This window comes from Pinus tabuliformis, chromosome 3_1 (genome assembly GCF_031772625.1).
Source record: "Pinus tabuliformis cultivar Carrire ecotype Pingquan chromosome 3_1, CPIR1, whole genome shotgun sequence".
Classification (NCBI taxonomy): Eukaryota; Viridiplantae; Streptophyta; class Pinopsida; order Pinales; family Pinaceae; genus Pinus; species Pinus tabuliformis.
The window spans coordinates 715,822,888-716,111,245 of record NC_142301.1 but is presented as its reverse complement, the minus strand read 5'-3'; the positions used below and the strand labels follow the sequence as shown (position 1 = coordinate 716,111,245).

Here is a 288,358-nt window from a genome sequence, read left to right as displayed (position 1 = left end):
AATGCCCCTCACATGGGTTTAGTGATGTATGGTGTAACGAGGTGTCTTGGAACTTTCTCTTAATTTAGAAGCCTGCTAATAGGCCAGCACATTTTTACACATGTATTGTAACTGATGTAAGACTAATATTTAACACTTGTGATTCATGTCGCTTTAACTTGTGTTTCAGGGTTGAACTATTTCACTTGTTGTAATACATAATCTATTAATGAAAATATGTTGTATATGATGTTAACGTTGTCTCGCCTATGTAGAATATTGTCCCGGACATCGGACAGACCTTTCACATAAAACCTGTTGTAAACAACCATTCCACTCATGTGGAATAATCCACTTAGTGTTATATGTGTTATCTTCTGTTGTGTGTTGTGACTACTACATTCGTGTGGATTGCTTTGCCAGATGTTGTGCACGTCGTGTTATGTTGTGTGTTCCTACCAGAGTTGGGACTTCTCCCAACCGACTTGGGACTCACTCTCACCCTCTTCCTCTACAATGAAAGAACCATTGACACAAGTGACACTTACACTCACTAGGCACATGAACCTCACTTCTCGAAGACAATGCAGACAACTCTCCTATGCTGACAAGAAATAGTTGAGGCAAAACCTTAAGATAATGTCAACCGGGCCATCATACCGGATGGGAATCCCACACCAAATGGTGTGAGGCTTAGTTGGGACTTCATACCGAGGTGATCCCCTGAATGTTGGCAGGACAAGCACCATCAACATTTCTAGTGCTAGAAGGAGGGCAGCCAGATGTATATGGTTGAACATCCTCTCACACTAATTCATCAACCATCTGGTCGAGGCAGTAACTCACACTCCCTCTCACCTACACACGACTTTGTAGTTGGTTACTCCTCACCTCTAAGGATTGAACATGAGATTTTGTATCATCAACTTTGCTCCGTCCGTCCCATCACTCACTAGTTCGTGAAAGTAGTCGAACTGATCCCAGGCATAAAACATCTTCCATAAGCATCAAGAAATACGAAAGCCACTCCTATGGGAGTTTTTGTATCATTGGAGGAAGAAGCAGTCCTTGCCACACTTGAAGCTTTGGCAGAAGATATTGAAGACAGAGAGGAACCTTCAGTCTTCCGACAAGGTGAATAAGACACTCTTATTATCTTGAGATCAGTCTCCAGTACAGGGGGTGGAAGGGCAGGCAGTGGAGGAGGTGGAGGCGGAGACGAACCAACGGACTCAGGGCCGAAACCATTAGATTTTGAAAGAGAGGAGGAGGACGAAGAAGAAGAAGTGATGGCTGATCCAAATCTGGAATGGATGACTTAGGGACCCTTGCTTCTCTCGATTATTCTACACAAGATGTTGAAGCGAGCTGAGAGGATGAACATCAAGTTTAGACCTAATAACAGGTGAAGGTGGAATATCACTTGGAAAACTTATACATGTAGCTGCAGACCCTTGAGGTACGGTATGAAGACGTAGCATGTAGATTGTTTCCATGTACCTTGGATGGTCACGCAGCTTCATGGTATGACAACCTTCCACCGAACTGTATACAAAACTAGGGTGCATTCAAACACATGTTCCTTGAAAATTTTATTGATGACAAGACCCCAACCATGCTACTCAAAGAATTGGGAAGCCTGAAGATGGAGGGAAAATAAAAACTAAAAGACTTCAATTAGAGGTTTACATGCATATTTGACAAGTTTGTAGCAGAAACTAAAACTCTTGACTCCATCGTTGTTGATTACTACACGTCTGCACTGCTAACTAGCATTGTGCAGTTCGTCAAACAAGCTACGAGACCAACACTATTAGAAAGTTGTGAAGAGGCTAACATTGTTGAAGAAGACCTGCACGCAATTTAAGTCATCAAGGATGATGAAATAGCAAAGGAATCCAAAGATGCGAGTAGGAAGTCCCAAGCGATGGCGAGCAAGGGTAGAGATAAGGAGGCAACTGATATTGAAACCCTCACTCGCCTCGTCAAAAACTTGACCACAAAAGTGTCTGAGCTCAAACAACAGAAATGAATACATCTGCAAGCAACCATCCACCTAGGTAGGGGCAGGCAAGAAACTTATCCGGCATCAACTGGTTCGGTCCAAAAACTTCGCAAAAACCTATGTTCCAAGTCGAAAAGTGCACAGATCCCAAGTTCTTCTCATTCCATGAAGAACATCACCCCGAGAACTCTTGTTCGGACTGGAAGTGAGTCACAAACTCTGTATGCAGTCATACACTCGATGCGGAAAATGGTATGCAGGAGCAGCCGGAAGACAATGATGACGACAAAGAGTTTTCACCTGATGAACCGTCAAGTTCTAGGCATGTGGTGAATGCGTATCAATGCTTGCAAGTAATTATGAAGACGAACACTGAGAAGTAGCCCTAAAAGAAAATTGATCGTTACAATCTTAGGAGTAAAGGGGCTCCCCTTAAACTTGGGAAAGCACAAGAGAAAATGAGACTCCTGATAAGGAAGGTTGATCCACCGACCGCCCCTAAGCAAAAAACACAAAACAAGTCTGGGAAGATAGTGGTGGACAAGAATATATTCATGAGAAGCAAGTTGCAGAACACTCTGTCGGACGACATGAACATTCATTCTACCCTGGACACCTCGGTGAGTCTACCACCTCTGGACTACAACATTGTTGATGACATGAAGAAAAATTGGGTGAAAATCAGTTTGTTTGAGTTAGCTAAGATCCAGAGTCAGCGAGACATCCTGCTGCATGCATTGAGACAGACAACAACGGAGAGCACAACCTCTACTAGCAAGGGAGCAATAACACCTCCCAGAACACTTTCTACTATGCTCAACATGCTCTGGATGGAAGAAGCAAACTCAGGGTGCCCTCCATTCCTGCTATCCTTTGAAATATTTAACTACAATGTTCACAATTTCTTGGTTGATTCTGGCACGACCGCCAATGTCATGCCACTCTTCATTGCAAATCAAATCAATACAGAATGGAGCAAAACATCCGCGTGAATCATCCAACTTGGTCGAACATCGGTACCATCCATTATTGAACTGTGAGATGCAATCATATGACTATCTAATGACATTCGAGTCAACCAATGCATCAACATAGTTGTTGTGGACATACTAGAAGCATACGGTCTACTTCTCAGCAGAGACTGGTCCAACAAGCTGGATGAATATTTTGCTATGGACTGGTCCCACATGTGGCTTCCACATAAAGGAAAATGCAATGAAAACCAGGTATTTTCTGAGAGGTATATGAAGCACAATGTTACCCCCCTTAACGGTGAGAATGAACCATTGGCCTTTGCAGAACTCATGTTTGGCAACTGCCTCCTAGAAACAACATTGGGGTGTTATCCTGCACGGCTAGCTCCAACCCCACCAAACATGTAGTTAGGACTCCTTCCTTGCCCAACTGATGGTAATGAAACATGTACAGTGCATTGTACCAATAGTAGAAGTAGCGGTAGCAACAATAGCAACAACAGTACTAGCATGCCAAACGGTCCGTGTACAGACAAGTTGTGGTCCATGGATTTTGACGAATCAAAGACATGTGACAGCTCAAGGACTAGGCTTATCTCAGTCACGCAAAATAACAGGAAATGCATGATTTCAAGCTACTTGAAGTTCGAGTACACAAACAACATTGCTGAGTATGAAGCATTCATGTTGAGCTTACAAAGGACCATCAGCCTCAATGTGGTCACACTCAAAGTCATACTACACCCTGTGGATAGTGTTGATGATTACAAGGACATAACAATTGATGAAGGTAAGCACAAGCAACCCTTGAAAAATGCAGCTAAGGGCAAGAAAGGCAACCAAACCCCCAAGGGTGTGATTTCCCTCAACCAGCTCTATGATTTGCAGAATTTCTGTTGAGGGCCAAGAAACAACAGAACCCACAGGTCCACCACTATGAACGAACAGAGAAACCTAGGAACCAATCATGATCCAAAGATAGCCAGTCTCGGTACAAACTACACACGATAGTAGTAGCAAGTCTTTGACCACTTGATCAAACACTATCGGGATATGTCTACATGGGCAGATGATGACGTGAGTACACACTACGCACGAGCAATCCAACACGGGATTCTAGGTTAAGGAGTAGCCAAGCCGTTGAAGTAAAGGCCAGGTAAACCATATATGTCGTTTGAACTCCCTATACATAAAACATTGACTAATATTTTGGATGATTGGATTACTTTCAACGTTTGTCATCATACTTGGATTTCTAATTTAAATTCTGCATGTAATAAATCCGGGGAAATCCTCTTATGCATTGATTTCAGGAACATGAACTGCCCCCGAAATAAAAACAACTACCGCGTTCCCTCATCCGAGCTTATGTTGCACACAGTATCTGAAGCATTATTTTCGTCTTCACTTAAAGGTCTTTTGGAATACTACAAGGTTATGGTAGCGGAGCCCAGTGGACTTATACTGGTCCATGAAAAACTTGGCACACACACATGCTGTCTGCAATCACTTGGCAAGAGGGTTGAAAACCTTCCTGTCAATGGCCAAGAGCTCCAGCGTTACTTCCAGCAGGCCGGATCGTGCCCTGTGCCATATACATAGTCTGCTTGCTGCTTTTTGTTTACATCTTGTTTGCTTTTCTTACTATATTTGTTTTTACTTTGTTTGTTATGCTTACTATTTATTTTTTTCATTTGTTTTGTTTGCTTGATATATTAATATTTTTGCTTTTAGAAATAAGTGTTGCTGACTACTATGTTTTGGCTTTTGAATAGAGTATGTGGCTAAAATATGAAGAGACTTGTGACATTGCAGTACTTGGCCAATATTGTGTCCATCTTCTTTGTGTTGGGTTACAACCTTCGGGCAATTAAGTCTTGAAAGAAAATATGAGCCATCTGCAAGGGAAGTTTTGGTCTAACCACAAGCCTGTGCCCACATTGGGAAGCCTCATGCCTACACTCGGCCTTCTGCTCTATGTGTTCAAGCTCATCCAACTAGTAGAAATGGATAAGGGGAAAATATAAACAAGAAAACCTATGTCAGAGGTCTTACATGCTTCTCTAAAGGAACAACCTCGTTTTCTCTCAATAAGTCGGGATCCCTCTTTCACCCCAAAAAATAAATAAGTGCCTATGCACAGTCCTCTTGAAAAATACAAATGTGAAAGAAGAGAAAGACTTCCCGTGCAGAGAGGTGAAGCCTACAACTCCATCGGGGTACTGACCAGGCTTACTGGTAGTGGAGCAATGTGTGTGTTCCTACATGACTTCTTCGGGGTACTGTCCAGGCCTGCTGGTAGCAGAGAAACACCAGAGATGGAAAATTATACTTTGAAAATCTTCAACTCATGAGCTAAACTACCCTTCAAGAATTCAAAACATTGTGATCAAGTTGAACTTTTGATTATGTTTGACTGAGTTGGAAAAAGGTGAACCATATATGTCCATGGGGTAAATGGGGAAACCGAAGTAACCTACACAACAATTCAATACTCCCCAAAAGACCAAGGCCCTGTGCTGTCAATGAACCATAAGAGAGAAGATGGAATTCTACCAGTGTGTCACCAAGTGCTGTAGCAGCTACAACCAACCTCCAAAATTTTGGTCAACACCCAATTTCAGAGCCTCCCTTGTGAGTTTCACTGGATGATGCACAAAATCAGGTTCACTCCGTGAACTCGTGTGAGTCGTCACATTTTCCTTGCTTGTTCATTTCACCAAGTCTTTCATGTTGATGTCAAAGTCATGCTTGCGACCATGTTCTAGTTATGCTCAAAGTCTTTGCTTCATGTGTACTTGTTGTGTACGATATGAAAACATCTATCGCACTCACACACGGAGTCACATTGACTGTCACACAAGCATTTTCATAGTCAACCAATGATCAATCAAAAGTTTCGCACTTGTCTCTTGCACCATCGGTGAATCATGTTCTACATGTGTGTCTGGATGGTTTGAGTCGTCTTGTCGTTGAGTCATGCAAGTGTGTGTTTGCAAGATCACATATGCAACTTTCACTCGTTCACACACTTAGTCATTTCGTTGAAGTTCTAATGACCAAACTCCCCTCTGACATCCGGACCATCACCCCACCATCAACTTGATCGATTTTCACCCGGAACAATGCAAAAGCACCAAGCAAGTCATTTCAAGTTGCGCTTCCCGCAAGAAAATCAATTAGTCCCCATGTTGGTCAAGCAGAGAGTTTGACCTAGCATCTACCTGGGGACTGATTCCCTTGAAAAATTGCGTAGAGGTTGTGAGCATTTCCCACTCTGCTGACTGAGAAAATTGTCCAGATAGGCCGGATAGACACCCAGTGCCCATCCCTGTCTCTCTCAGGAAATTTTGCAATTTTTTTCAGCAAGCCCTCCTGACAACCAACCGACTGCTCATGCAGAAAATTGTGCAGTTTTCATGAGGATACCCTTTGCTTCCTAGCAGTCCTCTCAGCTTAGAAATTGCACAGAGATGATCAACATGCTGACCTTCCAACATTAGTGCAATTTCATTCGCCAGTAACTCCCAGCAGCAGACTACCAGCCAGTTCCCTCTAGGAATTACGCAGTTTCTACTATCAAGCTCCCAGTAGCTGAATTCCAGTTCCCCTCAGGAATTGTGCAATTTCTACTGGTAGTGACCCAACATCTAGCTACCAGTTCCCTCTAGGAATTGCGTATTTTTGGCTGCCAAGCTCCCGACAAGTTCCTCCAAAAAATTGCGCAGTTTTGTTGCCAAGCCCCACTGCCTACTCGTTCCGGAAACTGTGCAGATTTTTCCTGCCTAGTCTACATGCAACTCAAACCATTCTCCTAAAAAACTACACAGTTTTGTCCTCTAGCTAGGCCAGACCTAACGGACATTCACTGTCGATTTGGATTACCCATCTCCATCACTCAGTGACTCTTGCATTGTTTTCATCAGTAGTTCCCGGAGCCTCCATCCCACCTTGCAACCTTCTCACCTCTCCCAGTCACCTACATCTGGAATGATTGTGTATCATGGTAGACCAGGAGGTTTTTGGATTTGATGTCTTCTTGTCATGAGTGACTGTAGGAACATGTACACAAAAAAAATGGCGTGATGATGAACGAGATGAATGAAGGGGAGCACATGCAAAGGGACAGGTTCACCAATGGACAAATAAATGATACATGAAAAGAGATGGGCTCGCGAATGGACAATCATGCAAAGATGTGTTCACAAACAGACGGGTGAGAAAAAATGCAAGATGTGCTCATGGATGGATGAACGAACGAACATGCACCTTTCTCGAGCAAACAAACATATCAAGACTTATAACATACAAGAAAGGAGAAACATGCAAAAGAAACATCAAAGTGAACCAATGACCATCAAAGACTCCATGCACTTTGCCATGCGGAGGTGAATCTGTGACACACCATGAGGACATCCATCACCCAGCAACATTACAGCTCGACATGCACACCAGCAACATCACAAATGTACTAGCACTGTCATGTCGAGTCATGTCATCCACATCTCTACTGTGGGCCATACTATCCATCAATGTAATGTAACGTGGAAGTCCAAGAGACCAACATGTTGTACAAAGATTCATGTAAAGTCGAAAATTCATGGAAGTCAAACAATCATGAGTGTAGTTGAACAACCATAAGGGTTAGTGTACCCTTGGCTATAAATACCCCCTCATTTATACATGCAAAGAACTTTTTCACCTCAGCTCCTCCCACATAACCAAGAGAGTCTGTAATCTTTTCTTTGAGGAGTAGGTAACGGCTCCAACACCCCTCACATAGGGTGGGTGATGTATGTTGTAACAAGGTGTTTTGGAACTTTCCTTAATTCATAATCCTACTAACAGGCCAGCACGTTTTCACACGTGTCTTGTAACTGTTGTAAGACTAATCTTTAACACTTGTGATGCAATTTTCTTTAACTTTTGTTTCACATTTGAACTATTTCGCTTGTTGTAATACATAATCTATTAATGAAAATGTGTTGTATATGATGTTAACGGTATCTCACTCATGTAGACTACTGTTGAGCCTCGAACCTGCACTTTCCTATACACCCTCTCAGCCTTCTTCTTCCACTCATTTCATCCACCTAGCTGATTAAATCATTGTATTTTAGTTTAAAAAGGAGCTTTTGACATGATTTTCTAACTACGCTGATGACTGTTGTTTGGTTTAGAATTTTGTTCAGACAGCTGCGGAAGCTTCTCAGTTTCCGCAGCCGACACAGGTTTCCGCAGCTGACCCAGGATTCTGCAGCCAGCACAGGATTCCGCAGCCGTTTTGTCAAACACCATGCTACAGGTGTCCTCTGAAGGGATGAGCCACATGGGCAAGTTCCAGGAGTCAAGGACATGGATCGTGTCCCTCCAGATCATCCAGCACAGCCATGAAAGCCCGCGGTCAAACAGGGGGCAAAGGATAGTCAACAGAAGTGTCCAGCGGTGGCATGGCTCTGCGTAGCTCTGTTTTTTAGCACGTGAAGCTACGTGGCACAATCGTTAGCCATGAAGACATCCTGGCAGCACAAATCCAACAGCCATACCTCTCGGATTTAATAAACATGATGACAGTTACCTAGATCCGGGCTGAGGAGGATTCACGTGTCTCTGGCAGCGTGGTTAATAGCGTAGATTTAGTTAAACTGTTTAGCTCTCTTTCCTTATAAATAACGCGTCCATGAACGCTGTAAAGTTAATCGTTGTTAATGTAATTTGAAGACTGTTGTATTTCCCACTGCACTTTTACGTTGTTGTTTAATATATGAGAAGACTGGTTTAAACTTCCACGTGTAACTGTTCGTTGAATTGGTTGAAGTGGCAGAGGGCCCCTGCTTACTGAAACCTTGTACAGTTGTCTTTTAACTTTTGCATTACTTTATTTCTGTTCATGTATATTAGCTGTACAGTTGTCATTTCATTGCTGCATTTTATTTCATCATGTATATTAGCTGTACATAACAAAGCTTTTGATTTCTGTTGATTTACATTTTCATTGCTGCTCTTTCATGGTTACAACTGATCAGTGTTTTTGCAGGTTTTCTTAGGCAGCCAGGGGAAATTTTTCACCTATTCTTTTTATCACTATTGGCATACGAGATCATCTTGTCTTTGTCGCTGACTTTTGTTTTCTGAAGTTTGATTTTCAAGTACTGTCATTTCCTTGAGGAGTACATTTATTTTCTGTTCTTAGATATCATGCTATTCATCTGTTAATGGTTCCTTTCTATAATCAAATAACTGTATTAGGGATCAGAATATCACTCATTATAGCTTGATTTAGTTTTCTTTAGATCTCACATTGCTTGACTTGTTCATGACTGTTTCTCACAGGGTAAATTAAGCTGAAAGGCGAAAGGTCAAGAGAGTTAAAGTAGTGTGATTATCTTCTTTTATGTAGTTTAACTTCTTTTAGATTTCACATTGCTTAACATTTCATGATATCTTTTCACAAGGAAGATTGAGTTGAAGAGTTGAAATAGTGTGGATTAGTTGTTCTTATTTTTAATTGAATTTAGTGTAGATTTCACTTTCATTTTCATTCAGCAACAAAGATACTGGGCCGATGTCATTAGTTCATTGTTTGATGTCTTTATTTCTTTTTAAGAATTGATTTCATTTCAGTCACTTTAAAGCTTGCTTTCTTTTAAGTTTTGAAAAACCACTTAGAAATCACCATAATCATCCATATTCCACTTGCTTTATTACATTTTCATCATCTCACATTAGGGAAAGATAAATCCAAAAACAAACTTAAAAAAGTGAAAAACGACAAAAGATTAAGGAAATGGTTATCTAGTACATATAGTACACTTCACTTCGTCAGTTTACGAACCCCGGGTTGACATTATAAATAGCAATTTAGATCACACTAAATTGACCAAACATTTTGGCGCCGTTGCTGGGGAAGTGAAATTAGGTAGCCAATTTCTAAAAAAAAAACAAGAAAAATTCAAGAAAGGAAATTGATAACCTCTCAAAGTATGCTCTCCTCTTGCACTTAGTGTGATCTGGAGGATCAGAAAAGAGAAATTTATTGGTTTAATAGTTTCTTGAGTATGCTCTCTTCTTGCACCTAGAGTGACCTGGAAGATCAGAAAGAGAATTATTAGCCCGACTTGAAGAAAAAATAAAAAAAGTGACATGCATAGAGCAAGAGATTCTAGGGGAAGGTTTTTAGCTAGAGCCAAAAGTTCGATTTTTACAACTCCATCTACTTCAAGGAATAGACAAGAGACACCTCCATCATCTCCAACTTACACTCCTAGCCCTAGGATTCCTGGAATTCAAGAGGCAGGAGTCAACTCTCCCACACCTTCCATCGAATCTGAACTAGAAAGAGATCCTTTCCTTCCTTCTACAGAGAGACAAATTGTAATTGAAGAAGTAGAATCATCTGAAGAAGAGGAGGGAGAAATTCCTTCTCATATACCCTTAGTAGAAGAACCAGAAGACTCTGAAGTCTCCAGGGAAACTATCATGACAGAGGAAGGAGCAACTGGATTTGGTAGAGGTAGAGGTAGAGGAGGAGGAGGAAACAATGGAGGAGGTAGAGGTAACATTGGGGGAAATAGGGATGGGGATAACTCATTTGGATTTCCTATAGTCGATGAGGACTCCCGAGCCACAATGAAAAACATCTCACCATCTGTCCTCCCAAACTTCCATGGATTTAGGAATGAGGACCCTGAAACATTTCTATTTGAGTTTGAGGTCGTGTGTCGAACTTATGATTATTTGGAAGACTCTCAAAAACTCAAATTGTTTCCTTCAACATTGAAAGGAGCAGCCTTGAAATGGTTCATGGGATTACTCACTCAATCCATTAGGTCTTGGAATGATATGAAACAAGAATTTTTGGATAGGTACCTGGACTATTGTATGCCCACCAATCACAAGGATGAGGTATTCAAAATGATGCAAAAAGAAGATGAAAACTTGGAGGAGTTACTTGAAAGATTTCAATATAACCTGAAAAGAGCAAAAATGAGTAACTTGGATGAGGAGACCTTGAAAGCCCTTCTATTAAAAGCCATTAGAGATGAATGGATAGATATTTTGAACATGATGGGAAAGGGAGATATATCTCAACTTCCACTTTCTGATATAGCAGAATTATGTGTCCATCTCTCAAGGGGGAAATCTAAAACTCAAAAAGGGCCTAGAGATCCTTCTCTCATCAGAGCAAATAAATCTGCAACTGGATCGGTAAGTAGGGCTGAGATTGGCAACATGCTTGATGAATTCAAAACTGACATCTTAGGGAGTCTTAGTGAGCAACTAGACACCCTTAAGATTCACAATAAGCAGAAAGCAGAAGCTGAGGCTTTGGCCATCTTTTGCCCAAAGTGTAGGAAGAAACATGCTCTAAGGGAATGTCTCTTGGATGCAAAAGTTATAGAAACATGTGTAATTTGTTCAGAGAATCATGAGACCAAGGATTGTCCTTCAATTCCTGGGCTCAAAGCTGTCTTTCAAGAAGATCCAAATACAATTGAATCTCTCTGTTTTGTTGCAAGGAGACCTTGGCAGGGGCAACAAAATCAAGGGTTTAGCAACTCTATGAATTTTCAACCCCCACCAAATTGGAATCCTTGGCAACAACCTTGGTCCTAACCTCAAAATCCTTTTCAATCATGGGTACAAGGTATGCAAAATCCTTATGGGAGATTTGCTAAATTTTACCAATATCATCCATCTTTTCAAAACCAACAAGCTCCACAACTTCCAAATCAAAATCCACAACTATCATTGCCATTTCCACAACAACCTTCTCAACAGAATCCAAATTCTCAACTCTTGCTTCCATTCCAACAAAAGTCAAATCAACTTCCCTCTCAGCCATTGCCAAACCCCAATAATAAAAACCCTCAAAATTCTTACATGATGGAAGGTCAACAATTTCCTACCTATATGATTGTTCCTCTCAATGATGTACAACTCAGATCAGGTAGAGTCCTAGATAAGCCTTCTATAAATGCTCAAAAGCAAAGCATTTTTGAGGAAGATTCTCTTGAAGCCAATAAGGGTTCTAAAGCATCTCTTCAAAACCCAAGTACTCAAAAAGAAAAAGAAAAAGAGTTAACCCCCACAACTTCCATAGTTGAGCAACCTGCATCTTTATCCACACCTCCTTTTCCTGAAAGATTACAAATTGACAAAGGAGTGGAAAAACAAATTTGGTTGCATGACTATAATTTTCTAGATGAATTGAAGAATGTCTGTATCAAGATTCCCTTGTTACAAGCTATTAAAGAGATTCCTATTCTAGCAAAAACAATAAAGGAGTTGAGCCTTAAAAGACCAGGAAGGATACCAAGAGATACCAGAAGAATCCACCTGGTAGGGAAAATTGCATATATCATGATGGGAAAAATTACTATGCAGAAATATGTAGATCCCGGTAGTCTAATTGTCAAAACACATATCAATGGGGTAGAAATACTAAATACTTTGATTGATTTAGGGGCTGCTATCAACATCATGAGTAGACAGACTATGGAACAGTTAAAACTTCCTAATCTTCTTTTTACACCTACTTTATTGCAACTTGCAGATCGATCAATTATTAAACCAGATGGTGTATTAGAAGACATTCCAGTCTCCTTAGACTCTTGGGAATATCCAGTGGATTTCATGATTTTAACTCCCAAGAGTAATCTAGGAGGACATCCTCTTATTTTAGGAAGACCTTGGCTAGCCACAGCTGATGCTTTCATAAGTTGTAGGTCTGGGGATATGTATATTTCTGATGGTAATTCGACAAAGAAGTTCAATCTGTATCCTCCAGCAAAAGCAATTACAGAAATAGGAGATAATGAGTGGGTTGATGATGAAGATACTATACAACCCGTCTTTACCATTTCTGAGATCAGTGAAGATAGTCAAATTCTGAACACTTTAGAAAACTTTGAACCATCTTCAGAATATGACCACACACAATTTCAGTTGGATTCTGACATCGAGTGTCTATCATCTAGACAAATGTCTCTTTTCTCTATGGAAGAATTTGGTAGTTCTGCCATTGAGATTTTTCCAGGAAAAACATTGAATATCAACAAAAACTTGGAAAAATCACAACAGGAAGAGCTAACCAAAATCTTGCAAAAACATTCTACTGCATTTGCATGGGAGTATACCGATATGAAAGGTATTGACCCTAAGACTTGCATTCATCACATCTACATTGAGGAAAACAGTAGGCCAATCAGACAACCTCAAAGAAGGATGAATCCAAACCTTAGGGAGATAGTGAAAGAAGAGCTCCAAAAGTTACTTAATGTAAACTTCATTTATCCAATTTCAGATAGCCGATGGGTTTCTCCCTTGGTTATAGTACCTAAAAAGAATGGTAAATGGAGGGTTTGCATTGATTACAGTGAATTAAACAAAGCAACTTTGAAGGATCACTTTCCTTTACCCTTTATTGATCGGGTATTAGATACTTTAGCAGGCAAAAAGTATTTCTCATTTTTGGATGGTTTTAGTGGTTACAATCAGATTCAGGTAGCACCTGAAGATCAGGACAAAACCACATTTACTTGTCCATGGGGAACTTTTTCTTACCGAGTACTTCCTTTTGGATTATGTAATGCACCTGCAACATTTCAAAGGGCAGTACTAGGAATCTTTTATGATCTAATTCATGATTGTGTAGAGGTCTATATGGATGATTTTACAGTTTATGGTAATTCATTTGAAGAGGCATTAGAGAATTTGGAAAAAGTCCTTATAAGATGTAAAGAAACAAATCTTTCATTAAGTCATGAGAAATGCTTTATGATGTTTACTGAAGGGATTGTTTTAGGACATCATATTTCAGGAGATGGAATTAAAGTTGATAGATCAAAAGTTGAAGTCATCTCCAAGTTGCCTATTCCAAATTGTCAAAGAGATGTTAGAAGTTTTCTTGGATTTACTGGATATTATAGAAGATTTATTGAAAACTTCACTAAGATAGCATCTCCGCTTTTCAAATTACTTACAAAAGACTGTGAATTCAATTGGGATCCTGACTGTCAATCTGCATTTGAAACTTTAAAAACAAGAATATCTGAAGCACCCATTTTGAGAGGGCCAAATTGGAAACTTCCTTTCCATATTTCTACAGATGCTTCAGATACAGCTCTTGGAGCTATGTTGGGTCAAAAGGATTTAGTTCCTTATGCCATTTACTACACGAGTAAAAATTTGACTCCCACTGAGTTAAATTATACTGTGACTGAAAAAGAGTTCTTAGCTGTTGTGCATGCAATCAACAAGTTTAGACATTATATAACAGGCTATGAAACTTTTGTCCATACTGATCATTCTGCAATTAGATATCTCATGAACAAACCTGTTACTAATGGCAGAGTTACAAGATGGCTTTTACTTTTACAAGAATTCAATATTACTGTGTTAGATAGACCAGGGAAACAAAATACAGTAGCTGATTTCTTGTCTAGAATCCAAAATACTAACGAAGATTCTCCTGTAGAGGATAAGTTTCCAGATGAATATTTGTTTGCAGTAACTACTAAAACTCCTTGGTATGCAGATATTGCTAACTATTTGGTTACAGGGAAGCTACCTCCACATTTATTTCCTAATGAGAAGAGGAAAATTATTCAGGAGAGTTCAAATTATTCATGGATTTCTAATGAATTGTTTAAGACAGGGCTAGATTGTGTGATCAGAAGATGTGTTCGGGAAGATGAAATGCCTGACATCCTCAGGGCATGTCATGATGAGCCATGCGGTGGGCACTTCGCTGACAAGAGGACAACTTATAAAATCCTTTCTTTAGGATATTATTGGCCTTCTCTCTTCAAAGATGCAAAACAATATGTCAGGAGGTGTGACAGCTGCCAAAGAATTGGGAGACCAACTCTTTCAAATGAAATGCCATTACAGCCACAGGTACTCATCGAACCCTTTGAAAAATGGGCTTTAGATTTCATTGGACCTATTAATCCACCATCTAAACAAAAGAAGTATATATTGGTTTGCACTGATTATGTCACTAAATGGGTGGAAGCCAAGGCATTGCCTTCTGCCACTGAAAATTCAGTTGTTCAATTTCTTTTTGAGGATATTTTTACTCGTTTTGGTGTCCCAAGAGAAATTGTGACAGATCAGGGAAGTCAATTTACATCTAACTTGATGGAGAAGCTGATGGAAGAATACAAAATCAAGCACAGAAAATCTACTCCGTACCATCCGCAAGCAAATGGTCAAGTGGAATCCACAAACAAAGTTCTTGAGAACATCATCACCAAAACTGTTCATCTCCACAGAAGAGATTGGGCAGAAAGGCTTCCTGAAGCCTTATGGGCCTATAGAACTACATGGAGGAATACAACAGGACATTCTCCCTATGAACTTGTTTATGGGAAAGAAGTCCTGCTCCCCATTTAGTTTCAAGTCAAGACCTTCAAGATGGCAGTTCAGTTGGGGATGAATCTATCAGAAGCCCAAAAGCACAGAATGGAGCAGCTGAATGAGCTAGATGAAATAAGGCAAGATGCAATTTTAAGGACTGATCTAGTTCAGCACCAAAGAACTAAGTGGCATGACAAATATATCAAAGAGAAAAAGTTTCAAAAGGGAGATTGGGCGTTACTGTTTGATTCCAAGTTTAAAGACTTCAAAGGAAAATTTCAGACTCATTGGCTTGGACCATATGAGATTAACGAAGTCTTTAGCAATGGAGCAGTTAGAGTCAAGACCATTGATGAGTTTCAAACTCCTCTTATTGTGAATGGCCACCGATTGAAAATTTATCATAAGCCACTCTCAAAAGAGGACTTTGTCAAAATGTTTCAAGAAAATTCTGCAATGAGGCTGGTGGAGAGGAATCCTTCTCCTCCATCAGCCTAGTCTTTGTTTCTTTCAATTGAAAAAAAAAAAAAAAAAAAACTTTTGTATAAGCCTGAAAACCAATCATAGATTGGCAGTCTTATACAAAAAATGTAGAGTGAAAATTAGGGACACCTGACACTATATTTTCCAAAAAAAAAAAAATCTCTCTTCCTTTCCATCTTCACTCCACCTCACTTGTCATTTCACTTCACCTCCATCTCATTTTCATCTCCATTCCACTTCACTCCACTTCATTTCCATCTCATTCCACTCATTTCATTTCATTCCATCAATAAAAGTCCCTCTCAGGACTATTTTATTTAGTTAGTTCTTCTCTAACTATCTTTGTGCAGTAAAAAGGGGTGTTGGCTTAGTTTCTGCAGCTGGAAACCATTTCCGCAGCCAGAACCAGTTTCCGCAGCTCGAAACGATTTCCGCAGTCGGCATCACTCTGTTTTCAAAAAAACCACAGTAAAATGTTAGTGTCATCATCACCAAGTGCAGCCAAGGCATGGGACATCCTCAAGATCAGAGAACAACAATGGGTCAGAAACCTTAATCAAGAAATGATCAACTTCCAAAGGTATGATCAAAATCTCTACCAAATAACAATTTAATGTCATTATTTGCATAGTTATTAAACCATGGCAAGTGTTGAAAATAATACTGAGAGGGGGGGGGGGGTGAATCAGTATTATCTAATTCTTTTAATAAATCTTCCTTATTTGTTCTTTGAATTATTTTTGCATGTCAGTACCATAAAATAATGAGCATGAACAAAGAAAACAGATAGTCACACCAAAGAACACAAGATGTAAGGTGGAAACCCAATGTGGGTGAAAACCACCTATTGCAATATGTCTCTATCTTCTTTCAAATTAGAAACTTCTTTTACAATGGTTTTGTACTGGTGCAGTCCTTTACCAGTACGCAGGCTGCAACCTGCAGAGAGCTACAACTCTCTCTCTCTCGTTTTCCAGTCTCTCCTGGAAGGGAGCTACAACCCCCTACTTCTTTTCATAAAGCATCAAATGATCATCAAGTACATAAAAGTTACAGTCCACTACAGTTATCAGATCAGCAATAACAGAACTAACCCAGAACACCTTATCAACAGAAAAATTCAATCAACAGAACATCTTAAGACAGATACGCAGTTTTCTCTTCTGTGGCCTGCGTCGCTACGCAGTTCACCTTCTACTTTCCTGCGTATACCTGCAGAAATCCTTCTGCCGCACTGCGTGCCCACGCACTGTTCCTTCAACCGCACTGCGTACTATTACTGCAGGTACGCACCTAGAGACATTATCGCGCCACGTACTGTTACTGCAGGTACGCACCCAGAGACATTATCGCGCCGCGTACTGTTACTGCAGGTACGCACCCAGAAATACTATCGCGCCGCGTACTTTTACTATGCGTACGCACCTGAACCTTAGTCGCTCTGCATACCCACGCAGCTCTCCTTCTTATGCTCTGCGTACCCACGCAGGTCTCCTGTTTCTGGTCTGTGTACCCACGCAGATCTCTTGTTTCTGCTCTGCGTACCCACGCAACTCTTCTGTTAAACACCTGCGTACTTCTGATTAGGGCCGAATAGGCAGTTCACCAGAGTGGCACAGTTGCTCAGATCTGATCATGCGCTCGAGAGATCACCCTTCACAGATTCGCCTTCAACTTCCCTTTCATATAGATCAATCTTTTAAGACCATAACCCAATATTTCAGATCTAAAGATATTCAATTGCAAAAGATGCTTAGCCAAGTGATCTCCTTTGCTTTATATAGGCAAGCTCCTCCTAAAATCATGGAACAATACCACAAGCCAAAACCGTAATAACACAAATACCATCGGCTAAATACCAAGAGTAAAACATAAGAAACCCCACGTGTGCTTTTCTCTGCCTTGAAATGTGTGCACTGGGGGTACGCACCTCCTGAACGGCTGGCCTGCGTATCTGGACGCGGTCACTGCATGGTGTACCTGCGGGTACGCACCTTCTGAGCTGATTTCCTGCGTACTTCTTAATTTTCAACATATTGAGAGCCTTGCCACGGGAGTTGCCATCAAGTACAACATCTGTAACATATAGCCATACCAGAAACATAATGCCAACAATCTCCCCCTTTGGACTTGATGGCAACCTCACAATCTTCAGCTTCATTCTCTCCCTTTGACATCAAGGGCAAAGGGGTATGCTCCCCCTAAGAACATGCTCCCCCTGAATATGAACCAGCTCTGCAACAAAGAACCATAATCCACCATGAAAGAGATAGAGGCATATTGCAGCTATTTCCAAGATCTCCTTCCGACCATCCTCCATAATGCCAACAATGCATTATATGCTCCCCCTGAACCTGTACCATCAATCAGAAAAGATTCAACAATAAGATGATGCATCAACAACCCCCAGCTTTTGCCTGAGGTATTCAAAAGTGTCCCTGGGCAATGGTTTGGTGAGAATATCAGCAACTTGTTCCTTAGAAGGAACATACTCCAACTTGACCTTCTGTTCAAGTACTTGTTCCCGGAGAAAATGATACTTGATTGGTATGTGCTTGGTTTTTGAATGCATAACAAGATTCTTTGAGATGCTGATTGCACTTGTGTTATCACATAAGATGGGGATTGGTGGTGTACAAGTGATTTGAAAATCCTGCAAAGTCTGCATCATCCAAAGGAGTTGGGTGCAACAAGATGCAGCAGTGACATATTCCGCTTCAGCTGTAGACAAGGCAATCGAACTTTGTTTCTTGCTGAACCAGGATACCAGTCTGGAACCCATAAAGAACGCACCACCACTTGTGCTTTTCCTGTCATCCACGCTTCCGGCCCAATCTGCATCTGTATAAGCATGAAGTGTAAGATTTGTATCTCTAGGATACCATAAGCCATAATTTTGAGTCCCTTGAAGATATTTGAAAATTCTCTTCACTGCCTGAAGATGAGTCTCCTTCGGATTTGCCTGAAATCTTCCAACTATTCCAACTGCATGCATGATGTCCGGTCGGGTACCTATCAAATAAAGTAAACTTCCAATCATAGATCTGTAGATTGGTTGATGTACTACTGCAGATTCATCATTTGCACTGAGGCTACATCCTGTGACCATGGGTGTACATACTGGTTTTGCATCTTCCATACCATATTTCTTCAAAATCTGTTTGAGATACTTGGTTTGAGATAAAAAGATTCCTCCTTCCTTTTGTTGGATTTGCAAACCAAGGAAATATGTCAGTTCTCCTAGCAAGGACATTTCAAATTCTTTCTGCATGACCGAGGCAAAGTTTTGACTCATAGCTTCTTCATTGCTCCCAAAAATAATGTCATCTACATACACAACAAGTATTAGCAATTTGTCATTTTCAACTTTTATATAAAGATTGCTATCTGCTGATCCTTTTGAAAAACCTTGTTGATGAAGATATTTGTCCAAACGGTAGTACCAAGCCCTTGGAGCTTGTTTGAGACCATAGAGAGCCTTTTTTAATCTGCATACAAGATTTGGATCATTTCCAAGAATGAACCCATCTGGCTGTTCAATGTATACTTCTTCTTCCAAGTCTCCATTTAGAAAAGCTGATTTCACGTCCATTTGAAATACTTTGAAGTTTTGAAAACTTGAGAGAGCAAGGAACATTCGGATGGCCTCAAGTCTTGCAACAGGAGCAAAGGTTTCTTCAAAGTCTATTCCTTCTTGCTGCGCATACCCTTTACAAACAAGTCTGGCCTTGTTTCTAATTACTTCTCCATTTTCATTCAATTTGTTTTTGAAGACCCATTTTGTTCCAATAACATTCTTATCCTTTGGTCTAGGAACCAGCTCCCAAGTGTTGTTCTTTTCGATTTGCTCAAGTTCTTCATCCATTGCTTTCATCCAACATTCATCTTTGCATGCCTCTTTCACATTTTGTGGTTCAGTGGAGGAGAGTAATGCCAAATAGCTTGAGGCTTCTGCAACTGTTCTTCTTGTTTGTACACCTGCTTATTTCTGCCCCACAATCTAAGATTCTGGATGATTCTTCTGAACATATCTGGATGGGGTTTTCTCTTCTATTCTTGTCTGCTCCTCTGGTTCTTCTTGAGGTTCTTCTTCTTCATCATTCTGTCTTTGAGGGTAGCCTTCATCTTCTCCGATGTCTTCATGATGAACTTGCCTAGGAATGTATCCCTTCTCATCAACCACTACATCAATGCTGTCAACAATCCTGCCAAGTCTTTTATTGTAGCATTTGTATGCTTTGTTGTGTGGAGAGTGACCAAGAAGAATGCCTTCATCTGCTCTAGGTTCAAGTTTGCCAAGCTGCTCATCAGTATTCTTAATATAGCATTTGCTCCCAAAGATTTTGAAGTGCTTTACCGAAGGAGTCTTACCACTCCAGAGCTCATGAGGAGTTTGAGTGTTGTTCACCCTGACATTTGTTTTGTTGAGAATAACAACCGCAGCATGTGCAGCTTCACCCCAGAAAGTTGCGGGAGTTCCTGATTCATCAAGCATAGCACGAGCCATTTGTTGGACTGTTCTGTTCATTCTTTCCACAACTCCATTTTGCTGAGGAGTTCTAGCTGTAGAGAATTCTCTTCTTATCCCATGTTCTTCACAGAAATCGAAAAATTCATTTGAGGTAAACTCCCCACCTCTGTCAGATCTGAGGCACTTAATTTTGTGACCTAATTCATTTTCAACCAAAGCTTTGAAGGATTTGAATTTTTCGAACGCTTCATCTTTGTGCTTCATAAGTCCTAGCCAGACAAACCTGGAGAAATCGTCAATGAATAATATCAAGTATTCTTCTCCTCTAGGTGTTCTTTTCCTGAATGGACCGCATGTATCTGTATGTACTAGCTCAAGAGGCATGCTAGCTGATCCTTCCTTCTCTGGAAAGTTAGTTCTAGTTTGTTTTCCAAACTGACATGATTTGCATATGGTGTTGTCAGGAATTTTGATATCTGGAAGATCGCAAACTGCCTGATATTTACATGCTTTCCTTATTTGTGAAAAGCTTAGATGCCCCAACCTCCGATGCCATAGCCAGTGCTCATCATCCTTGCTCAGATAGCATTGTTGTTGTCCTTCTTCAAATATGTACAGATTATTTGGAGTTCTTTTGCCTTTGATCACTGTTTTACCTGTATCAAGATCACGAACAAGACATCCATTTGATCTGAATATAACCTCGGTTCTTTGATCACACATCTGGCTGACACTTAGAAGATTATGCTTCAATCCATCAACATACAAAACATTTCCAGCCTTGACCTTTTCTTTTAACTGAGCAATGCCCTTTCCTTTTATAGTTGCAGGAGTATCATTTCCAAAAGAGACTTTCTTTCCCTTTTCTAGAGCAGAATAAGACTCATGTTTTTCTTTATCACCTGTCATATGCTTTGAACATCCACTGTCAATGTACCATAGATTTTCCTGTCCTTCTGCATAAAATGCTATCCCACATCTTTCTGTTTGAGGTTCCTTTATTCTCCATGTTTTGGTGCTTGAGGCTTGTTCCTTTTTCTACTGAAACCTGCTCCTGCATTCAGAGTCTTCATGACCAAAGTTATTGCAAATAGAACATTCAGCTTCATTTTCAAGAACCGAAAAGTTGTTATAGGTCCTTTTTGTAATCCCTGTCATACTTCTTTGTTTTTGAGCTTCCCTAGTCATGATCGTTTTATATGCAACACATTGAGCTGCTTTGTGACCAAAGTTATGGCAAGAAAAGCATTGTCCATTGAAGAAACTTCTGCGGTTATCGAATCTACCAGCCAACTGATTGTAATTTCTATTTTCATCTATTCTTGAACCAAATTGAGAAGATTTTACCTGTGGTTGGTTGTAGCTTTTGTTCACCCTTAAGATGGATTGCCCCTGATAGTTTCTGTTTGTAATTCTTCCCTGCTTTACCTGATGATCTTCATTGTTCTTTTGCTCATTTCTTCTAGCTGCATCAAGATAACTTTTTGAGGTGGATGCTTGAGAAGTTTCTCCATTATAGCCCAGACCTGTCTTGTTTAGTGGAGACCACTGCACATTGATAATCTCATCCAAAGTTTCAGATCCTTTGACAAACTTGAGATTAATAGCTTTTGTTTTCTCAATCTCTTTTCTAAGACCAACAATTTCACCTTCTAATTTTTCAAGATGTTTTTCCTTTTCATCAATTTGAAATTGTAGAGTATCAATGATCATGTTCTTTTCTTCTATACATCTCTTAAGTCTAGTAATTTCATCATAAAGTTTATCCACATCTATAGCATCCATATAATCATCATCTTCAAATGCCATTAACAACTCATTACCTTGTTCATCTTCATCACTGTTTGATAGACCATCACTATCTTCATGAGTGTAGTAGCTTTTCTTATTTGCGTTCTATTTCTTGTTCCATCTAGCAAGTTCCTTTCCTTTATCCTTATAAGGACATTTTGCAGCATAATGACCTACTCTTCCACAAGCAAAGAATTTAAAAGGTAACTTACCTCTAAACCTTCCAGAACCCCTTTGAAGATTTCTGACAAAATTTGATTCTTCTTCCTCTTCTTCCGGGACGTGGCTTGCTTCATAATAATCTCCTTTGCCTGATGCTTTGAAAGCAGCTTCTCTTCTGTCTGATGGACCTCCCTTTCTCATTTCATAAGCAGTTAGAATTCCATGTAGCTGAGACATAGTAAGAATTCGAAGATTTTCCTTTTCTTCTATTGCAGATACTTTAGATTCAAACTTGGGGGACAATGATCTTAGGACCTTTTCGACCACAATAGCCTCTTTTATTTCTTCACCCAAATTCTTCATACAATTAACAACCTCATCTACTCGAAGAAAATAGTTAGCCACACTTTCATCATTATACATTTTGAGAGTCTCATACTGAATTCTGAGAGTTTGAAGTTTAGCACGCTTTACCTGTTCGTCTCCTTCATAGCTCGTGACAATTTTGTCCCATATCTCTTTTGTGGATTTATAGTGCATTACCTTCATGAATTCTGATTGAGATATACATCCTAATAGAGTACTGACTGCTTTCGCATTTGTTTCATACTTCTTTTTCTCGGCTGCATCTGTAGGAGTAGCTGAAGGAAAAACATAGCCTGTCTCTACGATGTCCCAAACTTCTGTACCAAGAGATTGAAGATAGGCAGTAACTCTTACCTTCCAATAATTGAAGTTTGTCCCATCAAAAACCGGTGGCCTGATTGATGCTTCTCTCTCGTAGTTGCTCATGATGAACGATCTACCTTCAAGCGATCAAGATTCTCTGAAGGACCTGCTCTGATACCAATTGTTGAAAATAATACTGAGAGGGGGCGGTGAATCAGTATTATCTAATTCTTTTAATAAATCTTCCTTATTTGTTCTTTGAATTATTTTTGCATGTGAGTACCATAAAATAATGAGCATGAACAAAGAAAACAGATAGTCACACCAAAGAACACAAGATGTAAGGTGGAAACCCAATGTGGGTGAAAACCACCTGCTGCAATATGTCTCTATCTTCTTTCAAATTAGAAACTTCTTTTACAATGCTTTTGTACTGGTGCAGTCATTTACCAGTACGCAGGCTGCAACCTGCAGAGAGCTACAACTCTCGCTCTCTCGTTTTCCAGTCTCTCCTGGAAGGGAGCTACAACCCCCTACTTCTTTTCATAAAGCATCAAATGATCATCAAGTACATAAAAGTTACAGTCCACTACAGTTATCAGATCAGCAATAACAGAACTAACCCAGAACACCTTATCAACAGAAAAATTCAATCAACAGAACATCTTAAGACAGATACGCAGTTTTCTCTTCTGTGGCCTGCATCGCTACGCAGTTCACCTTCTGCTTTCCTGCATATACCCACAGAAATCCTTCTGCCGTACTGCGTGCCCACGCACTGTTCCTTCAACTGCACTGCGTACTATTACTGCAGGTACGCACCCAGAGACATTATCGCGACGCGTACTGTTACTGCAGGTACGCACCCAGAGACATTATCGCGTCGCATACTGTTACTGCAGGTACGCACCCAGAAATACTATTGCGCCGCGTACTTTTACTATGCGTACGCACCTGAACCTTAGTCACTCTGCGTACCCACGCAGCTCTCCTTCTTCTGCTCTGGGTACCCACGCAGGTCTCCTGTTTCTGGTCTGCATACCCACGCAGATCTCTTGTTTCTGCTCTGCGTACCCACGCAGCTCTTCTGTTAAACACCTGCGTACTTCTGATTAGGGCCAAATAGGCAGTTCACCAGAGTGGCACAGTTGCTCAGATCTGATCATGCGCTCGAGAGATCACCCTTCACAGATTCGCCTTCAACTTCCCTTTCATATAGATCAAGCTTTTAAGACCATAACCCAATATTTCAGATCTAAAGATATTCAATTGTAAAAGATGCTTAGCCAAGTGATCTCCTTTTCTTTATATAGGCAAGCTCCTCCTAAAATCATGGAACAATACCACGAGCTAAAACCGTAATAACACAAATACCGTCGGCTAAATACCAAGAGTAAAACATAAGAAACCCCACGTGTGCTTTTCTCTGCCTTGAAATGTGTGCACTGGGGGTACGCACCTCCTGAACGGCTGGCCTGCGTATCTGGACACGGTCCCTGCATGGTGTACCTGCGGGTACGCACCTTCTAAGCTGATTTCCTGCGTACTTCTTAATTTTCAACATATTGAGAGCCTTGCCACGGGAGTTGCCATCAAGTACAACATCTGTAACATATAGCCATACCAGAAACATAATGCCAACAGCAAGTTCCACTAAATGCAATGATTTGATACAGCAAGCCCATACCACTCCTCTTCCACGATGTCATTCCATATACACCCTATTCATTTTTAATGGTCCCATAATCATTCTAAATTTATGGACTGCTCTCCCATTTATTGACTGTACTTTGGAGACGTGACCGACTGCACTACGACTCTCCTTCACCATAATTCCCGTAGTCGTCTGCTGAGACGTGTATGCAAGCCAGCCGATCCAAAAGGACTCAGCCGTTATTCTGCCCATTTATCACTTCACTCCCGCATGCATTCGATGCTAAACTCATGACTGTTGCTTACCTCGGTGCTCATACCATTCCCTGTTCTCCATTTCCGCTGCGTCCACTACAGCCTGCTCCAAACCCTAGCCACAGTCACCACATACATTCCGAACTTTGATTACGGCCACTCCAGTTACCCTAAGAATCCCGTAATCAGCCGTTTTTTTTCCTGAACCGTCATACGCAGTAGAATTTCCAGTCAGAATTTGAAGCCGAGAATGGGAAAACTGCTAAGAGCTTAACCGAAAGGCTCGAAATATCTGGAGGGTTATCCTCAAACGAAGGAGTCATTGAAGAAAGCAAGGTGGCTGAAATTCATTCAAAAGTTCAGGGGCTATAACAAAGAAGTGACTAAATCTTTTCCGAGGTATTTTAATGGATAAACAGTGGAGGTTGGAGACCTGAAATTTACAGTGACCGAAGCCACAATAGCAGCTGCAACAAGTCTTCCGCAAGAAGGTGAAAGGTGGTTCAAGAACAGAGGTGTGGAAGATCAAATATGGAAAACAATGCTACAAAACCCAGGTATGGATACCTCTATATTTACCAAAGGAATCCCTGTGCATACAATAAAAGAAGAATGGTCCCCTCTGCTATTACTTATTCAGAAATTTATCACATGCGAGGGTCGTTTTGGCTCCATGTACATGTATCATGCCAGGCTAATGATGAATTTTATGGAAGGTTATACCCTTAATTTGCCTTACTTTCTGTTATCAAGCTTGAAGAAAATGAGTTTTACTGTTCAAAAACACGTAGGTAATATTGAACCCCATCTTTACCATCACGGGTTCATAAAAATCCTTATTGAAGAACAGTTGAAAAACACTAAGGATACTTGGGAAAAGTTTTTGACAAGAAACCACTTCCAAGAACTGACTGAAGCCTCTGGAAGCAGTCCCCCAAAAATTCCCAAGAGAAGTAGGAGGAAAGAAAAGAATATTACAGCCCAAGACTCTCCTACAATAGACATTCAGGAAACTATTCAGGAAGAAGAAGAGGGAGCTAAAAACAAGAAACAGAAGAAGGACAAGGGCAAAGTAATCATTCAAGAAACCTATCCATCCACTGAACCATCCATAGATGAAGAATCTCAAACTTTGGCAGAAATATTAGCACATCTTCAAGCTGCTGCCTTAGCAAAGAAACAAAAAGAAAAACAGAGTGCACAGAAAAAGAGCACTAGTCCACATGTGAGGAGGAGCAGTAGGCTAAAAGGAAAGAAAAGTGTAACCCAAGAAAAACAATCACACTTTATTGATTTAGGTGAAGGAACACCTGAAAAAGGTCCAGCTCAGCCAGACATTGAGTCAAGTCCTCCACGTGAGGAAAGCCCTTTTCAGCTGGAAAGAGAAAACAGTCCTCCTTTACCAGAATTTGAGTTCAGGCCGAGAAAAACACCTGAGGTAGATTCCAACCAGCAAGAAGCATATAACTACCTAGAGTCCTTGGAACAATCAGCTGCAGGACCAAGCACTACCTTGCCACTTGATGCACAAGTACAGTCTTTAAAACAGGAAGTGTTCGAATTGGAAGTCCTAAATAGGCACATTAAACAAGAAAACGAAGCACTCAAAGAGCAGAGTAAGGTAGACAAGATTGTCCATGATAACACTATGCTCCATTTAGGACTGTGGCAAAAGAAGAACAGGAAGCTGAAGAGAAAGTGTAAAAAGTTGAGCAGGGCATTGATTAATCTTAAGTTCAAATGTCTAGTCAGGAAACCAAGGACTGTTTTAGCATCAAAGAGGAAAAGAAGAGGGCTAGATGTTCTTGCAGAAGCCTCAGAGCACATGGATTAAAGAAAAAAACTAAGTTTTGGTTGCATGAGGACATGCAACACCTTCACAGTGGGGGTATGTTGAGCCTCGAACCTGCACTTTCCTATACACCCTCTCAGCCTTCTTCTTCCACTCATTTCATCCACCTAGCTGATTAAATCATTTTATTTTAGTTTAAAAAGGAGCTTTTGACATGATTTTCTAACTACGCTGATGACTGTTGTTTGGTTTAGAATTTTGTTCAGACAGCTATGGAAGCTTCTCAATTTCCGCAGCCGACACAGGTTTCCGCAGCTAACCTAGGATTCTGCAGCCAGCACAGGATTTCGCAGCCGTTTTGTCAAACACCATGCTACAGGTGTCCTCTGAAGGGATTCGCCACATGGGCAAGTTCCAGGAGTCAAGGACATGGATCGTGTCCCTCCAGATCATCCAGCACAGCCATGAAAGCCCGCGGTCAAACAGGGGGCAAAGGATAGTCAACGGAAGTGTCCAGCGGTGGCACGGCTCTGCGTAGCTCTGTTTTTGAGCACGTGAAGCTACGTGGCACAATCCTTAGCCATGAAGACATCCTGGCAGCGCAAATCCAACAGCCATACCTCTAGGATTTAATAAACATGATGACAGTTACCTAGATCCGGGCTGAGGAGGATTCACGTGTCTCTGGCAGCGTGGTTAATAGCGTAGATTTAGTTAAACTGTTTAGCTCTCTTTCCTTATAAATAACGCGTCCACGAATGCTGTAAAGTTAATCGTTGTTAATGTAATTTGAAGACTGTTGTATTTCCCACTGCACTTTTATGTTGCTGTTTAATATATGAGAAGACTGGTTTAAACTTTTGCGTGTAGTTGTTCGTTGAATTGGTTGAAGTGGCAGAGGGCCCCTGCTTACTGAAACCTTGTACAGTTGTCTTTTAACTTTTGCATTACTTTATTTCTGTTCATGTATATTAGCTGTACAGTTGTCATTTCATTGCTGCGTTTTATTTCATCATGTATATTAGCTGTACATAACAAAGCTTTTGATTTCTGTTGATTTACATTTTCATTGCTGCTCTTTCATGGTTACAACTGATCAGTGTTTTTGCAGGTTTTCTTAGGCAGCCCGGGGCAATTTTTCACCTTTCCTTTTTATCACTATTGGCATACGAGATCATCTTGGCTTTGTCACTGACTTTTGTTTTCTGAAGTTTGATTTTCAAGTACTGTCATTTCCTTGAGGAGTACATTTATTTTCCGTTCTTAGATATCATGCTATTCATCTGTTAATGGTTCCTTTCTATAATCAAATAATTGTATTAGGGATCAGAATATCACTCATTATAGCTTGATTTAGTTTTCTTTAGATCTCACATTGCTTGACTTGTTCATGATTGTTTCTCACAGGGTAAATTAAGCTGAAAGGCAAAAGGTCAAGAGAGTTAAAGTAGTGTGATTATCTTCTTTTATGTAGTTTAACTTCTTTTAGATTTCACATTGCTTAACATTTCATGATATCTTTTCACAAGGAAGATTGAGTTGAAGAGTTGAAATAGTGTGGATTAGTTGTTCTTATTTTTAATTGAATTTAGTGTAGATTTCACTTTCATTTTCATTCAGCAACAAAGATACTGGGCCGATGTCATTAGTTCATTGCTTGATGTCTTTATTTCTTTTTAAGAATTGATTTCATTTCAGTCACTTTAAATCTTGCTTTCTTTTAAGTTTTGAAAAACCACCTAGAAATCATCATAATCATCCATATTCCACTTGCTTTATTACATTTTCATCATCTCACATTAGGGAAAGATAAATCCAAAAACAAACTTAAAAAAGTGAAAAACGACAAAAGATTAAGGAAATGGTTATCTAGTACATATAGTACACTTCACTTCGTCAGTTTACGAACCCCGGGTTGACATTATAAATAGCAATTTAGATCACACTAAATTGACCAAACAACTACTCTCCCGAACATTGGATAAACCTTTCACATAAAAATTGCTGTAAGAAATTGTTGCACTCGTGTGGACTAATCCACTGAGTGTTATATTTTTCATCTTCCGTTGTGTGTTGTGACTGCCACATCCATATGGAATACTCCACCGAAAGCTATGCACATCCTGTTGTGTTGTTTTTTCCTAGCAGAGTTGCGACTTCTCCCAACTGACTTGGGACTCACTCTCACCCTCTTCCTCTACAGTGAAAGAACCATTGACAAAAGTGACACTTACACTCACCAGGCACACGAACCTCAGTTCTCGAAGAAAAAGCATACCACTCTCTCGTGCTGAAAAGAAAGAGTTGAGGCAAATCCTTAAGATACTGGCAACCGAACCATCATACCGGATGGGACTCCCACACCAAACGGTGTGAGGTCTAGTTGGGACCTCATACTGGGGTGATCCCCTGAATGTTGGCGGGTCAAGCATTGTCAGCAGAAGAGAAAAGAAGAGAAGAGTGAAGTATTTTCCATATTTTGTCCTAAGTGTAAAAATAAGCATCCACTAAGAGAACGTACATAATATAGTATTCAAGTATTTTTCATTTGTTCAAAAATGCACGCAACTAAAAATTGTATATTATTATCGAAATTGAAAGTACTGTATAAAGGAGATTAATTGATCTTTCTATGGATGAAATTGGTGGAAATAATAGTCAATGATTGTATAATTTTGGCCTTGTGATTCATGACCATAATTTTACCTTTTCCCAAAACTTGGGAGTGATCAAATGCCTACTCGATAGCTAGTTCATTTCCAATGTGTCCTTCTTTTGGATTATATACAAACATGGGAAAATACAATTATTCATGAATTTATCAAGTGGTAGCATTGGACCCTTGACTTCACCACACAATTTATTAGCAATTATGTTAGGAAAGAATAAGTTTACTTAAACAATATTTAGTTCGATTATACTTTATTTCAATTTTCTTTCATTACATTGGAATAATTATCTTTCAATGTATTTCATTTTCTTTAACTAGAACAATTTCATCTTTTTGTACATACTTGATTCTTTATCATTAAAAAAGACATTTCTCTAAAGTTTTTAGTAGTTTAACTAAGATGGAAAAATCACCTTGTCCATCACAATTACCCTAGTTTATATTTGTGCAGGCTACATTTCTAGTGTGAGGTTCTTGAGTTCACACAAAATCTTTATTTGAGAGTGCATCCCTAAAGTAGTAGCTATATTTTTTCCTCTCAAGGGAAACCACATTTCGACCATACTCTTAGGGGTACATTGATGCTATTGGGATTATATCTTCTACTTAAATCTAATGATTCATGTTTGCTCTTATATTTCTCCCATTAGTCATATGACCATCCATTCTGATATCTTCCATGATTTCTATCATATAGCTTTACCATGGTATATCAACTCCCATGCATTACATATCGAACAAAATTTGAACTTGCAAATGGTACATCATTCATAATCCTTTTAGTTGATCTACTACAACTTTATGTGTGGATTCCTTGATTAGATATGTTGTGTTGGTTTCTAAACTTGTCATGTAATGTAATAAAGGTTTGGTTTGATATAATGACTCTTCCGCAATGTAATAATATTACTGTCATGTCTCATACAACATCGGGGGTATACTTGTTTTTATATAAATTTTGTCATTACTAATATCAAATCATACAATCTATTATAGATTTGGTTATGTATTGTACCACATATCAAAATCATATAGAAAATTTTCCCATTTTTCCCTTTCGTTATCATCCCATTCATTAAAAATGTTGTCCTCACTTATGTTTGGATTTTAAATTGGCATACAACAAGGTTTAATAAATAAATATCAAGAAATAAGGTAAAAGCCAAAATTAGACAAAAAAAAATTATATATATTTGTGAGAAGTATGTAATTTTACAAATGAAAAAATAATGAAGTTGCCTCATTAAAAATTCCCAACACCAAGTTACTATGCTAAAAATGAATATCTAAATAAAAGGACTAAAAAAAATCATACAAGAAATGAAAAATGTGTAATAGAATGGTATTGAGATGGTAAACTTACATTAAATCTCCCTCTCAAATGCTTATAACTACAAAAAATGAGGGTTCTTGAGTCGAAAAGGCTAGATGAACCAGTATAAGGCCTTATATAATTAATATTAACTTTGAGGATCAAAACAAAAGGTTTACTTTATGTTTTTCCTTTAATTAATCACCACCTTTACCTGCTACTAACTAATGTACATATTAAGTATTTCATGTCCTAGGAATTGACACATCTAATAGGAGTGAGGTTGTCCCTCTAAGGTAAAGTTATGTAATTTACATAATTAAACTATGTAATGATATTGTTAAAATATAATTACTTGATGACTCATTTTGATCTATAATTAGGATCCATCCTATTAGAATCTGTGCACTATGCCTTGGGATCTAAGTATTTACATGGGGATTTATGTACCTTCAAATGATTATATTAACAAACATTGCAATATTTTTCATCGGATTGACGTATGGAAGCACAATGAATGATGATGCCACATCATCATAAATATGTTCACATTAAGAATACTATACATACCATTATACATAGTAGGTATGAGCCACCTGGAGGAATATTTTCATGTGGGGTGGCTGGAGGTCATTATTGGATAATTTTGCCACATTTTGAGTGAGATGGACTCCAAGGGAAGTTATATTTTAACAAAGTTCCTAGAACTGCATGAGATTAACACCATAGATGTACAATTGACACATGGTTACCAAATTTATAATAGAAAATTGAGAAAAAGTTAACAAGATTATGATGTTATTGAAATTGTTGTACAAAAATTATCATGTGTTTGACCACACATGTGGAATTAGTTAATCGGTTTCTTCTTATGAGAGGAGTGCCTTATTTTTTAGATTTTTTTGTAATAATCTGAGGATTTTTCCATGGTTTTACACTCATGTGTTAATCCTTGCACATGGCGTGAGCTCATGGTTCCATAGTAGCTCACACGTTTCGATATATGATGTTAAGGAGGAATCCATCGATACAAGGAGGTCGCCTCCCTCATATATTTAATGGTTTGAATGGAATGGGAGACTCTCTTTCTCTTTATGTGGTCTATTTTATTATTTATTCTCTTGATTATAATGTTCTATACTAGTACTAGTAGAGTAGTATGTATGAAATAGGCACTGAAGAAAGCACTATTGTAAGGCCAATAATGAAAAGAGAGTATGATCAATATCTATTCTTTTTCTTTGTGATTTTATGAAGCTAGGTATTCATATTCAATTTTAATTCCTTAGGGTTTTCAATTCCTACCTTATATCTATATTATAATTAATCAAGTTTGCAATAATTATTATATATCTACAATTAGTTTACCCTCTCTATGAATTTTGTATAGTCTAGGTTTCTTTAGGTTATGCTTCCCAATTATTCTCAAATGAAAATTTGTGGGGACTTACACATTAAATTAGACGACACCTTTTGTAGGAATTAAATAAGAATCCATATCCAATGGTGACACTTAACTTATCTCTATTCTTTTCTTTCCATCTCAATTTTATTGTCCTCTCAACCCTTTTTTTTATGTAACGGATGCATGACCAATATTTAGATTTAGATTGTTGTATTCAATTCTTGGAGCTCACCTTAATTAGATAATAAGTATTTGAATTATTTTATGTTAGTTTTTTTCTTAAGGTAATATTCATTGATGATTATCATGAAGCTACAAAATATGTACATAAGGTTCTAACTAGCTAATGAATTCTTATATCTTGATTTAATTTCATCATCTTATGAAAAACTCTAGCACATTTCTCTAATGTTGATGTAATTTTCATGTTTCATAGAGTTTATTTCATCTCAATTAATCTTATAAAAAATCAAAATAATTCCATGAAATTAAACTTTATTTTCATCAATAAGTTTTGTTAACCACCTATTGACATGACATTAAATAATAATAATTTTGAATTGATTTTGATTATAAATTTGTACTTAAAAATATATAATTAGATATCAACATTCATGGAATTTTTGAAATACTAAATTAAAATAGAAAAACAACTTCACTACTGATGCACCACATGAAACACTTCACATGCATAAAGAAACGACCTAATCACTTCAACACTTTCTTATCCTACCAATGTTGGATTATTAATCATTCTTATTTTTTTGGTACAATTATAATTTAATGCTAAAATGATGATTTTGGTTCACCCTAACATTGGCCTTTCCATGTCTTAATTGTTGGTGGTAAAATGAACACCTTGACTTATTTGTTCACTGTCATAATTCTGATGTACACCTTGTTGTCATAAGAATAATTTCTAATAGCCCGGAGTTAAAAAAGACCAGAATTAATAATTATCACTTAAAACTACATTTAAGCAAGCACTCAAAGTTCACCCAATGGCATGATGATGGACATTCCTAAGGCAATGGTTTTATGATAATGCACTCATGAATTTCAACTTATATCTTGCTACCCTAAATGTACGAGCTTCCTAAAACTAAGATAAATATGTTGAAATTTTATCTTGAAAATACTTGCTTCACTTAACACTAAACAGTGTGGAATGGGATTGCATCTCGGTAAGTTTCGTGTCATGATCTATAACTCGTAATTAAATCTTGCGGATCACATTTTGGATTTCATTTGATATGGATAAATGATATATGGACACATATTTTTTAAAAAAGAGAACCATTATTATATTATTGATTTTATTATATACCATGGTCTTCAATCATCTTTTCTCGCCTAATATATATCATACAAGCACACTAATCTCAATTTCAGATAATCAAAAGCTGGTCTAATTTAATCAAAAGCTGGCCTAATATATTTGGATTATAGAATATATGGATTTTCCAGATAGTCTCTCTCGTTAGTTTGTAGTGTAGGATAAGACTACACATAGATATTTGGATTATAGAATATCTGGATTTTCCAGTTAGTCTTTCTCGTTAGTTTGTAGTGTAGGATAAAACTACACGGCTAATAACCAATGATTTGTAACTTATTTTTAAGTTTAGATATTTGGATTATAGAATATATGGATTGTCGAGGTAGTCTCTCTCGTTAGTTTGTAGTGTAGGATAAAACTACACAGTGAATAACCAATAATTTGTAACTTATTTTTAAGTTTATATTTTTTAATTTTTAAATTTTAAATAGAATTTAAGAATTAAAATAAAAAATATATAATTAGTTCTTTTAAAAAGAAAAATGTTAAGTAATTATTAGAGTATCTATTTTGGAATATTATAATTTTAATATATTAAAAATATTTTTAATAGTAGTGAGATAAAATATTTTTAATAGTAGTGAGATAGAGTATTGTTTATGAAATGAGTCATGATAAAATAGGGGTGAGTGAATTAAAAAACTTATTCTATGTTTTTTTTAAATTGGAAATATGTTTGATTTGTATTTTTTTTATAATTAATATTAAAAATAATATTATAGTTTAGTTACTTTTAATGATTTTTTATAATTATAATAATATAAGATATATTATTAGTAAGTGTTTTGATACTTATCAATATTTAATAGTTTTTTTTTGTAACTTTGGTACAACTATATCTTCATTATTTCCAATATATCACTAGGATGGGGTGAGGAATTGAACCAATGACTTCACATCAAGGAGTATCTTCACATAGCGCCTTCACATCAAGGAATATCTTAACATAGCACATTCACATCAAAAAATACTTTAATATAACACCTGTCTATCCAAAACCCCATGAACAACATTTAATAGCAATTTAATTTAAACAAATATATTAATTTATTTTATAAAAAACTAACTCACACTTTTACCAATGAAAGAATACATGTGCTAATTCAAAAAATCATTAAATAATTAATGCGAGATATAAGTTTGCGTAAAGGGTTTTAAAAAACAATGTAATGAAAACAAATTATGGGAAAAATATTGTTTTTGATATTTGAGTTTTTTCTAATATAATTGTATATAATTAAATAATAATATAAAATTTAATTAATATAATTAAATGTTTCTCTAGTATCCTTATAAAATTTATATATAAATAAAAATAAAAATTAAATAATATCATTAATATCATTTTTAATAATTAATTATCTCAATTTATGGCTGATATTTCTGTATCAAGGATGATTTACTCCACAACAAACACAAAACGAAGTGTCCCACAATCAGTAGTTTCACAAAATCTGAAGTGTTACATAATCAGTATTTTACGATCATTCGTAAATTTTTATAAATTATTCATTTAAAAAAAAAAAACATCTCCACTTCACCTAACAAAACTGATAAAATTAAAATATATATATATAATTTGAGTCTACTTAAATTGAGCTGCAAAAAAAAGGAAAAGGAGTAATATGTAAGTGACACAAAATGTTGATGTACCATTGAGAAAATCTATACTCTCTACAGTGGAAATGGAGAGACATACCATTTGCTGGAATATGTCCCTCAGAAGCTAGCAAGCTGGCGTAGCGTTGAGAAATGGAGGCGGCTGCACATAGAGGCCAGAAGATAACCCTGGGCACTTTCATATTGCTTGCGACTTCCTCCGTGCAGGACATATAGGGGTCTGTGATGATGAAAGTGGTCGGTGGAAATGACGGTGATTTTTCATGAGCACTGGTAAGGAGGTCCTCCAACGCGGGGCCTAACTTTTGCAGAGAAAGAATTAAGTCGGTGAGGCTGGAGGTGCGGCCATGGTTGTCTGGTAAACCATCAGGAATAGACCGAAACCGAATTCTCCATTCTTGCTGCTCCGAGCCAAGATCTTCTTTGGAAACAGGAGATCTAACTTTCCTTGAAGCTTCCACCATGCGTTTGTGTATCCACTCGGTATTGACGAAAGTGACAAAAAATCCCCTAATAGCCAGCAGCTGAGCCAAATTCATAAGAGCGTTAACATGACCCTGTGCAGGAAATGGTACAATCACTGCATGCAGAGCATCTTTCCTGTTTTGATTCATCATATTCAGGCCAATATTGTCAGACTGTATTCATCATATTCAGGACAATATTGTCAAACTCTATTCGTTTCTCTTCCCTTAATCCAGCACCACAGTTTCCTGTTCTGGATTTGAGCTGCGAATTATGCACCTAACACATCGGAGTTTACAAGTATAGCGATCACGCTCACTGCTTACTATGCTCAAATAATCATGGGCTACGCGTTATAAAAAATTAATACGTAATAATCCTTAAAACCGGAAAATTACATCGATTGACTTTTGATATAGGTACCTATGACGAACTCTAGTATTCTTATCAAGAAGATCCCATTCTCGCCCATCTAAGCAATGATGTAATAATAACATAATCAAGCAAAATTGCTGTACATGCTTTGGTTGATTGTTCAGGTGACGTCATCAATGATGGCTGGACAGCTAACTTTCCTTTTGTTGTTCTGTTGTCAACCTTCAGAGTTGTATATTAGAATATGCTTGTGACGCAAATATTTGCTATAATAACATATTTCATGTGCCATGCCAACATAAGAATCTTAAGAATATCTGAAATCTAACTGTCAATGGAGAGGTTGATTGTTTGTTGTGTGAATCGTCCTGGAATAGAAAATGTCAGCGTTTCCTTAGATAGTATTTGTTATAATAACATATTTTTTATTAATATGTGACTTATTAAAATATATTTTATATATATATATATATAATTATATATAAGAATGTGAAATGACAGGTTTAATTCTTTATTTAGATTATGATGATATATTGGACATGATAAAAATGTCATATAAAACTTAGAATATAATACCAAACTTAAAAAAAAAATTATATATAAAAATAACTACACAAATTATATATATATATAACTTTTTATTAAATAAAAAATTATATTTTTATAATTAACTAATTATAAATAAAATATATTTTAATATAATTTAAGTATATATGAGTAGATAATACAACTTATATATATGTATGTATGTTTTTTCAATTTTTCTTATACAAAAGGTTATGATTCATACCATAATTAATAAAGATTTGATATATATTATTTTTGAAATATTAATATTAAAAAAATATTTCAATTTATATGTTAAATAAATTATCACATTTTAATATAGATTATTTTATATATAAAAATAATGTAATTAAAAATAAAATTTTTGTAATTCTTTTTATGTTATATATATATATATATATATATATATATATATATATATATATATATAATCGTGAAAAATTATTTTATATATAGAGAGGTTCACTAAAATCAAAATTGGTTGATTAGACTTTAAGAAAAGTAAGATATTTCTTGGATCTTTTTGTTATCATATAGATAAAAGAATTTCTAACCTATAATCATTTTCAAGCATGAAATAAGATTTCTAATTTTGATTTATACTTTTCTACATGCTATGATTTGAATTGGGCTTGTGGTGAATATTGATTCTGAGATATTTGTATGAAGACATTTCTATTAAGATATTGTTGTGATATGATAGTATTATAGGTGATGTTTTTAGATTAAATTTATCATAACCTTTATTTTTGTAGGACTCATGGTCATATCTAGATAGAAGAGGATGTTCTTGAGGATTTTTAGATGCTTACCAAGGCTCATACTGACTCCTATTAGGAACAATATCATGAGCATAAAGAACAAAGATGCGTGCAATATTCCTACAAGAATAATCAAAGTCCTCCAAAAACTCTTCTAACTTGTCAATGTATATGTCAAAAAGAATATCGAATAGGGAATAACCTTGATCGATGCCTCTATTACAATTTATCTCTTTCAACCATCCCTTAATGATCCTAAAATTGGAAGACATAGTGTCAAAATCTTTTCTAAATGTAATGAAATGAAAAAGAGGATTAATATCATTATTGTTCCACTCCTCCATAATGATCCTAAGCGTAATGAGGTCATCCATAGTTGATTGATTCCACCATGGAAGGATTTTTGCGGTCTGGTCGTAATCAGTTCAAGAAAATTCATCTGGTTTGTATGTCAACCATTGGTAGAGTGGTTGAGGGAGGTGGATGGAGCATCCTTGATACTAAAACCTAATTATAAAGAGTCTTTGGAGAGGGCTATCTGGTAATAACATATGGTTGCAAATCATCATAGGAAAATACTTAAATTACCATGATTATGAAGTATAGATTAAGGAATGAGCAAGTCAAATGAGTAGTTCTTCTTTCATATGGCGTAGCATGCTGAAAAACAATTGTTGGCTTTTCAGGGGCCTACGCTAGGATGTTGGGTGTGGTTCACAAATTTAGTTGGGACTAGACACCATCAAAGGATTTGAGGGTAACTTCTCATTGTTTGTTCCTCTTCTTCATCATCTACATGAACAAGGTTATTTATTTCTTAACCATATTTCCACTGTTCAGGACTATTTTACTATTTTTCTTTCTTCGCTAAGGGTGGAGGAGATAGTTTTTATAGGATATTTAGGAGGGAAATGGGAAAATTGCATCTCTCAGTTATGTGCCACGGGTATCAAAATTTCCAAGCAGGTGGATAAGTTGACATGGGATGGTAAAAAAAAAAAGTGTTAGATTGTGGCTAAGGAGATTTATTATAGTCTATCTTTGACATCAGATTCACTAGTTTATAGGTTATGGTTTCAAAAATCCTAGCCTTGGGCGATCCCACAAAGATTAAAGTGTTTATGTTGGTTGTCCCTGCACAACAGAATTCTTACATGGGATAATCTTTAGCATAGGGAGTTCATTTGCCCTAGATTATGCTCTTTGTGTATTAATGTTGCTAAGGGTGGATGAGATAGTTTTTATACGATATTTAGGGGTGAAATGGGTAAATTACATCTCTCAGTTATGTGCCACAGGTATAACAATTTCCAGGTAGGTGGATAAGTTGATATGGAATGGTTAGATAAAAAGGGGTCGGATTGTGGCTAAGGAGATTTATTATAGTCTGTCTTTGACATGAAATTCACTAGTTTATAGGTTATGGTTCCAAAACCCCGGCCTTCGAAGATCCCATGGAGATTAAAGTGTTTCTATTGGTTGTCCCTCCACAACAAAATTCTTACATGGGATAATATTTTTCATAGGGGGTTCTTTGGCCCTAGCTTATGCTCTTTATGTATGAATGTTGCAAATGAAGTGAGACATTTATTCATGGATGGTCCCTTTGCTACAACGGTATGGAGTGGGGTTTTACATTCTCTTTGCACAACATCGCTTTGGGTAAATATATCGTTGGAGGATTGTCTTAAATATTAGTTTGGGACACATAATGAACATTGTTCTTTTCCCTTTACATTATATGGGGCATATGGCGATGCATAAACTTTAAGATTTTTACATAGAAAGAGGCTGATGTTAGAAGCATTGTGACCAATGTAGTGGCATATTATTTAGAGATTAGACCTCAAACGAAGATACAAGAAAAGAAAACGATCAACAAAAGGGATATATGGAAGAAATTCTCGGCCGATTTCTTTGATGGTTCATGTTCACAAAGGTTGTGCAGTTGTGGTTCTTAAATTGTCATAGAACTAGGTAGATATTATTATTTCTGGTGGGAAGTATGAATATGTTCAAATAGCTTACCAAAAATCATTGCACTTTGCGGTGTTCTCATGTGCGCCAAATGGTCGGGTATTGACTATTTACAACTGTATGGGGATTCAAAAGGCACCATTGATTGGGTCAATGGTCATTCACATCTTCAGCCACATATGCTATGAAATTGGATGTGTCACATTCATTCTCTGGAAAAAGTTTTCCAATGTATATCTTCCAAAGACGTCTACAAAGAAGCGCAGAATTCGATTGGAGACATTTTGTCCAAGGTAGGAATAGCAAACACACTGGGTGTGATCTATATTTTGTGGCTTTTGTCCAAGGTTCTTTGTTCAATGTAAGAAGCATTAATATCACATATGAGCTCTTAGTCATCTATTTTTTGTTTTCTTGTGTGGATATTGATGGTTTTTTGAATCAGCTATTTGTGACTTCATTCTGAACAGATTCCTAGTTAGATAAAAGATCATTGTTGATACATCATGATGTTTGAGATAGGAAAAGATCAAGTATGAAAAACAAGAGAATCTAGGTTTTTGTTTCTCATTTGAGCCCTCCGTGGATCAAATAGTACAGAAAAGGAACGTGGATCAAATAGTACAGAAAAGGAACTATGTTTTATGTACCCTCTTTTTGTAATAAAAATAAATCATTTTCTTCTACTGAAAAATAAAGGTGCTGCTAGATTTTCAGTTGGTGCTCAGATAATTTAATTTCGATGTAGAACTACTTGTTTGGAGGCTTCTTTGGTGTTAATTTTTCCGTTAGTGTTGGATAATTTACCATGCAAAATCAAACTACCTGGTTACCTAGGAGTTACATAGTTCTGCAGTTCAAAAAAATCCTAATCTCTTGGAACTGGCAAAAATTCTATAAGCTTATAACAGAACTTGATAGCAAAGACTTTTGCGAATGAAATCTAAAATCACGGCAAATAATCTGTTTTCAGTTATTCAAAATTAAGAAAGATACGATGTGAGTACCATCACGGGACTTAGTGATCACGTCACGGACAACTAATAAAACTTTAAAGTTAAATCTACCACGCCATACAATGAATAATTTCTGAATAAGATGGAAGCATTTAAACCATGAAATGTGGCGCGACGATCATAACAATTCATATGTTCAGCAGCCAAACTACTTTTGTTAATAGGAGTAATTTACAACGCTTTCTCCGGGGGAATGAAAGCCGTCTCCTTTTCCTGTTCATCTCGGAAAGGAGAGAGGTATCTGACGATTTAGCAAGAATTTTGATATTGATCAACAGCTTATTCTCAAATCTCCATATTCTTTTAAGGTAAATTCTGAAAACAGAGTCACGTGGTTTCGTTTTTGGATTGGACCCCTTTAGCCATCGTCATGTATTTAACGAAAGTATTCAAGTTCAGAAAATATGATCCTCCGGGGAGGACGGCCTTCGTTGCAGACTCCTTGATAATGAGAACGTTGTCTCTCAACTTCTTCCCTTCCGGTGTTCTCATCATTCTCCTCATAACGTCCTCCACCTTTTCTTTCATGACCACCTTCTCTTCATCTACTTCCACATCCTCAAAATCCAGACCGATTTTCCATATTTCCTTGGCGAATCTATAGTTGAGGAATTGATGGGCAAAATATGGGAATCCCACTACGGGAACTCCCAAGCCCATTGCCTCCAAGGTAGAGTTCCATCCGCTGTGTGTGAGAAACAATCCCACTGAAGCATGGGCAAGTACTTTCCACTGTGGCACCCACCTCACAAACCGGGCCCGCTCCTTCGTTCGTTCTTCAAAGCCCTCAGGTACAATCGCAACCTGGCCTTCTGCGATATCCAACCGAAGAACCCACAAGAAAGGTTGTCCGCTGCCTTCGAGCCCTAGTGCCAACTGCTCTAGCTGTTGCTGAGATTTCACAGCGATGCTGCCAAAGGAAACGTATATAACTGATCCCGGTCGTTGCATATCAAGCCATGTCAGGCAGCTCCCTTCCTCCTCCCACAGACTGCCGCACGAAGCCCTTCCTTCTAAGAAATTTGGAAGAAAAAGAGGTCCTACGGCCAGAGCAGGACAGCCATTCAAAGAGAGTGCGGTTAATGCATCCCTCCCTTCGAGCTCCTCGAACGTGTTGACTAATACGTAGTCGCCATTGCTTTGCTTCTGCGATTCATAAAGAATAGCATCGAAGGTAATGTCCATCGGATCCTCAGCACTACATGGGGACATCATGTCGGTTGGCTTCGATGGTGGGATGTTGCCCGGAAGACAAGTGATGAGGTTTTCTTTATTTTTGTCTTCCCACACTAAACAACTACAAACAAATTACAGTCATTTTAATGAATATAATTAAACAAAAGAACTCAGGATATATAAGAAGACTGTGAAAGGAAACAAAATATGAACTAGTCTTTTATCTCTTATCCTCAATTTCTTATTGGCCTGAGAGGCTCATCACTATATATATTTATATAAAATCCGTCCGAAACTCTAAATTGGGAGCACACAATACGTGATCAAGCCGAGACATGATGATAAAAATGCCAGTGTTTTTCGAACTGCCATGCAATATAATCGAATTTTCTGGGCTGCTGTAGGGTGATTAAAGGCAACTCAATTACGTGTTAGAACTTAGAACTTAGAGGAAGCAGCAAGTACATGGAGAGATGGTAGATTGCAAAGTTTTAGACTAGGGAAGGAAAGTTGACTTATTGGAAGTCAAGATTACTTAACAATAGTTGACCTTAAGATGGCTAAAATAGAAAATGTCAATTTTCCTTATTAAAAGTCAGTCGTTTTCGAGGAGTGACCAGAGAAGGAGGGTGATAAAGGCACATTTTATATAACTAATTCGAAAATAAATATTGATATGTGACCTCGAGGAAACCAACCTAGTATAATGTTATTAAAACTTCTATAAATCATAGGAAACAACGTGTTTATATGTCAACTTTCTTTTCAATCATTGGGACTTTGTAGACAATACTATAATACTATTTGCTTAACAGAAAAAGAAACCAAAAAAAATTACTTAGGATACACTACTTAGCTTCCCCATATTACATAGGGAAACACCAAATATTTAAGTTAAGTTCTACCAATCACTTTTTTTTTTTTTACTTATTTTGGGGTAGGGAAAAAGATTTATTTATCATTTAGATTTGTAAAATAATTTCTTATTTTGATGTAATATATTTGTCAATTTTACAAGTAATAAAAAAATTATTTCTAAGATTAAATTTCATATTACTTGTTATTCAAATAAAATCTAAAAAAATAATATTTTCTTAATTTTTATTTACATTGAATGGAATTTAAACAATAAAAATTTAACATATATATGAAAAAAAAATATCTCATTTAATTCTTCAAGTCTATTTATTTAAATATGATGTCACATATATTATGTAGATTTATGTTTTGTAGCTAAATAGAAAATGCAATTATATAATGAAAATAATCTTTTTCACTCAAAACATTAGCATTAACTTAAACCATAAACAAGTATTTTCTTTAATTGAGCCATCTCCTAGACTAGAACAAGTCACCATATCAACAATTATATAGATGTTATTGTCAAACATAACAATTACCATAAACTAAATACTACCATAAAAAAAATAACATCTCACTCTTCATAAGAATTCCTTACTATAATGAAAGAAGTAGCAAGGTTCCAATAATATATACCAAAATGTTAGAGAACTTAACGGTTTACAATCTTATACATACGCATTTTTAGTAGAAACTCTCCTTTTTTTTCAACAAAGATGAGGCAATCTACTAAAAAGCACACCTAAGTTATCCCTAAACCACAATCTAGCCAAAATATTACAACATATTACAATACAACTAAAATTCATATCAAAGCACCACTAAATCCATATGTGTTGCATCTTAAAAGACATGGTTTAGGTCTAAAATTAGCAATAACATGTATTAATAAATATGTCTTATCGAGAGGTTTTAAAAGAGACAAATCCCTAAAATAGACTCAATATTTAGAATTTGATATTGCAATGGGCCTAAACAATCCATAACAAGATACAAAACAATACCAATAGATGAGGAATTTATAATAAACTCATTAGCCACTCCAAAGACATGGGGACAACCATAATTTCTAAGTGGATTAGTGGTAGAGTTATTCATTCTATAAAGACAAATGATTACATAAAAATAAGATGGACTATTTTACCCTAATGTTTAACACCATTAGAAGTAATGTCTTAAAGTATACAAATGATGAAAAAATATGCATAGCTTCTAATAAAATTTTATGCATATATCAAAACTTTGTGCATGATTGAGTAAATGGAAGAAGTGAAGATAAACTCTGGTAGGTTTAAAGCGCCATTCTTATTGCGATATGTGATTTTATCTACCTATATGACATGAGTTTTATCTTTCATATCATGAGGACTTGCTATAACTGGTAGTTGGTTGGTTGTTGAAGGTAGATAATTGGTATAAACACATGGTAGGATGGAGTGGTTATAGATAGATGATGATTGTGGTTGGTTGCGTGCTGAAGGTTGATAAGTGGTATAGACATGTGGCAGGATGGAGTGGATATAGATAGATGATGATGGACCAGAGAGAACCGTCCCCTTAAATGAATACCTTTAACATAAATATAATTAATTTAGAGTGTAGATTCCTCATGTTTCCACATATACCATAACATTATAATTTGAAATAAGTGATAATAACCCTATAATTTAAAAATGGAGTCAACATTGATATGTGTGTGTAATTTACTCTTCTATTTGATTGGTTGGCTTTGCACTTGCTCTTGTCTTTTTCAAATCATCTTTTCTTTTTTTATTTTTTTATTGTAATTTTTTTCTTCTTATTTTTCATTTCTTTTATATTCTTGATTAAATTTTCATTTATATATTTTTATTGATCTAATTTATTAATAACTTTAATTTAAATGTTTTTTGTATCATTTTAGAAATCACATTATTGGTCAAATTTTCATATTAATCTAATTTATTAATCATTTCAAAATAAATGTCCCAAATGTTTCTATGTTAATATGATTCTATTCCTTCAAAAATTTATTATCTTTTTCTTGAATATGTTATAACAAGGACCAAAAGACTTAACACTACATTAAATTCAAATACCTTCTCTTTTGTGACATACTTCTTCCTGTAAAATTTTCCACTTCTTTCTTGATCCTTATAAATAATATTTTATTATATGCTTTTATGGATACCATTGGAAACATTTGAAACTTATTTTTAAGGGTCTTGGATAGGGATATGGGCTAGCCTCCACATGCCCAACCCTTTGGGGAAGTTACCACTTCTTTCTTGACCTTTATAAATAACCCTTTATTATATACTTTTTTGGATATTATTAGAAATATTTGAGACTTATTTTTCAAGAGAGCCTTGAATAGGGATATGGGCTGGCCTTGCACTTTGTACGCCTCCACATGCATAACCCTTCGTTTCTCCCCTGCGGCACCTTTTTATTTTCTACCATACATTTCAAATGCAAAAGAAATACTCTCTAAATAGATAATCCTTACAAAAAAGTTCCATGAGTCCACTTAGTATAGTTTTAACAAAAATTACCAATCACCAATTCTTAACGATAAAAAAACTATTCTAAGAGAATAATAGACACATATATAATAAACTTTGGAATCAAATACCCAAATCACTATGATGCTAATGCAAAAGACCTCCACCATTAAATGGAAGTTGACTAATCACAATAGCATCAACGACTATGTAATAAGCCCCTCGCTATTATTATGAGCTAATTCTACCAATAAATGTTTGAGGTGGATTCACAGCCACAATAACATCCCCATGAACTCCTAGAATAAATGTAACCTGAAATAATCACTTTTATAGACATGTGATTCTAATATCTTATGTCTATCCTAACATAGTATGTGGATATTATATATTTCTCATAATTATATAAGACGTGATTTTTATGTTTTCTATTTTCCAACATAGTTAAGAGTTTTAATTCTTTATTTTATTGTTAGTTAAATTCAAGATGGAAAATAAGTAAATGTATATTTATTTAGTAATTTTCTTGTTATGTCTTTTCATCTTACGTGTTAACTCTTTATTTTATTTGTTTAGTAATTTTTTGTTGATGTGTTTTCATCTTAAGCATTAAATAGAATGATTTTGAAACTACAAGTTTTTAGTCAGGTATAATGCTGTAAATTTTCTTCATACAAAGCTAACAAGGATGGTTTCTCTTATGAACAAAAAGAAGAAAAAAAAAGATACCTAAAAAAATTGATCATGTTTATTTTCTTATTTGATTGCCTTATGTATCAACTACACCTACCACTTAAAGAAATCTAAAATAAAGGTCATTCCTTTATGATATTTCTTTTTCATTCTACTTTCTACATTTAATTATATTTTTATCTTTTACTTTTTATTATTTTATCTTATATTTTTATCCTTCACTTTTTATTGTTTTATCTTTTTCAGTTAGCATTATCCATTTCTCTTATTTTCTTGTTTATATATTTATCTACCTTGTATTTAATTGTGGAATTTGTCATTATTTCATGTTTGCATACTTAGCCTTTCCACTTTCAATTTTCTTTTTTCTTTTTTCATTTTCTTACCACTTCTATATTTTTCCTTTTCCATTTCTAATTCATTTTTATATTTCTACATTTATATTCTTTGTATTTCTTAATATATATATATATGACATATTTAGAAATATTTATAAATTATTTCTAGTTCCTACCTCAACATCTAATATCTTCATAACTCCTTTGCACTATTCACACATTGTTATAACACAATTAATTTTGAGCTTGAGCATTCCTTTGTAGGAAGTGCATACTCCTTGGCACACCATTTCCTCTGCACTGCTCTTTTCTACCTCACCTTTGTACACTTTCTCCTTTGCAAAATTTTTCCATATACATAAACGTTCCTCTTCATGACCATTCTCTTCACAAACTTCATTGTCAATGCTTTATTGTTTAGTCAATTTTCCATTTATTTACCTTTACTTCTTCAAACATAGTTTATTTTCCAAATGCATGCATCTCACCTTGGCATTATTAATATTTATTATATAATATTTATCCTAATTTATTTCAAATACCTATTTATTATAATTGGTGTCCAACTGGACATATTCTTGGATGATACTTGAAGGATATTATTTGGATAGGGTAATGCTTAGCATGATGACTAGACAGTAAGACAATAATAAAAAATTATATTTTATGTATTATGGAAGGTTCCATGTCTCTTTCAAATTCATATAAAAACAATATAAGGAGTTCTTATTGTTAAAAATAGCGACAAGAAGAGAGTCTTGTTTTGGGTCGAGGGAGATGAAGGTTAGGGTTTGAAGAAAGGATTTTGTAGAGGACGAAAGGTACAGGAAATCGTGACGGCGACTGATAGCAGAAGGTCCCCGCGTGCAGTAAGAGGGAAGAAAGCAGTTCGTTTGGCTAGGCAGGGAGCAAATAAAAGCCAGGAGAGATGAAGGAAGCCATGGAAAGTCGGCAGGGGAGGGGAGAGATCCCCTCCTATAAAAATGTAATAGCAGGAGAAGCAAGCGAGAGTAGAACGCAGGGCAACCCAAGAGAGAACAGCAGAGAGGCTCCAATAATGGGAAATCAATGGCAACTGAAGACAGGAGGAAGATGCTTACCAAGGGCACAGAAAAAACCAAGGTATGTAATACCCAATAACAAAATTGAGGAATATAACTGCTACATGAAAGATCATGCTTTGATCTGCAAGTTTGTAGGGTTTTGGCCAACAGAAAATGATTTATTTAAATGGATACAACAGAGATGGAGACCAAAAGGACATATCGAGCTAAAGGGCTTTTTACAGTCATATTTGCAAATCTGGAAGATAAAGACAGAGTTTTTGAAGAAGGACCCTACTTCATGAACAATGCAGGCTTGTTTATGAAATATTGGGAGGAAAGATACAACCCTGAAAATGAAAAAATGTTAGCAGCACCAATCTGGGTCAGATTATTTGGCCTACCAGTGGAATTTTGGGATCCCAAGATCATGGAAGGAATTGGTAACACAATTGGAGCCTTTGTTAAGGTAGCAGAATCCACGAAAAGAGGGAAATACACATCTTATGCAAGATTGTGCATCTACATGAATGTAGTTGAACCGCTGCCTGAGTACATAGAACTAGAATATCATGATGAGATATGGCAACAATCGATAGACTATGAACACATACCTTTTAGGTGCAAAAGATGCCATGAATATGGTCATCTATACAAGCAGTGCCCGGTAAATAAGGAAGAGGAAATTATAAGACAACAAGAAGCAAAACAAAGGAAAGCAGGAAGAACATAAGAAGAGGAAAAGGGTTTCCAACAGGTAAACAGAAGAAAGAAATCTGGAAACGAAGGAATAAAAATACAAACACAAACAAAACCAGTGGATATGGAAAGCCATAATAAATTCAAAATTCTACAGCAGGATAACGAAGAGAAAGAAGATAAAATAGTAGAGGAAGATGGGACAGAGAACGAACCAATGGAAATAGTCAAAGAGGTGAAGGATAAAGACACAGCAAAAGTAGGAGAAACTGAAGAAGGAACAGGAGAAAGGGTGGAGATAATAACAGAACAAGTTCAAATGGAGACAGAAACACAAAAAGAAAATGAGGTAGAGGAGGAAAGAATCATGAGAAAACTGATACAGGAGTGGAAAAACCTAGATGAAAGATTTATACCAGAAGCTCAAAAGCAATTATACAAGGAGGCATTTCAAAAATATAAAGAAAAAAGAGGCAAAATTCTGGATAACCAAACAGGCATAGCAGGGGTTCAGGAAAATAATTCCATGGGAATGGACAGTACTAGCAAAGGCAACAGAAAGAGAGGCAGAAAAACGATGAATGAAACCATCCAAACTGTTGGAGAAATTCTGGTTAATTCAGGCAAAGTCATACCTCTGTCAGAGGTATTTCACCAACCCCCCAAAAAGTTTTAAATGATAGTTATAAGTTGGAATATTAGGGGACTCAACAGTAAGGGAAAGCAGCGATACCTAAAAGAGAGGTTAAAAAAAGACAAACCAGGGATTATAATAATCCAAGAGACAAAGATTAGTATGCAGCAAATGGAAGAAATAATCAAAATTGGCAGAATACAATATGAGGTAATGGGACAAGACGCAAATGGATCAGCAGGAGGTTTAGCAATTTTGTGGAACCCTAACGAGATAGTTTTTGAAAACTGGATAAGTCTGCCCAGAGTTCTCACTGGTATAGGTAGGATTATAGGGACTAAGGAAACAATCCTCATTTCAGGAGTCTATGGCCCTCATGTACCAGGAGAAAGAGAAAGGTTCCTCAGGAATGTGCAAGCAGCTAGAAGGATCAGCCCGGAATTACCATGGATAGTAGGGGGAGATTTTAATATGATTAGAACCGTGGAGGAAAAAAAAGGAGGAATAAGGAGAGCAGATCAGAATATGGAGATATTTAATGAAATGATAACCGAACAGAGATTGGTAGATATACCAACCATTAATGGGGTATATACATGGAATAATAGAAGAGGGGGAAAGAACCAAATAGCCTCCAGATTAGATCGATTCTTATTATCAGAATCAATCATGAACAGAGATGTCTTTATAGAAGCGAAAATAATGCCTACGCTAGGATCAGATCACTGGCCGGTCAGATTGGAAATAGACATCAAAAAAAGTTCAGGCAGAAAACCTTTCAGATTTGAGGCCTTCTGGCTAAGAAATCCACTTTTTTTACAAAAAGCAGAGGAATGGTGGACTCAAAGCACAGTAGAAGGAAAAGGGAAGATCCATACATTTCAGTTAAAACTCAAGGAATTGAAAGGGAGGATAAAGAAATGGAATAAAGAAGAATTCAGGAACATAATGGAGGAGAAACAGAAATTAGAAAAAGATATGGAAGTATTACAACAAAGAATAATTACTGAAGGAAGAACAGAGGAGAGCAGCGAAGAGGAAGGGATCATAATAGCCAAAATGGAAGAGAGAAGGAAGCAGGAGGAGATCTTATGGAGACAAAAATCCAGAATTAAGTGGCTAAGGGAGGGAGAAAGAAACACAAAGTTCTTCCATCAAGCCATGATACAACACAGGCAGAGAAATAGGATACTATCTATCAGGAATGAAGGTGGCGAAAGGATTGTAGAGCAGGAAGGAATTGAAAAAGTCCTGGTAGATTATCATAAAAAGATTTTGTCTGAACCACATACAGACTGGTTAAGAGCTATAGAAAATATATGCCAGGTAATCCCTAAAATAATAACAGAGGAGAAAAATAAAGCTCTGATGAGAGCAGCTACCTTAGAAGAAGTAGAGGAAATCATAATGAATATGAAGAAAGGTACAACTATGGGGCCTGATGGATACATGGTGGAGTTTTATCAAGCAGGATGGAACTTTCTAGGTAAAGAAATCCTGGAGCTTGTAGAAGAATCCCGCATGAAACAAAAGGTATGGCTAGCTATAAACTCGACTTTCTTTACTATGATTCCTAAGAGTGCAAATTCAGAAGATGCTCAGGGATTTCGACCAATAGCACTATGTAATGTCATATATAAAATAATTGCAACCTTGATTGTCAAAAGACTAAAGCCCCTTCTGGTTAGCCTAATCTCCCCTGAGCAAACAAACTTCGTAGAAGGTAGACAGATTCTTGATGGACTAGTTGTCTCGCAAGAAGTAATACAATCATTAAAAATGAAGAAACTGAAAGGAATGATGATTAAGCTCGATCTATCTAAGGCATATGATAGATTAAATTGGAACTATTTGAAAAAAGTCCTGGAGAGTTTTGGTTTTAACAACAGATGGATAGAATGGGTGTATAATCTAATATCAACTCCAAATTTCTTGATACTGGTCAATGGGACTCCGTCAACAACTTTCAATGCTACTAGAGGAATCTGACAAGGGGATCCTTTATCCTATTTATAATGGCAGCTGAGGGCCTGGGTAGATATTTTAAGAAGGAATTACAAGAAAATAAAATCAAAGGTTTAAGATTATGGGGAAACAATCTGCCCATAACTCACCAGCAGTTTGTAGATGACATTATGCTATTTGGAGAGGCCTCACTTAAAGAGGTAAGAAATATGAAAAGAATCCTGGACTTGTTTGTGGAAGCATCAGGGATGGAAATCAACAAGGAGAAGTTGTGTACTTTCATCTTTAACACCATTGACTCAATCAAAGTTCACTTAACCAGGACTCTGGGATTCAGGCAGGGGGATCTCCCAACCAAATACTTGGGAAACCAGATAGACATAAATCCTAAGAGATTTGGCAATTGGCAGAAGGTTATAGAAAAACTCAGAAATAAAATGGCAAGCTGGTCATTCAGATCCTTAAACATTGCGGGAAGGATAGTCCTCCTGAAAGCTGTGCTTCAAGCTATACCTATTTACCCCTTATCAATAATGGTTGCTCCCCAAGGAGTATGCTCTAAAATCAGAGAACTCTACGGGAAATTCATCTGGGGTGGTCCGAATCAACAAAGGAAATGGGCTTTAGTATCTTGGAAAAATCTTTCGAAAAGAAAGGAGGAAGGTGGATTAGGATTGAGAGACCCTGAGAAATTAAACAGGGTGCTTGGAGCAAAATTATGGTGGAGATGGATGAGGGGAGGTAACGACCTGTGGAAAGAAATTTGGAGACAGAAGTACAACATGCCAAGAACAACGGAGGAAATCCTTCATATGGAAGAAACCCCAAAAGGATCTGTAATCTGGGACTTAGCAAGCCAAAACAGGGACCTGATAAACAATAATGCCTTTTGGGAAATTCGAGGAGGAAGAGAAGCTGGATTTTGGGATGAGAAGTGGCAACATCGAGACAAATTGAGTAGCATACAACCCCTTCAGAATTTACAGCACAAAGCACTTAGGGATAACAGGAAGTACATGAAAGACTTTTGGAAGGAAGAGGAAACAGATGGAATATGGCGCAAATGGAAAAAACCAGAAGAATGGGATGTAGACATAGATCAAGAACAACATAGAACTTACTTAAAGGAGGTGGAATCAAGAAAAATAAAATTTAGAACTGGAAAAGATATTCTCAGATGGGGAAATTCAACAAAAGGAACTTTCACTGTTAAGGAGGCCTATTATCTGATGGGGCAACAGGAGAGAATAGAGGATAATTTGGAATGGAAGATCATTTGGGATAACAAATGGTGGCCAAAAATAACCCTCTTTGCATGGCTAGTGGCAAAAGAAAGAATCTTGACATGGGATAAAATTCAAAGGAGAGGAATCCTCGGGCCGTCAAGATGCAGCCTATGCAATTCAGAAGCGGAATCTCAGGAGCATATACTGAACGATTGTCTATATGCGAAGCACTTATGGATTGAGACAAGAAACCTGTATGGAAAATCTAAAAGAAATCCTAGGGACATAAGACAAACCATATTCCAATGGCATAAAGAAAATTTTCACTGTAAAGTAGTGGGGAGAGCATGGAGGCTGACGATAGGTTTTGTGATCTGGCTATTGTGGAAAGAAAGAAATCGTAGAATTTTCCGAGATAAGAACAAAAACCCTGATGTCATATGGAAAAGAGTCCTAAGCTCGGTAAGAGAAACGATCCTAGCCGAAGAATGGGACGAGGAGGAATGGAAGGAAGATCAGAATGAAGAACAAATCTTAGCAAAACTAAACCTGAAATATGAAATGGTATATACCAGGAAAGTAAAGCGAATGAGCAAAATTGCTCAGAGTTCAGAGCAATTTAGATACCCTAGAGAGAAATTTGTAAAATTAAATTTTGACGGTGCCTCAAAAGGGAACCCAGGGAATGCAGGTTTTGGGGGAATTTTTAGAGATAGCGAGAAAACTACCAGGTGGATCTTTGCAGAATGGGGAGGTGAGATGACAAATAACGAAGCGGAATTGTGGGCAGTACACCAGGGCCTGAGAATTGCGGTAAGAAATAGCTATAGAAATCTGGAAATTGAAGGGGATTCTCAGATAGTAATAGAAATGCTGAGAAAACTTAATAATGGGAAAAACTAGGAACAAATAGTTGTAAGTTGGAGAACGGCGGGGATAGTTCAAGAGCTGGCAGAGCTGTTGAAAAGGATTGACTATAAACTGTTAAATCATGTTAGAAGGAAAGGAAATCAGGCGGCAGATTTTCTTGCCACTTGGGGAAGTAATAATCAGGAAAAGCGGATTGATAATAAATGGCCATTGGTAATACACAACTCAAAATGGGAGTAGCTAACAACAATTATTAATCATGACTATGTGGAATCTATACAACAATAATAAATCTTGTAGATCCCAGAATGGAATGATGGAGAGACGAGGTAGGATAATAAATGTAAGTTAGGAGAGGCAAGGGAGCAATACTACGATCAGATAGGCAATAACGAATAAGGTACATACGAGCAGCAGAAATAATCAAAAAGTACAACACTTTAAAAGCAAAATTGTGGCAAGGAGAGGAGGAAACGACTATCAGTCAGAACATAGAAACAAAAATGATAGTCGGAAAGAGGTAGGTGAAGAGGAAGGCGATCAGCAAGACAACAGGTGGCAGGATCAATCAAGCATGACAGACAGGCGGAACGAGGAGTGGGAAATCATTAAAGAAAAGGAGCAAGGCGTGCAAGGACATAAGATCTCCGCTGTAGACGGGATCGAGAATAGAAAAAGAGTGAGGACGGATAATGATAAGGACGAAGGCAAACTCCAAGCTCAGGAAGACAGAATAACAAACAGAGAGAGTAAAGACAACATGGAGACCAGAAAAAGAGGGAGCCACGAGGAAGATGTGGCGACCATGGAATGCAGAAACCGGGAGCGAAAAGGAAAAAGCGTGGCGAAATAGGCATTAAAAGAGGAAGTTTTTGTGATACAGGACGACTCTGAAGAGGAGCAGGGAATGCATGATTTGGACAAGGCAGCGGCGGACCAGTATCGGGAGAATGGAGGTAAGGGAATTAAGAAAAAGCTAGAGGAGAATCAAGAGCTGGATGAAATCAAAGAGCGTCAAGGCTACGGGCTAAAGAGAACCCGAGCCGAAGGCAGCATGTCAGGGCTAGAAAACAGAGGAGGGGTCGGACAGTATAGAAACAAAGGAGGTAGGGGAAGAGGTCGGGGACAAAGAGGAAGGGTCAGAGGGAGAGCAGGTAAACCTGATAAAAAGACAAGAAGATCCATAGACAAGAAAGTGCAGAAAGCAGAAAGGGCCTACAGTACTAATACCAACCCAAAAATCAGAAGAATAATACAGCATATGGAAGAGGAAGCCATCCAGGCGCAATCAGACTCTGAAATGGAGGACTGGGAGCTCCTTCTCCCTAACCCAGGTGATACTAGGGGTAGAATGACCCTGTTCAAGCAATCGCTGCATATATATTGGGTAATGAAGAGGTTACTGGCGAAGGCTATGGAACAAGCAGCAACGGAAATGGTTGAGATAGCGCAGGGGATGCCAAACCTAAGGAGTGAACTGAGGACTATACAGATTACCTTGGAAATGCAGGACAAAAAGCTAGTGGAAATCCAGAAGCTGATAAAAGAAGGCCATTCTGATACCAGAAGTGGAGCGGAGCAGCAGGCAACAACAGAAGCCCCATAATGGAAGATATGTACCAATTTTGATGGGCCTACATAGTCCAGTTAATTTCAAAAAAAAAATTGTACTAGATAGGGAAAGACGATATATACAGGTATGTAGTGATAGAAACTGTCATGACTGTGCAGTCTACTTAGCATGGGTTAACAGAATATGGACATATTATTTTTGGTTAGCTGTAAAAAACTTAAGGTGGACAAAAACCCGGTTTCCCCATGGGGCGGGTTAAGGCCACCCTGACATTATGTTGTTTGCTTTTCAGTAATAGGAAAAAATGAGTACCTCGGCAGTTTACAAAAAAAAATAAAAATAGCGACAAGAAATCCTAATTTAATTTGTCCTTGAATTATATAGGAATTAAATCGAAATTATATTCTCATAGCAACTTGTAATAGTTAACCAAGATAATTTGACTTAGTTGTCTTAGGAAATTTGAGTTGGAAGTATATCTAGAGTCATGTAGAGTGATCCATAAATTTTAGAGGCCCAGGTTGATTTCTTTTGAGTTGTAATTAATTAATTCGGTTTAACTAAGTTATAGTGAGTTAAACTAGTTCCAAATGTTGGAGGAACTAGTAGGAGGTCTACTAGTGAAGACGGGCACCAATGTGGCTTCACTGTTGCACCAATGATCCAAGATATTTTACTTACAGATGCATCAGAATTACATATAATAAATTTAATTAACCATGGAAATTAAAAGCACATAAACAATGTAGAAATAATCAGAAGAACTCAAAAACCATGACATGATGATTTGATTAAGGAGTTCATCGAATTTGGACTACGTCTCTGAGCCCTGCTCAATAGTATGGAGGGCTTCATTCAATTAGTGACATAAAAGAGATTAAAGTACAAGGAACAAGCAATTACAACCCATATACCTTCAAGTTGAATAATGGGTAGAGAATGGAGAGCTCAACTTCATAAAATAGATAGTACCACTGAAATCCTGGCCAAAAATAGTGCAAAAACTTCTATCCAAACTCCCAATTTGGATAATCGGGCCTTCTGCAACCTATCAGAACCTCTCTATTGCTTAATACAAGGTCTGACCTGCTGCCAAGGTTAGGTTCTGCTACATACGTGTGCTTCTAAACTATCTGCTAACTCCCCCTGCCTTTTTCCGACAGAACAGTCATATATATAAGCATGGAGGCATCCCTAAAAACTAAGGAAGTTTTAACATAATAACCAAGTTTAGGTAGGCAGGATTGAGCCAGAAGGTTATATGGCAAAAACCTTGTAACAATAGTGAAATCTTGTTTAAACATAACAAACCCATTAACTGCACTCAAGGCCCGAGAGCATGTCTATTGACACTTTTAACTATCGGCGGACAATCCAAAGCCAATACAATAGACACTTCTACAATATATGGACCTGTTAGCTTATAGAAATAATATATAATATATCGCATCAAGATACTCCTAGCAAATTGTAATCGATGTGCAACCCATCAGCATATCAACCCAAGTTCATCCCTCTACAATATGGCAGACTCGCCAAAATTTATAAACCATAACATATAAGATATCGGGTTCGAATCCTCCTCGCAAATTGCGATCAGTGTGGGCTAGGGTGTCACTCCATGCTACCATTCCCCTCCTGTGAACTGCGATTGTGATATATACCACATCGCAAATGGACTCCATCAGGGTCGATTCGTATACTTGTTCCACCTTCGACTTGTGATATGTGATATGGCAATCGCAGTCGATACCCAGTCAGGGCTGATTCTTAAGCCGCTTAGCCCTCTTGCGGTGATATACGATATGCGGGATGTAGTGGAAACCTACAACGTGCCACTCCCTCATTTTCTAATACTTTTTCCTTGTCACCTTCTCCTACCACATGGACAAGTCAAACTCAAACTTTGACTTTCTCTAACTTCATCATCTGGACTCGGATTTGAGTGCCCTTAGGATGACAAGAAATTTGATCTGATTCTAAGTTTATCTAGATTCTGCCACTTTGAGTTTTGAAACTTTTACAATGCAACTAGTACTTTTCTGAAGAACCACCTCGATCAATCCTCCAGGATCCTCTTGGATCAATCCTCTCCACTAAGAGCTTTTGGACCACCAAAAGACTTTTCAGTCAATTGGAAAGTGAGGAAATTGCTCCCTCACTTTTTCCTTCTCCATCCATCGAGCTTTTCTTAGCTGCATTCCTTTGAAGCCAACATGGATATACTCCACATCTCCTTGTTGTGAAGTTCTAGTTTTCCGGTCGAGTATGATATCCTCGGGAACTTATCTAGATACTTTGGTGCAAAATCATCCACTATAGGAATCTGTGAAACCTCCTCGGTATCCATAATCAATGGAGGTTCATAAAGCTTCAGGTTTTCTACATTTATCGCTGAGTACATCTGCATATAAGAAGGCAAGTCAAGATGAAAATCATTGTCTCCGATCTTTGCCAATATGGTGAAGGGACCATATCAGATGGGTCTCAACTTCTTCCCTTCTCATTTCATTCTATCCTTGCTGATATGGAGCCATACCTTTTCCCCAACTTGAAACTGATGGTCAACTCGATGCTTATCATGTCGAGGTTTATACCAATCTTGACTCTTCTCCAACTGCTCCTGCTCTGCCTGATGAATCACCTGTATTGACTAAATGAACTTCCGTGCTTTTTCACTATCATCTCGTCCATTTCTATCCTCCTCCTTCCCAAATACCATGTCCAAGGGATCTCTAGGTAGATAGCCAAAACATGTCTCAAATGGTAACCTCTGTGTATATGAATGTGCTACTTGATTGTATGCATGTTACAGATAAGGAATTTTTTCATCCCACAACTTGGGATGTTTCCCACAATAGCCCCATAACATGTGTACCACGGTGTGGTTGAGAATCTCTGTCTATCCATTGATCTATGGATGAAATGTCGTACTTCATTTCAGCTTAGTTTCCATCATTCTCCACAAGCTGATCCAAAACTCAACAAGAAAGCGAGAGTATCGATCTGACACAATAGATGTGGGCAACCCAAAATGGACCCAAACATGCTAAAAGAAATGGAAAGTAGTCTTCTCAGTAGTGAACTACTTTTTACAAGGCATTAAAATACACATTTTACTAAAAGATCCACAACGACATACAAATAGTCGTGACCTTTCCTATACATAGGAAAACCTCCTACAAATTCCATGGACACACTTTCCCATGGTCGACTTGGAATAGGGAGTGGTGTATAGAGCCCAAGTTATCTATTAGAGGGCTTTGAAACAAAACAAAAAACACAAACCTTTACAAAGCGAGCCACAATATTTTTCATATGAGGTCGAAAACAAAACCTCTTCAAATGACATAAAGTTTTCTCAATTCCAAAATGACCAGACACCAGAGAGGAATGAGCCTCTCTAATTACATGAACCCTTTCATCACTAGGTATGTATAGTTTTCCAAGGTGGTACAATATATTTCCCTAAAAGTAATAATTGTCCACTTGTGATCCATGAGTCAGTTTTGCATAGATTTATTTAAAATCACTATCGTTAGCATATTGTTCAACTTAAATTTATAACTATAAAGAAACATTTTGTAAAACTATAGATACAGAAACAGGAGGGCGAGAAAGCATATCTGCTACTTTTTTGCTGGCACCCTTCTTGTATCTTACAACCTAATGAAACTGTTGGATGAATCACACCCATCTGAAGTGACAAGCTTGTTGAAGCTTGGTCTATGACTAAAGATACTGTAAGGGTTGATGATCCATATGGATGATGGTCTCCTTGGCGATTAGATAGTGTTTCCACTTCTTTACACTCTGTACCAAGGTGTAAAACTCCTTTTCATACACGAGATAATTGAGAACAACTTGGGAGAAAGTCTCTGAATGGTAACATACAAGATTTATTTGTTGCATCAATACAGAACCCATGTCATATCCCTTGGCATCTATTTCAATTTCAAAAGGTTGTTGAAGGTCTGGTAAGGCTAACACTAGTGTTATGTTGATCTTCTCTTTCAGTCTGTTGAAGGATTTATGTTTCTTTCCTCCCAACTGAAAGACTCACTTCACACTAGTCAAGGCATGTAAGGGGGTTGCGATAACAGAGAAGTTCGCAATGAACCTTCTCCGATACTGTATCGTGCCCAGAAAAATTTGAACCTCTAAAAAATTTGTGGGCTCAGGCCAATCCATAATCGCCTCCACTTTAGAGGGATCTATCCTTAATTGTTCATTACTGAAAATGTGGCCTAAATAAATCAGAGAAGTCTTCCCAAACTCACACTTTGACAGTTTCAAATATAGTTTCTCGCTCTTTAGAACATCAAGCACTTTCTTTATATGACACACATGTTCATCTAAGTTCGTACTATACACAAGAATGTCGTCCAGATATACGAGAACAAAATGATCAAGAAAAGGCCTAAATAAATCATTCAATACCCTCATAAATGTGGCTGGAGCATTGCACAGTCCGAATGGCATCACCATCCATTCAAACAACCCTGTTTTGTTTTGAAGATAGTATTATAAACATGTTGATCTACAATTCTAACCTGGTGATAACCACTATGTAAATCGAGATTTGTAAAATAGAAAACATTTTTCAACTAATCTGAAAATTCATCAATGCGAGGGAGAGGGTATCAATTCTTCACTGTGATCTTGTTCAACACACTATCATCTATGAACATTCTCCATGTGTCGTCTTTCTTAGGTATTTTTGTATTGTTTAACAACCCCCCATTTATTGATTTAATAGTTAATATTCTATTTGATAAATGGGGACTCTTTAAAAAAATGCCTCCAAAAAACTTAACACTTAAGCGGTTTCTTTTTCAATTCTTAGGAATAAATTTCTAAATAATATAAGGTATCAAGTCAAAAACCTTTACGACTAGCAACTCTCACTTTATCGCATATCAACGGATCATGTGTGTCAAAGGTTAATTAACAAATTGGGATTTTTGAATTGCGATAAGAAGGGATCATTGTAATAAACTGATGGTATCATTAAACTTTCCATTTAAAGCTAATACTTAAAGTATTTCTTATAGAATAAAGTTTCTATCGCAATCGCATATCAACATTCCCAAAAAGAAAAACTAAGAAAACCTTTGGAATATGCGAATTGCGATATTGTGACATAACAAGCCAAAACTCTTCGCATCGCGACCCTTACTCAAAGGCCAATCTTGTGAACTATGAAAATTTTGCGAAACACGATATGACCCGAACCCAATGCAAGTATACAATAAATGTTATAAACTTTGGTTAAGTCTGGCACATAGTAAAAGGTCAATTTATGCAATAAATATGCATTCAAGAAAAATGTGCTTTGAACATTAAAAGGTACGCTTCTCACATCGCATCTCACAAAATTCTAAATAACTCTTAAATAATGCATAATCGAAAATGGGATATTGCGAGAATCTTTATCGCAATCGCATAATCGGCATTTCACACATTAAACTCATCACTTTTTCCTTACATGTTTGCGATGCGATGGCTTAAATGAACACTAACAGCCATGATAAAAGATCTTAGTGCATATTTAATGAGCTTTAATGGAATTTATGTTTAGAACGGCTCGACGTGATTTGATATCTTTCATCTGCATTTTCGAAAAAAAAGCTTCTTCCTTGTCACCTTTTGGAGTTAACTGTATCATTGAATTTTCACTCTCATTTTTGCTCTGTTTTCATCCGATAATCTCCATTTTCTCCATTTCAGGGAACCTCCGTAGGAAAAAACGTTCGAGAATATGGAAAAGAAGGGAAAAGCTACTGCATATAAGAAATCAGACATGATACCCCTTTTCTCCGATACCATCTGCAACAAAGACGAAGGAACCACATCATGGGAAGCTATGTATAACCTATTGGAAGAAGAGAAACCTAGGCCACTGGAAACAAAGGCAACAGCTAATGCTGAAGTATCATATGACGCTTCCTACTTGCAGGCAACATGTTCATTTTTACAGATAATAGCAGCAAGACCTAAGATATTACCATACATAGATATGGTAAAATGGGTGATTGATGATGTAGATGTCTCAAAAAGAACTTTCAGGAATTCAAGACATAAGGTCATTGGGTCTTCCACACTAGACAATCTGTCATAGATGTACCATCTACCAGAGCCTCAAAATCTCTATAAAAATATTTCCTTGAGCATTTCTCTAAAGAGAACGAGGACCCATTGGATGTTACACACACCTGGAGGTCAGGCGGAGGCCAATTCAAACGGGAGAAATCTGGTATGTACCCGATTGCTTCCCTCTCTGCCCCACATAATTTCGCAGTTGTGATGATGTGTAGATTATTTGGTAAAGCTGATAGCACAAAATTTTATATGGAGTGGCTTCCGTTAATTGATGCAGCGGTTAATACAACAATTATGAACTAGAGATAGATTTTATCAAACAATTTAGCCATGGCTATTAGGGAATATAGACAAAAGAGAAGTGTTTCCTCAAGATTTTTTCCTCCTTTTTATATGAGATCTTATGTTTTGGACGTCATTTGTTTTTGTTCTCAATTTCCAAATATGGGTTGGAAGTGGACTGTACAGAACCCTCTCCCCATCCATGTATACCATAAAATTTTGTGGGAATCCCAATTCAATACCCATTTTTACATGATCGGTACGTAGGTGCGGGTAAGGCAATGGTACAAATGACCTCTCTGGTTGGGACCACGCAATAAGGAAAGACCAAGTGCGCAGAAAGATATCCACGTAGAAGCTTTTAAGAAAGTACGTGAAGCGCTGAACACGGTCCATAATGTGAAGAGGACTGACTGGGACTTGTGCCTTCCAGTGGTTCTCTGGGCTTATAGGATCCCGTGGAAGAACCTGACCATGTAGGCACTGCCAAGGCTGAAGTATGAAGCAACCATAGTAAGCCCTATAGTACTTGGAGAACTTCGACCACGCATGATAGAACCAATAGATACGACGATTTGTGGAACCTTGGAAGCCGAAATCTGACAGGGAAATCTCACACTTCAAGAACTTGAAGAAGAAAGGATATCATTGAGGAAGAAAAGCGCTCTGGTGGATGCGGAGGTCAAGAAGCCGGAGGATGAAACAAAGGAAGATTTTCTTGGAAAAAACCAGGGTGAAGGTAGGATGTGTATGATCATGATGACAGGTCTAAGGCCTATCAGTGTGAATTGATCAGTCTGATGCCTTGGCTTGGACTGTACATTGCTAAAAGTATTGACCAGGGTAGCACATTGCAGATGGTAAAGTGCGCAATGCCGACCGTAACAATAAAAGGTGGGTATTCTCTAAGAAACATGATGGATGACAGGATGAAACTTTTCATGGGTGGTGCGACCACCTGACTAGCTGAAGGAAGAATAGTCTTAGTGCTCCAGGCAGTTGAAAGGGAGCATAGGACTATAAACTATTCTGCCCGGGAGCTGTGCGAGGATGAAGCTACACACAGAAGCAAAGAGTCACAAGGTCTGCAACCACATTCGGGGGGCTGCACTGCCACACAGGTTCACCAGAAAGTGATAGTTGAAGTCACTATTCTTGATGGGATGCTCGACTTGAGACCAAATGGAGCGGGCGGCAAGCATTTAAGGCGCAATTACTGGGCAAGATTTGGGAAAATCTGCCGCCAAGGGAGCATTAATGAACCAGATTTGGGGAGAACAGTCGGATTCAAATTCAAAAAGCGTTATAAATTACAAAGGGTTGCCCAGCAAAAAACACTTGGTCATTTGCGAAGTGAGCTATTGAGCAGAGCCCTCATTGTTGCATGTCGAGCATTGATTGAGCCCCTGAGTTCGCGACTGCTAGATCTCTGGACATATATGATGGAAACAGCTAAGGATGTTATGGAGATAATAGAAATGACTACCGAGGAGGCTGACAGGCCTACGGCTACTGCGCTGAAAGGTCTCGGTCTCAATATGGCTGCACTCCCGCGAGAGACCTTATATGTTTTGCAGGATGGGATAACTGCAGAGCTATGAGCTAGGGAGAGTCGCGCACTGCAAGTCCTCAGTGAGAAGAAAATCAATATGGAACAACTGAGCTTGTAGCATGATGAAGTGGTGTCATAGAATCAACAACTGGTACAGGAAATAGACGACACTTGCCAAAGCGTCCCAGAGCTGGCCATCCTAGCAGACATACTAGTAGAGGCATGGATCCACAAGTTAGCAACATGGGTATGAGAGGTCAGGGAGGAAATGACAAAGGTTCAGCTGGAGCTGAACCTTTAGATCACCGAGTTATGGTTAAAGGCATAGCCATCCACCCCTCTGGAAGTCAAAGAAAAACGTGCTAGCACTATTACAACAGGACTAGAGGAAATTGGCAGTGCAGTGCGAGATTGCACCAACATGTTGGAAGAATCATTTAAGGTCCTCACAAATCTGCAAGAGGATGCCAACATCTAGTGCTTATAGACAAAGGCACAAGAACTCCAACAAAAGTATGACAATGTCAAAGGAACTGCACAGACGGTGGCCCTCACTCAGAAGCTCATGCAAATGCAACAAGCTAAAGCGCTGAAAGAGCAGGTGGACGTGACACGACATAAGGAAGCAGTCTTGAAGGCACGCATTCAGCCTTGGATCGACAAGGCCTTCACCATAATATCAGAGATTGAAGGCAAGCTCGCACAAATGCAGGGGATGCATGCCTTGATGCAGAGAAGCACTTCCGACATAAAGATATCAGAACAATGTATGCAACAGATCCAACAAGAAGCAGCTCAGTGTGCTACTGACCTTGCCACAGTTCGAGAACAGTTGGAGGGACTCCGCGCAAAGATCTCTGTGCTGACAGAGTGACTCGAGGGTGAGTCACAATGTTTGTGTTGGGGGCCTATTGGGCATGGAATCCCCCCAAGGCATGTTTTGGGGCTTAAAGCCCAAGTTTTGACCGAATCTTGTTGTAAAAGCTCTGTGAATTATGGTCGCGGGCTGCGAAAGTATGATAGAGTCATAGGGTTATCCACCCTAGTTTTTGTAATGTAATGTTGGCTGGATAAACCTACCCATGATTCACGGACCATGGGATTGTGTAAATAGAGCGAGGATCTAAGTGTAGAAGATAACTAGTAACCAAGGAACTAATAGAAGGATGAGAAGTCAAAGTGATCGAGTCGAAGTGTAAAGTGTGTCTGTGGATTGTAGAGTAGGAGAAGGCTCTGCACCTGAGTGCACAGAGGCCTAGTAGTCTGCAGCTGAGTGTGCGGACCCCAACAACTGAGTGCGTAGGGCAGGGCGAGTCTGTAACCGTTGGAAGAATCAATAGAGAGAAGTTTTACTATAATTTTGTGTATCTTTTTCTGGTTTAATGCATTATTGTATATAATTTGCAAGTATATTGTTTATTTACTGCGCAAACCTGTATGAATTTTTATATTGTTAAGTATAACTTAAGACATTTAAGTAGGTGAAGGTGCTTAATTAATAATGGAAGATAAATAAGATCTCGGGTAATAGTGCAAAGCACAGCACAGCCCCTGGTTAGGGTTGTACGAAGGCAGGGTATTAAGTCGCGAGGAACGGAATGTGTGTGAATCCACTTGCATGCAGAAACAAACAAACAACTAGTCAAACCTCTCAGACATCTCAACGGTCCGAAACATGGTTCTAGCACCCTCCCATACTATTTGGGTGAGACCTCAGTCCACTCTCCATGGACTGTTACTGAAAGGGCCAGTAGTACAGGTATTTGTTTGGCTAATTAACTCCGAACCTAGGTCAGGCCCCAGCAAGCCAACAGAAGCCTCATGCCTACACTCGGCCTTCTTCTCTGTGTGTTGAAGCTCATCCCACTAGTAGAAACAGATAAGGGGAAAATATAAATGAGAAAACCTATGTCATAGGTCTTACATGCTTATCTGAAGGAACAACCTCTTCTTCTCTTAATAATTCGGGATCCTTCTTCCACCCCAAAACATAAATAAGTGCCTATGCATAGTCCTCTTGAAAAATGCAAAGGTGAAAGAAGAGAAAGGCTTCCCGTGCAGAGAGGTGAAGCCTACAGCTCCACCGGGTACTGACCAAGATTTCTAGTAGTGGAGTAGTGTGTGTGTTCTTATGTGACTTCGTTGGGGTACTGTCTAGGCCTACTGGCAGAGGAGCAACACCAGAGATGGAAACTTATACTCTGAAAATATTCAACTTGCGAGCTAAACTACCCTTCACGAATTCGAAACACTGTGATCAAGCTGAACTTTTGATTGTGTTTAACTGAGTTGGAAAAAGGTGAACCATATATGTCCATGGGGTAAATGGGGAAGCTGAAGTAGCCTGCAGAATGATTCAGTACTCCCCAAAATGCCAAGGCCCTGTGCTATCAATGAACCAAAACAGAGAAGATGGAATTCTACCAGTGTGTCACCAAGTGTTGTAGCGGCTACAACCACCCTCCAAAATTTTGGCCTGCACCTAATTTTGGAGCCTCCCTTGTGTGTTTCACTTGATGACTGCACAAACTCGGGTTCACTCCATGAGCTCGTGTGAGTCGTCGCATTCACCTTTCTTGTTCATTTCACCAACTCTTGCATGTTGATGTCAAAATAATGCTTACGACTATGTTCTAGTTATGCTCAAAGTCTTTGCTTCATGTGTACTTTTTGTGTTCACTATGAAAACATTTGTCGCACTCACACATGGAGTCACATTGACTGTCATGCAAGCATTGTCACTATCAACCAACGATTTGTTAGAAAATTATATATTACAGAGCATTTTGACAGATAAAATATTGCAGAAATATAAACAAAGAAAACACATAAAACAAGAGAGACACAGATATACGTGATTCACCTAGTTTGGGTTACGTCCACGGAGAAACAACCAGTCCTTATTTTTATATTATCCAACAAACTGAAGAGATACAACCTACAACATATCCACTTTAATTCCCTCTTCACTCTCAATCTCCTCTCTCTTCCTCACTTAGAACACAGATATATATATATATATATATATATATATATATATATATATATATATAGACATAATACAATTCCCTCATATATAGCAAGGGGTTTCCTTCTAGGGAAAAAACCCTAAATTAAACATAACTTCTACCATCAGATCTTCGCCTAATGAACATACCAGATTGACTACGAAATTACAACATTTTACAAGGCAATTTTACATCTATTCTTAGCTTCGGGGGCACTACCCCTGATCCCCCCCCAGGGGGGGGCTCCCAAGGGTCACAACTGCCCCCCCCCGAGCCCCCTCTGTAGTGAATATTTTACGGGCGACATTACGATCTAGGGTCCAATGTGGCAATACCTTTGAATACAGATGATAATCAGGCTCCACACCCAACAATCTCCCACTTGGAGACTGATTATAACAACTCCACTGCTGCTTCATTTCCTGGACAATGACTCCACTTTTGACCTAGCTGTTTCTCATCTTCTTATCATACTTGAAGACCAATTGAAACTGAGCAGATTCTCAGTTTCTCCCTGGTTACAACTTTTGTTAACATAGCTACAACATTCTGGTTAGTGTGTATCTTTTCTAGCTTCAATTGTCCATCTTCCAACGCTAACCGTACGAAATGGTACTTGAGTTGTATATGTTTAGTCTTGGAATGAAATGCAGAGTTCTTTGCAAGATGTATGGCACTCTGGCTTTCACTATATAACTTTCCCAACTCCTGATTTTTACCCAATTCATCCAAAAACCTTTTTAACCAAATCATTTCTTTACTAGCCTCTGTAGCAGCAACATACTCTACTTCTGTTGTTGAGAGTGCAACAACACTTTGCAGTTTTGAGACCCAACTGGCAGCTGTTCCACCTACAGTAAACACATACCCTATTGTGCTCATGTTATCTCTATCACCCACCATATCTGCATCAACATATCCCTGTAGAGCAATGTTTGAACCACCAAAGCATAATGCTTTATTTGTGGTACCTCTCAAATAATTGAGTATCCACTTCACCACCATCCAATGTTCTTTTCCTGGATTGTTCATGTACCTACTTACAACTGCCACTACATGTGCAATATCAAGCCTTGTGCAGACAATTGCATACATTAAGCTTCCAACTGCTGATGCATATGGAACTTTAGACATATGAGCCATTCCTTCTTGAGTCTTGGGACACTCCTCCTTACTTAATTTGAAATGGCTAGCCAAAGGTATACTAACTGGTTTTTCATTCTACATATTAAACCTTTTCAACACCTTTTCTATGTATTCACTTTTAGAGAATGTTAATTTGGGATTCTTCCCGTCTCTAGTTATTCTCATACCAAGGATTTGTTTTGTAGCACCCAAATCCTTCATTGCAAATGAGTTTGCCAATTTTCTTTTGAGCACATTTATTTCCTGCATTGTAGAACCTACAACAAGCATGTCATCTACATACAATAACAATATAATATAGCTGCCATAATTTTTCCTTTTGAGATAAACACAATGATGAGAGTGACATCCAGTATAACCTTGCTCACACATAAACCTGTCAAATTTTAGATACCACTACCTTGGAGCCTGTTTTAAGCCATACAAGCTCTTCTTCAACCTGCACACTAGTTTCTCCTTCCCTTTTACCTCATATCCTTGTGGATGCTGCATATATATCTCTTCCTCCAAATCCCCATGGAGAAAGGCTGTCTTTACATCTAATTGCTCAAAATGCAAATCTTCAGCTACTACTAGACTTAAAATAGTTCTGATTGAAGCCATTTTAACAACAAGAGAAAATATCTCATCAAAGTCTATACCCTTTTTCTGTGCAAACCCTTTCACCACAAGTCTAGCTCTATACCTTTTTCTACCTCCATCTTCTTCCTTCAACTTGTAAACCCATTTATTCTGCAATGTTGTTTTACCTGCAGGAAACCCGACTAAGTATCAAGTCTGGTTATGTGCTAAGGAGTCCATCTCTTCTTTCATGGCTTGCTCCCACTTCTTCCTGGTTTCTACCTGCACTGCTTCTCCATAACATTCTGGTTCACCAAAAATAGTCAACAATACATAATATAATGAAGGAGAGTATCGTTCAAGGGGTCTACTTATCCTGTTAGATCTTCTAACACCACTTTCAGGTGTTTGAGGTGCTTGTTGTTGTTGTGGTTGTTGTTCTAGCTGTTGATCATTATGATTTTTAGGCACCATCACTTTTCCTATGATCTCGTCAAGCACTGTGTATTCTCTGTTTTCCTTTTCATGTTTCTTTTCCTGCAGCTGATCCTTATATAAAACCTTTTCATTGAATATGAAATCTCTGCTCCTAATGATTTTGTGTTTTTCATCATCATAAAAGTGATAACCAAAACCATTAACACCATATCCAATAAAGGTACATTTCTTTGATTTTGCCTCAAGCTTTGTTCTATTTTCTTTATTAATGTGGACAAAGGCTTCACAACCAAAAATCTTTAAAAAGGAGTAGTTTACCTTTTTATCTGTCCATGCCTCCTCTGGAATACCACCATCCAAGGAACTTGAAGGCCCTCTATTTATTAGATAAACAACAATATCTATAGCATTTGCCCAAAATTGTAAAGGCAATCCTACATGCAATCTCATGCACCTTGCATGTTCCATGATTGTCATGTTCATACTTTCTGACACACCATTTTCTTGTGGTGTTCCTGGAACTGTCTTCTCTCTACAAATTCCATTCTCTAAACAATACCTATCAAACTCTTTGCTGCAACATTCACCTCCATTGTCTGATCTGAGACACTTCAACCATTTTCTTGTCTCATTCTCAACCAAATCTTTCCATTTCTTGAAAGTATCAAATACATCAAATTTATTTCGAATACAAGAAATCCAAGTTTTTTTGGTTGCATCATCAATACAAGTAACATAATAATGAGAGCCACCAAGAGATGATACTTGAGCAGGTCCCCATACATCTGTATGCATAAGCTCTAATTTTTCGTTCTTCTTCTCTTTCCCAACCCTAAGGAATCTAACTCTCTTCTGTTTTCCATAAACACAATTCTCACAGAATTTTAAATCAACATGCTTCAAACATGGCAACAAATTGCTTGAGTGAATAATCTGCATCCCCTTCTCACTCATGTGCCTGAGCCTATGATGCCACATTTCTGTATCTTCTCCTGTAGAGGTTAAAGAATTAACAAAATTAGAAATGTCATTGCATAAATACACTGTACCAACCTTTCCTCCTTTCGCTATTATCATGGATCCTTTAGTGACCTTCCAAGTCTTATCTGTGAAAGTAGTTACGCAACCTTCACCTCCCAACTGCCCTGTTGAAATCAGATTTTTCTTCAGATCTGGAACATGCCTTACATCCTTCAATAGGCACTGATTTCCATTTTTTTATTTTATGAAAAAAGTACCCATTTTGATGATTTTACAGGGTTTATCATCACCAAATTGAACGTGTCCAAAATCTCCTTGAACATAGTCATAAAAATGTTTCCTATCAGGTGTGGCATGGAATGAGGCCCCTGAATCTACCACCCAAATATCAATAATATTTTCTAATGAAAGAATCAAAGCATCTTGCAACACATCACGTGTTACATTCACTTCATGATTATTTTATTGTTGCATGTCTCCTTCTTTTCCCTTTCAAGACTTGAAGTCTTTCTTCAAGTGTCCTTTCTTCCCACATTTCTAGCACACTATCCCTGATCTAGACTTGGATATGCCTTTTCTTGACTTACTGTGATAGCTGGGGCTCTTTCCTCTTTCCATTGTTCTTCCCCTGGTCTCTGCAGTCAAAGCATTACCTGATGTCTCACCGGAGCTCTTCCATCACATTTCCTCGCTAAGGATTGCACCGACAACATCATCAAACTTTAAAGTACTAGATCCAGTGACAAAGTTACTAATGGCCATAACTAAACCATTCCAACTTTCTGGCAATGAGCACAAAAATAACAGAGCCCTAACTTCATCATCAAAAGTTACACCTACAGAACTTAACTGACTGGTAACTGTATTTAATTCATTTAAATGATCAGCAATAGATCCACCTTTTGACATATTCATATTAAATAAATGCTTCATAAGAAATACCTTATTTGAGGCCAAGGGTTTTTCATATAGTTTGGTCAATGTCGAAATTTAACCCTCTGTTGTCGTTTCCTTTGAAATATTAAACGCTACCGATGCCGCTAGGCATAGCCATATTGTTCGAAGAGCTTTTCTGTCGAGAATATACCATTCTGTGTCTGTCATACTCATCTGCTTCTTTGTCTTTTCGCTCAATGGTTGGCACAGATCTCTCTGGTACAAATAATCTTCCATTTACATCTTCCATAGCTGGTAGTTTTAGCCGTTAAAATTTTCGACCATAAACCTACCATCTTCCGCCATTGCTCCCACTCGAACCAGGAACCCTTCTCTCTTACGAGTTTATCAGCCAAAAAGACCTTCGGCTATGATACCAATTGTTAGAAAATTATATATTACAGAGCAATGAAACACATAAAATATTGCAAAAATATAAACAAAGAAAATGCATAAAACAAGAGAGACACAGATATACATGGTTCACCCAATTTGGGCTACATCCACAGAGAAACAACCAGTCCTTATTTTTATATTATCCAACAAACTGAAGAGATACAACCTACAGTAGATCCATTGTAATTCCCTCTTCATTGTTAATCTCCTCTCTCTTCCTCACTCAGAATATAGATATATATAAACGCAATACAATTCCCTCATATATAGCAAGGGGTTACCTTCTAGGGTGAAAAACCCTAAATTAAACATAACTTCTACTATCAGATCTTCGCCTAATGAATAGCCCTGATTGATTACGAAATTAGAACATTTTACAAGGAAATTTTACATCTATTCTTAGCTTCGAGGGCGCTACCCCCGATCCCCCGCCAAGGGGGTTTCCCAAAGGTCGCAGCTGCCCCCCTTGGACACCCCCCTGCAGCGAATATTTTACTAGTGGTGTTGTTGCCCCATTATCAACTGGGGTCCAATGCGGCAATACCTTGGAATACAGAAGATAATCATGCTCCGCACTCAACACGATCAATCACAAGTGTCGCACTTGTCGCTTACACCATCAATCATTCATGTTCTACATGTCTGTCTGGATGGTTTGAGTTGTCTCGTTGTCGAGTCATGCAAGTGTGTGTTTGGAAGATCACATATGCATCTTTCACTCATTCACACACTTAGTCATTTCACTGAAGTTATGATGACCAGACTCCCCTCTGACAGCCAGATCATCACCCTGCTATCGAATCGATCGATTGTCACCCAGAACAGCGTAGAAGCACCAAGCAATTCATTTCAAGATGCACTTCCCCAAAGAAAATAAATCAATCTCCATGATGGTCAAGCAGATAGTTTGACCCAACAGCTACGTGGGGACTGAATCCCCTGAAAATTTGTGCAGAGGCTACGAGCATTTCCCACTTTGATGAATGATAAAATTATGCAGATAGGCCTGATAGACACCCACTACCTGTCCCTACCTCTCTCTGGAAATTGAGCAATTTTTTCAGCAAGCCCTCCCGACAATCGACCGACTGTTCATGAAGAAAATTGCATAGTTTTCATGAGGAGGCCCTCTGCTTCCCAATAGTCCACTCAGATCAGAAATTGCACAGCGATGATCAACAGGCTAACCTCCCAGCATCAATGCAATTTCCCTCGCCAACAGCTCCTAGTAGCAGACTGCCAGTTCCCTCTAGGAATTGTGCAGTTTCTGCTGCCAAGCTCCTGACAGCTGACTACTAATTCCCCTCAGGAATTGCGCAGTTTCTGCTGCCAGTGACCCAACAGCTAGCTGCTAGTTCCCTCCAAGAATCACACAGTTTTGGCTACCAATCTCCCATTCAGTTCCTCCAAAAAATTGCACAGTTTTGCTTCCAAGCCCCACTTCCGGCTCGTTTTGGAAACTGCGCACATTTTGCCTGCCCAGCCTCCATGCAACTCGAACTGTTCCCCTAAAAAACTGCATAGTCTTTTCCTCTAGCTGGGCCAGATGATCCGAATTTAAACAGGAATGCAACAAATTACAAATATAACCATACATATAGAGATGCAATAGAAATAATACTTCATTTCATTACTGTAAAATATTGAAATATGCTTACAAACATAAATGGATATAAACAAGCTAGGACGATGGTAGCTTATCTCTAGGAAGAGATGTGGCAGCTACATGCCTCTGAACTATGTTACAATGAGACTCGAAGGCCTATTTATTGTTGAGAAACAATGGAAAACCCTAAACATCCAAAAAAATAACCCTAGAAGATGAAACGCCAAACTATGGGCCACGTTTGGGTAAATTGGTACATCAACTTCCCGGGGTCGTAAATTTGGCATACGATCTCCGTTTGATGCGTACAATAGCTCGTTAGAAAGATCTATCAGAGAAATACAATGTTGGGAAGAGTAACATTGGGATATGGACCTATATTGCTCCCAAATTTCTCAAAAGATGTCAATTAGGGCTTCAAAACGGCTCTGGAAGCTCAGGACCTGAAAAAATACTAAAAATAGTAAATTGTGCTACAATTAAGGAAACTAAAAACCTAAAAGAGACAGTTGTGGGGTCCAAGTGGGATAGGCTGGTAGCCACCAAAATCCACCAGGATCATTCCTCCCCCCTTAGGAAGCAATGGTCCCCATTGCGTTGAGTTCCTCCATCTGTTGAACTTGGTCCTTGGTGAGATATTCTGCAATCTCTGATGTGTTTAGTAATGGTGGGAAGCATGGTCTAGGGCGGTTCACATTGAACACTCAGTGCAAGCAAAGGAATGGGCGAATGTTGTGCTCCAAGGCATTGTTTCCAATAGCCTTGGTAATGGTGTAAGGACCATGTCAGAGTGGTCGGAGCTTCTGATGGGCTCTTTTAAGGCATTCTTTTTGTAGATGCAACCATACTCTGTCTCCTACCTGAGACTTCTGTGATACCCTTGTGGGTGAGGAGAAGTTGTTCCTATGTTCTTTCATGACCGTATCTCTCTGTTGCTGCTACTGCGTGGAGGAAACCTTCGCGGGGGTCATGGAAGTGGAGACGATCTTCCCCTTACATTGGGAGTGAACCAGACAGAAAATGAATTTGCTAGTTTGGGAGATGAGCTCTCTTCATTTCTTAGTGGTGATCAAAGCGGTGGTGGTAGGTGGGGCTACCTCCGGTATCCTATATAATGAATTACCCAAAGAAATAATAACAGCACGAGGCCTTGACTCATACACAACATGTCACCTCCATAAGTGTGGTTGGCCTAATAGTACATCATAAACATCAAGAGGTGCACCATCACAAAATACCACATTTCTAAAGGGCTTGATGCTGTAGGGAAGGCGACATTACTGGCGGACTTGGATATCTCGTCCTTGGTGAAGCCACCCGATACTATATGGATGAGGGTGTGGTGTAACCGGTTGGCCCAACCGCTTCATGACCTCTACTAAAATGAGGTTCTTTTGGCTGCCACTGTCAACAATGAATTGTAGCGGCGAACCCTTCACCCAAATCTATGAGTGGAAAAGATGCTCCCCCTCCTCTGGATCTTCGGGCCCATTCTTCTGGATCTTGGCAGTGGCAATAGTGGTGCTAGGCTTCGCTTCAATGATCTGCTTCCTTTTGCCATTCCCCTTATCGGGTCCTGACTCAGGGTCATAGCATACATCTGATTCTGAAGCCTTCAACTCAGCCACCAGCGACTGCTTGGTCCAACACTCACTTGTGTTGTGAGTGGGGCTCTTATGGAACTCACACCATTTTCCTATGTCCTCCCTCCACTTTGTGATGTTGTTATTTTCTATAGCTTCGACGGGTTGTCTTGGGTTGCCCCGTCTTGACTTTGTCCTTAGTTTTGCGATTTGGGGAAGCCTTTCCCTTGCTTTGGATTCACAGATCCAAAGTCTCGCTTCTTCTGTTTAAACTTTCGCTCGATTTTGACAGTGTATCGGTATGCCGTGCCAAGCGAGGATATTTTCAGGAACTCCATCTCTTCCTAGATGTACCTATGTAGGCAACCATAGTATTTGACTACCAAATGTAGTTTAGAATCCTTGATACCCAACTATGTGTGAAGGGTATGAAAAATGTTGGTGAACTCCGGCACATCTTGGTCCCTTCCCTGCCACAGCGTGGTCCACTTTATGTATTTGTCCTCATAGCTTTTGACAGGATAGTACTGCTCCTTGACGACATTCAGAATGAATTCCAAGTGGGTGCGGCTAAAAATAATGAGCCCGTACTTTCATCCTTTTACTCGCAGTAGGTTTCCCACTAGTCCTTAACGTGGGGGGCTGCTTTGAGAAGAGCGAAAATAATCTTTTCCCGACTGGAAAAATCATGAATAGAAAAATAACCCTCTAGCAGATTTAACCATTTATCTACGGCATCTGTGTCTATTTGACCCTCAAATATGGGGATTTCAAAATTAACTTGTACCTTAAAGAATGTGGCATTTCCAGAGTAGCTGTTGGAAGTCGATGCATCGCTTCTAGGTAGCCGCTGAAGGATCTGAGCAAAGTTGTCCATCATCGCATTCCTTTACCACTCGAGGGCTTCTTCGAGCAAGATTTTGATAGGATCTCCTACCCCCTAGTCTTTCTTTTCATCCACCACAGGAGGGTGTTAGGATTTGTGAGGTTAGTCTTGCAAAGTTTCGATTAGTTCAAGCCCTAACTCCTTATATCCAAACCTCGTTGGGGACATGCAAAGAAAAACAGAGAAAGAGCAGACCCCTCTGATACCACTGATATGGATTTAAATAGAAACGCAACAAATTACATATATAACCATACATACAGAGAGGCAGTAGAAATAATACTTCATTTCATTACTGTAAAATACTGAAATATGCTTACAAACAGAAATGGATATAAGCTAGCTAGGGCAATGGTAGCTTATCTCTGAGAAGAGATGTGGCAGCTACATGCCTCTGAACTGTATTACAATGAGGCTCGAAGGACTAATTATCATTGAGAAACAATGGAAAACCATAAGCATCCAAAAAGCTATCCCTAGAAGATGAAACGCCAAACTGTGGGCCCCATTTGGGAAAACTCGTACATCAACTTCCCGGGGTTGTAACTTTGGCATACAATCTCCATTTGACACATAAAATAGCTCATTAGAAAGATCTATCCGAGCACTACAAATTTGGGAAGAGTAATATCAATCGATAGACCCATGTTGCTCCCATATTTCCCAAAAAACGTCGTTTAGGGCCTCAAAACGGCTCCGGAAGTTCAAGACCTGAAAAATTGCTAAAAATAGTAAATTGTGCTACAATTAAGGAAACTGAAAAACTGAAAGAGACAGTTGTGGGGGTCTAAGTGGGATAGGTGGGTGGCCACCAACATCCACCTGGATCACCAGACCTTGTAGATATTCACTGTTGATCCGAATTTCCCATCTCCATCACTCAATGACTTTTGCATTGTTCTCATCAGCAGTTCTCGGAGCTTCCATCCTACCTCACAACCTTCTCACTTCTCCCACTTACCTACATCTAGAATGATCGTGTATCATGTTAGACTAGGAGGTTTTTGGGTTTGATGTCTTCTCATCATGAGTGACTATAGGAACATGTACACAAATAGACATGGCGTGACGACGAACGAGATGAAAAAAGGGGAGAACATGCAAAGGGACAGTTTCACCAATGGACAAATAAAAAATGCATGCAAATAGATTTGCTCGCGAATGGACAATCATGCAAAGATGTGTTCGTGGATGGAAAAATGAGCAAAAATGCAAGATGTGCTCATGGACGAACGAACGAACGAACATGCACCTTTCTCGAACAGACGAACATATCAATCCTTGTTAACAGGAAAAGTGTCTATTTAGAACGACCCAATCCCACTGAGGTGTGACAGTGACCTCAGAAACAAACAGGGAAAACTACTGTTGTATTCTCCTTTATGAACTATAAACGAAGAGGAATAGGATGAACCAACCTGTGTCTTGCGCTAGTCCTTTGGTCCAACCTCTCTCCTCTTTGACAGCTTCCAGCTCCCTGCTCCCTTACTTGCCCAGCTTCACCAAGTTCCTGTAAGATCACTGTTACACAGTAAATTGTCACCGTTGGTCACCGTCCCTATCACCTCAATTTTAGTACATTGGAGGATGCTTTCCGGGACCTGTGAGCAGTGACATAGCCTAAAAACACTTGCACTATGTTTCCCTGAGTATGTACTTCATGTTCCCTCAAGACACCTTCTGCAAATTATCCCTGAAAAGTGCCCTTTTCCCATTGGCGCAGGTACCCAATGTCTGACCCGCGCCAATAACTCAGATCCTCAAAAAGGGGTGCGATCATTGGCGCTCTGTCTTAGAACAATGCCCGCGCCAGTCAAGTTTAGTAATGTTTTTTGCCAAAAGCACGACTGTATGATTTTTCCTCCCAGATCATGAGCTCCTTTGAGGGAAAAATCCATCTGATAAAGCTCGAGAGTCATCATATCTATCCACAGTAGCTTTTCATGGATGTTGCCAATAATGGGTATCCTGGTGCATTGAATCTTTCTCCCTTCTCCATCTATAAAAGCTTGTCCTCATGCATTAGACAAGCTAGAGTGCTAGTTCCAAGTTTATGAGTTCCGAAGTGCTGTAGCTTTGAGTTCTTGAGTTGTTGGAGTAATGCTAGAGAGGTTATGCTGCCGGAAGTCCGAGAGAGAGGTAGTCTACTGCAAGGCATATAGCTGCTCGCCCAACCAGAGGAAAGGTTCAGCGTCAGAACCTTGGTTGTAACTTTTCCTGTCTATTATTAATTAATGAACGACTGTTATTATAGTTCCAATCTCGTTGTCTATTATAGTGATGTTGATTTATTTCCTTTCTGACTGAAATATAGTTGTACCTTGGTGGATTTTATGCTTGTATCTGTTTCTTCCTTTGCATGTGCAGGTGTTCGTTTGCAAAGATCGCAAGGATTGTGACCTGCCGGAGCGAGGGAGCGGTAACACCAACTCTGGTTCGACTATAGCATTGGATTCCAGGTTGGTCTTCTTAATTCACCTTTACTATACAACTAGGAACTTGCGTAGCAGCGTGGATTGATTGTGGCTAGTTCTGTTTTAAGCTAATGGGATCGCCTCTGTCCGCAGAGGGGATTTACCTCACCACCAATTTGGCGACTCCACTGGGGAGAAGCTATTTGGAGTTTGTCTTGCATGATTAGTTTTCTCTCGCTTGCCTGAGTTAATGAACTTTCTGGGTCAGTTTTGAAATTGCTATCTACTGTTTGGTTCTTCTGGGCACTGTCAGTCAGGGTCAGTAAACGCGGCTGGCGCGTTTTTTCTTCTGACAGTCGCGCCAGTTGGTGCATGTTGCTCCATAGGAACCCGCGCCAATTAATTGTTAGCGCGAGTTGCAGTTTCACAGTCACGCCATCTTTGTGAATTTTGCCAGTTTGATAGTTGAAAGATCCTTAAACTCGGATTTTTTGTTCTTCCCTATCTTTTGCTGCTTCTGGAAGTGTGTTGGACCTCTGTGTGACTGGTTGTTACTTTCATCCTTCAGTTGTTTGCTTATTTCTATCGATTTTGTATCCCAACCCTAGAGTACCTAGTGGCTGTGCATGTCAAGCCTTCTGTGGGACGTTGTGGTTTGATCATCCAGTCAGCTTCTCGATTGTTTTCCGCACTCATCTAGTGATTCACTTCTAGCTTGCTTGGATCTTGCTTGACTTCATTTGAACTTAGATCACCTGGTTCATTGAACATCTTTGTGTTTTCCTTTGCTTTGACAGTTCATCTTCATGTTTCTGAATTGGTTCTGTGTCCATTGAGTGAATTGTGTTTGTACTCGTGGATATCTCTTGAGGTTTGTTTACATGCATTATGCCATCTTAAAAATCAAAAAACAAAAGAGCTTTTTGCATTATATTAGTTAGCATTTATTGTTATTTGTCGCTTTTAAAAAGAAAAAGAAAAAACTTTTATTTCTTGTTATTAGCTGCATTAGGACCTTTGTTATTTGCTTGATGATCATTTTGTTTGTGTAAAAAAAAAAAAATCTCTACTCTTCTGTAGGTAGAATTCATCGAATGCAACGATATAATTTTGGCATATAGATTGCATTTAGGAAGTTTGGAGAGACCACATACGATAGGACCAAAAAAGCTGAAACATAATTGAAGATAAACTATAAAATAAACTCAATGAACATAACAACGCATTGGAACATAACGTAAACATTCTAGAGGTCTAGGTTAGAGATGTGTTCCGGCGTCGTTAAACCTGGTAGCTTACCGTCGAATGGTTGGGTGATTCCTCCACGGTGAAACGATAAGTGCCAATACGGACTGTGCTCCCACGTACCGTCGCGTATATATTGGGAGACCCCTATAGGAATAAAGCCTTTATCCATAGGAAGCCGTGTCGGCCGCCCTACGATTCGCAATGCAGTGAACACAGCATTCACGAAGATTGACCACCCGTACCCTAAAAAGTATTCTGTGGTTTTGCGAAAAGTTTGGCACACCCTCTACCTAGAATTCCAGAGCAGTCACTTTTGATCCTTTTCGGACTCCTTAAACGAAAAGGTGCCTGTGAGCGTCTTGTCACTTCGTGCTCATTAAATATTCGAAGGAGACTAGAGTCATCTTTTTGTCCTTTTCTCGACTCTTAAAAAGTGAAAAGGTCAAGTTCAAAGTTCAGTGTCTTAAAATTTATTTGACCACGATCACATATAACCCGGTTAAATTTTTCTTGCGTTAGCTTGAGTAGCATTCTTTCTCGCTCAAATGGCATCCTTCCCTGAGCCCACCGGCCAAGGTGGTCCTCCGGCTGGTCCGATTCCTTCTGTCGGAAATGTCGGTGTCCAGTGTATAGCAACTTTGTGTTTGCCTGGGTTCACCATCGGTTTACCCATATGGGTGTTCTCAAACTCAGTGGTCTCGAGTGTGATAACTCCTGTTCCACCACCACCTCCTCCACCCGAGCAACGTCGTTTTGATTCCAAGGTGGATCCCTATCCTTCTTCGCCTACTGCTATGTCCTCATCTTCTACTTCGCCTGGTGAAACTCTGGATTTAAGTAACCAGGTGGCTAAGAAGAAGAAGAAGAAGACCAAAAAGAAGAAGTCTCCCAAAACAAAGGTCCCATCCACCCTGAATATAACTAAAGTAAAGTCTCCTCCTGCTCCGCAGCGGAAGACTAAATTTCCTTGTAGATTATGCAAGGAAGACCATCTTCTTCGCGATTATCCTGGCATCCCCAGGTCTTAGAAGTATGGGCTCACGATCGGGACCGCCCTGCATCATCCTCTGGAGATCATGGTGATGCTACCCTATCAGCTGGAAATGTTAAGGGAAAAGGGAAGATTCGAATCCCCTGTAGAATTTGTGAAGGCAATCATCCCCTTCACCTTTGTCCATTCATGGATAGAGCCTCTATTGTATTGGAAAGTCTTACAGCTCCCTCAACTCAACTTCCTGCTGGTTATCGACGTCTCTCTGCAATTGCAGAACGTTCCCCTGCTGACCAAGAAATCAAGCCTGATTCCTCTTTGGTCCAGCTTTCTCTTCCCGAACCTGGCTGTGCTCAGCCTATTCCAGACCAGTACCTGGTCGGAAAGAGTGTTGCTCAGCCTGTTCCAGACCAGTGCCTGGTCGGAAAGAGTGTTGCTTTACAGCTTGTTCCAGACCAGTCCCTGGTCGGAAAGAGTGTTGATTTTCAGCCTGTTCCAGACCAGTCCCTGGTCGGAAACGTTGTTGATTTACCCTCGTCGTCTATACACCACTTTGTTCCGGAAATTTTTGTCATCAAAGATGAACCACCTGAATCCAAACCAGATGAAAGTCCAAAGGTCCAGATGACAAGTGACCCGGTCTTTCCAAAGGTCCAGATAACAAGTGACCCGGTTTTGCCTTCAGAAGTTCCATCCTCAGATGATGTTATCACTGTAAAGGATGAAGATCACACCGTCCAAATTCTATACATAAACATAGACTCTAATGATCAAGTGAGCATCCCTCTCATTCCTTCGCAGCAGGAAGGAAGTCCATCAGAGCCATATCCGGCCGTTTATCCGGTCCCACCTCCGAGTAACCTCGTTGTTTCCTTCAATTGGGATCAACTAGGCAGTCCCCGGCTACCACCTTCCAGACCATTTCGAATTATAGTCCAAGTCTACCGAATGGTTATGGCCGGTACCATTATTGATGAGGGATCTCCCATGAGCATCCTTTCTTCAACAGCCTGGGAAGCACTTGGTTCACCACTGCTTCTGCCTGAGATAAGAAACCTTACAGGTTTTCATCGAGAAACCAATCGACCTTTAGGAATTCTTCCCCATGTACCTATCACATTAGAAGGGAAGACCATTCAAATGGGCATCATGGTAGTCCAAGGCCCGTTAGATTACAATTTACTCCTTGGGCGAGACTATATTTATCGCATACGTGCAATTGTGTCCTCACTCTTCAGAGTGATGTGTTTTCCGCACGAAGGAAGGACAATCAAGATTGTAGACCAACTTTCGTTCCCCGGTTCACACTTCACATATAGTCATCTACCATTCCTAAATGGTCTTATTTCCACAGAAAATGCAACACCCAGTCCGTCATCCTGATGACGGCAGCTGACCCGGGCGCGTGACTGAGGCCCGGGGGGCATGCATCCTCCTTTTCAAAATCGAGTCTTTCCAAGTGAACCTTCATTCCATCCACTCCGTGAATGCCATGAAGCTTGGGGGGCATGTACCTCGATTTGCATTATCATTTGGAGGTATGCAAATTCATAACAAGCATAGTTTTTCCGTTTCAAGCTTGTGTAAACATGAAACCGAATCCAAGCAAAGTTCTCCATGGTTCAAGCTTGTGTAAAAATGAACCCATACCTGATTTACATCTCGTGATTGCCTTTTATCTGCTAAATTCTGCTAGATGAGCCTTGGTTGTTTTCATTCCATTGCTACCATCTCTTTAGCCGATCATATGCTTTCACTTGGTTGTTTTCCTTTCGTGAGGAACCGCAGCGATGAGTGGTTTTATTAGCCAGCCTCTTGACCATTACATGTTTTGAGCAGTTCCACCGTTACCGGAACTAGTTGCTACCCTTTATACCACTCGTTCCTTCAGGACGAGTCGCCTTTACGCTCTTTTCTGACTCGTAAAAAATGAAAAGATTGCCGAGTTTTTTTCCTTTTTGACTCGTTAAAGAGAATAAAAATGAAGGTCTGCTTTCAGCTCTTTTCTGACCGTTTAAAAACGAAAAGATTGCTGAGTTTTCCCTCTTGACTCGTTAAACGTTAATAAGGGGTGGTCGTTTTAAGTTCTTTTTGTCGACCGTTAAAACTTAAAAAGATTACCGGGTTTTTGTCATTTCGGACTCGTTAATGGTTACGAAATGACGTGGTCTTGATCACTTTTTTACTTTTTTAGGTCAAAATCACTATTCATGAAAAGTACTCCTCGATCGTAACGATCGGGCGGTTCTTTCGGGTATTATTTTATACTTTTTCGGGCCCGAGAGACACAACTTTACGAAAAAGGACACCCCTGGAGTTTCCTTTTTGCGGTCTTTTCAAACTCTCTAAACATGAAAAGACGCCGAGTTCTTCCTTTGTCAGACTCGTTAAAACCTAATGACATCGGATTTTGTCGAAATGACGCACCACAAGCATATGCTATCCCCATCAAGCTTGTTAAAAATAATAGGGGTACTCGCCAGAAATGGTGGGGGAAAAGAAATTTTGGAACCATAATTATTGTTGTGTCGACAGTATGTCACTCTTGAACATGGCACTCCTCTACTTTCGCGCCTGGGTGGGGACATCTCATCTTATTTTTCATTTGCCTCCATGGGATTGGGTAATCCTATTTGACCTCTCATCTGCTCATTGCCTCGTCACTATGACCTCTGATCCGTCGATGTCAAATACTGCCAACTCCACTCTAGTGCCGCCGGTATGTTCAAGAGAAGTTGACCTTTGCAAAGAAACAACCTCCCTCTGATAGCTCATACAATTTTGATTCACAACATCATCTCTCTGTCTCGTGTCGATGATGTGGGAAACATTATGGCCCACCTTCAATCAAGGTCACTTCCTGTTGACTTTAGCTCATTATCCAGGAAGCTGATCTAGAGACTCCCTTCCAGTGCCTTGGAGCCTGCATGCCTCAATGGCAGGTTCTTCGTGTTCGACGAGAGGTTTTCATTATTGGCCTCCGATCGAATGATTCTATGGGTGTTCGACGTCAGATCACTAATTCGCACGCCGTAGATTGTACCGATAGTACCTTGAGGGCCATTGTCATTATTGGTGGTACCTCTCGCATCTGTTAACAGTTCCAAATATTGACTGGTAATCAGACGATGTTCATGCATGCTTGACTTCAGCTCACATATTCGCATGCTTGAACTTGTACTTCTGTTCAGGTCGAGATGGAGCGCAAGACCCTGGATTCTGTCTGTTGTAATCCAGGCGTGATTCCTGATACATGACTCATTCACTGGATGGCTGCGACCATACTTGAGTCAATTCATTGATCCTACCCAGATGGTTGCGTCCATACTATGGATCTAAATTATCATGTACTCTCTTATGGATGGCTGCGACCATACCACGTACATCATGTATTTGAGCTATCAATAGTATCTCTCAATGCAAGTTCTCGGCAGCAGCTATATGTGTTCTTGCAAAGCATTTCACCCCTCTCTCTCGCTCGGGCCTCATGCTTTGGGGGGCATCTGTTACATAGTAAATTGTCACCGTTGGTCACCGTCCCTATCGCCTCAATTTTAGTACATTGGAGGATGCTTTCCGGGACCTGTGAGTAGTGACATAGCCTAAAAACACTTGCACTATGTTCCCCTGAGTATGTACTTCATGTTCCCTCAAGACACCTTCTGCAAATTATCCCTGAAAAGTGCCCTTTTCTCATTGGCGCAGGTACCCAATGTCTGACCCGCGCCAATAACTCAGATCCTCAAAAAGGGGCGCGATCATTGGCGCTCTGTCTCAGAACAATGCCTGCGCCAGTCAAGTTTAGTAATGTTTTTTGCTAAAAGCACGACTGTATGATTTTTCCTCCCAGATCATGAGCTCCTTTGAGGGAAAAATCCATCTGATAAAGCTCGAGAGTCATCATATCTATCCACAGTAGCTTTTCATGGATGTTGCCAATTCACAATGGGTGTCCTGGTGCATTGAATCTTTCTCCCTTCTCCATCTATAAAAGCTTGTCCTCATGCATTAGACAAGCTAGAGTGCTAGTTCCAAGTTTATGAGTTCCGAAGTGCTGTAGCTTTGAGTTCTTGAGTTGTTGGAGTAATGCTAGAGAGGTTATGCTGCCGGAAGTCCGAGAGAGAGGTAGTCTACTGCAAGGCATATAGCTGCTCGCCCAGCCAGAGGAAACGTTCAGCGTCAGAACCTTGGTTGTAACTTTTCCTGTCTATTATTAATTAATGAACGACTGTTATTATAGTTCCAATCTCATTGTCTATTATAGTGATGTTGATTTATTTCCTTTCTGACTGAAATATTGTTGTACCTTGGTGGATTTTATGCTTGTATCTGTTTCTTCCTTTGCATGTGCAGGTGTCCGTTTGCAAAGATCGCAAGGATTGTGACCTGCCAGAGCGAGGGAGCGGGAACACCAACTCTGCTTCGACTATAGCGTTGGATTCCAGGTTGGTCTTCTTAATTCACCTTTACTGTACAACTAGGAACTTGCATAGCAGCGTGGATTGATTGTGGCTAGTTCTGTTTTAAGCTAGTGGGATTACCTCTGTCCGCAGAGGGGATTTACCTCACCACCAATCACAGAAGAAAGAAACTACACAAAGACATGGATTTATGTTCATAAATAGCTTAGGATCATATTTAAGCTAAACATACAAATATAACAAACATCAATGATATACAAGCATGTAGGAGAAACTCAAATAGTTTTATTGATAAAACAAGAAGATCCAGGAGGAGTTACAACCGATGATTCCTGATCTAGCATCAACCTCCCAGCATATAATCCCCTCTTCACCTCCAACAAAGCATAAATCACCCAATACTCTGATATCTATCTCAAAACCAACAACAATTCTCTGTAATGTACAAAATTCCAGCCTCTAGATCTCTTGGTGAGGGATCCATATATAGATGTATGCAAAGAGGATGAGTCAGCTCATGAATTGATTAGTGGCCTGTCTCTGTCAGTTCTTGCTTCCACTTGGAGACTGAGAGCCTCCTACTCATCACTGGTCGAATTTAGTGAGGCAAGTGTCATTGGAGAAGATCCTGGAAGCTTCTATTGTCTCTCCACCTCGTGGAATGACTCTACCACTTGTCATTTCCCGCTCAATGCACCCTGGTAGTGCATTCAAGTGTGTTGCAACGCACCTAGCCAGTGTATTTGGGTGCTTTGCAACGCAGCTAGCTAGTGGAGCAACTGAAATGATCCTGATTTGACTAGTTCTGAGCAGTTTCTGGTGGAGAACTTCTGGGAGAAGTTGTAATTTGTTGACCTTGTTTCTTTAGGAGCTGGAACAACACCTTTAGGGACTTAGGATCCCTTGGTTTATGGACATTTCATGCTTAGAGATGTAAGGCACAAAAATGTCTATAACAGTTGCCCCCTAAACTATGAGGCCGTTTATCGGGTGAAATGCTTTATTAGGAGGATCTGATGTTCTTTCAATGCTGGGAGGAGACCTGTAATAAGATACAATACAATACATTATCTTCATACTGTTTTCATGATCTAGTTGAGGCGGGCATTCCCATGCTCAGCTTTATAAATTCATTTTCATGTACATAGGACAGACAATCGTCTGATGGTAGACTGATGATTCTGATGAAGTCATCATCCTTTTGGTAGGATGATTATCTGTGCTGCAATGCTATACATTTCAATGTCCTTATTTTTCCTGAATATATATCGCAGCCCAGATGGATGAAACTAGATCCGGGGTCTTCAAACTCGTCCAATCTTCACTCGAAGTACAAGTCGATCCATGTGAGAAATGTTTTGAAGTCGAACATGGAAAGACATAACTTGATTACCAGTCAATGATGTAAACTGTTAACAAGCGCGAGAGGAATCACCGATAATGATAATGACCCTTAAGGTACTATAGTACAATTCACGTGGTGTGAATAAAGTACTTGGCATCGAACACCACGTAAAATCTTTCGGTCGAAGGTCATTGATGTATACCTATCGCCGGAAGTGAGAAACTTGCCATTGAGGCATGCAAGCTTCAAAGTACTGAAGGGGTTGTTCCTAGATCAACTTCTTGGATAATGAGCTGATGTCGACAAGAAGCGATCCGTCAAAGGAGGGCCTTAATGAATCCCACATCAATGACACGGAACAGAGCAAATGATTTTGATGGAGGTGAAAACGATCTGGTGATATATGGTTCAGGGTGGCGGTCATGAAAGAATGAAGTATAATGTATGGTAGTGGATGGGACACGGGTGACTTCTCTGGATGACTTCTCTTGAACATGTCGGCAACACTTATGTGATGGATTGGTAGAATTTACCCCAAATGTGGATGGTATGGCATGACCATGGTGAATGAAACAACCCAACCCGACTCAGGCACGGAGTGGAAGTGTCATGTTCAAGAGCGACTTGCTACCAATAAAGTTTCTTTGAGTTTTCTTCCCAATTTTTCCCCAGTCATTGATGACCAGTACCTATTTATTTTTGTCAAGCTTGAGGAGGATAACATATGCTTGTTCTATAATTTACCCTTCGGGAAAACCCATCGCTATGTTTTAATGAGCCTAGCGATAGTGAAACTCGTTCTCACCTAAAGACAAGTTTATCGCTATTAATCTTTTTAACGAGTCTAACGACAAAGATAACTCGGTCCTTTTCATTTTTAGAGAGTCTGAAAAGGTACGTAAAGGTAACTCCAAAATTCCTTTTTCGTCATCTAATCCCTTGAGTCTGAAAAAAGTATAAAACAATACAGAAGGGATGAATTTTCGATTAGCTTTAACGAGCCGAACAAAACAAGCGCTCGATCTTTTTGTGCAATAATCCCTTAGGTCCAAAAAGATTAAAATCTAGAGGAGGGATAGCACTTCCTGTCGCTTTAACGAGCTGGAAGGCCAAAACTCGGCAATCTTTTCATATTTTACGAGTCAGTTGAAAAGAGCTTAAAGAAGACTCGTCTTTTGAGGAACGAGTGATAAAATGGGTAGCAACTAATTCCATGTAAGGTTTGGAATTTTCCAATCACGACAGCGTCACAAGGATGGCTAGTGAAATCACTCTTCGCAGTTGTTCCTCAAAATGGGTAAACAATCAAATGGAGGTGAATGATCGGCCAATGGAAAAGTGGAGGTGACAATGCAAACACGACCAAGGCTTTAATGGCTGAAAATGCTTCATTCACGGTGGTTATTTACCAGGGGGATAGTTCATTTTTTAACGAGCTTAAACGCGGGTGGAAACATTTGCTCGGTCTTATGTTTATTTTTTAACGAGCTTGAACTATGCGCTAAAACTGCTCGATTAATCCAGTCATATGATAAGAATGTCTCATATAAAAGCGGCAATCTTTCGAGTGTTGCCTCATATCCTTTCTTTATGCAAGTTAGGAAATGACCAATCCTACGAGTTTAAAGGGTTAGAGGTCCTATAAATTAAAAAAAAAAAAATAGTCGCTCTTCGCTTGCATTCCAAAAGGTTTGCATGCCCCGAGGTATAAAACAGAGTTTCAAGGTTACCCCTCAATTTGCAGACAAAACATTTGTTCTATCAGGAGAGGCCTACCTCTTACAGGTTACCCAAAGATTGTTCTATTTACGGTGTAAACAAAACACTTCTTCGGCGATGTTGCTCGAAATAAACAAAGGTGAGTGACGATGCCCGCCAACTCACATAACTTTGACAAGAGAATCTTATTCTAGAATAACCCCTCTTCCAATCACAGACGGGGTACAGACTAGTCATATTCTCTCGCGGAAACCTACTCTATACCCGAAGTTTTCCTGCCGAAGCAGACCAGGGTGCATGCCCCCTGGGTTTCAGTCATATCCCTCCGAATTACTCGCGCTCATCGGGAGGACGGACTGGGGGTTGAGACATTTCTTGTGTGAAGAGACCATTTAGGGACGGTATATGACTATTTGCTATGCGTGATCCGGGAAATGAAAGCTGGTCCACGAGCTTGACCACTCTTCCTTCGTGTGGAAAACACATTACTCTAAAGAGTGAGGAGACAATGGCTCCCATGCAATAAATATAGTCTCGTCCAAGGAGTAGGTTATAATCCAAGGGTCCTTGAACTACCATGACGTTCATGCAAACTGTCTTCCCTCTCAATGTTATGGGCACATCGGGAAGGATCCCTAAAAGTCGACTGGTTCCTTTATCAAAGCCTGTCAGATTTCTCATCTCAGGCAAAAGCGATGGCGAACCAAGCGCTTTCCAAGCAGTAGAGGAAAGGATACTCATAGAAGTCCCCTCATCTATGATAGTACCAGCCATGACCATTCTATATATTTGAACGATAATTCGGAATGGTATGCTTGCCGGTAGTCGGGGTCTGCCTAGTTGATTCCAGTCAAAGGAGACAACTAGGTTGCTTGGAGGTGGGACCGAGTAGACGGCCGGGTATAGCTCTGACGAACTTCCTTCCTGCGGTAAAGGAACGGGTAAATTGCCCCCATGTTCATCGGAGTCTGTGTTGATGAAGAGAATTTGGACGGTGTCATCCTTGTTCTCTTCAGTGACTGTATCATCCGAAGATAGAATCTCTGAAGGCAAGACCGGGTCAACTGCCGCCTAGACCTTTTGACTTTCATCTGGTATGGATTCAGTTGGTTTATCTTTAATGATAGGCGCTTCAGCCGACCACCTGAGCGGGCCAGCTGGGTTCTCAACTAGTGACGGACTCGGCAAGAGTTTTTTATATCCAGGAGGGAGTCGTAACGGTGAAACCAGACGATCATCCAAAACTCTTTTAGCTTCGTCTAATAAGGGACAATGGTGGAGGGCATGGTTTCCTTCACACAGTTTACAGGGAAATCTAGCTTTCCCTTTTTGTCCTGGGGCTTCACTTTCACTAGTTGACGGTGTGCTTTCAACATGATCACCAGAGGTTGATGACACCGGATTGTGCAAATGAGGAGACCAGTCCCTTAGTATCCGGGGGATGCAAGGACAATCTCTGTGAAAGTGGTCTCCTTTGCAAATGACACATGGCGATTTAGGCCTGGTCGGTGTTGTGTGTGGATTTTCGTTAAACGACACTCGTTTTCCCCCATTTGCCTTTGGCTCCTTCTTCTTTTTCTCTTTCTTCTTCTTTTCCTTCTTCTCCTTAGGAACTTGGATTTTAGCTTTACCAGTCCCGTCAAGCGAAGAGGAAGGAGGAGAGGAAGAATTAGAGGAAGTAGAAGGCTGGTGGGTAACTCTGGACTCGTCTAATTGCTGATTCGATTGTTCAGGAATAGTGGTGTTCTGAACGACATTGGTTGAGAAGAGCCATACTGGCAAGCCAATTGTCAGTCCTGGAAGCAACAATGTGGCCATATGGGGCGCACCAACATCTCCCCAAGAGGAGAAGGGACTAGGATTTCCACCAAGGGGAATTCCTTGGCTGGTAGGCTCCATTTTTTCAACCCAAAGATCAACGTAGGAAAAGGGGATAAATATTTCGCTTAAAATAAATTTTAACACGCTTTGACACAACTTGTTTTTTCAGTTTTAAAGAGTCGAGAAAAAACAAAAGATGACTCTAGTCTCCTTCGATTTTTAATGAGCCTGAAGTGACAAGTGCTCAGATGGACCTTTTCCGTTAAGGAGTCTGAAAAGGAATGAAAGGGACTGCTCTGGAGGTCTAGGTAGAGGGAGTACCAAACCAATCACAAAACTGCAGAATACTTTTTACGGTACGGCAGTCAATCTTCCCAAATGCTGTGTTCGGTGCATTGCCATCAGTAGGGCGGCCGACACGGCTTCCTATGGATAAAGGTTTTATGCCTATAGGGGTCTCCCAATATATACTCGACGGTACGTGGGAGCACAAGTCCGTACTGGCACTTATCGTCTCAAAGTGGAGGAATCACCCAACCATCAGTGAGGACAACAGTTACCAGGCTTTACGACGCCGGAATACGTCTCTAGCCTAGACCTCTAGATGTTGTGCGTTAAGTTACAAAGCGTTGTTAAGTTCATTGAATTTATTTTAGGTTGATCTTTCTTATGAAGTTTGCCTTTTGGGTTCACCACGAGATGTAGATGTAATTCCTAAAATGCAATCTAAAGATGATAAGCAAGCTTTTATCTCTTTTCAACAATGAAAATCCTAGCTACAAGGGGAAAAGAAAGACACAATCTTTTCTCAAAGAGCAAAGAGCACACTGTAAATGCACTTTTCCTAAATCAAGCCAAACAGACTGTCAATACACAAATGCACATGTGCATGTATTTGTTTTTCACTTTCTTAATATTGATGCCTAAAAAGAAAGTTGTTGTGCAAAATTGAATTCGTTTTCAAGTGAAAAACACAAACAAGCTTCTTTTCGAAATCAAAAGGTAGAGACGATTACGACACTTTATGATTTTGAAGTAAACACTTGTTTCGACACTAGAAATTCACAAATTCAAGCCAAAGGAAAAAGTAAAAGCATAATCGACTGTCAACAGCAAATAAACTTTCTCCTAAGATCAAAATCGACACTTACGACAGATCTAAATCAAAGGACGACAGTATGGCTATTCTATTTTTGCAATGGGAAACTGTAAATGATGCAACAAACACACAAAAACAAATACAGTTTCTTTTATACAACTGAGGCGGAATTAAGGCAAAGAAAAGGGGTTTTTAAATAGACACACACACTGATCACAGGTTGCAAAAATCAGAGACAAAACTGGAAAAAATGAGCAAAGAACCTCAGCTGCACAGGGCTAAGCTGATCAATGCACCTGGTACACATAGAAATTGGATTGCAATGCAGGTTGCCCTCTCGGGAACTGTGCTGAAATGCAGGAACTCTTCACAACACCTGCGCTGGGGCAGAAACGAGAATTTTATCTGGGTTCTGGGTCACGGTTTGCAGTTTAATCTATGATTTTTTGCCGAGTAAAAGCAATCAGTAATGCAAAATCAGAGGGTTGATTTAAAAGAGGTTTAAGAGTTATCACAAAGGGTAATTAGATCATTTGTGAATCAGCTTTTCAAATCATAAACAGATCCAATGAATGGATTGAAGCAGCAGATGTCTACTTTGCATTTGTTAATGGAAAATGCAGTTCGATTCGCTACTTCTAAGTTTATGAAACAAACAACAAGAGAAACACAAACAAACTAACTAGACACGATCCCCAGCGGAGTCGCCATTTTGTTAACGGGAAAAGTGTCTATTTAGAACGACCCTATCCCACTGAGGTGTGACAGCGACCTCAGAAACAAACAGGGAAAACTACTCTTGTATTCTCCTTTATGAACTATAAACGAAGAGGAATAGGATGAACCAACCTGTGTCTTACGCTAGTCCTTTGGTCCAATCTCTCTCCTCTTTGACAGCTTCCAGTTACCTGCTCCCTTACTTGCCCAGCTTCACCAAGTTCCTGTAAGATCACAAAAGAAAGAAACTACACAAAGACATGGATTTATGTTCATAAATAGCTTAGGATCAGATTTAAGCTAAACATACAAATATAACAAACATCAGTGATATACAAGCATGTAGGATAAACTCAAATAGTTTTATTGATAAAACAAGAAGATCCAGGAGGAGTTACAACCGATGATTCCTGATCCAGCATCAACCTCCCAGCATAGAATCCCCTCTTCACCTCCAACAAAGCATAAAATACTCTGATATCGATCTCAAAACCAACAGCAATTCTCTGCAATGTACAAAATTCCAGCCTCTAGATCTCTTGGTGAGGGATCCATATATAGATGTATGCAAAGACGATGAGTCAGCTCATGAATTGATTAGTGGCCTCTCTCTGTCAGTTCTTGCTTCCACTTGGAGACTGAAAGCCTCCTACTCATCACTGGTCGAATTCAGTGAGGCAAGTGTCATTGGAGAAGATCCTGGAAGCTTCCATTGTCTCTCCACCTCGTGGAATGAATCTGCCACTTGTCATTTCCCACTCAACGCACCCTGGTAGTGCATTCAAGTGCATTGCAATGCACCTAGCCAGTGTATTTGGGTGCTTTGCAACGCAACTAGCTAATGGAGCAGCTGAAATGATCATGATTTGACTAGTTCTCAGCAGTTTTTGGTGGAGAACTTCTGGGAGAAGCTGTAATTTGTTGACCTTGTTTCTTTAGGAGCTGGAAAAACACCTTTAGGGACTTAGGATCCCTTGGTTTATGGACATTTCATGCTTAGAGCTGTAAGGCACAAAAATGTCTATAACAATCCTTCCAACATACAAGCAAGGAAAAACATGCAAAAGAAACATTAGAGCGAACCAATGACCATGGATGACTCCGTGCACTTTGCCATGTGGAGGTGAAGTTGTGACACACCATGAAGACATCCATCACCCAACAACATTATATCTCGACATGCAGACCAACAACATCACGAATGTACTAGCACTGTCATGTCGAGTCATGCATGAGTGATGCCGTCCACATCTCTACTGTGCGCCATATTTTCTATCAATGTAATGTAGCGTGGAATTCCAAGAGACCCACTTGTTGTACAAAGATTCATGTAAAGTCGAAAATTCATGAGGGTATTCGAACAACCACAAGGGTTAGTTTCACCCTTGGCTATAAATACCCCCTCATTTGTACATGCAAAGGACTTTTTCACCTTAGATCCTCCCACATAGCAAAGAGAGTCCATAATCTTTTCTTTGAGGAGTAAGTAATGGCTCCAACACCCATCACATAAGGTTAGTGATGTATGGTGTAACGAGGTGTCTTGGAACTTTCTCTTAATTCAGAAGTCTGCTAACAAGCCAGCACGTTTTTACACATGTATTGTAACTATTGTAAGACTAATCTTTAACACTTGTGATTCAATTTGCTTTATCTTGTGTTTCACATTTGAACTATTTCACTTGTTGTAATACATAATCTATTGATGAAAATGTGTTGTATATGATGTTAGTGCTATCTATCTCATTTAGACTACTCTCCCAGACATTGGACAAACCTTTCACATAAAACTTGTTGTAAGAAATCATTTCACTCGTGTGGACTAATCCACTGAGTGTTATATGTGTTATCTTCCCTTGTGTGTTGTGACTACCGCATCCGTGTGGACTACTCCATCAGAAGTTGTGAACATCTTGTTGTGTTGTTTGTTCCTAGTAGATTTGGGACTTCTCCCAACCAACTTGGTACTCACTCTCACCCTCTTCCTCTATAGAGAAAGAACCATTGACAAAAGTGACACTTATACTCAGTAGGCACATGAACCTCACTTCTTGAAGACAAAGCGGACCACTCTCCTATGTTGACAAGAAAGAGTTGAGGCAAATCCTTAAGATAGTGGCAATCGAGCCATCATACCGGATGGGACTCCCACACTAAATGGTGTGACGTCTTGTTGGGACCTCATACCGGGGGGATCCCCTAAATGTTGGCAGGTCCAGCACCATCAACATAAGAGGAAAGAAGAGGAGGGTGAAGTATTTTCTATTTTTTGTCCTAAGTGTAAAAATAAGAATCCACTAAGAGAACGTACATAAGATAGTATTCAAGTTTGTTTCATTTGTTCAAAAATGAACGGAACTAAAAATTGTTTGTTATTGTCGAACTTGAAAGTACTGTACAAAGGAGATTAATTGACCTTTCTATGGATGAAATTGGTGGAAATAATAGTCAATTATTGTATAATTTGGGCCTTGTGATTCATGACCATAATTTTACCTTTTGTCAAAACTTTGGAGTGATCAAATTCCTACTCGATAGCTAGTTGATTTCCAATGTGTCCTTCTTTTGGATTATATACAAACATATGGGAAAATACAATTATTCATGAATTTATCAAGTGGTAGCATTGGACCTTTGACTTCACCTATAAGCCACACAATTTATTAGCAAGTATGTTGGGAAAGAATAAGTTCACTTAAACAATATTTAGTTTGATTATATTTTATTTCAATTTTCTTTCATTACTTTGGAATAATTATCTTCCATGTATTTTCTTTTATTTAACTAGAATAATTTCATGTTTTTGTACATACTTGATTCTTAATCATTAAAAAAAAAATATTTCTCTAAAGCTTTTAGTATTTTAACTAAGATGATAGAATCACCTTGTTCGTCACAATTAGCCTAGTTTATATTTGCGCAGGCTACATTTCTAGCATGAGGTTCTTGAGTTGCCACACAATCTTCATTTGAGAGTGCATGCCTAAAGTAGGAGTTATATTTTTTCCCCTCAAGGGAAACCACCTTTGGACCATACTCTTAGGGGTACATTGATGCTACTTGGATTATATCTTCTACTCAAATCTAATGATTCATATTTGTTCTTATATTTCTCCCATTCGTCATATGACCATCTATTCTGATATCATCTATGATTTCTATCATATAACTTTACCATGATTTATCAACTCCCATGCATTACATACCGAACAAAATTTGAACTTGCAAATGGTACATCATTCATAATCCTTTTAATTGATCTACTACAATTTTATGTGTCGATTCCTTGCTTAGATACATTGTGTTGGTTTCTAAACTTGTCATGTAATGTAATAAAGGTTTGGTTTGATATAATGACTCTTCTGCAATGTAATAATATTACTATCATGTCTCTTACAACATTCGGGGTATACTTTTTTTCATATAAATTTTGTCATTACTAATATCAAATCATGCAATCTATTATAGAGTTGGTTATGTATTGTACCACATATCAGAATCATACTGAAAATTTTCCCATTTTTCCCTTTTGTATACAACAAGGTTTAATAAATAAATATCAAGAATGAAGACAAAAGAGAAAATTAGACCAAAAAAATTATATATATTTGTGAGAAGTATGTAATTTTACAAATGAAAAAATAATGAAGTTGCCTCATCAAAAATGCCCAACACCAAGTTACTATGCTAAAAATGGATATCTAAATAAAAGGACTAAAAAAAATCATACAAGAAATGCAAAATGTGTAATATAATGGTATTGAGATGGTAAATTTACATTAAATCTCCCTCTCAAATGCTTATAACTACAAAAAATGAGGGTTCCTGCGTCGAAAAGGCTAGATGAACTAGTAGAAGGCCTTATATAATTAATATTAGCTTTGAGGATCAAATTAAAAGGTTTCCTTTACGTTTTTCCTTTAATTAATCACCACCTTTACCTATTACTAACTAATGTACATACTAAGTATTTCATGTCCTAGGAGTTGACATATCTAATAGGAGCGAGGTTGTCCCTCTAAGGTAAAGTTATGTGATTTACATAATTAAACTATGTTATGATATTGTTAAAATATAATTACTTGATGACTCATTTTGAGCTATAATTAGGGTCCATCCTATTAGAATTTTTGCACTATGCCTTGGGATCCAAGTATCTACATGGGGATTTATGTATCTTGAAATGATTATATTAACAAACATTGCAATATTTTTCGTCGGATTGATGTATGGAAGCACAATGAATGATGATTCCTCATCATCATAAATATTTTCACATTAATAATACTATACATACCATTATACATAGTAGGTATGAGCCACCTGGTGGAATATTTTCATGTTGGGGTGGCTAGAGGTCACTATTAGATAATTTTGCCACATTTTGAGTGAGAAGGACTCCAAGGGAAGTTATACTTTAACAAAGTTCCTTGAACTGCATGAGATTAACACCATAGATGTACAATGGACACATGATTACCAAATTTATAATAGAAAATTGAGAAAAAGTTAACAAGATTATGATGTTATTGAAATTGTTGTACAAAAATTATCATGTGTTTGACCACATGTGTGCAATTAGTTAATCAGTTTCTCCTTTTGAGAGGAGTTCCTAATTTTTATATTGTTTTGTAATAAAATGAGGATTTTTCCATGGTTTTGACTTGGAAACATGGTTTTACACTCATTTTTTAATCCTTGCACATGGTTGGAGATCATGGTTCCATAGTAGCTCACAGGTTTCAATATATGATGTTGAGGAGGAATCCATCGATACGAGGAGGGCGCCTCCCTCATATATTTAATGGTTTAAATGGAATGGGAGACTCTCTTTCTCTTTATGTGGTCTATTTTATTATTTATTCTCTTGATTATAATGTTCTATACTACTACTAGTAGAGTAGTGTGTATGAAATAGGCACTGAAAAAAGCACTATTGTAAAGCCAATAATGAAGTGAGAGTATGATTAATATCTATTTTTTTTCTTTGTGATTTTATGAAGATAGGTATTCATATTCAATTTTAATTCCTTAGGGTTTTTAATTCCTACCTTATATGTATATTATAAATAATCAAGTTTGCATTAATTATGCTATATCTATAATTAGTTTACCCACTCTATGAATTTTGTATAGTCTAGGTTTCTTTAGGTTATGCTTCCCAATTATTCTCAATGAAAATTTGTGGGGACTTACACATTAAAATAGAGGACACCTTTTGTAGTAATTGAATAAGAATCCCTTATCCAATGGTGACACTTAACTTATACCTATTCTTTTCTTTCCATCTCAATTTTATTGTCCTCCCGAACTTTCTTTTTATGTAAGGGTTGCATGACCAATATTTAGATTTAGATTGTTGTATTCAATTCTTGGAGCTCACCTTAATTAGATAATTAGTATTTGAATTATTTTATGTTAGTTTTTTCTTAAGGGTAATATTCATTTATGATTATCACGAAGCTACAAAATATGTACATAAGTTTCTAACTAGCTAATGAATTCTTATATCTTGATTTAATTTCATCATCTTATGAAAAAATCTAACACATTTTTCTATTGTTGATGTAATTTTCATGTTTCATAGAGTTTATTTCATCTCAATTAATCTTATAAAAAATCAAAATAATTCCATGAAATTAAACTTTATTTTCATGAATAGGTTTTGTTAACCACCTATTGACGTGACATTAAATAATCATAATTTTGAATTCATATTGATTATAAATTTGTGCTTGGGTGGCCATTACGGGAGGATGGCGGCGCCTTGAGGCTAGGGTTTCTGTGCACTGCTACATACACAGAGCTGGAAGCGAATAGGTCGAGGCTAGCGGTTTTACTCAGAAGGGAACAAAATGTGACCCTACAGATGGTCAACGAGGGGTCCATTGGGACCCCTTCTTTTAAACAAATAGTCATGTAGAAGCAGAAAATAATAGTGCAGGAAGGAGTCAGAATTTCAGGATACGAAAGACTCAAGCAAAACAACGGGAAAAACAAGGAGAAAAAACAAGAAGGCATAGAACCCAGCAGCAACCCACAAGTCAATGAAAAAGGAGTTGAGGGCTTGGAGAATAATGGAAAAAATGCCACCACAGGACAAAAACTTACAGTTCATAATGAGAAGCAGTCAAAGGAGAAGGGGGAACATAGGGAAGCCCCCCAGGGGAAAGAAGAAACGGAAGGTGAAACCAGCTCGAACCCCAGCAACCACCCAACAGCGAACAGAACCTGCAAAGCTAAAAAAGCAGAAACCCTTAGAGTTGTCATAGTAGATCCGGAGATTCAAGCTTATCGAGAGCACATGGTAGATCATGCAGTCATTTGCAAGTTTATGGGCTTATGGCCAACTGAAAGAGCTCTATGTCAATGGATACGACAACACTGGAAACCCAAGGGTGATGTGAAACTACACTTAGGAGCAAAAGGCTTCTTCACGGTAGTTTTCACCAACCTAGAAGACAAGGACATAATTTTTGATGGAGGCCCGTATTTCTTTGCTTCAGCAGGTCTCTACATGCGGCCATGGAAACCAAATTTTGTTCCAGAAAGAGAAACTTTCACTCAGGTACCAATATGGATACGGCTGTTTTCTCTTCCCATAGACTATTAGGGTATTTTAGCACTGCAACAAATTGGGGATCGACTGGGTACTTTTGTCAAGGCCTCAGAAGCGACCATACAAAGAAAATACACCTCGTGTGCAAGAATCTGCATGGAAATGGATGTATCCGGTGCTCTACATGAGGGTTTATGGCTAAAGTACAGGGATGAGGATTACTTCCAAGCAATAGACTATGAACAAATTCCTTTTCGTTGTCGAAAATGTCATGAGCATGGACATCTAATGAGGGAATGCCCTCTGAACAAACAAGAAGAAGTTATTAAAACAGAGCAAGCAGATAGAGGCAGAGATAACATTGTAAAACCCAAGATAAGACAAAGAGCCAACCGAAGAAGAACAAACAGAATATAAACAGAACGAGGGAACCACAGGAACACTTTTGAAATCCTAGAGTTAGACACAGACTCAGAGGATCTGCATAAAGCTCTCACCTCCAATGGAGGGCCAACAGGTAAAACTGGGCAAACCACAAAAGAAACAGAAGAAATCATTATTAGCACAGAAGTCCAAATGAAGGAGCAAACATAAGAGCCCGAGGAGGATGCAGACATTCTCACCAGCGATGGAGGAAGCGATGATTTAGAACTGGAGGAGGTTCTAGCAAGGGAAGGAATGAACCTACCAGTCATGGCAGAGAACTGGAAGTCTCGAGGCATAGAAAACGTGCCGGAAGAAGAAATCAAGAAGGTCAATGAGCTATTCATAGCAAGGCAAAAAGCAGAGTTAGAAAGACAAAGTAGAAAGTTAGGTATAGCAAGAGGAGCTGGGAACCACCCAAAGAGTCTCCTCTGCAACTCAACAAGATCTAAGCAAAAAAAGAGGAGAGGACGGAGAACAAGTGGTGAAGCTCTGCAGGAGCTTGGGATATTAATGATAAACTCAGGGAAGATGAAGGCTCTAAATGCCTTCCCATCTTACCAATAATTCTTCTAGTTAATCATGAAAATCATATCATGGAATGCAAGAGGGCTAAACAGCCAAGCAAAGCAGAGAGTTCTGAAAAGGAAATTTCAGAAAGAAAAACCGGATATCTTTTTCATTCAGGAAACTAAAAGTAGCAATACAAGCATGGCTAACATCAAAAAGAAGCTTGGAAATCACATTAATTATATGGAAGTAGAAAGTCAGGGGCGAGAAGGATGTTTAGTCACAATGTGGGACTCAAGAATGTTTCAAGTCATCTCGGCAGAAGCAGCCAGAGCATTTATAGCTGTGGAAGCCCAACCCACAGGTAACTCTGAATCCTTCTTATGTATAAATGTTTATGGTCCCCAGAAGATAGAGGATAAAATAACCTTTTTAAATTCTCTGTCAAGTTTAATTTCTAGACATCCTTATTCCAAATGGACTATGGGGGGTGACTTTAACATGATAACCACCCTTCTAGAGAAGAAAGGGGGAATAAGAAAACTCAGTAAGGATGCGGAATTATTTACAAATTTCATTGATAATGCTAAACTGGTGGATATCCCACCTAAGAGTGGTACTTATACATGGAATAATAGATGAGGGGGCAATAGGCTGATTGCCTCTCGTCTGGACAGATTCATCATCTCTGAGAGCATCATTATGAATGGTATTCTAGTTGAGTCAGACATCCTTCCAAGTGGAGGATCTGACCACTGGCCAATATCTTTAATAGTAGCTATCCATGGCACCCCAAGGAATAAACCTTTCAGATTCGAAAAATTTTGGTTGGATCACCCCAACTTCCTCAATCTGGTGGAGAAATGGTGGTCTAAACCTGTGATTGGAGGGGGATCCAAAATGTTTAACCTTCAGAAGAAACTAAGGTACACTAAAGCCAAAATTAAAGAATGGAACATTACGGAGTTTGGAGATATTTTTAAGGAAAAAACCTTGATAGAAGATAAACTAGAACAGATTCACAAAGCGTGGGCTTCAGGGCACAACAGTGAGGAGTCTATAGAGCAGGAAAGAGATCTAACTAATCAGTGGCATACACGATGTCAGCAGGAAGAAACTCTTTGGAAGCAGAAATCCAGAATTCGGTGGCTTAAAGAGGGTGAGAAGAATACCAAATTTTTTCACAGATCTGCTCTAGATTACTGAAGTGCGAATAGAATTCTAGAACTCAAGAATGAGAATGGTGAAACTTTAAAGAATCACCAAGACATAGCGGCTTTACTAACTAGGCATTTCAGCAGTATTGCCCAGGAACCGCTAGCAAACAGAGAGGATGCCATAAAGGAGCTCATCTCAACCATCCCCAAAACTATTACCGGCGCTCAGAACTCAGCTCTAATCAGAGAAATAACCTTAGAGGAAGTGGAGGAAGCAGTCAGAAGTATGCCTAGTGATAAGGCCCCTGGACCGGATGGTTTCACCATTAATTTTTACAAAGCCTGCTGGAACCTAGTGAAGCATGAGATATGGGAAGTTGTTAAGGACTCTAGGAGATCTGGTTCCATCCTCAAATCTCTCAACTCAACCTTCATAGCGCTTATCCCAAAGATGGAAGAAGCAAACTCTCCTGAGAAGTTCAGACCAATTACTCTGTGTAATGTCATTTACAAAATCATATCAAAAGTTATAGCTAATAGACTAAAGCCTATTCTTCCTAGCCTCATATCAGAAGAGCAATCCGGGTATGTCGAAGGGAGACAGATCTTAGACAATATTCTTCTAGCTCAAGAAATGATTCACACCCTGCAAACTAGGAAATTAGCAGGAAAGCTAATGCAGCTTGATCTATCAAAATCCTATGATAAAGTTAGTTGGCAATATCTAGAAGCCATTCTAAAAGCCTTCGGATTTTGCAAGTTATGGATCAATTGGATCTTAGCCCTTATTAAGTCCTCTAGATTCTCAATCCTTGTCAATGGATATCCCTCTGAACCCTTTTCACCCACTCGTGGAATCAGACAAGGAGACCCTCTCTCCCCCTTCCTGTTTGTAATTCTAATGGAAGGTCTCAACAGACTTATAGCCAAAGCAAAAAGAGAGGGGAAAATCAAGGGCCTTCAGCCTCTCCAATCTATTCCAGCTACAACACACCAACAATTTGTGGATGATACGATGTTACATGGAACTCCCACGGTGAAAGAGGCTCTAGCTTTTAAGAAAATCCTTGATCTTTTCAGCAAGGCATCAGGAATGGAAATTAATTTTTCCAAATCAATGATTTACTTCTTTCACACTCATCCAGCTATTCAGAAGAACCTCTCTAATTTACTTGGATTCAGAAAAGGATGTCTACCTTCAAGATATTTGGGAGCACCGTTAACTCTCAAACCCTGGCAAAAAGTGCACTGGGAAAGAATCTTGGCTAACCTGGAGAAAAGGTGCAAGCACTGGACGCACAGAGCACTTAATTTTGCGGGGAGATTAGTTCTCACAAAGGCAGTTCTGCAAGCTATCCCTCAGTACTTACTTTCCATGCTGTCGTCCCCCAAGGGCATCCTCCAACAAATTAGAACAATCCAAAGATCCTTTCTATGGAATGGTAATGGGGAGAAGAAAAAATGGGCGCTTGTAGCATGGCATAAACTCTGCAAACCAAAAATTTTGGGAGGCCTAAATCTAGTGGATCCTTCAATCATCAACATGACTTGTGGTGCTAAACTCTGGTGGCGATGGATAAAAGAGCCCCATCTCCCCTGGGCAAGACATTGGAAAGAGAAATATACCCCCGAACACAATAATCAGGATATTATTAGGCTTCAGGAGGTGCCTGAGGGATCACCAATATGGAATCTTGCCCGGAAAAATAGCCACTTGGTGCAGGAAAACAGTTTCTGGGAAATCCAGAATGGGCATTCAGCTCTTTTTTGGGAAGATGCTTGGCAGCAGCTCCTAAAACTGGAAAAGCCCGAACTCGATCTTCTCAAGAAGAAATGTCAACACGAGGGTCGTTACAGAGTTCATCAATACTGGAACTGGAACAGCAGGGATCCCATCTGGAGAGAATGGATAAACTTCGACTTGGATAACAGCAATGGGGAAAACGACAGCTCAAAGCATCTAATTGACCAACTACTCAAAAGGAAAATAAGGAATACGGATGAAAAGGACCAGCTTAGATGGGGAATGAAGGGTAACAGAAATTTCTCACTCAAAGAAGCCAGGGAACTGATAGAAAATGCAGAGCAAAGGGAGGTTTCACCTTGGAGTCATAACGTGTGGGACGGCCTGTTTTGGCCAAAAATCAAAACGTTCCTCTGGCTTTTAATGAGGAAAAAAACCTTGACATGGGAAAATCTACGCAGCAAAGGCTTTCATGGGCCGTCCAGATGCCCAATGTGCCTGGTAGAGGAAGAAACAATGAATCATTTATTTAATTCCTGTGACTGGGCTAGCCATTTATGGAATTGGGCGGAGGGTATTATGCTTTACTCTAACAGAAATAGGGAGTCCATTCAGGATACTATACAAAATTGGCAAAAAAATTACTCAAAAAACTCCAGGGTCAACAACATTTGGAAGGTTATGCCGGGTTTTTTAACATGGACCATATGGAAGGAGCGTAACAGGAGAATATTCCAAGATGAATATAGAAACATAGAGCATGCCATAGACACTCTTATGAGAAATATTAAACAGTTAATTCAAGTAAAAGTGAAAGAGGAAACTAATGAGAAGCCTTCATCTAGTGACTTACGGATTTTAAAACTCTTCCAGCTGCACACCAACCAGAGCATGGCCACGTCGAGAAGCCAGCAAAGCCCGCAGTCTGAGTCCAATAGTTGGAATTACCCGCCGGTTGGCTGGCTGAAGCTGAATTTTGATGGCGCGTCCAGAGGAAACCCTGGGATGGCAGGTATTGGAGGAGTTATAAGAGACCATAAAGGAGACATTCTTCATATTTACTGCAAAGCACTGGGAGAAGGGACGAACAATGAAATGGAGTTTGCAGCTTTAGAACAGGGACTACGGATTCTAAAAGACATGCAGAATTATACAGCGGTGGTAGAAGGTGACTCGGCCCTGGTAATCTCTGTGGCAAAGAGAATCTATGGCGGAACCAAAGCGAGCAAAGCTACGAAGCATTGGAGATTAGCAAAGGTGACGGAAAACATAGCCGAGCTGATCAGCGGCATGAGAGGGTTAGTCTTCCAGGCGGTGAGACGCAAGGCGAATGCGATTGCGGACCACCTAGCAAATCATGGCATCGATAACCAAAATAGGGAATGGGACAGCTGTTGGCAACAGGTGAACTGCCCAGACCTGAAAAGGAAATGCATCCAGCTGGCCAAACAAGACAAGGATAATGCCAACCGGGCTTAACCGGAAGGCATTCAGACTCCGCGTTTTTTCATGATGAAGCACAAAGGAGTGGATACGGACATTAAAAGTTGGCAGAAAAGAAAAGGACAGGTAATTCCGGTGCGTTTATGGCAACAGAAGGGGAATAAAGGAAACAAATCTAATATGATGTGTCGCAACGATCACCGCCGTCACCACAGCAAGTTGGAGGACACATGGCAATTTCTGATTAGAGAAGGAGGAGGCAACATTGATGTCAAAGGTTGGATACATTACTCAGAAAACACAGTTCAAGGCAGCAACAATTATGTCAATACATCCACGTCGTTTCGGGAGAATCGGATGGTCATGAGCAATATCCCCCAGATCAACTATTTAACAGCGAGTGGAGGCATAGTCATGAACAGATTTTTGCAGTGCATCATTCCGGTTCATTTACTTTCAGCTCTCAGCGCCAGGTCTCACGTTGCAAGTGTTAGGATAAGTATGGAAGGTGACGGTTGTCGCAGTGCAACTGTGAATATGGAGCTCAAGACAGCGAGGGAAATGTATGAAACCAGAACCGCGTCGAAGAACAAACGCAAATTGTCTGAATTGGAGGCCTCGGTGAAGGAATAAGAGCAAAAGCGGTCAGAGGAGGATATAGCGCAGGAAGTCGACTGGCTTCAAGAGCCTGGTATAGTTACTACGCGCGCAACTCAGTTTGTGCGCACTCAGGCGGAATGCTGGAGAGTTAAAACCCTGCTGGCGCATGCTCTGGATGCGAAGGAAGATAGTAAAAGGCTGGCTCAGAGGGACCAGGTCATCCTGGAGGCACAGATGAAAAGTCTATACGACATTTATGAAGCTTTGGATTTCAAAGTCACTGCAGTGCATGAGATGGTAGACTCTCTGTCCAAGAAGGTGACGGTGCTCATTAAGCTCCTCAGGCAAACGCTCAGTCCAGAAGCAAGGCAAACTGGAGGCCTGCCGCAAGAAAAGCAGGAGGAGTGCCGCAGCTATCACTCCCTGCAAGCGAGAGTAGACAGCCATGTGCTGGAACAGGCGTTGGACACGGCGAGCAGGTTCGGGCAGTCACCTTAATATTTGTGTTCTGTTGTAATGTCTTATCCATCTTAACCGGAGGTTCATATATCCTGATCGGTTTTTTTTGGTCTCCCCAAAATCTGGGATTTTGTCATTACCATAGTCTCTGCAGGTTGAAGGGCTGCGGTCCTCGTTTTAGTATCTTTTATTCACAGGCGCTGTTAGATAGCAGGAACAACCACCCTGCGTGGTGTGCAGTTGCTAGTTTTTTGTGGTTTTTAGGGATGGAAATCATGATGTCTGGCTTGTTTTCTTCAGGCCTCGATCTTCTAGGGCAGATTTTTTGTACTATATTTTTTCTCTGTTAATATAATCCTCTGACTTACACAAAAAAAAGATTATAAATTTGTGCTTAAAAATATATACTTAGATATCAACATTTATGGAATTTTCGAAATACTAAAAAGATAGGAAAACAACTTCACTCATTACTGGTGCACCACATGAAACACTTCACATGCATAAGGAAAGGACCTAATCACTTCAACACTTTCTTATCCTAACAATGTTGGATTATTAACCGTTCTTATTTTTTATCTATCAAGGTTTAAATTGGCAGTACAATTATAATTTAATGCTAAAATGATGATTTTGGTTCACCCTAACATTGTCCTGGTCATCTCTTAATTATTAGTGGTAAAATGAACACCTTGACTTATTTGTTTACTGTCATAGTTCTGATGTACACCTTGTTGTCATAAGAATAATTTCTAATAACACGGAGTTAAAAAAAACAAGACTTAATAATTATCACTCAAGTTCACCGCATTTAAGTAAGCACTCAAGTTCACCACATGACATGATGAAGGACATTCCTAAGGGCAATGGTTTTATGATAATGCACTCATGAATTTCAACTTATATCTTGCTACCCTAAATGTCCGAGCTTCCTAAAACTAAGATAAATATGTTGAAATTTTATCTCGAAAATACTTGCTTCACTTAACACAAAACAGTGTGCAATGTGATTGTCGAGCTTCCTAAAACTAAGATAAATATGTTGAAATTTTATCTCGAAAATACTTGCTTCACTTAACACAAAACACTGTGGAATGTGATTGCATCTCGGTAAGTTTTGTGTCATGATCTATAACTCGTAATTAAATTAAATCTTGCGGATGACATTTTGGATTTCATTTCATATGGATAAATGATATATGGAGACATCTTTTTCAAAAAAGAGAACCATTATTAGAATATATTATTTATATAGAAAATTATAAATGTGAAGTAACATTGATTTTATTATATACCATGGTCTTCAATTATCTTTCCTCGCCTAATATATATCATACAAGCACACTAATCTCAATTTCAGATAATCAAAAGCTGGTCTATTTTAACAATACCTGACATATTTTAATTTGTTTTGAACTTTGAAATCAGAAGTTAAATAGATAATTGGATTCTAGAATATATGGATTTTCCAGATAGTCTCTCTCGTTAGTTTGTAGTGTAGGATAAGACTACACATAGATATTTGGATTATAGAATATCTGGATTTTCCAGTTAGTCTCTCTCGTTAGTTTGTAGTGTAGGATAAAACTACACAGGTAATAACAAATGATTTGTAACTTATTTTTAAGTTTAGATACTTGGCTTATAGAATATATGGATTGTCGAGGTAGTCTGTCTCTCTCGTTAGCTTGTAGTGTAGGATAAAACTACACAGTTAATAACCAATGAGTTGTAACTTATTTTTATTTTTAAGTTCATATTTTTTTTATTTTAAATAGAATTTAAAAATTAAAATAAAAAATATATAATTAGCTTTTTTAAAAGGAAAAATGTTAAGTAATTATTAGGGTATTTATTTTGGAATATTATATTTTTAATAGTGGTGAGATAAAATATTTTTAATAGTGGTGAGATAAAATATTTTTAATAGTAGTGAGAGAGTACTGACTATGAATTGAGTCCAGATAAATAGACTTAGAGTGAATTGAAAATTTTATTATATGTTTTTTTAAATTGGAAATATGTTTGACTAAGCTTCCACTACCTTCCTGTCTGGTTGTGTTTTTTTTTATATAGGTACCTATGACGAACTCTGGTATTCTTATCAAGAAGATCCCATTCTCGCCCATCTAGGCAATGATGTAATGATAACATAATCAGGTGACGTCATCAATGATCGCTGGACAGCTAAACTTTTCTTTTGTTGTTCTGTTCTCAATCTTCAGAGTTGTATATTAGAATCTTCTTGTGACACAAATATTTGTTATAATAACATATTTCATGTGCCATGCCAATATAAGAATCTTAAGAATATTCTGAAATCTGACCGTCAATGGAGAGGTTGATTGTTTGTTGTGTGAATCAGCCTGGAATCGGAAATGTCAGCGTTTCCTTAAATAATATTTATTATAATAACATAATTTTACTAATATGTCACTTATTAAAATATAGTTTACAAAATATATATATTTAGGCCGATAGGCCTTCCTATGCATCAACAATCATCAACACTTTTATCCTACGCCCTTAGATCAAGGGAAACACTTTTAACCATTGATTTGAAGTGTAACTGCTTTTTCTAAATATCTGTTGAGTTGCCTTCTTAGCATGGCAAGATATTTTTACTGCTTTTCCTTTTTTTTATGTCACTCTTGATAATATTTTTACTGCTTTTTCTCCTCTTTAGGTCACATCTGTGAAATTATCATCATTCTCATACTTTCTAGCGACCTTCTGACTGGATTTTTCCGGTCTTTGCTCCTCACGAGAATCTTTAAAGGAAACTCAATAATATTTCAACATCTATTGCTCTATGCTTTGAATTTCTTAAAATTTAGTTTGATTTGTTTTGTAGATTCACGATCCATTGAAGGCTTAAGGTGATGCGTGTTTTTCCTCTGTAATACGAAATTGTCGATATCTTCCTTGCGTTTGGCTTTTGACCATTTAAATATATGAATGTCATATTTTCTTTCTATTGAAAGCTTTCCAGCAGGGTACGCGGGCACCAATGCTTCTAGAAATTTATTACAAGGATTTAACGTGTTTCCATGTTAAGCCTATGTTGGGCAGAGAGAAAGTTGTTTCATCTGAGTTTCCAAGGATTGAAAACATTCCAAGTCCTCGATGAAGTCTTTAATGTAGCTATGTGGAATTTTGCAATTTAGGCGTTATCTTTAAGATCTCAAAATTTCATAGTGGGTCATATGTATATTTTAGTTCTGACGTTATCTTTAAGATCTCAGAGTTCCATAGCTGCTCATATTTTAGTAACATTTACATTTTCTTTATAAATGACTCTGCGATGCTTTCAATATCTTCTGTTGTGCGATCTATTGCGTCTTTTACCGCCTGAAAAAGTCCACAAGATTTTCATGCGACTTTTCCGGTTTTTACAAGTCCCATATATAATTTCTTGCCTGCAGAGCATCGTCCTTACCGATCTTAACGCAGAAGATAAGTATCAGCTTCGTATGTAGTAAGGCCTTAGACAATTATTTTTAATTGCAGGATTGCTATGCGATTTCTTCTTTTTGAGTGTGTTTTACTATTGCTTTAAAGGTATTGATCATGAAGTTTGGGGAGAGGTTTTCCGAGTATCTACACGGAGAGGACGAGCATTTTCTGGACAAACATACAAACGTCGAATACAAACGGTTGAAAAGGTTCTGAAAAAGTGTCGGGTTGGATACTTGCATGACGGGACCACATCTGAGTCTGAAGGACGGCTCTCCAGTTCACAAACAGCCAAAAGCATTTCCAAATCATCTGATCCATCCAACCATACATGTTCTCTGAAAACTTGTCCAGGTGTTTAATTCTTATTGTTACCTTCCTCTTCTAGTTTGTTATGCAATATCTAATTCTATAATTCTTCTTACAGAAACTTACGTTTGTTACATCTACATGTTGCATCTGGTTTTCAAAGGTATCTATGGCGTATTAAACATTTCTTTGCTGATGATCATGAGGCAATGATTCAAGAAGGCCGGGACTTAGTCAGCTATGTGGCCATGAATGGAATTGCGATTCGAAAGATTCTGAAAAAGTATGACAAAGTAAGTTCAGGGGAAACTGTGTCATTCATACTACAAATGTTTGTTTTTTATTTCATTCAAAAAGATTTTATATGTTTACGCTGATAGGCTCTCCTATGAATCAACAATCTTCTATACTTTTACTTTGTTCTATTCAATCAATCAGGTGAGACACTCCACTGTTGATTTGAAGTGTGACTTCTTTTTCCAAATATCCGTTGAGTTGTTCTTTTCACCTCAGATTTTTTTTGTGCTTTTTAAACTGTTTTTTCCCATTCTTTTATGTCACTCTTGAAGATATTTTTACTGCTTTTTCCCATCCTTTTATGTCACTCTTAGCCTCAGAGTTAATTGTTTACGTGTTGTTGTTGCTATTCTTCTTCCATGGCTTTTAGCAAGTTCTTCCCTAGCTTTTGGCAAACACTGATTAGTATTAAATTATATACCCCATACACCAATTAAAACTACATGCAGCCAACTCTTTAGCTGTATCTCCATAGACTTAATCTCCAAACCCCCAAAGCCGTGGTGCATCTTGAAGTAATAGCTTTTTCTGATGCGCTGCCGAAGCCGTGGTGCATCTTGAAGTAATAGCTTTTTCTGATGCGCTGCCGACATAACAATCTCTCGACGTAACAATCCCTCGAGCATTCTAAAACACAAAAATGTTCCTCAGAAATCTCTCCAGGTAACTTTGAGTTTCCTGAGTGTAGCTTTGAAATATTTACTTGAGCATTCTATTGCAAATTAACAAAGTTCAGTCGCTATTTGTTACAGGCTAACTTCTAAGCTTCCTTTCATTTGTTTAGAAGCTTCCATCACCAATATACTCTAATTGTCACAGGTATGAGTCTTTATTAATACAATTAATACTTCGACAGGTTTACGCAGTCATGAAAACAGAGCTAATTCATGACAATTATGGCGATAATTCTAGCATTTAGCACACTCATACATGGGTGATGCCAATGGTATAATATTTTCCACTTGAACTCCGTATGGTTGAAAAAGTTTAATGATGTTAACACAGACTATGCTCAGTAAAACTCTTTTTTACTACGTCATGTGTTATAATATATTTTTTGTTTGTGTAAAATAGTTTCTCAACCCTATTTTCTACCTACGTTCTTATATTTACATATATATTTCATCAATGGTTTTGTTCGCGATATGCCTTCTATCGTTCTCATTTAATATTGATAATATTGCCTATTGGTGTTCTACTCATTTGTTCGATAAAACTTAATTTTGTGAAAGAATATTCTCAACATTTCTGGAATTACAATTTTTTTGACATTAATTTTAATATTATATATATAAAAACTTTAATTGTGTGAAGAATATTTTCAATATTTCTAGAATTATAGTTTTTTTGGCATTACTTTGATAGATATATATATCAAAATTTTCAAGAATTTATAATACTTTATTAGCTGATCTGAATAGTGTCCAATGTGTTGTTCCTCCTTTCAAGCGTGCATGTTCATGTTTAGATGGTCATCTTTAGTTATGGTTGTCTTCAGGCGAGCATGCGTTTTCATGTTTAAATGGTCGTCTTCAAGCATGGTTGTCTTCAGATGAGTGTGAAATCACAATCAAGAAGTCATCCATGGGGAAGAAGTGCTTCTTTTATTCTTGCTACATGTAATGTTAGCAACAATTTGGTATTTTCTTATTTTTGTTTTTGCCTTCCTGCCTCTTATTTTGGCATTGACCATGATTTTTTAACGCCTCTATAGACATGGTCTTCGAAATGGCTATGGTCATTTAATTTCCAACTTCTAAGTTCTCCCTTTGACATTTAAGGTTTGTAATGTCATATTTAGCATGGTTTCTAATATTATATTTTGACTTTCTAATCGCAATATACAATTATGGTTTTCAATGTAGTATCATTCTATATATGTATATTATTCTTTATAAAATATAATAATAATATCATGGTTTCTAATGGAATTAATTTTTTAATAGCAATATATCAACATGTTTTCTAATATTATGTTTTGACTTTCTAAATGCAATATACAATTATGGTTTTCAATGAAGTATATTGGTAAGGGATAGTCATGGTGGTTATTGCCTTGGTCACTAGCAAGCTTCGTATATGCTTGGCCATCTATAGAGGTTTCTTGATTTTGGGTAATTAAATTAACCTCTTGATTATGGGTAATTAACTTACTCTAAGATGAAATAAGACATTCAATGTGTTCCTTGTAATATAAATATAAACAAAACATCTAAAGAAAAGTAATTGCACAATGATCGAGTCCAAGAAAATAAAATTTTCCACAAACCAATTAACTCTTCTAAAAAAAATCAACAATTCCAATTTAATAATCCTATCGGCCTCTCTTTGTACCTTTTGGGACAATTGCTAGTAATAATTATGTATAAAAATGTGAAATGACCCAGTTCAATTCTTCACCTAGATTGTGGTGATATATTACACATGATAAAGATGTCAGATGAAATTTACAATTTTTTTATATATTAGACATGGTAAAAATACTATCAAACTTAAAAATATATATATATATATATAAATATAAATATACCAATTTTATATATATAATTTTTTATTGAATAAAAAACTATATTTTTATAATTAACTAATTATAAATAAAATATTTTAATATAGTTTAAGTATAATAAATATATATTAACGTCATATTTATATATGAGCAGATAATACAACTTATAATAAAAAAAAATAAAAAATTTATTAATAAGTGTTTTCGATTTTCTTATAAGAAAGTTTATAATGCATACCATAATTAATAATGATTTGATATATATTATTGTTGAAATATTAATATTAAAAAAATATTTCAATTTATATGTTAAATAAATTATCTCATTTTAATATGATTATTTTATATATAAAAATGTATAAAAATAATGTAATAAAAGTAAAATTTGTGTAATTTTTTTCATGCTTTATATATATATAAAATTGTGAAAAATTATTTTATATATAGAGGTCCACTAAAATTAAAATTGGTTGACTAGATTTTTAAAAAGTAAGATATTACTTGGATCTTTTTTTTTCATATAGATAAAAAAAATTTAACCTATAATCATTTTCAAGCATCAAATAAGATTTCTACTTTTGATTTATACTTTTCTACATGCTATGATTTGAATTGGGCTAGTTGTGAAGATTGATTCTGAGATATTTGTAGGAAGACATTTCTATTAAGATGTTATTGTGATATGAAAGTATTATAGGTGATGTTTGTAGATTTAATTTATCATAACCTTTATTTTTGTAGGGCTCATGGTCATATCTAGATAGAAGAGGAAGTTCTTGAGGATTTTTAGATGCTTACCAGGCTCATACTGACTCCCTTTATTAGGAACAATATTATGAGCATAAAGAACAAAGATGATGTCTATACTTGAAGAATCCTACAAGAATAACCAAAATCCTCAAAAACTCTTCTAACTTGTCAATGTATATGTCAAAAAGAATATCGAATAGGGAATAACCTTGATTGATGTCTCTATTACAATTTATCTCTTTCAAGCATCCCTCAATGATCCTAAAATTGGAAGACATAGTGTCAAAATCTTTTCTAAAAGTAATGAAATGTAAAAGAGGATTAATATCATTATAGTTCGACTCCTCCATAATGATCCTAATCATAATCAGGTCTTCCATCGTTAATTGACTCCACCATGGCAAGATTTGTGTGGTCTAGTAGTAATCAGTTCGAGAAAATTCATCTGGTTTGCATGTCAACCATTGATAGAGTGGTTGAGGGAGGTGGATGGAGCATCCTCGATACTAAAACCAGATTATAAAGAGTCTTTGGAGAGGGCTATCTGGTAATAACATATGATTGCAAATCATCATAGGAAAATACTTGAATTACCATGATTATGAAGTATAGATTAAGGAAGGAGCAGTTCAAAAGAGTAGTTCTTCTTTCATATGGCGTAGCATGCTGAAAAACAATTATTGGCTTTTCAGGGGCCTACGCTAGGACGTTGCGTCTGGTTCACGAATTGAGATGGGACTAGACGCCATCAAAGGATTTGAGGGAAACTTCTCATTATTTGTTCCTCTTCTTCATCATCTATATGAAAGAGTTTTTTTCTTTCTTAACCATATTTCCATTGTTCGGGATTATTTTACTATTTTTCATTCTTCGCTAAGGGTGGAGGAGATAGTTTTTATAGGATATTTAGGACTGAAATGGGAAAATTGCATCTCTTAGTTATGTGCCACAGGTATCAGAATTTCCAAGCAGGTGGATAAGTTGATATGTGATGGTCAAATAAAAAGGTGTCAGATTATGGCTAAGGAGATTTATTATAGTCTGTCTTTGACATCAAATTCACTATTTTATAGGTTATGGTTACAAAAATCCTAGCCTTGGGAGATCCCACAAAGATTAAAGTGCCTATGTTGGTTGTCCCTGCACAACAAAATTCTTACATGGGATAATCTTTTGCATAGGGAGTTCATTGGCCCTAGATTATGCTCTTTGTCTATTAATGTTGTTAAGGGTGGATGAGATAGTTTTTATAGAATATTTAGGAGTGAAATGAGTAAATTACATCTCTCAGTTATGTGCCATAGGTATAACAATTTCCAGGCAGGTGGATAAGTTGATATGGGATGGTCAAATATAAAGGGGTCAGATTGTGGCTAAGGAGATTTATTATAGTTTGCCTTTGACATGAAATTCACTAGTTTATAGGTTATGGTTCCAAAAACCCTGGCCTTTGAAGATCCCATAGATATTAAAGTGCTTCTATTGGTTGTCCCTCCACAACAAAATTCTTACATGGGATAATCTTTTTCATAGGGGGTTCATTGGCCTTAGCTTATGCTCTTTATGTATGAATGTTGCAAATGAAGTGAGACATTTATTCCTGGATTGTCCCTTTGCTACAATGGTATAGAGTGGGGTTTTACATTCTCTTTGCATAGCATCGCTTTGGGTAAATATTTCGTTGGAGGATTGCCTTAAATATTAGTTTGGGACACATAATGAACATTGTTCTTTGCCCTTTTACATTATATGGGGCATATGGAGATGCAAAAACTGTAAGATTTTTTCATAGAAAGAGGCTAATGTTAGAAGCATCGTGATCAAATAGTGGCATATTATTTAGAGATTCGACCTCAAAAGAAGATACAAAAAAAGAAAATGATCAACAAAAGGGATATATGGAAGAAATTCTTGGTCGGTTTCTTTGATGGTGCATGTTCATAAAGGTTGCGCAGTGGTGGTGTATACATTGTCATAGAACTAGGTAGATAGTATTATTTCTGGTGGGAAGTATGAATATGTTCAAATAGCTTACCAAAAATCATTGCACTTTGGGGCGTTCTCATCTGTGCCAAATGGTTGGGTATTAACTATTTACACGTGTATGGGGATTCAAAAGGCACCATTGATTGGGTCAATGGTCAGTGACATCTTCAGCCACATACGCTATCAAATTAGATGTGTCACATTCATTTTTGGAAAAGGTTTTCCAATGTATATCTTCGAGGCACATCTATAAAGAAGTGCAGAATTCGATTGGAGACATTTTGTCCGAAGTAGGAATAGCCAATGCACTGGGTGTGATCTATATTTTGTGGCTTTTTTCTAAAGTTCTTTGTTCAATGTAAGAAGCATTAATATCATATATGAGCTTTTAGTCGTCTCTTTTTGTTTTTTTTTGGTGGATATTGATGGTTTTTTGAATCAGCTATTTGTGACTTCACTCAGATTCCTAGTGAAATAAAAGATCATTGTTGATACATCATGATGTTTGAGATAGGAAAAGGACAAGTATGGAAAACAAGAGAATCTAGGTTTTTGTTTCTCATTTGAGCCCTCCGTGGATCAAAGAGTACAGAAAAGGAACTACGTTGTATGTACTCTTTTTTTTAATAAAAATAAATCATTTTCTTCTACTGAAAAATAAAGGTGCTGCTAGATTTTCAGTTGGTGCTTGGATAATTTAATTTCGATATAGAACTACTTGTTTGGAGGCTCCTTTGGTGTTGATTTTTCCGTTAGTGTTGGATAATTTATCATGCAAAATAAAACTACCTGGTTACCTGGGAGTTACATAGTTCTGCAGTTCAAAAAATCCTAATCTCTTGGAACATGTCAAATATTTATGGCAAAAATTCTATAAGCTTATAACAGAACTTGAAAGCAAAGACTTTTGCGAATGAAATCTAAAGTCGAGGCAAATAATCTGTTTTCAGTTATAAAACTTTAAAGTTAAATCTACCACGCCATACAATGAATAATTTCTGAATAAGATGGAAGCATTTAGACCATGAAATGTGGCGCGACGATCATAACAATCCATATGTTCAGCAGCCAAAATACTTTTGTTAATAGGAGTAATTTACAACGCTTTCTCCGCGGGAATGAAATCCGTCTCTTTTTCCTGTTCATCTCGGAAAGGAGAGAGGTATCTGATAAATTAGCAAGAATTTTGATATTGATCAACAGCTTATTCTCAAATCTCCATATTCTTTTAAGGTAAAACAGAGTCACGTGGTTTCATTTTTGGATTGGACCCCTTTAGCCATCGTCATGTCTTTAACGAAAGTATTCAAGTTCAGAAAAGATGATCCTCCGGGGAGGACGGCCTTCGTTGTAGACTCCTTGATAATGAGAACGTTGTCTCTCAACTTCTTCCCTTCCGGTGTTCTCATCATTCTCCTCATAACGTCCTCCACCTCTTCTTTCATGACCACCTTCTGTTCGTCTACTTCCACATCCTCAAAAGCCAGGCCGATTTTCCATATTTCCTTGGCGAATCTGCAGTTGAGGAATTGATCGGAAAAACTTGGGAATCCCACTACGGGAACTCCCAAGCCCATTGCCTCCAAGGTAGAGTTCCATCCGCTGTGTGTGAGAAACAATCCCACTGAGGCATGGGCAAGTACTTTCCACTGTGGCACCCACCTCACAAACCGGGTCCGCTCCTTCATTCGTTCTTCAAAGCCCTCAGGTAAAATCGCAACCTGGCCTTCTGCGATATCCAACCGAAGAACGCACAGGAAAGGTTGTCCGCTGCCTTCGAGCCCTAGTGCCAACTGCTCTAGCTGTTGCTGAGATTTCACAACGATGCTGCCAAAGGAAACGTATATAACTGAACCGGGTCGTTGCATATCAAGCCATGTCAGGCAGCTCTCTTCCTCCTCCCACAGACTGGCGCACGAATCCCTTCCTTCTAAGAAATTTGGAAGAAAAAGAGGTCCTACGGCCAGAGCAGGACAGCCATTCAAAGAGAGTGCTGTTACTGCATCCCTCCCTTCCAGCTCCTCGAACGTGTTCACTAATACGTAGTCGCCATTTCTTTGCTTCTGCAATTCATAAAGAATACCATTGAAGGTAATGTCCATCGGATCCTTAGCAATACATCGGGACATCATGTCGGTTGGCTTCAATGGTGGGATGTTGCCCGGAAGACAAGTGATGAGGTTTTCTTTATTTTTGCCTTCCGACACTGAAAAAGTTACAAACAAATTACAGTCATTTTAATGAATATAATTAAACAGAAGCACTCATGATATATAAGAAGACTGTAAAAGGAAACAAAATATGAACTAGTCTTTTATCTGTCATCCTCAATTTCTTATTAGCCTGAGAGGCTCATCACTATATATAAAATCCGTGCGAAACTCTAAATTGGGAGCACACAATATGTGATCAACCCGAGACATGATGATAAAAATGCAATATAATGGAATTTTCTTCGCTGCTGTAGGGTGATTAAAGGCAACTCAATTACGTATTAGAACTTAGAACTTAGAAGAAGCAACAAGTACATGGAGAGATGGTAGATTGCAAAGTTTTAGACTAAGGAAGGAAAATTGACTTATTGGAAGTCAAGATTACTTAAGAATAGTTCACCTTAAGATGGCTAAAATAGAAAATGTCAAGTTTCCTTATTGAAAGTCAGTCGTTTTCGAGCAGTGACCAGAAAATGAGGGTGATAAAGGCACATTTTATATAACTAATTCGAAAATAAATATTGATATGTGACCTCGAGGAAACCAACAGTATAATGTTATTAAAATTTCTATAAATCATAGGAAACAACATGTCTATATGTCAACTTTCTTTTCAATCATTGGGACTTTGTAGACAATACTATAATACTATTTGCTTAGGATACACTACTTAGCTTCTGCCATATTACATAGGAAAACACCAAATATTTAATTTCTGCCAATCACTTTTTTTTTTACTTATTTTGGGAGTGGAAAAAAATATTTATTTATCATTTACATTTGTAAAATAATTTCTTATTTTGATGTAATATATTTGTCAATTTAACTAGTAATAAAAAAATTATTTCTAAGATTAAATTTCATATTATTTGTTATTCATATAAAATCTAAAAAAATAATATTTTTTTAATTTTTATTTACATTGAACGGAATTTAAACAATAAAACCTAAACATATATTTATATGAAAAAAAAGAATATCTAATTTAATTTTTCAAGTCTATTTATAATAAATATGAGAGTACATATGTTATGTGGTCTTATGTTTTGTAGCTAAATAGAAAATGCAACTATATAATGAAAATAATTTTTTTCACTCAAAGCATTAGCATTAACTTAAACCATAAACAAGTATTTTCTTTAATTAAGCCATCTCCTAGACTAGAACAAGTCATCATATCAACAATTATATAGATGTTATTGTAAAGAATAAAAATTACCATAAACTAAATACTACCATAAAAAAAAATAACATCTCACTGTTCATAATATATAACAAAATGTTCCAATAATATATACCAAAATGTTAAAGAACTTAACCGTTTACAATCTTATGCATTTATATTTTTAGTAGAAAATCTCTTCTTTATTTTCCCACAAAGCTAAGGCAATCTACTAAAAACCACACCTAAGTTATCCCTAAACCACAATCCAGCCAAAATATTACAACATATTACAATACAACTAAAACTCATATTGAAGCACCACTAAATCCATATGTGTTGCATCTTAAAAGACATGGTTTAGGTCTAAAATTAACAATAACATGTATTAATAAATATGTCTTATCGAGACGCTTTAAAAGAGACAAATCCCTAAAATAGACTCAGTATTTAGAACTTGATATTGCAATGGGCCTAAACAATCCATAACAAGATACAAAACAATACCAATAGATGAGGAATTTATAATAAACTCATTAGCCACTACAAAGACATGGGGGAAACAATAATTTCTAAGTGGATTAGTGGTAGAGTTATTCATTCTATAAAGACAAATGATTACATAAAAATAATATGGAGTATTTTACCCTAATGTTTTACACCATTAGAAATAATGTTATAAAGTATACAAATGATGAAAAAATATGCATAGCTTCTAATAAAAGTTTATGCATATATCAAAACTTTGTGCATGATTGAGGAAATGGAAGAAGTAAAGACAAAATTTGGTAGGTTTAAAGCACCATTCTTATTGTGATATTATCTACCTATATGACATAAGTTTTATCTTTCATATCATGAGGACTTGCTACAACTGGTAGTTGGTTGGTTGCTGAAGGTAGATAAGTGGTATAAACATGTGGCAGGATGGAGTGGGTATAGATAGATGATGATGGACCAAAGAGAACCATCCCCTTAAATGAATACCTTTAACATAAATATAATTAATTTAGAGTGTAAATTCCTCGTGTTTCCTCATATACCATAACATTATAATTTGAAATAAATGATAATAACCCTATAATTTAAAAATGGAGTCAACATTGATATGCGTGTGTAATTTAATCTTCAATTTGATTTGTTGGCTTTGCACTTGCTCTTGTCTTTTTTAAATCATCCTTTCTTCTTTGTTTTTTAATTGTAATTTTTTTCTTCTTATTTTTCATTTCTTTTATATTATTGATTAAATTTTCGTTTATATTTTTTTATTGATCTAATTTATTAATAAATTTAATTTAAATGTTTTTTTTGTATCATTTTAGAAATCACATTATTGGTTAAATTTTCATTTTTATTTTCATATTAATCTAATTTATTAATCATTTCAAAATAAATGTCCCAAATGTTTCTATGTTAATTTGATTCTATTTTCCTCAAAAAATGTTATCTTTTTTCTTGAAAATGTTATAACAAGGACCAAAAGACTCAACACTACATTCTAAAGTCAAATACCTTCTCTTTTGTGACATACTTCTTCTTGTAAAATTTTCCACTTCTTTCTTGATCCTTATAAATAACATTTTATTATATGCTTTTATGGATACTATTGGAGACATTTGAAACTTATTTTTAAGGGTCTTGGATAGTGATATGGGCTAGCCTCCACATGCCCAAACCTTTGGGGAAGTTACCACTTCTTTCTTGACCTTTATAAATAACCTTTTATTATATACTTTTGTGGATACTATTGGAAAAATTTGAGACTTATTTTTCAAGAGAGCCTTCAATAGGGATATGGGTTGGCCTTGCACTTTGTAGGCATCCACATGCATAATCCTTCGTTTCTCCTTGGGGCACCTTTTTATTTTCTACCATACATTTCAAATGCAAAAGAAATACTCTCTAAATAGATAATGCTTACAAAAAATTTCCATGAGTCCACTTAGTATAGTTTTAATGAAAATTACCAATCATCAATTCTCAACGATAAACAAACTATTCTAAGAGAATAATAGACACAAATATAATAAACTTTGGAATCAAATACCCAAATCACTATAATGCTAATGCAAATGACCTCCAATATTAAATGGAAATTGACTTATCACAATAGTATCAACGACTATGTAATAAGCCCCCTCGCTATTATTATGAGCTAATTCTACCAATAAATATTTAAGGTGGGATTCAAAGCCACAATAACATCCCCATGAACTCCTAGAATGAATGTAACCTGAAATAATCGAATGAATGTAACCTGAAATAATCACTTTTATAGACATGTGATTCTAATATCTTATGTCTATCCTAACATAGTATATGGATATTATATATTATCCTAACATAGTGTATGGATATTATATATTTCACATAATTATATAAGACGTTATTTTTATGTTTTGTATTTTCCAACATAGTTAAGAGTTTTAACTCTTTATTCTATTGTTAGTTAAGAGTTTTAACTCTTTATTTTATTGTTAGTTAAATTCAAGATGGAAAATAAGTAAATGTATATTTGTTTAGGAATTTTCTTGTTATGTCTTTTCATCTTACGTAGTAACTCCTTATTTTATTTGTTTAGTAATTTTTTGTTGATGTGTTTTCATTTTAAATAGAACGATTTTGAAAATACAAATTTTTAGTGAGAGATGATGTTGTAAATTTTCTTCATACAAAGCTAACAAGGATGGTTTCTCTTATGAACAAAGAGGAAAAAAAATACCAAAAAAAATTGACCATGTTTATTTTCTTATTTGACCGCCTTATGTATCAACTACACCTACCACTTAAAGAAATCTAAAACAAAGGTCATTACTTTATGATATTCCTTTTTCATTCTATTTTCTACATTTAATTATATTTTTATCTTTTACTTTTTATTATTTTATCTTATATTTTTAACTTTCACTTTTTTTGTTTTATCTTTTTCAGTTAGCATTATCCATTTCCGTTATTTTCATTTTTATATATTTATCTACCTTATATTTAATTGTAGAATTTTTCATTATTTCCTGTTTGCATACTTAGCCTTTCCACTTTCAATTTTTTTTTTTTTCCTTTTCTTACCATTTCCATACTTTTCCTTTTCCATTTCCAATTTGTTTATATATATATATATATATATATATATATTCCATATTTAGAAATATTTATAAACTATTTCTAGTTCCTACCCCAACATCTAATATCTTCATAACTCCTTTGCACTATTCACACATTGTTATAACATAATTAATTTTGAGCTTGAGCATTCCTTTGCGGGAAGTGCATACTCCTAGCACACCGTTTCCCCTACACTGCTCTTTTCTCCCTCACCTTTGTACACTCTCTCCTTTGCAAAATTTTTCCATCTACATAAACATCCCTCTTCATGACCCTTCTCTCCACAAACTTCATTGTCAATGCTTTATTGTTTAGTCAACTTTCCATTTATTTACCTTTACTTTTTCAAGCATAGCTTATTTTCCAAATGAATGCATCTCACCTTGGCATTATTAATATTTATTATATAATTTTTATCCTAATTTATTTGGATTACCTATTTATTACAATCGATGTCCAACTGGACATATGCTTGGATGATACTTGAAAGATATTATTTGGATAGGGTGATGCTTAGCATGATGACTAGACAGTAAGACAATAATAAAAATTTATATTTTATGCATGTTATGGAAGCTTCCATGTCTCTTTCAACTTCATATAAAAATAATATAAGGATTTCTTATTGTTAAAAAAAGCAACAAGAAATCCTAATTTAATTTGTCCTTGAATTAAATATGAATTAATTGAAATTATATTCTCATAGAAACTTGTAATAGTTAACCAAGATAATTTGACTTAGTTGGCTTAGGAAATTTGAGTTGGAAGTATATCTAGAGTCATGTAGAGTGATCCATAAATTTTAGAGGGCCAAGTTGATTTCTTTTGAGTTGTAATTAATTAATTCAGTTTAAATAAGTTATAGTCAATTAAACTAGTTCCAAATGTTGGAGGAACTAGTAGGAGGTTTACTAGTGAAGACAAGCACCAATGTGGCTTCTTTGCTGCACCAATGATCCAATATATTTTACTTACAGATGCATCAGAATTACATATAACAAATTTAACTAACCATGGAACTTAAAAGCACGTAAACAATGTAGAAATAATCAGAAGAACTCAAAAACCATGACATGATGATTTGATTAAGGATTTCATCCAATTTGGACTACGTCTCCGGGCCTTGCTCAATAGTGGGGAGGCCTTCATTCAATTAGTGAAATAAAAAATATAAAAGTATAAGAAACAAGCAATGACAACCCATATACCTTCAAGTTGAAATATGGGTAGAGAATGGAAAGCTCAGCTTCATAAAATAGATAGTACCACTGAACTCCTGGCCAAAAATAGTGCAAAAATTCCTATCCAAACTCTCATTTTGGATAATCGGGCCTTATGAAACCTATCAGAACCTCTCTACTACTCAACGCGAGGTCTGACCTACTGTCAAGGTCAAGGTCTGCTATGTGCGTGTGCTTCTGAGCTATTTGCTAACTCCCCCTTCCTTTTTATGACACAACAGTCATATACATAAGCATGGAGGCATCCCTAAAAACCAGGGAATTTTTAACATAATAACCAAGTTTAGACAGGCGAGATTGAGCCAGAAGCTTATATGGAAAGTTGCAACAACCTTGTAACAATAGTGAAATCTTGTTTAAACATAACAAACCCATTAACTGCGCTGAAGGCCCGAGAGCATGTCTATTGATGCTTTTAACTATCGATGGACAATCCAAATCCAATGTAATAGACACTTCTGCGATATATGGACCTGTCGGCTTATAAAAATAATATATAATATATCACATCAGGATCCTCCCCGCAAGTCATAATCGACGTGCAACCTATCAGCATATCAACCCAAGTTCATCCCTCTACAATATGGCAGAACTGCCTAGATTTATAAACCACAACATATAAGATATCTGGTCTAGATCCTCCTCACAAATCTCAATTGGTGTGGGCTAGGGTGTTATTCGATGCTACCACTACCCTCCTATGAACTGCGGTTGCGATATACTTGTTCCACCTCCGAAATGTTAGAGTCGGTCTAGTCATCCCTCCGTCAGAGATCATTTCTCTTATTGCATTTCATTTTTAGGTGTCTTGCTCGATTCACTCAGTTGCAGTCTGCTAGGGGCATGCCATAATCTGATGGAAGGGTCTTGTTATTCATTACCCCTCGTGCCTTATACCTGCTGGCTCAGGTCTTTTAATCAAGATTTCAAAGTCATTTACAGTCCTATTTTAGTCTTTTGATCAGCAGAGTCATTTCAGTCACTAGGTGTAGGGCTTCACAAATTGTGTCTTCAAAGTGTCCAATAATGCCAGTAGGCTAGAGGGAGGTTTTATTTCACAAAATTGTATTGTCATATGGATGGATTATGACTTTTCTTAAAAACTTTGTTTTGAAGAAAACTCATCATTTCGTTTTGTAATAAATTGCCATGTAATTTTCAAAAAAAAATCAGTTGTTGAAATCTCTAGGTGCAGCCCTAGTCTTCCTTTGTCAATACATGCCACTATCCCTGCAAAAATAGCCAAAAGATGCATTATTCAAGTCAGATAATTAAAGAAGAAACAAAAGAACAGGGTTTGTATTAAAGTGAAAAAGTGCCAAAAGCTAAAACATTACAAAGATGGGTTTTTGAGAACCAAAAATCAAAGCCATGTCTTTATAAAGATATTTCTATGTGTATAATGTCATTTGCATCCAAGAAGATCAAGGAAAGTTGAAGTTAGTGGTGAGAAGGCGATTTTCAAAGCCAAGACTGTGTTTATTGGCTGCGTGGCGCATTGGGTTAGAGCGCGGCGCACATAGGTTGCGCGACGCATTGGGCCTCCTGCCACAGTGCTTTTCTCCACTGGCGCGGTGCATCCATGAGGCACAATGCACTGGGCTTGCGCACGGCGCACAAAACCTCCAAGACAAAAAATCATTGTGGCTTCAATAAAAATCAAACCCATCATTCCATTAGACATGTTCATTGCTTGAAACATCCATTGCTATGCCAAGAGGTCAAAGGATATTGACTTAAGGGTTAGAGGAGCGAATTTTGTGTTTGAAGGGCCAAGACTGTGCGTTGAAGGGCCACGCAGTGCATTGGAGGAGGTCGCGGCGCAAACAGACCGCACGGCGCATTGGGCGCAAACTCTCAATGTAAAATTCCACTGTCGCGGCACATCCAGGAGGCGTGGCGCACTGGGTTTGTGGGCGACGTACAGAGCCTACAGGCCAGTTTTATGTCGCTTCTGTCATCAAAACTCACAAAACGACATATTTTCTACTCCAAGTAATTTCAGGCATGCTTCTATTGAATTTAACTTGTGTTGGGTGTTGTTTGGAGGGAGAATTCAAAGGTTTGAAATTTTGATAATATAAACCCTATGTGTATATCAAAAGCTGCTCCTTTGGGGTTTTAAATTTGGTGTGTTGAAATTATGATGGTGGTGCCAACTCCCCTTTCCCACTTGTGATCTTTTCCCATGCCCTAACCGCCCAAACCACTCTTATCCCAGCTTCTCGTTTTCCCTATTCTACAATCATATCATTCCCTATCATCATTCTCCCTCTCCTATATCATTTATCATTATATCATTCCCATATCATTCCCCAAATCCCTACATCCCTAAAAGTGATTGTTTGCACATTTCTTCACTTAACAAACTCCATCATCTGCTTTTCCAGCTGTCCCATATTCCTCACAGTCCCATGTCCCTTTGGCACATTTGGCATTGAAAACACATCGCCTATTTCTCTTTGTCAAACCAATCAAACATACACATTGCAGCACCATGACAGAGACAGATTCATCATATGAGCAAGAATATGAGCAAAACAGTGACTCAACCAATGAGCTTAATGTGCCGAGAAGGCCTTGAAAAGGTGGCAAACATGTCATAGAACAACCTACTTCCTTAACTCAATTGCAGGCCTACCCGCTTGCAATGACATGTTTTCAGCAACTGTCATTCTTTCAGTATTGTGAGATGATTGCTCAGATCCAACATCATTAGGAGTTAGTTCAGTTGTTTGTTTTACATTTTCATGATAGTCATGTTACTCTTGCTGGAGTAAACTTCACCTTGACACCAAAAACCATCTCTAAGTCCATCGGGATACCAAATATAGGGGAAGAGTGGAACAAGAGGAAACAGCTAGATAGATCATATTATGAACCTTACATCAGGCCTAGCTATTTGAGGCAGCTCAGGAGAGTATTCCCAATTCAATTTCTGAGGGAATCTTATGCGCCGTTGATGAGACTCATTGTCAGATACTTCAGTTGTGAAGGTCACTTCTCATGCCTCTATGCATACCATATCAGGTTATTGATGCATTTCACGAGAGTGAGGTTGATGAACATTCCATATTAATGTTTCGAAACATCGAGGGGATGACTACTCTTGTGCAGAAGAAGACTCCTGAATAGCAGTACAACAACATTTACCACTATGCGCTCATCCAAATTTTGGTGGTTCATCAGCTTGGATTACAGGGCATCACTTGGGATGATTTCATCTCCCGTGATTTTTTCAGAGCTTCACAGGGGCTTTCAGAGGTTGGGCATGAGACAAGTGGACCTTCTCATCAGTATGATCGCCATGAGACCATTAGTGTGCCGGTATTCATCACATATCAGAGGGCCACTAGACATTTGTTTACGGCATCAAAGCGAGTGTTATCTCCACCCGGTGTGGAAGGGGCCTCGGTTCCGAAATCAGCATCACAGGTACAAGACAGAGGCAAGAGGCCAATGCAGGATGAGGGGCCTTCAGGTGAGTGGGACTTTATTCTTATTATGGATGATGATACATATACAGGCCCACAAAGTTCACATCTTAGAGAGATCATCAAGGAGTAGTAAACAGAGATCAAAGCCTTATCCCTTGACTTAGAGAGGGCTAAGTGGACTATGAAATACTTGGAGCAGAGGAGAAAACAGCTTGAAGATCAACAAGCAATCATGGAGTTACAAAACATCTGTGAGAATCGCCAAGCTGCACAAAGGAGGAGGATCGAGCTCACTTCATTGGAGCAAGAGATTAATGATGATCGGGAGTCTTGGCTCGAAAGAATCAACATCCACTTGGAGAGACTGCTGGACAAGGCCGATAGGGATAAAGCATTGTTGAGACACATGGTTTTCCATTACAAGGTGCAAAATATGAGTTCCAAGGCACGAATAAGGAATCTAAAGGCAAAATTGAAGAAGGCGACAAAGAAGCAAAAGAGGCAAAAGGAGCATGATCGTCTTCAGATCTTGGCCGAGGCTTCCTTAGCTAAACATGATACTCAATGATAGACCTCCAGCCAAAATTTCAAGGAATTTGGAGAGAATTTTGTCAATTTTGATTTTTTTGGCTTTAAAACTGGGTTTTCTGCCCAATGCGTAGGCCACTTGGTGCACGCTTATAATTGGGAGATCCTCTGGAGGAAAACTTTGCATTTCTGGATTTCTTATCGAAAGTTATGCATGCTCATGGATTACCTAAGGATTTCATCAAGTTCTAGGTAGCCTAAAGGGTCAAAAACACCTTGAAAATGGCCTTTCTGCCACTTTTTCCACACACAGGAAGCAGTATTGGGAGATTGGATATTTGGAGGGGAAAAGTGACACCAAATCTAGCAATTCCACTTGGGTTGGAAAGTAGATATGCAGGGCCTTCCAACGAGCTATCTTGGGGTCAATTTGGACTTTGGGAAGTGCCTCAAAATTATCTCCAAAGTTGTGCTACGCATACAGGTTTCAGGCACAGCGCATAGAGGAATTTTGCCTATTTTTCAGTCAGCAACTCAGAAATTCGCCCAGTTTTGACTAGTTTTACTTTTTGATGTAATTATGGATCTATCTTGATGTAACTTGATGACTATGATGTAATTTTGGAAATTTACTTGTTCTAGAAGATTCTTTCACTAAAAAGTGAAAATTTAATGAATGAATTAGTTTCCTAGCATATAGGGGTAAGTTGTTTGACTATCTAGATTTCAGTTCCTTGTTTAAAATTAGTTCAAACAACTCCTGGAATGATGAGCTCTATCAATAGAGGCAAGGGAATGGGTTGGGCTAGTCTATATCATGTATTTTCTAAGTCATTTTCAGGGTTGGATACCTGGGATTGCTTGGCACTCTATTGTACATTTTATTTCTACAAATTTGGCAAAGGAAAGACCAGGGTTTTGCATCACTTGTTGGGATCCATGTGGCTCTGTGTTTTTCTCTAAGTAAATGTAAGTTTAATGATGTTTATTTGTATCATTTTCCCTTCTCTTTTCTTCTGCAATTAAACAAATGAGTGATCAAGGTAGAATTCATTGGACTGCTATGCTCTGCCTTGAAATTTTGTTTAATTCTTCATGTTTTCATCTGTTTTAGGAGGACTATTGAAACCCTCTTTCCCTCCTTGGCTCCTCACCAGTCTAATCTACCCATTCATTCAAATCCAAAGCATCAAAACTACTGCCTATCTTTCCCCTACCTGAACTCTGCAGAAATCTGGCCTCATCCCTGGACCCAAAATTTGCCTGTCCCTTTTTCCAAACAAAACAAACCAAAAACTCATAACAAATACTTGCACTTCATACCTAGCCTAAGATCAATTGCTAAATCAGTCATCTCAAGCCCCATCGATTATCTTTCGCTGAGATTGACCCAGAGAGAGCCCTCTCCTATCCTTGTAGGGCTAGCTACGAAGCTGAGCGTGGTTTGGTGTGGAACTAGAACCTTGTCCTTTCAACGTGAGGCAAATCTAGGCTCTAACATAGTGGCGAATCTGCTGGGGAAGAAAATGGTTTGCTTATTGATGTCATTCATTTTATAAGCTACATACGGAGCCTGAAGTTATGCCAGGTAGCCTTCGAAACACTTTTGCTTTGCATTAGTGCAAGTAGATAAACGTTGCTTTAGTCAATCTTCGATCTAGCTTGAAATCGTGACACTTGACCTGTAAATCGCCCCAGTACATATGAGAATTCTAAGCTTTTGGATGATAAGTTTAGAATTTGAAAGGTTGAACAAGTTGTTTATGTCCCTTTGATTTCTTGAAATAATAACACACTGGCTTCCAGAAGATATACCAGAGCTAATCCAGATCCAAATCCTCCCCCTGTCTATGAAAATCCCAATTTGATTCCAAGACTCCTTCGTCAAGAGAGCTCTGTGACTCCCGTGTTTAAATCTCGTTCATGTCCTGCAATTTTTAAGTATCTTGAAGAGCTTGATTTTGATGAAAAGTTTGAATTGTCATTGTTTGAAACCAAATCCGAAAGTGCTCTTGGTTCTATAGTCCCAAATCCTGACTTTGTTGTAGCTCTTGAAGTTGAAAGAAACAATAAATCAATTGAGAATTTTATCTTGAAGCACCTTCAGAGTGAAATTCACGCTTCAAATATCGTTGATTTCCTAGAAGCTGCATCTGCATCCCTCGGATCTTCCGTAACGGCATCCACCTCAAGAATTCCTACCGAACCTCCCTTCATTCCCACCCTTCCCCTGGAGCCTACTATTTCTGATCAAAAGTCTGCTGTAAATTCACCTCCATCTACTCCTTCTGCATCCAAAATTGCTTCACCTTCGCATACACCTCCTCACACACCTCACACATCAGTTGCACCCACTCCTCCAAATTCACCAAGACCGATTGCAAATCGACCCAAAGCAATGGCTGCTTGGTTTTCACCTCTCACGCTGCCTCAAGTTTTGGGTGAAATGCCCGCAGATTATCAGAGTAAAATTCCTCTGTTTGATGGAACTCCTCAAGGTACCATGGCTCAGCAACATGTGGACAAAATGACAGATTTCTTCGAGCTTCATGAGATCGATGCAGAAAATGTGACCATGAGATTACTCGTGCAGACATTCGCAGGTGAGGTAAGAAAATGGTTCAGATCTTTGACAGCTAGAAGTATTCCCACATTAGAAGAGCTTCAAAGATAGTTCTTGGATCACTCTGAAGTAAAGAAATATCCTCTTCAAATCACTTCTGAATATACCAAGATCAAGCGGAATACTAGTGAGTCTGTGCAAGACTATTGTATTGTATTTAATGCGGTTTATAATGCAATTCCTGATGATTTGAGGCCATCTAGAAAGTCAGCTTTGCTTAAGTTCTCAGATGGTTTTGATCCGGACATGGCTTATCAATTAAGAGAGAGAGATCCAACTACCCTAGAAGAAATGCAGAAAATTACCGTTAGTGTTGAGGCAAATTTGAATGACAAGAGAGCTAGATTGAAATCTGAGAAGAGAGTCTCAATAAAGGAAGAAGCTTCTACCTCATATCAGGTGCTCCGCAATGTAGAAAAGATGATTGAAAGGTTAACACTTGATAAGCCTAAACCGTAGATCCGGAATCCTAATTTCCATGGCCAGCAACAACCTCAATTCAGGATCAAACAGTGTGAGCAGCGAGCACAAGAACCGGCATCACAACAGCAGCAAGTAAAGACACCTCTTCAGCAAAATTTTTTTGGTCCCGAATCTGATGATGAAGACAATGTAATAGGAGAAGAAAATCACTTCTTTACTCCTGATGATATGCCCACCTTTATCACCGAAGATGATGAGTATGCAGAAAGTTCAGTTGTACAGCAGGATGCAGATTTTATCTTAGCAAATGACACAGCTCTTGAAGAGGAGTCGGATGAGTATTAGAGAAGTTATATGCATGCTTTGTCTGCCCAACTGTGTCAGTATTCACTAAGAAATAGAAATGTCCCCATCAATCCAATCCAGAAGAGAAAGGAAGTTCCAGCATCTATGAATGAGCCATCTGTTGTACCAAATAAAGGAAAAGAAGTTGTTGATCCTATTCCTAGCAAATCTCCACTAGCAAATGAAAGAGTCAATCAGCCAATTGTATCAAAAGGTAAAGATGAAAAGAAATATGTTCAACTAAAGAGGTAGAAAAGACTTCTACTTTTAGTTTAGAAAATGAAATTTCTAAATTAAAGGTATCCATTCCCTTGACTGAACTGATGAGGAACAGCAGTTATAGAGGTCAAGTCTCCAAAATTTTAAATTTTGATCTAATGTTTGATATGGTGAGTGTGGAAGATGATCAACCTGAACTGATTTTTGGACCAGCATTGAATGGTGAGTCTCCAGACAGTGATGTGCCTCCTTTTTATATCAATTTGAGAGTGCATGAGTTTGTGTTGCATAATGCTATGTTTTATTCTCGCGCCTCCCACAATCTTATGCCAAAGGCTATTATGGAGAAGTTGGGTTTGGACATCACCAGGAAATACCATGATCTTTATTCATTTGATTCTAGCAGGGTGAGATGTATTGTGCTCATTAAAGACTTGGTGGTCAGTTTGGATCAGATTCCGGCTAAAAACATTTTGATGGATGTGGTGGTGGCAGATATACCTCCTAGATTTGGCATGCTTCTTTCCAGATCTTAGGGAGCAACGATTAAAGGAACAATGCAACTTGATTTCTCCTATGCAACAATTCCTATGTTTGGAAAAATGAGAAAACTTTATTAGGAGAAAAAAATGAAATACATGATTACAAGCAAGGAGAAACCCATTAATCATCCGATTAATTATGTACATATAGATTTAGAGTATTTTGTTTTGCATTCAGATAGTTTCAATGAGATTGATAGTCAATTAGTTGCAACAGATGTTATTCCAGAAATAGCAGAGAATTTCAGAGAAGTTTTGAAGAAAGAAAGTCAAGAACAAGACAATACCATTCAGCGATCAGGAAAAGATAATGGACAGCAAGCAGAAAAAATACAACAAATAGAGTTTCAACACTTAGAAGAAGAGGAAGATGGGCTATGGACCATGGATTTTGATGGAGCAGTGGGAAATGATGGTGCTGGAATTGGTATTTGGGTACGCAATCCTTTTTTTGCTCCGAACAAAGTGCCTAGTAATGTGTGGGTATGTTCTTACAAGCTTGCTTTTGATTGCTCAAACAATGAGGCTGAGTATGAAGCTTTGATTGCTGGCCTAAAAATTCTAAGAAAGCTGAATGCTAAGAGGATTGTTGTATATGGCGACTCTAAATTTGTGATTAAGCAAGTTAAAGGCGAATATCAAGCAAAGCATCCTTGGATGCGAGCATACCGAAATGTTGTTCTAGACATCTTGAAGCTATTTTCAGATTATACCTTGACATGTGTGCCTCGTATTCAGAATAGTATTGCTGATGCACTTGCTAAGGCAACGAGTAATTTGAAGATTCCTATGAACTCAGGTAATAAATTTGAAATTCATGTGAAACATCGGCCGACTATCCCGGACAATCAGAGATATTGGCAAGTTTTTCAGGATGATGAGGAGATTGATGCTTTTCTGCAAAACAAAGGTAAGTTCAAAGATACCTCAATTGATGTAGAACATGATGATGGAAAAGATGATGTGTAGATCAATCAAATGTAAGTGTTGTAGCTCAAGGATAATGTGATTCCTAAAGGCTTGATACCTTTAGAAGAACTCTTTGATCATGATAACATAGCCTGCAAACTAACATTGCAGCAAACAGAGAAAGGAGTCGAAGAGGTGAATATTGGAATAGCTGAAAATCCGAAGATGGTAAAGCTGTCCAAAACATTACCAAAAAAGGTAAAGGGCAAATATATCAGTTTGTTGTCATCCTTTGCTGATGTGTTTGCTTGGGACTATTCCAACTTGAAGACATATGATACCAATATAATTCAGCACACAATTCCTATTAAGCCTAATTAGAAACCTTTCAGATAGAAGTTAAGAAGGCTTAATCCAAAATTGCTGCCATCAATTGAGAAGGAGGTAAATAGGTTGTACAAATCAGGAATCATCGTTCCCATGTGATTTTCTGATTGGCTATCTAATTTGGTGCCCGTACGAAAGAAGAAAGGTGAGATTCGTTTGTGCATTGATTTTAGGAATCTCAAGAAAGTTTCATTGAAGGATAATTATCCCTTGGCAAAAATGGATCACATACTTCAGCGAGTAGTTGGAGCATCTCGTATGTCACTACTCGATGGTTATTCTGGATATAACCAAATTTTGGTCCATGAAGATGTCTGAGACAAAACAACATTCACCACTCTATGGGGGACTTTTCATTACGCTAAAATGCCTTTCGGTTTGAAGAAAGCAGGTGCCACATTTCAGCGGGCAATGGATATGGCTTTCGCAAATGAGAAGGATGTATTCTTGGTCATGTACCTTGATGATTTGACGGTGTTTTCTAATTCAGATGAAGAACACATGTATCATTTGAAAACTGTCTTTCAAAAGTGCAGAAAATATGGTGTGTCGCTGAATCCGAAGAAGAGCTTGTTCACCATGGATGAAGGCAAACTACTTGGACACATCATATCAAAATATGGCATTTGTATTGATCCAGCAAATGTAGAAGTGATTCAGAAAATTGACCTTCCCTGGAACAAGAAGGATATTCAATCTTTTAATGCTAAGATGAATTTTTTACGCCTCTTTGTACCTAATCTCGCTGAACACCTAAGAGAAATTACAAACATGCTTAAGAAGAACAGCCAAGTGAAATGGACCGAAGAGGCTATAAAATCTTTCAATCTAGTAAAATTGGCTCTTTCTTCAGCTTCGGTCCTAATCATCTCGGATTACACTCAGGATTTTATATTGTTTTCATTTGATTCGGAGCATACTATGGCAGTTGTATTAATGCAGAAAAAAGATGAGCATGAAAGACCAATTGCTTTCTTCAGCCGAACTATAAGAGATGCAGCCTTAAAGTAAAACATCATTGAAAAGCAAGCCCTTGCACTTGTAAAAGCATTGAAAGATCTTCACGTATATATTCTGCATTCCCATATTTTGGCTTATGTTCCTAACGTTGCTGTCAAACATATTTTGGTACAAATAGATCCAGAAGGAAGACGTGGCAAGTGGATTGGAGCTTTGCTGGAGTATGATGTGGAGATAAAGCCCACAAAGCTTGTCAAAGGACATGTATTGGCAAAGTTAATGGCTGAATCAAATCTGCATGTCTTAGACATAAATCTGATTGCTTCTATGTCCGATGAAAATGAGTAAGGTGCATTAATTCAGGTAGCTGAAATCTTTGTTCTTTCTCCGTGGTATTCAGATATCATATATGTGCTTCAGAATTTGTCCTTGCCACCTGGTATGGCTAGAAACAAAGCTAGAACTCTCAAGTTAAAGGTTGCTAAGTTTTGTATTTTGAATTCTGCACTTTATTGGAAAGATCCCGGTGGTGTTTTGCTAAATTGTTTGGTGGAAGAAGAAGTGAAGCAGGTCATGGAATATTTCCGTAAAGGAGATTGTGACGGTCATCTTTTTTGGAAAACAATGGAAAATAAAATTCTGAGAGCTGGATACTATTGGTTGACATTGTTTGCTGATGTGTTCAAGACTGTTAAGAGATGTCATAACTGTCAGATTTTTGAAGGAAAGCAGAAATTACAGCCTTTGCCGCTTAAGCCCATTGAGGTGAGTGCCCCTTTTCAGCAGTGGGTGTTGGATTTCATTGGTGAAATTCATCCTGCTTCTTCAGGTTAGCATAGATGGATCCTCACGGTGACAGAGTATTTCATGAAGTGGATCGAAGCAATTCCCACTAGGTAAGCGACGGATGTGGTAATAATTTCATTCCCTGAGAATAATATTTTGTCTCGTTTTGGTTGCCCGGATAAGCTAATCACTGATAACGCAGCAGCTTTCAAGTCAAAAACGATGGTTGAGTTTTGTAATATATATCACATTACTTTGGGGCACTCAACCACTTATCATCCACAAGGCAATGGATTGGCAGAGTCTTCCAACAAATCTTTAGTTAACATCATTAAAAAGTTACTAGAAATAAACAATAAAGCTTGGCATAAGAAGTTGGTCCATGCACTTTCGGCAGATCCAGTGAGTCAGAAGAAATCCATTGGTATGTCCCCTTTTGAGCTATTTTATGGAGTTGATACAGTGTTTCCTACCTCTCTCATAGTTTTGGTAGTCAAACTTCTTCAGGAGGCTAGTAGTGAAGATGATCCAATGCAGAGAAGATTAAATCAAATTATAAAAAAGCAAAGGCGGACAAATTTCAGTTGGATGATGTGGTGCTGAAGTGGGATGCAAGGAATGAGGAAAAGGGCAAGCACGGTAAATTTGAAAATCCATGGAAAGGTCCTTTTAAGATTGCAGCATATCGAGGTCAGAATGCCTTTCTTCTGAAGGATATGAATGGGGAAGATTGTCCAGGAGGGCCGGTCAATGGTCTGCTCCTCAAGCGATATCATTTCTGAGTTACTTCTACTGTTTACATTGTCACTGTAAATACCATTTTTATTTCAATTTCATTGCAAGTGTGTGTTGTGATCTTTTCTTCAGTCTGGGGCCCGAAGTGAAGGCTATAATTCTGAAGAAAGATTTCAGTTTTGAGTTCAGTTTGTTGAGTCAGTTTTTCAGTCATTTCAGTTTCATCATTGAGTCGGTTTGAGTCATGTTTCAATCAATAAATGAATCAAAGTCTTGTGTTGTTTGCGAAATAATGACTCCATAGCCCAATGGACGAAGGCACTGTCTAGCTCTTCTAGAGATCTGTCGTTCTTGGCACCTCCCAGGAGCTACCATCCCCATTGGAGCCAATGTTAGAGTCAGTCTGGTCATCCCTCCGTCAGAGATCATTTCTCTTATTGCATTTTATTTTTAGGTGTCTTGCTCGATTCACTCAGTTGCATTCTGCTAGGGGTGTGCCATAATCTGATGGGAGGGTCTTGTTATTCATTACCCCTCATGCCTTATACCTGCTGGCTCAGGTCTTTTAGTCAAGTTTTTAAAGTCACTTATAGTATTGTTTTAGTCTTTTGATCAGCAGAGTCATTTCAGTCACTAGCTCTAGGGTTTCATAAATTGTGTCTTCAAAGTGTCCAATAATGCCAGCAGTCCAGAGGTAGGTTTTATTTCACAAAATTGTATCGTCATATGGATGGATTATGATTTTTCTTCAAAACTCTGTTTTGAAGAAAATTCGTCATTTCGTTTTGTAATAAATTTCCATGTAATTTTAAAAAAAAAATTAGTTGTTGAAATCTCCAGGCGTAGCCCTGGTCTTCCTTTGTCAAGACATGCCACTATCCCTGCAAAAATAGCCAAAAGCTAAAACATTACAAAGATGGGTTTTTGAGAACCAAAAATCAAAGCCATGTATTTGTAAAGATATTTCTGTGTGTATAATGTCATTTGCATCCAAGAAGATCAAGGAAAGTCGAAGTTAGTGGTGAGAAGGCGATTTTCAAAGCCAAGACTATGTTTATTGGCTGCGCGATGCATTGGGTCTCCTGCCACAGTGCTTTTCTCCACTAGCACGGCGCATCCACGAGGCGCGGCGCACAGAACCTCTAAGAAAAAAAATCATTGTGGCTTCAATAAAAATCAAACCCATCATTCCATTAGACATTTTCATTGCTTGAAACATCCATTGCTATGCCAAGAGGTCAAAGGATATCGACTTAAGGGTTAGAGGAGTGAATTTTGTGTTTGAAGGGCTGAGACTGTGCATTGAAGGGCCGTGTGGTGCATTGGAGGAGGTCGCGGTGCACACAGGCCGCGCGGCGCATTGGGCGCAAATTCTCAGTGTAAAATTCCACTGTCGCGGTGCATCCAGGAGGCGCGGCGCACTGGGTTTTTGCACGACGCATAGAGCCTACAAGCCAATTTTATGCCGCTTCTATAATCAAAACTCACAAAAACGCCATTTTTTCTACTCCAAGTAAGTTCAAGTGTGCTTCTACTGAATTTAACTTGTGTTGGGTGTTGTTTGGAGGGAGAATTCAAAGGTTTGAAAGTTTGATAATATAAACCCTATGTGTATATCAAAAGCTGCTCCTTTGGGGTTTTTGAATTTGGTGTGTTGAAATTATGATGGTGGTGCCAATTCCCCTTTCCCACCTGTGATCTTTTTCCATGCCCTAACCACCCAAACCACTCTTATCCCAGCTTCCCGTTTTCCCTATTCTACAATCATATCAGTCCCTATCATCATTCTCCATCTCTGATATCATTTATCATTATATCATTCCCATATCATTCCCCAAATCCCTACATCCCTAAAAGTGATTGTTTTCACATTTCTTCACTTGAAAAACTCCATCATCCACTTTTCCCACTGTCCCATATTCCTCACAATCCCATTTCCCTTTGGCACATTCGGCATTGAAAACACATCACCTATTTCTCTTTGTCAAACCAATCAAACATACACATTGTAGCACCATGACAGAGATAGATTCATCATATGAGCAAGAATATGAGAAAAACAATGACTCAACCACTGAGCTTAATGTGCCAAGAAGGCCTCGAAAAGGTGGTAGACATGTCAGAGAAGAGCCTACTTCCTTAACTCAATTGGAGGCCTGCCTGCTTGCGATGACATGTTTTCAGCAACTGTCATGCTTTTAGTATTGTGAGATGATTGCTCAGATCCAGCATCATCAGGAGTTAGTTCGGTTGTTTGTTTTACATTTGCATGATAGTCATGTTACTCTTGCTGGAGTAAACTTCACCTTGACACCAGAAACCATCTCTCAGGCCACCAGGATACCAAATATAGGGGAAGAGTGGAACAAGAGGCAGCAGCTAGATAGATCATATTGTGAACCTTACATTAGGCGTAGCTATTTGAGGCAGCTCAGGAGAGTATTCCCATTTCAATTTCTGAAGGAATCTTATGCGCCATTGATGAGACTCATTATTAGATACTTCAGTTGTGAAGGTCACTTCTCACGCCTCTATGCATACCATATCAGGTTATTGATGCATTTCACGAGAGTGAGGTTGATGAACATTCCATATTTCATGTGCTGAAACATCGAGAGGATGACTACACTTATGTAGAAGATGACTCCTGAACATCAATACAATAGCATTTACCACTATGCGCTCATCAAAATTGATCCAGGTGGATATTGGTGGCCACCTGCCAAGTCCACCTGGACCCCCAACATTGTTTCTCTCAGCATTTTCAGTTTCCTTAATTATAGCACAACTTACTATTTTTAGCAGCTTTTTGGGTCCTGAACTTCTGGAGCCGTTTTGAGGCCCTAAACAACGTTTTTTGGGAGATATGGGGGCAAAATGGGTCCACGGATTGATGTTGCCCTTCCCAAAGTGGTAGTGCTCGGATAGATCTTTCTAACGAGCTATTGTACGCGTCAAATGGAGATCGTATGCCAAAGCTACGACCCCGGGAAGTTGATGTACCAACTTACCCAAACGGGGCCCACAATTTGGCGTTTCATCTCCTAGGATTAGGTTTTGTAATGTTAAGGGTTTTCCATTGTTTCTCAACAATAAATAGGCCTTCGAGCCTCATTGTAACACAGTTCAGAGGCATGTAGCCACCACATCTCTTCTCAGAGATAAGCTACCATCGCCCTAGCTGGTTTATTTCCATTTCAGGTTGTAAGCATATTTTAGTATTTTCCATTAATGAAATGAAGGATTATTTCCACTGCATCTTTGTGTATATGGTTATCTCTGTAATTTGTTGCATTCCTGTTTAAATCCGGATAAGTGGTATCAGAGCGGGTTGCTTTTTCTCTGTTTTTCTTTTCATGTCCCCAACAAGGTCAGGATATAAGGAGTTAGGGCTTGAGCTGGTCGAACCTTTGCAAGACCAGCCTCGCAAATCCCGACGGCCTCACATGGCGGATGAGAAGAAAGACGAGGGGGCAGGAGATCCCATCAAAATCTTGCTCGAAGAAGCCCTCGAGCGACAACGGAGTGCGATGATGGACAGCTTTGCCCAGATCCTTCATCGGCTACCCAGAAGCGACGCATCGGCCTCCAGCAGCTACTCTGGAAACGCCACGCCCTTTAAGGTACAAGTTAATTTTGAAATCCCCATATTCGAGGGTCAGATAGATGCAGATGTCGTAGATAAATGGTTAAATCTACTAGAGGGTTATTTTTCTGTTCATGAATTTTCGAGTCGGGAAAATATTGTTTTCGCTCTTCTCAAAGCAGCCCCCCACGTCAAGGACTGGTGGGAAACCTACTGCGAGTAGAAGGATGAAAGTACTGGCTCACTATTTTCAGCCGCACCCACCTAGAATTCATTCCGGGATGCCATCAAGGAGCAGTACTACCCTTTCGGAAGCTATGAGGATGAATACATAAAGTGGACCACGCTACGGCAGGGAAGGGACCAAGACGTGCCGGAGTTCACCAATATTTTCCATACCCTTCGCACAAAGTTGGGTATCAAGGATTCGGAGCAACATTTGATACTCAAATATCGTGGCTGCCTGCACAAGTACATCCAGGAAGAAATACAATTCTTGAACATATCCTCGCTCGGCGCAGCATATCGATATGCCGTCAAGGTCGAGCAGAAGTTTAAACAAAAGAAGCGAGACTTTGGATCTGTGAATCCAAAGCAGGGGAAAGGTGCCCCGAAACCACAGAACAAAGGACAAAGCCAAGGCGGGACAGCCCAAGCCAACCCGCCGAAGCTGCAAGCAAAGAACAGTGCCGCAAAGTCGAAAAAGGACACTAGAAAATGGTGTGAGTTCCATAAGAGCTCCACTCACAACACAAGTGAGTGTCGGGCCAAGCAGTCACTGGTGGCTGAGCTAAAGGTTTCAGATTCAGATGCATGTTCCGACTCTGAGTCAGAACCCGATAAGGGGAATGAAAAAGGGAAGCAGATCATTGATGTGGATCCCAACGCCACTGTTGCTACTGCCAAGATCCAGAAAAATGAACCCGAAGATCCAGAGGAGGAGGAGCGTCTCTTCCACTCCCAGATGTGGGTAAAGGGCTCCCCGATACAGTTCATTGTTGATAGCAGGAGTCAAAAGAACCTCATTTCGGCAGAGGTCATGAAGCGGTTGGGCTTACCGACCACAGCACATCCACAACCATACACCATTGGGTGGCTTCACTAGGGACGAGATCTTCACGTGAGCCAGCAGTGTCGCCTTCCATACAACATCAAGCCCTTCACAGATGAGGTATTGTGTGACATTGCTCCCCTTGAAGTTTGTGATGTATTAATAGGACAACCATACTTGTGGAAGCGACATGCTGTGTATGAATCAAGGCCCCGTGCTGTTATTATTACATTGGGAGATAAGTTGTACAGGATACCAGAGGTAGCACCACCTACAGCCATCTCTTTGATTACTGCAAAACAATGCAGTAAGATCATTTCCAAAACCAGGAAACTTGTTTTCCTGATGATACGCCCTCAAGGAAAGAAGAAGACGGTGGCCGCGGCCTCCAGACGGGGTCCCTCTGCATGACAACTACAGATGGAGAAGGTTGTGGAGGAGTACGAGGACATCTTCACCTCCCCTGCAGGGGTTCCTCTGCACTGTCAGGTCAAGCACTCCATCGATCTGACCCCAGGTGCACCGCTACCCAATGGACCAATTTATCGGCGCTTTGTTCTGGAGAACAATGAAATAAAGAGGCATATTCAGGAGCTCCTGCAGAAAGGTCACATCCGTCTGAGTTCATCGCCTTGTGGGAGCTCGATCGTGTTGGTATAGAAGAAGGATGGGACGTGGAGACTCTGTATTGACTATCGGGCGTTGAACAAGATCACTGTCCGTAATAGGTACCCGATCCCGCGGATTGATGACCTCCTAGACCAACTAAAGGGGGCGAAATATTTCAGCAAGATCGATCTGAAGTCAGAATATCACTAGGTACCAATCGAACCCACTGATGTGTGGAAGACTGCCTTCAAATCCAAGGAGGGCCTTTTTGAATGGTTGGTTATGCCTTTCGAATTGACGAATGCTCCTGCAACATTCATGAGGCTAATGGATGACATCTTGCGGCCATTCACCAACTCCTTTGTAGTAGTCTACTTGGATGACATTCTGATCTTTAGCCAGAGTTGGGAAGAGCACCTCCACCACATCCGACAGGTTCTCCAAACACTGCGGCAACACAAGCTATGTGCCAATTTGGAGAAATGCACTTTTGGCATGACCCAAGTTCAGTATCTGGGATACATCATTGATGAACAGGGGTTGCATGTCGATCGAGCCAAGATCCAAGTCATTCGGGATTGGCCATCTTCAACCACTCTAACAGATCTCCGCAGCTTTCTAGGTCTTGCCAACTTCTACCGCAGGTTCGTGTTGGGGTTTTCTCATATTACTTGGCCCTTGAGTCAAGTCACCAAGGGAGGGGCAAAAGCAAAATTCTTTTGGTCTGAATCTCAACAGAAGGCATTCCGGGAGTTGAAGGATCGCCTCTGCACGGCACCAGTGCTCGCGTTACCAGATTTACAACAACCATTTGAGGTCGAGACATATGCCTCTGACTATGCTATTGGGGCAGTCCTTACTCAACATGGACATCCAGTGGCATATCACAGTGAAACACTTTCAGACACAGTCCGGAAGTACCCCACTTATGATAAAAAGATGTATTCCATTGTACAAGCCTGCCGACAATGGAAGCATTACATTTTGGGGAAGGAAACGGTCATCCACACAGACCACCGACCCCTGCAGTTCATACAAACCCAAGGGAAATTGCAGAATGATCGCCATTAGAAGTGGTCTACATAACTGCAACAGTTCCACTTGAATATCAAGTATAAGAATGGCAACACCGATAATGTTGCAGATTTCCTCAGTCGACCACCGATCATGGCGTTAACCACCGTGCTCAACTCTTGTGGGCACGAGACTTTTGATTGGCCACTTCTCTACAAAAGCGACCCAAAATTCGGCCACACATACCAGACACTCTTGGAGGGTCGGCATGTTCCAGATTTTCACCTCCAGGATGCCCTGTTATGCCACCTGGGTCACCTTTGTGTTCCTTCAAGCGAGCGTGCCAAGATCATTTGGGAAGCACACTACAGTCGGGCTGCTAGGCATTTCGGGGTCGAGAAAACAGTGGCAGTATTGCAAAATTATTTCTATTGGCCGAATCTGCGACAGGATGTTGGGAAGTACATCAGATCATGTACTGCCTGTGCCATTGCCAAACCGACCATTAAGAAGCACGGCCTCTATACCCCATTTCCTACCCCTAGTCGACCTTGGGAATCCATCTCCATGGATTACATGTCAGGCCTTCCTTCCACTAAGCATGGAAATGACTGTGTTTTTGTGGTCGTCAACAAGTTCTCCAAGATGGCCATTATGGCGGCCTGCAAGAAGAATATCACAACAGAAGCCACTGATAAACTCTTCTTTGAACGAGTGTGGGTGCACTTTGGGATCCCACAGTCTATCATCTCCGATCGGGACAGTCGGTTTCTCAGCATATTTTGGTCCAGTCTCTGGTCAATGCTGGACACCAAACTCACGAAGTCCACAGCCTTCCATCCTCAAACTGATGGCCAGACAGAGGTTGTCAATAGGATGATTGTGCACATTCTGTGCATGTATAACTCAAAGCATCCACGCACATGGGATGAGAGCCTCCCCTATGTTCAGCATAGCTACAATCGAGCTCTTCACAGCTCCACTGGCGATAGCCCTTTTCAGGTGGGTTTGGGATTCCAGCCACTATGCCCCATTGATGTGGCCATGCCACTTGCAGCTACTCACATAAATTCAGCTCATGTCTAGTCTGAAACAGATAAGGCCACCAGCTTCATTGAGCGCATCCAACATATTCACCAGCAGGTCCATGACATTCTTGAGAAATCAAATGCCAAGTACAAGCAGCGACATGATCAACATCGGGTGCCACACAAGTTTTAGGTGGGCGACAAAGTCTGGTTGCATTTTCAAAAGGAACGACTTACTGGAGCCTATCGGAAATTGAGACCACTCCGATATGGTCCTTACACCATTACTAAGGCTATGGGAGACAATGCATTTGAGCTCAGCATTCCCCCATTCCTTGGCCTGCACCCAGTGTTCAATGTGGACCGCCTTCGGCCATACTTTCCACCATTGCTAGACACATCCGACATTGCAGAACAGCTCAAACCCACAGAATTAAATCGAGATTGCATGGAACAAGCTGCAACTGATCAGATCATGGACACACAAATCAAGAACACTCACCAACAGAATATCCAACTGTATCGAGTTGTCAAAGCAAGCCAACTCCTTCAGCAGGGCAAATGGCTCACCAGGGAACAAGTTCAGCAAAAGTTTCCTCATCTCATGGAGGAACTCAACGCAATGGGGACCATTGCTTCCTAAGGGGGGAGGAATGATCCAGGTGGATATTGGTGGCCAACTTCCAAGTCCACCTGGACCCCCAGCATTGTTTCTCTCAGCATTTTCAGTTTCCTTAATTGTAGCACAACTTACTATTTTTAGCAGTTTTTTGAGTCTTGAACTTCTGGAGCCGTTTTGAGGCCCTAAACGACGTTTTTTGGGAGATATGGGGGCAACATGGATCCATTTACCAATGTTTCCCTTCCCAAAGTGTTAGAGCTTGGATAGATCTTTCTAACGAGCTATTGTACGCATCAAACGGAGATCGTATGCCAAAGTTACGACCCCGGGAAGTTGATGTACCAATTTACCCAAACAGGGCCCACAGTTTGGCGTTTCATCTCCTAGGGTTAGGTTTTGGAATGTTAAGGGTTTTCCATTGTTTCTCAACAATAAATAGGCCTTCGAGCCTCATTGTAACACAGTTCAGAGGCATGTAGCCACCACATCTCTTCTCAGAGATAAGCTACCATCGCCCTAGCTAGTTTATTTCCATTTCTGGTTGTAAGCATATTTCAGTATTTTCCATTAATGAAATGAAGGATTATTTCCGCTGCATCTTTGTGTATATGGTTATCTTTGTAATTTGTTGCGTTCCTGTTTAAATCCGAATCAAAAATTTTGGTGCTTCATCAGCTTGGATTGCAGGGCATCACTTGGGATGATTTCATCTCCCGTGATTTTCTCAGAGCATCACAGGGGCTTTCAGAGGTTGGGCATGAGACAGGTGGACCTTCTCATCAGTATGAGTGCCATGAGACCATTAGTGTGACGGTATTCATCACATATCAGAGGGGCACTAGAAATTTGTTTGCGACAGCAAAGCGAGTGTTATCTCCACCCGGTGTGGAAGGGGCCTCGCTTCCGACATCAGCATCACAGGTATAGGACAGAGGCAAGAGGCCAATGTAGGATGAGGGGCCTTCAGGTGAGCAGGAATTTATTCTTATTTAGGATGATGATACAAATACGGGCCCACAAAATGCAAATCTTAGAGAGATCATCCAGGAGCAGCAAACAAAGATCAAATCCTTATCCCTTGACTTAGAGAGGGCTAAGTGGAATATGAAATACTTGGAGAACAGGAACAAATAGCTTGAATATCAGCAAGCAATCATGGAGTTACAGAACATCCACGAGAATCGCCAAGCTGCACAAAGGAGGAGGATCGAGCTCACTTCATTGGAGGAAGAGATTAATGATGATTGGGAGTCTTGGCTCGAAAGAATCAACATCCACTTGGAGAGACTGTTGGACAAGGCTGATAGGGATAAAGCATTGTTGAGACACATGGTTTTCCATTACAGGGTATGAAATATGAGTTCCAATGCACGGATAAGGAATCTAAAGGCAAAATTGAAGAAGGCGACAAAGAAGCAAAAGAGGCAAAAGGAGCATGATAATCTTTAGATCTTGGCCGAGGCTTCCTTGGCTGAACATGATACTCAATGATATACCTCCATCCCAAATTTCAAGGAATTTGGAGAGAATTTTGTCAATTTTGATTTTTTTGGCTTCAAAACAGGTTTTTCTGCCCAACGTGTAGTGCCACTTGGCGCGCGCTTTTAAGTGGGAGATCCTCTAGAGGAGAAAATTGCATTGATGGATTTTTTATCGAAATTTATGCATGCTCATGGATTACCTAAGGATTTCATCAAGTTCTGGGCGGCCTAAAGGGTCAAAAACACCTTGAAAATGGCCTTTCTACCACTTTTTCCACACACAAGAAGCAGTATTGGGAGATTGGACATTTGGAGGAGGAAATGGACACCAAATCTAAAATTCCACTTGGGTTTGAAAGTAGATAGCCAAGGCTTTCAAACAAGCTATCTTGGGCTCAATTTGGACTTTGGGAAGTGCCTCAAAGTCAGCTCCAAAGTTGTGCTACGCATACAGGTTTCAGGCACGGCGCATAGAGGATTTTTGCCTATTTTTCACTCAGCAGCTCAAAAATTCGCCCAATTTTGACTAGCTTTACTTTTTTATGTAATTATGGATCTATCTTGATGTAACTTGATGACTATGATGTATATTTGGCACATATTTACTTTTTCTAGAATATTCATTCACTAAAAAGTGAAAATTTAATGAATGAGTCAGTTTCCTAGCATATAGGGGTAAGTTGTTTGACTATCTAGATTTCAGTTCCTTGTTTAGAATTAGTTCAAACATCTCCTGGAATGATGAGCTCGACCCCTAGAGGCAAGGGAATTGGTTGGGATAGTCTATATCATGTATTTTTTGAGTCATATTTAGGGTTGGATACTTGGGATTGCTTGGCACTCTATTGTACATTTTATTTCTGCAATTTTGGCAAAGGAAAGACTAGGGTTTTGCAGCACTTGTTGGGATCCATGTGGCTCTGTGTTTTGATGGTGTTTTTCTCTAAGTAATTGTAAGTTTACTGATGTTTATGTTTATCATTTTTCCTTCTCTTTTCTTCGGCAATTAAACAAATGAGTGATCAAGGTAGAATTCATTGGACTGCTATGCTCTACCTTGAATTTTTGTTTAATTCTTCATGTTTTCATCTGTTTGAGGAGGACTCTTGAAACCCTCTTTCCCTCCTTGGCTCCTCACCAGTCTGATCTACCCATTCATTCAAATCCAAAGCATCAAAACTAATGCCTATCTTGCCCCTACCTGAACTCTGCAAAAATCTGGCCTCATACCCGGACCCAAAATTTGCCTATCCCTTTTTTCCAACAAATCCACCACAAACTCATAACAACTCCCTGCACTTCATACCTAGCCTATGATCAGTTGTTAAATCAGTCATCTCAAGCCCCATTGATTATCTTTCACTGAGATTGACCTGGAGAGAGCCATCTCCTGTTCTCGTAGGGCTAGCTACGAGGCTGAGCTTGGTTTGATGTTGACCTAGAATCTTGCCTTTTCAGCCTGAGGCAAATCTAGGCTCTAACACTACCTACGATATGTGATATCGGAATCGCAGTCGACACCTCGTCGGGGCCGATTATTAAGCTGCTTAGTCCTCTTGCCGCGATATACGATATGCGGGACCTAGTGGAAACCTGCCACATGCCACTCCCTCATTCGCTAATACTCTTTCCATGTCACCTTCTCCTGCCACTTGCCACTCCCTCATTCGCTAATACTCTTTCCATGTCACCTTCTCCTGCCACATGGACAAGTCAAACTCAAACTCAAACTTTGACTTGCTCTAACTTCGTCATCTAGACTCAGATTTGAGTGTTGTTATGATGAAGAGAACTTTGATCTAATTCTAAGTTTATCCAGATTCTTCCACTTTGAGTTTTGAGCCTTTTATAATGTAATTGGTACTTTTCTGAAGATCTGCCTCGATCAATCCTCTAGGATCGTCCTAGATCAATCCTCTCCACTAAGAGCTTTTGGACCACCAAAAGACTTTTCAGTCAATTGGAAAGTGAGGAAATTTCTCCCTCACTTTTTCCTTCTCCATCCATCGAGCTTTGCTTGGCTGCATTCCTTTGAAGCCAACATGGATGTACTCCACATCTCCCTGTTGTGAATTTCTAGTTTTCTGGTCGAGTATGATATGCTTGGGAATTTATATAGATACTTTGGTGCAAAACCATCCACTATAGGAATCTGTGAAACCTCCTCGGTATCCATAATCAATGGAGGTTCATAAAGCTTCAGGTTTTCTACATTTACCGTTGAGTACATCTTCATAGAAGCAGGCAAGTCAAGATGAAAAGAATTGTCTCTGACCATTGCCAATATGGTGAAGGGACAATATCGGATGGGTCTTAACTTCTTTCCTTCTCATTTCATTCTATCCTTGCTGATATGGAGCCATACCTTTTCCCCAACTTGAAACTGATGGTCAACTCGATGCTTATCATGTCGAGGTTTATACCAATCTTGACTCTTCTCCAACTACTCCTGCTCTGCCTGATGAATCACCTGTATCGAATGAATGAACTTCCATGCTTTGTCCCTATCCTCTCATCCATTTCTATCCTCCTCTTTCCCAAATACCATGTCCAAGGGATCTCTAGGTAGATAGACAAAACATGTCTCAAATGGTGACCTCTGTGTACATGAATGTGCTACTAGATTATATGCATGTTACAAATAAGGAATTTGTTCATCCCATAACTTGGGATGTTTCCCACAATAGCCTCGCAACAAGTGTACCACGGTGTGGTTGACAATCTTTGTCTGTCCATCAATCTATGGATGAAATTTCGTACTTCTTTTCAGCTTAGTTTCCATCATTCTCCACAAGTTGATCCAAAACTCCCAAAGAAAGCGAGAGTCTCGATATGACACAATAGATGTGGGCAACCCAAAATGGACCCAAACATGTTAAAAGAAATAGAAAGTAGTCTGCTCAGTAGTGACCTGCTTTTTACACGGCATTAAAATACACATTTTACTGAAGGATACACAACGACATACAAATAGTCTTGACCTTTTCTAGACATAGGAAAACCTCCTACAAATTCCATGGACACACTTTCACATGGTCAACTTGGAATGGGGAGTGGTGTGTAGAGCCCAAGTTTTCTATTAGAGGGCTTTGAAACAAAACATAGCACACAAACCTTTACAAAGCGAGCCACAATGTTTTTCATATGAGGTCCAAAACAAAACATCTGCAAATGACATAAATTTTTCTCAACTCCAAATGACCAGACGCCAAAGAGATATGAGCCTCTATGATTACATGAACTGTTATGAAACTAGCTCAACAAAAGATAGAAAAGATAGATCAACGCCTTAGAATTCAGCCTCTTCGAGGGGGCAACCTCCTTTACATTACATAAATGAACAATTCTTGGATGATACAAATGACAAAACCTCCTTTCTATATATAGGAGTCTAAGGAGTCACAATATAATCCAGCCGACCTAACAATAATAATATAAAGCCACAAAAATAACAATAGAGGGATTCTATGGGGCACATAAATAACAATATGGGGGTAATAGGGGCACAACAATATAAATAAGGGGTATAACTACAATAGTAATGGGGTAATCACTAGTATTATAGGGACCCAACATGCCCCTCTCCTTCAAAAAAGTGTTGTCCTCAACGCTTGAGTAGTTCTGGATACTTCTGCATAAAATTCTCATCCTCCCATGTGGAATCTTCAGCGGATAAGTTCTTCCACTTGATAAGATACTCTGAAATTGATCGATTTCGTAGCTGTCGAGTTCTTGTTTCTGTGACTGCTTCCGGTTCCAATATAATTTTTCCTTCCTCGTCAAGTTCTGGCAATATTGTTTGAATTGGGAGCTTGTCACCTATAACCTTCTTTAAACATGAAACATGGAAAACTGGGTGCAATCGAGAAGCTGCAGGAAGCTCCAATTTGTATGCCATAGTACCAATCTTTTGCAACACCTTGTACGGACCATAATACTTTGGTGATAATTTATTATCCTTCTTAGCTTGCTTTAGGGACATTTGCTTATATGGTTGTAGCCGTAGGAATACCCAATCACCTACATCAAAACTTCTTTCACTGCGATGTTGATCTGCCTGTTGTTTCATTCTATTTTGTGCCAACACGAGGTTATCCTTTAAGAGTTGGAGGACTTGTTGTTGATGTTCGATGTGATGTTCCACTGCCTGAACCTTAGAATTTTCTCTTAAATATGATGTGATGGATGGTGGTTGATACCCATAAAGTGCCATAAATGGGGTCATTTTTGTTGCTGTATGGAAGGAAGTGTTATACCACCATTCAGCCAGAGGCAACCATTTGACCCATTGTGTCTGTTTATCAGATACAAAGCAACGAAGATATCCTTCCAAACATTTGTTTACTATCTCAGTTTGCCCATCAGATTGAGGATGATAAGATGAGCTATGAGCTAACTGAGTACCAAGACAAGAAAATAATTCTGTCCAAAAATTTCCAGTGAAAATGGGATCTCTGTCACTTACAATAATCTTTGGGTTTCCATGTAGCTTTTGAACTGTTTCCATAAATGCAGTAGAAACTGTACTGGCTTTAAATGGATGTGATAATGCACAAAAGTGTGCATACTTGGTAAGTCTGTCAACTACCACCATGATGACACTCTTTCCCTCAGACTTGGGTAAACCTGTGATAAAATCCATTGAAACCTCCTCCCAACGTTGGCTTGGAATGGATAAAGGTTGTAATAGACCCGGTGTCTTAATTGTTTCAACTTTATTTTGCTGGCAAACCAAACATTCCGCCACAAACTTTTGAATATCTGATTTAAGGCCATCCCAAAAAAATTCCTTCTTAACCCTGTGGTAAGTTTTTAAAAATCCTGAGTGCCCTCCTAAGGGAGAAGTGTGCAATTCCATAAGAATCTTTTGTTTTAGCTGGGAATTCTTACAGAGGTATAAGCGATCTTTGTACCATAACGAATCATTTTGCCAGCTAAATGTATCAGAAGTACTGGAATCTTGTTGTAGCTTTCGAATAAGTGCCCACACTTCTTCGTCATTCTTCCATTCCTCCCTTGCTTCGTTTATCCAATCTGGTTGGATAATAGAAATGGCACACAACAATGCTTCCACATCCTCATCCTTTCTTGAGAGTGCATCTGCCACCACATTTTGCTTCCCTTTTTTGTAGATGATTTCAAAGTCATAACCCAACATCTTTGTGACCCACTTTTGTTGCTCTTCAGAGGATAATCTTTGTTCTAAAAAGTATTTAAGGCTATCATGATCCGTTTTTACCTTGAAGTGTCTTCCCATTAGGTAGGGTCGCCATTTCTTAAGTGCATGGAGTATTGCCAACATTTCCTTCTCATAAATAGCTTTGCTTAAAAACTTTCCCTTGATTGGACGACTTTCAAAAGCAATGGGTCTTTCATCTTGCATTAGAACAGCACCAATTCCATTTCCTGAAGCATCACATTCCACAATAAAGGTTTTTGTGAAGTCCGGTGTAGCTAAGACCGGTGCTTGGCACATTGCCTCTTTAAGATGTTCAAAGGCCTTTGTTGCTTCCGGAGTCCATGAAAATGAATCTTTCTTCAATAATGTTGTTAGAGGTGCTGCTATTCTCCCATAATTCTTAACAAACTTGCGATAATACCCTGTCAACCCAAGAAATCCTCGCAGATGCTTTATGGATGTGGGGATTTTCCATTCCTTAATGGCTTTAATTTTGCTAGGGTCTACCTTAACTCCTTCATGAGATACAATATGACCCAAATATTCCACCTCCTGGACTCCAAAGAAACATTTGGATCTTTTTGCATATAATTGTTTCTCCTCCAATAGTTGTAGCACCCTGTCAACATGTTCAACATGATCCTTCCAAGACTTGCTGTAGATTAGTATATCATCAAAAAATACTAACACAAATTTTCTAAGGAATGGTTTGAAAATTGAATTCATCAAACCTTGAAATGTTGAAGGTGCATTGGTAAGGCCAAAAGGCATGACCAAAAATTCATAATGACCCTCATGAGTTCTAAATGCCGTTTTTGGAATGTCTTCAATCTTCATTCTGATTTGATGATATCCCGAACGAAGATCCAACTTGGTGAAGTAAATTGATCCATGCAATTCATCCAGTAATTCATCAATGACAGGAATGGGGAACTTATCTTTAATAGTGAGCTTGTTGAGCTCCCTATAATCCGGACACATGCGCCATGATCCATCCTTCTTGTGCACCAATACTACTGGAGCTGAGAAAGAACTTTGACTCGGTTGAATTATACCAGCCTCTAGCATTTCTGCAACCATACGTTCAATTTCACTTTTTTGGACATAGGGATATCTGTACGGCCTGATGTTTGGAGGAACACTTCCTGGAATCAGATGAATAGCATGATCATGATCACGCATAGGTGGGAGACCTTTGGGAGTCTCAAATACCTTGGAATGATTGTCCAGGACTTTTTGGAGATCTGGAGAAATAGATGATTCCAATGTGGAAACATCTAGCGAACATAATTGTGCAATTACACCTCTTTGCTCCTTTTTTAGAAGCTTTGTCATGCCATTAGAGCTGATTATCTTTCCTGGTTTCCCTGCAATACCCCTTAATTCAACTTCCTTTCCTTCCGTAGAAAATTTGATGAAAAGTTCTTGAAAATTAAAAGCTATTGTACCCAAGGATTGTAGCCATTGGACTCCTAGTACAACATCAGCACCTCCCATTGGAATGGAAAGCATTGGGCTAGTCAATACATATTCTCCCATGGATAGCTTGATATTATGGCACTTTCCAGAGAAATTTATTGTTCCTCCATTTGCAATCATCACTTGACACTCTGGTGCTGGATATAGGAAGCAATTCAATTCTTTTGCTACCCTACAATGAATAAAATTGTGGGTGCTTCCTGAATCAATCAACACTATTACCTTTTTCTTCTTGATTTGTCCTTCTATCTTGATGGTTTGAGGAGTGGTAATTCCCGCCAATGCATTACAAGATATGGTCGGATTTATTTGTTCTTCATCTAGGCTTTGTTCCTGGAGTATATCTTCTTCTTTTGACCTTTCTTGCTCCTTTTCTTCTTCCTCTTCACAATCTATGTAGAATAATTTCTTCTCAGCACACTTATGACCTTTAGTGTATTTGCTATCACAACTGTAACAAAGCCCTTTTGCTCTTTTTTCTTCCAATTGTTGTGGTGTCAACCTTATAGGTTGTGGAAGACTAGGGGCAACAACACTTCCGTCTTTATAGTTGTGAGTGGTATGCTTCCTGGTTGCCATAATTTTGCTTTCCATTTTTCTTGCTAACCTGAATGCCTTCTCTAATGAATCAGGTTCCCAAAGGCGAACATCATGTTGGATATTATCCTTTAAAGACCCTATGAACACATCAATCCTATGCTCCTCTGGAATATCTTTTACCCTTATGTTCAATTTTTGGAACTCCTCAATGTGCTCCATTATTGAACCCTTTTGTTTGAGACTTATCAATTGGCTAAAAAAAGTGTTGCTTTTTGTATCTTCATAATGTGCTATCAATTCTTCCGTAAAAATTGCCCAAGTGATAAATTGTTTACGAGAGCAAAGCCATTGATACCATACAAACTGATTTGGTTCCAAATATACAGTTGCCATACGTACCTTTTGTGCGTTTTGCACATTATTGAGATCGAAGAATTGCTCCATCTGTAATATCCATGTGGTGGGATCCTTGCCATCAAACTTCCTCATATCGATTTTTGGAATATGGTGATTCTTCGATCCCACATTAGTGTCTATGGAATCATGATTAACATTTCTTTTGTTCTCATCATGAGTTTCCTTTACTACCTTTTCACCATTAGTGACCCTTTCTTGTAGCAACTTCTTCAATTCTTCCATGTCTGTCTTCAAATCTATCTTCAAATCTGCCATCGAATCCTCCATATTAGCTTCCATGCCTTTATCTTAGATTCCACGCCACTTATCTTAGCTTCTGTTAGCTTTTGTGAGCGTGACATTTGTTGCACTTGTTCTTGTAATTTTGATATATCATGTAGCATTTCTTCCTCTTCTTCATGAGTCATGCTAGAGCTTTCAGGTTCCTTACTAGGTGTTTGCATTTTCTTTCCTCGGGGCATCAGTTACCGATAATAATGCTTTACTATGCCCTTTGAATTCCGTTAAACCAAGCTTACAGAAAAATTTAAAAAAAAACTACACACCTTTTTTCACTTTATAGAAGCTTGATATTGAATCTGATGTATCTCTGTAATTTCGGATCATCAAGTTCTGAAATTACTACCTGTAGTAGCCTTCTGTGTCCTCTTTCCAATGCCACAAGTCTGAGCCAAATTGGATTCTCCAAGGAAGAGTTATGTGAAATCTCCCACAGTGACTTGCTTTTAGACTGGTTCAGTAGAGCGAACTTGTATGACGTGCCACGAGTCACTGTTTCAACCTTTGAATCTAAAACACACATACCAGAAACTACAATCCGTCCTCTTTCTGTACCTTCTTACGAAATTTCAATCCGATCCCCAGAGAGAAAGTTATGACGATTTTCCCCAGGTCACCTGTTTTGAATGTAATTCAGGAGTCTGCAAAAAGACCAACTTCCTCAGATCATATCTCCGCAAATATCCCGCGAAAAGCTCTGAAATTCGGACCCAAGGTTCAGCACGATTTCTTCTCAAATGGGTTTTTTTTGCGACTTTTGAAACGTCACAGAAAAAAAGTTATAGCGAAAATGCCACGATGACCTGTTTGGAGCAGCGAAACCCTAGAATCCAAAGCTCTGATACCAAATGTTATGAAACCAGCTCAAGAAAAGATAGAAAAGATAGATCAAAGCCTTAGAATTCAGCCTCTTCGAGGGGGAAACCTCCTTTACATTACATAAATGAGAAATTCTTGGATGATACAAATGAAAAAACCTCCTTTCTATATATAGGAGTCTAAGGAGTCACAATATAATCCAGCCGACCTAACAATAATAATATAAAGCCACAAAAATAACAATAGAGGGATTCTATGGGGCAGAGAAATAACAATATGGGGGTAATAGGGGCACAACAATATAAATAAGGGGTATAACTACAATAGTAATGGGGTAATAACTAGTATTATAGGGACCCAACATGAACCCTTTCATCACTAGGTATGTATAGTTTTCCAAGGTGGTACAATATATTTCCCCACAAGTAATAATTGTCCACTTGCGATCCATGAGTCAGCTTTGCATAGATTTATTTAAAATCACTATGGTTAGCATATTGTCCAACATAAATTTCTAATGATAAAGAAATATTTTGCAAAACTACAGATGCAGAAATAGGAGGGTGAGATAGCACATCTGCTACTTTGTTGTTGGTGCCCTTCTTGTATCTTATCATCAAATGAAACTGTTGGAGGAATCACATCCATTTGAAGTGACGAGCTTGTTGAATCTTGGTCTATGATTGAAGATACTACAAGGGCTGATGATCCATATGGATGATGGTCTCCTTACCAAATAGATAGTGTTTCCACTTCTGTACACTCTGTACCAAGGTGTACAACTCCTTTTCATACATGGGATAATTGAGAACAACCTGGGAGAAAGTCTCTGAATGGTAACATATAGGATTTCTTTGTTGCATCAATACAGAACCCATGTCATATCCCTTGGCATCTGTTTCAATTTCAAAAGCTTGTTGAAGGTCTGGTAAGGCTAACACTAGTGTTATGATTATCTTCACTTTCAGTGTGTCGAAGGATTTATGTTTATTTCCTCCCAACTAAAAGACCCACTTCACACTAGTCAAGGCATGCGTGGGGGCTACGATAACGGAGAAGTTCGCAATGAACCTTCTCATATACTGTATCGCACCCAGAAATATTTGAACCTCTATAAAATTTGTGGCTCAGGCCAATTCATAATCGCCTCCACTTTAGAGGGATCTATCCCTAATTATCCATTACTGAAAATGTGGCCTAAATAAATCAGAGAAGTCTTCCAAAACTCACACTTTGACAGTTTCAAATATAGTTTCTCATTCTTCAGAACATCAAGCACTTTCTTTATATGACACACATGTTCATCCGAGTTCGTACTGTACAGAAGAATATCGTCCAGATATACAAGAACAAAATTATCAAGAAAAGGCCTAAATAAATGATTCAATACCCTCATAAATGTGGTTGGAGCATTGCACAGTCCAAATGGCATCACCATCCATTCAAACAACCCTGTTTGGTTTTGAATGAAGTATTCCAAATGTCCTGATTTTCAATTCTAACCTGGTGATAACCACTATGCAAATCAATATTTGTAAAATAAACAACATTTTTCAAATAATCTAACAATTCATCAATGCAAGGGAGAGGGTATCAATTCTTCACCATGATCTTGTTCAACACACTATCATCTATGCACATTCTCCATGTGTCGTCTTTCTTCGGTATTGTTGTATTGTTTAATAGCCCCCCCATTTATTGATTTAATAGTTAATATTCTATTGATAAATGGGGACCCTTTAAAAAAATACCTCCAAAAAACTTAACACTTAAGCGCTTTCTTTTTCAATTCTTAGGAATAAATTTCTAAATAATATAAGGTATCAAGTCAAAAACCTTTATGACTAGCAATTCTCGCTTTATCACATATCGATGGATCATGTGTGTCAAAGGTTAATTAACAAATTGGGATTTTCAAATTGCGATAAGAAGGGATCACCGTAATAAACTTATGGTATCATTAAACTTTCCATTTAAAGCTAAGACTTAAAGTATTTCTTGTATAATAAAGTTTCTATCGCAATCGCATATCAACATTCCCAAAAAGAAAAACTAACAAAACCTTTGGAATATGTGAATTGCGATATTGCGACATAACAAGCCAAAACTCATCGCATCACGACCCTTACTCAAAGGCCAATCTTGTGAACTATGAAAAGTTTGCAAAACACGATATGACCTGGACCCGATGGAAGTATACAATAAATGTTATAAACTTTGGTTCAGTCTGGCGCATAGTAAAAGGTCAATGTATGCAATAAATATGCATTCAAGCAAAATGCGCTTTAAACGTTAAAAGGTATGCTTCTCACATCGCATCTCACAAAATTCTAAATAACTCTAAAATAACGCATAATTGAAAATGGGATATTGTGATAATCTTTATCGCAATCACATAATTGGCATTTCGCACATTAAACTCATCACCTTAAAGTTTTTTCCTTACATGTTTGCGATGTGATGGCTTAAATGAATCCTAACGGCCATGATAAAAGATCTTAGTGCATATTTAATGAGTTTTAATGGCATTTATGTTTAAAACAGATCGACGTGATTTGATATCTTTCATCTGCATTTTCGAATAAAAGCTTCTTCCTTGTCACCTTATGAGTTAACTGTATCATGGAATTTTCACTCTCATTTTCACTCTGTGTTTATCCGATAATCTCCATTTGCTCCATTTCAGGGGACCTTCGTAGGCAACAACGTTTGAGAATATGGAAAAGAAGGGAAAAGCTACTGCATAAAAGGAATCAGACATGATACCCCCTTTCTCTGATACCACCTACAGCAAAGACGAAGGAACCACATCACGGGAAGCTATGTATAACCTACTGGAAGAAGAGAAACCTAGGCCACTGGAAACAAAGGCAACAGATGATGTTGAAGTATCATATGACGCTTCCTACTTTGAGGCAACATGTTCATTTTTACACATAATAGCAGCAAGACCTAAGATATTACCATACACAGATATGGTAAAATGGGTGATTGATGATGTAGATGTCTCAAACAGAACTTTCAGGAATTCAAGACATAAGGTCATGGGGTCTTTCACGCTAGACAATCTGCCACAGATGTACAATCTGCTCGAGCCTCAAAATCTCTATAAAAAATATTTCCTTGAGCATTTCGCCAAAGAGAACGAGGACCCATTGGACGTTACACAGACCTGGAGGTTAGGCAGAGGAAAATTCAAACGGGAGAAATTTGGTATGTACCCAATTGCTTCCCTCTCTGCCCCACATAATTTCGCACTTGTGATGATGTGTAGATTATTTGGTAAAGACAATAGCACCAAATTTTATATGGAGTGGCTTCCATTAATTGATGCAGCGGTTAACGCAACAATTATGAACTGGAGATAGATTTTATCAAACAATTTAGCCATGGCTATTAGGGAATATAGATCAAGAATTTTTCCTCCTTTTTATATGAGCTCTTATGTTATGGACACCATTTGTTTTTATTCTCAATTTCTAAGTATGGTTTGGAAGTGGACTATACAGAACCCTCTCCCCATTCATGTATACCATAAAATTTTGTGGGAATCCCAATTCAATCCCCATTTTTACACGATCGGTAAGTAGGTGTGAGTAAGGCAATGGCATGAATGACCTCTCTGGTCGGGACCACGTAGTATGGAAAGACAAAGTGCGCAGAAAGATATCCACGTAGAAGCTTTTAACAAAGTACGCGAAGCACTGAACAAGGTCCACAATGCGAAGCGGACTGACTGGGACCTGCATGTGCCAGCAATTCTCTGGGCTTATAGGACCGCGTGCAAAAACCTTACCGCGTAGGCACCGCTAGCGCTGAGGTATGAAGCAACCAGAGTAATCCCTATAGTACTTGGAGAACTTAGACCATGCACGATAGCACCAATAGATACGAAGGTTCACGGAACCTTGGAAGTAGAAATCTGACAGGGAAATCTCAGACTGCAAGAAATTGAAGAAGAAAGGATATGTTTAAGGAAGAAAAGCGCTCTCGTGGATGCGGAGGTCAAGAAGCTGGAGGACGAAACAAAGGAATATTTTCTTGGGAAAAAACCAGGGTGATAAGGAAGGATGTGTACGATCACAATGACAGGTCTAAGGCCTATCGCCGCGAATTGATCAGTCTGATGCCTTGGCTTGGACCGCACATTGCTAAGCATATTGACCAGTGTAGCGCGTTGCAGATGGTTAAGTGTGCAATGCCGATCGTAATAATAAAAGGTGGGTATTCTCTAAGAAACATGATGGATGACCGGATGAAACTTTTCATGGGTGGTGCAACCACCTGACTAGCCGAAGGAAGAATAACCTTAGTGCTCCAGGAAGTTGAAAGGGAGCGTGGGACTATAAACTATTCTGCTTGGGTGCTGAGCAAGGATGAAGCTGCGCGTAGAAACAAAGAGTCACAAGGTCTGCAACCGCGCACGGGGGGCTGCGTTGCCACGTAGGTTCACTAGAAAGTGACAGTTGAAATCACTATTCATGATGGGATGCTCGACTTGAGACCAAATGGAGTGGGCAACAAGCATTTAAGACACGATTTATGGGCAAGATTTGGGAAAATCTACCGCCAAGGGAGAATTAATGAACTGGATTTGGGGGGAACAGTCGAATTCAAATTCAAAAAGGGCTACCCAGCAAAAAACACTTGGTCATTTGCGAATTGAGCTATTGAGCAGAGCCCTGATTGTTGCGTGTTGAGCGTTGATTGAGCCCCTGAGTCCGCGAGTGCTAGATTTCTGGACATATACAATGGCAACAGCTGAGGATGTTATGGAGATAACAAAAATGACTGCTGAGGAGGTCAAAAGGCCTACGGTTAGCACACTGAAAGGTCTCGGTCTCAATATGGTTGCACTCCCACGAGATACCTTATATGTTTTACAGGATGGGATAACTGCAGAGGTACGAGCTAGGGAGAACTGCGCACTGCAAGTCCTTAGTGAGCAGAAAATCAATATGGAACAACTGAGCTTGCAGCATGTTGGGCCTAAGAATTATCCTTAAAATATATCCACTTTCACTCCATTCAACATCCACTTTCTCTCCATTCACATATTTTCTCACCTCTATTCCACCACCATTTCATCACATCAGCTTCACTTTCATCATTAAATGGATTACCATTGTGTTTTCCAAAACATTATTAATTCTTAGTATTTTTAAGTGAATTTGTGGTTAAACTTTAGAAAATAATATCGATATACTTATAACTAACAATTAGAATAAGTTTGTTGACATGTGTAGGTACAAAGGAAGCTTCTAAGGCACCGTTATGTGGCACTCTATATTCAAATTCGAATTTGAGGAGATCATGGACCTCATGGATAAGATCATGGATCTCATGGAGAAGATCATGGAGGATAGGGTTATGTGTCACCATTGTTTGAGAGATATGTGGATTTGAAGAGAGAATAGTGGATCCACATTTATGATTTTTTTATCATAACTTTTGTATAAATAGGAGTGTTATCTCCTTCATTTGTAACTTTGGAATTTAGAATTTAGAATTGAGAAGTTAGAATTTAGTACCTTAGGATCTTATAAGTATGTAAGGAGAAGTTAGAATTTGGAATCATTGTAATGGAGATTTCAAAACCTCTTGGAATGTAGAACTTGTAATTGCAAATTGCAATTGAAGATAAACAAAATGGAGCTTCTTTGATCTTCTACATTTGACTTCTCTTTTGATGTACTTGTGAATCCTTGGAAGGGCCCCCATTGTTTAGCAAGTACACTTTTGTTTTGGCAATATTTCATTTTATTTTTGTTTGTAAATTTCATTAGGTTCATATGTTTGAAATATTAACGAATGACCTTTCATAAGAAAGTATTAATGTTTATTTCAATGAATATGATTTGTTATTTAATGTTTAATTTCATTAGTTTAAATAGTTTTTTTATTAAGATGATTAGAAATATTAATGATTAGTCTCCTGTGAGGAAGCTTTAATATTTCTTACACTTGTTAGAATGTATTTAGATTTCATTTTGTTAAATGACTAAATAGGTGTTGGAGATCCCAATGAAAGACCTCCTGTAAGGGAGCTGTGGCATTTCTTCACCTATATTAGTTTAGTTTGTCTCTAAGTCCATATATATTGGATGATCCTTGAAGTTTACTTACTCAGATTGATAGTAAATGAAAATCTAATTTGCATCTGGGTTTTAGACCAAACATTTTGGCATCGCTGCCAGGGAGGCTGATTTGGAGATGGACTTAGGAAGTTATTTTTATTATAATTTCCTTTTATGGATTAATTTTTGAAACCTTGTGACAACATGATCTTCATAAAGGAGTTGAAGCTTGGATCAATTTTTTATTTTCATACTTAGTTAGTTTTGAATTCAGACTTTTTAAAACCCCCCATTTCTTACTAATCCATCTACGGATGAGAAAATTGAAGTTGTTGAACAGGTACTTCTTGGAGAACAAGGACAACATTAAATACTGGTTTCAAAATAATCTTGAGCCAACTCTAAGAACAAGACAGGTTACTCACATGCTTGCAAATAATCAGGTAAAAACTTCAAATCTAGATGTGAGCATTTTGAATTTTTAGTTCATAGATGGCTTCACTGGAATCATTATTTTACCTATGAAATAAAAAGAAAAGACTTTAAAGTTAAGGTAGAATAGATTAGAAAAATAAAATGAGATCTCATATGGTTTTCTTTCAGTCTTGTTTTCAAAAAATAAAAAATAAAAACAATCACTGTCATTTTTCATGAATAAATTCAGTAGCAATCGAAATCATTTTTTTTTAAATTTGTTTATTTTCGATTTCAAAATTTAGAAATTAAATCTGTAGCCTAGTGATTTGATCAATGTTTTAAAACTTCTTGTGTTTATTTAGGTTGTCGTGTATCCTTTTCACTCCACTCTGCTTTCTTTATCCTCCGCAGCCTTGCTTCTGCTTCTGTTTCTGCTTATCCAAACTAAACTCATTCTTCATTATCCTTCCCATTAGAGTTGGGACATTCAAATCACCCAAAAATCATCCAATTGAATTAATTCCCCAGGGCTAGATCATAAGGGAATAGGGGAGACAACTCATGATTCTCCCAGAAAAGATGATTAATATACTCTGGATTGTTGGACATTAAGAAATCCAAGTCCAAGTTTAAATTTTTCCTGGTTATTCTTTTAGTTTCATATCTCTTTGGCTTTTGGTGGATTAGTTGGGTCGATCCCATATTCAAGCTATATGACCGCAGAGATGAGATAGTTTACAGAGATGTATCTTTGTAAACTCGAACCTTTCTCCCAAACCAGAAGCCATCAAAAATCCAGAAGGAGATCTTTTAGAAGTGTGTAAGTGTAGACAAAGTTAATAAAACTCAAAGGTATCGCAATGAGATTCTGGGTTGCAATCATTCACATTTATTCCTTTGGTTCAATATGGATCTGTTAGCGGATATGGATCTATTGACACAAATCACACCATCCCATCTTGCCATCCGAACTGTTGTACGCATGATTCCATTTGTCAATCGCACGATGAGAATGCATAATTTTCTATGGGATCGAATGCAGCATATCTTCCACCTCATAGAAATTGAGCGTTAGCTAGACTGCTAAAAGCCTATGCATAGGGGATACTCCCTCAAGCAACATGTACAGCCATAAAACTAAAAATTCTCACACAACATAAAACTGAAAAGACACTAGCCCAGTCCAACTTGCACCAGCAAAAGACGCTAGCCCAGTCCAACTCGCACCAGCAAAAGACACTAGCCCGACTCAAACAAAAAAGCAGCAGAGAAACTCAAGCTTATTTCCTTGGTATTTTGACCCTGTACAACAGTCAAACTTGGTGAGAGAATGAGCAGCAACTTGGCCCTTGAGCTGGGTATGATTTCGACATCCCTTTTGACTGAAAAATTGAACAGAAGATTCAATTGTTTTGACATGTTGTTTTGAAACAAGTTCTGTGATCAAACAAAAACAAATCTCCAAAAAAGAAGACATAGGTTTTCTCCATAACAGAGTGAATTACATAACCCATAAATCGTTTGCTTGGATTCCTAATGGTTTGAGAGGAAATTTTGGTTCTTTGAGACCCTGGTTTGGTTACCGTGTCAAGAAAAAACGGTTTTTAAAATTAATACACAGACAATTACAAGTGTTGCTGGCAGTGAAGCAGATTTCTATGGCTATCAAATCTCTTGCTATCAGTCTAAAAGGATTTGAAATTGAAAACAAGATAATATTTCATCCACCATTGTAATATGTACTACATGCGATGTGGCATGTGCACTGTATGCGAACCTCCATCGAAATAATCCCTCAATTACCACAATGGATTGCAATAACGCTAAACGTGGAGCAAAATTTGTGCACATATCGTGCCTCAGGAATGAACTCAAACAAACGTGGAACCTTTTTGTTAACTATCATGGCACCGGTGTCTTCATTTTAAAACTCCACCTACTCGGCCTTGTTCGTAATCACTTCAGCCCATAAGACAGTCACAAAAAGAACAAACCAATCCTCCTTTCCTTAACTTGAGCTGATTCATGTCTGCGTTAAGGTTCAAATATCTTATCTATGAATTGGATAATTCTAGTTCCATTGAGAATAAGCGCATTGTGAAGACAGTTTGGACAAGACTACGTGAAACAGTTTTCTCTATACTATTGAGGAGTTTTCATGATGGCATGGATGTTTACAGTTTTCTGCAGTATCTTAATCAATATTATTCTGGAAACTTGAGGGGAGTTTAGAAAAATAATGGCTACTTGAAAAATGACATATCAGATATTGATACATTTTTCATAGATGATCAACACAATCCCCACCTATATTGCTCAAAAGCTCTCCAGTTACTTTTTCAAGATATGTCAAATTGTGAGCGCCTTGGTTGTCAAGAATATGGATCACTTGTTGTTAAATTGCGTGCTAAAGGCTTTCCCATATTCGACTTACTAGAATGTGGTTTGGATGGTTTTTCATATTAGTTGTTTCCCAAAGAAGCTCCAACATCCATGGCTAGCCAGCAGCCACAAACTTGATCTTTGAGTAAGAGAGTGAATATTACAAAAGCCATTTTTATTCTACTAATTTTGGAAGAAAACACCATAAATGTAGTGGTACCGAGTTATCCTTGCAAATTTTGAAGCATCAATTCCGCTTGATTCTAGGTTCACTGTTATATTTCAATTTTGGCATTCCATGCCATCAACTCTCTTCCATATATGAGGAGAGGATTGGGCATGCAATAATTTTAGCTGCGCATAAGGATATCAAATCACTTCTCTCTTTAATCTGGTTGTCAATATAAAATCTATATCCGGTAAAGTCTTTATTAAAAGAAATAATAAAAATAGTAGGATCCTTTCAGTTGTGAAGTCTAATATATGCCGAATTAGTTTCAAATAGTTTTAAATGGAATGGAATGTTGTCTCAGCATGCTTGGAAATCGTAAAAAATGCACATTGTGCAGAACAGTTTTGTAAATGGAAATCATGTGATATGTTCAGAATAGTTTTCTAATCTGCTGTTGGGTCCCTATAATACTAGTGATTACCCCATTACTATTGTAGTTATACCCCTTATTTATATTGTTGTGCCCCTATTACCCCCATATTGTTATTTCTGTGCCCCATAGAATCCCTCTATTGTTATTTTTGTGGCTTTATATTATTATTGTTAGGTCGGCTGGATTATATTGTGACTCCTTAGACTCCTATATATAGAAAGGAGGTTTTGTCATTTGTATCATCCAAGAATTGTTCATTTATGTAATGTAAAGGAGGTTTCCCCTTCGAAGAGGCTGAATTCTAAGGCGTTGATCTTTCTTTTCTATCTTTTCTTGAGCTGGTTTCATAACATTTGGTATCAGAGCTTTGGATTCTAGGGTTTCGCTGCTCCAAACAGGTCATCGTGGCATTTTCGCTATAACTTTTTTCTGTGACGTTTCAGAAGTCGAAAAAAAAACCCATTTGAGAAGAAATCTTGCTGAACCTTGGGTCCGAATTTCAGAGCTTTTCGCGAAATATTTTTGGAGATATGATCTGAGGAAGTTGGTCTTTTTGCAGACTCCTGAATTACACTCAAAACAGGTGACCTGGGGAAAATCGTCATAACTTTCTTTCTGAGCATCGGATTGAAATTTCGTAAGAAGGTACAGAAAGAGGACGGACTGTAGTTTCTTTTATATATTTTTCAGAGTCAAAGGTTGAAACAGTGACACGTGGCACTTCATACAAGTTCGCTCTACTGAACTAGTCTATAATCAGGTCACTGTGGGAGATTGTGCATAACTCTTTCTTGGAGAATCCAATTTGGATCAGACTTGTGGCATTGGAAAGAGGACATAGAAGGCTACTACAGGTCACAATTTCAGAACTGGATGATTCGAAATTACAGAGATACATCAGATTCAATATCAGGCTTCTACAAAGTGAAAAAAGGTGTGTAGTTTTTTTTTTAATTTTTGCATAAGCTTGGTTTGAAGGAATTCAAAGGGCATAGTAAAGCATTATTATCGGTAACTGATGCCCCGAGGAAAGAAAATGCAAACACCTAGTAAGGAACCTGAAAGCTCTAGCATGACTCATGAAGAAGAGGAAGAAATGCTACATGATATATCAAAATTACAAGAACAAGTGCAACAAATGTCACGCTCACAAAAGCTAACAGATGCTAAGATAAATGGCGTGGAATCTAAGATAAATGGCGTGGAATCTAAGATAAAGGGCATGGAAGCTAAGATGGATGATCTGAAGACAGATTTGAGGACAGATTTGAAGACAGACATGGCAGATTTGAAGACAGATTTGACAAATTTTCTACAAGAAATACTTACTAATGGTGAAAAGGTAGTAAAGGAAACTCATGATGAGAACAAAAGAAATGTTAATCATGATTCCATAGACTCTAATGTTGGATCGAAGACCCACCATATTCCAAAAATCGATATGAGGAAGTTTGATGGCAAGGATCCCGCCACATGGATATTACAGATGGAGCAATTCTTCGATCTCAATAATGTGCAAAACACACAAAAGGTACGTATGGCAACTTTATATTTGGAACCAAATCAGTTTGTATGGTATCAATGGCTTTGTTCTCGTAAACAATTTATCACTTGGGCAATTTTTACGGAAGAATTGATAGCACATTATGAGGATACAAAAAGCAACACTTTTTTTAGCCAATTGATAAGTCTCAAACAAAAGGGTTCAATAATGGAGCACATTGAGGAGTTCCAAAAATTGAACATAAGGGTAAAAGATATTCCAGAGGAGCATAGGATTGATGTGTTCATAGGGTCTTTAAAGGATAATATCCAACATGATGTTCGCCTTTGGGAACCTGATTCATTAGAGAAGGCATTCAGGTTAGCAAGAAAAATGGAAAGCAAAATTATGGCAACTAGGAAGCATACCATTCACAACTATAAAGACGGAAGTGTTGTTGCCCATAGTCTTCCACAACCTACAAGGTTGACACCACAACAATTGGAAGAAAAAAGAGCAAAAGGGCTTTGTTACAATTGTGATAGCAAATACACAAAAGGTCATAAGTGTGCTGAGAAGAAATTATTCTACATAGATTGTGAAGAGGAAGAAGAAAAGGAGCAAGAAAGGTCAAAAGAAGAGGATATACTCCAGGAACAAAGCCTAGATGAAGAACAAATAAATCCGACCATATCTTGTAATGCATTGGCGGGAATTACCACTCCTCAAACCATCAAGATAGAAGGACAAATCAAGAAGAAAAAGGTAATAGTGTTGATTGATTCAGGAAGCACCCACAATTTTATTCATTGTAGGGTAGCAAAAGAATTGAATTGCTTCCTATATCCAGCACCAGAGTGTCAAGTGATGATTGCAAATGGAGGAACAATAAATTGTTCTGGAAAGTGCCATAATATCAAGCTATCCATGGGAGAATATGTATTGACTAGCCCAATGCTTTCCATTCCAATGGGAGGTGCTGATGTTGTACTAGGAGTCCAATGGCTACAATCCTTGGGTACAATAGCTTTTAATTTTCAAGAACTTTTCATGAAATTTTCTGTGGAAGGAAAGGAAGTTGAATTAAGGGGTATTGCAGGGAAACCAGGAAAGATAATCAGCTCTAATGGCATGACAAAGCTTCTAAAAAAGGAGCAAAGAGGTGTAATTGCACAATTATGTTCGCTAGATGTTTCCACATTGGAATCATCTATTTCTCCAGATCTCCAAAAAGTCCTGGACAATCATTCCAAGGTATTTGAGACTCCCAAAGGTCTCCCACCTATGCGTGATCATGATCATGCTATTCATCTGATTCCAGGAAGTGTTCCTCCAAACATCAGGCCGTACAGATATCCCTATGTCCAAAAAAGTGAAATTGAACGTATGGTTGCAGAAATGCTAGAGGCTGGTATAATTCAACCGAGTCAAAGTTCTTTCTCAGCTCCAGTAGTATTGGTGCACAAGAAGGATGGATCATGGCGCATGTGTCCAGATTATAGGGAGCTCAACAAGCTCACTATTAAAGATAAGTTCCCCATTCCTGTCATTGATGAATTACTGGATGAATTGCATGGATCAATTTACTTCACCAAGTTGGATCTTCGTTCGGGATATCATCAAATCAGAATGAAGATTGAAGACATTCCGAAAACGGCATTTAGAACTCATGAGGGTCATTATGAATTTTTGGTCATGCCTTTTGGCCTTACCAATGCACCTTCAACATTTCAAGGTTTGATGAATTCAATTTTCAAACCATTCCTTAGAAAATTTGTGTTAGTATTTTTTGATGATATACTAATCTACAGCAAGTCTTGGAAGGATCATGTTGAACATGTTGACAAGGTGCTACAACTATTGGAGGAGAAACAATTATATGCAAAAAGATCCAAATGTTTCTTTGGAGTCCAGGAGGTGGAATATTTGGGTCATATTGTATCTCATGAAGGAGTTAAGGTAGACCCTAGCAAAATTAAAGCCATTAAGGAATGGAAAATCCCCACATCCATAAAGCATCTGCGAGGATTTCTTGGGTTGACAGGGTATTATCGCAAGTTTGTTAAGAATTATGGGAGAATAGCAGCACCTCTAACAACATTATTGAAGAAAGATTCATTTTCATGGACTCCGGAAGCAACAAAGGCCTTTGAACATCTTAAAGAGGCAATGTGCCAAGCACCGGTCTTAGCTACACCGGACTTCACAAAAACCTTTATTGTGGAATGTGATGCTTCAGGAAATGGAATTGGTGCTGTTCTAATGCAAGATGAAAGACCCATTGCTTTTGAAAGTCGTCCAATCAAGGGAAAGTTTTTAAGCAAAGCTATTTATGAGAAGGAAATGTTGGCAATACTCCATGCACTTAAGAAATGGCGACCCTACCTAATGGGAAGACACTTCAAGGTAAAAACGGATCATGATAGCCTTAAATACTTTTTAGAACAAAGATTATCCTCTGAAGAGCAACAAAAGTGGGTCACAAAGATGTTGGGTTATGACTTTGAAATCATCTACAAAAAAGGGAAGCAAAATGTGGTGGCAGATGCACTCTCAAGAAAGGATGAGGATGTGGAAGCATTGTTGTGTGCCATTTCTATTATCCAACCAGATTGGATAAACGAAGCAAGGGAGGAATGGAAGAATGACGAAGAAGTGTGGGCACTTATTCGAAAGCTACAACAAGATTCCAGTACTTCTGATACATTTAGCTGGAAAAATGATTCGTTATGGTACAAAGATCGCTTATACCTCTGTAAGAATTCCCAGCTAAAACAAAAGATTCTTATGGAATTGCACACTTCTCCCTTAGGAGGGCACTCAGGATTTTTAAAAACTTACCACAGGGTTAAGAAGGAATTTTTTTGGGATGGCCTTAAATCAGATATTCAAAAGTTTGTGGCGGAATGTTTGGTTTGCCAACAAAATAAAGTTGAAACAATTAAGACACCGGGTCTATTACAACCTTTATCCATTCCAAGCCAACGTTGGGAGGAGGTTTCAATGGATTTTATCACAGGTTTACCCAAGTCTGAGGGAAAGAGTGTCATCATGGTGGTAGTTGACAGACTTACCAAGTATGCACACTTTTGTGCATTATCACATCCATTTAAAGCCAGTACAGTTTCTACTGCATTTATGGAAACAGTTCAAAAGCTACATGGAAACCCAAAGATTATTGTAAGTGACAGAGATCCCATTTTCACTGGAAATTTTTGGACAGAATTATTTTCTTGTCTTGGTACTCAGTTAGCTCATAGCTCATCTTATCATCCTCAATCTGATGGGCAAACTGAGATAGTAAACAAATGTTTGGAAGGATATCTTCGTTGCTTTGTATCTGATAAACAGACACAATGGGTCAAATGGTTGCCTCTGGCTGAATGGTGGTATAACACTTCCTTCCATACAGCAACAAAAATGACCCCATTTATGGCACTTTATGGGTATCAACCACCATCCATCACATCATATTTAAGAGAAAATTCTAAGGTTCAGGCAGTGGAACATCACATCGAACATCAACAACAAGTCCTCCAACTCTTAAAGGATAACCTCGTGTTGGCACAAAATAGAATGAAACAACAGGCAGATCAACATCGCAGTGAAAGAAGTTTTGATGTAGGTGATTGGGTATTCCTACGGCTACAACCATATAAGCAAATGTCCCTAAAGCAAGCTAAGAAGGATAATAAATTATCACCAAAGTATTATGGTCCGTACAAGGTGTTGCAAAAGATTGGTACTATGGCATACAAATTGGAGCTTCCTGCAGCTTCTCGATTGCACCCAGTTTTCCATGTTTCATGTTTAAAGAAGGTTATAGGCGACAAGCTCCCAGTTCAAACAATATTGCCAGAACTTGACGAGGAAGGAAAAATTATATTGGAACCGGAAGCAGTCACAGAAACAAGAACTCGACAGCTACGAAATCGATCAATTTCAGAGTATCTTATCAAGTGGAAGAACTTATCCGCTGAAGATTCCACATGGGAGGATGAGAATTTTATGCAGAAGTATCCAGAACTACTCAAGCGTTGAGGACAACACTTTTTTGAAGGAGAGGGGCATGTTGGGTCCCTATAATACTAGTGATTACCCCATTACTATTGTAGTTATACCCCTTATTTATATTGTTGTGCCCCTATTACCCCCATATTGTTATTTCTGTGCCCCATAGAATCCCTCTATTGTTATTTTTGTGGCTTTATATTATTATTGTTAAGTCGACTGGATTATATTGTGACTCCTTAGACTCCTATATATAGAAAGGAGGTTTTGTCATTTGTATCATCGAAGAATTTTTCATTTATGTAATGTAAAGGAGGTTGCCCCCTCGAAGAGGCTGAATTCTAAGGCGTTGATCTTTCTTTTCTATCTTTTCTTGAGCTGTTTCATAACATCTGCCAACCAAAAGATTATTCCAGAAACTTTCTGCTGAGGTAAGTGATCTGCATTTTTAATATTTTGTCTAGAATAACAAGGGATCTCAACCCAAGCTTTTTTCCATAACATTTTGCAAGACAGACACCATTTGAGGAGCTTGGTCATCATTTTAGTTTGACTGTGCTCAACAGATATTAGTATTATCAAGTTTCTTCTACGTTATTATATTTGTTTGGCTTGGGTATTTATTAAAAGTGGACTGCTATCAACATCAGGAATTGGACTAAAATTACGCTTTTGATTCTCTTAATCTGTTTCATTTGGCATTAATTTTTACGTAAGAATAATCAAGCAATTGGCCATTTCTTTCTTTAATAAACTTATGTTCTTTATGCCAAGTTTTTTTTTTTCATGTTTAGGATGATCAACTGATCATTAATGAAACTAATTGTGTGCACAATTGGTCTTCAAAAGACTAATTTCATGAGAAATTCTAAATAACAAGTCGATGAAGATAAACGAAATTTCCAGAAGATTACAAGTTCTTGCAACTTCCTGTAATAGCTTAATGGCTTGACATGTTTCATGACAGATTAGCAAATTTGAAGAGTAGGGGTTTGTTCCTAAATGTAAAAGGATGGTGAAATACCTATGCACACTTGAATTCGATGTCTACAGGTGGTTGGTCAACGCTGTTCAAACTCAGCTATTTTAGCATAACTGTATTTTTGAGATTTTGCATGCCAAAATTCACTTTTTCCCAACAAGAGACATTATCCATTCCTCACAATCGACATACACTTCATTACATTTTCATCAATGTTAACCCACCAATAAAACCAACGAAGCTCATATAGAAGCTTCTTGTTCCACTTTACATATTCGTTGCCAGTTTCATTTTTCATACCCTTGCAAATAAAACCTTGCTTCCACACATCATTGAGTCCATAGTCCTTGAGTCTAAATATTTTTCTAAAAACACCTTGAAGCTTGCATGCCTTAAGGGCAAGCTATCATGCTGATAAACAAGGGAATACATCGATGTCCCTTGCTGGTCGGATCTTTTGAGTATTTGACAATAACAAATTCATTCATACTTAGAAAGATGTGTTAGCGACATCTTGAATCTCATCCACATCAAAGATGGGAGCTCTCGTATTGACTAGTGGAATCCATTAATGGCCACTAAGTTAACAAATTCTTGTTATGTTCGACACCGAAACATTTATTCACATGATAATAATTGTGCCACTGAGTATTGAAGACTTGAAGACCAATCATTTTGTAGCAGAGGAAGCAGATTTACTTTCATTACTTTTCAGCTTTTAATGTAAATGACTTGAGGATAAGTCAATAAATAAGGCTGGGGGAAAGTGTAAATTCTAAGTTTTTTATACCTTCCAAGCCCTATACATTTTCAGCGGAATTCAACAGCAAATTCCAAACATTTAGCAGAAGATCCGGGAGCAGATTTAGTAGTAGATGCAGCAACAATAAAAGATTCACTTTTTCAACTTCATTTGCCATTTTCACAACCAAGTGAAGAAGACTATGATCAGAATTTTGCAGCCACACATGCACAACTGTCATCCATTTTTGAAAGGGTAGGTTGTGGTATGATATTTTCTAACTTCTAACCATTTAATTCCTTGAAAGCTAGAATGATAATTTTTGGAAAAAAACTTCCTTTCCTCATTTCACAAAATTTCCAAAACCATTAGTTTGCAGGGGATACATTTACATTCATACTTTCTCACATCAATATTTTTCCATTTTCATATATCACATTCTAAAACCCACATACCTTCAAAATATATTTGCTATTACATGAGCATATAAATGGCTTTGTAAAAGGTACTTAAAAGCTAATTGGATGCAATGCAATCATGGTTGTTACACAAGAACCAACCATGATGCATTCCAACAAAAATACTTTGCAATAAAAATCGAATTATCATTATGAAAAGTTCATACATCAAAATTGAAGGCAAGAAACAAAGTATGGTTGAAACACAAGAACCAACCAAGCTAAAATTCATCAAAAACACTTTGCAAAAGTTAAGTAAATGATATCATGCAAAGTTTAAGCCAAAGATCAAGTATCAAAAGTAATGTAATAGATTGCATGAGGACATGCAATACCTTCAATTTGGGGGTATGTTGGGCCTAAGAATTATCCTTAAAATACATCCACTTTCACTCCATTCAACGTCCACTTTCTCTCCATTCACACATTTTCTCACCTTTATTGCACCCTCACATTCATCATTAAATGGGTTACCATTGTGTTTTCCAAAACATTATTAATTCTTAGTATTTTTAAGTGAATTTGTGGTTAAACTTTAGAAAATAATATCCATATACTTATACTTAACAATTAGAATGAGTTTGTTGACAGGTGTAGGTGCAAAGGAAGCTTACAAGGCACCATTATATGGCACTCTATGTTCAAATTCGAATTTGAGGAGATCATGGACCTCATGGATAAGATCATGGATCTCATTGAGAAGATCATGGAGGATAGGGTGATGTGTCACCATTGGTTGAGCGATATGTGGATTTGAAGAGGGAATAGTGGATCCACATTTATGAGTTTGTTATCATAACTTTTTTATAAATAGGAGTGTTATCTCCTTCATTTGTAACTTTGGAATTTAGAATTTAGAGTTGAGAAGTTAGAATTTGGAATCATTGTAATGGAGATTTTAGAACCTCTTGGAATGTAGAACTTGTAATTGCAAATTGCAATTGAAGATAAACAAAATGAAGCTTCTTTGATCTTCTACATTTGAATTCTCTTTTGATGTGCTTGTGAATCCTTGGAAGGGCCCCCATTGTCTAGCAAGTACACTTTTGTTTTGGTAAGCATTCATTTTATGTTCGTTTGTAAATTTCATTAGGTTCATATGTTTGAAATATTAAAAAATGACCTTTCGTAAGAAAGTATTAATGTTTCTTTCAATGAATATGATTTGTTATTTAATGTTTAATTTCATTAGTTTAAATAGTTTGTTGATTAAGATGATTAGAAATATTAATGAGTAGTCTCCTGTAAGGGAGCTTTAATATTTCTTACACTTGTCACAATGTCTTTAGATTTCATTTTGTTAAATGACTAAATAGGTGTTGGAGATTCCAATGAAAGACCTCCTGTAAGGGAGCTTTGGCATTTCTTCACCTAGCTTAGCTTAGTTTGTCTCTAATTCCATATATATTGGATGATCCTTGAAGGTTACTTACTCGGATTGATATTAAATGAAACTCTAATTTTCATCTGCATTTTAGACCAAACACAACACGATGAAATGGTTTCTTAGACTCAACAGCAATAAACGACGCTTGTCAAAGTGTCCTGGAGCTAGCCATCCTAGCAGACATACTAGTAGAGGCGCGGATCCATAGGTTAGCAGCATGCGTATGAGAGGTCAGGGTGGAAATGACAAAGGTTCAGCTGGAGCTGAACCTTTAGATCACTGAGCTGCAGTTAAGGGCGTAGCTGTCCACCCCTCCGGAAGTCAGAGAAAAATGTGCTAGCTGTTACAGGGAAAAGTGTCTATGCAGAATTGCTAATCCCACTAAGGTGTGGTAGCTATCTTAGAAACAAAAAAAGTAAAACTACTTTCGTTTTCCTTTATGAAAGATAGATGAGAGAAGAATAGAGGAGACCAACCTCTGTCTTGCACTTGGTTCCTTGCTCGATTCCTCTCTCTTCTGATAGTCCTTTGCTACTTGCTTCCTTGTATACCCAGTTTTACAGAGTACCTGTAGAATCAAAGAAACATAACACTATACGAGAACATGGATCTATTATCATAAACAATCTAGGATCAAATGTAAATTGACCATACAAATGCACAAAACATAGATTACACAAGGGTATGGAGGAAAACTTTAATAACTTTATTGATAATCAAGAAAGAGCCAAGAGAGTTACAACCAGTTGTTCTAACCCAGCATCATCCTCTTAGCAAGTAAGCCCTTCTTCACCTCACGCAAAGCTTAGATCACCCAACACTATGATGTTGCCTCAAGAAACCAACAGCAATTCCTTACAGGATGCAAAATTCCAGCCCCTGGATCTCTTGGATGAGGGATCCATATATAGATATCTGTATGGGAGATGAGTTAGCTTGTGATTTGATTAGTATATTCCCTTTGATAGTTCTTGCTTCCACTTGGATATTGATGGTCTCTTACTCATCCTTGGTCGAATTCAGAAAGGCAAGTGTCAGAGGAGAAGTTTCTGGAAGATTCCATGCTTCTCCACCTCGCGTATTGATACTGCCATTTGTCTCTTCTCGCCCATCACACCCCACAGAAGGGATTTTTGAAATGCAACGCACCCACTGAGTGTACTTAGGTGAGATGCAACGCACTTTGCCTATGGAGCAGGTGAAATGATCCTGTTTTGACCAGTTCTGAGTAGTTTTTCATGGAGAACTTCTGGAAGAAGCTGTAATCAGTTGACCTTGTTCCTTTAGGGGTTGGAACAACACTTTTAGGGACTTAGGAGCCCTTGGTTTATGGACATTTTATGCTTGGGGGTGCAGTGCCCAAAAATTTCTATAAGAGTTGCCCCCTAAAGCATGAGGTCGTTAATCTTTTTTGATGTCGGGTGAAATTCTTTATCATGAGGATCCGAAGTTCTTTCAAGCTGGGAGGAGACCTGTAATAAGATACAATACAATACATTATCTTCATAATATTTTCATGATATAGCTTAGGCGGGCATTCCCATGCTCAGCTTTATAAATTCGTTTTCATGTACATAGGACAGACAATCGTCTGAGTGTAGACTGATGATTCTAGTAGAGCCATCATCCCTTTTATTGGATGATTATCTGTGCAACAATGATGTACATTTGATGTCTTTATTTTCCTGAATATATATCACAGCCCGGATGGATGAAACTAGATCGGGGGTCTTCAATCTCGTTCGATCTTCACTCAAAGTACAAGTCGATCCATGTGAGAGATGTTCTAGAGTCGAACATGGAAAGACATCGCCTGATTACCAGCCAATGATGTAAGTTGTTAACAAGCGCGAGAGGAATCACCGATAATGATAATGATCCTCAAGGTATTGCAGTACAATTCACGTGGTGTGAATAAAGGACTTGGCATCGAACACCATGCAAAATCTTTCGGTCGAAGGTCATTGATGTAAACCTGTCACCAGAAGTGAGAAACTTGCCATTGAGGCATGCAAGCTTCAAAGTACTGAAAGGGGTGTTCCTAGATCGACTTCTTGGATAATGCGTTGATGTCGACAAGAAGTGATCCGTCATAGGAGGGCCTTAATGAATCCCACATCAATGACATGGAACGGAGCAAATGATTTTAATGGAGGTGAAAATGATCTGGTGATATAAGGTTCAGGGTGGCGGTCATGAAAGAATGGAGTGTAAATGTATTGCAGCGGGTGAGACACAGGTGAATTCTCTAAGTGAATTTTCTTGAACATATCGGTGACACTGACATGATGGATTGGCAGCATTAACCCCAAATGTGGATGGTGTGATGTGACCATGGTGATGTGACCGGTGAATGAAACAACCCCACCCGACTTGGATGTGGAGTGAAAGTGTCATGTTCAAGAGCGACTTTCTACCAAGAAAGTTTCTTCAAGTTTTCTTCCCAATTTTTCCCCAGTCATTGTTGACCAGTACCTCTTTATTTTTGTCAAGCTTGAGGAGGATAACATATTCTTGTTCTATAATTTTCCCTTTGGGCAAACCCATCGCTATGTTTTAACAAGCCTAGCAATAGTGAAACTCGTTCTTGTCTGCTATGGACAAGTTTGTCACTATTAGGTTTTAACGAGTTTAACGACAAAGATAACTCGGTCCTTTTCAATTTTAGAGAGTCTGAAAAGGGACGTAAAGAAAACTCCAAAAATACTTTTTCATCATCTAATCCCTTAAGTCTGAAAAAGTATAAAACAATACAGAAGGGATGAATTTTCGATACTTTTAACGAGTCGAACAAAACAAGCGCTCGATCTTTTTGTGTAATAATCCCTCAGGTCCAAAAAGATTAAAATCTAAAGGAGGGATCGCACTTTTGGTCCCTTTAACGTGCTGGAGAGGCTAATGGCTCAGCAATCTTTTCATATTTTACGAGTCAGTTGAAAAGAACTTAAAGGAGACTCGTCTTTGAGGAATGAGTGATAAAATTGGGTAGCAGCTGATTCCAGGTAAGGTTTGGAATTTTCCAATCACGGCAGTGTTGCAAGGATGGCTAATAGGATCACTCTTCGCAGCTGTTCCTCAAAAGGGGTAAAAAATCAAATGGAGGTGAATGATCGGCCAATACAGAGTGGGGGTGATGATGGGAACACGACCAAGGCTTTAAAGGCTGAAGTACTACATTCACGATGATTATTTACTAGGAATTGGTTCATTTTTTATTGAGCTTAAACGTTGGGGGAAAAATTTGCTCATTGCTTAAGTTTATTTTTTAACGAGCATGAAGTCTACGTTAAAACTGCTCGATATATCCAGTCATATAATAAGGATGTCTCATATATAAAAACGACAATTTTTCAAATCTTTGCCCCACATCCTTTCTTTATGCAAGTTAGGAAATGACCAATCCTAAAAGTTTAAAGGGTTAGAGGACCTACAAATTTAAAAAAATAAATGGTCGCTCTTCGCTTGCATGCCAAAAGGTTTTCATGCCCCTAGGTATAAAATAGAGTTTCAAGGTCACCTCTTATTCTACCGACAAAACATTTGTTTTATCGGGAAAGGTCTACCTCTTTCAGGTTACCAAAGATTGTTCTACTCACAGTGCAAACAAAACACTTCTTCGGCGATGTCTACCGAAATAGACAAAGGTGAGTGGCGCAGACACCTTCAGTCACATAACTTTGACGAGGGAATCTTATTCCAGTCTAACCCCCTTTTCCAATCACGGACGGGAGCATCAGACTAGTCATATATCCCTCACGGAAACATACCCTATATCTGAGGTTTTCCTGCTGAAGCAGACGAGGGTGCATGCCCCCTAGGTTTCAGTCATGTCCTCCGAATCACTCGCGGTCATCTGGAAGACGAACTGGGGATTGATGAGACATTCCTTGCGTGAAAAGACCATTTACGGATGCTATATGACTATTTGCTATGTGTGAACTGGGAAATGAAAGCTGGTCTACGAGCTTGACCACTCTTCCTTCGTTCGGAAAACACATTACTCTAAAGAGTGATGAGACAATGGCTCCCATGCAATAAATATAGTCTCGTCCAAGGAGTAGATTATAATCTAGGGGTCCTTGGACCACCATTACGTTCATGTGAATGGTTTTCCCTCTCAATGTTATGGGCACATTGGGAAGGATCCCTAACGGTCGACTGGTTCCTTTGTCAAATCCTGTTAGATTTCTCAATTCAGGCAAAAGTGATGGCGAACCAAGCGCTTTCCAAGCAGTCGAGAAAAGGATAATCACAGAAGCCCCTTCATCTATGATGGTACCGACCATAACCATTCTATATACTTGAGCAATGATTCGGAATGGTATACTAGCCAGTAAACGGGGTCTGCCTAGCTGATTCCAGTCGAAGGAAACAACTAGGTTGCTTGGAGGTGGGACCGAATAGACGGCCGAGTACGACTCTGACGAACTTCCTTCCTGTGGTAAAGGAATGTGTAAATTACCCCCATGTTCATCGGAGTCTCTGTTTACGAAAATAATTTGGACGGTGTCATCCTTGTTCTCTTCGGTGACTGTATCATTCGAAGATGGAACCTCTGAAGGCAAGACCGGGTCAACTACCGCCTTGACCTTTTGACTTTCATCTGGTATGGGTTCAGATGATTTATCTTCAATGGTAGATGCTTCAGCCGACCACCTGGACAGGTCAGCCGGATTTTCAACCAGTGACGGACTCGGCAAGAGTTTCTTATGTCCAAGAGGAAGCCGTAACGATGAAACCAGACAATCGTCCAAAAATCCTTTAGCCTCGTCTAAGAAGGGACAATGGTGGACGACGTGATCACCTTCACACAGTTGATAAGGAAATTTTCACTTTCCTTTTTGTCCAAGGGCTTCACTTTCACTATTCGACGGTGTGTTTTCAACATGATCATTAGAGGTTGACGACACCGGGTTGTGCAAACGAGGAGACCAGTCCCTTAAGATTTGAGGGATGCAGGGACAATCTCTATGATAGTGGTCTCCTTTGCAAATGACACATGGTGATTTAGGCCTGGTGGGTGCAGTGTGTGGATTTTTGCTAGGCGACGCTTGGTTGCCCCCTTTTTCCTTTGGCTCCTTCTTCTTCTTCTCTTTCTTCTTCTTTTCCTTCTTCTTCTCAGGTACTTGATTTTTGGCTTTACCAGTCTCATCAAGCGAAGAGGAAGGAGGAGAGGAAGAATTGGACGAAGTAGAGGGTTGGGAGGTAACTCTGGAATTGTCTAGTTTTTGACTCGATTGTTCAGGAATTGTGGTGTTCTGAACAACGGAGGTTGAGAAAAGCCATACGGGCAAGCCGATTTTCAATCCTGAAAGCAACAATGTGGCCATATGGGGTGCACCAACATCTCCCCAAGAGGAGAAGGGACTAGGATTTCCTCCAAGGGGAACTCCTTGGTTGGTGGACTCCATTTTCTCAACCTAAGACCAACGTAGGAAAGGTGATGATTATTCTGTTTAAAATAAATTTTAGACGCTTTGACACAACTTGTTTTTTCAATTTTTAAGAGTCGAGAAAAAACAAAAGATGACTCTAGTCGCCTTCGATTTTTAATGAGCCTGAAGTGACAAGTGCTCAGATGGACCTTTTCCATTAAGGAGTCTGAAAAGGAATGAAAGGCACTACTCTGGAAATCTAGGCAGAGGGATTACCAAACCAATCGCAAAACTATAGAATAATTTTTACGGTACGACAGTCAATCTTCCCGAATGTTGTGTTCAGTGAATTGCGATCAATAGGGCGACAAACACGACTTCCTATGGATAAAGGATTAAGCCTATCATGGTCTCCCAAAATATACTCAATGATACATGGGAGCACAAGTCCGTAGTGGCACTTATCGTCTCAAAGTGGAGGAATCACCCAACCAACAGTGAGAACAACAGTTACCAGGCTTTACGATGCCGGAATACGTCTCTAGCCTAGACTTCTAGATGTTGTGCGTTAGGTTCCAAAGCGTTGTTAGATTCATTAAATTATTTTATAGTTGATCTTTCTGAAGAAATTTTCCTTTCAGGTTCACCGCGTGATGTAGATGTACAATTCCTAAAATGCAATCTAAGATGATAAACAATCTTTTATCTTCTTTGTGCAATGAAAATCCTATCTACTAAGGAAAGAAAGACAGAATTCTTTCAACAAAGAGCAAAGAGCACACACTATATGCACTGTCTTAAATCAAACCAATCAAACAGTCTAAATGCAAATGCACATGCATGTATTTTTTTTCAACCTTCTTAATATGTGAATGATAAAAACAAAGCTAATGCGCAAATCTAAATTACTTTTCAAAGCGACAATTACTAACAAGTTTCTTTTCAAAATCAAAATGAAGACAATGACAACAATTTGCGATTTGGAAATGAAAACTTGCTTTCGACACTAGAAAAACTACTAATTCAGATCAAATACAACAGTAACAGGGTAATCGACTATCAAGAGAAATCAGACTCTCTTCTATGACTAAAAACGACACTTGCGACACTTTCAAATCAAGAAACGACAGTACAATTACATTACTTTTTTGCAAAGGAGAACTGAAAATGACTCAACAAATACACAAAAACATTTACAGTTCTTTGCACAATGGAGGCGGAATATCAGCAAGGAAAGGGGTTTCAAATAGAGGTGTACTGACTACAGGCAGCAAAATTCTTGAATAGATCCGAAAAGAGTGAACACAGAAACCAAAATTTAGGACAATTCCTAGTCTGATCAGCGCACCTGTAACACAGTGAATTTGAAATGCAGCGCACCTACTACACTCGGGAAGTGCACTGAATTTCAGATTCACAGAATAGAGAGTGCGTTGGGCCAAGGATGAGACTTTGCTTGGGTTTGGGGTCATAGTTTGCAGTTCAGTTCAGGGATTTTGGCCGAGCAAGTGGTAATCAGTAAATCAACAACAGGGGTAGATCTAAGGAGGTTACTAGAGCCACCACAAGGGCAATTAGAGAGTTTGTAAATCAGTTGTTTAATTCATAAACAAAACCCAGAGATTGACTGAAGTGGCATTTATCTACTTTTCATTTGCATAGCAAATGCAGTGCGAAAGCTACCTGGCTCAACTTCAGGCTCCGTCTGTAAGTTTATAAAGTAAACAAATGTAGATAAAAAAACAACCTAGTCGCTCCCCAGCAGGGTCACCATTTTGTTATAGGGAAAAGTATCTATGCAGAACTGCTAATCCCACTAAGGTGTGGTAGCTATCTTAGAAACAAACAAAGTAAAACTACTTTTGTTTTCCTTTATGAAAGATAGACGAGAGAAGAATAGAGGAGACCAACCTTTGTCTTGCGCTTGGTTCCTTGCTCGATTCCTATCTCTTCTGATAGTCCTTTGCTACTTGCTTCCTTATATACCCAGCTTTACAGAGTACTTGTAGAATCAAAGCAACATAACACTATACGAGAACATGGATCTATTATCATAAACAATCTAGGATCAGATGTAAATTGACCATACAAATGCACAAAACATAGATTATACAAGAGTATGGAGGAAAACTTGAATAGCTTTATTGATAATCAAGAAAGAGCCAAGAGAGTTACAACCAGTTGTTCTGACCCAGCATCATCCTCTCAGCAGGTAAGCCCTTCTTCACCTCATGCAAAGCTTAGATCACCCAACACTATGATGTTGCCTCAAGAAACCAATAGCAATTCCTTACAGGATGCAAAATTCCAGCCCCTGGATCTCTGGGATGAGGGATCCATATATAGATATCTATAAGGGAGATGAGTTAGCTTGTGATTTGATTAGTGTCTTCCCTCTGATAGTTCTTGCTTCCACTTGGAGATTGATGATCTCTTACTCATCCTTGGTCGAATTCCGAAAGGCAAGTGTCACAGGAGAAGTTTCTAGAAGATTCCATGCTTCTCCACGTCGTGGATTGATATTGCCATTTGTCTCTTCTCACCCATCGCACCCCATAGAAGGGATTTTTGAAATGAAACGCACCCATTGAGTGTACTTAGGTGAGATGCAATGCACTTTGCCTATGGAGCAGATGAAATGATCTTGTTTTGACCAGTTCTGAGTAGTTTTTCATGGAGAACTTCTGGGAGAAGCTGTAATCAGTTGACCTTGTTCCTTTAGGGGTTGAAACAACACTTTTAGGGACTTAGGAGCCCTTGGTTTATGGACATTTTATGCTTGAGGGTGCAGTGCCCAAAAATGTCTATAACACTAGTGCTATCATAGCAGGACTGGAGGAAATTGGCAGTGCAGTGCGAGACTGCACTAGCATGTTGGAAGAATCATTTGAGGTCCTCAAAAATCTGCAGGAGGACCCCAACATCCAGTCCTTAGAGATAGAGGCACGAGAAATCCAACAACAATATGACAGTGTCAAAGGAACTGCATAGACATTGGCCCTCACTCAGAAGCTCGTGCAAATGCAACAGGCTAAAGCGCTGAAAGAACAGGTGGACACGACACAAGGAAGTAGCCCTGAAGGTGCGCGTTCAACCTTGGATCGACGAGGCCTTCACCATCACTGGAGAAATTGAAGGCAAGCTCACACAAACGCAAGAGATGCATGCCTTAATGTAGAGAATCACTTTCAACACAGAGATCTTGGAACAACGTATGCAGCAGAACCAACATGCAGCAGCTCAGTGTGCTGCTGACCTTGCTGCAGTTCGAGAACAATTGGAGGGACTCCGCGCAAAGATCTCTGCACCGACAAAGTGACTCGAGGGCAAGTCATGATGTTTGTGTTGGGGTCCTGTTGGGCATGGAATCCCCCCAAGGCATGTTTTAGTGCTTAAATCCCAAGTTTTGACTAAATCTTGTTGTAAAAGCTCTGCGAATTACAGGCGCGGGGTGCGAAAGTATGATAGAGTCACAGGGTTGTCCAACCTAGTTTTTGTAATGTAATGTCAACTGGATAGAACTACCCATGGTTCATGGACCATGGGATTGTATAAATAGAGTCAGGCTCTAAGTGTAGAAGATAACTAGTAACCAAGGAACTAATAGAAGGATGAGAATTCTAAGTGATCGAGTCAAAGTGTAAAGTGTGTCTATGGGTTGTAGAGTAGGAGAAGGTTCTGCAGCTGAGTGCACAGAGGCCTAGTAGTCCGCAGCTGAGCGCACGGACCCCTGTAGCTAAGAGCGTAGGGCTTGTCGAGTTTGTAACCATTGGATGAATAAATAAAGAGAAGTTTCGCTATAATTTTATGTATCTTTTTCTGGTTTAGTGCATGATTGGATATAATTTGCAAGTATATTATTTATTTACTACACAAACCTATATGAATGTTTTATATTGTTAAGTATAACTTAAGACATTTAAGTAGGCGAAGGTGCTTAATTAATATTGGAATATAAATAAGATCTCGGGTAATAGTGCAAAGTGTAGCACAGCCCTTGGTTAGGGTTGCGCGAAGGCAGGGTATCAGGCTGCGAGGAACGGAAGGTGCACGAAGTCACCTGCATGCAGAAACAAACAAACAACTAGTCAAACCTCTCATACATCTCAAGGGTGCGAAACCTAGTTCTAGCACCCTCCATACTACTTCAGGTGAGACCTCAGTCCGCACTCCGCAGACCGTTGCCGAAAGGGCCAATAGTACAGGGATTTGCTTAGCTAATTAACTCCGAACCTAGGACAGGCCCCGGCAATCCAATAGAAGCCTCATGCCTACACTCGGCCTTCTACTCTGTGTGTTCAAGCTCATTCAACTAGTAGAAATGGATAAGGGGAAATATAAATGAGAAAACCTATGTCATAGGTCTTACATGCTTCTCTGAAGGAACAACCTCTTCTTCTCTTAATAAGTCAGGATCCCTCTTCCACCCCAAAACATAAATAATTTCCTATGCATAGTCCTCCTGAAAAATGCAAAGGTGAAAGAAGAGAAAGGCCTCCCGCGCAGAGAGGTGAAGCCTACAACTCCACCGGGTACTGACTAGGCTTGCTAGTAGTGGAGCAATGTGTGTGTTCTTGTGTGACTTCGTCGGGGTACTGTCCAAGCCTACTAGCAGCATAGCAACACTAGAGATGGAAACTTATATTTTGAAAATCTTCAACGCGTGAGCTAAACTACCCTTCACGAATTCGAAACACTGTGATCAGGCTGAACTTTTGATTATGTTTGACTGAGTTGGAAAAAGGTGAACCATATATGTCCATGGGGTAAATGGGGAAGCCGAAGTAGCTTTCACAATGATTCAATACTCCCCAAAAGGCCAAGGCCATGTGCTGTCAATGAAGCAAAACAGAGAAGATGGAATTCTACCAATGTGTCGCCAAGTGTTGTAGCAACTACAACCACCCTTAAAATTTTTGGCCTACAGCTAATTTTGGAGCCTCCCTTATGAGTTTCACCTGACGACTGCACAAACTCGGGTTCACTCTGTGAGTTCGTGTGAGTCGTCACATCCACCTTTCTTGTTCATCTCACCAAGTCTTGCATGTTGATGTCAGAGTCATGCTTACAACCATGTTCTAGTTATGCTCAAAGTATTTGCTTCATGTCTACTTGTTGTGTTTGCTATGAAAACACCTATCGCACTCACACATGGAATCACATTCACTATCATGCAAGCGTTGTCACGGTCAACCAATGATCAATCACAAGTGTCACGCTTGTCACTTACACCGTTAGTCATTCATGTCCTACATGTGTGTCTGGATGGTTTGAGTCATCTCGTCAACGAGTCATGCAAGTGCGTGTTTGGAAGATCACATATGCATCTTTAACTCGTTCACACACTTAGTCATTTCACTGAAGTTATGATGACCAGAGTCCCCTTTGATAGCTAGACCATCACCCCACCATTAAATAGATCTATTGTCACCCATAATAGTGTAGAAGCACCAAGAAAGTCATTTCAAGTTGCACTTCCCGCAAGAAAATCAATTATTCTCCATGATGGTCAAGCAGATAACTTGACCCAACAACTACCTGGGGACTAACTCCCCTGAAAAATTACGTAGAGCCTGCAAGCATTTCCTGCTCTACTGACTGAGAAAATTGGGTAGATAGGCCAGATAGACACTTAGTTCCTGTCCCTGTCTCTCTCAGGAAATTGCATAATTTTTTCAGCAAACCCACCTAAGAACCGACCAACTGCTCATTTAGAAAATTGCGCAGATTTCATGAGGAGGCCCTCTGCTTCCCAGCAGTCCGCTCAGATCAAAAATTGCATAGTGATGATCAACATGCTAACCTCCCATCATTAGTGCAATTTCCCTCACCAGTAGCTCCCAGCAACAGACTTCCAGTTCCCTCTAGGAATTGTGTAGTTTCTGCTGCTAAGCTCCTGGCAGCTGACTACTAGTTCCCCTCAGGAATTGCGTAGTTTTTACTGTTAGTGACCCAACAGCTAGCTGGCAATTCCCTCCAGGAATTGTGCAATTTTGGCTGCAAAGCTCCCAACCAGTTCCTCCAAAAAATTGCGTAGTTTTGCTGCCAAGCCCCACTACCCACTTGTTCTGGAAATTGCACAAATTTTGCCTGCCCGGCCTTCATGCAACCCGAACTATTCCCCTAAAAAACTACACAGTTTTTTCCTCTAGCTGGGCCAGATGATTCGGATTCAAAGAGGAATGCAACAAATTACAAATATAACCATACATATAGAGATGCAGCAAAAATAATACTTCATTTCATTACTGTAAAATACTGAAATATGCTTACAAACAAAAATGGATATAAACCAGCTAGGGCAATGGTAGCTTATCTCTGAGAAGAGACGTGGTAGCTACATGCCTCTAAACTGTGTTACAATGAGGCTTGAAGGCCTATTTATTGTTGAGAAACAATGGAAAACCCTAAACATCCAAAAAACTAACCCTAGAAGATGAAACGCCAAACTGTGGGCCCCGTTTGGGTAAATTGGTACATCAACTTCCCGGGGTCGTAACTTTGGCATACGATCTCCATTTGACGTGTACAATAGCTCATTCGAAAGATCTATCTGAGCACTACAAATTTGGGAAGAGTAACATTGGTTCGTAGACCTATGCTGCTCCCAAATTTCCCAAAAAATGTCGATTAGGGCCTCAAAACAACTCTAGAAGTTTAGGACCCGAAAAACTACTAAAAATAGTAAATTGTGCTACAATTAAGGAAACTGAAAAACTAAAAGAAACATTTGTGGGGGTCCAAGTGGGATAGGTCGGTAGCCAACAACATCCACCAAGATCATTCCTCCCCCCTTAGGAAGAAATGGTCCCTATTGTGTTGAGTTCCTCCATCTGCTAAACTTGGTCCCTAGTGAGTTGTTCTGCAATCTCTGATGTGTCTAGTAATGGTGGGAAGCATGGTCGAGGGTGGTCCACATTGAACACTCAGTGCAAGGAAGGAATGCGGGAATGTTGTGCTCCAAGGCATTGTTTCGCATAGCCTTGGTACTGGTGTAAGGACCATGTTGGAGTGGTTAGAGCTTCTAATGGGCTCTTTTAAAGTGTTCTTTCTGTAGATGCAACTATACTTTGTCACCCACCTGAGACTTGTGTGGTACCCCTGTGGGTGAGGAGAAGTTGCTCATGTGTTCTTTCATGACTGTATCCCTCTGTTCTTGCTGCTGCGTGGAGGAGCCCTTTGCGAGGATCATGGATGTGGTGACAATCTTCCCCTTACTTTGGGAGCGGACCAGACATAAAATGAATTTTCTAGTCTGGGAGATGAGCTTGCTTCCTTTCTTAGTAGTGATCAAATAGGTGGTGGTAGGTGGGGCTACCTCTAGTATCCTATATAATGAATTACCCAAAGTAAAAATAACGACGTGAGGCCTTGACTCATACACAACATGGCGCCTCCATAAGTATGGTTGGCCTAATAGTACGTCACAAACATCAAAAGGTGGAACATCACATAATACCTCATTTGTAAAGGGCTTGATGCTATAGGGAAGGTGACACTGCTGGCAGACTCGGAGATCTCATCCTTGGTGAAGCCACCTAATACTGTACATCTGTGGGTGTGGTGTAGCCGGTAGGCTCAACTGCTTCATGACCTCTGCTGAAATGAGGTTCTTTTGGCGGCCATTGTCAACAATGAATTATAGTGTCAAACCCTTCACCCACATCTGTGAGTGGAAACGACGTTCCCCCTCCTCTGGATCTTCGAGCTCATTCTTCTAGATCTTAGCAGTGGCAACAATGGGGCTGGGCTCTGCGTCAATGATCTACTTCCCTTTTCCATTCCCCTTGTCGGGTTCTGACTTAGGGTCATAACATGCATATGATTCCGAAGCCTTCAACTCGGCCACCAGCGACTGCTTGGTCCAACACTCACTTGTGTTGTGAGTAGGGCTCTTATGGAACTCACACCATTTTCCTATGTCCTTATTCAACTTTGTGATGTTGTTATTTTTTGTAGCTTCGACGGTTTGTCTTGGGTTGCCCCGTCTTGGCTTTGTCCTTAGTTCTATGATTTTGGGAAGCCTTTCCCTTGCTTTGGATTCATAGATCCAAAGTCTCGCTTCTTCTGTTTAAACTTTTGCTCGATTTTTACAGCGTATTGGTACGCCTACTAAGAGAGACGATGTTCAGGAACTCCATCTCTTCCTAGATGTACCTGTGTAGGAAGCCGCAGTATTTGAGTACCAAATGTAGCTCAGAATCCTTGATATCCAACTGTGTGTGAAGGGTATGAAAAATGTTGGCGAACTCCGGCACATCTTGGTCCCTTCCCTGCTGCAACGTGGTCCACTTTATGTATTTGTCCCCATAGCTTTTAACAGGGTAGTACTGGTCCTTGACAGCATCCGAAATGAATTCCAAGTGGGTGTGGCTGAAAATAGTGAGCCCTTACTTTCATCCTTCTGCTTGCAGTAGGTTTCCCGCTAGTCCTTGACGTGGGGGACTGCTTTGAGAAGAGCGAAAATAATCTTTTCCTGACTAGAAAAATCATGAATAGAAAAATAACGCTCTATCAGATTTAACCATTTATCTATGGCATCTACGTCTATCTGACCCTGGAATATGAGGATTTCAAAATTAACTTGTACCATAAACAGTGTGGTGTTTCCAGAGTAGCTGTTGGAAGCTGATGCGTCACCTCTGGGTAGCAGCTAAAGGATCTGGGCAAAGTTGTCCATCATCGCATTCCTTTGCTGCTCGAGGGCTTCTTCGAGCAAGATTTTGATAGGATCTCCTGCCCCATAATCTTTCTTTTCATCAACCATGGGAGGCCATTGAGATTTGCGAGGCTAGTCTTGCAAAGGTTCGACCAGTTGAAGCCCTAACTCCTTATATCCTGACCTCGTTGGGGACATGCAAAGAGAAACAGAGAAAGAGCAGACCGCTCTGATACCACTGATCCGGATTTACACTGGAATGCAACAAATTAAAGATATAACCATACATATAGAGATGCAATAGAAACAATACTTCATTTCATTACTGTAAAATACTAAAATATGCTTACAAACATAAATGGATATAAACTAGCTAGGGCGATGGTAGCTTATCTCTGAGAAAAGCTGTGGCGGATACATGCCTCTGAACTATGTTACAATGAGGCTCGAAGGCCTATTTATTGTTGAGAAACAATGTAAAACCATAAAAATCCAAAAGCCTAACCCTAGAAGATGAAATGCCAAACTGTGGGCCCTGTTTACGTAAATTGGTACATCAACTTCACGGGGTCGTAACTTTGGCATACGACCTCCATTTGATGCGTAACATAGCTCGTTACAAAGATCTATCTAAGCACTACAAATTTGGGAAGAGAAATATCGGTCCTTCAAACCATGTTGCTCCTATATTTCCCAAAGACGTCGTTTAGGGCCTCAAAATGGCTCTAGAAGTTCAGGACCCAAAAAACTGCTAAAAATAGTAAATTGTGCTACAATTAAGGAAACTAAAAAAATGAAAGAGACAATTGTGGGTGTCCAAGTGGGATAGGTGGGTGGCTAGCAACATCCACCTTGATCACCAGACCTCGTGGACACTCACTGTCGATCCAGATTGCCCATCTCCATCACTCAATGACTGTTGCATTGTTTTCATCAGCAGTTCCTGGAGCCTCCATCCCGCCTTGCAACCTTCTCACCTCTCCCAGTGACTTGGGTCTAGAATGATCGTGTATCATGGTAGACTAGGAGGTTTTTGGATTTGATGTCTTCTCGTCATGAGTGACAGTAGGAACATGTACACAAACAAACATGGCACAACGATGAACGAGATGAATGAAGGGGAGAACTTGCAAAGGGACAGGTTCAGCAACCCAGTTGGGCGCAATTTGCCAAAGCTCTTCGAGATCGCTTTGAACAGGGAGACTCCTTTTTGGGCCATCTCACTAAGCTCCGACAGACGAGTACAGTGGATGAATATATCACCGCTTTTGAAGCCTTAGCCTTCCGCACTCAGCATCTCTCAGATGAGTTCTACACAGAATGTTTTATCAGTGGTCTTAAAGAAGCCATCAAAGCTCAAGTTCTACTCCACCACCCTCCCACACGGACGGAGGCTTGCCAGGTAGCCCGTAAGGTGGAACGTGCCATAACAGCCCAATACAGCCGCCCCAATTTCCCCACTAAAGGTCGTCCCCCACAAGCTCACAACACGACTCAGAGACTTAAGGTCCAAAAGGTGTCACCTCAAGAAATGGCCGAAAGAAGGAAGCAAGGACTATGTTACTACTGTCATGAAAAATATTCCCCTGGTCATAAATGCAAGGAGCCCAAGTTTTTTCAAATAGATGCCACTGACTACAGCTCCACCGAGGAAGATCCACCTCTTGAGGAACCGGAGGCGATCGAAGAAGACAACCAAAAGGAGATTGTATCTGATGAACCAGTTATTTCGCTCAATGCGTTGGCAGGAATCTCTTCCCCTCAAACTCTCAAAATCAGGGGTTTTCTTAAACATCGCCCAGTAATAGTCTTGATTGATAGTGGAAGTACCCATAATTTCATCCATGAAAAAATCGCCGAAGCAGCGCATTGTTTTGTATTGGCAGTTTCTAACTTGCAAGTCCAAATTGCAGATGGGGGCACAATGAAATGTGAAGGCCGCTGTGAAAATGTCAAACTTCAAATGGGGGATTATCAGTTGAAAACCCACATGTTTGCCATACACATAGGGGGATGCGACATTGTCCTAGGCGCTAAATGGCTCCGCACCCTTGGGCCAATCACAATGGATTTCCAAGAGTTATATATGAGTTTTAAGCAGAACAACTCCACACATACCCTCCGTGGCCTCCAGGTGGGAGCCCCCTCTGTCATCAGCTCGCATCGGATGGAAAAATTGTTAAAAAATGGCCATCATGGAGTGGTAGCTCAATTTAATGCCATCCAGGTAGTCAAAACCAGGTCTCTGCCAATTCATCCTGAGATGTAGCAGATTTTAAATAACCATCGGACGGTCTTTGACAAGCCTCATGAGCTTCCACCCTCGCGAGGGGAACATGATCATAGCATCACCTTGGTTCCAGGGGCCCAACCCCCAAATGTGCGGCCATACAGATATCCGTTCACTCAAAAGAATGAAATAGAAAAAATCATCAAGGAATTGTTGGAAGCAGGTGTCACTCGTCCCAGCATTAGTCCTTATTCATCCCGAGTGGTCATGGTCCTCAAGAAAGATGGGGAGTGGCGGATGTGTCCCGACTTCAGGGCCCTCAACAAGTTGACAGTCAAAGATAAATTTCCCATTCCGGTGGTTGACGATTTGCTGGACGAACTCAATGGGGCTCAATTCTTCACTAAGTTGGATCTTCGCTCCGGCTACCACCAAATTTGCATGAAGGAAGTCGACATTCCAAAGACGACTTTCAGAACTCATGAAGGCCATTATGAGTTCCTGGTCATGCCATTTGGTCTCTATAATGCCCCTTCTACTTTTCAGAGTCTTATGAATCACATCCTCAAACCATATCTCAGAAAATTTGTCCTTTTCTTCTTCAATGACATTCTCATCTATAGTGGCACTTGGGCGGCACATCTTCAGCATGTAGATCTACTCTTGCAACTGCTCCGCAAGCACAAATTATTTGTCAAGATGTCTAAGTGTTCGTTTGGCATGGAAGAAGTTGAGTATTTGGGCCACATTGTGGGGCGAGAAGGTGTCAAGGTGGACCCAAAAAAGATCCAGGCAATGCAAGAATGGCCTCAACCTAAGACTTTGAAGAGCTTGAGAGGATTTTTGGGTCTCACAGGCTATTATCGTAAATTTGTCTGCAACTATGGCCGCATAGCGAAGCCCCTCACTCAACTCCTAAAGAAAAATTCCTTCTTCTGGACCGAGGAGGCACAACAGGCATTTACCGCTCTCAAAAATGCCATGTGTACCACTCCAGTCTTAGCACTTCCTGACTTCACCAAATCCTTTGTCATTGAATGTGATGCTTCAGGTACAGGTATTGGGGCGGTCTTAATGCAGGAAGGGCGAACATTGGCCTTCACAAGCCAACAACTCAGTGGGAGGAATCTGGGCCAATCTACCTACGAGAAGGAGATGATGGCCATCTTACATGCAGTCGAGACCTGGCGACCTTACTTATTGGGGCGACGTTTCCAAATCTGCACAGATCATCACAGTCTTAAATATTTTTTGGAGCAACACCTATCCTCCCCACAACAAAATAAATGGTTAGCCAAAATGCTGGGATATGATTATGAGATCATTTACAACAAAGGGAAAGACAATAGTGTAGCAGATGCATTATCGCGCCAATTTGAGGAGGAAAGTACTCTGCTCGCAATTTCCCTTCCCATTCCAGACTGGATTGAAGAGGCTCGCAGGGAATGGTTTTCACACCCAAGGCTCTCCCAACTCATTTCTCAATTGCAGGTAGATCCTAATTCCAGCAAGGGCTACTCGTGGCAGAATGATATTCTTCGCTACAAGGACAGAGTCGTAATATCACCAACATCTACCCTCAAAAGTCGCCTTTTCGCAGAATTGCACTCATCTCCCATTGCAGGACATTCGGGCTTTCAGAAGACGTATGCTCGCACCAGAAGATCATTCTTTTTGACAGGCATGAAAAAGGACGTCCTTACTTTCATAGCCGAATGTGATGTCTGTCAACGCCACAAAGGGGAAACCGTCAACACACCAGGTACCTTACAACCATTGCCCATTCCGGCCTCAATTTGGACGGAGGTTTCTATGGATTTCATTACAGGTCTTCCAAAGTCAGGGAACAAATCAGTCATCATGGTGGTTGTGGACCGACTGTCGAAGTATGCTCATTTCTGCGCCCTACCCCACCCGTTTACACCAACCTTGGTTGCTCAAACTTTCATGGATCAGATCTTCAAATTACATGGCATGCCCACTTCTATAGTGTCCGACCGCGACCCGATCTTCACCAGCAATTTTTGGCAGGAACTCTTCAGAATACAAGGCACTCAACTCAAACTCAGTACTTCATATCATCCGCAAATAGATGGTCAAACCAAAGCTGTCAACAAATGTCTAGAAACCTACCTTAGGTGTTTCACTTTAGAAAAGCAACACCTTTGGGCACAGTGGTTACCTCTGGCTAAATGGTGGTATAACACCAACTATAATGCCACCACCAAAATGACTCCCTATGAAGCAGTCTATGGTCAACTTCTGCCTTCCCCTACTTCTTATCTTAAGGGATGCTCTATAGTACAAGCAGTGGATCAACTCCTACAACACCGCACAACCATGCTCGCCCATCTTCGCGAGAATCTTCATCAAGCTCAGAACCGCATGAAGCAACAGGCCGACCAACATCGCTCAGAGCGCCAATTTCAAGAAGGGGATCAGGTCTTTTTGAGGCTGCAACCATATAAGCAAACATCACTCAAAGATAAGGGTTGTCAAAAGCTCTCTCCAAAATTCTACGGACCATACCAAGTACTTCAGCGCATTGGAGAAGTAGCTTACAAGTTGGCTTTGCTACCTACGGAAAAAATCCATCTAGTTTTCCATGTATCGTGCCTCAAGAAAGTGATTGGGAACAATTGCCGAGCTCAAACCAGTCTACCTGAATTAGACGAAGAAGGGTCAATCTGGCTTCAACCCGAACAGGTTCTAGACACACGAGACAAGCACCTGCGCGGCCGCATGATTAAGGAAGTCCTCGTCAAATGGAAAGACACCTCTCCGGAAGATGCAACTTGGGAACCAGCCACTATTCTTCAGCAGTTTCCGCAGCTTCAGCCTTGAGGACAAGGCTAGTCTCAAGGGGGAGGGCATGTTAGGGTCCCACCCTAACCCCCTTATTTATGTCATGGGATCACGTCATATTCAAGAGTCAATAAAGGCCATATTAATTTTTGTAAGTGGTTAACCCGCAATTAATGACGGGACCACAGTTAGTTGCAAATGGGCGGTAGTATTAGATAGATGGTATTAATAAAACCCACGGTATTGGCCAGTGGTATTGCATGTATGAGTCATATATAAAGGATAGAGACTCCCTGCGAGGAGTATCGTTTCTTGTTTTTGTAATCGAGCTCTGCTCTATTGGAGGTTGCCCCCTCGAAGAGGCCTGTGAACATTTCTCTCTGAATAATAAAATCATTGCTATTTTGTGTTCTGGGTATCTTTTCTTCGCATATTCTGTGTTCTGGGTATCTTTTCTTCGCATATTCTGTGTTTGGGTATTACTTTGTAGGTTAAGAGCATAACAGATCGTGTATCATGGTAGACTAGGAGGTTTTTGGATTTGATGTCTTCTCGTCATGAGTGACAGTAGGAACATGTACACAAACAAACATGGCACAACGATGAACGAGATGAATGAAGGGGAGAACTTGCAAAGGGACAGGTTCACCAACGGACGAATAAACGATGCATACAAAGAGATGTGCTCGCGAATGGACGATGAATGCAAATATGTGTTCGTGGATGGAGGGATGAGCAAAAAAAGCAATATGTGCTCATGCACGAACGAACGAACAAACATGCACCTTTCTCGAACAGACGAACATATCAAACCTTCCAACATACAAGCAAGGAAAAACATGCAAAAGAAACATTAAATCGAACCAACGAGCATCAAAGACTCCGTACACTTTGCCATGTGGAGGTGAAGCTATGACACACCATGAAGACATCCATCACCCAGCAGCATTGCAGCTCAACATGCACACCGGCAACATCACGAATGTACTAGCACTATCATGTTGAGTCATGTCATGAGTCATGCCGTCCACATCTCTACTATGGGCCATACTGTCTATCAATGTAATGTAACGTGGAGGTCCAAGAGACCCACTTGTTATACAAAGATTCATGTAAAGTAAAAAATTCATGAGGGTATTTGAACAACAACAAGGGTTAGTTTCATCCTTGGCTATAAATACCCCCTCATTTGTACATGCAAAGGACTTTTTCACCTCAGCTCCTCCCACATAGCCAAGACAGTCTGTAATTTTTTCTTGGAGGAATAAATAATGGTTCCAATGCCCCTCACATAGGGTTAGTGATGTATGGTGTAACGAGGTGTCTTGTAACTTTCTCTTAATTCAGAATCCTGCTAACAAGTTGATGAAAGGATATTTTGGGGTAAGGAAAAATCCCTTTCATATTAAATTTTTGATCCTGGGGCCTATGGGTTATAGCCCACAAACCTATCAAAAGTGTTCATTCACGCTTAGGCCTTGAGGCTTTAAAATCCAGGACCATACAACATATCGGATACACAGGATTACACACAGAAACATGGAAACCTGACCCGAAAACCCTTAGGGATGGACTTCAAATATTTTACACCCGCATTCATAAATTGTCGGGTCTGTGCATCAAAGACACCTCCGCAATGCTACTCTTTCCTTTCGCCGATCGTCCATCACTCAATCTCCACCGTCCATTTCTTTCTCTGATCCAAAGGCTATCGGCGCATTGCTTAATCGACATTGCATCACGCTGTCCACCAGACCTTCACCTCTGCAATTAAATTGCGACCGTCGATCTAGCACTCGATCCGATGGTTTTCTCTTAACCTGATCAATCAACTTGTGCAACAATCCTCCACCGTCAATCTTCCTCCATCAGATCCGATGGTTGACATTGATTTTGGGTAGACAACAAGCATAAGGATTAACCACCTAATAAAGCAGTTTCCTCTCTCCACCTTTGTGCTACATGTCGAATGGTTAGTCGAATCAAGTGCCCAACCTTCAATACCACTTACCACTCAGAGCTGGCCTGAAATCCCATTCCTGTGGTGAAACCACTTCCTTCGCGCGCTAACTCTTGCGCATCTAAGCTTCATGATGACTTTTGATCCATGAGATCGACGACTTAGATCTACTTCCAGTTCTCCTCACCTTCCGCCATTACGGTCCATCGATCTATGTGATCTAATAGTTACTGTGCATACTCACATTCGTCCACCATTTGATGGATTTACGCCTCATCCAGGGTTCCTACCATACTCTGTCTTCACACAGAACACTCATATATAATAGTTCACTCGATATCTTGGATCGCCATCAACCCTACAGTGGTCGATGGTCGATAAAGACACTTACAAACGAGATTTAAGCCATCAAGCATATATATATATACAACCGAACTGAAAAGGACATAATACACAGACACGCAGAAATCCACAGAACAAATAATCTATTCATTATACAATATTAAATACAGACTAAGGCATTTCAGCCCTAGAAACAAGTTCCCTCTCGACTACATTTTGATTACTCTCGGCTTACACAAATTATATTTGTTCTCTATCTATCTCTATCTATTGAAAACATAGGTTCATCATATATATATATATATATATATATATATATATATATATATATATATATATATATATATATATATATATATATATATATATATATAGATATAAGGAAACATTGGATCGGATCACTGTGAAGCATCTGATCATATCCTTTCCTCAAATATCTCAACTAATCTCTCTATGTGCATACATATGGCAGATTACATTTAATTAAGTCTTCTAGAGACTTATCACTTCCATCAAAATAGCTCTATTATAACATAATTTTTCCCTTGTTTTGCTCTGATGGTCGATGTCCTCCTTGTTCTGCTTCATATTCCTCCTTTAATGAAGAGTGTTGAATGCTCCTGTATCAAACTCCAGAGGCACAAAAATTTACGACCTCTTGATCATATGCTTCTCCTTGTCCTTAGCAATTCTACCCACTTCTCAGTGGAACTGACTTCATGATCTTTTGTGAGTTGCAACCAACCTCTGCGGTAACAGTCTTCCTCTGATACATGATACCTCACCAAGCTTCCTCCTCTGAGCTTTAGTCTTTTGGCATCTTTCTGGTTCTCTCCTCTAGAACTAATTGAGCACTCCTTTCTCTAGGTTGCTACAAGTCTTCTCACCTTCTGCTGCCACTATATGCACGACAATAAAGACCATAAACTCACCATAATTTAAACAACTATACCTCTTCTCCTTTTGCTTGCAAACTCTTCCTCCTTCTCACAGGAAATCTTCTTCCCTTAACCTTTCCTTGCTCTGATACCACTTGATGAAAGGATATTTTGGGGTAAGAAAAAATCCCTTACATATTAATTTTTCAGTCCCGAGGCTTGTGGGTTATAGCCCACAAACCTATCGGAAGCGTTCGTTCGTGCTTAGGCCTTGAGCCTTTAAAATCCGGGATCATACAACATATCGGATACACAAGATTACAAACAGAAACATGGAAACCTGACCCGAAAACCCTTAAGGTCGAACTTCAAATATTTTACAGCAACATTCATAAATTTTCGGGTCCGTGCATCAAAGACACCTCTGCAGCGCTACTCCTTTCTTTTGCCAATCTTCGATTGCTCGACCTCCACTGTCCATTTCTTTCTTCGATCCAATGGCTATCAGTGCATCGCTTAATCGACATTCCATCGTGCTGTCTGCTAGCCCTTCACCTCTGCGATTAAATCGCGACCGTCGATCTGGCAGTCGATCTGGCGGTTGTCGCCTAGCCTAATCAATCAACTTGTGCGAAAATCCTCCACCGTCGATCTTCCTCCATCAGATCTAACAGTTGACATTAATTTCAAGTAGACAACAAGCACGAGGATTAACCACCCGATAAAGTTGTTTCCAATTTCCACCTTTGTGCTACGTGTCGAATGGTTAGTGGAATCGGGTGCCCAACCTTCAATACCACTTACCACTTAGAGCTCACCCGAAATACCATTCCTATGGCGAAACCACTTCCTTTGTGTGCTAACTCTCACGCATCTAAGCTTCGAAATGATCGTTGATCCATGAGATCGACGACTCAGTTCTACTTCTGGTTCTCTCCACCTTCCGCCATTACAGTCCGTCGATCTATGATATCTGACGGCTACTGTGCATACTCACATTCATCCACCATTTTATGGATTTACGCCTCATCAAGGGTTCCTGCCATACTCTGTCATCGCACAGAACACTCATATATAATAATTAACTCGATATCTTGGATCGCCATCGACCCTATAGTGGTCGATGGTCAATCAACACACTTACAAACGAGATTTAAGCCATCAAGCATATATATATATATATATATATATACACAACAGAACTAAAAAGGACATAATACACAGACATGTGGAAATCCACAGAACACTTAATCTATTCATTATACAATATTGAATCCATACTAAGGCATTTCAGCCTTAGAGACATGTTCCCTCTTGACTACATTTTAATTACTCTCAACTTACAAAAATTCTATTTGTTCTTAGTCTATCTCTCCCTGTTGAACACGCAGGTTCATCACACACACACACAAATATATAAGGAAACATTGGATCAGATCACTGTGAAGGATCCAATCATATCCTTTCCTCAAATCTCTCAACTAATCTCTCTATATGCATACATATGGCAGATTACATTTAATTAAGTCTTCTAGAGACTTATCGCTTCCATCAAACTAGCTCTATTATAACAGAGTTTGTCCCTTGTTTTGCTCCAATGGTCCACGTCCTCCTTGTTTCGCTTTAGATTCCTCCTTTAATGAAGAGTGTCAGATGCTCTTGCATCACAGGTCAACACGTTTTCACACATGTATTGTAACTGTTGCATGACTAATCTTTAACACTTGTGATGCAATTTTATTTAACTTGTGTTTCACATTTGAACTATTTCACTTGTTGTAATACATAATCTATTAATGAAAATGTGTTGTATATGATGTTAATGCTATCTAGCTCATGTAGACTACTCTCCCGGACATTGGACAGACCTTTCACAAAAAAGTTGTTGTAAGAAACCGTTGCACTCATGTGGACTAATCCACTGAGTGTTATATGTGTTATCTTCCCTTGTGTGTTGTGACTACCACATCCATGTGAACTACTCTATCGGAAGTTGTGAACATCATGTTGTGTTGTTTGTTCCTAGCAGATTTTGGACTTCTCCAAACCGACTTGGGACTCACTCTGACCCTCTTCCTCTACAGTGAAAGAACCATTGAAAAAAGTGACACTTACACTCACTAGGCACATGAACCTCACTTCTCGAAGACAAAGTAGAAGACTCTCCTGTGCTGACAAAAAAGAGTTGAGGCAAATCCTTAAGATAGTGGCAGTTGAGCCATCATACTAGATGGGACTCCCACACCAAACGATGTGAGGTCTAGTTGGTACTTCATACCCAAGGGATCCCCTGAATGTTGGCGGGTCCAGCACCATCAACAGAAGAGAAAAGTAGAGAAGAGTGAAGTATTTTCTATTTTTTTCTTGATTATAAAAATAAGAATCCACTAAGAGAACGTACAGAAGATAGTATTCAGGTTTGTTTCATTTGTTCAAAAATGTACGCAACTATAAATTGTCTATTATTATCGAACTTGAAAGTATTGTACAAAGGAGATTAATTGACCTTTCTATGGATGAAATTGGTGGAAATAATAGTCAATGATTGTATATTTTGGGCCTTGTGATTCATGACCATAATTTTACCTTTTGCCAAAACATAGGAGTGATAAAATTCCTACTCGATACCTAGTTGATTTCCAATGTGTCCTTGTTTTGGATTATATACAAACATATGGGAAAATACAATTATTCATGAATTTATCAAGGCGTAGCATTGGACCTTTGACTTCACCTATAAGCCACACAATTTGTTAGCAAGTATGTTGGGAAAGAATAAGTTCACTTAAAAAATATTTAGTTTGATTATATTTTATTTAAATTTTCTTTCATTACCTTGGAATAATTATCTTTCCATGTATTTTCTTTTCTTTAACTAGAATAATTTCATGTTTTTGTACATACTTGATTCTTAATCATTAAAAAAAAAATATTTCTCTAAAGTTTTTAGTATTTTAACTAAGATGGCAGAATCTCCTTGTTCGTCACAATTATCCTAGTTTATATTTGCACATGCTACATTTCTAGCATGAGGTTCTTGAGTTCCCACACAATCTTCATTTGAGAGTGCATGCCTAAAGTAGAAGCTATATTTTTCCCCCTTTGGACCATACTCTTAGGGGTACATTGATGCTATTTGGATTATATCTTCTACTTAAATCTAATGATTCATGCTTGTTCTTATATTTCTCCCATTAGTCATATGACCATCTATTCTGATATCATCTATGATTTCTATCATATAAATTTACCTTGGTATATCAACTCCCATGCATTACATATCGAACAAAATTTGAACTTGCAAATGGTACATCATTCATAATCCTTTTAATTGATCTACTACAATTTTTATGTGTGGATTCCTTGCTTAGATATGTTGTGTTGGTTTCTAAACTTGTCATGTAATGTAATAAAGGTTTGGTTTGATATAATGACTCTTCCGCAATGTTATAATATTACTATCATGTCTCATACAACATCCGAGGTATACTTGTTTTTATATAAATTTTGTCATTACTAATATCAAATCATACAATCTACTATAGAGTTGGTTATGTATTGTACCACATATCAGAATCATATTGAAAATTTTCCCATTTTTCCCTTTTGTTATCATCCCATTCATTAAAAATGTTGTCCTCACTTATGTCTGGATTTTAAATTGGCAGATAACAAGGTTTAATAAATAAATATCAAGAAAGAAGATAAAAGCAAAAATTAGACAAAAAATAAGTATATATATTTGTGAGAAGTATGTAATTTTACAAATGAAAAAAATTATGAAGTTGCCTTGTTAAAAATGCTCAACGCCAAGTTACTATGCTAAAAATGGATATCTAAATAAAAGGACTAAAAAAATCATACAAGAAATGCAAAATGTGTAATAGAATGGTATTGAGATGGTAAACTTACATTAAATATGCCTCTCAAATGCTTATAACAACAAAAAATGAGGGTTCCTGTGTCAAGAACGCTAGATGAACTAGTAGAAGGCCTTATATAATTAATATTAGCTTTGAGGATCAAATTAAAAGGTTTCCTTTACGTTTTTCCTTTAATTAGTCATCACCTTTACCTATTACTAACTAATGTCCATACTAAGTATTTCATGTCCTAGGAGTTGACATATCTAATAGGAGCGAGGTTGTCCCTCTAAGGTAAAGTTATGTGATTTACATAATTAAACTATGTTATGATATTGTTAAAATACAATTACTTGATGACTTATTTTGAGCTATAATTAGGATCCATCCTATTAGAATTTGTGCACTATGCCTTGGGATCTAAGTATCTACATGGGGATTTATGTACCTTGAAATGATTATATTAGCAAACATTGCAATATTTTTCATCGGATTGATGTATGGAAGCACAATGATTGATGATGCCACATCATCATTTCACATTAAGAATATTATACATACCTTTATACATAGTAGGCATGAGCCACCTGGTGGAATATTTTCATGTTGGGGTGGCTAGAGGTCATTATTAGATAATTTTGCCACATTTTGAGTGATATGGACTCCAAGGGAAGTTATATTTTAACAAAGTTCCTTGAACTACATGAGATTAACACTGTAGATGTACACTGGACACATGATTACCAAATTTATAATAGAAAATTGAGAAAAAATTAACAATATTATGATGTTATTGAAATTGTTCTACAAAAATTATCGCGTGTTTGACCAGACGCGTGGAATTAGTTAATTAGTTTCTCCTTATGAGAGGAGTGCCTTATTTTTTAGATTTTTTTGTAATAATCTGAGGATTTTTCCATGGTCTTTACTTGGAAACATGGTTTGACACTCATTTTTTAATCCTTGCACATGGTTTGAGCTCATGGTTCCATAGTAGCTCACATGTTTCGATATATGATGTTGACGAAGAATCCATCGATACGAGGAGGGCGCCTCCCTCATATATTTAATGGTTTGAATGGAATGGGAGACTCTCTTTCTCTTTATGTGGTCTGTTTTATTATTTATTCTCTCGATTATAATGTTATATACTAGTACTAGTAGAGTAGTGTGTATGAAATAGGCACTGAACAAAGCACTATTGTAAAGCCAATAATGAAGAGAGAGCATGATTAATATCTATTTTGTTTCTTTGTGATTTTATGAAGCTAGGTATTCATATTCAATTTTAATTCCTTAGGGTTTTTAATTCCTACCTTATATGTATATTATAATTAATCAAGTTTGCAATAATTATGTTATATCTACAATTAGTTTACCCTCTCTACGAATTTTGTATAGTCTAGGTTTCTTTAGGTTATGCTTCCCAATTATTCTCAATGAAAATTTCTGGGGACTTACACATTAAATTAGACGACACCTTTTGTAGGAATTAAATAAGAATCCATATCCAATGGTGACACTTAACTTATCTCTATTCTTTTCTTTCCATCTCAATTTTATTGTCCTCCCAACCCATTTTTTTATGTAAGGGTTGCATGACCAATATTTAGATTTAGATTGTTGTATTCAATTCTTGGAGGTCACCTTAATTAGATAATTAGTATTTGAATTATTTTATGTTAGTTTTTTCTTAAGGGTAATATTCATTTATGATTATCATGAAGCTACAAAATATATACGTAAGTTTCTAACTAGCTAATGAATTCTTATATCTTGATTTAATTTCATCATCTTATGAAAAAATCTAGCACATTTTTCTATTGTAGATGTAATTTTCATGTTTCATAGAGTTTATTTCATCTCAATTAATCTTACAAAAAATCAAAATAATTCCATGAAATTAAACTTTATTTTCATGAATAGGTTTTGTTAACCACCTATTGACATGACATTAAATAATGATAATTTTGAATTCATTTTGATTATAAATTTGTGCTTAAAAATATATACATAGATATCAACATTTATGGAACTTTTGAAATACTAAATTAAGATAGAAAAACAAGTTCACTCATTACTGATGCACCACGTGAAACACTTCACATGCATAAGGAAACGACCTAATCACTTCAACACTTTCTTATCCCACCCATGTTAGATAATCACTTCAACACTTTCTTATCCTACCAATGTTGGGTTAAATGTTGTATTATTAACCATTCTTATTTTTTTATCTATCAAAGTTTAAATTGGTGATACAATTATAATTTAATGTTAAAATAATGATTTTGGTTCACCCTAACATTGGCCTTGTCATGTCCTAATTATTAGTGGTAAAATCAAACACCTTGGCATATTTGTTTACTGTCATAATTCTGATGTACACCTTGTTGTCATAAGAATAATTTCTAATAGCACGGAGTTAAAAAAGACAATACTTATTAATTATCACTTAATACTACATTTAAGTAAGCACTCAAGTTCACCGCATGGCATGATGATGGACACTCCTAAGGGCAATGGTTTTATGATAATGCAGTCATGAATTTCAAGTTATATCTTGTTACTCACTAAACACTATGGAATGGGATTGCATCTCGGTAAGTTTCGTGTCATGACCTATGACTCGTAATTAAATCTTGCGGATGACATTTTGGATTTCATTTCATATGGATAAATGATATATGGACACATATTTTTCAGAAAAGAGAACCATTTATTATAAATGTGAAGCAACATTGATTTTGTTATATACAATCGTATTCAATTATCTTTTCTAGCCTAATATATATAAAGCTGGTCTAATTTAACAATACCTTACCTATTTTAATTTGTTTTGACTTTGAAATCAGAAGTTACATAGATATTTGGATTATAGAATATATGAATTGTCGAGGTAGTCTCTCTCGTTAGTTTGTAGTGTAAGATAAGACTACACATTTAATGACCAATAATGTGTAACTGATTTTTAAGTTTATATTTTTCAATTTTTAAATAGAATATAAGAATTAAAATATATATATATATATTATTAATTTTTTTTAAAAAAAAATGTTAAGTAATTATTAGAGTATCTATTTTGGAATATTATAATTTTAATTTTATGAAATATTCTTAATAGTAGTGAGATAAAATATTTTTAATAATAGTGAGATCAAATATTTTTAATAGTAGTGAGGTAGAGTACTGAATTTGAAATGAGTCATGATAAAATAGGGGAGAGTGAATTAAAAATTTTATTTTATGTTTTTTTAAATTTAAAATAATATTATAGTTTAGTTATTTTTAATGATTTTTTTTAATCATAATAATATAAGATATATTATTAGTAAGTGTTTTGATACTTATCAATATTTAATAGCTATTTTCTTTGTAATTTTGGTGTGACATTTTTATTATGTCCAATATATTACCGAGATGGGGTGAGGAATTGAACCAATGACTTCACACTAAGGAATACCTTAACATAGCACCTTCACATCAAGGAATATCTTAACATAACACCTTCACATCAAAAAGTACTTTAATATAGCACCCAATCACTATCTATCCAAAACCCATGAACAACATTTAATACTTATTTAATTTAAATAAATAAACTAATTTATTTTATAAACAAGCTAATTTACACTTTTACCAATAAAACAATATAAATTCAAAAAATTCAAAAAATCATTAAATAATTAATTCGAGATATAAGTGTGAATAAAGGGTTTTAAAAAACATCGAATGAAAACAAATTATGGGAAAAAGTATTGTTTTTTATATTTGAGTTTTTTCTAATATAATTGTACATAGTTAAATAATAATATAAAATTTAATTAATATAATTAAATGTTTCCCTAGTATCCTTATAAAATTTATATATAAATAAAAATAAAAATTAAATAATATCATTAATATTATTTTTAATAATTAATTATCTCAATTTAGGGCTGATATCTCTATATCAAGGATGATTTACTCGACAACAAACACAAAACGAAGTGTCCCATAATCAGTAGTTTAAGATCATTCGTAAATTTTTATAAATTATTTCCATTAAAAAAAAAAAACATCTCCACTTCACCGAAGAAAACTGATAAAATTAAAATATATATAGTTTGAGTCTACTTAAATTGAACTGTAAGAGAAAAGGAAAAAGAGTAATATGTAAGTCACACAAAATGTTCATGTAACATTGAGAAAATCTATACTCTCTACAGTGGAAATGGAGAGACATACCATTTGCTGGAATATGTCCCTCAGAAGCTAGCAAGCTGGCGTAGCGTTGGGAAATGGAGGCGGCTGCACATAGAGGCCAGAAGATAACCCTGGGCACTTTCATATTGCTTGCAACTTCCTCCGTGCAGCACATATAGGGGTCTGTGATGATGAACGTGACGGGCGGAAATGACGGAGCACTGATAAGGAGGTCCTCCAACGCCGGGCCTAACTTTTGCAGAGAAAGAAGTAAGTCGATGGGGCTGGAGATGCGGCCATGGTTGTCTGGTAAACCATCAGGAATAGACAGAAACCGAATTCTCCATTCTTGCTGCCCCGAGCCAAGATCTTCTCTGGAAACAAGAGATCTAACTTTCGTTGAAGCTTCCACCATGCGTTTGTGTATCCACTCGGTATTGACGAAAGTGACAAAAACTCCCCTAATAGCCAGAAGCTGAGCCAAATTCATAAGAGCGTTAACTTGACCCTGTTCAGGAAATGGTACAATCACTGCATGCAGAGCATGATTCATCATATTCAGGACAATATTGTCAAACTCTATTCGTTTCTCTTCCCTTAATCCAGTACCACAGTTTACTGCTCTGGATTTGAGCTGCGAATTTTGCACCTACCACAGAGGAGTTTACAATTATAGCGATCACGACCACGTCTTACCATGCTGAAATAATAATGGCCAACGCATTATAAAAAAATAACCGGAAAATTACATCAATTGACTTCTGAAAAACTAAGCTTCCACTACCTTCTGGTCTGGTTATGTTTGTTTTGATCAAGAAGATCCCATTCTCGCCCATCTAAGCAATGATGTAATTATAACATAATTAAGCAAAATTCTTTGGTTGATTTTTCAGGTGACGTCATCAATGATGGCTGGACAACGAACTTTCCTTTTGTTGTTCTATTCTCAATCTTCAGAGTCGTATATTAGAATCTGCTTGTGATGCAAATATTTGTTATAATAACATATTTCATGTGCCATGCCCATATAAGAAAATGTTAAGAAAATAAAGACAACCGAAAAAGCATCTTTATGTCCACGGCAGATTTTGGAATATTCTGAAATCTAACCGTCAATGGAGAGGTTGATTGTTTGTTGCGTGAATCGTTCTGGAATAGAAAAAGTCAGCGTTTCTTTAAAGTAATATTTATTATAATAACATATTTCTTACTAATATGCTGCTCACTAAAATATATTTTAAAAAATATATATATTAATAATTAGGTCGATAGGTCTTTCCTTATGCATCAATTTTTCGTCACCACTTTTGCTCTGATCCGTTAGATCAGGTAAAACACTTTTAGCCGTTGATCTGAACCAGAAAATAAAATAATAGAAAATAAAAAAAGCACGAAAAATCAAGAAAGCACAAAAACTCAAAAAAGATTTTATTCAAAAAAAATAAAAAAAACAGGAAAAAACTCATAAAAATCAAAAATCGAAAGAAAAAAACTCAGAAAAAACAAAGATTTTAAACACAAAAAACGCAAAAGCTAATTAGCTTGTGCAGAGCTCATACAACCCCTACAATTTCTTGTATGAGTTCAATGCATTCTTTAAGGCCTTAGCGCGTATGCATCTGTGTCTTTAGATGTTCATGAATCTATTGTAATGGCATTAACAACTGGTTCTTCGTCCATTCCGTGCAGCGGTATTTATTTGGCCAAGCGATACAATAGGTGATTGTTGCTCAACGTCCTTGAAGACCGCCAAACGACACTGTCAAACTGTTTCGATCAAATTGTTACTGTGCCGTGGACTTCTGGTGGTTAATGATCAACCAGATCGCTGGGTAGAGAAGTTCAATGATTGGAAAAGTTCAATGCTTGATGATCACTTCTCTTTTTGCCTTGATTTCTTTGAAAATGGTTCAGCAATTTTAATCTCTTCATGCTTATCTAAAATTTAGTGTATAACCTTTTGATTGCAAATATTTTAGATGCAAAATTTAGTGTATAACCTTTTGATTGCAAATATTTTTGATTGCAAATATTTTAGATGCAGACAATCATGTGGTGGGAGAATGTGGTGGGAGAATGGGAGAAGTAAGGAAATGTCGGTGGCTATAGGATTCAGAAAATGAAATCGAGTTACTCATTAGCAGATGCTGGGAATAATAATTTTGTGAATGCGAGTATCGAGGCTCGGGCTGACTTTGCTTCATATGGCCAATCTTTCTTCCAGAAACCCACTGGTCGGTTCTCTGATGGCCGAACACTTTTCGATTTCATAGGTGAGTTCCATGATCAATCTGGTTGCTTCTTCATTATCTGGTATTTTTGTTAAAGAAAATAGATAGCTCAACAACATTCTGGCACTGACATGGCTACTTGTATAATTTATGTTTTCTCATATATAAATTTAATATTTTTCCGGATTTACTCATATCTCAGTTTTTACGATCAATTTGACTAAAAAAATTCGATGCCAGTAATCTGTAATCTGTATATGGAAGAACAAAATTACTGCTCACAAATCCCTCTTCTCTGAAATTAATATTATGATCTTGGATTCGCAGCCTCTGGTTTACGGTTACCCTTTCCTGCTCCCTGGTTTCAACCTAAAATGTATTTGGATATCTCTCATGGTGCTAATTTTGCTTCTGCTGGAAGTGGCTTGCTTGATTCCACTCTTCAACACCTGGTAACAATTCATTCATTTTGACATTGGGTTTTCTTTAAAGATCACAGTATATGCCTTTTCTTGCCTGTTTAGGATGATCTTTTCTGATTAACTGAAGTTTTGATAAAAAAAAGTTCAGAACGTCGTTACCTTTGAGCGCCAGGTGAAGGAGGTCAGAAATTTCTTTCATATGCGGCGGAATGATTCTGGTTATTCCGCAAAATATTTTCTGTCTAATGTTGTTCTTGCAATCAACGTTGGAGCCAACGATAATGCGGGGAATTACATGGTGAATGAGTCTCTGCAGGCGAACGTTGGTCCTCAACTGTTTGTGGAGTCTCTATTAAAAGCTTATGAAAACTATTTGTTGGTAAGTGTCAGTGCAGGCCCTGTTTATAAAAACTATTTGCTGGGAAGTATCAGTACCAATTTTTTTATTTTTTTTGGGAGATTTTATGTGAATTCTAAGACATATTATGGATAGCATTTTTAATAAATTTATAAGCATATGAGTACGCCTTATTCCAGAATTTGTTGAGGTTAGGTGATTTATTAGCTCAGAAAATTTAGAAATGTTCATCTATGTGAATAACTACGATTTCATGCTCAACCTAATTAACAATGGAAAGGCATTAGGTAATTATCACTGGACAACAATGAATATATAAAATAGTTTTAGGGATTCCGAAGGACATTTTTGACAATGAATTACACCGGATAGTTTGATAATGTTATTTTTCCCAAAAAAAAAAAAAATCATAACGAACATTTAACTGGTTAAATCCATTAAATTTTCCCCAAAATTATGTTCTCTGAAACACCTTTTTTTTTTTACATATGTTTATGATGAACTGATGATATATGAATGGGTATGCAGGTTTTAGTGATACAGTTTCGGCGTGCTGTGGAGTGGGTTGGATCCAGGGTGCTCAATCTGTAAGGATCCCAAGGAATATGTTTATTGGGACAAATTTCATCGAACCGAGAGGGTAGTGGATGATTACAGAGGAGGTTTTGGGCGGGGTTCTTCCTTTGTTTCTCCCATGAATCTCAGAGGCTTGATCCAGTACACAAAGCCCACCCCTTCCCCCTTTGATCCTTTGTTTACATAATAGATTATACCCTAAATTATTCATTAATTGAGCATGTCCAAAGATATGAATCAACAATCCAACTGTAAATATCTGTATGGTGCAAATTTTCATTTTTTCACAAATGCATAATAGCGAATAGATTTACCTTAAATTATTCAACGTCCAAAGATATCAATCAACAATCCAACTGTATAGGTATATCTGTGATGTTTACTGGTGCAAATTTTAATTTTTCACAAACGCAGAATTGTTGTCAGGGTTTATCAGGAAGAGTTGGGGCAATGTACGCGACTAGGGTGATTGAACCAATATCTCTTCAAGAAAAATTCAACAATTCTAATTTAATAATCTTATCGGCCTCTCTTTGTACCTTTTGGGACAATTGCTAGTTATATATAAAAATGTTTAAGGGTTTTGATAGATGGTGATCAACTATTCTGTTAAGGTAATTTTTTATATGAATGACCAGTTCAATTTCTAGCTTGGATTTTGGATAAATGGTGATCAGGTGTTTTGTTAAGACACTCTTTGATGTGAAGTGACCATTCAATTCCTCATATTGTAGTGACATCTTGGACATGATGAAGATATAGTCTTGTGAAGCTTACACAAAAAAATTATATTAAACATGATGAAGATCTAACATTGCGAAACTTTAAAAAAAAATTACATATAAAAATGAATATACATGTAAATTTTTATTAATTAAAAAATTGTATTTTTATAATTAATTTAATATAATATTGTCTCAATATTAATTATAAACAAAATATACTCTAATATAATTAAAGTATAATAAATATATATTAACTTTATATTTATATATGAATAGAGAACCACTTATAATAAAAAAAAAAATATTTTATTAATAAGTGTTTTCAATTTTTCTTATAAGAAAGTTTATAATTCATACCATAATCAATAAAGATTTGATATATATTATTTTTGAAATATTGATATTAAAAAAATTATTTCAATTTATATGTTAAATAAATTATGTCATTTTAATATAGATAATTTTATATATAAAAATAATATAATTAAAAGTAAAATTTGTGTAATTTTTTTGCATGGTAAATTATTCAACACTAATTGAAAAATTAATACCAAAGAAGCCTCCAAACAAGTAGCTCGACATCGAAATTAAATTATCCGAGCACCAACTGAAAATCTAGCAGTACCTTGATTTTTCAGTAGAAGAAAATGATTTTTTTATTAAAAAAAGAGAGTACATACAACATAGTTCATTTTCTGTGCAGACTATTTGATCCACAAAGGGCTCAAATGAGAAATAAAAACTTAGATTTTCTAGTTTTTCATACTTGTCGTTTTCCTATCTCAAACATCATGATGTATTAACAATGATTTTTTATCTAATTCAGAATGAAGTCACAAATAGCCGATTCAAAAAACTATCAATGTCCACAAAAAACAAAAAGAGACGATTAAGAGCTCATATATGATATTAATGCTTCTTACATTGAACAAAGAACCTTGGACAAAAGCCACATAATATATCACACCCAGTGCATTTGCTATTCCTACCTTGGACACAATCTCTGCAATCGAAATACTACTCTTCTACATTGTGCTCTTCTTTGTAGATGTGTCTGGAAGATATATGTTGAAAACGTTTTCTAGAGAATGAATGTAACACATCCAATTTGATAGCATATGTGGCTAAAGATGTGAATGACCATTAACCCAATCAATGGTGTCTTTTGAATCCCCATACACGTAAATAGTCAATACCCAACCATTTGGCACAGATGAGAACGCCCCAAAGTGCAATTATTTTTGGTAAGCTATTTGAACATATTCCTACTTCCCACCAGAAATAATAATATCTACCTGGTTCTATGAAAATGTATGCACCACAACTGCACAACCTTTGTGAACATGCACCATCAAAGAAACTCACTGAGAATTTCTTCCATATATCCCTTTTGTTGATCGTTTTCTTTTCCTGTATCTTCATCTGAGGTCTAATCTCTAAATAATATGCCACTATCTTGATCATGATGCTTCTAACAACAGCCTCTTTCTATGAAAAAATATTACAGTTTCTGCATCTCCATATGCCCCATATAATGTAAAAGGGCAAAGAACAATGTTCATTATGTGTCCCAAACCAATATTTAAGACAATCCTCCAATGAAATATTTACCCAAAGCGATGTTATGCAAAGAGAATGTAAAACCCCACTCCATACCATTGTAGCAAAGGGACAATCCAGGAATAAATGTCTCACTTCATTTGCAACATTCATACATAAAGAGAATAAACTAGGGCCAATGAACCCCCTATGAAAAAGATTATCCCATGTAAGAATTTTGTTGTGGAGGGACAACCAACAAAAACACTTTAATCTCTTTGTGATCTTCGAAGGTCAAGGTTTTTGGAACCATAACCTATAAACTAGTGAATTTCATGTCAAAGACAGACTATAATAAATCTCCTTAGCCACAATCTGACCCTTTTTTATCTGACCATCCCATATCAACTTATCCACCTGCCTGGAAATTGTTATACCCGTGGCACATAACTTAGAGATGTAATTTACCCATTTCACTCCTAAATATCCTATAAAAACTATCTCATCCACCCTTAGCGACATTCATACACAAAAGGCATAATCTAGGGCTAATGAACTCCATACGCATAAGATTATCCCATGTAAGAATTATGTTGTGCAGGGACAACCAACATAAACACTTTAATCTCTATGGGATCTCCCAAGGCAAGGATTTTTGGAACCATAACCTATAAACTAGTGAATGTGATGTTAAAGACATAGTATAATAAATCTCCTTAGCCACAATCTGACACTTTTTTATTTGACCATCCCATATCAACTTATTGACTTGCTTGGAAACTGTGATACCCGTGGCACATATCTAAGAGATGCAATTTTCCCATTTCACTCCTAAATATTCTATAAAAACTATCTCCTCCACCCTTAGTGATGAATGAAAAATAGTAAAATAATCCTAAACAGTGGAAATATGGTTATGAAAGAAAAAACCTCTTTCATGTAGATGATGAAGAAGAGGAACAAATAATGAGAATTTTCCCTCAAATCCTTTGATGGCGTCTACTCCCACTCTATTCGTTAACCAAACCCAACATCCTAGCGTAGGCCCCTGAAAATCCAATAATGGTTTTTCAACATACTACGCCATATGAAAGAAGAACTACTCTTTTGAACCATGCCTTCCTTAATCTATACTTCATAATCCTAGTAATTCAATTATTTTACTATGATGATTTGCATCCATATGTTATTACGAGATAGCGCTCTCTAAAGACTCTTCATAATCAGGTTTTAGTATCGAGGATGCTCCATTCACCTGCCTCAACCACTCTAACAATGGTCGACATACAAACCAGATGAATTTTCTTGAATTGATTACGACCAGACCAAAAAAATCTTGCCATGGTGGAATCAATCAACTATGGATGGCCTCATTATGCTTAGGATCATTATGGAGGAGTGGAACAATAATGATATTAATCCTCTTTTTCATTTCATTACTTTTAGAAAGGATTTTAACACTACGTCTTCCAATTTTAGGATGATTGAGGGATGGTTGAAAGAGATAAATTGTAATAGAGGCATCGATCAAGGTTATTCCCTATTCGATATCCTTTTTGACATATACATTGATGAGTTAGAAGAGTTTTTGGAGGATTTTGGTTATTCTTGTGGGAATCTTGCAGGTATAGACATCATCTTTGTTCTTTATGCTCATGATATTGTTCCTAATGCAAGGAGTTAGTATGACCCTGGTAAGCATTTAAAAATCCTCAAGAAATTCTTCTTCTATCTAGATATGACCATGAGTGCTAAAAAAATAAAGGTTATGATAAATTAAATCTAAAAACATCGCCTATGATATTTTCATATCACAACAATATCTTAATAGAAATGCCTTCCTGCAAAGTGTTTTTGGAGGATTTTCGTTATTCTTGTAGGTATAGACATCATCTTTGTTCTTTATGCTCATGATATTGTTCATAATGGAAGGAGTCAATATGACCTTGGTAAGCATCTAGAAATCCTCAAGAACTTCTTCTTCTATCTAGATATGAACATTTGTCCTGCAAAAATAAAGGTTATGATAAATTAAATCTAAAAACATACCCTATAATACTTTCATATCACAACAATAACTTAATAGAAATGTCTTCCTACAAATATCTCAAAATCAATCTTCACCACAAGCCCAATTCAAATCATAGCATGTAGAAAAGTATATATGAAAAGTAGAAATCTTATTTCATGCTTGAAAATGATTATAGGTTAGAAATTTGTTATCTGTATTATAACAAAAAGATCCAAGTAATATCTTAACTTTCTTAAAGTATAATCAGCCAATTTTGATTTTAGTGGACCTCTCTCTATATATATAATATTTTTTCACAGCTTTATATATATATGGGATGGTCAGATAAAAAAGGCTCAAATTGTGGCTAAGGAGATTTATTATAGTCTGTCTTTGACATGAAATTCACTAGTTTATAGGTTATGGTTCCAACAACCCTGGCCTTCAAAGATCCCATGGAGATTGAAGTGTTTTTGTTGGTTGTCCCTCCACAACAAAATTCTTACATGGGATAATCTTTTTCATAGGGGGTTCATTGGCCCTAGTTTATGCTCTTTATGTATGAATGTTACAAATGAAGTGAGACATTTATTCCTTGATTATCCCTTTGCTACAATGGTATGGAGTGGGGTTTTACATTCTCTTTGCATAGCATCGCTTTGGGTAAATATTTCGTTGGAGGATTGTCTTAAATATTGGTTTGGGACACATAATGAACATTGTTCTTTGCCCTTTTACATTATATGGGGCATATGGAGATGCAGAAACTGTAATATTTTTGCATAGAAAGGGGCTGCTGTTAGAAGCATCGAGATCAAGAGAGTGGCATATTATTTAGAGATTAGACCTCAGATGAAGATACAGAGAAATAAAACGATCAACAAAAGGGATATATGGAATAAATTCTCAGTCGGTTTCTTTGATGGTGCATGTTAACAAAGCTTGTGTAGTTGTGGTGCATACATTGTCATAGAACCGGGTAGATATTATTATTTCTGGTGGGAAGTAGGAATATGTTCAAATAGCTTACCAAAAATCATTGCACTTTGGGGCATTCTCATCTACGCCAAATGGTTGGGTATTGACTATTTAGGTGTATGAGAATTCAAAAGGCACCAATGTTTGGGTCAATGGTCATTCACATCTTCAACCACATATGCTATCAAATTGGATGTGTCACATTCATTCTCTAGAAAAGGTTTTCAACATATATCTTCGAGACACATCTACAAAGAAGAGCAGAATGTAGAAGAGCAATATCCGATTGCAGACATTTTGTTCCAGACACATCTACAAAGAAGAGCATAATGTAGAAAAGCAATATCCGATTGCAGACATTTTGTCCAATGTAGGAATAGCAAATGCACTCGGTGCGATCTATCTTTTGGCTTTTGTCCAAGGTACTTTGTTCAATGTAAGAAGCATTAATATCACATATGAGCTCTTAGTCATCTCTTCTTGTTTTTTTGTGGACATTGATGGTTTTTTGAATCAGCTATTTGTGACTTTATTCAAAACAAATTCCTAATCTGACGCAGGGCTGACCCTGCAAACCCATAATCAAAAAATAATCTGATTCATATAGAATGCATCTCAGTAAATGCTCAAATCAAATCTTCAGTATCTGGCAAATTTTCAAACCTTTAACATTCACTCTGCGTTGAGCGCTACAATTCAACACTCTTTAACCCATTTAAAAAAAACAGTCTAGATATTTGACTGCCATTAGCTGTTGGTCACACAGTTTCACACCATCCCTTTCTACCTACAAATTCCATTCGATTTCAAGGTTCATTAAATCCAGAACCTTCAACTAATTCAAGTCTATTCTTTTAATTGAAGCCGAGCGCTCCTTCTTCAGACAGATTTATCCAATCTTCAATATTATAGCACCACAGATTCCAGATACTCCTCTTCAAACAAATCGGTTCTCAACAATAAACTGAATTTAAAACTCTGCATAATCTCAGCAACTTGTCCTCTTTTGATGATGCTATCGCTCAAATCCATATCTTCGAGGTTCTTGTCTATTAATCACTGCGCCCTTCAAGTCGACTCAACAAAGCCGATATGCAATTACCCAACTTAAATTCAATTCGACCCTTTTTCTAAGATTATCGATCCTCTTTTTATTTTCCGTCTTCTCCATCATGTGCAATCTTCAATGTGAATTAATCGGCAATCGCAATCACGAGGATTGAATGCCACAGCCCCGTTTGAACCACAGTTCCGATCCATATAATCGCCGACCGGAGATCACATGCAATCTCTCCTGTTCCGATTTGATTACAATTGTCACAGTTCTGATCCTATGAATCGGAAATCAGAGGTTGGAGATCGCCGATCCCATGCCAATTCGATATTACTACAACTTTCACCATTCTAAATTGCTCCACAACTCCAATGCGCACCGATATGATATCAAACACTGTTTAAAGCGATTCAAACTCTGACATATGCCAATTCCACAACGCCGATGTAACTCTCCGTTGCTCCGATCCGATCCAATCGGAAATTGGAAATTAGAGATCGCTGATCTGATGCGATACCGCTTGCCACAGTTCTGATTCGATTCAATTTCAAAACCAGCTTATAACGCTTCGTGTTCGTCCAAAGGGTTCTGTCAATGTTTTGACATTAAATTCTTTGTATTGAGGACTTTTCTATGAACAATCTCGACTATTGTTCGATTCACATCAACACGGAAATTCATATAATTAAATACACACACAGAACCGCGACTATATCAATCAAATCAATACATAGCTCATCCTTGAGAACTCGATTTATCTGTACCAGGATTCTAATTGAAAGAATTTCCATACGCTATGCTTTGGTTCCACCTCATTCAACCATAATTTCAACAGACCTTCAACAGAACGCTCATACAAAACAGTTAAACGTTGTTTTAAATCACCACTGATCTTTTTTGTGATCGATGATCGATCAACAAGCTCGCATTATTAACAAGTTTATAGAAACACACACGCATCGCAATCACTTCAAACAATTACATAGAGAAGAACCCTGTCCAAACTCCACAACTCATCATATAATAATACATTCAATATTTATTAAAATCACAATAAAACAACAGAACAATACTCGACCTTTGGCCCATTACACCATGAATTAGATTTCTGTCAAACAAAAAATCCACACACACCTCCCTGCAAATTTGAGCTTTCGCTCCACACAACAACACCCCCACACTCCAAAAGATCTCCTCGCTCATTACTCTTTCCTCTCATTAATCCTTCGAGTAATTCTGCTAACAAATTGATACATAATCTTCTATTTTTAAAACTCTAACAAAATTCCCTATTTACTAGTTCTCGTGCACACATATTTAACAAATCTTATCTCTAATTTAAAATAAGGCAATCTCATACTTATTTCAATAACAAACTGTTTGAGAAGTTTTATCCTTCTCAGTAATCCCGAATTTGACCAAACAGTTAATGAATTTTATTATGATTAGCCACAACATGTGGACAATCCTCCGCATTGCTGGCTAATGCCGATGCTCCTGCATCAGACTCCCGAAGTTTAAACTAACCATGATCTCCTGATCATGCAATTCTGTTCTATGTCCTCCTGGATCCCATACTTGGTTTGATAGTCTGTCCTTGGTTACTGCTGTTGTTGTTTGTCCCTCAAGTCTTCCGCCTTTGTGCTGTAATTCCTCACTATCTGTTGCTGTCCTTTTCACATATTTTGCTGCTACTTTGCTCACTTTAATTTGCAATTTTCCATTCCCTTCACCTGTACCATTTCTTCCAGCCAATCTTCCTTTCTTCTTTTGTCCTGCATTTGTTTTACTGGAATGCTGTAGTATGAGTTTCCACAACTCATCCAATTCATTGTCCATTTCACTCCTCGTGTGCTGAATACTTTTCTGCTGCAACTGATTGTGTTCTTGAATTAGAACATCATAATCTTTGTGCCAATACATTTCTGAAATGTACAAATGCCTTTTCCCAGGTTCTTCTTCTGGTTTCTCATTCATGACTTCATCATTCCTTGCTTCAAATTCCAGCATACCTTCCATTAATCCGATCTGTTCTTCTTGGTTCAGATTGACTTCACACTGCCCTTTTCCTGCATATAAATCTTCATCAAAATTAATCAACTCAATAAACACAAATGCTTTACCTGGCTTCCTCATCAAAAGATTCGACTTGTACAAATCTGCCATCTCATCTGGAAGTTCTCTCAAAATTTCTACCCCATATTTACTAACTGCATTGTCCGCAATATCTGTCTTTAATCCTCCTTCACTCTAGCTTTCTTCAAGATCAAGGATCTTCAATGACTCAATGTATCCTTTGAATTCAAAAATTCTTTTACCATCCTCCTTGTTCTGCATGTGACTATGAGTAGTCATTTCTTCAACAGTATTCAATAACTGTTTATCTTTCCTCAAGTCAATGTGGCCTGCAAACACACAACAACCTTCAGTTTTCAAAATACAATACCTTCCATTTTCTTTTGATGCTTCAAGCACCAATCCTCCATCATAGATCTTTTGGATTTCAGCGGATCCTTCTTGCGGTGACTTCAAATCAATATGAATTTGTTCTAGTTTCCTAAACTCGTTCATCAGTTTGCCATTCAACCTCCATTGCAATAGCTTCCATTTCACTCTTTTCTTCAGTCTCCATCTGTATCTTCGATCTTCACTTATCTTTCTTTGTACTGCCAGACCAATTTCCGGTTCTTCATTCTGCTGCCAACTTCTATGCTTCTGCAATTTAATGCTTCCGTCAAATTCATTCTCATGTAACTAATCATTCTTTCCAAATTTTTGGTTACTTCCATATTCATCTTGCTGAGTTAATATTTCTGTCTCCTTCATGCGTCTGAGGACATAACTCCTTTGTTGCTCCTGATCTTTCATCTCACCTTCAAATAATCACTGCTCGATTTCTCTAATTTCAACATCATATTTATTAATGCTGTCTTCGACACCTTTTCCTCCATCAGGTTCTGTAAGCTTTGTTTCTCCTTTGGGTTCCTCAAGTAATCTTTCCAAGAATTCTATCTCCTTGTGAAATCTCTCCAGCAGATCATCACAATTTTCATTCTCAGCTTCATTCTTTTCTTGGCAATCCTCTTCAGTTGACCTGTTTCCCACATCATCATATTGCAAGCATCTTTCATCAATTCCATTAAACAAATTCATTGGTTTACCTTTTTGTAGTCCCACTATGGAATTGTCATTAGACTTTTGGCCTATATCAACCTCATTTGACTGTTTTACACCAAACAGGATTTCATCTATGAACTCCTTCTGTTTCAATAGATCAACGCCTTCTTCCTCTAAAAGGGATTCACCATCATACTTTACCTCAAGATCTTCATTCCTGGTTGTGACAACTTCATAAAGTTGTCCATCATCCTCTGCATATCCTGCAAACATACACAAACTATAAGAATCAAAATCACAAGGCTTCATTGCCTCATCTGCTTCCTTTGTCAACATATCTTCGAATTGTTCTGAACTCTGCCAGTAGTCCATGAGATCTTCAGCTGACCTCTCATTATCCTCTTCCCCCAACATTTCACCTTGTTCTGGTCTGCAAATGGAAACCTCCAATTCTACCTCTGCTTCTGTGAGTTTCTCTGATTCCTCTTGAGCACTCAATATCTGCTCAATCTTTCTCAATTCTTCTACTATCTCTAACTTCACTTGTTGATTTCTCCTTTCCCGTAGCCTTTGCCATTTTACTCTTTTCCTCATGGTCCAACCATTCTTCTGGTCTTTAATATTTCTCTATAGCATCTTCATCAATATTCCAATCTGGAAATCTATCTCAGCTTTCTCTCTGTCAAATTCTTCTTGACTCATCCTCATGCCTTTTGCCTTGGCATCCTCCCTTCTGCAGTGGCTTCTCTGTGAACTTCCGCTATGACTATCTGTAGTCATTTTCTACTCCTCTCTTTCCATGAGCTCCTCACACCTCTGCAACAAGCCTCTGCAACAGTAAGTCCTCCTTACTGCAATCTTACCTCACTAAGCCCTCCTCACTTAGTGTTTTGGTAAGCACGATCCCCTATCTGGAATCTTCTCTCTGAGCAACACCTTTGCTCCCTTTAGGCTCTGCAATCTCTCACTTTCTCTTTCGAGAACACTTCAATTGTCCTCTGTCCAATCTCTTGTTGAATTCTACAGGTTCACTACCACTTCTAAGGACTTTCCTTATTCTGCTTTTAAGAACTGATCTGGTTCTTCTCTCACAACTTCTCTTGGTCTGTATTGCTGCAGTCTTCACTCTTTCAACAGAGCGAGGCTCTGATAGTTCTTCTCTCACAACTTCTCTTGATATGTATTGCTGCAGTCTTCACTCTTTCAACAGAGCCAAGCTCTGATACCAAAATTGACGCAGGGCTGCAAACCCAGAATCAAAAAATAATCCGATGCATATAGAATGCATCTCAGTAAATGCTCAAATCAAATCTTCAGTATCTGGCAAATTTTCACACCTTTAACATTCACTCTGCGTTGAGCGCTACAATTCAACACTTTTTAACCCATTTAAAAAAAACAGTCTAGATATTTGACCGCCATTAACTGTTGGTCACACAGTTTCACACCATCCCTTTCTACCTACAAATGCCATTCGATTTCAAGGTTCATTAAATCCAGAACCTTCAACTAATTCAAGTCTATTCTTTTAATTGAAGCCGAGCGCTCCTTCTTCAGACAGATTTATCCAATCTTCAATATTACAGCGCCACAGATTCCAGATACTCCTCTTCAAACAGATCGGTTCTCAACAATAAACCGAATTTAAAAACTCTGCACAATCTCAGCAACTCGTCCTCTTTTGATGATGCTATCGCTCAAATCCATATCTTCGAGGTTCCTGTCTATTAATCACTGCGCCCTTCAAGTCGACTCAACAAAGCCGATATGCAATTACCCAACTTAAATTCAATTCGACCCTTTTTCTAAGATTATCGATCCTCTTTTTATTTTCCGTCTTCTCCATCATGTGCAATCTTCAATGTGAATTAATCGGCAATCGCAATCACGGGGATTGAATGCCACAGCCCCGTTTGAACCACAGTTCCGATCCATATAATCGCCGACCGGAGATCACATGCAATCTCTCCTGTTCCGATTTGATTACAATTGTCACAGTTCCGATCCTATGAATCGGAGGTCGGAGATCGCCGATCCCATGCCAATTCGATATTACTACAAATTTCACCATTCTAAATTGCTCCACAACTCCAATGCGCACCGATATGATATCAAACACTGTTTAAAGCGATTCAAACTCTGACATATGCCAATTCCACAACGCCGATGTAACTCTCCGCTGCTCCGATCCGATCCAATCGGAAATTGGAAATTAGAGATCGCTGATCTGATGCGATACCGCTTGCCACAGTTCTGATTCGATTCAATTTCAAAACCAGCTTGTAACACTTCGTGTTCGTCCAAAGGGTTCTGTCAATGTTTTGACATTAAATACTTTGTATTGAGGACTTTTCTATGAACAATCGCGACTATTGTTCGATTCACATCAACACGGAAATTCATATAATTAAATACACACACAGAACCGCGACTATATCAATCAATTCAATGAGAACTCGATTTATCTGTACCAGGATTCTAATTGAAAGAATTTCCATACGCTATGCTTTGGTTCCACCTCATTCACCCATAATTTCAACAGACCTTCAACAGAACGCTCATACAAAACAGTTAAACGTTGTTTTAAATCACCACCGATCTTTTTCGTGATCGATGGTCGATCAACAAGCTCGCATTATTAACAAGTTTATAGAAACACACACGCATCGCAATCACTTCAAACAATTACATAGAGAAGAACCCTGTCCAAACTCCACAACTCATCGTATAATAATACATTCAATATTTATTAAAATCACAATAAAACAGCAGAACAATCCTCGGCCTTTGGCCCATTACACCATGAATTAGATTTCTGTCAAACAAAAAATCCACACACCCCTCCCTGCAAATTTGAGTTTTCGCTCCACACAACAACACCCCCACACTGCAAAGATCTCCTCGCTCATTACCATTTCATCTCATTAATCCTTCCAGTAATTCTGCTAACAAATTGATACATAATCTTCTATTTTTAAAACTCTAACAGAATTCCCTATTTACTAGTTCTCGTGCACACATATTTAACAAATCTTATCTCTAATTTAAAATAAGGCAATCTCATACTTATTTCAATAATAAACTGTTTGAGAAGTTTTATCCTTCTCAGTAATCCCGAATTCGACCAAACAGTTAATGAACTTTACTGTGATTAGCCACAACATGTGGACAATTCTCCACATTGCTGGCTAATGCCAATGCTCCTGCATCATAATCAGATAAAAAATCATTGTTGATACATCATGATGTTTGAGATAGGAAAAGGACAAGTATGAAAACCTAGAGAATCTAGGTTTTTACTTCTCATTTGAGCCCTCCGTGGATCAAATAGTCTGCACAGAAAAAGAACTATGTTGTATGCACTTCTTCTTTTTGGTTATAAAAAGAAATCATTTTCTCCTACTGAAAAATAAAGGTGCTGCTAGATTTTCAGTTGGTGCTCGGATAATTTAATTTCGATGTCGAACTACTTTTTTGGAGGCTTCTTTGGTGTTAATTTTTCAGTTACTGTTGGATAATTTACCAGGCAAAACAAACTACCTGGTTACGTGGGAGTTACATAGTTCTGCAGTTCAAAAAAAAAAAAAAATCCTAATCTCTTGGAACATGTCAAATATTTATGGCAAAACTTCTCTAAGCTTATAACAGAACTTGATAGCAAAGACTTTTGCGAATGAAATCTAAAATCGCGGCCAATAATCTGTTTTCAGTTATTCAAAATTATGTAAGACACGATGCAAGTACCATCGCGGGACTTAGTGATCATGTCACGGATAACTAATCAACTTTAAAGTTAAATCTACCACGCCATACAATGCGTAATTTCTGAATAAGATGGAACCATTTAAACCATGAAATGTGGCGCGATGATCATAACAATCCATATGTTCAACAGCCAAAATACTTTTGTTAATAGGAGTAATTTACAACGCTTTCTTCGTGGGAATGAAACATGGCAGGCTTTAAAGCCGTCTCTTTTTCCTGTTCATCTCGCAAAGGAGAGAGGTATCTGACGATTTAGCAAGATTTTTGATATTGATCAACAGCTTATTCTCAAATCTCCATATTCTTTTAAGTTAAATTCTAAAAACAGAGTCACGTGATTTCATTTTTGGATTGGTTTTATTCATCGTCATGTCTTCTAGGAAAGTGTTTATGTTCAGAAAAGAAGATCCTCCGGGGAGGACGGCCTTCGTTGCAGACTCTTTGATAATGAGAACGTTCTCTCAACTTCTTCCCTTCCGGTGTTCTCATGATTCTCCTCATAACGTCCTCCACCTCTTCTTTCATGACCACCTTCTGTTCATCTACTTCCACATCCTCAAAAGCCAGGCCGATTTTCCATATTTCCTTGGCGAATCTGCAGTTGAGGAATTGATCGGCAAAATATGGGAATCCCACTACGGAAACGCCCAAGCCCATTGCCTCTAAGATAGAGTTCCATCCACTGTGTGTGAGAAACAATCCCACTGAGGCATGGGCAAGTACTTTCCACTGTGGCACCCACCTCACAAACAGGGCCCGCTCCTTCATTCGTTCTTCAAATCCCTCAGGTAAAATCGCAATCCAACCGAAGAACCCACAAGAAATGTTGTCCGCTGCCTTCGAGTCCTAGCGCCAACTACTCTATCTGTTGCTGAGATTTAACAGCGATGCTGCCAAAGGAAACGTATATAACTGATCCCGGTCGTTGCATATCAAGCAATGTCAGGCAGCTCACTTCCTCCTCCCACAGACTGCCGCACGAATCCCTTCTAAAAAATTTGGAAGAAAAAGAGGTCCTACGGCCAGAGCAGGACAGCCATTCAAAGAGAGTGCTGTTACTGCATCCCTCCCTTCGAGCTCCTCGAACGTGTTCACTAATACGTGGTCGCCATTGATTTGCTTCTGCGATTCACAAAGAATGGCATCGAAGGTAATGTCCATCGGATCCTCGGCGATAAGTCGGCACATCAGGTCGGTTGGCTTCAATGGTGGGATGTTGCCCGGAAGACAAGTGATGAGGTTTTCTTTATTTTTGCCTTCCGACACTGAAGAAGTTCCAAACAAATTGCAGTCATTTTAATGAATATAATTAAACAAAAGCACTCAGGATATATAAGAAGACTGTAAAAGGAAACAAAATATGAACTAGTCTTTTATCTGTCATCCTCAATTTCTTATTGGGCTAAGAGGCTCATCACTATATATCTTTATATAAAATCCGTCCGAAACTCTAAATTGGGAGCACACAATATGTGATCAACCCGAGACATGATGATAAAAATGTCAGTGTTTTTCGAACTGCGATGCAATATAATCGAATTTTCTGGGCTGCTGTAGGGTGATTAAAGCCAACTGAATTACGTGTTAGAACTTATAACTTCGAAGAAGCAACAAGTACATGGAGAGATGGTAGATTGCAAAGTTTTAGACTGCGGAAGGAAAGTTTTAGAAAATGTCAATTTTACTTATTGAAAGTCAGTCGTTTTCGAGGAGTGACCAGAAAAGAAGGTTAACCAACCTAGTATAATGTTATTAAAATTCCTATAAATCATAGGAAACAACGTGTTTATATGTCAACTTTCTTTTCAATCATTGGGACTTTGTACATAATACCATAATGCTATTTGCTTAACAGAGAAAGCAGCCAAAAAAAATAAAAAATTACTTGGATACATTACTTAGCTTCTGCCATAATACATAGGAAAACACCAAATATTTAAGCTAAGTTCTACTAATCACCATTTTTTTTTTCTTATTTTCTGGTTGTTGTCGTGTTTTTTATTTATTCTGGGATAGGAAAACATATTTATTTATCATTTAAATTTGTAAAATAATTTCTTCATTTTGAAGTATATATTTTTCAATTTACAAAAAATAAAAAAAATCATTTATAAGATTAAATTTCATATTACCTATTATTCAAATAAAATAAAATAAAATAAAAATAATATTTTCTTAATTCTTTATTTACATTGAATGAATTTTAAAGAATAAAACCTTTATATATATGAAAATAAATATCCCATTTAATTTTTCAAGTCTATTTCTTTAAATATGATGTCAGATATGTTATGTGGTTTTATGTTTTGTAGCTAAATAGAAAATGCAACTATACAATTAAAATAATTTTTTTCACTCAAAACATTAGCATTATGTGATTCGTTCTCCACATTTCACTAGTTTCAATCCCACTTCTTCACACCTGTGAGCATCACCCGATGCAATGAGTGCTAAGTGAACTATTCAAAAATCATGAGAAATTAGTCAGTTACGACTACCTCTCATGGAAATGGTCATACATTTGAATGACTTACTTAACGCAGTTGAATCCCAAAAATGATATCTAATATAATGCACTGCGTAAATCCCCCATACTAACATTAGCATTAACTTAAACCATAAACAAGTATTTTCTTTAATTGAGCCATCCCCTAGACTAGAACAAGTCACCATATCAACAGTTATATAGATGTTATTGTAAAGCAAAACAATTATTAATTGTATAAAGACAAATGATTACATAAAAATAAGATGGACTATTTTACCTCTAATGTTTAACACTATTAGAAGTAATGTCTTAAAGTATACAAATGATGAAAAAATATGCATAGCTTCTAATAAAAGTTTATGTATATATCAAAACTTTGTGCATGATTGAGGAAATGGAAGAAGTGAAGATAAATTGTGGTAGGTTTAAAGCGTCGTTCTTATTATGATATGTGATTTTATTTACCTATATGGCATGATTTTTTATGAGGACGATATTCTGGGGTGAACCAAAATCCTAATTCCCCAATAAAATTGTTCTTCAGGCCGGTGGGTTATGGACCCACGAAGCCTAATTGAAACTTCTCACAGTCTCAATACCTTATGGGCTAATAAGTCATTCATATTTTCAAGAACTATGCTTTATTCTTGGAACACTGAAAGCCCTCGCCAGAACGAACCAGGTGACGTTCTCGTCGTTCTTCATTCACGCACGAGCTTTCTCTTTGAGGTTATTTGCTGCTGTTACTTTCGTGGCTTTCTTGCTCCACCACGACCAGCCAATCCTCGGGGATTCACCTGCACTGAAAAAGTGGGATTACAGGATCTGTTGTCTTCAAGCGCTTGAATGACCCAGCCCAATTCAAGCTCTCCTCGCACTCACTTCTTGTTCTCTGTTAATATTGTTCTTCCCCACTGTTTTGGCAGTGAAGCCATGCCAACCACATACGTTCGATCATCAATGACATTTCGTGTTTCGTAGACTAGAAACTCTCTGCCGCATAAGATATGGTGATCCGCCATTTTGCTGAATGCCAAGAAAAAGATATCAACGTCTTTCGCCAGATCTGCTTGCAGTCTGCTTCCTTCAACTAAGGTCGGATCCCAAACCTTAGCAGTGTTTACAGTGTTGGCGAGTCCTTCGAAGGCGGAGAGGGCAAAGAGACACCGAAATCCGATCTCCTGGTCTCCATCTCTGCCTGAATACAGCCCTCAATTCTCATCAAAAACAAACCTAAAATCATGCACACTCACATGCTTATTCCGTGGCATTCATATTTTCATTTTCAACTGAAAAGAAAACTAGAAAAAGATTCAAACAAAAACACACAAAGACACAAATTCACAAAGAGGAATTTTCATTATTTACAAACTCAGATTACAGTTTTAAGGCATCTCAGCCTTAATCAAGAATTTCTCCAGCAACTACATCTTTCCCCCTCTCACACGCACAGGGTTTTCTCCTCCCTTTTTCTTGATTCACTCATGAATCCTTAAGTTCTTTATACATACATTCAGTTTTAACTAATTTTTTTAACTAAAATTAGTTCATTAACCGAATCTTGTTCAAGGTTGGCCTGGTTGTCCATGTGTCTCTTTCTCTAAATTTTTTTTCATCAAGGGTTTAGATGCCCCTGCATCAGACCCTCGAGGTACAAAATTTATGACCTCCTGGTCATATGCGCTTTCTTAGCAATTCTACCCACTGTTTCACTTCGTTAGTGTCATGGTCTTCTGTGAGCTGCAACCAAACCTCTGCGATAGCAAGTACTCCATGCTACCAAATGCCCTACCAAGCTTCTCTCCTGAGCTTAGTCCTCTCGGCATCGCCGTGGTTCTCTCCTCTTGAACCCATTGACCACTCCTTCTCCAGGTTTGCTGCAATCTTCTCACCTTCAAAAAAAAAATTTAAAAAAAATTACAAGCTTACAAATCTTCAACAAATTGTACCTCTTTTTTCTTCGCATGCAAAAACTCCTTTCCGTAGGAAATATTTTCCCACTCTGATACCACTTGATGAGGACGAGATTCTGGGGTGAACCAAAATCCCAATTCCCCAATAAAATTGTTCTTCGGGCCTGTGGGTTATGGGCCCACGAATCCTAATTGAAACTTCTCACAGTCTCAATTTATTTATGGGCTAATAAGTCATTCATCTTTTCAAGAACTATGCTTTGTTCTTGGAACACTGAAAGCCCTCGCCAGAACAAACCAGGTAACATTCTCGTTGTTCTTCATCCATGCACAAGCTTTCTCTTTGAGGTTATTTGCTTCTATTACTTCCGCGGCTTTCTTGCTCCACCACGACTAGCCAATCCTCGAGGATTCAGCTGCATTGAGAAAGTGAGATTACGGGATCTGTTGTCTTCAAGTGCTTGAGTGACCCAACCCAATTCAAGCTCTCCTCGCACTCGCTTCTTATTCTCTGTTAATATTGTTCTTCCCCACTGTTTTGGCAGTGAAGACATGCCAACCACATATGTTAGATCATCAATGACGTTTCGTGTTTCGTAGACTAGAAACTCTCTACGGTGTAAGATATGGTGATCCGCCAATTTGCTGAATGCCAAGAAAATGATATCAATGTCTTTCGCTAGATTTGCTTGTAGTCTGCTTCCTTCAACTAAGGCCGAATCCCAAACCTTAGCAGTGTTTATAGTGTTGGCGAGTCCTTCGAAGGCAGAGAGGTCAAAGAGACACCAAAATCCGATCTCCTGGTCTCCATCTCCGCCTGAATACAACCCTCAATTCTCATAAAAAAGAAACCTAAAATCATGCACACTGACATGCCTATTCCGTGGCATTCATATTTTCATTTTCATCTGAAAAGAAAACCAGAAAACAATTCAAACAAAAACACACAAAGACACAAATTCACAAAGAGGATTTTTCATTATTTACAAACTCAGATTACAGTTTTCAGGCATCTCAGCCTTAATCAAGAATTTCTCTAGCAACTACATTTTTTTCCCCCTCTCACACGCACGGGGTTTTCTCCTCCCTTTTTCTTGATTCACTCATGAATCCTTAAGTTATTTATACATACATTCAGTTTTAATTGATTTTTTTAACTAAAAATAGTTCATTAACCAAATCTTGTTCAAGGTTGGCCTGATTGTCCATGTGTCTCTTTCTCTAATTTTTTTTTCATCAAGGGTTTGGATGCCCCTGCATCAATATTTATCTTTCATATCATGAGGAATTGCTACCACTGGTGGTTGGTTGGTTGCTGAAGGTTGATAAGTGGTATAGACATGTGGCAAGATGGAGTGGGTATAGAAAGATTATGATTGTGGTTGGTTGGTCGCTGAAGGTTGATAAGTGGTATAGACACGTGGCAGGATGGAGTGGGTATAGATAGATGATGATGGACCAGAGAGAACCATCCCCTTAAATGAATACCTTCAACATAAATATAATTAATTTAGAGTGTAGATTCCTCATGTTTCCACATATACCATATCATTATAATTTGAAATAAGTGATAATAACCCTATAATTTAAAAATGGAGTCAACATTGATATGTGTGTGTAATTTTACTCTTGAATTTATTTTGTTGGCTTTTCACTTGTTCTTGTCTTTTTTAAATCATCTTTTCTTTTTTCTTTTTTAATTGTAATTTTTTCTTTCTTCTTATTTTTCATTTCTTTTATATTATTAATTAAATTTTCATTTATGATTTTTTATTGATCTAATTTATTAATCAATTTACTTAAATGTTTTTTTATCATTGAAGAAATCACATTTTTGGTTAAATTTTCATTTTTATTTTCATATTAATCTAATTTATTAATTGTTTCAAAATAAATGTCCTAAACGTTTATATGTTAATATGATTCTATTTTCTTCAAAAGAATTATTAGCTTTTTTCTTGAAAATATTATAACAAAGGACCAAAAGACTCAACATTATACTCTAAAGTCAAATACATTCCCTTTTGTGACATACTTCTTCTTGTAAAATTTTCCACTTCTTTCTTGATCCTTATAATAACATTTTATTATATGCTTTTGTGGATACTATTGGAGACATTTGAGACTTATTTTTAAGGGTCTTGGATAGGGATATGGGCCAGCCTCCACATGCCCAATCCTTTGGGGAAGTTACCACTTCTTTCTTGACCTTTATAAATAACCTTTTATCATATGCTTTTGTGAATACTATTGGAAATATTTGAGACTTATTTTTCAAGAGCCTTCAATAGCGATATGGGCCCCTATGGGCCAACCTTGCACTTTGTAGGCCTCCACATGTATAACGCTTCGTTTCTCCCCTGCCCCACCTCTTTATTTTCCACCATACATTTCAAATGCAAAAGAAATACCCTCTAAATAGATAATCCTTAGAGAAAATTTCCATGAGTCTATTTGGTATAATTTTAATGAAAATTACCAATCATGAACTCTTAACAATAAACAAACTATTCTAAGAGAATAATAGCACATATATAATAAACTTTGGAATCAAATACGTAAATCACTATGATGCTAATAGAAATGATCTCCACTATTAAATAGAAATTGACTTATCACAATAGCATCAACAACTACGTAATAAGTCCCCTCACTATTATTAGGAGGTAATTCTACCAATAAATGTTTGAGGTGGGGATTCAAAGCCATAATAACATCCCCATGAACTCCTAAAATGAATGTAACTTGAAATAATCACTCTTATAGACATGTGATTCTAATATCTTATGTCTATCCTAACGTGTGGATATTATATATTTCTCATAATTATATAAAACGTGAATTTTATGTTTTCTATTTTTCCAACATAGTTAAGAGTTTTAACTCTTTATTTTATTGTTAGTTAAATTCAAGATGGAAAATAAGTAAATGTATATTTGTTTAGTAATTTTTTTGTTGATGTGTTTTCATCTTACGCATTAACTCTTTATTTTATTGTTAGTTAAATTCAAGATCGAAAATAAATAAATGTGTATTTATTTTAGTAATTTTTTTTTAATGTGTTTTCATTTTAAACATTAAATAAACTGATTTTGAAATTATAAGTTTTTAAGTTAGGTATAATGTTGTAAATTTTTTTCATACTAACAAGGATGGTTTCCCTTATAAACAAAGAGAAGAAAAAATAATACTAATTTTTTTTTATCAAGTTTATTTTCTTATTTGATAGCTTTATGTATCAACTACATCTACCACATTTTTATTTTCTTATTTGATAGCGTTATGTATCAACTACACCTACCACTTAAAGGAAATCTAAAGCAAAGGTCATTCCTTTATGATATTTCTTTTTCATTCTACTTTCTACATTTAACTATATTTTTATCTTTTATTTTTTTATTATTTTATCTTATATTTTTATCTTTCACTTTTTTTATTCTTTTTATCTTTTTCCAATTAGCATTATCCATTTCAATTATTTTCTTGTTTATATATTTATCTACCTTGTATTTAATGTGGAATTTTTCATTATTTCGTGTTTGCATACTTAGCCTTTCTACTTTCAATTTTCTTTTTTTTCCTTTTCTTAACATTTCTATAATTTTTCATTTCCATTTCCAGTTGGTTTTTATATTTCTACATTTATATTTTTTGTATTTCTTATAAAAAAAACCGTATTTAGAAATATTTATAAACTATTTCTAGTTCCTACACCCAACATCTAATATCTTCATAACTCATTTGCACTATTCACACATTGTTATAACATATTTAATATTGAGCTTGAGCATTCCTTTGTGGGAAGTGCATACTCCTTGGCACACCATTTCCTCTACAGTGCTCTTTTCTCCCTCACTTTTGTACACTCTCTCTTTTGCAAAAATTTTCCATCTACATAACCGTCCCTCTTCATGACCCTTCTTTCCACAAACTTCATTCTCAATGCTTTATTGTTTAGTCAATTTTCCATTTATTTACCTTTACTTCTTCAAACATAGATTATTTTCGAAATGCATGCATCTCACCTTGGCATTATTAACATTCATTATATAATTTTTTTCCTAATTTATTTGGAATGTGTTAGGTTCCCATATTGTCTATTTTTTATCATATATTTTGTCATTATATTACCCTCTTCAACCCTTAGTTGAAAGCCTTTGCTAGTGTTTTGGCTTAATCACTCCAAAAGGTATAGAGTAACTCTCCTCATTGCTATATGTTTAATTATTCAACACGTAATCATGCTATCTTTATAATTGATCCTTGAAAGTTGATTAAGTTGCTGAACAATTGTTGAAACTGCCAACTGACAGGACTACATTTTGCAGTTGCTGAAACAACGGAAACAACGCAAACCGTGAAGCTGAAACAACAAGAACAGCATGAACCTCGAAGCTGAAACAACAAGAACAACATGTGAACTTCGAGGAATAGTTGAGATTTGCGTAACAAATCTGCATCGGCAAAGGTGTCCGACCGATTACTATATTCATCGTAATGATCATAATCCACATGACTATAACAATATTCTATTAACAAGAACTGACTTTTCTATTTTTAATACAAAGGGTTGAACCAGAATGTATAATGAAAATCTTTTGTAATAGATGTCTCCTCTATAAAGAGGAGACATCTACATTAGAGGGATATACAGAGAAAGAGGGAACAAGCTGTAACACAGAAACTGTAGTGAAGGGATGAGACTGAATCTTTTTGTAATATGGTTTATTGGCAGATGAATACAATTATGTTCTGAGTATTTTATCTTAGTTTCTGTGTTCTGGGGAATCTTGTGAGAAGGACAGGGCCCACCTTCATCACAAGATTCACCCATCTTCTTTCTGTTGTGTGTCGTGTGTATGATTTCTGTTTATATCACGAGTACTGCTTCTAATTGGTATTTTACATTTGCTGAAACTCTGTTTTCCTTTTAACTGATTGATGTTGTATATGAGTGCCTCACCGGTGATTAGGATTTACAGAGTGTATTGGTGAACTGGACAACAGAGGCAGGTGCTGAAAGTCCTTACTCTGAGGATAGGGTCGTGATCCTTTGTTGCAGGATAGCCATCACTTCCTTTTGTAGATTTGTTTTCTTTCAGTTATTTGCTCTTATTTCATTCCTGCAATAGGCTGTAACTGTTGTAACACAGAGTATGGATTTAATAGATAGTAGATTGTTTATACTATAGCTTTTAATACTATTAAGATTGAGTACATACAGTATGTAGTCACCTTTGAAATAATCAGACTTTCCCGGGTTGATAATTTATGTGGCACTCGACTGTTTTATTAATAAACAATTAAAGTGACCAACATTTTGGCGTTGTTGCCGGGGAAGGCGACTGAAGATTTAAAGAGTATTAACAATTTTCTTTTAGACATGCAGGATGCATGAGAGGACACAATAAGGTTAACCATTCAGGTGGCAAAGGCAAAGGAGGAGGAAGAAAAACTTTTATTGATGATATTATTTCAAAAGCTGAGACATCCCAGAGGTTAAGCTCTCGAAGGCCACAGACCCAACACTCTTCCCAGACAGACTATCAGACAAAGGAAGTAGTGGGACCAGAGAGGGTTATAGAACCATCAGAATATACTGAGGAACCGGTGGAAGAAGACGAACGACCAGTAGAAGAGCCAATAGAGGAAATTAAGGTGGAGGAACCAGTGCAGGACATTGAAATTCCAACAGAAAACTCCAAAGACCGGGCAAGTGCATCAGGAAAACAACCAATGGAGGATAACAATGAAGGACTTTTCGGAGGAGGTCACAGAATAGAAGGAAGGGGAGAGAATTCTCTCTCCACCTTGGAATTCCCTATTGGAGATCGCTCCAGAGGAGCAACTCCTATGAAGAATATCCCACTTTCAGCATTACCCAATTTCCATGGGTTATCCACAGAAGATCCTGATGAATTTATTTTTGAATTTGATATATTGTGTAGAAGCTATGACTATGTTAATGCTGCTCAGAAATTGAAGTTGTTTCCAGCTACATTAAAAGGGAACGCATTAAGATGGTTCATGAGCTTGGGAGCTCATGTGATTACAACATGGGACCAGATGAAGGAGAAATTTTTGGCTAAATACCAAGATTATTGTCGAACAAGAGAAAGGAAGGAGGAATTATTCAAGATGACTCAGAAGGAGGACGAAAGTCTGGAGGACTTCGTGGAAAGGCTACAGTATAACTTACAGTGATCTGATCATCCTGATATGATTAAGGATATTCTCGAGTCAATATTGCTAAAAGGGGTACAAGATGATTGTTTAGATATGCTGAATATGCTTGGAAAAGGAGACATATCTAAGGAATCCTATGATGAGATTATCAATCTCTGTAAAAGATGTTCGAGAGGAGCACCAAGCAGACCAAAGAGTAAAGATAGTACATACTCAAGAGTCTAGAAATCAGCAAGTGGAGGAGCAACACGGGCCGAAATAGGTAACTTACTTGAAGAATTTAAAACTAAAATGTTAAGCTTTTTTGCTTCAAAAATTAATACCTTGCAGGTTAAAAAGAAGCAGGAAGAAGCAGAAGCTGCTCTGGCTATTTTCTGCTCTAAATGCAGGGAAAAACACCCACTAAGGGAATGCCCCCTGGACAAGGTACCAATCTGCACTATCTGTGAAAAGGACCATGAGACTCAACAATGCACTTCTTTGCCAGGAATAAAAGCAGCACTGCAGCCAACTGAATAAGAAGTTGAAGCAGTGTACCTCCTCAGACAGAGAAGGAAATGGCAACCACGAGGACAAGGTACGAATTCTAACATGTCATTTAATCGTTGGAATAATCATTCTCATTTTCAAACAAATTACCCACCCTTCAATCAAATGCAGAACCCACACTTTAATCAAATGAATTTCCCACCCATGTAGCAACCGAATCCTCCTTTTGTTGATCCTACAATGTGGAATCCCTGGGCTCTACAGGAAACCTATTTTAATCAATGGAACCCAAATTAGACAGCTCCGCAGATCCCATTTCCAAACCAATTACCTCAGTATCAGCAATCTCTCTCCTTACCATCAAATGCTCCACCAAATAATCAGACAATGAGACCACAATTACCTGTACAACCTAACCCCAACCCAAATAATAATAAAGCTCTGCAGGTAATTGATGTTCAAAACCAACTGGTTTCTCCTATGCAATGTAATGACATTCATTTACGCTCTGGAAGAATAGTTGAACCCATTATTGATGACATTACTTCCGATTCTGATAAAGAAGAAATCGGAAAAGAAAAGTCATCTAATGCTGAAACAGTTGGATCATCCTCTAATAACAATGCTCAAACAGTTGAAACATCCTCTAAAAAGACTGCTGAAGCAGCAAAGCCACCATTCCCTGAACGTTTGGCTCTTACCAAAACACTTGAGCCACTTGCTTTTGATCTTTTATGAGAGCTGCAGAATTTATATGTTAAAATTCCACTCTTACAAGCACTGAGAGATGTACCAATTTATGCTAGAACTGTTATGGATATTTGTATTAAGAAACCTGGAAGAAAAGCTAAGGACCCCCTCACAGTTCATGTGATGGGTGATCTAGCTGCTCTAATGTCAGAAAAAATCCCTCCTGTGAAATATGGTTACCCTAGTCATCCTACGGTCACAGTACAGGTGGGAAAATCTTTTGTTTCTAGAGTTCTAGTAGATCTGGGTGCTGCAATAAACATCATGACACTTGAAACTGCACAGTTATTACAGTTAAAGGATGTAATTAGGGAAACCCCAACCATTCTAGAGCTAGCTGACCGCTCCATAATCAAACCTGAAGGAGTCATTTAAGACCTGATAATTTCAGTCGAACCTTGGAACTACCCAGCTGATTTTGTGGTGTTACAGACCAAAACAAAGTTGGGGGTCATCCATTGATTTTAGGAAGACCTTGGCTAGCTATAGTAGATGGCTTCATCAGCTGTAGGTCAGGTTCAATGACAATTTCTAATGGATGTGAAACCAAACAGCTTACTCTGTACCCTCATGCTACACCTATGATTAATAATGATAACTCTGTGTGGTTAGATTATGAGGGCGATGAGACCCAACCCATCTTGATTGTCGAACAAGCCCTAACTTTTAAGGATTCAACCAAAGATGAATTAATTAGTAGCTTTATTTATGAACCTTCTTTGGTTAACTCTGAAATACATGATCACTTGACTACAATTTTGGAATCTAAATCACAGAAAAATCTTAGAACTGAAGACTTATCTCAGACATCAGCTGACACCTCCTCCAAAAGTATAACAGTCGAAATCGAGCCTGGCAAAACATTAAATATAAACCCTAACCTAACAGATGCTGAAACACAACAGTTAATGAAGTTACTCCACAAGAATAAACAAGCATTCGCAAAGGATTACACAGATATGAAGGGAATTTCTTCTGAATTATGTACTCATCGCATTTATATTAAAGAAGGATCCCGCTGAGTTTGTCAACCCCAGCGACGAATGAATCCCAATTTAAGGGAAATTGTGAAGGAAGAACTTCAAAAACTGTTGAATGCAGGATTTATATCCTATATCTGATAGTGAATGGGTTTCACCATCAGTAATATTACCTAAGAAAAATGGGAAATGGAGAGTGTGTGTAGATTACAGAGCTCTAAATAAGGCTACTCAGAAAGATCATTTTCCCTTACCATTTATTGATCAGGTACTAGATAATTTGGCAGGTAAGAGATTCTTTTCCTTTTTGGATGGATTTAGTGGATATAATTAGATCAAGATTGCACCCCAAGATCAGGACAAGACCACTTTTACTAGTCCATGGGGGACTTTTGCCTATAGAGTTCTTCCATTTAGACTATGTAATGACCCAGCAACATTTCAAAGAGCGGTGATAGGAATTTTTTCTGATATGCTTAATGATTCCTTAGAAATATTTATGGATGACTTTACTCCTTATGATTTGACTTTTGAAGATGCTTTACAAAAACCTTGAAAAAGTACTTAAACGATGTATAGAAGCACATCTTACCTTAAGTACTGAAAAATGCCATATGATGATGAATCAAGGTATTGTATTGGGACACTTCATCTCATTCCTAGGATTTCAAGTTGATCCAGCTAAAGTAGAAGTAATTCAGACTCTGCCTATCCCTAAAACACAAACTGATGTAAGAAGTTTTTTAGGACATGCTGGATATTATAGAAGATTTATCAAGGATTTTTCTAAAATAGCTTCTCCTTTGTTTGTGTTACTTATGAAAAATGTTGAGTTTAAGTGGACTGATGGTTGTCAAAAAGAATTTAATGAACTTAAACATCAATTGCCTATAACTCCCATTTTAAGAGGACCTGACTGGGCACTCCCCTTTCATATATCCTCTGATGCTTCAGATACTGCCATTGGAGCTGTCTTGGGTCAAGAAGAAAACAATCTTCCCTATGCTATCTATTTTATTAGTAAAAATATGACCCCTGCTGAACTTAATTATACAGTCACCAAGAAAGTATTCTTAGCAGTCATTTATGCTATTAATAAGTTTCGAAATTATATTACTGGTTATACTACTTTTGTGCATACTAATCACTCGGCCATTAAATATTTAATGAACAAATCAGTTACAAATGCTCGAGCTACCAGATGGTTATTATTATTACAAGAATTTGATATCATAATTGTAGACTGACCAGGTAAAGAAAATGTAGTTGCTGATTTTCTTTCTCGGTTAAAAACTGATGAAAACATTCGAGTAGATGATTCTTTTCCTGATGAATATTTATTTGCAGTATCTGCTCACTCACCTTGGTATGCAGACATTGCCAATTACTTAGTTGCAGGGAAACTACCATCACACCTATCGCACAGAGAAAAAAGAAAGATCGTTCAACAAAGTGCTAGGTATAGCTGGATAAGTGGGTGTCTTTTTCACACAGGACTCCATCAGGAAATTCGAAGATGCATCAGAGAAGATGAAGTTTACGATATATTGAAGGCTTGCCACGATGGCCCTTGTGGAGGGAATTTTGCGGACAAGAGAACAACACATAAAGTTCTTAGAATGGGTTACTATTGGCCCTCACTTTTCAAGGACACAAAGAAATATGTTAGGGCCTGCGATAGCTGTCAAAGAATGGGCCAGCCTAATCACAGGGATGAAATGCCACTTAACCCCTAGGTAATACTTGAACCTTTTGAAAGATGGGCACTAGATTTTATAGGTCCCATCAATCCTCCATCCAATCAAAGAGTTTATATACTGGTTTGCACAAATTATATGACTAAATGGGTAGAAGCTAAGGCACTCATCAAAGCTAATGAAGAATCAGTGTTAACTTTTCTATTTGAAGAAATCTTTGTTAGGTTTGGTTTGCCTAGAGAGCTAGTTACAGATGGAGGACCTCCTTTTAATTCTCATGGCTTCAAAGGTACACTCCAGAAATATCACATTAAGCATAAAATGACTACACCTTATCACCCCCAAGCAAATGGGCAAGTAGAAAGTACAAATAAAGTCATAGAATCCATTTTAACAAAAACAGTCAAGGAGAATAGAAGGGACTGGTTTCAAAGGTTGCCTAAAGCATTATGGGCTTACAGAACTGCTTGGAGGAACACTACGAGTTTTTCACCTTACGAATTAGTTTATGGTAAAAGTGTTGTTTTTCCTCTGGAATTTGAAATAAAAACCTTAAGGACTGCTTTAGCTATTAACCTTGACTTGACTGATGCACAGATAGCTAGGTTGCAGTAGCTCCAGGAATTGGATGAAAAGAGGTTGGATGCCATCCATCAAACAACCATGATACAACAGAAAAGAACCAGGTGGCACGATAAAACTATTAAGCACAAGCAGTTCCAAAAAGGTAATTGGGCCTTACTGTATGACTCCCGTTTTGAAAATTTTCCGGGTAAATTAAGAACAAGGTGGCTAGGACCTTATGAAGTAGATACTGTTTTTCCAAATGGAACAGTCAGACTCCTAACGATTGATGATTCTAGAACACCATTATTAGTAAATGGGTATCGACTTCATTTGTATAAACAACCTATTTCTAAAGAGGATTTCAAAGCTACCTGCATGACAGACATAAACTATGCCTTTTTGGGGGAACCAGCTATCCCTCAATGCACTTAATTCCCTGTTTATGTATTTATTTTTAGATTAGATTTCTTAACTAATAATCCCTGTCAAGGGTTGCCATGTTACAATTGATTATTTTGCTGATCTTAGCTTTGGATGGTGGTTGAAAAGAAAAATTCCAATATAGGAAGAATTAATTTGCAGATTGGAAAGCATCGTTATGTCATTCATTCCCTCTTCCATTTCCCGTTGCTGAAACACCATTTCCCACTACTGAAACACCATTTCCCGTTGTTGAAACACCATTTCCCACTGCTGAAACACCATTTCCCGTCGCTGAAACACTATTTCCTGCTGCTGAAACACTATTTCCCGTTGCTAAAACGCCATTTCCCACTACTGAAACACCATTTCCTGTTGCTGAAACACCATTTCCTGTTGCTGAAACACCAAATCCCACTGCTTAAATACCAATCTTTTCCATTTTTCTAAAAACCATCAATGCCCCCATGTTTTCTCCCGAGAATGAACTATTACTGCGATAGAAACACATCATTCTTTATTCAAAGGAATCAGCCATTTATCCTGTTAATAATGTCCCTTCACTACTACCTCTGGTGAATAATAAAAACCTCGTATATAAAAACCCTCATACCTTACAAACCCTTTCTATAATGATCATTGACCTATTAAGGACGAGATAACACTTTTCGGCACAACAACCAAAGGTAATTGTAAAGGTATGCGTGTTTAAGTGTGAATATTAAATTGTAGTTAATGAGGAGATAGTTGACATGACCGCCAAAAGCATCGTACCGCCAACCATATCATTCAGCCGCAGTTGGGGGGGATTACCGAAATATTGTAATCATTACATAACACGCCGATCACCGCCATCTCTATTCCTCGCGGTTGTGTCTAATCCACCTCGTTTATACCTTATCACGTCATAATTTCATTTGCAACGTTCTGCTCTGTTTCGACCTCGGCAACTCGGCTCTGCACTCTGTATTCTGCCTAAAACAGTAACTATGGGAGGAGATGCTGTTAGACATGAACTGGGCTCGACGACATTACTGGAACTTTACCCAGACGCATACCAAATCTTTCTACAAGCAGGATGGGTGGACTATTTCAGAAGACTTCCGGATTTTGATTTACAGCAGGTCCTGGAATTTGCATGCAATTTGAGGGAGGGGTACTCTACTGTCCAAGGGGTGCGAATCCCAGTAACAGAAGAAGACATAGCGCAAGTTTCGGGGCTTCCAACCAATGGTATTCGCTGGTTCAGTAGGAAGTATCTTATTCTCAATGCACAGCAAGATTTCTTGTTACCTGGGGAGCAGGTGGAAGCCAAAGGCAGGGGTGTTGCACTTCGATCACTACCACCACCATGGCCAAAGGTTGCAGAATTCGTCAAGCATTACTTCACTTGCGAGGGCTGTTATCAGGTAGTCTACCAACACGACTTTGTTTTATTAAATCATTTGCGGCATGGTCGTATAGTAAATATGCCCTATTATCTCCTTAGATGTCTAAAAAATATGGCACACTATACTGTGAATGCAAGGCACCAATTCCTCTGCCTCATGCACCATCGTTTGGTCCAACACCTAATAAATAGAGGCTTTGCCCTACACAATCCACCTCCCCTCAATAACCCTCCCGATCAAGCTGAGGAAAATCCTCAGCAAAATGAAGAAAATTCCCAGCAAGCTGCTGAAACTCAACAACCAGCAGTAGAAACACCCCAATTGAGCACTGAAAATCTGCAGCAGTCCTCAACCCCTGATGAAACCGAACCATCCACCCCCATAGTTCATATCCCTACCGATGATTTAGACGAGGATACCCTCATCACTTTCCTTAAGAGGAAAAAGCAACAGAAAGCTGCAACCGCACTAAAAAGAAGAACCAGGGCCTCAATTAAGGAAGCTACTATTTCTAATGATTCCCCTACCCTGAGTAAAAGTCCTAGCAAGAGGAAAACTACTGTTCCCTACCTCGGCAACGAACAAGGTTGTTTGTAGCAACTGAGGCCATTATCCCAAATGTCCCTCCTATCATTTTAAATCCCCGTATCTCGCATAGCCCTGAACCTTCACCTCCTTCACCCTCAGATGCTGAAATACAGAGTGTTCACAATTTTGTGACATCATTTTTCTCAACAGAGGTAGCTACTCCACAAGAACCAGCTGCTGATACATTCAAACTAGACATCCAAGACGATATAGGACATGTGGCTGTTACACAAGAACCACCTGTTGGGGAGAAAAAAGAAGACGACCTGCATGTGGCTATTACACAAGAACCAGCCACTGACCCAACAGGTGCCACACAAGAACCACCTATTGGGGAGCAAAAAGAAGATGACCTGCATGTGGCTGTTACACAAGAACCAGCCACTGACCCAACAGGTGCCACACAAGAACCACCTGTTGGGGAGCAAGAAGAATATGCCCTAGGTGAGACTGATACACAAACTGACCCAACAGGTGATACACAAGAACCACTTGTTCAGGACGCAAATGATGAAGGTAATGTTGAACAACAATTCTCTTCTCCTTTGGAATCTGCAACTATAGAAGCCCTGGTTACTCTAGCCTCCCTACAGGAAGAAAATGAGTTCTTAAAATCAGAAATTAAGGCCTATCAGAAAGAGTTAGCAATGGCTAGGGAAGCCTATAAAAAGGAACTCAATCTGTACATGTTAGCTCAGGTAGCATCTCAAGCTGAAAAGAGTGTAGAGAAAGAGCAATACATTGAATACATGTGCAGCGAATGTGGGGATATCTATACTCAAGCGGGATATAAGATAATTGCAGTCCCATTGACTGGAGCCAGCCCTGTTATATTCAAAAAGGAACACCCTGCTGTTACACAAGAACCACCAGGGTCTTTAAGAATTTCAGAGGAAGAAACAGAACCACCCCGACCTCCCCAAGTTATTGATGAGCAAAAACTAGAATCAAAATCTTTTACAACTGTGCATATACAAACTGAACCTCCCTGTGTCATCAATGCTCATGCACAGACTTCCAGTTTTCAAGAACTAAGCAACACATGGAAGGCAGAATACGAGCTCTCCCAAGGAAAGGCATTTCAGCAACAGAAGTCATTATGGCTTAACTATGCCTATAGAAATTGGGAAGCAATGGAACAGTCTCGTGCACAACACAAGGAAAATAAGCAATTAAAAGCCAAATTGTCCCTTATCTTCGATTTGGTCCAGCGCTTACTTGCTACAAGAAAGCCTTCTTTTAATTATTATGTATTCTTGAGAGAACGCTTAGCGTTCCTCCAATTAGAAGAAATTAAGGATAGAAGACCCCACCAGGTCTCTACACCACAACAATTTATTGAGACTTTTGCAGAAGCACCAAACAATGACCAGAACTTGCTGTGTGAACTCTATCTTCATAATGAGGCTATGCCTGAAGATAGAAAGATTAATTTACTTCCTATTTGTGGTGATACTCAAATAAAATATTTTATTTCCTTTTTGGCCAACCAACTTACTTAGCATAATGCTTTTATGTCTGCAAAACAAAATGAGGAGAACTGTCTTCTCTGGATTCGTCCGGAACCACAGAATGCAGCCATCTTCCTTATGGAACATCAACGGAATCTACGAGAAACAGGGATGACCAATCATATTAGGAATCTGCAAGTAGCAGTCTTGGAAGACTGCGAACATTATGTCAAAACTAAAGGACCTTTGGCCATAAAAGCAAATGATTTATTCTGGGAACATTGTCCCATAGAAATATGGGAATATCATCCCTACAATACCCTCAATCTTCAAGCGGAAATCTCACGGATACCTGATTATGTAAAATGCATTAGACAATGTGCTGAACGGTGGATTGGTTACCATTTTCATTTCCCTCTCTTATGGCTTCCCGGAGAACAATACAAGGCTCAATTTACATTGACTAAAAAGGAAGAGTTGGCAGCATGGAAGAGACTTCAGAATGTCCAAGGGTTCAGAGACATGGTTGACAACACCTTCTACACTTACTGCATAAGAAATTTACACTGTTCAGCCCAGTATTCTGATTCCAATTCAGAGTAGACGTTGCATGCCGACATGCAACATTTTTAGTTGGGGGAATGTTAGGTTCCCATATTGTCTATTTTTGACCATATATTTTGTCATTATATTACCCTCTTCAACCCTTAGTTGAAAGCCTTTGCTAGTGTTTTGGATTAATCACTCCAAAAAGGTATAGAGTAACTCTCCTCATTGCTATATGTTTAATTATTCAGCACGTAATCATGCTATATTTATAATTGATCCTTGAAAGTTGATTAAGTTGCTGAACAATTATTGAAACTTCCAACTAGCAGGACTACATTTTGCAGTTGCTGAAATAGCGGAAACAACCCAAACCGTGAAGCTGAAACAGCAAGAACAGCATGAACCTCGAAGCTGAAATATCAAGAACAACATGTGAACTTTGAGGAACAGTTGAGATTTGTGTAACAAATCTGCATCGGCAAAGGAGTCCGACCAATTACTATATTGGTCGTAATGATCATAATCCACATGACTGTAACAATATTCTGTTAACAAGAACTGACTTTTCTATTTTTAATACAAAGGGTTGAACCAAAATGTATAATGAAAATCTTTTGTAATAGATGTCTCCTCTATAAAGAGGAGACATCTACATTAGAGGGATATACAAAGAAAGAGGGAACAAGCTGTAACACAGAAACTGTAGTGAAGGGATGAGACTGAATCTTTTTGTAATATGGTTTATTGGCAGATGAATAAAGTTTTGTTCTGAGTATTTTACCTTAGTTTTTGTGTTCTGGGGAATCTTGTGAGAAGGACAGGGCCCACCTTCATCACAAGATTCACCCATCTTCTTTCTGTTGTGTGTCGTGTGTATGATTTATGTTTATATCACGAGTACTGGTTCTAATTTGTATTTTACATTTGCTGAAACTCTGCTTTCCTTTTAATTGATTGATACTGTATATGAGCGCCTCAACGGTGATTAGGATGTACAAAGTGTATAGGTGAACTGGACAACAGAGGCAGGTGATGAAAGTCCTTACTCTGAGGATAGGGTCCTGATCCTTTATTGCAGGACAGCCATCACTTCCTTTTGCAGATTAGTTTTCCTTCAGTTATTTGTTCTTATTTCATTCCTGCAATAGGCTGTAACTACTATAACACAGAGTAGGGATTTAATAGATAGTAGAATGTTTATAATACAGCTTTTAATACTATTAAGATCAAGTACATACAGTACGTAGTCACCTTTGGAATAATTAGACTTTCCCGGGTTGATAATTTATGTGGCACTCGACTGTTTTATTAATAAACAATTAAATTGACCAACATAATGCATATTTATTACAATTGGTGTTCAACTGGACATATACTTGGATGATACTTAAAAGATATTATTTGGATAGGGTAATGCTTAGCATGATGACTAGACAGTAAGACAATAATAAAATATTATATTTTATGTATGTTATGGAAGGTTCCATGTCTCCTTCAACTTCATATAAAAATAATATAAGGAGTTCTTATTGTTAAAAATAGCAACAAGAAATCTTAATTTAATTTGTCCTTGAATTAAATTAGGAATTAAATTGAAATTATATTCTCATAGCAACTTGTAATAGTTAATCAAGAAAATTTTACTTAGTTGGCTTAGGAAATTTGAGTTGGAAGTATATCTAGAGTCATGTAGAGTGATCCATAAATTTTAGAGGTTGAGGCTGATTTCTTTTGAATTGTAAAAGTAATTCACTTTAACTAAGTTATAGTCAGTTAAACTATTTCCAAATGTTGGAGGAACTAGTAGGAGGTCTACCAGTGAGGACAGGCACCAATGTGGCTTCACTTCTCCACCAATGATCCAAGATACTTTACTTACAGATGCATCAGAATTAGATATAACAGATTTAATTAACCATGGAACTTAAAAGCACATAAATAATGCATAAATAATCAGAAGAACTCAAAAACCATGACAAGATGACTTGATTACAGATTTCATCCAATTTGCATGACGTCTCCGGGCCTTGCTCAATAGTGGGGAGGCCTTCATTCAATTAGTGACATAAAATACATAAAAGTATAAGCAACAAGCAATTACAACCCATATACCTCCAATCTGAAAAAAGGGAAGAGAATAGAGAGCCCAACTTCATAAAATAGATAGTACCAGTGAACTCTTGGCCAAAAATAGTGCACAAACGCCTATCCAAACTCCCAATTTGGATAATCGGGCCTTCTGCAACCTACCGGAACCTCTTTGCTGCTCAAGGCCAGGTCTGACCTACTCCTAGGATCAGGGTCTACTGCGTGCATGTGCTTCTGAACTATCTGCTAACTCCCCCTTCCTTTTTTCGACACAATAGTCATATATATAAGCATGGCGGCATCCCTAAAAATGAAGTTTTAACATAATAACCAAGTTTAGGCAGGCAGGATCGAGCCAAAAGCTTATGTGGCAACAACCTTATAACAATAGTGAAATCATGTTTAAACATAACAAAGCCATTAATTGCGCTCAAGGCCCGGCAGGATGTCTATTGACGCTTTTAACTATCGACAGACAATACAAAGCCAATAAAACAGACACTTTTGCGATATATGGACCTGTTAGCTTATAGAACATAATATATAATATATCGCATCTTGATCCTCCCTGCAAATCATAATCCGTGTGCAACCCATCGACATATCAACCCAAATTCAACGCTTTGCGATATGGTGGACCCGTCAAGATTTATAAACCACAACATATAAGATATCGGGTCCGGATCCTTCCCACAAATTGCAATCGGCATGGGACAGGGTGTCACTCCACGCTAGCGATCCCCTCCTACGAACAACAATTGTGATATATATCGCATCACAAATGGAATCCGTCAGGGCTGATTCATATACTTGTTACACCTCCGACCCGCGATATACAATATTGAAATCACAGTCGAGACCCTGTTGGGGCTGGCTTCTTCCTATTGCATTGATGTGCAATATGTGGAACCCAATGAAAACCTGCCACGTGGCACCCCCTCATTCGCTGATGATTTTCCATGTCATCTTCTCTTGCCGCATGGAAAAGTAAAACTCAAACTTTGACTTAATCTAGCTTCGTCATCTGGACACGAATTTGAGTGTAATTAGGATGATGAGAACTTTGATTTGATGCTAAGTTTATCCATATTCTGCCACTTTGAGTTTTGAGCCTTTTACCATGCCATTGGTACTTTTCTGAAGATCCAACAGGATGAATCCTCCAGGATCCTCTTGGATCAGTCCTCTAGGATCCTCCTAGATCAATCCTCTCCACTAAGAGATTTTGGACCACCAAAAGACTTTTCAGTCAATTGGCAAGTGAGGAAATTGCTCCCTCATGTTTTCCTTCTCCATCCATCGAGCTTTGCTCAACTGCATTCCTTTGAATCCAACACGGATATACTCCACATCTCCTCATTGTGAAGTTCTGGTTTTCAGGTCAAGTATGATATCCTCAGGAACTTATCTAGATACTTTGGTGCAAAATCATCCACTATAGGAATCTATGAAATCTCCTCGGTATCCATAATCAATGGAGGTTCATAAAGCTTCAAGTTTCCTACATTTACCACTAAGTACATCTGCATATAAGCAGGCAAGTCAAGATGAAAAGAATTGTCTCCAATCTTTGCCAATATGGTGAAGGGACCATATCGGATGGGTCTCAACTTCTTCCCTTCTCATTTCATTCTATCCTTGCTGATATGCAGCCATACCTTGTCCCAAACTTGAAACTGATGGTCAACTCGGTTCTTATCATGTTAAGGTTTATACCGATCTTGAATCTTCTCCAACTGCTCCTACTCTGCCTGATGAATCACCTATATCCGTTGAATGAACTTCCATGCTTTCTCCCTATCATCTCGTCCATTTCTATCCTCCTCTTTTGTAAATACCATGTCCAAGGGATCTTTAGGTAGATAGCCAAAACATGTCTCAAATTGTGAGATCTGTGTACATGAATGTTCTACTCAATTGTATGCATGTTACACATAAGGAAGTTGTTCATCCCACAACTTGGGATGTTTCCCACAATAGACTCGCAACAAGCATACCACAGTGTGGTTGACAATCTCTGTCTCTCCAGCGATCTGTGGATGAAATTTCGTACTTATTTTCACCTTGGTGTCCATCATTCTCCACAAGCTGGTCCAAAACTTCGCAAGAAAGCGAGACTCTCAATCTTACACAATAGATGTGGGAAACCCAAAATGGACCCAAACATGCTGAAATAAAAGGAAAGTAGACTGCTCAGTGGTGACCTGATTTTTACAAGGCATTAAAATACACATTTTTACTAAAGCGGTCCACAATGACATACAAATAATTGTGACCTTTCCTAGACATAGGAAAACCTCCTACAAAGTCCATGGACACAGTTTCCCATGGTCGACTTGGAATACAGAGTGGTGTGTAGAGCCCAAGTTTTCTATTAGTGGGCTTTGAAATAGAACACAACACACAACCCTTTACAAAGCGAGCCACAATGTTTTTCATATGGGGTCAAAAACAAAACCTCTGCAAATGACATAAATTTTTCTCAATTCGAAAATGACTAGACACCAGAGAGGTAAGAACCTCTCTAATTACATGAACCCTTTCATCACTAGGTATGTAAAGTTTGCCAAGGTGGTACAATAGATTTCCCTGCAAGTAATAATTGTCCACTTGTGATCCACGAGTCAGTTTTGATATATTTATTTAAAATCACTATCATTAGCATATTGTTCAACATAACTTTCTAATGATAAAGAAACATTTTGCAAAACTACAGATGTAGAAATAGGAGGGCGAGAAAGCATATGTGCTACTTTGTTGTTGGTGCCCTTCTTGTATCTTATCACCAAATGATACTTTTGGAGTTATCACATCCATCTGAAGTGATGAGCTTGCTGAAGCTTGGTCTGGGACTGAAGATATTGCAAGGGCTGATGATTCGTATGGATGATGGTCTCCTTGACGATCAAATAGTGTCTCCACTTCTTTACACTATGGACCAAGGCATACAACTCCTTTTCATACGTGGGATAATTCACAGAAGCCTGGGAGAAAGTCTTTGCATGGTAACATACAGGATTTCTTTGCTGCAATGAATACAATGCCCATGGCATATCCGTTGGCATCTGTTTCAATGTCAAAAGGTTGTTGAAGGTCTGGTAAGGCTAGCACTGGTGTTATGATAATCTTCTCTTTCAGTGTGTCAAAGAATTTCTATTGCTTTCCTCCCCACTGAAAGGCCTGCTTCACGCTAGTCAAGGAATGCAAGGGGGATATGATAACAAAGAAGTTCACAATGAACCTTCTCCAATGTTGTATTGTGCCTAGAAAAATTCGAACCTTTGTAACATTCATGGGCTCAGGCCAATTCATAACCACCTCCACTTTAGAGGGATCTATCCCTAATTGTCCATTACCGAAAATGTGGCCTAAATAAATCAGAGAATTCTTCCCAAATTCACACTTTGACAGTTTCAAATATTGTTTCTCATTCTTCAGAAAATGAAGCACTTTATTTATATGACACACATGTTCATCTGAGGTCCTATTGTACACAAGAATATCGTCGAGATATACAAGAACAAAATGATCAATAAAAGGCCTAAATAAATCATTCACTACCCTCATAAACGTGGTTGGAGCATTGCACATTCCGAGTGGCATCACCATCCATTCGAACAACCCCTATTTGGTTTTGAACGCAATATTCCAAACATCCTGCTCTGCAATTCTAACCTGGTGATAACCACTACGCAAATTGAGATTTGTAAAATAAACAACATTTTTCAACTAATCTAACAATTCATCAATGTGAGGGAGAGGGTATCAATTCTTCACCATGATCTTGTTCAACACCGTGTAATCTATGAACATTCTCCATGTGTCATCTTTCTTGGGTATTGTTGTATTGTTCAACAACCCCCCATTTATTGATTTAATAGTTAATATTATATTGAAATATGGGGACCTTTTAAAAAAAAACCTCCAAAAAACTTAACACTAAAGCGCTTTATTTTTCAATTCTTAGGGATAAATTTCTAAATAATATAAGTTATCTAGCCAAAAACCTTTACGACTAGTAATTATCGCTTTATCACATATCGATGGATCATGTGCATCAAAGGTTAATTAACAAACTGTGATTTGCAAATTGCGATAAGAAGGGATCAGCGTAATAAACTTATGGTATCATTAAACCTTCCATTTAAAACTAAGACTTAAATTATTTCTTGTAGAATAAAGTGCCTATCACAATCACATATCAACATTCCCAAAAAGCACAACTAACAAAACCTTTGGAATATGTGAATTGTGATATTGTGAAATAACAAGCCAAAACTCATCGCATCGCAGCCCTTACTCAAAGGCCAATATTGTGAACTATGAAAAGTTTGCGAAACAAGATATGACCTAGACCCAATGGAAGTATATGATAAATGTTATAAACTTTGGTTAAGTCCAGTGCATAGTAAAAGGTCAGTTTATGCAATAAATATTCATTCAAGAAAAATGTGCTTTAAACGATAAAATGTATGTCACTCACATCACATCTCGCAAAATTCTAAATAACTCTGAAATAACGCATAATCGAAAATTGGATATTGCGATAATCTTTATCGCAATCGCATAATTGGCATTTTGCACTTTAAACTCATCACCTTAAATTTTTTTCCTTACACGTTTGTAATGTGATGGATTAAATGAATATTAAAGGCCATGATAAAATATCTTAGTGCATATTTAATGAGTTTTAATGGCATTTATGTTTAAAATGGCTCGACGTGATTTGATATCTTTCATCTGCATTTTCGAATAAAAGCTTCTTCCTTGTCACCTTTTGGAGTTAACTATATCATTGAATTTTCACTGTCATTTTGACTCTGTGTTTATTTGATAATCTCCATTTGCTCCATTTTAGGGAACCTCCAAAGGAAACAACGTTTGAGAAGATGGAAAAGAAGGGAAAATCTATTGCATATAAGAAATCAGACATGATACCCTTCTTCTTCGGTACCACCTGCAACAAATACTGAGGAACAACATCATGGGAAGCTATGTATAAATTACTGGAAGAAGAGAAACCCAAGCCACTAGAAACAAAGGTAACAACTGATGCCGAAGAATCATATGACGCTTCCTACTTTGAGGAAACATGTTAATTTTTACACATAATAGCAGCAAGACCTAAGATATTACCATACACGTATATGGTAAAATGGGTGAGTGATGATGTAGATGTCTCAAACAGAACTTTTGGGAATTCAAGACATGAGGTCATGAGGTCTTTCACACCAGACAATCTGCGGCATATGTACCACCTACCAAAGGCAGAAAATATCTATAACAAAGATTTCCTTGAGCATTTCGCCAAAGAGAATGAGGACCCATTGGACGTTACACAGACTTGGAGGTCAGGCAGAGAAAAATTCAAACGGGAGAAATCTGGTATGTACCCGATTGCTTCCCTCTCTGCCTCACATAATTTCGCAGTTGTGATGATGTGTAGATTATTTGGTAAAGCTAATAGCACCAAATTTTCTATGGAGCGGCTTCCATTAATTGATGCAACGGTTAACGCAATAATTATGAACTGGAGACATATTTTATCAGAAAATTTAGCCATGGCTATTAGGGAATATAGACAAAAGAGAAGTGTTTCCTCAAGAATTTTTCCTCCTTTTTATATGAGTGCTTATGTTATGGACACCATTTGTTTTTTTTCTCAATTTGCACACATGGGTTGGAAGTAGATTGTATAGAACCCTCTCCCCATCCATGTATACCATAAATTTTGTGGGAATCCCAATTCAATCGCCATTTTTACAAAATCGGCCAGGGTATTATGCTACCTATTCATAAAACCATTTTTGATAAAATGGCCCCCAAGTTTTCTGAAGAAGCCATATTACATTCCAAACACGCTATTGGCCAGAGAAATAGCTTGCAAGACATCAGGGGAGGGCGGTTTAACCAAATCCTTGAGGGAACAGAATAAAGCCATTTGGCCAGCCTTCCCATTATAGTGTGGCACTTTCGCACTACATGACTATGGGCATGCATAAAAGCAAAGATTATTATGTCTTTTAAATTGGCCACAGTTCCACAGTGATAGTTTGACCCAAATCAAGTTGCTAAAGACTTTACCACTATGGTTAAAGTGAAACAATTTACTCATGAAGAGGATGCCTTTCATGACATCTTTCAAGGAGCTGAAACATTTGCATAGGTCCTACATTTAGCTTCATTCCATTTAAGCCCAGATGATATTAATGCTTTTCATGTATATAGGAATAAAAAATTGTTAAAGGTCCCATTGGACCTATTACAAATTGAACCAATAAGAGAACCAACTCCTAGCGTGAGCCTGGAGGGAATTTCAGAGGAAAATTCTGATGAGGAAATACAAGAGAAATCAACTCATGAGTCTGAACAGTCAGAAAAACAATCTCAAAATGGAGAAGGAAATCCTAATAAATATTCAAAGAAAGATACAGGGGGAAATACTGAAGAAACGACTGAACAAGCCTTTGCCAAGACACAGACAGAGGTCGGTTCCACTTCAGCTCAAACATGGAAGATGTCAGTCCTTGACTTAGACAAGGAATGGGAGAAATTAAATAATAAGCTCAAAACAGGAAAAAATATTGAGGAAACATATGATTTTTAGACCCCCAAACAGACTCAGCACAAAGCAAATCCAGAGACAACAGAGCAAGGGGATACAAGCACTCAAGATATTGAGGTTATTCCGGCTTTTCCCACATCCAAAATTGTCTTGAGAATTGAAGAGATACCTCCATTAGATATATTCTACAGTACTACTCATAAGGCTTTAGTCAAAAGACAAAAAAAGAAGAAGAAATTATACACCACAACTGTTGCAACTCTAGAAAACGAATCCATGGATGTTGTGTGGAAAGACACTCTTGTTGACCCATCAGAAAATCTTACAAAGTTGTCACAGTTTGCAGGATCTTATGCCACAACAACCATCGATAAAGAAACAAAAGCCTGACTGCTGCTAAAAGAAAAACAACAGATAATTCTTCTGCTAGAACAACAATTAGAACAAGAAAAAACTAATCAGCAAGCATACCAACAGGTAGCTCAGCTTCAGAGGGAATTCGAGCAAATGAGGTTACAACACCAGGACAGCTTATCAGAAAAGGACATGCGGATTCATAAATTCAAGCCATGGTGGATAGATTTAAAGATAACCCTCAAACTGACAAGTTCATCAAAGAAGCAATCAAACTAAATTCCCTATTAATATAGCAAGAAGAAATGTTCTGCCAGAAAATCTCACAGATTAATCCTTACTGTGAGACAAGTGATAGATTGACAAACCAAGTGATTTATATGAGATTTGAATATGAAGAAATCCATAAAAAGATTTCAGAATTTGTTGCCTGGTAGGAGTCAGATGAGGGAAGAAAGGTTGACCTACAAAAAATAAAAGAATCCCACAAAGACATTTTATTTACAGATTAGGATACATGGTTAAAATAGGCAGAAAGGGCAAAAAAGACAACAATAGGTGCAACAAGCAATATAATAGAAGTCGTTAATGAAAAACTCCACAGTGCTAACCTTATCAAAGAGTGCATACCAAGGTCTCTCCCAAATATCAAGCAATTGGAACAATAGTGGAAACAGACAGCGCAGACCAAGGAAGAATCAATCAAACAACTGAAGATTGGGTGATATACTGATAGTATCTAGTAAAACCACATAGCCAATGGATTACTCTGTGGTGTTTAAGTACCTCTGCACAAAAGATGGTGCCAGCTTTGTCAGATGCCATATTTGTTGGACAGTTAAAATCCACAATCGGTCAGCCACCTCAGCTCAAACCAATGACCGACATTTGCAATCTCAAAGATCAAGTTAGCCGACTATGATAGTTCAAGTTGAAAGAAGCTTGTCCTTAGTTTAATTCTATTTTTAGTTTTATTTTTACTTACCTTGAAGAAGGTTGTTTGAAACCTCCTCACCTCTTTTTGTAATAATCTATTTTTGAGGAATGTATTTTAGTATTAATCCCCTCTCATGCATTTAGATATGGGTCCAAAATTTTATCAAAAAAACTTTTCAAGACATTACACTTCTATATTTTGGGGAAGGTTTTGATGAAATTATTAGAAAATAATCTATTTTTCTTTGAACATCGAGCATGCTCTACTGAAATTATACTTTTGTACTCTTACAATGTATTTGATTGGATGAAATTGGATCAATATTGTTGAGCCCGTGAGTAGGACCTTTTGTATATGGTACTTCTATCGTATGATTGTATTTTATTTATGCATTAGCAGTACGCTTTTGATTGATTGTGTTATGTATGAAAATCTAAGTTATAGTTCTACATTATTGCACTTTTGTATGATGTTTTAGCTTTGATTATGTATTGAATACATGAACAATTACCATATGCGATATAATTTTCTCAATTGTTTTGTCTAAATATTTATCCAAAACAATTATCATTAGAAGATTTTATTTCTTTTGGCAGTTGAATGATCTTTACTACCAATTTCTTTTAGACATATTTTTAGATCGCATACCTTATTTTATTCTCGGGTATATTTATAGTTATATAATGTAGGATTAAGATATATGCATGTGTTTATTATTTATATTAGATTATACTTAGTTGAATCATTCCCTGTTACATACTATATCACCCCAACAACATTATCAAATCAATCCTCTCTGGGAAACTGGTCCCATTATCCCCAGTCGAAGCCACTATACCAAATGGAAAAGGAGCTTCTTTTAAGGTCCGGGCCAGGTGGTTATCTCCCATGTTGTCGCAACAAATTTCTAGGCTTCAACATTTTGTTGCTAGAAGGAGGGCCTGACTGTGAATGACAAGAAAATGTAAATCAGAAACCATTCTAAGAGTAAAACTCCCTTACCCTCACCTCTGAATTCTCGATCACATTCCAAATACCCAAATCCTAAACGAGAAGTTCTGAAGAAATCTTTACAATCCACTAGTGTTTCTCCAAGGAAATCAAATCAACCTTCTTCTGTAGAAACTCCCGAAGTTTAGTCTTTAATTCACAAATTGCAAGGGATTTCTCTATCTCAAGAAGAATATGAATTATCTCAAGATAGTGTTTCTTCACATTTTCCTTCCTCTCAAAGGTTAACAAGATCACAGAGTGAAAAATTTGTAATCCCTCCATTTGAATTTCCTTTGCCTCACCCTCGAAGGAGAACTAAGAAATCACACTCTGAAATTCATAGTGAGATTCTTTCACCATCACCAGAAACACCCTCATTCATTCCATCATCCTCATCTAAAACTCAATAATCCACCTCATCATCTCATATCGTGATTTACACAGGTACAAGAGCACAGGTTTCCTCTACCCAGTCACCTTCAACCAATGGTACATATTCTTCTACATAGATACCCATAATGGCTCAAACACCATGGAAAAATCCAGGAGCTGTTAAAATGGTAGGACCATTTTATCCATTACCTTCTCATCCATTGAAATGGTTACCAAATTTTAATCCCGATGATGGTCTTCATGCCGAAGAACACATAAACAACTTCATGATGTCCATAAATCTAAATGGATTTGTACAAGAAGACGCAGTTGTACGATTATTCGATTATACTTTTCAAGGATCAGCAGGATCCTGGTACTTTTCATTACCATCTAGTTCTATTGATAGTTGGAATGCATTTCAGGAACAGTTCCTAACCAAGTTTGGAGATGACCGCTCAACGAATACTCTCCTTAACGATCTATCCAACTTGAAGGCAGAATCTAAAGAGCCTATTAAGGACTTCAATTCTCGATTTAACAAATTACTAAACAAAATTCCACCAGTTTCCAGGCCAAACATTGAAGTTCAAAATGAATGGTGCATTTCTGCTCTTCCATCGAATGTAGTTATTTTTGTAGACAGAGCTACCAAACCAACTTTGGCAAAAAACATGAAAGAAGTCATAGCTATGGAAAAATGCATTTTAGCTTTAGAAAAGAAGAATGCATTAGAAGAAAGAAAATCCAAGAAGGTCACTTTCAAGGATGAATCCAAGAAGAAATCACCTAAAGATCCTTTCAATCTTGAAGGTCTGCAAAAGGTACTTAAAACCATGTCCAATGAAATGGTAGACATTAAAAAGCAGGTAGCTGAGAATTCTTCTAGGAAATATTTTAGACCTTACAAAATAAATTCTCCCTCTCATCCTAAACCTCCAAATACAATACGAAATGTTGAATCAGATGTGGAGGAATAATAAGTATCAACTGCCGAAGAAAAAACAGATGATGAAGAGATAGTTGAAGTACAAGGAATGTGGGATTTTATTCTTCCTCTGTTAAATAATGAAGAATCAGAAGAAGCATTACCTGTCGCTACCAGAAGCAAGAGCACTATTGATTTTCCACAAAAAATAAAAAATAGGAATCATCAACTCCTGCTCCCAAAGATAAAGAAATAGGTAAGAAATATTCTCCCAAATCCACTCAAATAACTCCTCCTCAATCCAATTCATCACCTCCAGCTAAAACCTTGCTAGTATCTGATGAAGTGGAATACAACATTGTCGAAGACATGAATAAGACTAGAGCTAATATCACATTCCCTGAGCTTAGTAAGATAAAACGTCAACAAAAGCTATTGCTCAAAGAATTAAAAGCAGTCCCCACTTCTCCTCTTCCTGTTGTTATAACTTCTAAGGCTGTGCAAGAAATGGGTAGGCCTCCCAGTACTTCATCGAACAAAATGAGTTCAACTGATGTTGCTTTAATAGGTGGTAGATCTAAATCCCATACACCTCCGTTTCTTTTAACTTTTGAAGTCTTCAATAAGAATTTGCACAATTGTTTAGTAGCCTCTGGAACCTCATCCAACATTTTACCAAAAACTGTTTGTGAAAAATTGAATGTTGAACCCCAGAAATTTGTTACTTGCATTGTACAGTTAGATCGATCTCAAGTTGAAGTGATAGGATAAATCAATCAGGTTACCATTAGACTCTCATCAAACCAGAAAGTATGTCAAGTGATTGATGTTCTTGTGGTCGATATCGCTAAATTCTACGGTTTGATCCTCAATAGAGATTGGTCTGAAAAGCTTCATGGATATTTCACAATAGACTGGTCCCATATGTGGCTTCCTTATAATGGTAAGCCGAATAAAATTATGGTCGACGGTGAGAAACATCAAAACTATATGATCATAGAACTGGAAGGAGAAAATGAGCCCTTCACATATAGTAGTAATATCATTGGAAATTATTCATTCAAATCATTTTATGCAATTTTAATGCCCATAAATCACACAAATCGAAAATTATTCTCAAACAGATTCTTCTAAATGTATCAATTTTGTAGATAAACCTGTAGTCAATTCTTTATTTCAGAAATTATTTTTTGATGGATCTAAATCTAATGATGGAGTTGGAGCAGGTTGCATATTGGTTAGCCCCGAAGGAGAAAAAACTATGTTAGCATGTAGACTTGAATTTGAATGCACAAATAATACTACTGAATATGAAGCATTAGTTCAAGGGTTGTATAAAGCCATTGGCCTTGATATTAAATACCTTCAAGTATTTGGAGATTCAGAAATTGTAATCAAACAGGTGAGGAATACTATTCACTATCTTTCTGGACATTTGAAACATTATCAATCATTAGTCCAAGACCTCACCTCACATTTCATCACATTCAACATTTCCCCAATCCCAAGACTTCAAAATGCAAGTGACGATATTTTGGATAATGTTGCATCCAAGCTCATACCACCAGGAGATTATAGTCTTGATCGATTTTCTATCGAATTCATTTTTAGGCCTTCTATTCCCGATAACATCACCAATTGGTGATTTTTTAATAATGATCCAGATATCATAAATTTTCTAACATATAAAGGCTCTTATGATGACCAGATAATAGATGAAGCACAATATCCAACTTAAGCAAGAAACAAACGTAAATCCCATACCTAAATCTGTGGTTGAGCTAAAAGATTTATATGATCCTAAGGACAGATTCAAGAAACCTACTAACTCAAAGCTTCAAAGTTCAACTTTGAGGTTTGAGTTAGTTAACTTTGGAACTGACCTTGAGCCTCAAAATATTAATCTAGGTCTTGGTCTTACACTCGATGAGAGATTAGCCTTTATTAATTTATTGAAGAGATATAAAAATGTTTTTTCTTGGAATTATGAAGATCTTAATACATATGATACTTCCATAATTCAACATACCATTCCTATGATATCCGACGAAAAACTTATGCAACATAAGCTGAGAAAGATTCACCCAAACTTAGAAAATAAAGTCAAGTCTGAATTAAATAAACTTCTCAAAGCCAAAATAATTTTTCCTGTCAGACATTCAAGGTGGGTTTCTAACCTAGTTCTAGTCAGGAAAAAGAATGGTGATATTCAAATTTGTATAGACTTTCACAATCTCAACAAAGCTTGTCAGAAGGACAATTTTCCATTGCCTCCTATGGAACCAATATTGCAATCAGTTGTGGGCTTAGAGTTAATGTCTTCTCTCGATGAGTTTTCAAGTTATAATCAAATTCTCGTACATCCAGATGATCGACTAAAGACCACATTTAGAACTAAATGGGGAACATACACTTATCAAAATATTCCATTTGGATTAATCAATGTTGTCACAACATTTCATAGAGCCATGGATATAGCTTTCAAAGGTTTGGTGAATAAAATAGTGGTAATTTATTTAGATGACATAATTGTGTATTCAAAAATGCACAATAATAATTTAAATGGATTAAAACAAATCTTTGAACGATGTCAGAGATATGGAATTTCCTTAAATCCAAAGAAATCTTTATTTTCTTTAAGTGAAGGTAAACTTCTTGGATTTATTGTATCTAAAGATGGAATCCACATAGATCCTAATAGGATAAGAGAAATGTCTGGAATCTCTTTGCCTCATAATAAAAAATCCATGCAATCTTTCCTAGGTCAGATAAATTTTGTTAAAATATTTGTCCCTGGCTTTTCAAGAATTGTTTTACCCCTCCAATCTATGATCAAGAAAAAATTTGTTTTTAAATGGAGATATAATAAGCATGAAGCTTTCAATCTTATCAAACAAGCGATTATAAATGCTCCCTCTTTAGCAACTCCAAATTTTTCTAATCATTTTGTTTTATATACTTTTTCTTCCGAGACATCATATGCAGCTATTTTGACACAGGTCAATGATGAGAAAGCCGAAGCACCAATTTCTTTCTTTAGCTCCAATTTGCAGGGTGTTGAATTGAATTATTCAGATGTTGAAAAACAAGCTTTTGTTGTTTTCAAATCAATAAAACATTTCAGATCTTTCCTTCTTAAAACTCATACCAAAGTAATAGTTCAATTCTCATCAGTGAGAAATTTACTACTCTAAAGAGAATTAGGTGAGAAAAGAGAAAATTGGGTAATAGCACTGCAAGAGTATGATATTGAGATTAAACCAGATAAAATTGTTAGAGGTCAAGGTTTTTGCAGAATGTTAACTGGAGCATCCAACCCACCAGCACCAGAAGATTCAAGTGACGATATACAAACGTGTGAGGTAAGCCTAAACAATACTGAATCTAAATATGTGGATATGATATTTTATTTGAAAAATGGATACGCTCATATGCAACTCAGTTACAAAATAAAAATGGCTTTGAGATTAAAATCTAAGCAATATGAAATCATCAATGATGATTTTTTTAGGAAGAATTATGATTCTGTTTTACTTAGGTGCCTTGAAAAATCTGAGGCAGAAAAGGTTTTGCAGGAACTCCATGATGGACCAGCTGGTGGACATTTTGCAAGAGACAACAACACATAAAGTCCTGCATGCTGGCTATTATTGAGAAACCTTATTCAAAGATGCACACGAATATGTCAGGAACTGTAAAATTTTTCAAACCGCTATTGGAAGACAGAGGAAACCTGCATTACTATTACAGTCGGTCAACATTGAGATCGTTCCCCACTCTTCAAAACATCATAGATATATCCTTACAACAACCGATTACTTCTCTAAGTGGGTGGAATCAATTCCACTTAAGGTATACAATTATAAAAACATCATTGAATTTATTGATCAATTTATTATTACCAGATTTGTCCTACCAATTGCCCTCATGCTTGAAAATGCATCTTATTTCACAGGCAATACTGTGACAAAATTTTCTCTTAAAAGAGGCTTCAAACTTAAATATTCTTCTAATTACTATTCTCAGGGAAATGGTTTAGCTAAATCTACGAATAAAAATATCATAAGGATCATCAAACGAACTATTGATCAAAGTCATAAAATCTAGCATAAATATTTAACATTTTCTCTATGGGCAGATCGAATAACAAAGAAGGCCTCAATAGGCACTTCTCCTTTTAATTTGGTCTATGGGAAAGAATTCATTCTTGCTACAAATGTAGTTATTATCTATCTAGCCCTGGTTCAATTTATTGAATAAACTCCTTCCTCTTCTATGCAATTAAGACAATCACAAATCCTCAAACTCGAAGAAGAAAGAGATAAATCCAAGATCATACATGCACATCATCAACAGTTAGTCAAATATTCATTTGATGCAAATTCTATAAGTCCTAAATCTTTTCAACTCGGAGACCTTGTATTGAAGTGGGATAAATCACACGAGGAAAAAGGTAAGCATACCAAATTCCAAAGAATGTGGCTTGGCCCATTTCAGATTGCGGAAAAAATCAGCCCATCAATGTTTCTCTTGCAAGATTTATCAAGCAAGAGAGATTCTCTATTTGTGAATGGGTAGATTTTGAAGAAGTATTTTTCATAGAAGATAACCTCTTCTATCCCTTGTACACTATTGCCTTTACTTTTCCTAGGAAAATAAAAGTGAAATAGTATTTACTTTTGTCCTTTCAATAAAAAATCTCTTTTATATTTTGATTTTTTTTGCTTGTATAAGTAGAGATTGTTAAGAAGATAACTATGACATTTGAAAAATAAGCTAAGTTCTATTTCTCTGAAATTTGCTTGTTTTCCACCAAAATCATTTATCCTTTGTGAAACCTCAACTTTATAAAGAGACCTTTGTTCTATTATCAGTCAAGAAAAGAATCTCTAACAAAGCAAAGACTCTCTGTTGATAAGCACCTTTAACTCTATAATTTTCATCTAGAAACTCTTAAGGAGTTAATGATTCTCTCCATCTAATAAACGTCTCTCATTTTAGAGTGTAATTCTAAAATATACTAAAACTTAAAGGATAACAGGTCTCATTAAGAGCTGACTTACCATGTTCATAGGGGAATAATAAACTGACATTACTAATACTGCATATCAAAATAGGGTAATGGCTTGAGATTATTTTAATCAAAATACAAGGGGTCTCATCACGAGCCAACTTGTTCAGTTGAATTACAACCAGTGAATGGCATTGTCACTTTTGCCCACCAAACCAAGACGATGATCTTTAAGTAGAAAAAAAAAAAAAATTTAGAAGAGAAATAAACTGTATAAAAAATAAAGAGAAGAGAATAAGTATATGAGTCTGAATTTATCTCTAAAAATTGCACTCTTATCTAGATGGGATACTAAATCATTGATGGTTAAAAGGTAATCCTATCAAGGCTATGGACGCTTGCTGGCAGCAGAGACTCTACCTGTGACAAATGAGTACATCTAAAAGTTAATCTGCAAGGCCCCTCTGCTTTATCTTTAAACCAAGTAAAGACTGATATAGGAAAAGGAATTTTCATTTTGAAGAGGATATCAAGTGGATGGTAGTTAGGTGAGTTTTGTTTTCTTATTCAGAGAAATGATACTTATCTTAAATTTCATGTAATTCCTATTTTCTGAACTATCTTTGTTTTGGAAGTTTTATAAGTTTTAAAAAACTATCAAAGATAACTGGTTCTTCCAGTGAATCGCCAATTGTTGTACTGTTCAACAACTCCCCATTTATTTATTAAATAGTTAATATTCTATTGATAAATGGGGACCCTTTATAAAAAATCCTCCAAAAAACTTAACACTTAAGAACTTTCTTTTTCAATTCTTAGGAATAAATTTCTAAATAATATAAGGTATCAATCCAAAACCCTTTATGACTAGCAATTCTCACTTTATCGCATATCATTGGATCATGTGTGTCAAAGGTTAATTAACAAACTGGGATTTGTGAATTGCAATAAGAAGGGATCACCGTAATAAAATTATGGTATCATTAAACTTTCCATTTAAAACTAAGGCTTAAAGTATTTCTTGTAGAATAAAGTGCCTATCGCAATCGCATATCAGCAATCACAAAAACACAACTAACAAAACGTTTGGAATATCCAAATTGCAATATTGGGACATAACAAGCCAAAACTCATCGCATCATAGCCCTTACTCAAAGGCCAGTCTTGTGAACTATGAAAACTTTGCAAAACATGATATGACCCAGACCCGATGGAAGTATACGATAAATGTTATAAACTTTGGTTATGTTCGACGCATAGTAAAAGATCTTTTTATACAATAAATATTCATTCAAGAAAAATGTGCTTTAAACGATAAAAGGTACACCACTCACATCGCATCTTGCAAAATTCTAAATAACTCTGAAATAACGCATAATCGAAAATGCGATATTGCGATAATCTTTATCGCAATCGCATAATCGACATTTCGCACTTTAAGCTCACCACCTTAAAGTTTTTTCCTTACACGTTTGCGATGTGATGGCTTAAATGAATATTAAAGGCCATGATAAAAGATCTTAGTGCATATTTAATGAGCTTTAATGGAATTTATGTATAAATGGCTCAACGTGATTTGATATCTTTCATCCGCATTTTTTAATAAAAGCTTCTTCCTTGTCACCTTTCAGATTTAATTCTATCATTGAATTTTCATTGTCATTTCTGCTCTGTGTTTATCTGATAATCTCCATTTTCTCCATTTCAGGGAACCTCCGAAGGAAACAACATTTGAGAAGATGGCAAAGAAGGGAAAAGCTACTGCATCTGAGAAATCAGACATGATACCACTTTTCTTTGATACCACCTGCAACAAAGAGGGAGAAACCACATCATGGGAAGTTATGTATAACCTACTAGAAGAAGAGACACTTATGCCATTGGAAACAAAGGTAAAAGTTGATGCCGAAGAATCATCTAACGCTTCCTACTTTGAGGCATCATGTTCATTTTTACACATAATAGCAGCAATACGTAAGATATTACCATACACATATATGCTAAAATGATTGATTGATGATGTAGATGTCTCAGATAGAACTTCATGAATTCAAGACATGAGGTCATGGGGTCTTTCACACCAGACAATTTGCGGTAGATCTACCATCTACTGGAGCCTAAAAATATCTATAAAAAATATTTCCTTGAGCATTTCACCAAAGAGAACAAGGACCCATTGGATGTTACACAGACCTAGAGGTCAGGCAGAGGAAAATTCAAACGAGAGAAATCTAGTATGTACCCGATTGCTTCCCTCTCTGCCCCAAATAATTTCACTGCTGCGATGATGTGTAGATTATTTGGTAAAGCTGATAACAACAAATTTTCTATGGAGCACTTCCATTAATTGATTCAATGGTTAATGCAAAAATTATGAACTGGAGACATATTTTATCATATAATTTAGCCATGGCTATTAGGGAATATAGACAAAAGAGAAGTGTTTCCTCAAGAATTTTTCCTCCTTTTTATATGAGTTCTTATGTTATGGACGCCATTTGTTTTTGTTCTCAATTTCCAAACATGGGTTAGAAGTGGACTGTACAAAACCCTCTCCCCCTCCATGTATACCATACAATCTTGTGGGAATCCAAATTCAATCCCCATTTTTACAAAATCTGTTAGGGTATTATCCTGTCTATTCATAAAGCCACCTTTTATGCAACGACCCCCAGGTTTTCTAAAGAAGCTAAGATAGACATCTTTCTAGTCACAAGATGTTTCAGTGAAGAAACTTTCACTTACATTAGAGTTTTTGGGAGCATTGTTGATCCACATGTGCTTCCATATTACATTCCAGACAAGCTATTGGCCAGAGAAATAGCTTACCAGTCAACAGGGGAGGGAATTTTAACCAAATCATTGAGGTAACAGAAGAAAGCCATTTGGCCAGACTTCCGATTATAATGTGGTGCTTTCACACTACATGTCTATGGGCATGCAATAAAAGAAGTAGAGATTATTATGTATATGAAATTGGCCACAGTTCTAGGGCGACAGTATGAACCAAATCAAGTTGCTAAAGACTTTACCACTATGATTAAAGTCAAACAGTTTACTCATGAAGAGGATGCCTTTGACAACCACTTTCTAGGAGCCGAAACATTTGCACAGGTCCTACATTTTGCTTCATTACAGTAAAGCCCAGATGATATTAATTCTTTTCATGCATATAGGAATATAATATTATTAAAGGTCCCATTGGACCTATCACAAATTGAACCAATAAGAGAACCAACTCCTAGCGTGAGCGTGGAGGGAAGTTGAAAGGAAAATTCTAATGAGGAAACGCAAGAGAAATCAACTCATGAGTCTGAACAGTCAGAACAACAATCTCAGAATGGAGAAGGAAATCCTAATAAATATTCTGAGAAAGATGCAGCGGGAAATACTGAAGAAACAGCTAAACAGGCCTTGGCCAAGAAACAGACAGAGGTCTGTTCCACTTCAGCTCAGACAGGGAAGATTCCAGTCATTGACTTAGACAAGGAATGGGAGAAATTCAATAAGAAGCTCCAAACAGGCACAAATCTTGAGGAAACATCTGATTTTCAGACCCCCAAACAGACTCAGCACAAAGAAAATCCAGGGACAACAAAGAAATGGGATACAAGCACTCAAGATATTAAGGTTATTCCAGCTTTTCCCAGTTCCGAAATTGTCTTGAGAAGTGACGAGATACCTCCATTATATATATTCTACAGTCCTACTCATAAGGTTGTAGTCAAAATACAATGAAAGAAGAGGAAATTAGACATCACGATTGTTGCAACTCTAGAAAACGAATCCATGGATGTTGTGTGGAAGACACTCTTGTTGACCCATCAGAAAATCTTACGAAATTTTTCATAGTTTGGAGGATCTTATGCCACAATGACCATTGATAAAGAAATGGAATTCTGATTGCTGCTAAGAGAAAAATACCAGAGAATTATTATGCTTGAACAACAATTAGAACAAGAAAAATCTAATCAAAAACCAGAACAACAGGTAGCTCAACCTCAGAGGGAATTCAAGCAAATGAGGTTACAACACCGGGCCAACTTATCAAAAAAGGATTTGTAGATTCGTCAAATGCAAGACACAGTGGATAGATTTAAATATAACCCTAAAAATTACGAGTTCATCAAAGAAGCAATCAAACTAAATTCCCTATTAATGCAGCAAGAAGAAATGTTATGCCAGAAAATCTCACAAATTAATCCTTACTGTGAGAAAAGTGATAAATTGACAAACCAAGTGATTGATATGAGATTTGAATATGAAGAAATCCATAAAAATATTTATGAATTTATTACCTGGCAGGAGTTGGATGAGGGAAGAAAGGTTGACCTACCAAAAATATAAGAATCCCACAAAGACAATTTATTTACAGATTGGGATACACGATTAAAACAGGAAAAAAGGGTGAAAGCGAAAACAGCAAGTGAAACAAGAAGTATAATAGAAGTTATTAATGAAAATGTCCACAGTGCTAACCTTGTCAAAGAGTGCATACCATCTTCTCTCCCAAATATCAATCAATTGGAATGATAGTAATAACAGACAGCGCAGACCAAGGAATAATCAATCAAATAACTGAACAAACTAGATTGGGAGATATACTATCAGTATCTAGTAAAACCACATAGCCAGTGGATGACTCTGCGGTGTTTAACTACCTCTGCACAAAATATGGTGTCGTATTTGTCAAATGCCATATTTGTTGGACAGTTAAAATCCACAATCGTCCAACCACCTCAACTCAAACCAATGATCAACATTTTCAATCTCAAAGATCAATTTAGGCGATTAAGATAGATCAAGTTCAAAGAAGCTTGTCATTAGTTTAATTATATTTTTAGGTTTATTTTTACTTACTCTGAGGAAGGTTGTTTGAAACCTCCTAACCTTTTTTTGTAATAATCTATTTTTGAGGCATGTATTTTAGTATTTAAACCCCTTTCATGCATTTAGAGAGGGGTCCAAAAATTTATCAAAAACAATTTTCAAGACATTACACTTCCATATTTTTGGGAAGGTTTTGATGAAATTATTGGAACAAGATCTATTTTTCTTTGAATATTGAGCATGCTCTATTGAAATTACACTTTTGTACTCTTAGAGTGTATTTGTTTGAATGAAATTAGACCAATATTGTTCAGCCCATGACCAGGACCTTTCATATATGATACTTTTATCATATGATTGTGTTTTATTTATGGATTAGAAATACTCTTTCTCTTGATTGTCTTATGTATGAAAATCTAAGTTATAGTTCTGCATTATTGCACTTTTGTATGATGTTTTAGCTCTGATTATGTATTGAATACATGAACAATTACTATATGTGATATAGTTTTCTCAATTGTTTTGTCTAACTATTTATCCAAAACAATTATCATTAACAATTTTATTTCTTTTGGTAGTTGAATGATCTTTATTACCAATTTCTTTGAGACATCTTTGTAGATCGCATACCTTAGTTTATTCCCAGGTATATTTATAGTCAGATAATGTTAGATTAAGATATATGCATGCGCTTATTAGTTAAATTATATTATACTTAGTTGAATCATTCCCCATTACATCTTATATCACCCCAACAACATTATCAAATCAATACTCTCTAGGAAATTGGTCCCATTATCCCCAGTTGGAGCCACTATACCAAATGGAAAAGGAGATTCTTTTAAGGTTCGGACCAGGTGGTTATCCCCCATGTTGTCACAACGAATTTTGAGGCTTCAACAGGTACCAACACGACCAGTGACCCTCAAGGAGAAGAACTCAATCTAATGACTCCCTCATTTAACAGTTCCTGCACCTGTTTCTTGATCTCCTCCATCTCGATAGAATCCATCATGTACATGCCAAGATTCGGTAAAGGAGCATCCTATTGTAAATGGATCTCATGTTGGATTTCCCGTTTAGGGGGAAATCCTCTCGGATCTTGAAACAATCCATCATAATCAGAAACAATTTCAAATAATTCTTTGAAATCGTCATCCATCTCGGCCTCTTTCGCTCTCACTATCATGAGCATGCACCCTTTGCTAGAATTAGCCAGTCATTTAATCTATGCTATGCTTACAAGGCTAGAATTAAATTTTGTATGATGAGATCTGACTATATACTCTACCCCATCCTTTGTGAGGTGGTATTTATTTTCATGCCAAAAGAAAACAACCTTTCTATCATATAGATATGGGCTTCCCAATATGATTCCACGGATGTCCAGATGAACTAAATCTAATTCCACCTCATCAACTAATTTAGAAGCAATAACAAATATGGCCCTGCACTGCTTGGTGACCAGCAATTTGTCCTTATCGCTTACCCAACCAAGCGGGTATGGACTCAAATGAGGCTTAGTTTGAAGGCATAAATTTTCCAATAAGGACTGAGATTAAGTTTTCGTGGGAACCTGAATCAAATATATTTTCCACCTTTGTATATTTTATGACAAATGTAATGCGGAATAACTCAATTCTTTTCTACTCATTACTTACAGGCTCATTCAAATAACTAGTACTTGCAACCGAATCAAAACTATCATTAATAGAAAGAGTACCTCTTGCGCCCACTGTTGTGATCAATGTCTCATTGCCAGAATCTGATCCAAGGTCCTGCATTATTTCCACTATCTTCTGCTTCCCCTTTCGACTAAATCTCTTTGATCTATAATCCAGATTCATCTTCTAGCAATGGTCCTCGTCATGACCATCTTTCTTGCAATGAGTGCAAGACAGTGTTGCTCCGTCCCCTTTCTTGGCTGCAACAGTCTTCTTATCCTTCCCTTTTCCTTTCTTCTGGAATTTTCCATGCTAAGGTTTGAACGACGTCTTCTTGGCTTGATCATCTTTGTCATTCTTTCCTCGACTTTCAAGATGAATAGCCTTTACACTGGTCGCATCAATTGTAGTAGGCTCAAACAGTAATAGTGAGTGTCTTATGTAACTATGTAGTGCACCAACATACTTAGTTACAGTGTCGGGTGAATCTAATGAGATGCCCAGATTCAGTGCTTTCTTCTGAAATTCTTCAGTGAATCTTTGCACATTCTTGCCCTTACCTTTCCTTAGATATTTCCATTCCATAAGTGCGTTTTGTTTATAACCGAAAGGATAAAATTGGTCTTTCAATGCAGAAATAAAACTAGACCAAGAGGACAGAAGGTTAGTTGACTTGGTGCTACACTTCTGCAACTTGCTCTCCCACCAAAGGAGAGAAGAGTCGCTCAGTTGAAGAGATGCTAACTGGACTTTTGCCTCATCTTCTTCGATTTATTGGATCCAGCAATAAACCTCTATCTGTCTTATCTAGTTATTATGTTTTTATGCACTACACTCTCCATTGTACATGGGTAGGTCAAACTTTACGTCTAACATGAACAACAGTTTCTTAGATGTCTGCTTGGAATTTCGATGAGAGTGACGAGAACCATCACTTGAAGAAGGAGAGGGATGAGGCTCTTCTCCACCATCTTCATGATTTTTTGACCCATGGTCATCGACATCTTTCTTCTCATGCCCAAGTTCCTTCTCATACTCTCTAAACAACTTGTCTACTTTCCTTGCCATATTGTAGAATACCTTGCAAAAATTATGTTCCTCTTTCCAACGAGCTTCTTCACTGGCCATGTTTCTTCTTCGCTGTGAACATCCTGCTTCAAGATCAAAGGACTTAAGCATTCCTTCTCCTTTTCGTAGCTTGTTCTAGGTTAGCATAAACTCACAAAATTCACATTTGCAAAGAACTGCTCTGATACCAAACTTGATGCAAGATATTTTACTTACTTATGCATTAGAATTACATATAACAAAGTTAATTGACCATAGAAATTAAAATCATGTAAACAATGCGGAAATAAACAGAATAACCCAAAAACTATGACACGATGATTTGATTACGGAGTTCATCCAATTTGGACTACGTCTCCGGGCCTTGCTCAATAGTCGGGAGGTTTTCACTTGAATAGTGCCATAAAAGAGATAAAAGTGCAAACAACAAGCAATTACAACCCATATACCTCCAATCTGAAAGATGGGCAGAGAATGGAGAGCCTAGCTTTGGAAAACAGATAGTACCATTGAACGCCTGGCGAAAAATAGTGCAACAACGCTTATCCAAACTGTTAAACACACACATGGCAGAAAGAGTATGAAAGATAAAACATGAGAGTACATTTATTATTAACAAATGATATACATTTATAGTACATGGTCTGACCCTTGGATTCATATTCTAAGTGGTCTCTTGGACTCCTTTTGGTTGTCTAGCTTCCACACCAACCCTAAGAGGATTAGGTGTCCAACATTTCCCCCCCTTAATCCGAAGGGTTATGTATGAGTCCAAGAAGAGAGCTTTAATAAAAAATGTGCAAAACTACATGGTAGCACTAGACTGAATTTTCTTTCTGAAATGTTGGTATAAAAGGCAGTGGTTTAAGGATGACCACCAACATTGGAACACTTAGTGTAGTTCCCAGAACTCTTCCAAGTCTGGCATGAAGCTCAAGTCTTCTGCTAGAGGAAGTGCTTCTGATGTTTTGAAGAGGAAAACCTTCAGCCATGAAAGGGAGGTGTCACCCCACATAAAAGGGAGAACTTCAACCTAAAAAGGTAAGTCTCAACCTATGATGGTTTAAGGATGACCAACAACTCTGTAATGCTTAATGCAATTCCTGGAACTCTTCCAAAACTAGCAAGAACCTGAAGTCTTCTGCTAGAGGAAGTGTCCCCAATTCTTTGAAGAGGTATCACTGACTAAAGGTATGCTCAGGGGCATCATCTTTGTCTCCGGCTACAACTCTGAATCTGGTGTGGCAGGTTATCGCTCAGGCTCTCTTGATGTGGCTTTGAAGCTTGTAGATGACCATCATTTCCCCCACTGTCAGATACAAGGTGAGATGATAGAGAAAAATCAACTGCAAGACTGTTTAATGCTTTAGAACAAGTTCTTACATGTGATTGGAATATCTTCTTGGCTGCTGATGCCCATTGCCAAGAAGCGATCCATCCAAGATGAATCTTTGTTCTTGCAGGAGGTTTGTTTTTGAAGCATCTATTTGAAGAATGATTGGTTTTATGACAGTGCTTACATGGATGAAGATCAAAACAATGATCTTTCAGATGGCCAACTCGGTCACAGTGTTGGCATTTCACAATTTGTTGTGGCTGCTGTGGAAGAGAACCAGAATCTGAAACAGTTGAAGGTGAACTGTCATGAGGAGTAGGTGAAGATGAACCATCCTGAAGAAATCTAGCACTTTGAAATTGGATTGGTTTGGAGTAGTCTGGAATATGAAAGGACACGTCCTTGTCATATCCAAGACCAGTTTTGTGCTTGTTCTAGACAATCTCTTCCCAAGATCTAATGACCAACTTGGGAAGTGCAAACTAAATTTCTGCATCTGCATGTAATTCTATTACTTCATTCGAAACTGCATCTAAATGAACTTCAACAATATTGACTTGCTGCTGATGGGAGTTTATCTCAATGTTCTGAACAGAATGATGTTTATGATGTTGTATCTCTTCTTATTGAAACTGAGATTCAAACTGCAAAAACTCGATCTTTTCTTGTGCATTATGCAGGCAGGTCTGAATGTCACAGAGAGTGTCTTTACTTATTTGCACTGTGTTGTCATCAGTTGACACGATTAGAGTTCTCAATAACTCCAATAATTGATGAATTTTTGTCATTATTTAAACAACTCAAGTCAACAAATGATCACAAATGTACTTGTAAAGGAAAATAACTAACAATGCAATATTCTTCAAAATTAAATGTGCCCAATGATAAATATTGTCTTTGAAAAATGATTCTCCTTTGTGTGTGGCTATCAAATAAATTCTTCTACTCTATTCCAACAAACAACAAGTTCATTGGAAGAGTTCAAGCTCACAATCTACTATGATTTTCAAAATACCCAAATCCCAGTGTATATATCCCTCCATAATTAATGTCACATGACATTCTTCTAGTCCACACAAAATTATTTGACAAGACTTGAAAGACTTTGCAAGATTCCCCGGGTATTTGGAGAGAGTTTCACCGTGGTAAAAGCGAATGGACACAAGGTAGCCCAGAAAATCAAGACCTGAAGAGTAGGCTGTAATACCTTACTCTCTTCCAGCGATCCCGTCCTCTTTCGCTAAAAAAATATATCAAACTAGCATACATACTGATGTAAAACACCTCATGTTCAATGCATAATGTTGCATAAGAGCCTTTTTGGACCGGCCAAAAGTGCAGCCGAGAGACCGCTTAGATTCTCGAATAGAAGGAGCCATTGCAACAACCTCTATTCATATACCTATATTCTCTCCAAAATATGCCCAATCAGAACGGTGCCTCGATGAACTCCTGTTGATATTGAAGTCGAAGGCTCCTATTGTTCCAGTCTTTTATGATGTCAAGCCTCCTGAAATACGGATCAAGATAGGCGACGGTCAAATCCTGAGATGTCTTGGGTGCCTTGTGGACAACAATGGAGTCTACGATGAAGACCTGAAAGGACATGAAAAGAAAAGGAGTTGCATCCAACAAATAATTGTAGATTGGAAAAAAGCGTTGTCTGATGTTTCACAGTTAAATGGTTTGGAGCTGGAGGCATGTGAAAATGATGAAGGCGAGCTCATGGATAGGATATTGCAACGGGCGGAGGAAGAGGTTGCAAAAGCACAATTTCAGGTGGGAAAATATGTAATCCTCCTTGTACAGGAGCACAAAATTGCCAACAAGAGCCACAAAAATATATTCACACTGATCCAGGTGGATATTGGTGGCCACCTGCCAAGTCCACCTAGACCCCCACCATTGTCCCTCTTGACATTTTCAGTTTCCTTAATTATAGCACAATTTACTATTTTTAGCAGTTTTCGGGTCCACGGAGATCGTATGCCAAAGTTACGACCCCGGGAAGTTGATGTACCAATTTACCCAAACGGGGCCCATAGTTTGGCATTTTCATCTTCTAGGGTTAGGTTTTGGAATGTTAAGGGTTTCCATTGTTTCTCAATAATAAATAGGCCTTCGAGCCTCATTGTAAAGACAGTTTGGAACAGTTCAGAGGCATGTAGCCGACACATCTCTTCTCAGAGATAAGCTACCATCGCCCTAGCTGGGTCATTTCTATTTGTAAGCATATTTCAGTATTCTCCATTAGTGAAATGAAGTATTATTTCCGCTGCATCTCTATTTTTATGGTTATCGCATCTCTGTATTTATGGTTATCTCTGTAATCTATTGCGTTCCTGCTTAAATCCGGATCAGTGGTATCAGAGCGGTCTGCTTTTTCTCTGTTTTTCTTTGCATGTCCCCGACGAGGTCGGGATATAAGGAGTTAGGGCTTGAGCTGGTTGAACCCTTGCAAGACCAGCCTCGCAAATCTCGACGGCCTCCCATGGCGGATAAGAAGAAAGACGAGGGAGCAGGAGATCCCATCAAAATCTTGCTCGAAGAAGCCCTCGAGCGACAACGGAACGCGATGATGGACAACTTTGCCCAAATCCTTCAGCGGCTACCCAAAGGTGACGCATCAGCTTCCAGCAGCTACTCTGGAAACGCCACACCGTTTAAGGTACAAGTTAATTTTGAAATCCCCATCTTCGAGGGTCAAATAGACGCAGATGCCGTAGATAAATGGTTAAATCTGCTAGATGGGTATTTTTCTGTTCATGAATTTTCAAGTCGGGAAAAGATTGTTTTCGCTCTTCTCAAAGCAGCCCCCCATGTCAAGGACTGGTGGGAGACCTACTGCGAGTAGAAGGATGAAACTACAGGCTCGCTATTCTCAGCCGCACCCACCTGGAATTCATTCCGAGATGCCATCAAGGAGCAATACTACCCTGTTGGAAGCTATGAGGATGAATACATAAAATGGACCACGCTGTGGCAGGGAAGGGATCAAGATGTGCCAGAGTTCACCAATATTTTCCATACCCTTCGCACGAAGTTGGGTATCAAGGATTCGGAGCAGCATCTGATACTCAAATACCGCGGTTGCCTGCACAAGTACATCCAGGAAGAAATGGAATTCCTGAACATCTCATCGCTCGGCATAGCATACCGATATGCCGTCAAGATCGAGCAGAAGTTTAAACAAAAGAAGCGAGACTTTGGATCTACAAATCCAAAGCAAGGGAAAGGTGCTCCTAAACCACAGAACAAGGGACAAAGCCAAGGCGGGGCAGCCCAAGACAACCCGCAAAAGCTACAAGCAAAGAACAGTGCCGCAAAACCGAAAAAGGACACGGGAAAATGGTGTGAGTTCCATAAGAGCTCCACTCACAACACAAGTGAGTGTCGGGCCAAGCAGTCACTGATGGCCGAACTAAAGGTTTTAGAATCAGATGCATGTTCCGACTCTGAGTCAGAAACAGACAAGGGGAATGACAAAGGGAAGCAGATCATTGATGTGGATCCCAACGCCACTGTTGCTACTGCCAAGATCCAGAAAAATGAACCCGAAGATCCAGAGGAGGAGGAGCGTCTCTTCCACTCCCAGATGTGGGTAAGGGGCTCCCCACTACAGTTCATTGTCGATAGCGGGAGCCAAAAGAACCTCATTTCGGCAGAGGTCGTGAAGCGGTTGGGCTTACCGACCACAGCACATCCACAACTGTACACTATCGGGTGGCTGCACCAACGACGGGATCTTCGCGTGAGCCAACAGTGTCGCCTTCCATACAACATCAAGCCCTTCACAGATGAGGTATTGTGTGACATTGCTCCGCTTGAAGTTTGTGATGTATTATTGGGACAACCATACTTGTGGAAGCGACATGCTGTGTATGAATCAAGGCCCCGTGCTGTTATTATTACTTTGGGAAATCAGTTGTACAGGATACCAGAGGTAGCACCGCCTACTGCCATCTCTTTGATTACTGCAAAACAATACAGTAAGCTCATTTCCAAAACTGGAAATTTTTTTTCCTGATGATACGCCCTCAAGGAAAGAAGAAGACGGTGGCCACAACCTCCAGACAGGGCCCCTCTGCACGACAACTACAGATGGACAAGGTCGTGGAGGAGTACGAGGACATCTTCACCTCCCCCGTAGGGGTTCCTCTGCACTGTCAGGTCAAGCACTCCATCGATCTGACCCCAGGTGCACCCTTACCCAATGGACCAATTTATCGGCGCTCCGTTCTGGAGAACGATGAAATCAAGAGGCAGATTCAGGAGCTTCTGCAAAAAGGCCACATCCGTCTGAGTTCATCGCCTTGCGGGAGCCCAATTGTGTTGGTACAGAAGAAGGATGGGACTTGGAGACTCTGTATTGACTATCGAGCGCTGAACAAGATCACTGTCCGTAATAGGTACCCGATCCCGCGGATTGATGACCTCCTAGACCAACTAAAGGGGGCAAAATATTTCAGCAAGATTGATCTGAAGTCAGGATATCACCAGGTACCAATCGAACCCTCTGATGTGTGGAAGACTGCCTTCAAAGCCAAAGAGGGCCTTTTCGAATGGTTGGTTATGCCTTTCGGGTTGACAAATGCTCCTGCAACCTTCATGAGGCTAATGGATGACATCTTGCGGCCATACACCAACTCATTTGTAGTGGTATACTTGGATGACATTCTGATCTTCAGCCAGAGTTGGGAAGAGCACCTCCACCACATCCGACAGGTTCTCCAAACACTGCGGCAACACAAGCTATGTGCCAATTTGGAGAAATGCACTTTTGGCATGACCCAGGTTCAGTATCTGGGATACATTATTGATGAACAGGGGGTGCATGTGGATCCAGCCAAGATCAAAGTCATTCGGGATTGGCCACCTCCGACCACTTTGACAGAGCTCCGCAGCTTTCTAGGTCTTGCCAACTTCTACCGCAGGTTCGTGTTGGGTTTTTCTCATATCACTTGGCCTTTGAGTCAAGTCACCAAGGGCGGGGCGAAGGAAAAATTCTTTTGGTCTGAATCTCAACAGAAGGCATTCATAGAGTTGAAAGATCGCCTCTGCACAGCACCAGTGCTCGCTTTACCAGATTTACAACAACCATTTGAGGTCGAGACAGATGCCTCTGACTATGCTATTGGGGCAGTCCTTACTCAACACGGGCATCCTGTGGCATATCACAGTGAAACACTTTCAGACACGGTCCGGAAGTATCCCACTTATGATAAAGAGATGTATTCCATTGTACAGGCTTGTCGGCAATGGAAGCACTACATTTTGGGGAAGGAAACGGTCATCCACACAGACCACCGACCCCTACAGTTCATATAGACCCAAGGGAAATTACAGAATGATCGCCATCAGAAGTGGTCCACATACCTGCAACAGTTCCATTTGAATATCAAGTATAAGAAGGGCAGCACTAATAATGTTGCAGATTGCCTCAGCCGACCACCGATCATGGCGTTAACCACCGTCCTCAACTCTTGTGGGCATGAGACTTCTGATTGGCCACTGCTCTACAAAAGCGACCCGGAATTCGGCCACACATACCAGAACCTCTTGGAGGGTCAGCATGTTCCAGATTTTCACCTCCAGGACGACCTGTTATGCCACTTGGGTCACCTTTGTGTTCCTTCAAGCGAGCGTGCCAAGATGATTTGGGAAGCACACTATAGTCAAGTTGCTGGTCATTTCGGGGTCGAGAAAATAGTGGCAGTGCTGCAAAAGTATTTCTATTGGCCGAATCTTCGACAGGATGTTGGGAAGTACATCAGATCATGTACTGCCTGTGCCATTGCCAAACCGACCATCAAGAAGCAAGGCCTCTATACCCCACTGCCTACCCCTAGCCAACCTTGGGAATCCATCTCCATGGATTACATGTCTGGCCTTCCTTCCACTAAGCATGGAAATGACTGTGTTTTTGTAGTCGTCGACAGGTTCTCGAAGATGGCCATCATGGCGGCCTGCAAGAAGAACATCACAGCAGAAGCCACTGCTAAACTCTTCTTTGAACGAGTTTGGGTGCACTTTGGGATTCCACAGTCTATCATCTCAGATCGGGACAGTCGGTTCCTCAGTACATTTTGGTCCAGTCTCTGGTCAATGCTGGACACCAAACTCACTAAGTCCACCGCCTTCCATCCTCAAACTGATGGCCAGACAGAGGTTGTCAATAGGATGATTGTACACATTCTGCGCATGTACAACTCAAAGCATCCACGCACATGGGACGAGAGCCTCCCCTATGTTCAGCACAGCTACAACCGAGCTCTTCACAGCTCCACTGGCCATAGCCCTTTTCAGGTGGGCTTGGGATTCCAGCCATTATGCCCCATTGATGTGGCCATGCCATTTGCAGCTACTCACGCAGATTCTGCTCATGTCCAGTCTGAAACAAACAAGGCGACCAGCTTCATTGAGCACATCCAACATATTCGCCAGCAGGTCCATGACATTCTGGAGAAATCAAATGCCAAGTTCAAGCAGCGACATGATCAACATCGAGTGCCACACAAGTTCCAGGTGGGTGACAAAGTCTGGTTGCATTTACAAAAGGAACGCCTTACTGGAGCCTATCGGAAACTGAGACCACTCCGATATGGTCCCTACACCATTACTAAGGCTGTGGGAGACAATGCATTTTAACTTAGCATTCCCCCATTCCTTGGCCTGCACCCAGTGTTCAATGTGGACCGCCTTCGGCCATACTTTCCACCATTGCTAGATACATCCGACATTGCAGAACAGCTCACCCCCACAGAATTAAATCCAGATTGCATGGAACAAGCTGCAACTGATCGAATCATGGACACACAGATCAAGAATACTCGCCGACAGAATATTCAACTGTATCGAGTTGTCAAAGCAGGCCAACTCCTTCACAATGGCAAGTGGCTCACCAGGGACCAAGTTCAGCAAAAGTTTCCCCATCTCATGGAGGAACTCAACGCAATGGGGACCATTGCTTCCTAAGGGGGGAGGAATGATCCAGGTGGATATTGGTGGCCACCTGCCAAGTCCACCTAGACCCCCACCATTGTCCCTCTTGACATTTTCAGTTTCCTTAATTATAGCACAATTTACTATTTTTAGCAGTTTTCGGGTCCTAAACTTCCGGAGCCGTTTTGAGGCCCTAAACGACGTTTTTTGGGAAATCCCGCTCCTGCGAATATTTAGGTAAAAAATCGTTGTTTGCGTTATAGTCCTCAGAAATATCTTTTCAACGGGCTATCATGCGCGTAAAACGGAGATCGTATGCCAAAGTTACGACCCCGGGAAGTTGATGTACCAATTTACCCAAACGGGGCCCATAGTTTGGCGTTTTCATCTTCTAGGGTTAGGTTTTGGAATGTTAAGGGTTTTCCATTGTTTCTCAATAATAAATAGGCCTTCGAGCCTCATTGTAAAGACAGTTCGGAACAGTTCAGAGGCATGTAGCCGACACATCTCTTCTCAGAGATAAGCTACCATCGCCCTAGCTGGGTCATTTCTATTTGTAAGCATATTTCAGTATTCTCCATTAGTGAAATGAAGTATTATTTCCGCTGCATCTCTATTTTTATGGTTATCGCATCTCTGTATTTATGGTTATCTCTGTAATCTATTGCGTTCCTGCTTAAATCCGGATCACACATGATCCCACTTACCACGATCCCACGCAGCGTTATCATTCACCTTACGAAGGTCGTTCTCCTCATCATGATTATGTTGGACCTCGAGAGAATTTGTATGCAGCTACCGCACCAGCGTTCAATGCGGAGCAGCGCAGCATGGGAGGAGGGTGTGTTTAGCCACAAATCAAACTCGCGATCTCCGTTGAAATGAATGCTAAGAGATCATCAAGGAGCATAGCCGCAGTGATGGGAGTGTTCACCATGGAGGAAGGTGTGAGATGGGGTATGGCTGACGTGAGCAGCCCAGCGTGGGAGGAGCAGCGTTCAAGGTAGTGTTCGAACTGACCATGTCGAAGATCAACCGACAGCCCTTCAGTTGGTGACACCTCATCATCCCTCGAGGAGAAGGCCAAGTCAGGATTCCAATCTTCAACAACCTTGAAGCGATGGCCCCACTTGTGAAGGTGGATGATACAAATGCTATCAATTTTCTACTTTCTATGGAAATGATTCCACTTTGGTCTATCTCTTCAAAGAAAGTTGCATGTTCACGTCATGTTCATGTCCCACTAGGCATGTATTCAGATGTATCTCCATCTCTAGTTTTCGCGGAATATCTTCACGATGACCTGATTATATCTCTAGCGATTTGACAGTGAGACCTCATCCTATAGTCACTATATTCTCTCGTAATCCGAGGGCAGCCAAATCCTCATGTGCATTACCCTTAGCAACAGAAGTGTCCATGGGTTCAGACACCAAAGCCAACCCCATTCTTCATCAAAAGGAATACCGAGAGCAACATTTTATTGAATAAAATTTTACAAGTTGTCCAAGTGGGCACACACAGGAGAAACACAAGCGCAATGGAAGAGACAATGTTATACATGGGCGTAATGGAGCACTGTATACATGGTCACATGAAACACAGGTTTACAGGCTGGTTCTTGTTGGCCTTTCAACAGATCTCAAATCTCCAACACGCAAATTTGTTTCGGCATTCTCAGTAGCCATTATTCAGCATTCGGCTCAGATATGGACGAAATAAGGGCAGTGTATGCACATTAGGAGTAGGGGCAGCGTATGCACATTAGGAGTAGTGATGGTTAACGCAGAGCGGAGACAATATTTGTATGGGCCATCATTTGTATGGTTAACGCAGAGCGGCCAGCGAACTCTGGTATGGAGAGCGATAGGCTAAGTGTTTTTGTATGCTGGTATGGGCAACAATAAGAGTAGGTATACCGGACTTGGAAGCATTAGCGTCAGGTATGTCAGAATTTTTCTATTTTGGGAAGTGTGCACAGAGAATGCAACTAAAATATGGCTGATAGGATTTCAGAATAGAGAATCTAAGTCACAGAGGGCCAGGACTTGTTCAGAATAGGTATGGAAATACTCCTCTTTGTAGTCACAGGGGCAAGTCTGCTCACATCAGAGGAATGGCAAAGCTGATAGAGGTAACAACCTCTATTCTAACAAATGATATGAAAGGTATAATCAAAAGGAGAGCAGTGGTTTACAAAGGCCACAGAAATAGGTGGCTCACACTTGAGCAAGGCAGGAGATCGCCTACTCTAATACCATGTTAAACACACACATGGTAGAAGGAGTATGAAAGATAAAACATGAAAGTACATTTATTATTAACAAATGATATACATTTATAGTACATGGTGTGACCCTTGGATTCATATTCCAAGTGTTCTCTTAGACTCCTTTTGGTTGTTCAGCTTCCACACCAACCCTTAGAGGATTAGGTGTCCAACACAAACTTCCAATTTGGATAATCGAGCCTTCTGCAAACTCTCAGAACCTCCCTACAGCACAAGGCATGGTCCGGCCTGCTGCCACGTTCAAGGTCTACTATGAGCGTGTGCATCTGAACTATTTACTGACTCCCATGCCTTTTTCTGACACAACATTCATATATATAAGCATGGTGGCATCCCTCAAAACCGAGGCAGTTTTAACATAATAACCAAGTTTAGGTAGGTAGGATCGGGCCAGAAGGTTATATGGCAACAACCTTGTAACAATAGTGAAATCCTGTTTAAACATAGTAAACCCATTAACCACACTTAAGGCCCAACAGCATGTCTATCGATGATTTTAACTATCGAATGACAATCCAAAGCCAATACAACAGACACTTATGCGATATATGGACCTGCCAACTTATAGAACATAATATATAATATATTGCGTCCAGCTCCTCCCTACAAATCACAATCGGTGTGGAACCCATCGGCGTATCAACCCAACTTCAGCGCTTTGTGATATGGTGGACCCACCGAGATTTATAAACCACAACATATAACATATCAGGTTTGGATCCTCTGCGCAAATCGAAATCGGTGTGGGTCGAGGTGTCACTCCATGCTACCACTCCCCTCCTACGAACTGTGATTGCGATATATACCGCATCGCAACTGGACTACCTCGGGGTCGATTCGTATATTTGTTCCACCTCTGACCTGTGATATGTGATATCGCAATCACAACCGGGACCCTGCCGGGGCCAATTCTTAAGTCGCTTCTTCCTCTTGCGCCGATATGTGATATGTGGGACCTAGTGCCAACCTGCCACGTGGTACTCCCTCATTCACTGAGACTTTTTTGATGTCATCTTCTTATGCCACCTCGACAAGTCAAATGCAAACTTTGAATTGCTCTAATTTTTTTATCTGGACTCGGATTTGAGTGTCGTTAGTATGACGAGCACTTCGATCTGATGCTAAGTTTATCCAAATTCTTCCACTTTGAGTTTTAAGCCTTTTACCATGCCACTAGTACTTTTATGGAGATCCACCTGGATCAATCCTCAAATATCAACCAGTTAAATGAAGATGCACTCGTAAATAACTCAAGCATGTTAGTTCTGAGGAAGACCCTGTTGAGATTAGAGTTTAGGGACAATGTACTACCAGTTGTATAATTTTCCAGTTGTACAAATGGTGCATGCAATCAGTTGAGGGCCTAAGATGGATTTTGTAGTTATGGAGAGATAATTTCCCAATTAAATATGGGCTAATTCCCTCAGGAATTACATTAGGAAGTAGGGGCTTTGCAGACAACAGATTTGGCTAAGTGTTGGCTTGAGCTGGTTTTTGAAGAAGACAGATAGATTGTACTTGTATAGGAATTGTTCGGGTTGAACAAGCATTGCATTTTATTCTCAGATCTTCTAGTCAATGCAATATATATAGTTAGGGTTTTGAGCAGTTGCTTTCCCCAGAGAAATATTGTGTTATCTGCGATTGAAATTCTTCCTTTTCTACTTATTTTTTTCATCAATGAATTTTGCTTTCTGATGAAGAGTAGAGTAGATTCTTGTCTTGTGCTTTAGCATATCAAATAAGCTATTGAACATATAGTAAATCTACATGGTATTGGAGTTGAAAACAAAATAGAAGAGGAGAATTCGAGTTTGTTGTGTAGGTGAAATCGAATTTGCAGGTTCATACTTCAGAGTCAGCAATATGTCATTCTACGGTTTGAGACTTGAGTATGCCCTGGAGGACATATCAAATTAAATAACTTGGAAGGACAGGACAGAGGCAGTGCTGGAATACAATGGGCTCAAGGAATTCATAGATTGTGATATTCTAAAGCCTCCAGCATTTGATGCTAAAGATCTGTATTAATGGAAAAAGTGTGTGGAAAAAGCGAGAAGGATTATCTTAGCAGGAGTTTTAGATCACATTGTGTTGAATCTCCACGGTAAGGAAACTCCATTTGCAATGTGGAAGGCATTGACAGACCTGTGTCAAAAATAGTGGTGACCACAGGAAGCTGGCATTGAAGGGAAAAATTAGAAAGATCAAGATGGAGAAGGCTGACTTAATTCCGAAGTACTTGACCATGTTCACTCAATTTCGGGATGATTTTCAAAGTTCCAGGGTTACTGTTGGCTTTGTGGGCCCTGACCCTATCAACTGATAGATAGCCGAAAGTGAAATATCCAACAAATGGTGGTTGGTCCATAGGATGGTTCACTACTTGACGAATCTTATTGTGGAAGCCCCGACGAGCTAATTTGTCAATATTGTTGATCGTGCAAAGTCATCAATGATGGTCAGAGGCGGTTACGTTTTAAATGGAGGTCAAGTAATATCTCGCTAATGTGGTGTTGAAATAGAGGAGTTTGTGAGATTCCAGAGTGAATGTGGGTGCTAATGGAGACCAGTTAGACATATATTTATTTATTGTTGAATATGTTTTCCATGTAAGCATTAAGAGAGGGTGTTAGAAGTAATGCTTCCATATCATGTGTAGTTGTCATTGTGAGTTCGTAGGCGTCATTCTAGAAGCTATTGATTCTCATGTAATGAGTTAGAGTCATTATCTAAAAGTATCCAAATCAATGTATAGTTTCCTATATATATAATTGTTGAAATGAATAATATACCGTGTGAAATTTATGTTGTGTAAAATCAATCTCTGCTCTCTATATTTTTCTAAATTTTTCTAATAATTGTACAATTACACAACTAACCGTAGGGCCACTAAGGATCCCTAAAAATTTCATGATTTAAAGTGGTGGGTTCCAACTTTAGCGGTATTAAAAAGGTTGAGTATACAACTATAAGTTTTGTTTTCATAAGCATGATTATGATGTATCCTGTTGGCACCACTAACCTCAAACATAATATTCAATACTCAATAAAATATCTGACAGTTCAATAATTAATAGATATTATAGCCTTTTCCCACAGAATATTTGGAATGAAATATTGAGCTAGGTTTCAAAGGTCAATTTTATCGGATATTATTAATAAAGTAAAGTCGATATTCTAAAGGTGCACTCTATAATTTAAATTTTAAATTTTTTGAAAGTTTTTTTTAGATTTTTTGGTTTAATTACTCTAAAATTTGGTAGAATTTATTGAAATCATAAGTTTAATGAGTAACCCCTACACAATAGAAGTATCCAAAAAGATTTTCATAGTGTTGAATCTGCATATAAAATAAAAAAACTAGTTTAAATAACACAGATCAAGATTTCACCACAATTTTTTCCACTAAATTTAAACACATAACACTCCAAAAAATCACAAAAAATAATTTCAATTTCAAATTCAATCCCAGTTTTCAATTTCCCACATTGTTTGTTGGATGGGCAGATGGATGCAATGAATTTTTCCCATATCTTGCCTCTTATGTTAGTTTCTATGATGATTATGATATTGACATTTACATGAGTGCATCTGGAAATCTTGTCCTGTGCTAGCTGTAAGTTTCTAATGTTAAGCTCCCATTACGTTTCCCAACTGCCGCCTACAATTACGAAAGTAAACTTCAATCATTTCCTTCAATCATGGAAACCAACTGCAATCATTTCCTTAAATTATGGAAACTATCTTCAGTCAATTAATTTCTTGTTGGGAGCTTCTGGAGTGGTCCATTACTTCCTCTGCAGTTCTCTACCATGATCTGTGGAACACTTGACACATAGCCAACAGAAGCTTGATGGAAGCTTGGCTATAAATACTTCTGTTTAGTCCCCAAGCTCACTAACTCAATCCCCTTCAGTCTTACACCATCAAATGAGAGTGAGCAGAGCTTGGAAGACTACAGATGCCAGAATGCTACCGGATTAACCTCCACTCTCTAACTACGTTCTCGTCTCTCTATACTCTTTTTCTGTTACGGAGTGGTTTTTCTGTTACTCGTAGGGAAATGAAGTCTTATTATAAGATCCAACATATGAGACTTATAATGCTTGCGTTAGTATTAGCTAAAGCCTCTACATGATCACCTTCTCTCTTTCTTGAAAATACTAGAGGTCAAGAAGACGGAACAAGTAAATCCCTTTGGATCATATTTAGAGCAGTCTTAGTTGTTCGCACGTGGTGTCTCAACACAACTTTTCTCAGGCAAATTGGCAGTAAGGGTGTTGTTATAAAGTTGTAAATACACCTTGTTTAGACCTATTTTTCTAGCCAGTATTCAAGGTTTTCTTTTGTTGAAAGTATTTCCAACATTCTTTAAAGGACATTTGAGTTCTTCAGATAGTCAAACATTCAGTGAAGGAGGAGTGCTCCACTGTCTCTTGAGTGATATTACTATTTTTGGAAACTTTATTTGTTTTCACTTGGTGAGCAAGCATCAATGGCTGGAGGTATGTTTTCTTGGGAATCAAGTTTTTTTTATGATTCTTTATGATTCTTTTAAGTATTTATTCCGTATAATAGAATTTTTTTTATGCTAACATTTGGTATCAGAGCGAATTTTATCTCTACCTTGGTGTAATTGTTGTGCAAATTTATAACTGTGCTCATATTTAATTTGCATGAAGCGGTGCTTTTATTTTATTTTATGGTGATTTTTACTCGCACTATGTCACTTACAATTTTGGTTATATTCATGCTTACCTTTACACTTTACTTCCAGCCGAAGTTGCTTTTGTTTATGCAATTTATAATAAATAATGTCTGAGTGATCTATATAATTTTTAATTGATTAGAGAATAGCCACAACATCTCTAATTAAATAATATTATATTTTATGATTGATTAGGATCACATAAAGAATATTTAGACATTAATTGTAATTAATTATACTAAATATAATAAATTTTATCCCATGGGAATTTTTATTATATTTATATAATTAATTAGGATAAAATATTAAATTATTCATAACTTACCCACAAGAATTATGAATTAATAGTTTTATCATAAAGTTCAAAACTAAGATAGAATTTATATCAAATTATAATCATAATGTACCCTTAGAATTATGAATTGAGTGAATACCTTGATAAATTCTATTATAAAGAATAATTGAATCTGCTTGAATTGAAAATTTAGCCCACAGGGAATTTTTATGTCATTAGATTCAATTTTAAGCATGATTTACATTAGTAAAAGCATGAAATTTTATTTTGAGGCCTCAATTTTAACATGAGCATGTGATATTTAATTTTATGCAGTTGTACAACCTGCAAATTTCTCCAAAATTCGTTGTGATACCCCTGAACTTAAGGGAGATAACTATAAGGTCTAGAAGGAGAGGGTTCTCCTTAATTTGGGGTGGATGGACATAGACTATGCTCTCAGGAAAGATGAACCACTAGCACTCACTAATACCAGCACTACAACGGACATCACGCTTTATGAACGATGGGAGAGAGCTAATCGCCTAAGCATGATGTTTATTAAGACTAACATTTCAGTTGGTATTCGTGGTTCTGTTGATCAGCATGAAAATGTCTGAGACTTGCTGAAAGCCATTGATGATCAATTTGTCACTTCAGACAAGGCACTAGAAAGCACCCTAATCATGAAGTTCTCATCCCTAAGGCTCACCAGTGTGAAAGGTGTGCTCGAGCACATCATGCAAATGAGGGACATTGTGGCTCAATTGAAGAAACTCGAGGTTGAAATATCGGAGTCCTTCCTGGTGCACTACATCCTGAATACCCTTCTGCACCAATACGAACCCTTCAAAATCTCATACAACACACATAAAGATAAATGGTCAATTAATGAACTCATGACCATGTGTGTTCAAGATGAAGAGAGACTGGTGATGGAACTGGGAGAAAGTGTAATGCTGGCAACGTGAGGAAAGTTAAAATCTCAAGCCAATTGGAAAGGGAAAGGTAAAGTACCTCCCCAAGCCAATATCAAGAAGGATTCCAAGTGTTTCTTTTGTAAAAAGAAGGGACACATGAAGAAGGAATGCACCAAATTTCAAAAATGGCTTGCAGACAAAGGTAATCCAATCTCGTTTGTTTGTTATGAATATAATATGGTTGATATCAATATTAACACCTAGTGGATTGATTCTGGATCAACAATTCACATTTCAAATCCCTTGCAGGGTTTGCAAGACCTAAGGAAGAAAGAGGGAAGTGAGCAAAGCATCTTGTCAGAAAACAAGATGGGCTCGCATGTGGAAGCTATAGGAACATTCTATTTAACTTTAAGTAGTGGTTTTGTTTTAGAATTAGAAAAGACCTTTTATGTTCCAAGTTTTTTTAGAAACTTGATTTCAATTTCAAGGCTCGTACCTTTTGGATATTCCTTTAACTTTTCAGAAACATATTTTAGTTTATTTTATAAATATGATTGTGTTGGGAATGGTATTTTGTCTAAATTATGGTCTTTACTGCATTAATTTACAAAACAATGTCACTTATGATTCTATCCATGTTCACAATGGCACTAAAAGATGTGTTATTAATGAATATTCCTCTAAATTATGGCACTGAAGACTAGGTCATATCTCCATAGAAAGAATTAAAAGATTAGTAAATGAAGGGGTACTTAATACTCTGGATTTTATTGATTTTGAGACTTGTGTGGATTGCATAAAAGGAAAGTAGACCAACAAGTCAAAGAAAGGTCCCAATAGGAGTTCAGACATATTAGAGATCATACATACTGATATATGTAGTCCAGACATGGACTCACATGGTTAGAGATACTTCATCTCTTTTATAGATTATTATTCACGATATATGTATCTCTACATGCTTCATAAAAAGAATGAAGCATTAGATGCCTTTAAGATATTTAAGGCTAAAGTAGAGAAACAATGCGGCAAGCAAATTAAGATCATGAGATCAGATACAAGTCGAGAATATTATGGTAGATACAAAGAAGATGGACAAGCACCTGGGCCATTCACAAAATTTCTTCAAGAGCATGGGATTGTTGCCCAATAGACCATGCCTGGTTCACCCCACCAGAACAGTGTAGCAGAAAGAAGAAACCGAACATTATTAGACATGGTACGGAGTATGCTTAGTAGCTCCAATCTTCCTAAATCCTTCTGGACTGAAGCACTTAAGACGATAATGTATATATTAAACTGAGTTCCAACTAAGGTTGTTTCTAAAACGCCATTTGAATTATGGAAAGTTTGGAAACCGAGTTTGCGACATATGCGCGTTTGGGGATGCCCGTCTCAAGTGAGAATATATAATCCAGAAGAGAAGAAGCTGGAACCAAAGACCATTAGTGGGTATTTCATAGGATAAGCTGAAAGGTCTAAATTTTACAGATTTTATTGTCCATCTCACAGTACTAGGATTGTGGAATCAAGAAATGCAAAGTTTCTTGAAAATGACTTGATTAGTGGGAGCGATCAAACCAGGAACATAGTTTCTGAGAAGGATCATTCTAAATCTCAACCTTCCACCTCAAGTGATAGATTGGTTATTGTTCACAACACCCCTCAAGTACAAACTGGTGTTGAACAACCAATTGATGAAGTTCCACAAGTTGTTGACGACATTCCAATAGATCAGGTAGTTCAAGAGTTTCCAAGAACTTTTGAACAATGAATTGAACCACATACTTCTCAGGAAAATGGTGGTACAACATTAAGAAGATCTACTGGACCAAAGAGATCAGCAATTCCTGATGATTATGTTGTATATCTGCAAGAATCTGATTACAACATTGGAACCGAAAATGGTCCCGAGTCCTTTTCACAAGCCATGAGTTGCAAAGAATCAGAATTATGGTACGATGCCGTGAAGGAAGAGATGAATTCTATAAAGAGTAACAAAGTCTCGGATCTTGTTGAGTTTCCTAATGGTGAAAAATCCATTGGATGTAAATGAGCCTTTAAGACAAAGAAAGACTCATTGGGCAATATTGAGAGATACAAGACAAGACTTGTTGCTAAGGGATTCACTCAGAAAGAAGGAATCGATTACACTGAGACTTTCTCTCCTATATCTAAGAAAGATTCCTTGTGCATTATTATGGCATTAGTAGCCCATTTTGACTTGGAGTTGCAACAAATGGATGTGAAAACGACATTTCTCAATGGAGATCTAGAGCAAGGATAATTTTAGGGGCGAATGTTCGCCCTTTGGCGAAATTAAGGGGTTTTAAATTTTTAGTGGGCGAATATTTTGTATCATAGTACATTTTTACAAATCACCTCAAATAGCCCACCTTATTTTAAGGGAGAGGGTAAAAAAGGTAAATTTAGCCCTTGAAATTAGGACTTACAACCTTCAATTCGCCCATTTTCAAAAATAGGTTTTATTTAAGTGAATTCATTCGCCCATTTTCAAGAATAGGTTTTATTTAAGTGAATCCTATGGGCCAAATATCATATTTATAAAAGAGGTGTGGTAAATTAATAAAAATATAAATAAATGAGAGGTATGGTAAATAAATAAAACATTTTTTATATTTACTCCATAAGTCACCTTATATACATGTAAGGGTGTAAACAAATAAAAATATAAGTAAAGTGGAGGTATGGTAAATAAATAAAACGTCTTTTTATACTTACTCAAAAGGTATGGTAAATAAATAAAAATATAAATAAACTAGACGTATCGTAAATAAATAAAACCTCTTTTTATATTTAGTCCATAACCCTCGTTCTATTTATGAAGGCTCAAGAAAGAGGTTTTATTTAAGTGAATCCTATGGGCCAAATACCATATTTGTAAAAGAGGTATGGTAAATTAATAAAAATATAAATAAACGAGAGGTATGGTAAACAAATAAAACATTTTTTTATATTTATTCCATAAGTCACCTTATATTTACGAACACTCAAAAAATGGGTTCTATTTAGGTGAAACCTATGGCCAAAATACTATGGGACAAATACCATGGACTAGATTGTTATTAATACCATGCAAAAAACCATTATTAACCCTAATATTAGAATTAATAAAAATAAAAATGGCACATGGTATTGACCCATGGTATTCACCAAAATGGCACATGGTATTGACCCATGGTATTCACCTGGAATGTAGCCTATTTAAATGGGGGAATTAAATGTAGCCTATGCTAAGATTCACTAGGACTTTACAAAGTTTTATTATTTAGTGAAAGACTCGCCAAGATCTTACAAGATTTTATAATTGAGTAAAATATTCGCCATGCCTGGTGAGAGATTCGCCAAAAAATTATATATACATATTATATTATTGATAAAATCACCTTCCATTTTTCCTATATACCATGGAGATTCGCCCATTTATTATATTTATAAATTTAGGGGGGGTTCTTAAAATTTTCCCTGATCTAGAGGAGGAGGTTTACATGAAACAACCTTAAGGATTCCCCTCTAGTGATGGTGAGAAATTGGTTTGCAAGCTCAAGAAATCCTTATACGGTTTAAAACAAGCATCCCACCAATGGTATTTGAAATTCCATAATGTAATTTCTTCATTCGGTTTTGTAGAAAACATTATGGATCAATGTATATACTTGAAAGTCAGTGGGAGTAAAATTTGTTTTCTTGTTTTATATGTGGATGACATTTTGCTAGCAACCAATGATAAGGGTTTGCTACATGAGGTGAAACAATTCCTCTCTAAAAATTTCAATATGAAGGATATGGGTGAGGCATCTTATGTCATTAGAATTAAGATCCATAGAGACAGATTCCGAGGCATCTTGGATCTGTCTCAGGAAACCTATATTAATAAAATTTTAGAGAGATTTCGAATGAAAGATTGTTCACCAAGTGTCGCTCCCATTATGAAGGGTGATAGGTTCAATTTGAACCAATGCCTGAAGAACGAATTTGAAACAGAACAAATGAAGAACATTCCATATGCCTCTACTGTTGGAAGCCTAATTTATGCTCAGGTTTGCACAAGACCTGACATTGCATTTGTTGTGGGAATGTTGGGATGATATCAGAGTGATCCAGGTTTAGACCATTGGAGACCTGCAAAGAAAGTAATGAGGTACCTTCAAGGAACCAAAAACTACATGCTTATGTATAGACGAATGGACAATTTGGAAGTAATTGGCTACTCAGATTTTGACTCTGTTGGATGTGTTGATTCACACAAATCAACATCAGGATACATTTTTATGATGACCGGTGGAGCTGTATCATGGGGGAGTGCCAAGCATACCTTGATTGCCACTTCCACTATGGAAGCCAAGTTCATCTCCTGTTTTGAGGCTACTTTACATGGTGTATGGCTTAAGAGTTTTATTTCTGGGCTTAAAATTATGGATTCTATGTCTAAGCCATCGAGAATATATTGCGACAATTCAGTTGTTGTTTTTATGGCTAAAAACAACAAAAGTGGGAGTCGAAATAAACACATCGACATTAAGTATTTAGCTATAAGGGAACATGTTAAAGAAAAGAAAGTGGTCATTGAGCACGTTAGCACTGAGTTGATGATCGTTGATCCTTTGACTAAGGGCATGCCACCATTTAAATTCAAGGATCATGTAATGAATATGGGACTTAGTTCCATTGTGTAGTTTCTCATTGTATGGACAATGTTATTTTAATGAAATTCTTAATTATTGTGACGTTTTTCTCATATTTATGTGCACCTTAATTTGATTTGAGAAAATTCATCTGTGTAGGACCAAGAATAGACAAAGGGTTTATTCATTAAGAAATTGTTGCCACATAAATTTTAATAGAGATAAATGCATAGTAATACATGGAAGATTATACTCATCATTAGAGGACTTGTCACCATAATTCATGTATCTATTACTTAATACAGATTATCAATGGATTTTAAGATGAGACATTAAAGACTGGAAGTATGGACCAAGTGCGATAATGTTAAGCTCCCTTTACGTTTCCCAACTGCCGCCTACAATTACGGAAGTAAACTGCAGTCATTTCCTTCAATTATGGAAACCAACTGCAGTCATTTCCTTAAATTATGGAAACTATCTTCAGTTAATTAATTTCTTGTTGGGAGCTTCTGGAGTGGTCCATTACTCCCTCTACAGTTCTCTACCATGCTCTATGGAACACTTGACACATAGCCAACAGAAGTTTGATGGAAGCTTGGCTATAAATACTTCTATTTGGTCCCCAAGCTCACTAACTCAATCCCCTTCAGTCTTACACCATCAAATTGTTGGGGATTTTTCTGGTAAAATCCCAAAAACAAAATAAACTGAACACAGAGACAATGCTTTGTTTTTCTCCAGGATCTTTAACACAGGGAAGCTTAAAACATTTCTGAGCAGAGCATTACATACACCCACAAAATCTTTGTATTCATTAAAACAAAATTCCTGATACAAGATTCATCCTCTTTCACTCAGAGGGATTCACCAAAAAAAATTCAACAACAAAAGTTACTCTGTCTCCTCCTGAGATTTTACACTGCTGTGTATAAAAATCTCTTTTACATTTACTGTTGTAAAAACAAACTTTTACATATACTGCTGTAAAAATAAAAATCACATTATGCACTTTTCATATTACAAAAACTTCCAGCACTCAAGCCATTACATTGCAATATATATTATTTACATCGAATTTGTTTTTGCACTGTTGTGCATTCTTTTCTTAATATACGAAATAAACACATAAAAAACTTTCACACTGCTCCCCCTGTTCTCTCTACTCGCACTGTTGTGCATTCATTTCACATTACATTACAAAATCTTCGTCTTCGTTTTTCTTTGCCTTGACCCTCGCCCTGTTGTGCAAACTTCAGTTTCCTTACATTACAGTCAACGCATCAAAAAAACATATATTATACAATGTATACACAATAAATTGAAAAAAACCACACGTAAAAACGTTTTACTATGCCCATACCTCCGAAGGAATAAAAAACATTAAAATTAAAAACTTTTACTAATACTCTATTAACACCTTTAAGTTTCCTTTATGTTTTACTGGCAGTCAACACAAAACTTTACGCAATGTCAAAATTCATTTGCTGCAGGTCTGATGTTGTCCGTCAACCGTTGATCTGCCCTCAAGAAATCGAACGGTTGAGGTGAATATCGGAAGGCCTTTATTTGCTGAACGTTATGTCCCGATGGAAAGACTATTCTGGAGAAGGTACAATGGACGCGCGTCAAGTTTTCATTGCATCGGACGCGTTTGTACGAAAACTGCTTGCTAACCAAAAGTTGTCCGATAAGCTCACGGCGGTTTTGCTGGATTAAATGTTGTTTGACTGAGCGGCAGTTGAAATTATATTTTCAACACTCCCCTTTAATTTCAACTGCTAGGTTATCAGTCATACCCAAACATTTCCTAAAAAATTCAAAGCTTTTCTGATCCAATGGCTTTGTCAAAATGTCTGCAACCTGTTCCTGAGTCCTGCAATTTTCTAAGACAATTTCTCCGTTGTTCACCAATTCTCTGATGTAGTGAAACCTTGTGTCAATGTGTTTCGTCCTTTTATGAAACATTGAATTCTTTGATAATGCAATACCTGAGCTATTGTCACAAGAAATCACTATTTCTTTTGCCTTCTCTTGGCCTAAGCTCCTTAACATCCTTCTCATCCAAACTGTTTGACATGTTGCTGCTGTAGCTGGTACATATTCAGCCTCTGTTGTAGACAATGCTACAATGGACTGCTTCTTAGAAGCCCATGAAATAGCTCCTGAACCCATGTGAAAAACATAATCGTAAGTGCTTTTCCGATCATCTATACTTCCAGCCCAATCACTATCAGTGTATCCAATTAAATATGAATGTTTTGAGATAGTATATAAAATGCCAAACATTTTTGTACCTTTAACATACCTCAGAATTCTTTTTGCTGCCCGCCAATGTGCTTCTTTTGGTCTCTCCATGAATCTGGAAATTAAACTAACAACATGCATTATATCTGGCCTAGTTGCAGTTAAATACATAAGGTTTCCAACTATGCTCTTGTACAAACTAGGATCAAAATCCTTGCTGATGTTCTCTTTGCTGAGTTTTAATCCCATTACTATGGGAGTGATTGCTACCTTGCACTCTTGCATATTAAATCTGCCCAACACTTCATCTACATATCTTGCTTGTGAGATAAAAATTCCATTTTCATTTTGATCTACTTCTATTCCTAAGAAGTATCTCAGCAAACCCATGTCAGTCATTTCAAATTCTTCTTTCATGACTGATTTGAAATTTTCAATAAGATAAACATCATTGCCTGTGAAAATAACATCATCAACATACAACACAACAATTAGCAATTTACCATCATTTTCTTTGATGTAGACAGTGGGTTCTCCCTCACATTTGTCAAATCCATTTTCCAGTAGATAGGAATCTATCCTACTGTTCCATGCTCTTGCCGCTTGCTTCAGCCCATAAAGAGCTTTCTTCAATTTTCGCACTTTGTGCTCTTGGCCTTTCTTCTCATAGCCTAGAGGTTGCTCAATATAAACCTCTTCCATTAACACTCCATTTAGGAATGCTGACTTCACGTCCATTTGGTAAACTTTCCACTTGTTTTGAGCTGCTATGGACAACACTGCTCTCACGGTTTCCATTCTTGCAACCAGTGCGAAAGTTTCCTCATAGTCTCTCTCATACTACTGCTTGTATCCCTTGACAACCAGCTTTGCCTTGTGCCTTTCTATCTTGCCTTCAGCATTACTTTTGGTCTTGTAGACCCATTTGACTCCAATGACTTCTTTTCCTTTTGGTAGCTCAACTAAATCCCATGTCTTGTTTCTCTCTATGGCATTCATCTCCTCATCCATAGCTTCTATCCATTTCTTATATTTAATTGCATCTTTGAAATTAATAGGGTCATCAACATGACAATACAAAGCAAACAAAGAGTTCATACCTTCATCATAAATGTCACTTAAGTTTCTGAATTTCTTACCTCTTTCATTTGGTGTACAAGTGCTTGAAGATGCACTTGAATTTCCTCCTTGTGGTGTGCTTGGAGAAGCACTTTCATTTATCCTCAAGGGTGTTCCTTGCTTTCCTTGTGTTGTCACTGCTGTTTGGGGATGTATTTCAGCCATCTCTTCATCATATTCATCATGAGACAAACAGTTTTTAACATTCACTATTTTCTCTATGCTTCCATCCCAAGCTTCCTCCTTAATGAACTTAACATCTCTACTCACAAAAAACTTCTTGGTGGATGGGATATACAACCTGTAAGCTTTGGATTCCTCATTGTATCCAATGAAAATACGTTTCTCCCCTTTGCTATCCAACTTCTTCCTTAGCTGATCTAGAATGTGTGCATAGGCCACACATCCAAAAACCTTCATGTGGGTGACTCCATGCTTCTTCCGGAACATTGTTCATCACTGCTTTTGTTGGACACCTATTCAAAATATATACTGCACAGTGTACAGCTTCAGCCCAATAATCATTTGGCAAATGCTTTGCCTTTAGCATACTCCTCGCCATATCCATGATGGTCCTATTCTTCCTTTCAGCAACTCCATTTTGTTGCGGAGTGTACCTTGCTGTAAATTGCTTGTGTATTCCATTTTCTCTACAAAACCATAGAAAGTCGTTGGAGATATACTCACCTCCTTTGTCAGTTCTCATAACTTTGATATGCAACCCGCTTTGATTTTCTACAAGTGCTTTGAAATTTCGAAATTTTTCAAACACTTTTCTTTTGTTCTTCAAGAAATAAGCCCAAGTCTTTCTAGTGAAATCATCAATGAATGTTAAAAAATATTGGCTGCCTGCTGGTGATGGAGTTTGCATCGGTCCACATAAGTCTGAGTGGACAATTTCTAAGGGTGCCTTTGCCCTTATGCTTTTCCCTGATGGAAAACTTTCTCTGTGTTGTTTTCCCAAGATACAACCTTCACAAAGGCTGTCCGGTTTCTCTATCAATGGTAATCCTCTTACCATTCCTTTTCTACTCAACAAGTTAAGACCTCCAAAGTTGAGATGTCCAAATCTCAAGTGCCACAACCAATTTTCATCCTTTGGTATGCTTTGGAAAGCCTCTTGGGTAACTGCTGCAATTACTTCTTTGTTTTTCAAATCTGCCCTTATTCTGAGAGGGAACATCCTATTCCTTGTCATCTTCACTTCAGCAATACATCGTTTGCTAGGTGCTCTATCCATGATGGTGCATACATCATTCTCAAAGAAGACATTGTAACCCTTTTGAACAAGCTGTCCAATACTCAAGAGGTTACATCTCATTCCAGGAACATAATAGACATTTGCTATGGTTCTCTTTTCACCTTTCTTTGTAAATATTTTAACTTCTCCTTTTCCCATAACAGAGATTTTACTATCAGTCCCAAATGTGACTTGTGACTTCACACTCTGATCTAAAGCAGAAAACAGGGCTATGTTTCCTATCATATGGTTACTACAACCGGAATCTAGAAACCATATGTCTTCACTATTTGTTTCAGCCATATTACAAGCTAACAATACACTATCTTGGTTGATATTTTCCCTAGTGATATGTGCACTAGATCTATTAGTCATGTCATGCTGCTTCTTCCTACATTCATTGGCATAATGCCCATATTTTTTACAATAATAACATTGGACACTGGATTTTTCATACCTTTGTCCTTGAGCATGATGATGTCCACTTTGTTGGTTGCTGCCTTGACCTTGGTTCTGATTTGGATTGCTACCTCTTCCTTGAGCATTCGCTGGACTGTTCCTTCCACCTCTGTTTTGGCTTCTGCCTCTTCCTCTCTTGTTTCCTCTGCCTTGACCTCTTCCTCTTCCAAAGGACATCTGGGTCTTGAAGGCTTTCTCTAGAGATGAATTTTCATTTCTTCTCAACCTCTGCTCATGTGTTATCAGTGATGCATGAAGTTCATCAACTGAAAAATTTGAGAGATCCTTTGTCTCTTCTATGGTGGTGACAATCACATCAAACTTTGAGGGTAGGACCTTCAATATTTTCTCCACAATCCTCCTTTCTTCAAGAGTGTCTCCATGAGTCCTTATTTGTGTGACCAGACCAATCACATGTGTGAAGAATGAGTCAATATTGTCTGACTCCTTCATGTACAGATTCTCAAAATCTTTCCTTGGCAATTGTAGTTTTGTTGTCTTCACTTTCTCCATGCCTTGATAGGCTGTCTTGAGAGTTTTCCATGCTTCTTTGGATGTCTTAGCTGCTGCTCTCCTTGGAAACACACTCTGGCCCACTGCTTGATACAAAAATACAAGCGCTTTTGAATCCTTCTTCCTATTGCTCTTCAACAAGTCTTTCTCTGCCTGAGCTAAACTGTTAAACTCATTTTCATCTGTTGGTTCTTCAAACCCATATTCAACAAGTTCCCATAAATCTTGAGAAGTAAACAAGGCTCTCATGGTTATTGCCCAATAGTCATAGTTTTTCCTATTAAACTGTGGGAGCTGGGTGTTAAACATACCCATGCTAGTTCTTGTGCTGGCGATTCCTTGCATTCTCAGCTATGCTTCAAATATTAGACTGTGTATTTTAAAATACTGATTGTTTTTTTTTAGCAGTAACACAAAAAAAAACCTTGAGGAATACGTAGATTCTTTTTCCTGAGACTTCACTTTGTTGGAGAAAATTTACTGCTGCAACAAAAGACTCCTCCCTTCAGCTTCTTTAACACCTTTAAAGAGCCTAAACCAGCTCTAATACCACTGTTGGGGATTTTTCTGGTAAAATCCCAAAAACAAAATAAACTGAACACAGAGACAATGCTCTGTTTTTCTCGAGGATCTTTAACACAAGGAAGCTTAAAACATTTCTGAGCAGAGCATTACATACACTCACAAAATCTTTGTATTCATTAAAACAAAATTCCTGATACAAGATTCATCCTCTTTTACTAAGAGGGGTTCACCAAAAAAAATTCAACAAACGTTACTTTGTCTCCTCCTGAGATTTTACACTGTTGTGTATAAAATTCTCTTTTACATTTACTGTTGTAAAAACAAACTTTTACATATACTGCTGTAAAAATAAAAATCACATTATGCACTTTGCATATTACAAAAACTTCCAGCACTCAAGCCATTACATTGCAATACATATGATTTACATCGAATTTGTTTTTGCACTGTTGTGCATTCTTTTCTTACCATACGAAATCAACACATAAAAAACTTTCACGTTGCTCCCCTATTCTCTCTACTCGCACTGTTGTGCGTTCATTTCACATTACATTACAAAATCTTCGTCTTCGTTTTTCTTTGCCTTCACCCTCGCACTGCTGTGCAAACTTCAGTTTCCTTACATTACAGTCAACGCATCAAAAAAACATATATTATACAATGCATATAGAATACATGGAAAAACACCACACGTAAATACGTTTTACTATGCCCATACCTCCGAAGGAATAAAAAACATTAAAATTAAAAACTTTTACCAATACTCTACTAACACATTTAAGTTGCCTTTATGTTTTATTCGCGGTCAACACAAAACTTTACCCAATGTCAAAATTCATTCGCTGCAGCTCTGATGTTGTCCGTCAACCGTTGATCTGCCCTCAAAAAATCGAATGGTTGAGGTGAATATCGGAAGGCCTTTATTTGTTGAACGTTATGTCCTGATGGAAAGGCTGTTTTGGAGAAGGTACAATAGACGCGCGTCAAGTTTTCATTGCATCAGACGTGTTTGTACGAAAACTGCTTGCTAACCAAAAGTGGTCCGATAAGCTCACGGCAGTTTTGCTGGATTAAACGTTGTTTGACTGAGTTGCAGTTGAAATTATATTTTCAACACAAATGAGAGTGAGCAGAGCTTGGAAGACTACACATGCCAAAATGCTGCCGGATTTACCTCCCCTCTCGCACTGTGTTCTCGTCTCTCTATACTCTTTTTCTGTTATGGAGTGATTTTTCTGTTACTCGTAGGGAAATGAAGTCTTATTATAATATACAGCATATGAGACTTATAATGCTTGCATTAGTATTAGCTAAAGCCTCTACATGATCACCTTCTCTCTGTCTTGAAAATACTAGAGTTTAAGAAGACAGATCAAGTAAATCCCTTTGGATGATATTTAGAGCAGTCTTAGCTGTTTGCACTTGGTGTCTCAACACAGTTTTTCTGGGGTAGATTGGCAATAAGGGTGTTGTTATAAAGCTATAAATACACCTTGTTTAGACCTGCTTTTCTAGCCAGTATTCAGGGTTTTCTTTTGTTGAAAGTATTTCCAGCATTTTTTAAAGGACATTTGAGTTCTTCAGATAATCAAACATATAGTGAGGGAGGAGTGCTCCACCGTCTCTAGAGTGATATAACTATTTTGGGAAACTTCATTTGTTTTCACTTGGTGAGCAAGCATCAATGGCCGGAGGTCTGTTTTCTTGGGCATCAAATTTTTTTTATGATTTTTTACAATTCTTTTAAGTATTTATTCCGCATAATAGAATCATTTTTATGCTAACATGTAACCCATCATCTGTATCGTGCTGAACAGGCCAATCTACTTAATGAACATGTTCTCTTCTATAGTTGAATGCGTGCCCAATTGCAGGCCATATATTGGTGAGCATACAACCGCTACCTGCGCGCGAAGTTAATGCGTTCAAACATTGTTGTTGAGAAGAAGAGCAAGAAAACTTTTTCTTTTATTGGGCGGTGGGTATTGCATCGGCGCTCCATGACTAAGTTTAGGCATTACAATCCTCCCTAAAGTTAAAGTTTATAGTTGAATGCGTGCCAAATTGCAGACCATATATTTGTGAGCGTACAACCACTACCTGCGCGAGAAGTTAACGCGTTAAAACATAGTGGTTGAGAAGAAGACGAAGATAACTTTTTCTTTTATTGGGCGGTGGGTATTGAATCAACGCACAATGACTAGGGTTAGGCATTACAATCCTCCCTAAAGTTTCTCGGCTTCTGAAAATCCAACGATCTGCTCGCTCACTATTTGCATCGATCACCCTAAGCTTTACATCCCTCTCCATTTCCGTTTCTATTTTCCAATTCGCAATGGCTGCACTCACTTCTACCGCTGGTATTCCAAGTATGATGTATCGAGACCGTCGCCTTGTTTCACCT

The 288,358-nt window shown here is 38.1% G+C and overlaps 3 protein-coding genes and 1 pseudogene across 3 annotated transcripts; 1 reads left to right on the top strand and 3 right to left on the bottom strand.

Moving 5' to 3' along the window:
- Nucleotides 1-35,630, bottom strand: part of LOC149189264 ((R)-mandelonitrile beta-glucosyltransferase-like) — a 157,566-nt pseudogene extending 121,936 nt beyond the window's left edge.
- A 76,559-nt stretch (nucleotides 35,631-112,189) lies between these two features.
- On the bottom strand, nucleotides 112,190-198,441 carry LOC149189263 ((R)-mandelonitrile beta-glucosyltransferase-like). The gene is made up of 2 exons (XM_089413178.1): nucleotides 197,717-198,441; nucleotides 112,190-113,323 (listed from the first exon to the last, which is right to left on the bottom strand). Exons 1-2 carry the CDS (start codon nucleotides 198,228-198,230, stop codon nucleotides 112,362-112,364), a joined length of 1,476 nt encoding a protein of 491 aa, XP_089269304.1. The 5' UTR covers nucleotides 198,231-198,441; the 3' UTR covers nucleotides 112,190-112,361.
- A 1,352-nt stretch (nucleotides 198,442-199,793) lies between these two features.
- Nucleotides 199,794-201,276, top strand: LOC149189262 (GDSL esterase/lipase 5-like). The gene is made up of 4 exons (XM_089410170.1): nucleotides 199,794-199,947; nucleotides 200,233-200,357; nucleotides 200,476-200,706; nucleotides 201,214-201,276. The coding sequence occupies exons 1-4, from the start codon at nucleotides 199,794-199,796 to the stop codon at nucleotides 201,274-201,276; spliced, it is 573 nt and encodes a 190-aa protein (XP_089266296.1).
- A 17,937-nt stretch (nucleotides 201,277-219,213) lies between these two features.
- On the bottom strand, nucleotides 219,214-230,795 carry LOC149189261 (uncharacterized). Its single transcript, XM_089410169.1, has 2 exons — nucleotides 230,774-230,795; nucleotides 219,214-219,668 (listed from the first exon to the last, which is right to left on the bottom strand). The coding sequence occupies exons 1-2, from the start codon at nucleotides 230,793-230,795 to the stop codon at nucleotides 219,214-219,216; spliced, it is 477 nt and encodes a 158-aa protein (XP_089266295.1).
- Between the last annotated feature and the right edge of the window lie 57,563 nt (nucleotides 230,796-288,358).

Excerpts from the sequence above, each read along its gene's own strand:
- LOC149189263 (XM_089413178.1), bottom strand. The coding sequence starts at position 198,230 with ATGATGAATCATGCTCTGCATGCAGTGATTGTACCATTTCCTGAACAG. Across the intron at positions 113,324-197,716 it reads GGGACATATTCCAGCAAATG|TGTCGGAAGGCAAAAATAAA; the intron begins GTATGTCTCTCC and ends TAACTTTTTCAG.
- LOC149189262 (XM_089410170.1), top strand. The coding sequence starts at position 199,794 with ATGAAATCGAGTTACTCATTAGCAGATGCTGGGAATAATAATTTTGTG. Across the intron at positions 199,948-200,232 it reads AACACTTTTCGATTTCATAG|CCTCTGGTTTACGGTTACCC; the intron begins GTGAGTTCCATG and ends TTGGATTCGCAG. Across the intron at positions 200,358-200,475 it reads ATTCCACTCTTCAACACCTG|AACGTCGTTACCTTTGAGCG; the intron begins GTAACAATTCAT and ends AAAAAAGTTCAG.
- LOC149189261 (XM_089410169.1), bottom strand. The coding sequence starts at position 230,795 with ATGGCGGTGATCGGCGTGTTAT. Across the intron at positions 219,669-230,773 it reads GGCGGTGATCGGCGTGTTAT|GCGGAGATGGAGACCAGGAG; the intron begins GTAATGATTACA and ends GGTTGTATTCAG.